The sequence below is a fragment of the Paralichthys olivaceus genome, chromosome 5 (genome assembly GCF_024713975.1).
Source record: "Paralichthys olivaceus isolate ysfri-2021 chromosome 5, ASM2471397v2, whole genome shotgun sequence".
In the NCBI taxonomy this organism is placed as follows: domain Eukaryota; kingdom Metazoa; phylum Chordata; class Actinopteri; order Pleuronectiformes; family Paralichthyidae; genus Paralichthys; species Paralichthys olivaceus.
In genome coordinates, this window is record NC_091097.1 from 15840433 (window position 1) to 16073348 (window position 232916).

Here is a 232916-nt window from a genome sequence, read left to right on the forward strand (position 1 = left end):
GAGGATGAATAATTATACTGTCAGATAGTCACATGGAATCTCCGTGTATCCAGTGTGTGTGTGTTCAGAGCTCACTGAGATACGACTCTGAGAACTTTAATATGAAATATCTATATATTGCAATTTAAAGTTATGCAATTGGTAACCTATTTTGCATTTATAAGTTGTTAGTACAATGAATATTACGTTGTCACCGACCAACAACTCATGTGATGCTCTCTTCTTTCCCATACCTTTCTCAACATGGTGTTTGGCAGCTTGCGGATCTTCTCCACATGCTCAGCGCTGATGTCCAACTCACGGCAGCAGACCCTTAGAAGGGAGCGATAGGTGAGCTCCTGACGGTCCAGCTCCACCTCAATGAAGTCGTTCTCCCGTGCATTAGGATTCTGGATTCGCACTTTCAACACCAATTCTAGACAGGAGAAGAAGAGTGAAGAGAAATGATAAACACAAGGTAACTCAGGCATGCACGTTCCAAAACAAACACTTGTTTTGTGTCATGATTTCTGTAAAACTTGAATGACCCCTCCCTGCTCTGATCATCTTCAACTGTGACACTGCTTGATTGTACAGACTTTTTCTCTGTCTCTACCTGTGAGTCTGTGAAGTTTAAGTCATTGTAGTGAGAAGTGCTGTATCTAGGCAACTAACAACCTTTTCAGGTTTGATGGGTTGGCTGCAAACACACAGGCTCACAACATTGTTGTCATTCATTAGAGAAAAAATAACTGCTTAGACGTGACAAAAGCCTGAATTGCAAAGTCTACAAGAAGCTTTACCACTGTACATGCATGAGGATTACCTTCACAATGAACGGTATCCTGTCAGTCTACGGTCTATATGTGTGGACAGGGGGTTAGAGACTATAAAACATATGATTTCTCTCTCACCTTGCACGTTGACAGGGAAGGTGCTAGTGAAGAAGAAAGGCTGGAAAGCCGGCATGGTCCCACCGGCCTGGCCGTAGCTCAGTTGCTGTGGGATCGACTGCTGCCTGCTCATGGTTGGGTTCGCGCTGGCCACTGGGGCCTGGACATGGTTCCCACCATTACTGGCCAAGCTGGGGCTGGGTGAGGCCAACGGAGGTGAGCACATGGTGCCATTGTGTGGCACAGCATGCGGGTGGTCAGCGTGGTTGACAAGGTGTGGCTCGACTGACAGGTCCATGGGCACCTTGCAGTTAACGACAGTGTGATTGTGGGAAATGGCCGCACTGGGTGACACGCCATTTTGCTCAGTCACAGGAATGAATTCCCCGGTCAGGGCTAGGCTGTGGGCAGCGGGGTTTGAAGGAGTAAGAGAGTCGTCAGAGACTTGGCTCTGTGACTTCAGAGGCTCATGGGTTGGAGACAGGGAGGCTGAATCACTGTGTGTGTCCTCAGCATATTCTTCAGAACCATTCTGTATAATCTGTTGTGCTAAAAGGACCTCTGACTTGTTATCCATCTTGGAGTATATGAAGGGCGGGTTAGACAGGTAGTTGGGGATGATTGGCAATTCAGGCTCCTTGACTTCAGGCACTTCCTCCACCTCAACTGTGGCAATAATGTACAGGGGGAAAAGAGAGGATTCTTTCCTTAGAGACAACTCAAGGCAATAACAAAAACATTTTGGACTCTACCAAAGCTGCAAACAGATATAAATAAAGGCATGATCAACACCCACCCGTACTTTACATGTGTTTGATAGTTTGAACTGTAACTTAAATGTGACTCAAAATGATGAGGCAGGAATGAGGCTGTGAGAGATGTGTAGTTTACCTCCTAGCAGTCGTTTGATCTCTGGTTTGGATGTGAGCTGTGAGGCCAGCTCCTCCTTAGCCGTGAGGATTTCTTTATCTGCTCCACAGCTGAGTAAGTAGGACACTATGTGCTTATGGTTCCTCTTGCATGCCCAGTGCAGGCATGTCCTAATGAGATTATTGAAGAGAGATCTCAGTTTAATAACCCAAACAGTGCAACATGTTTATATTAAATGACTGTAACTTGAATAATCTATAACAGGGTTCTGCAGATTTCAAAAAGCTAAGATTTAAACTTTTTATCATCATGACCATAATGAAGGAAACATAATCAAGACCTAACTAAAAATATTTAAGTCCCAGTGTGTAATATTTTCACGTGAAGACTTTCTGAAGCCCTTTTGAAAGATTTTGAAGATGACATTTCCATGTGCCCCTCCCCCCATCATTACACAGGGTGCGTATTAAACTATCCTGGAGTCAATCAGCACCTGAACAACGGCTGCATGTGTGGCACTGACATGAAGAATAAAATACTTACTGTAACCCCAGCATTTAAAGATCTGTGGAAATAACCCAAACTATTTCGACTCCATTCATACTGAGCACAGACGACAAGTTACGTTGAATATTTAGGGTTTGGAATATGACACAGTTGATCAGATACTTCAATTTAGCTCTTGTACTGCATGTGGAACTCTGTTTGAGCTCAAGTTTTTAATGTGATAAAAACATGTATATTTGTAAGATGATAATTAAGTCAAAACATTAACTATATCAATGAGATCAGGCCTTGGGAAGTCAGTTTCCTTCACTGGTAGTTTCTGATGTTTTGAGGGGACCAGGAATAACTTTTTCAATTCCCTAAACACAATCAAACAAATAGGTGCCTTGTTCCGGTTAATGGGATAACACTGATCGGGTTTAAATCCCTGCACTAAACTTTTCAACAGGCTCCAGAATACTGAATATTAACAAATGAGTTGCCAGCACTTGTTGACTTGCGCAGTGGAGGCCAAGTTTGCTCTTTAAAAAACAAACAAACAAAAAACCGAACAAACACTCACCATCCGTTTATTTCGTTCTGAGAGTTCACGTTCGCTCCGCTCTCCACCAGCGTCCGCACTTCGTCGATGTCCCCGATGGCAGACGCCTCTCTCAGCCGCTCCTGTAATTCTCGATCCAACGAAGCGGTGGACATTTTGGCGCAGGAGACTAACGCCGTGAGATCATAGGATGCACGGAAGCCTCTCGGATTAGGCTGTCAACACCAATCGACCCCCAGCGAGCCGATGAACACGGGTCCGGTGGAAATAGCCCACGTTCGCTAACATTAGCTGCCCGGCTAACCTCCGCTGCTGGCTAGCTTGAGGGGAGGATAGCAGAGGGGGGGAAATAGCTTCGGCTAGCGGAACTTCTTCTTGTTGCTGGTCTGAGTCTGGTGTGTTGATGCGGCAGGTTCCGCCGTCGCCATTTATTTGTGTTGTTGGTCCCGCTGCCGACTCTCACTCACGGTTCTTCCGCGGTGTCAGAGCTCCGTCGGCGGGCTGCTGCCTCTGCCTCACCGGGGGACATCTTTACGTGTAACAACCGTGCGTCCAAACGTTCGTTCCCCTTCTCAGCCCGCTCCGCATTTTTGTTTCCCCTGAGATGATTTATCTACCGTGAAAAAAACAACAATAAAGACAGAAGTACTTTTAAACTGAATTATTTTTAATACAGGAATCCCACACACTTAAACCCAAGATCTCAAAGTCTCTCCCATCCTGTGAAGTTGTTAGGTTTTGGGATTTAAAGATGAATTCTGAGTCTATTCATTAAACCAATAAACCTGGTCGATTAGATAACTTAATGAAATAAGAAATGTAATTCACTGCATACCTTTATATATTATGTATGTTTTATTATGTATTACTTTGGCAATCAAGTTATTTCTCAATCTGCTATACTGATGTATTTCCTTCACGCCACGGTTCCTTTGTCGTTTATGCCTTAAAGTTTGTATTTTTGTCCATGTTTATAAGCTATTTAATGTCCAATGTTGAATAAAGTACTTAAAATAGTTTTCCCTTAAACTTGTATGCAAACATACTGTGAATACTAAGAGTGTAGGTGGTGGTTGACACTTTCGATTGATGTGGGTGCTATTTTGGAGATAAAGAGATTTAGTCTACACTGACTGCTTTTGAACTTAAAAACATGTGTAGTCTTGGTTTCTTGGGTTTGCGTGTCTGTAAACTTCATGTTAAGCTTTAGAGCTGTTCGTTATCTCAGTATTTATATATAATGTTTTGATAAATGCAATTGAGAGGAGGCAATGCATATATTTATTTGAAAATTGGTGATTCACACTCTTGTTTACAAAATGAATGTATTGTGTAGTAATTAGAATAATGTCTCTACTTTTCAGTCACTGCATGATGTTTGTTTGAATTGTGTATACTTATCATACAAATGTGTTATGATGACTGAATACAAAAACAAACATAAATCAAAAATAATCAACTATGGGGAACCACTTCTATAAATGTAAACAGATGCAGGGTTTAGTCTGGACCGAAGGCCTGAGCTCACTTCTGGATGTACAGTATTAATAAAAACACATGGCTCACATTTTATATGCGGTCTGGGGCTCACACGTCATACGGTATAAACGCTGTACTTCCGGTTGGGAGGTCGCATCGGGAGCCATGCGCGGGGCGTTGTTGTCACGGCGTCTGCCATTTTGACCAGAGCTGCTTAGCGCGCAATCGATGGTGTGATCCGGCTCCTCGGGAAACACCGCTCCATTTCACACCCAGGCGACTCTCCTCGGCCCAAACATGCTCTCAGCAGCCCAGCTACTCGACGAGTTAATGGGCCGAGATCGAAACTTGGCCCCGGACGAGAAGCGATCAAACGTGCGATGGGACGACGAGAGCGTAAGTCGGCGTTCGAGCTAACGCTAGCCTAGCTAGCTTCATGGGATAGCACACCAGCTAGCCGGTTAAAGATGCTCAAAGTTGAGCTCTATGGGATGAGAGACTCAATACCTCTGAGGGGCTTGTATTTTATTTTCTTGATGACTCACATTTTTAACACGTGTTGGTATTTTTGAATCATGTGGACACGCGTGCCAGTGTCAGTTTGCTAATGCTAATGTTTTACTGGCTCACAATGAGGTTAGTAGCGTTGTGGATGTTGCTCTGATGCGAGCAGATTGAGTTACAGCTGTTGTTGAATGTATTTGTCTCCTGCTTTGGTTTGTGGAGTTACTATTACAGTTAGTCTCGTCAAGTTTGTTTTAGTTCAGTTAGCTGAAGTTTGGAATGTGATCAGAATTGGGTGTCATTGCCAAGCAGGTTTACACATACAATACATTTGTGCAAGTATACATTTAGAAAACATAAAAAAAAATCTATATAACAAATACTGTAAGCACCAGGGGAGGGATTGAGCAATGTGTACAGATCCATCGCAACACACACTATATATTTTCCAAAGATATAAATATTCTTTGTAACATCAATATCATCTTCTCTTGCTTATTAGGTTTGTCGATACTATCTGTGTGGGTTCTGTCCTGCAGAGCTGTTCACAAACACTCGCTCTGACTTGGGTAAGTAAACAACTTCTTTAATAAAGATCTTTAATAAAGCTGTAGCTGACTGATGCATCTGTGATGTTTTGAAGATGAAAAAAAACCCCACAAAAACACTTTCAATTCATTTCTCCAGGTCCCTGTGAGAAAATCCATGATGAAAATCTCAGAAAAACGTAAGTGTTGGTTGTGGGTTAAGAAGTAATGTGTATGAATTGATGTTTCCTCTTTGCAACATGTTCATAACCCTATCATATCCAGGTATGAGAAGAGCTCTCGGTTCATGAAGGAGGGCTATGAGCGAGACTTCCTGCGCTATCTGCAGTCGCTCCTGGCAGAGGTGGAACGGCGGATTCGTAGAGGGCATGCCCGGCTGGCACTTTCCCAGGCTCAGCAGAATGCAGGGGTTAGTTCTTTGGTTTCAGACATTAATTTATCATTGTTCTTATAACTAAGTTTACTTCGAACAGGTTTACTTTTGTTTATGTGCTTGTACTTGAGATAAAGTGGGTGTAATTTTGCAGGGTCCTGGTCCATCAGGGAAGAATGAGGAGAAGTCTCTGGTTCTAACAGAGAAGATTGAAGACTTGGTTGCACAGGTTTGTATTAAATTTGAATATGTTGCATAGGTAGTGTTTAGTGTTTTTTATTATTATTAAGTGCAGATTAGCTTGATAACTTGGAAACTACTGAAGCAAGAACACACTCCAATTTGAACATATGTCATATATTACCAAATTGTGTCGGAAGATCTTAGAAAATATCAATTGAAATTATTGTTGTCAAGTTATCAATGTTATTATATTCCTTTGTGATTCAAATTGTGCTTTCACTTGTCTGTTTTGCTCTTGCACAGATTGAGGAGCTCGGGTCAGAGGGCCGAGTGGAGGAGGCCCAGGGAATGATGAAGCTGGTTGAGCAGCTGAAGGAGGAACGGGAGCTGCTCAGCTCCAGCCCCTCGGTGAGTCACCTCTCTTCACGCAAATCTGCCCACAGACACTGATCGGGAGAGTAGATGCTGGTCATGAAACTACATGTCGATAAACAGCTTCATGATCAAAGCTGGGTTGACCACCATGGCTTGCTGAAATATTTTCCTTAACAAGAATAATTCAGATTTGTCCCAAAAGAATAATTTGCAAAATGGACAAGCAAGATGTGCACAGAGAGTGATTGTTATAATTTCTGTGTTTTTTATTTCCAGACCATTGAAAGCTTTGCAGCCCAGGAGAAACAGATGGAGGTGTGTGAGGTGTGCGGGGCCTTCCTCATTGTGGGTGATGCACAGTCCAGAGTGGATGACCACTTGATGGGAAAGCAGCACATGGGATATGCCAAGATCAAATCCACTGTAGAGGAGCTCAAGGTAACAGGATCCCTTCTCACAAAGAAGATGACGTGAATTATGTATTCATTGTGTATGTTATAAGTCGTTGGATCATTTTTAGACCAGAAAAAGAAAAAGAGCCAATTAAATAGTGAAGGAAATGTGTCTAATTTTGAGGATTCTCATTTAAAGAATTTGTAGGACTCAAAAATTGAGAGAAAATTAATTAGTATTCCGAAAACATTATCACATTATGTTGAATAAAACAATCAAACTGTGTACGTTTCAGTATTGGCAATGTTGCAAGAGAAAATAGTGCTACATAGTTTCTCCCCCTTGTATAAATTATGTAAGAAAGGTTATTCTACCAGGACGATGTTGGATTTCCACTCATAATATTATTATTGTTATTGTTGTACTCTTAGGAGAAACTCCATCGCCGCTCAGAAGACCCTCAAGGTGAAAACCCAGTGCTCAGGAAGGACAGAGAAGACCGCGAGCGTGAGAGAGAGGAAAGGGAGAAAAAGCGCAAAGAGGAGGAAGAGAAGGAAAAGGAGCGTGAGAAGGAGAGGGAGAAGGAGCGTGAGAAGGAGAGGGAACGAGAGAGAGAGCGGGAGCGCGAGAGGGAGAGAGATAGAGAACGGGACAGAGATAGAGACAGGGAGAGGGACAGGAGGGCCCGCCGCAGCCACTCCAACAGCCGCCACTCCAGTCGGGCATCGGACAGGAAAAGGAGCAGATCCCGTGATCGCAGACGGTCCAGAAGCAGAGACAAGGACAGAGAGAGGGAACGCAAACGCAGCAGGTATGGCCAAAACACATGGTGACCAACTTGGCCAAAGTGGTCTGGATGTTAGTGTGTGAAAGCACTCTTGGCTTGATTTTGTAATGGACATAATCAAGTGAAATGGATTTAGGCAAGAATAGAAGATTTCTTGAAATGTAATCATACACTCAAGAAGTACTAACACCCGCAGTTCCTCATCATGAAATCATGGAGATTTATTTATGTCTTCATTTTATTTCTCTAGAGGTAAAAATAACGTGTACCACTTGACCATGCTTTTTTTTTGTTAGTTTTTTTGTGTATATTTTACCTTTTTAACAAAATAAATTTTATCTTCTTCCGGTAGGAGCCGGGATAGAGACAGGGAGAGGAGGCGCAGCCGTGAGCGGTCTGACAGGAAGCGTCGCTCCCGCAGTCGTGAGAGGAGGAGGTCACGCAGCTCAGAACGCAAATCTCACCGTCACCGCAGTCGCAGCAAGGACAGGGAGAAGGACAGGGATAGAGAACGGTCATCGAAAGACAAAGGTGGGGCCTTTGGATTTTCGTTATGTTTTCATGTCTTAGAATATGTGCAGATTCCTAATTATTCATTTTTCATGTTTCCTCAGACCGTAAGGCAACAGAGGAGAGGAGCAGCTCTAAGAAAGACAAGCACTCTGACGGCGATGCAGCTGCCATCAAGGCTTCATCAGAAGCGGAACCCATGGAGACCGAGGCGGCCGCCTCTGCCTCCTCCCCTCTGCTCAATGGCCAGCAAGAACTCTTCCATTCTGAAGGTGACACTCAGTCCAATTAAAACTGATCTGATAGGACCTCAGATCAGGCTCAGGTAAGTGCGTCCTCCTCCTCGCTTCCTTCTGGCTCTCAACCCAAACCCACCACCCTACCACCCCCACTCCCCCTTACCTCTCCCATCTCCCCTACCCACCCCCTCTCTCCCACCCTCTTTATGTTCAGTTTAATGCCTATGATTTTGTCTTATGTACTATGTGCATATATCTTTATCCTGTTTTCAAATAGTGCATCATAAGTATGCACTGAAGATGAAGGACTAGGCCCGATGAATGAGAAGAAGGTAGCAAACATTCACACAAAGCCAAGAGGGAAAGGCCAGTGTAGCCCTGAGCAAACATGCCCGGAGGTACCCCTCGTTTTGTATCGGTTTTTGATCCTTATAGATGTATATTTGTCTTTGGACAAAATGGCAGAAAATAGAAAATATTAACATATCTAATCAAAAGTTCCTGCCTGTATTTACCTGTTTTTATTTATTTTGTTGTCTTTTTTTTTTTTTTTTACTACTTTTTTAAGTAGGAAAATGTAGTAATTCTGACTCGTTGATATTATACTCCATGAAGGGAGAAGGTTAAACCAGAGTGTTTATACATGTTTATTTATATATAAATATATATTTTATATACATCTCAACATATATCATGGGGTTTCAGTTTTTTCATATGTAAACTCAGACATACTTTTTAGCCTTCATCAAAGGTGTATGTGAAAAACAAGCAATTTCTTTTGCTGACTCTTAACTTCAATGCCATGGATTTTTTTGTCCAGCTTATTGTGCCTGATCATGCCATGCAGTGTGTGTTTGGGGGTGTGGGGTGTTATAGCACCGGGGGGGCCTAACGTCACTTACTAACTGGAGGGTAGGGTTTATCGAATGAATTGCAGCTGACTTCCATACCTCACACAGCGTTGGTGTTGTGAGCGAGACCACATGAGAAAAGGGCAAATTAAAAATCATGGATACTCTGACTGTCAAACTGTGCAGGTACTCACCCCAGGTACTCCTTTCTCTACCCACATCCATTTCTGAATGCTGTTGCCTGTCAGAAAACAAACACAATTCTTTACTTGTCCAAAACATGAACTTGGCAGCTTGATTGTGTATATTTTTTTAAACAGTTTCGTTAAGTTTGGGGGGAAAAATGTAATTGATAGAAATGTGAGAGACACTTTTTTAAAATGCTGAGATGCACAGACAGGCTGCTTGATATACCTGTGCCAACAGCTGAAATTGTCACTGATGTGTTTGTTTCTCCGCAGTGTCTTGTTCAGGGCTAAGCCCTTTTTAAGGATATTCCAATGTCACATTTTTTCAGTTGATGTGTGAATGTGGTAATTTATTTAAATGAAAACCAGATACGCCGATAAAACACATCATGTGCACTTTCAGATTGGAAAAGGGAATATTAAACAGTTCTGTCACTAATTGTATAGATATTTATTTCAGAGGTAGTGACCAGAACTTTGGGTATTGTTCAAACTTTTAATCAAAGTAAATAATATACTGCAACATATGCAGTCAGATCTTCATAGGTCCATTGTGCTAGTAAATAGATTGTACTTGTGCATCATTAGCAGTGTCTCTTGTGTATGTTCTGCTCTCTCCCCTGTTACTTAACTAAGGGACGTATTTGACTAGTATGTAGATGTTATTGTTGCTCCAGTAGCAACAGTTGTTGCTACAAAAACATGTTGCGGGTCCTTTGCTAACATCGCATTTTGTGAACATTTTTTTGCTCGACAGGGGAAGCTGGGATACCTGGTGGAGGAAGAAGTGGAAGAGAGCATCCATCCTTACCCTGAACCTGACACTTCGCTGCTTAAAAACAAGGTGAACCACAGATGTGTAGTGGCTTATCCCAAATCATAAACATACACGTGTAAATGAGAAGAGAGTAAAAGAATTACATGAATTTTTATGTTCCATTACGCATCTTTTGGCTGAATGAGGGTAGTTGTGGTTCATCTGATGTATTTTGGTCTAGACACCAGCCAGACATCACTTACTTAAAAACCAAACTTAAAGGAGAAGCTCAGTGTGGATTTTTTTTGTTTTCTTATTTTGGAAATCTTGACACATCCTCTTTGTTTCTTGGCATTTAGTGGTAATGAAATAAAACCGTGCTTGTGAGTTTCTTTTTGGTTTGTCAGGTTCCATTTCACTTGACCTCGTCTTTAACAGAAAGCGCATGTACAGTGTTAGACGACGATAGGCCGTGTCTCTTTTCCTCCACTTTAGAGCTCACATTGAATGCTCTTGTCCCCTTACTGTAAAATATGAATTTTGATCAAAGGGTTTTAAAGACTGAAGATCTGTTTAATTTTGCTCTGCTTTTAATGTCATTCTTGTCTTGATGAATTAAAAAGTAAAAATTTGTCAAAGTGGTGGTTTTTTATTTTCCCCTTCAGGGTCTGTCTACAAGAGAACGGCCTAGTATGTTGGCTCTTTTGAAGTTTCCCACGAGAAGCATGTTGCAATAGTTTTCCTACCAAGATCAAGTACTTGTAAAGTTGCGGGGTCGATACATGTACCGTCTGCTGATGACATTAACATTCTTGATTTTCATCATTGATGTTAAATTAAATATTATACTGTTTTACTGTCTGTATTTTGGGCTAATGAGTATAATTATAATTGAGTATAATTATTATAGTTTTATCTCTTTGGAATAAATCAAACAAATGCAGTATGCCGTCTTATACCACTGTACTAATGTACAACTAAATAGTGCAACTTGTTTGATTGGTGCTTATTGACCATAGATATAAAGAGAACTTATGGTATCAACAGGAACCAAGTACAGCCTTTACTGCCTTTTTTACAGACAGATAACTTTTATTCAAAAACTAAACTGTAAACCTGACCGCTAAGAGCCATCTTTCCCTGTGACAGTATCCTATCACTGCAGCTGTTGAGACGAGGATGCTAAAGGTGAACTGTATCCTGGCTCAAAGCCTCCTGCCTTGACGGATATAAAATCATCAAACACTAAAGCAACAGCAAACTCTTGTTATGCTTGACTTTCTGAATTGACTCTGCTCGAGTGCTGGAGTAAACTTTTCTATTTCCCTTGGTGCCAACAACTCATGACACGAGAAACAATCGTAGTGAAGAGTGTACGCCACCTTTACTGGTTTTTCTGGCTCGTTGGGTTACACTTTGCCAAAATAACATCTGAGACCTGACTGAGATCTTGGACTGTTACTAAGACTCACGTACTTTACCGATGCTCGTACCTTATTGGTACAGACCTTTCCAGAAAAGGCACTCTGGCTAATGTAAATGGTTTGTATTTATGTACTGCTTTTCCAGTCTAATGGACCACATACATACAGCACTTCCATATGCAGCACCTTTTCTATCAAGCAGCATTCATAACTGTCGGCACAGCTGTCAGGCAATTTGGAGTTCAGTATCTTGCCCAAGGACACTTCAGAATGCACACTGGAGAAGTCAGAAATAAAACCGCTGACCTGGTCAGTGGACAACATACCTGCTAAGCCTTAGCCGCTCTCAGGAAATGTTCCCAACTTACACCCTGCACAGGTTTCACCACCAGGCACACATGCAAAACCTTTTTCTCTTCAACTGTTGCAACCGTCTCCCTGGATTAAGGACATTTTGTCACTCATGTCCTCATGAAAATGCCTGAAATGAAAAGATTCTGCTTCTGGACTAGTGTGCACATTTTTGCTCCTCACACTTATCTTGTGTGTATTTGTGTACTCCCTCAAGCAACTTAACCGTCGGTTGCACATAACCATGCTTGATTGTGCAGGTGGACTGGCCCAGCTGTGACCCCTCCTCTGTCTTTGCCCTAGATTTGCCTGCCATGAAAATGAGGTGTCCCCGCCAACCCTCGTCTGTCCCAGAGCACCTCGGTGGCAGGTGGTTCTCAGACGGTCTGTTTACTTGTAATTTCCGGAATTGATGTTGAAATATGGAACAATGACCCGTGAAGTGCAGGCCCCGGTTTGAAACTCATGCATCAATTGGGCAGATAGGTTGGCACCAGGTAGCAGCAGACATTCTTGTTAAGGAGCAGGATGTGGTATTAGTATGCTACATTATAGTTTTTTTGCAGCACTCAACAGCAGGAGGCAGTATGAACCAACTCCTGAGCCACACTCCAAATCCCCATAGTGAGTTCACAACAGTGCAGATACAGTATTTCCTGAGACGCTGAGCCTGTCATTGTGTGCTCGTTCACACACGGGAGCCCGGACGACACCCAGAGAGTAATGACTGACTTAAAACTGTGTCAACCTTAACATCCCATTCCCTCTGCAGCACACAGTCTGCAGCATGTCATTAGGAAAGCATCTCCCCAGGGTAGCAGTCGCAGCGAGTGGAAAAACAGAAGGAAGACAGTGAGCTGAAAATAAAAAAGGAGGGGGTGAATGAAAAAGTGATAGAGCAGAAACCAACGGGAGAGAAGGAGGGAGTCAGCCTGATGTGACGCTAAATAACCAGGGTGAAAAAGAATAATGGAGACAGATTGTCCTCGCCTTTCTCTACTTAGACTCTCTTTCACACAGACTCGCAGTCAATCTCAAGAGAAGCTGGAGAGGGAAGGCTGCATGTAGATTATGCAGTGGAGAAGGCAATTCATCAGTGCCGATGACGTGCTGTCTGATTAATGATCGAAACTTCAACACACACACAGACACAGCTTGTGTCAGCTGTCAGTCATGTTCTGAGGAGGGAATATCATTTCCCCTAAAGGCATCTGCCATTTGTGCTGAGCTGGTGCCTATTGAATACTTCTTGCACAGCTGTGGCTCCAATTCTCCATCCTCCAGAGTATTTCTCTGTGTTATTACAGGTGATGTAGTGATACTAGAAATCCTCCCAGGTGCTCCGGTGTTGTAGAAATGCTCAAACTGCAGCATTGCGTTAGTTACACTGATGCAAATCCAACTAAGTCTTTCATTTTAATTCAGTCTATCAGGTACAGCCAGTACCTGTCAGCGTATTTGGCTGGAACAACCACCACCACCACCATCATTCACATGCAGTACTAAATACTACATCTTTCCTGTTGTGTCCAGTGGCGGCAGCAGCGTTCCACCGGCTTGTGTGGCAGGATGTGAGCATCTTATTGTGAGCAGTTCATTCTGGTCATGGACATTAAGCAAATATGTTATGTATCTCCGCTCAAACTGTCACAACAGAATTTTCACTAAATCTGCCTCAGCACACAAAATAGTGAAAATGATGCACAGAATTAATGAGCTGCTGTAATCAACGTCCCCCACTCAAACAACAGACCATTCACACACCAGTCTGATGTGTGTAACAGTGTACATGATCTAATAAAGATAAACAAAGTGGACAGCTGGGTGTAGCGGCACCCTGCTCGAATCCGAGGCTGCAGATTTATTGCCGCGCTGCCTTCAGGTGGCTGCAAGGATTTAATAAACTGGAGGAGAAGTAAAAATCACTTGCACTTATGTATGCACAGCAGATAAATGCAGACTGATTTGCTCCAGTTAATTTTAAGACAATGAAGGTGGAGAAGTTGCACAAAGTGGATTTTAAAATTCAGCCATCGCTGCGTTCACCACAAATAAGTGTCATATTCACACAGATCTAATTATTGTTGTTCTTCAGCAGCCTGCCATATGCAGAGTTTTGAATATGATCCCCTGGTTTCATTCCAATTAGCGTTTGATGAAGTTGTTCATATGGCAGTTGTTCGTACAGGACGTCTGTGTCCATCTGTTCGTCTTCTGAATGACCAAATTTACAAACTGGACAGTCTGTCTTTGAGGTTGCTTGGCATGATGAAGGTTATCAGGCAAAGCTCAATGAGGAAAAACAGCATTTACTTGATTATGATCAATGCAACTACTCCAGTAACTACACCTCTAATAGCACCATAGAGTTGAGTCCTCTCCTTTGTACCTTCACCAGGGAGATGATGTTTTCCCATGACACTTGTTGGACGGGTTGAATCCAGGAATTTCCTTTACATAATTTTCTTAAACATTGCTAGATAAAAGATTTTTATACATTTTCACAGATTTCTCAGGGAACAATTCGCCGATCTTGATGGAAAAGAAGGCACTGATATTTTTGAGTTTGTGTAATTTGGCTCAGCTTGATTGAATTTAAGGAGACTGTTGGTGGACGTATGTGCTCAATGCTGGTTTGACAGTTTCCACTGAAGTTTAACAGTATCAGTTTCACAAAGATTTGTTGCAGGCTGCATTACATGTTCGCTTCTATTATTTGGCTCCTGTGTATTTTTAGACTGTCTGGGTTCAGTGAGGCATTCAGCAGTTTCACCTATACAATCAAAATTCTCAGTAGTGGCGATGGAGCCAGGGTGGAATCATTGTTTGTCTCTCTCCTTCCCTCAGCAGATGGCTCCACCACAGGAATGGGCTCTGAATCGATGATTAACAGCCCGGGCAGCTTTATCTCTGTCTTTCTCTCGGACTATCTCTTCCTTCATGTTCTCTTTTTCTTTCCCCTCTTTATTTCCTGCGGGGATGGTGGTTCTGGCCCGAGATCAGCCACCTGGAGCCAGGAACCAGGGTGGCAGCCAGTGAGTGTTTTCAGTCCTCCCACCTGAGCATCAAAAGCCTTTTTGTGGGCGGTGGAGTGAGGACAAGCCTGTCCCCTGCACCGTCTCCATCTCTGAAAGGTCTGACAGCAAAGAGAGCAACGAGGATTAAAAAAAGAAAAGAAAAAAACGTGGGACCAAAGCTTTGTAAAAAGAATGATTTGCGTTATTTTTTTAGAAGCTTGTTTGCAGAAAATAATGAAAGGATTCTTCTGAAGGATGTTCTGCCATTAAAAGAATCTTTAGATTACCGGTGAGATGAGGATGTGATGTGTGGATGAGGATCTATTTAAACTCAGCTCCACCAAGAACACGCTCAATGACACATATTCTCATCCCCTGATGTAACCCTGTCTCCATGGCAACGGCTCAAGCTGACCTTGCCTAATTTGTACCAGAATAACCGGCGGTCGCGCCGCGCACCGAAATATGCGCCAGGTGAAATGAATGTAATGCTGCCTTTGTGTGCCGGCACACAGGCAGCAGGGGAGAGAGACCTGGAGCAGAACGAATGACGATTCCCACCAAAGTCTGGCTGAGCGATGAAAAGAGCATCATTGTAGAAGACTCTGGTTTTCAATGACCACTGAATGTAAAGCCAAAGACAACAAACAAACATGCCTGATGAGCTCCAGCATCATTAGAAGACCATTACCACCCCCTATACTTAGTTATTGATCCCAGATCTCCTCACAGACTGAATCCACGATGCTCTTCTTTTTCAAATCCAGAGATAATTGTTCTCTAGGTTCATTGGTATCGACAACTTGTTGTTGGTCAATTGCCACCAGATCAATTAATCTGTTGTCCATCAGCGCGGAAGCTTTATTGATCACACTCTTATGTGTTACAGACCTAATAGATTATTTGGTTATTGTCAGTGCTTTCCCTGTGAGGAGGTACTTAAAGAAGATTTTAGTTACATTTCTATATATTTGATTTAACGTTACCACGCTTTAACGTATGGGCTTCATCTGGTGGTGTCTCAACTCAAAAGGGTTAAAAGACAACTTGATGACATTTTTGTGGAGTCAACTATATTTGTTCTGAGCAGTTGGACATTAATTTGAAATTTCTGACAGTTATTCTTAAAACATGGAAGAATAAGGTTAAAGGAATTATAAAAACAAGGATTTGCCATCCGGGGAGCAGCCCTAACATTTCATGGCATCCGCTAGATTAATTCATTTGTTTATTTTTTCTCCCACATTTATTTATTCTGTTTTTCTGTACTTATTTAGCCTTTTATATATATGTGTGTGTGTGTTTGTGTATTTTCATAATATCCCTATGTCTTTTCTATGGCTTTTGTTGAACAGTGTATACATATATATTTATTCACAACCATTTCTTGGAAATGTTTATTTCAATAAAAAAAAGTAAAAAAGGGAAAAGGAAAGGATGATCATGTCGACCTACCAGCTGTGCAAGAGGAAATAGTTTTGCAATGTCTTTTCATCTTTCTTTTACCAACAACAAGAAAAACTGTGAAAATATTCCATGTTGTGTCATATCATGAATTCAAGCCACTGACAGATCTTTTCTATTTTGTTATTTAAACTCTTGCTTTGTGTGTGTGGGTCAAACACACACAATAGGATTGTTACAAACACACACACACCAGCGTTCTCTTAACTCCCCAACAAGAAAGTGCTGATGATGCAGTCTTATCTGCTCTCCCACCCCCTCTCTTCCTCATGTTTCCATCCCATTAATTATGTATGTGATTAATTCGGCTCGTCATCACAGTCTATAGTCAACCTGGAACCCCCCCCCCCCCCTTCTGTTCTGGTTCAAACATAAAATGGCCCTTTTTGTTTTCCTCCTTCCTCCTTTCTCTGTCGTTGTTTTCAGCTGTGTGTGTTACGGACAAGATGGAGGGCCTTGGGTTTTTGCCGCACCCTTCGGGCCGTTGTGTGGCGCAGGGGGATACAATGAAATAACAAGATAACAAGATAAAAGCCTTGTGTTGGACTTCAAAAGCAGAACAGCTTGAATAGATTCAAAGACTGCTCGCGAGGGGCTCGAACAGGATATGCAAACATGGGACACTGCATACAATCATACACGTACACGTGATGCCGTCATGCATCAACTTGCCTCTTGGTGCTCCAGATTTTTGGCACCTTATCTCATTTTCAGTGGACTATCAAATTAGACGATATGAGTCCAGGCTGCACAGCGCTTCACAACGTCACATGTTTTACACCAAGTAACTTAAAAGGTGTAAATCTCACGCAAACCTGTAATTCCTGGAAGACCACAGGCCCCCGTCCCCAGCCCAACGAGCCATGTGTGCAATAAATTTGCCCTGCAGTTATTGATCCGTGCTGTGCACAGTGGTGGGCTGCCCTGGCACCTTGAAGGCAGTAAAACACACACACAAGCGCTCATGCTCTCCAATGACAGTAGGGATATCCGTGTTTATCTGTGCAGACGCCTATACACACATTTTAGAAGCTTTATGTGCTGCGCTCCCACTTTATAAGGCAATGGGAGGATGCTGGGAGGTGGCCTCTGCATTGTGAATCCTTTGGCCTTTCATCGACCAGGAGCTTCAGTAGCTCTGTATTGATCGTCCCTCTTTCCTTGTACAGAGATCAGTCATGTACCTGTCCACTGACGCTCTGCGGCCTGCAGCACTGTCTTTTATGCCTACCCAGCAGTGAGCTTAACAGACGAGCCGGTGAGGTTTAACAAGGTGGGGCCCTATACGAGTGGACAACCTGGCTCAGACTGACAGGAGATTCAAGCGTCTTTAAGCGTTCAAACCACTGGGACAATGCACGGTTATGTTTGTCGTCATCCTCGTGTCAGACAACATTACTCTGATGTACAGTATTTGTGTGCGCTCAAGCGTGTGTCTTCCTGTAGGTGTTTTTGCCTGCGTTTATGTGTCTTCACTTTTCCCATCCTGTGTGTGTGTGTGTGTGTGTTCGCAGTGACTAATGGAGCGGCGGCTGTCTGGTGGTGCTGCTGTGTGTAATCATGCAAATCAGCACCACGCTCAATCCCGGCAAAGACATCACAGGCGATCCCGGACACTGAGTGAGGCCGACCTCCAGTTCCAGACTGATTAACTCTCTGTAACACTAATGTAAAAGACGACAGGGAGGGAGAAACACAAAGACGGGCGAGGGAACTTGGATGTAATTATCACGGGGAAATGGCTTAGAGAGAAATACCAATAAAGTAGTAGATTGTTAACACAACATTTGGATTTGTGGATTATAATTACAAATAGTTTGCTCAGAAATACAATATGGCTGCTCACATATATTATTATTGTTATTATTATCATTAGCAAAACCTAAAAATCTAGAGGTGCAATTGTCTGATCCCTTCTCCTCTGACAGACTTTTTCTTATGTATAAAAACTTTATCAATCAATCAAATCTCTCTGTCTCTCTGAGGTTTCTATGGTTTTGGTCCCTGTTAAAAGTTTGTTTTGTTAGTTTTTCCTCATTCTTGCTGAGGGTTGAGGGCAGAAGATGTCGCTCTGTGCTAAGCTTGATGACACAAATTGTGATTTAAAAATAACTAATTAAATTTGATTGAATTTGTAAAAGCTATTCTCTCTATCTCTATTAACATGGCAGGAGTAAACAGCTACATTATATGAAGGTACACAGTGTATGTGCACTGGTGTGTGTGTGTTTGTGTGTGTTTTGGGGTTGAAGTTGATGAGTAATGACGTTTGCACTGATGTGTACTGAAATGGAAAATACAGCACAGACTGAAAAACACCTGACTCCCCTCAAACGAAGAGCAGGTCCACTTTATAAGACTCCACACACACACACACACACACACACACACACACACACACACACATGTCTCTACACCCACATGATAAAACACTGAGTTGAGGTTCAAACAATTGTTTGATACCACTTCACAGAACAGAGCAGAATTTTTAATGTCAACATCATTAATTTCTTTCAGACATCAATCCGTTCTACACCTGATGGGACAAATACACTAATCGCAGGGATTTGAGAGGAAATGAGTCGCATCATGATCCGAACGCTCCCTGCTGATTGGTCCGAGACATTTCTTTCCACTTGACTTGACCATCTCGTGACGTCACTAATCCATTTCTGTGGTGAATGTAAACAGACGGGCTCAGTTTTTCTTCTGAAACAAAACAGCTCGAATGAAAGTGGCGTTGATTCATGCCTCTGCATGTACACGAGAACCCTCAACTGATGGAGAGGCTCCACAGCAGCCTGTAAAAAATCCACAGGACAATGAGGTTATATGCTTCAACTACGGGGCAATAAAAGACAGAATAAGAACCCAATGACAAATCAAATTAAAAAAAACATTGTGATGTCATTGTGTTTGTGATATGTCCTTGTAATCTTTTGATTTGCCTTTGGATTCCATGATTTGTTAATGCACTTTTGATTTGTTTGGTTTGTTATTGTATTTTTCTTGGTGTTTTTTGATTCGTCATTGTATTTTTGATTTGATAACAGCGTAATGAATTGTCTTTGTTTGGTGTCTCTTTCGTTAAAGTCTCCACCACCACCCTGGAAAAGAAAGCAGGATAAGACCTTGAAGGGGTGAATGTGTGGGAGTGAATGTACTTGTGCTTTAGACTGCTGATGTCCACTGATCAGATGTAGTCCTGACAGATGTAGGAGTTCACCCACTTTAGGAGCGATGACATGACTCAAATCAAACATGGTGCATTCAAATGAGTGGCTGTGTAACACTTTTGATGTCTGTGGCTTTGATGCTGGTGTGGAGGGAGGTGAGGGCAGATGCTAATGGGCAGAGAAGAGGAGCTGATGCCGGGATGCTTCAAGGAGATGAATTTATCAAACGACTGGTATCGAAGGTCTGTGAGTTTCTTTTTTTCTCGTCTTTATGTTTTCAGTTTGGTCGGCTTTCATCTTCTATCAACTCTCATTTTTAGAACAACATAGTTTATTTACAGTCACACCTCAAGGTATAAGTTTGTCTAACTGACAAGTATATGGTTAACAACATGTCTGTGAAGATTGATGGTATCTTCAGGTGTTGCACATGTGCACATAGACATGGTTGTGTTTCTTAAAGATGTTTCAGCTCCTCTCTTTGAACAGACTAGTGGGAGGGTTTAGGTATTTAACCTATGGGGGTCTACGTTTACTAAGCCGTCGTTGTGTTTAACACGTAGGTCGTTGAACCCTCCCGCCAACTGGTGAGTGGTTGGGGTCCCCTCTGTCAAGGTGTGAATGGCTATAAGTCGTATTCCCACCCTGCTATTGTGTGAGGTATTGGGGTCAAATGAGTCGTGGATAAGCTCTCTGGGTAAGAGAATGAGAGTTGGTGCCTTAAACCACCTCCTCTGTTGAGGGATGTTGACAAAGATGGCTTTGGTTTGCTGGGGGAAGGTTAGAGTCGGTCAAGAAGGAACATGCATACGATCACCAGGATGAGATTTCACTAAATGCTGGATTTTTTCTGTTCATCCAAACTCAAATTACTTTTTTTTGTTGGTTCTACCTGTTGAACAAATTCAGCCAAGACAACAAACTGATCATAAAATACATTTTTACCTCTTTTATAATATTTTTATAATAGAAAATCTATGAAGTTATGATGGATTCCATCCTTGTGTCTGTCATGTCTGTTTGAAGCAGCTACAGCAGAATCTGAAGTCAACCACAACCATTACTGGAAACCATTAAATGGCCTCTAGAGCAACTTCCTCTATTAAAATAAAAAAAAAACAATAGAGGAAATTAAAGGCTGCAGAGTTTTGACAAGACAAAATGATCCAAAAAACATCCTGACAGCAAGAAATTACTTATTTCAAATTGTTTATCTATTGCTACAATTTGATGTTGATGGATTTAATGTGTTATATTATAAAACATACATAACCTCTGGTGAGAAAATAAAACTAACAAATTGACTTCTGCCATAAAAAGGCAATTTACTTGAATTTGAAATGATTATACTCCAAAACAAAATCCAATTTGGCCGTCTGAATGGATTTGTTCATATTTGAACGTAGAATATTGGGTGTTTTTGGACAGGTATTTTATTAGTCACACGGTTTCAAGGGACATGGTGGGCTGATTTCTTTGGTTTATTAGTTTCACAAGAGCTGGAAATGTGTAGTGTCAGTGTGTTGTACTCTCTCAGGGGTTTGTATCATTCTGCAGGTCTGTTGTACTTGTGTGTGTTTCCTCCCTGTTCTGTGGCAGATGTTCTCTCTCCCGAACATATGTTATGCATTCATGTAAAAGTAAAGTACACATCTATTCACTGCGCCACCGCTCTGTATGCACATGTGATAATGCTGGTAATGACAAGGGGTGTGTGTGTGTGTGTGTGTGTGTGTGTCCAGCAATACTTTTCAACCGTATGTGATTTGACATTTTAATTGTAATATAAACGTGTATGGTAGTTGTATCATTTAATAAACTGGGAGTGTGTTTGCACAGCACATCTTACACAACAAATCACAAAACACAACAACAGACAACAAAAAACACAATAATTCACAAAACACCACCAGGAATCACAAAAAACACAATGACAAATCACAAAAAACACTACCACAAACCACAAAAACTGCAACAACAAACCATAAAAAACACAATGACAAAACTCAAAAAAACACAACAAAACACAACCACAAATCACAAAACACAACAACAGACAACAAAAAACACAACAGTTCACAAAACACAATCACAAATCACAAAAAACACAACCACAAATCACAAAAAACACAATGACAAATCACAAAAAAACACAATGACAAAACACAAAAAACAAAATGACAAAACACAAAAAACGCAACCACAAATCACAAAAAACACAACGACAAATCACAAATACTACAACAACAAAACACAACCACAAATCACAAAAAACACAAAGACAAAATACTAAAAACACAACAACAAATCACAAAAAAACCCACAAAAATTGTGGGTTTTTCTAGTTTGTTGTGTTTTTGATTTGTCTTTTTTTGTCACTTCCTCTCACGACCCAGAAATGAGGCCAGAATATGTCGGAATCAAACGCTGCCATCTTGTGCCAATGACGTCATCTGCAGCCGGAGTTTGTGCATTAGCGATCAGGGGGTGGAGCCACAGTATCAGGATCCTGCTGACGAGTCAGAGCTCTGCAGTAATGAAAGTGTAATCAGATTGAGACGTGTACTCTGTTACTCTGAAGTAATGAACGTATAGTATGTGTAATCATATTGAGACGTGTACTCTGTTACTCTGCAGTAATGAGTGTATAATATGTGTAATCATATTGAGACGTGTACTCTGTTACTCTGAAGTATCCATGTGTTTGTTCTGCCATTGAGCACTTTTCTTCTTGTTTCTTTTTTCCCTATAGTTTCTGTACCTTTCTTCTCCTTCTCTGTATTTCTTGTCGTCTCCTCTCTCCTCCTCTCCCCTATCTTATTATCTCTCAACTTTTCCTCTCTCTCTCCCCTTCCTTCACCCCCTGTACCCTTAACTCTCACCTTCATATGGATACATCCTGTGTGCAGGGCGCTGGCTTCATTTTCACTTCCTTGGCTCCTGTGGATACACAACATATGTTCAAAAGCTAAATATGGACCTTTTCTCCTCTTTTCTCCAGTGGGGTTTGAAGTGAGGCAATGTGACACGCTGCGCTTGTCTTGTCTCGCTGATACTTTCTTAAATGGTTTTGGCACGTCTCTCCTCTGCTTCCATTTGGTTCCAACATCAGTCATCTTTCTACCTGTTCTTTGCATTCTTTTGTCCCCAGTTTTTCTCATCCTGTCTCATCTGGCTCTCTCTGTTAACGATATCCTCGCTCTATATGATCGCAGGCGCAGCGAGGACAAAACACTACAATTCGTACAAAGGAAACTCTGGTGACTTCTTGATCCAGGATGCAACAAAAGGCAGGAGCACATGACAATCTACTTGTCAGTCTTTCTCTACCTCTTTCTCTCCCACACAAACGTGCGCACTGCAGGCTCTTTGGTAAACAGGGCTCCAGTGGAGCCCAGTGTGGGCCTACATGCTCAGCAGTGCAGCTAATTGCAGTGATAAATATGAGATTGGAGACAAAGGCTTGTAGGAAACTCTCCTCATATGAACCGGGGGAGGGACACACACTCCTGTTCTAATGCATGCATGCAGCACACACACTAAAGAAAGAAGAACAATGGAAAATGTAAAATAAAATCCAACAAGTAATGGATGTATTATGCATGTATGTAATACTCAGTCTTTGAGTTCCCATATTGTGTTTTTGTCTCTGTCCAATAGTCTAACCCTGTTATACAGGTCGAAGGTCTGTTAAGACACAAAAATCCAAAATCTGGGACGCAGGGAGCTTTCAAACATGCAATGAACCCAAGAGAACAGTGCAGGAAATCTCCCTCTGAAAATGACTAAAAAAGAGTCACTCTCTCCAAAACAAAAAGATGAATGTGCTATAAAACCAGTGTTTTCTGTTATGAAATCATATAATTAGATATTACCCAGGCCCGGCTAGCTCAGTCGGTAGAGCATGAGACTCTTAATCTCAGGGTCGTGGGTTCGAGCCCCACGTTGGGTGTGGTTTTGATTAAACCAATTAATTCTCATACTCTCTCCCCTCTTCTCCACCATTCACCTATTTTTCTCTGGTCGCCCCAGCTCCAGAGGCTTCTTCCAGTTAATGAGGGAGTGCTCACTCATTGTGGGAACAGTTGGTTTTCTCTATAATTTCTATGGTGAAGTGTGGAGTAGATAATGTGGGGTTTTTCCTTTTGGGTGAACTATCCCTTTAATCAGCTCAAATGGAGACGTTATTGTTAGACATGGTAGTCAACATTTTCTTTGTTTGTCAGTAGATCTTAAATTCTTTTTTAAAAGCTTCCTTCGCCCAACGTGGGGCTCGAACCCACGACCCTGAGATTAAGAGTCTCATGCTCTACCGACTGAGCTAGCCGGGCTAGTTCTCATTGATGGTACATCATATTTGCACAGACAAAACAGAACTCACTCCGCGAAGAAGCTTTGGTTAAGACCTGGAGATCATTTAAAATCCTAAAGGATGAGAGAGAGTCAACTGAACAAAACATGAAACTGTCTTCTGTCTGTTAAATATAACTCGGCACCTTTTTTTTGCCTTTTGGGGTATTTCACTTTCCTTTTTGTTTATGTCAAAGGTCCGGTAAGGTCAAAGGTGAGAGACAAATAGCAAGGAAAAGCAGAATAACTGTGCAGCCTTCTACGGATACACATCAGGAATAAAGCAGAATAAAACAATATCAATTCATATTTACCTCAGAGTTCAAAGTGACACAATGAAATTAAGAGGTTGAGTTGAACACTTGTCTAGTTATATGAAATACCAATATTCTGTTTGATGCTTCATGGATATCTTCACAGACACTGCAGCACTGTGGCACATGGATCTGAGGGCAGGACAACGTTCATGTCTTTAAATTCTGATTAAATCTGAGACATGAGTACAGATGTATTTAGGCAAATTTGAGGGCTTTGAAATTCACGAGTGTCTGTGTCGTTTGCCTTCTCCGCAACCTTGTGTCGTGCATAATGCCAATTTCAGTGTGTGTTCTGAGTCAGCGCTCGTGTTCTGCCTCCTGTTCTCACTTTCCCTGGACCCACGGCACAGCTCGCCTGAGACGCTACAGCCAAAAGCTCTTAACACCAAGACCTGGCTTCGGAAAGGAGTTCAACAGTGCAACAGGCATCAAACTCATGCACTTTACCGTTACATCCACTCAGCGCCTCTGACATGTTTCATATAGCTTGACTCAGCTGCTTGTCTTCATCTAGGGACAGAGTGTGGGTTAACGCATATTGACTGAAGCCTCTTCGATAAAAAAACACTCTTCAGTTTTACATAAAGCTGAGAAGAGTCAAAACTCAGCAAGTCTAAAACCAACAGCTCCCTGCTTGTGCACTGCCCAACTCCAAAATAGCTTTTCATGTAAATGGGTTTTTGCAGGGCAGCCATAATTAAAAATCTAAGCAAATATCAAATGAATAAACTGTGTAGATAAAAATACAGACTTTGTTGCTCTAGATACTTCTCTGATTTGGATTACAAAAACAAGACTTTGTTTTCTACGCCATAATTTCACAGAGGAGAAACTTTATTACAAATTCAGCACAGCAAGTTGCATAACACGGTGTCTGGTAACCTTATGTAAGTCTTCTTCAGGGGGCAGGATTTATTTTTTACTCCAGCTTTGCTCACAACTTTGCTTTATCAGCAGTTTTGGTGAATTTTTTTGCAGGTATCGTGTTCCGTGCTGCAGCCGGGTAATTCAATCTGATCCGTGTTCTTGGGTACAGCCATTAACAGAGGTCGGGATCAAACACAGTCAGTCAGTGGGACAGTGACACCCTCAGTTTAAAAGAAAATTATAATGCCGCAGTCACTTCCTGTGGGGGGGATTTTTTACAGCATATTTGGCCACTTGGGGGCAGTGGAATCTGTGAATGCATGAAGCTATTATCACCTCTTAGGTTAATGAGTCAAGATTGTTTGTGATTAGTTTCTTATTCACACATCCTCTACTTACAAAGGATTAATTACATCTGCCAAAGAGGTTATGTTGTCATCTGTTAGATGTTTATTTGATACTTAGCAGGATTATGCAAAAACCATAAGGAAATGACTATGGGAGTTGGTGGAAGAATGTCGGATGGGTCAGGGAGGAACCCAGCAAATTTTGGTGGATCCGGACAAGGCGTTGGCTGCAGAATTAATTTTTTCCACTTAAAGTGTGTTTTTTTCAAAATTTTTATAAATGTCCAAAGAAATAATACAGAAATCTTGATGAAAACAATCAGGCATGACTAGTTAAACTAACTAGTGCTACACACTCCAGGTAGTTGCTGAATGTGTTTGGTGTTGAGCTTTACATGGTGCTGCGGCTGTAGGTGTCACTATAAGAACAGATAGAGTGAACCAAAGGTACAGACCATAGGACTAAAAAAAGGATCTAAACTCTCTGTAGCTCGATCACTATCAATACTTATTAGTGTAATTTTAAAATGCTTCAAAGGTGCAGTGTGAAGGATTTAGAGGGGCAGATGTTGGCAGGTGGTTTTTCATGAATGTCTTCCTCTGTGTATGATCACCTGAATCTAAGAATGAGTGTTTCCACTGGCTCTGGAAAGTCCTTTCATGTTTAAACAGCCACCGTAGCTTCTCTAACAAAAGAGGCCGGTGAGGCCGGGGGTATTTAGTTGGTTGCAGTTTGAGGTTACTGCTCGATATTTTCCTGATTCGCCAGTGAACCTAAGTTCCACAACATTTGTTTACCTTCCTGATCCACACATGTTTTGAGTATTAGTTTTGCCAACCTTTAAAATTGATTTGAGGAGAGAAAAAATGTCCTTAAGGCAAACAAGGCAGAGCGTGACAGCTTGAACTGGGATTTTATATCAGTCTGCTGAGGAAAAAAACCCAGCTGCAAAGCCAGAGCTGCACTTTGAATAAATCTTTCAAAGTATAAACCGGTGGCTCGATATTGTTAAGTGTATTATTTTTCACCACGATCTTACAAAACAACAGGCCAGGTGTTGGGAAAACCAGTCAATCATTCATCATGATGAAAGCGCAGGGAGGCTGAAAGTCACAGCGTCAGCACTGCTCCCAATCTCATGGATTCAGCTGTCACAGCTTCTTTCTCTGCTGTTACGTTGCCGAGGTAAAGCAGGAGACACGGGGAGAAGAGGGGAAACACTGATATGCACAGGATGTGAAAAGTTCGTAAGCTGTCCATTTGAATTGATGCGGACAGGGTGAAATGTGTTTACTGCGTCTGCTTAAATCATCCCCTGAAGTCAGAGAAGGAAGAAAGGGACAGAAACCATGGGGTCTCTATGTGAGTGAGAAGTAGGGGAGAGAGTGAGAGGGGGAGCAAACAACAAATAGACACTTAAATCAGGAAAATAGTCCATGGAACCCGTTTAAAATTCATTTGATGTGGAGATTGACAGACATTTTCCCTAATAATATATAGTCGGCTCATTTCAGCAGCATTTCATTTATCCTTTTGTTGTGCCACATTCATAGCCTGCTTTTATCTCTCTGTCCCTGGAGCCTGTGATACAGTGGATGGGCCTGGACACTCCCTGGACATTTAGCCCTGACAGCTGACAGGAGCTAGTGTCCACACTGTATGTGATGTACAGAATGTGTGTGTCAGGAAAGACTCAGGTGTTTCATGGACTGAAATAAATAAGATAGAGTGACAGAAGATAAGCTAACATACTCATTCTTACTATTTAAACCCAACAAAACTGCATCGGAAAACAACTCATGAGTCTGTCAGTCTGTCCAAGTTGCCTGACCTTTCGATAGATGTGTCTCAATTCAGAGGCCGCCTCCTAAAGAGGCTGCAGTTAAAGACAGATTGCGTTCTATTTTAAGGGCTCCTTCGGCAAATGCGTTCTTTCATCCCCGGGCAACCAAGGCTCCAACGGGTGGATCCTTCTCTGGATCAACCTAATCCATGATTCATGTTCTTCAGTGATGTTTTTCAAAGAAGTAATGGTGGCGGCAAGCAACAAGACCTAAACATCACAGGCTTACACTTTGTACGAATGTAGTTATCAGGCTTCAACTCAACCGAACAGTTCATGGTAAACAAGAGCGTTAAAACTCAAGCCGCCTACTTCGTGGGCCGCGTTGACTGCAGCCTCCATGAATTTGGACACAGCTAATTTGTTTCCTAAGAGCGGGTTGCATCCAAATGATAAACTGGTATCACAGGATCATGGCTCATGCTCCCTGCTCATAGCGGCACCCAGGCCACCTCTCCACACATCAAAGACACTCATTAGGTGACCAGGCGCATAAAACAACTCATGATTTTCTCACTTTCTGACTACAAAGCTTCACAGCTCCCTCAGGAAATGAAAAACACATCCACAGTATGAAAACAAGTTGTTAAAAGTTCTCAGTTCCTCCCTTTTGGGCCCAGAGACAAACAGTACAAGTAATGAGATGCATCTGTTTTCAGTTTGAAAATATAATTTTTTTTCAGACTCTTTGACAAAACTCTACATTTAGCTTGATTTTCCAGACCTGACATTTGTGCGACATGAAGCTGCCCCATGAGGCATAATGCCAAATTCAATTCTCTGCTGCTACTGGAAGTTACAGGTGACAGATACAGAGGCTTGTTGGCATGTGATTGGTTTGTACCTTTAGGATTCATAGGCTCAGATGTAAACTCAGGGGACAGGTCAATTGAGGAGTAGTGGGAGCAGCAGGAGATTATTGCCGAGTAATTTTAGATTTCATAGACTCACACGTGGATTATATTTGGATGAAAACACTCTGTTGATCTATTATTTTGCCTAAATCTTGAATTTAAAAGCTTCACCGCCCAACGTGGGGCTCGAACCCACGACCCTGAGATTAAGAGTCTCATGCTCTACCGACTGAGCTAGCCGGGCTTAAGCACTACATATTTCTTGATGTGACATCTGAAGCATAACCCACTTAAATTAAACTAAACCTGCGTCTTAAAGACCTGCAACCTTTGTTATCCTGTGTTATACTCCATTAAGGTTATAGCCAAGACAAAACAAGCAGATTTCCAGATGAAAGACTGAACTTGTTACCCAGGAGGCTTTGGAGTCTGATTGCACTTTGTGCATTGCTATGGGGGCTAATCACTCAAATCATCATACAAGGCCCCAGAGGCTTATTGGACATTGATGTTTGGAGTTTATGTTGCAAGACCCTGATGTGATGGAAGGCAAAGCAGAGGTGGAGCCCAACAATTTCAGACAACAGAACACTTATATCCACTCACACACACGTCTGCATCAACCCTCGCACAAGCACACTCACATATGCACTCTTAGTGCACACACACACCACACCAGCCCCCACACCCCCGCAGTGACATTTGAGGGATGGCAGCCTGCAGGGAGAGCTGGTTTTTGAGAGGTTAGATGAGGTGGAGGGCTCTGCTGGTTTGGGGAGTGTGAGGTAAACAACACCTCAGAGTTCAGCATGCATGCCTAATGTGCTCTCTCGCACTGATGGCTCTGCTGGGCAAGGCTGCCCGATGACAAGCTGTCTAAAGAAGTCTCCCGCTCCTGCAGCATCTCACCGCTGCAGCCTCTCACAATGTTGGCTTCACTCTGTCCAGCTGTCCTCGTCAACTGTGTGCACTTTCTGCTTTTGTGTCCCTGTTGTGTCTCTGGCTTTCTTGTTCCCTGTTTTAAACTCTCCTGACTCCTGATACTTATTCAAATATAGAACTGAACCGCAGCCTCAACTAACGTGAAGGATGTGCTGGAAGAAAAACGTCTTTGTCTTTTTTCGGGCTTGAACTGATAATTTTTTTAGTGGTTTCAAACCATCAGTCAAAAAACACTGAATCATTCCCTTTAACTTTGTACAATTTTATGAAATGCATACTAATGATATAATCATGGTCACTGGCAGCAATGCATACATGCAGATCAGAATACAAAGATATGTACAAATGTGAATTGTACACTCTTAAGGTCTGTCCAGACTGAACACAAAGCAAATTTTGGAGGCAGCATACACATTGCATACAAATTCGACGTGGAGGTGCACACAGGTTTGCTCAAGGCAGCGTGACTTGAAGCAAAAATGCGTCTGCACATGTTGAAAATACTTGACATAATGAGTTCTTATCCCCAGCTGCTGAACTCAACTTCACAAACATACAGAGACAAGGCGGTTGGGGGGGTGGTGGAAGAAGTCAAACGATGGAAAACAGCTTGAGCTCCTGGTCAGTTCTGTCAGAGCTACAGCACAATAACTGTACAAAGGCACGCTCTGCTCATACACCCAGTTGGTGCGTTGTTAGCTAGTCTCAGCTAACATCTGGTGCACTGGCTGTCTCTAGCGTTCGAGACCGGAGCACAAGAACATCCCAGCGGTCAAATTTGTGCGAATGAAGCGAGGTGAACATTTGCTTTGCATTCCGTCTGAGCACACCTTTACAACTGTCTTAAAAACTTTAATAGTGGTTTTTACCCCCCGACCTGAGTTCAATAACCTAATTTGTTCATGCCGTCCAATTGCAACCCATCTCTCTAATGATTGGTCTCCGAGAGGGCACAAGTGCTTTCTCATTGGTTGTGAGTTGAGACGTGTAGAAGCAAAAACAGACAGTAATGAATACTGTTGTATTCCGAGGAGATAGAAATCACATTGACATCATTTACTCAGGGCATACACATAGAACATTTATTGCTGTATAGTCAAGCTTTTGCCTTTGATGCTATATTCATTGACACAAGGATTTGTCTCAGAAAGATCGGAGGACACATCTTTGAAGCTAAAACAGCCCTTGGTTGCTTTGTGTTTTCCCTCTTCATCCTTTTAATCTCAGGTATCCTTACCGACACGCAACAGGACACTTCAAGGAAAGGCGTTCGCTTCACCTGAAGTCAAAAACACACACACGCACACATAGCTGTCTTAACCCACTCACTAACCCAACGTCTTGTGATAAAACATAGTCATTAAAGTGATTTTGCATGATTAAAAAAAGGTCAAACCCTTGGATTTTCTCACATCACCTCATTCTTATAGAGAAATAAAGAACACGTAAGGTAATGCTCAAAAATACGACGGGTACAACAGTCTACCTCTAGAAATCAGGCTTGAACATGAGCATCTCCTTTTTGGATGGAGAGATTAGTCAAGTGGCCGAAGCCAAAATAAGTTTGCACTTAAAGATGCAAAAGTTTTTCTTCTTTGTTTGATATCAAACTATGATGTGTGCTGCTACAACATACTGTGTGTGAAAGGAGATGGAAAAGAGAAGATGAGTGCATTAGGAAAAAAATCTGTATTGCAATCCCAGAACCATGCTCAAGGAACACAAATGTGTCCATAATCGATATGTTGTGGTGTAACACTCAAATTAAAGCTTTGATAGAGATGGTTTTCGCTATTCGTGGATTTTAGCAGAGGCTAAAAAGCAAACAAAGTTCCCTGTGTGCAGCCAGCAATGTCTGTGAGCTAGAGTGATCCTCATGTGCTAAGTGAATATGGCTGTCCCCATCTCCGGATGTCCTCTGGGACTCCCAACATCTGGAAAAAAAAATCTACAAGGAACTAATGTTCCCAAAGAGAAATGTGCTGGAGGGAACAATCACTTCAGCGCACAAAGTTCGTTTGAAATTTTTTGCTTCGTTGTTTATACACTGTCCAAACCTTTAAAAAATGGTATAAAACTGGAAGCCACTGGCAGACAAAAAGTCCTAGAAAACAAGTCAAAGACCAGATGGGTTAAATTAAATTGGGACAAAGTAACGGCAACACTTGCACGTGCCTATTCTCTTTTTCTACAAAAATAGTGGAATAGAAATCACATGGTTATCACCCAACATTGACATCTTGATACACTTCTGTATATAGATAAAACTCTTGGTTAAATGCAAGTCCATCATGCAGTCAAGGTCCCTTGCGACTCTTGTGGTGTCGTCTGTTCATCTCAAATCCTTAAGCTTGTTGATAGGAAGTGCTGTCAAATGGGAGTGTGCTCAAAGTCTCACTTTATTAACCATGTATTGGTGCCTCACAGCATCCGTTTTTGTTTCCTCTGATGCTCCATCTATCCACGTCTTTTTTGAGCGATGGAAAGAAAAATAACCAATTTCACAAACCAGTCCATGCAATCATTTCTTTTCATTTTCCACTGCCACTCAAGACCAAGTTGACAGAGGCACAAAGCTTGGATCATTCAATATCTATCTCCTGTTTCAAAAAATACCGAGGTATGGTGAGGTGATGATAAGGATTTAAGTCATGCCTTGGATACCTGAGGCAGTGCTCTCACACATAAGCACACACTGTGAGCACACACTCTTGAACTCTCCTCCACCTCACATATCTGAACCCAGCAGAAGGTCCTGTGCCGGAGTGAGTAGGACCTGTTGTTTCCGTCTGCCAGAGCAGATGGACATTAGATCCGCTTTCTGCTTTCCCAGCCAAACAAATGACCTGCCTTCTCCGTTCCCAGGCCTATTTCCACCTTGATATATTCCTCCATCTCTGAGCCTCCGCCCACTTACTTGCTGCACTGCCTCTGAGACATAAAGGAATCAAAGCAGTCTCTGTTGGCGTAGATAGCTGTTTCAGTTTGGGTGCTTCTGTTTTTGCATTTTAAACCTCAGTGAAGCGAGCAAACATGGAGGAGAGGTAACTACAGTGGAGCAACAAGACTCTTTCTTGCATCTTCCAATGTGAGGCAGAACCTTTCAGAGCCTCCTCCAAAGGTACAGCTGCTAAGACGATATCAGGACCGATCTTCAGCGATTGGTCTGCAACTCTGCAGGCCACTTTCTCATCAGCAGACCGCAACCAGGGCCGCTCCCCTAGGTAGGTCAAAATGGGACATGGGCTTGTCACAAATGTATAGAAAGGTACTGAATGGCAGGATGAGGGTTTGGTTTAGGGAACACAGGACATCATGTGTCATCGAGCCTCTCTCTCACTGATGGGAGCAGAGAGAGTGAGAGGGACTGCAATGGGTTTAGATCCAAGGAATGGAGAGACAAAGGAGGAGCTACCAGCAGGTTTCATCTGTTTTTTCGACAAGGCCCTACTGCTGTTTGGCTCGAGCTCTTCCCTTTGAATCCTTCTTCTCCAACTCCTATTTCCACGCTTCCATCTCCTCTTCTTTTATCAACTAATGCCCCTGTCCAGGGATTGGCCAAGAAGCCCTGGGGGTCCATAAGCTCCAGGCCCAGAATCTCCCTGCGGCCATCCTTGCCCCGGGATGACAGCAACATCCCCCCTTGGTCCAGGCTGCCTGTGCTGTTGCACTTCTTTACTGCTCCTCCCGGGTACACCAGGGAGCTGGGGGACAGCAGTGATGTCAGCGATAAGCTGCTCAGCGTCTCTGACAAGTGTTCACTGTTGCCCGCTTGGCTGGAGCCACAACCACCAATTGATGATCCAATGCCTATACCTAGGTCTTCATCTGAAGGGTCAATGGAGTCATCACGGGTGTAGCACGGGCTGGTGCTACCTCGCCCGCTGCTCTGGCTCCGCTGGTGGCCCCTGGTGGCCTGAAGGGTTAAAGCTGACGACGGACTGGACCTTGGTCTCAGTGTCTGGACTGGGGAGGACAGGATAGTCCTATCTTCAGGCAATGGGAGAGGGCACACAAGTGGTAAGGGAGCTGTTGGCAGTGGCAGCTCCAAGTTTTGTGGTGGAGAGATGCTGAAGCTCAGTCCTTCTTCCAGGGTGGTCTGGAGGCTACCTTCAGAGCTGCCTGTAGCAAGGGACGAGTCACTGTGGGACGGGAACTGAAGAGACAAGGGAGAAAGGGGGGTGAGAAAAGAAAGAGAAGCACATTAATCCAACTTGTTTAACTTCAGTTCAACCTGTTTTATTTAACGTATTATCATCTGTTGTTTGAGACCAAATTTCCGGCCATTTCTCATCCACATGAGTACAAAAATAAATATCTTCCAAACTCAAACCTCAATGAAACCTCATTACCATTTTTCCAGTGTAGATTGTGTTTTTCCTCTCCCCTCCCCCCTACCTGTGTACAGAGCATCTCTCTATGGGCTCCCGGGGAGCGGAGTGAAGCCCAGGAGGCTGGGGAAGTCAGCTTATGGCTCCTTGTCAACCTTAGGCTCCTACTGCGGGGAGGCGCTGGGATGATAACACCTGCAGGGTGGAAGAACTCTGCAGGCAGATGGAAAAGGGGAGAAATGCTTCTGTCTCCTCCTGCTCCTTCTTTGTTTCGTTCCTTGTTGCTGCTCCTTGAAACGCCACCTTAGGGAGGGAGTACATACTTTTCATTTCTGGTAATAGAGAGAAATCAACTTTTCTAGATACTAACCAGGGCTGCAGTGAGTGTTGTGTGGTTGGTGTGTTTGCATCTCCATCTCCTGTAGCACAGTTTCCGTCTCAGCACCAGTGCAGAGGGCCCTGCAGGGCTGACCCAGGCCCTGCACCTGACTCTGCACCACAGTTCGAGTATGGTGGCCTCCACCTCCGGCCTCCTCAGAGCTGCAGGAGTCACTGCTGCACCTTCCCTGGAAGAGAACAGAACAGAGAAATTATCTTATCCAGGATGGATGTATCTGTGATTTTCCCCACATTTAAAAAATTAAATATATTACACGAGGTTGGTAAAAAAATAAAAAAGTGAACCCCGGGCAGGTGACAGGAGGTTTATGGAAGCCTGCAGCAAATATTCTAAAGTGGCAATTCGTGGTTAAGAAAAAGCCTGATAGAAAAATAAATCAGACCCTCAGGCGTGCAGAAATCAAACATGGCCTCTAATTCACATCATCCCTCGGGGTTTCCATTTCAGTGAGAGTTTAAGGGGGAGAGCTGATCATGAGAAAAAGAGCCTGTAATTGTTATGTTAATGTTATATACTGTACAGTTAAATGCTTGGTTATGAATGTGTTGGTGTGTGTGATGGCTGCTGGAAGCAGGAGGCAGATGGCAGATTAAGGCTGGAGTAAAAACTTTGTGAGCTCTTACCTTGTTCCTGTTAACTAACTGCACAATCATCGAGTGTGTGTATGTGTGGGTACACTTTTTTATTCCTTCATTAGTGTACCTCATTCAGTCATTCAGGCCGAGCCCCATACAACCACCCACCCCCATACGCCACCCTCACTCACCAAACAACTCTTACAATCCTTAACCTCAAATCCCTTCTCACCTTCTGTCTTTCCCTCTTTCTCTATCCCTCTTTTTTTCCCATACACTAATGAGCAGGTTCTCAGCCGTGCTCGGTGACTGCAGGCTTATCTGGCTATCCAGCACCAAGGAGCATTACCCCCGTTACAGAGGAGAGATATCTAGGAAGGACGGATGATAAGGGATGGAGATACAGAGGGCCTGGGGGGAGGTGCAGAGAAGTTGTGCAATTACCAGAGGGGGTAACAGTGAGAGAGGAGAAGAATGAAAGATAAAGTCGAAGAGGGGGAGAGCAGGTGCAGGAGAGGGAGGCACGAGGGCCACACAGGGAGAGCCTGGTGGAAAGATTTATTCATGAGGTCCGTGGTGGATAGAGACTGTGGATTCTTCAAAGACAAGATAGTTGCCTGTGATACACAGAGGGAAAGAGATAAAGCCGCCTGTGGAACCCAAGGTTTATAACTGTAATTCACAAGAGGGCTTACAGCACAGCCAGGAAAAATGATTTTATGATGGTCATTTGTTTTGAGCTTCCTGCAATGGGTAGAAAAGAAAATCGTCAGTGAGCCTCTGGCATTGTTTGTTGGTTACTCTCTTGGGGGGCAGCGGGGACAGCAAGTGCCAGTGAACTGTGCACGTGAAGCGCAAAGAGGAGTGCATGCTAGAATCTAACCACTGAGTGCAATTGCTACTGTAGTGGTCAGTGGGTTTTCTTTCTGTATCCACACAAAATGTTGCAGTGGCATGAGGAAGGATCTGATCCAGCTCGAAACGCTGTGAGAGGATGACAGGCAGGTGTAAACAAAGTTGTCCTGGCATTGAAGCACGTGCGTTTACTCTCACAAATACACAGGCACACACTGTTTCTGTAAAAGTTCTCTGTGCACAGTGGGGAGTAAAGTGCAAGTAAAAACAATATCTTTGTAACTTGTACATTATTACCACTGATCAAGGCTCACGTCCAACCTTTTCTACTTTTACACGTACAATACGTGTGCAATAATTAGTCATGTGCATGAGTCCTGCTATATCGGGGTGGAAGTAACAAAAACTGAGTGATAAACATAGAAGTGATGAAAATTCATGTTAACTAAAAGAAATGGAGCAAATAGGTGTGAGTTGAAAAATGTAGCAGTGAATTATAAATTAATTTGATTTATAGCTGAATTAAACAGTAAATCAACAACCCTGAGACTTGTGGTTCATGTTTCTTGAGTTGAACGACCTCAGGCCTGAAGTAACAAAAATTGGATGTAGATGTTAAATGTCAGATGTGAATGATTAATGAAAAGACGCAGCCCAGTTATTTATCAAAGCACTACAGTTTGAAATAAAATTTCAGTCAAATCAAATAACAATTCATCACATATTTTTCAATGGACATGCATTTTCATCACCTCCATTTTTTGAGTTCCTTCAACCCTTGAGGCTACTTTTCTGAGATGATAAATAATATTTTAATTCTGTTTTCATCATTTCACAACTGTTCTAATCAAAACAGCTTTGAATTAATCAAATAACTCAATTTATCATTCATCTCCATTTCTACGGCTCCATTTTTCGGTGCACATGCTTTTTCCTGACCTCCATTTTTATCAGTCAATGAATCTCTCTTCCACCCCTCACACTATACACTTCAGGCTGCACACCCACCTTGCCCCCTCGCGCCAGCAGCTGGTAGGAAGTGTGCTCGTCCAGGCTAAGGTCGTCTGGCAGAGCAGGGGACGAAGACTTGTCCGACAGCTGCTCTGATTTCAGTGACGCCTGCTCAATCTCTGCCATCCTGATCTGCTGCAAGGAAGTGACCTCAGTTATTCACATCTTAGAAACACAGTTAATGGGAACAGCGGCAGTTGAACACTTCCTGTGGTGCTGTCTCATTATTACTCAATCTAATGATTTGTGATATTTTCTATGGTTAATAACAACGATGACTTCAGTATTGCTCATATTTGTACATATACATAAATGTGACGTTTATGAATGATCAGTTCTGAGCACATCTTGCATTATTTATTTAGAGCTGCATCACAGAGAGATGGGTAAAACCTCCACCAAGCCTCGATATGCTTCACCAGATGTTGCCAATTCAATGTGGCCATAATGCCGAGGCACCTGTCGGTAAAGAGAGCAGGGTGAGAGATTTCACGAAGTATTAAAATTATTTCGTCTGCATCAACTGGACAAATGTTTCCCAGTGCCACAGAAATATGCAAAGAGGTCGGCTGAATGAAAGGCAAACTGCAGATATCCAAGCGGTGCATATACAGCAGGTACGGCCTGTGTGAATGCTTTTGTGTATGTGCATGCATCTGGAGAATCTGTATTTGTACGGCATGTTGCTGTGGTGGCACCAGAAACCTCCTCATTCTGCAGCCAGAGATGAAAGGTTGTTGCTGTAGGTCTGATAATGATATGTCTGTCACACTCGCACCAGCACAGCAAATCCTAATGAGACAACACAGAATAATTGGGAAGTGACAACACTTCACTACCTCCCTCTCACATTGGTTAAAACATTGGCTCCGGCTACATTTGTTTCATCAGGGCTGCAGGTACCCCTGCCCATATGGGCTATTGAGCTACCACTGCATGAGCCCTGTGTAAGCTCAAACCTCTCCCCACCCCCCTTCTCCGCATGCAGCACTTTTTTAAGCACAATTTAAAAAAGATACAGCTAACGGCGAAGTGGAGGGGGAATTTCAGAGGTCTGTGGGTGGTACGATCCGCTCAAGCAGCGTTTCTTTAAAGAGTCACAGCAATAAATGGCCAGATCACTTAAAGTGATATTCAATGGAGTGAGCCCTCGTAGAGATATATTAACACGTGCCTGTAGATGAGAGAGACAAATAGGTTCATACAGAGAGATTCATGGCTGATATGCAGCAGTAAATGACCACTGCCCGGGACCCCAAGGAGGGGGAGAGAGAGAGAGGAAGAGAGAAAAAGAAATAGAGGTGGATTGAGGCAATAAGAGGAAGCAAAGCAGAAGCAGAAGCCGAGCAAATCTATGATTTAAAGCATCAATTTTTCTCTTTTACCTCCATACATCAACGCACAGTAACACTGCTACAGTTTGTGACAGCACTATAGAAGCTGCCTTGTCAGTGTCTCAGGGGTGGGCTGCAAATATCCTCAAAAAAAGGTCCCTGCGATTCATTGGTTGGTTCATTTATCGACCGACAATGGAAACAATGAAAAAGGCCGAATAGGCAGAGGAAGAGTTTCTACACTTTTGCTTCCGAGGCAACTACCTCACCGAAAGAAAGACGCCAGTGAAAGTGCCCACTGCGGTTAGAGAAGTCGTTGTAATTGAGCATCCCTGGGAGGCAACGAGAGGAGCACATAGTGTAGCTGAGCAAGGAAATAAGCAAGAATTATATCTCATGGCCACATCACATGAATCATACTCGTCTGGACACAGTGAGCGTGAGCAATATAATTTATGCTACATACAAAGCAAGAGCGAGACAAGACATCAAGCGTCCAGGCAGTCAGAGGATAATTTCACACCTCTTGTTCTCTCTGCAAACTGAGTGCCGCTTTTCATTCATCAGTAGGAGACAAAAGTGTTTCAATCACTCACAGTAAATCCTTCAAGTGATTTGATTTGAAGTATTTTAATGTTTTTTTCATAAAGGCAGGAACCGAAATTGTTTTTGCTAGAGTATTAAACATTGGGGCTTATCTTACGACTAGCTCCCAAAATGAAATGAGTTGTGTAAGATGCATTGTTGGCTCGTTGTTATCTTGACGCAGTAGAAAGTAATTGCACTTTTTGACCATAAAAACCTGGTCTGAAGTCAGTTACTGTTGTTTTAAGAAACATTTTGAAACAATTCTCACTATGCTGACTGTGCTTTGCTAGAGTTTGGTACATTCATATTCAGGTTTTTTAAAGATCTATACTTTACCTTCTGAAACTCTGAAAGACGGTGCCCTTCCTAAAACCCTGTCATGTAGATATTATGTTCATGAATACTTGAGGATTTATAGCAAATACATGACTGGCACAGGCCGTCACTGCTCCACTGAATTGTTCACGACAGACTGAGATCCCAAGTCCTTGTTAGGCAGCTACTTGTTGAATGTTTTGAATATTTCTACTGTCTCTCACACACTGCACCCAAAACACAACAATTCTGCACAAAGTTCCCACCAGTCAAAGTCTCATCTGTCTGAAAGTTGCACACCCCCACACAAGCTATCTCCCGCACAAACAAACAGCAACAATGTAAGTTTGATGGTGGCAGAATATGGGAAATTGAAGGGGAACATCAGTGGATCAGATACAGTGCATCAGAGATGGATCCAGTGAAAGCCGTCGGAGCACGGGGACAGACGGAAAGAAGAAGCAAGTAAAAGAGAGAGGAAAGATTGATGGTTTGACAGCAGCTGCAGACAGGCAGAAAGCCAGACTGACAGGTGAGGAGGTGTAGAGCCCAGTTATTGCCTCTTCTGTGCTGACCCGCCGCACTTTGTCATTGTGATCGACAACACTGGCACATGACAGTAGATTTGTGAGTGTGTGTTTTATGCAGTGAGTGTCTGTGTAGAGATACAAGCATGATGCATGCATATCCGGAATGGTTACGTTAAAGAGTGTGTAGCCATGCAGAGGGCCTCATTAATCAACATTTCTATGCATATGGAAAGTTGATATCGTGTGTTGATATTGTGTTTAATTAAAAATCTCCATTATACTGTAACATAATGGCACATTTAGTAGTTGACATGCTTCACAAAGCATGAAACATTTTTCATTAGACTCTAGGTGATGAATGAAGCCCATTTTGTGTGTGTGTGTGTTTGAGTGTCTATTAAAGTGTGTTCCTATTTCAAATCCACATGCATGCATGCAATCTGGCTAACAACACCAAGGTTGTTCATCCTCGTTGTCATTTGTGTCTATGCACAAAGGTGCGTGTGTTTGTGTATCTCTCTAATATTGGGTTTTCTAATACCATTGAATTAGACCCAAATATTTTTTTCCATGTCACACACATACTGGTGTGTACTGTTAGATATTTTTGGACATGTACACATATGTATGCTGAGGAAGGGTAGATATTTTTTTAATTTACAACTTTTCGACTTAAATGACCACAATGAGTAAACCATAGCATTTTAAAATACACTAGAGGTATTTAGATTCAGCTTGGCTGTTATGTGGTTGGCAAAATGTTGTGCGCTCCATCACTCACTGAACGCAGCCATCCACCCAGAAAACCACAGCAGCAGCGAGTAAGGGCGGCTGCAGATTCTCTTCCGACTCTCCTCAAGGTAAAGTATTATGTTCGCACTAAAGTTATTAGATGTTGGTAAATTAGGTTTTGCTAAAGGGGCCATAGAAATGACAGTTACTCTGAAGAGGTGTCTTCATAATTAGCTCCTTTGAGGAATAGCTTTGACTCTAGTGAAAAGAACCTGCCTGATTCATAGAAGTGATCCTGACATGTTTGATAAATATGGACCTTATTCGGTGCAGCCTGTCACTAACAATGTCCATTGTCATGCGTGTGTATGTGTGTGTATGTGTGTGCTCATGGTGGTCGGGGGTGGTACCTCTTGCGGGTGGCTCTTGCAGTTTTTGCAGATGGGTGCAGGGGAGGAGTAGTGGTGGAAGACAGAGCCAGAGAGGTTGTCGATCATCAGCATCTCCCCCTCTAACGTATCCTTGATCAGGAGAGAGACACTGTCCAGCCACTGGCTCTCCTGGAACACATACACATGCGCACACACAGACACACACACACAGAGACACACACACGAGACGCAGGCCGGCAGACCAGTATTGCACGCAGGCACAAACATGTGCACATGCGGACATGCGAGGACAAAGAACACGCAGGGAAATGCATACACCATTGTAAGGGTTATAAAAATGTTCAAGTGCACACGCTGGTATGTTTTTACACTTTCTTATGTTCTCACTCACAAATGTCAAATGTGCACATTCACTCACACATATGTAGATTTCAAATAGAGTCACACACTTTCTTTGATGAATCTCAACCAGAGCAAATTCCCCTCTCATAACTTTTTGGCCTTCAGGGCAAAAAAACACTGTTTCTCAATATTATGACTCCAAACCTTCATTAACAAGTGACACAGAATGTTTCTGTTGAAGCCCCTGAGCAGTGAGAGTGCTGCAATTGCATTTGATATATCACCTCAATTAGGCTGTTCAATACCTTGTTGAAACAATTTAAGACTTAAGCGTTTGCTTTGTGCTCTGGGTATTATTAGGATTAAAGCAATTTAGACTGAATCACTCAGGGCTTTTCTGTGACTTAAATGACCCCCCCCTTGCTTGAATTTCCGATTGGTTTCTAGGCAAAACCAATCCAGCAGTAAAAGAGGAAACTCATGACAGGAAAAGGAAACTTATTTTCTTAAAAGTGATTTCTTGGCAGGGCGCTAGACTTCACCGTGAATTGTATGCACTGTGCCTGCAGCACATTCATAACAGCCAAAATAACTGTATTACATCAGCAGATAGAGCCCAGAAGACACTGTGAAACAGGGTCACTCCTCCTCAATCCCCACACAAGCCTATTTCCATCGCACATTTCCACAACATTGCTTATAGGACTAACATCAGTTATGCAAACGCACATTTCTGACTCACACTGTTCTATTACCATCACTCAAAGCTCATACTTTGAAAATGAGGGGGCTACGAATTCAAGAAGCAGGTTACTGTACTGTACCCCCAGCGTTATAAATAATACTAAATAAACCTGCATCATGCTGGTTTATGAAACAGTCCCACATTTTGGCTCAGTGACAAAACTGACACTGCAGCTTCTTTTTATACCTGCAAGTATGAGAACGACACGTCTTCTCTACTTTCTCTCACACCCTCACGGCTGCCCAGTCCCAAGAGAGTTTATTGTGTGTAGGTGGAGAGCTTGAGAGCCAACACAGTCAATCATATAGTATATGATTGACTGTGTTGGCCTATGTGCTGCCCTCCATTAATAACTGTATTAGTGGACAACAATAGGGCCAGTCAACAGGGAATGGAAGTTTTTGAGAGAGAGGAGAGCTCTGAAATTAATTACTGCCTCTATCTGACTGTCACTGGCTCAGTTATTATCTCTCCTCTCTTATCCCTTTACTCTCTCTCCCTCTGTGTCTCGACTTTCTACAGTGTCTCCTCTGATCCCTGTGCAATTCTTTACCAGTCTTTCACTATACACTCAAACTTGGAATTGTTAATTGTATAATATACCTCATTAGACGATAGTCGAGTTGTAGCTGCAATCTTTTGAAACACAGTCTCTGTCTGAACACATCAACACATTACTTTTAAATCCATCATGATTATAACATTTGAGATAATAAAAAAGTTGAACAAGCCTCGTTCAACCACACACACATACACAACCATACACACACCTGGACCTGTGTTGTACAAATACTTTATTGCATCACTCTTTTTTTATGGTAGAAAGGGAAAAGAGAGAGGGATCTCGAGATAGATAGAAGATAGAGTGAGTGGTGGGGGTGTGGGAGGGATTGCTGCTGCCAGCGTGTTCTCTCTGGTCTGCACCGACTTCTTTCGTCAGCCAACGCCGAGCGAAAAATGGCTCCACGAAGCCACGTTTAGCTCTACAAAAGGTGAAACCGGGCTTTGCTAAGCTGTGGTTATGATTGACGGATTGGTCATCGTCTTGCAAACTGTAACATCGACGCCTCTACCCTTCGTACTCCTGCTTGAGGTGCGGAGACTTTGTGCTGTCTTCTCCTTAACATTAGGTTCCGCCACTGAGACAATACAACCACAACGCTGGGAAAAGACGAGAAACCACAAACGGATCGGTTTTGGCACCGGCTCGTTTCCTTGTAAGGCCTGTACGCACTTCTTTGCCTTGGTCGTGGATGTTTTTAGTTTTCATGCAGCCTTATCTTTATTAACAGTCTCTGCAATCTCCCTCCAGGAGCCGTGGGAATCTCAATCTTCCCTTGTTAATGACATTAATGATGACACCACAGAAAATTATGTCAATTCTAGCTCCCGGCAAACACAAGAAGCTTAAATTCGTCTTCGGGGAGGAACAGACTAGCTGCTACATGTGCATTGTGCAATTGTGAAGTACTCGTAGTTTTAACTACTGACGAGATGTTTCCGGATTTTGGGCTTTTCAACCATGCTTTTACATTCACACAAAAACACAACAACCTATACTACACACTGAAAAAGCATAATTTGTCTCTTTTAAAGTTGCCTGACTCTCCTTGCTGACATCATGGGTTGCTATGACTACAGTAAAGAAAGAAAAAAAACATGCTCTCAGAAGGTAAAATCAAAATGTATGATCGAGGCATGACTTTAATCTGTGTTATATTACTTTGGTAGTTTTGTCTCATTTTTGAAAATGTTTCCAGTCCTGTGTTATTGCATTTGTTTTCCTTTTATCTGCCTTTTCTTTTTGTCCCCTCTTCTTTGTGTGAATGTTTCACCTTCCTCGCCCTCCCTCAGTTCTCAAAAAAACTGTAAAAGAAAATGAACAAAAGCACAAATGCACTTTATAAAGCGATTGGTGAAATGACTAAGTCTACTGATCACGTACTGCAGCTGTCAGTCAATTTATCAAAAAATAAAAAGAAGGTTACTTATCTCTCCCATGTCGGCCTCATTCAAACCCTGTACAGAAATCACTGCCATATTGTTTACCTCCTTTGTTTTCTCCCAGCGTGTAAGACAAACATGCAATCTTTCTCTGCTTGAACTAATGCATTGAAATTGTGTGAAGAGAAGCAAGAAATGTTTGGGAGCTGCATCACTAGATTATGAATCCTCCACCAAGCCATCCTTCGTTTCCTACTATAGTTTAGAGAAGTGTCGGAGTGGACAAGGAGAGGGTTGATAGTCTGGATTCTACACGTGAATATGCAGAGTCTGTAGGCGAGGGACATGATTTTAGGGCTGAAAGTCTGTTTATAGTTTGACCAATAGGGTTTAAGCAGGCTTTGGTTGGCTGCAGGTAAATCAAAGTTTGACCAAAATGCATCACCTTTCAGTTTTTTTGTTTATATAGATTCATAGCTGTTGATAATATTAGCCAAAATGTCACCTGCACATAAAACAGCTATAAAAAGTATCAGTGTTTTTGTTTTGTGTGGTTAAATGTTTGATACGTGTTGTAAAATAAACTGGATACAGTGTCAGATAATAACTGATGGGCTCTGATACTGAGACCTGGACAAGTTCTCTTTCACTCACTTGTAGAAAAAAATACAGAAACTCAATCGCAGATTCGAACCAAATGCAGCAAACCTTTAGAAGCATCACAGACTCTTTTGGCCCAAACTATTTTGAATCCCTGGCTGGCACGTCCCAGACACTGCTGGCCGCTGCAGATATCATTGTTGTTCACATGCTTACACTTCACTGCTTTAGGCAACAGTTCCAATGAATTTAAAGGAGCACAACAGAGCATTATAGCTAAGACGCAGTTAGGTTATGATAAAAAAAGAATTAGAAATAGTTCTTAAATGTGGCAGAAAAAAAAGAAAAAATCTTGATCGACCTGAACCTGAGCCCACTAATCTGGTTTGAGACACAGTGCTCACACCCTCCACACACATAAACACCAAATCATATAGAATAGGCCTCTCTCTCACCTGCATCACATCCACACACACACACACACACACACACACACACACACAGGCACATACTTACTTGTGCTGGTGAGTACAGGGTCCGACTGGAGCTGCGGGAGTTGTACAGTCCTTGGTGTGCAGTGGCTGCTGCGTGCCTCATCTTCCTCCCTGCTTCTCCTCGGGCGTCTCCTCTCTCCCGTCCTCCTGCCGTGCCTCCAGGCCCTGATCCTGCGGTGACCAATCCTTTCTCTGCCCCCCCACCCCCGCAACTGGGGGCGCCCATGCAACAGAGGGTGCCCTGGGCCAACTCCAGCTCAATTTCTGCATCCATCTCCGCCTCCTCTTGGGCCTCCTTGTTGGAGTCGTCCAGGTGCTTCATCAGCACAGCCACCACCACGTTGATGAGCACGAACTGGGCGGTGAGCACGAAGGAGACAAAGTACATGGGCGAGATAAACTGAAGGCTCGGATTGCAGGCATAGTCCATGTCGGTGCCATGGTCGGGCGGGCACTCCCGCAATGTGTCCTGGTGTCACAGAGGCAGATTGTGAGGAAAGAGAAGAGGAGAGGGTTGAAAAAATACAGGAATACCGCAACAATAAAATTATTATATAATTTAAACAATTAATTTGAATTTGACATTATTTGATGGTGGTAAAAACTTGTCTCATCATCATACATTCATTGTTTTGCTTCTTTGCAAAGTAACAGGGGCTTTTTTTTTTCTTTCCTCCTTGAACATTTTTCTGGTGCGTTTCCACTCTGGTTAACTTGTTCACAGCAGAGTTCAGTCGGAGCAGAACCAAAGTGACAAGTGTTTTCTGGAGGAAGTACACATATCTCACCCAGGCAGTGACCACACATAACAATTTCAGCCCTCTGAGCTGGAGCTGGTCTTTTATACCTAATTTGGCATGACATTTACACACTGTGCACCTTCACACAACATCTCCCTTTTCTGCCCTCACTCCCTTTCCACCGTATTTATTTACATAGTTTTGTTCTCTCCTCATCCGAATCTCCATTTTATCCCCCCCCCTCCCCCCCTCTTGTGCTGCATACTACATTTTTGCTGTGCTTTCCTATTAGAGAGGATAAAGCAAAATGACTGTTCTCAACTTTAAGTCCTCTTCCTTCCCTTCATCTGTCTCTTAATACAACTCGATGCTGTTTGCTTTTCTCCCCACTGCCCTATTACCCATCGTCCTCTGCCTCATTATTTCCTCTCGACTCTATCGTCACTGCACGACTAATTATCGCTCTGCCTTACCCGCTTCTTACCATCCAAAGCAGATCTCTCCCTCTAACAGCCCAGGCAGTAATTTAATGGCTAAAATGACAGCGATTTACTCTGAGAGGTAGCATCTGCCGCCCGCTGGCTCACTTCATGGCCCACTACCATCCGGGCTGCCTGTATATCCAGTGTGTGTTTAATGGTGCACGCCAGACATGCTCCGGCGTAATCCCCATTCCCACGCACAGCCTAGGTGTGCGGAGAAGTGGTCATAGCTGTCGGTGTGTAGTAGATGTGTGTTCAGGGGGAATTGGGGCTTTGTGTGTGAGCGTGCATTGAGGCACAGGCAGTCCCTTTTCCCCATCAGTACGGAAATCTGCACTCCCAGTGCTGAGCAAGCACATTTCCTTATCATCAGCGACTACCACTAGAGCGAGAGATGGGATGCATGGGAGGAATAAAGGAAGAGTTTATCTCGTCTCTCTTGAAAATCTATTCGGTACATGTTTTCATTTATTTTCTAACACAAACTGTACAAGGAATTGTCTCACTCTAAACATCAGATTAGCACCATGTGTTTTAGAAAACATCTGAGCTTTACCTGACTACATTCAATAATACATAGCCGGTATAAATAAAGATGGACGACGTATCTCCACTCCCTCTCACTATTCAGTAATGAAGCCAAAACATTCTGAAAAAAAAAAGCAGCTATCTTGTGCATTTGGAACCTACAGTAGCAATCTGGGATGTAGCCATGGTAACGACGTAACCCAGTTGTCAATCATGACATGTCACACCCTTTTTTATAGCATCAAATAAATAAATAAATAAAGCCAGACAAAGAGAAAATTAACATTTGATCAATTCTCTGTGTGATATGAACTAGCTACAATCACAGAAACCATCTTTGAGTAAAAAAAATCATGTGCTCTTTGACATTTTGGGACATGGAGGAGGTGGAATTTAAGACCTTTACAGCAGCCAGCCACCAGGTGCTGATCAAGATGCTTTGGTTCCACTTTTGGGGAGCAGTCATGCTGTCTATCTTTACATTCACTCTGTGATTCACACATTCAATTCACATTATATCCCAGCAGATGAACATCCAGTTGAATGTAGCTGTGTACCTTCATTATGCCATTCCAGTTGTCGCCCGTGGAGACTTGAAACAAGGTAAGGAAGGCCATGCCAAAGTTCTCAAAAGTAGCATGACGACTCATACCCTCACATGGGTAGTCTGCATTGCAAACTGAGGATGACAGTAAGGGGATGGGTGGAGGGAGAGGAGAAGTTGTTGGGTCACAGAAAAGAAAAGAAGGAGAGAAATCTAAAGGTTGCAGAAGCTTCAACCATTTGTGTCGCTAAGCTGCCTGGATGATTGTCCAAACAAGCCAACTCCATGTAGACACAGTTATCAAATAAGAAGCATTGTGACAAAACACTATTTGTCTTTGAGCTTACATCCCAAGATAATCTTTGAAACTGCCTCAAGAAAAGCGACACTTGTATTTGCCACTAATCCGTTCAAGGCTCCAATAGGAAGCAGAGCTACAGCTGCAGCAAACAAGGGAAACGTGACGGCTTGGAAGACGCATCTTCCAACTTCTATGTGGGTATTTTAGGACAGTACTTATGTTTCAGAATACTGCGGAGTGGGTCGATTCCCTAATGGCTGTCTGACTACAGGAGAGAGAACTGATTAAACACAGAAGACAGGATGGAGGGAAAATAAGGAGAGTTTTATGGTAAAGATAATAAAAGTATGTGTACTTTTATCTGCAGTAGTGTACTAAAATGAGTTTACAAATACTTAAAGCCACAATTTTATTTCCCTACTCATACCTGGATGGTTTGACGAGGGTGAAAATTGATCTAGAATCACTTCCCTCTGGCAGGAGGCTGCAAACCATCTGGACCAAAACTTTGTGGCACAAGAACAGTTTTTGAACTGACGTGTCGGACACAGTCTCAACCTCATTTCCTCATTAAATAAGAGAAAATCTTTCAGAAGACTGTCTCTGTTCTGGTGTCACATTACTTCCTAAGACACTTTGGTTTTTCATATGTCACCTGTCAGCAGGTTGACTTTCCATTGCTTTACACAGTGATGATGCGTTGACATTAGGCTCTTGGACTACAGTTGGTATAATCCTGTCATCACATTACTATATATATGTGATGGAGGGATTAATCCAAATAGGGAATGAGATTATGTACATTATCACACATATGGTGCATATTTAGTTCCGTGCCAGAAACGGGATAATACACGTCTTCTTAAAGGTTTTCAGATTAGCATTGAGATCAAAGCCTAACCTGTCACGTGTCAACAGAGAAACTGTCCGAAACTAAAAATCTTTGAAGAAATTCTTTTAAGAACAATTCCCCTTTGAAAGCCTCAAGCAAGATTTTTTTTTTTGTGGGATGATATATGTAAAAACACCATCACACATATCTTATATAACTTGATTAACATCATTTACATTTTCTTTTATGTGAGATAGTTCCATTGTAGCGTCCAACTTACCAAGTTCTCCAAAAAGCTCTACTCCTAAGGCGGCGTAGATGAAAAACAGCAGCATGAAGAGCAGGCCCAGGTTACCCACCTGCAGAACACACACACACAAATGGAGACACACACCCACACACACACACACACAAACAGAAAAACCTCTTACCAAGCATATGTCATAAACCATCTGACAGCGTTCAAGCATCAGAGACATTAAAGCGCTCTCTATACGCCACCGTGACGAGGTTTCATGCACAGGTTCCATTATAAAGTCAACATCCGACGCACAACACATTGGATTCGATTCTCGTCTGTTAGACAATGACATTGAACACATCAGCAAGAAACATAATGCAAGTAAAGAATGTGCACAAGCTGGTCACACAGGAAAACCACTTATTTACATTGCGCGGCTGCTTGGTTCTGCAAACATCCGCTGAGACCTTGATACAACTGAACCCCCAGTGCTGTGGGGAATTTTCAAGTTTGGCTCGATTCCACCACAAAACAGGACACTGTTACCACAACCTAATGTTGATGATGATATTGCGCAATAAACACACAGGAAATTCTAATCCCATTACAGGGATACAGAGCCCAGTCTCCTATTTACCGTTTTTAATACTCTGCTAACAACACTGCTCCACTGGGAATGAGGAAATGCACTGATGCACAAGTAGTTACTATAAATACACTCCATGTGTTCTGAACAGAAGTTTAGATTACTTCATCTGTTTTTCAGGGAAAACCTTTAATTGAAGTTTAATTGAAGAAAAATGAATTAACTTTATACCAGTTACAGAACTTGTTTAAAGAGGTTTTGTACAATAAAGTTTGAAAGGTTCTTAAGATGTCTAGCTGCAGGTAAATAGAAGCTACAACTGTAATCCAGATTTAGTAAGAGAAAAAATGTTGCAGATATTTTTGCTTGTGTCTTGCTCCCATTAAAAGAATTAATTTCCCTCTGACCTATTAAGCTTATTTAGTGCAAGTATGTGGATTGCTCATTACGTTTGTCATGGCTTATTAAATACATAAACCCCTTGTGGAACTTGTTTAGTATTCACATCACGTTTGATATCATAAATGATTATTCTAGCAGACATCTACCCCTGTGTGTTAGGAAGTCATTATTTATATATCCCTTGCTTCTTTGTTCCTCCACCTGTTCCTCAATATTCAATGGAATGTAATGGAAAGGTTGGCAGTTTGCCACTTCATTTTCACACTGAAATGAAGAGTAATATCGCCTCAGATTAAATATCTCGGCAGGTGCAATAGTTGCACGCTCTCATACGTTCCGTAGCTGAATATGCACACACACACACATATACACTGTCAGAGACCTCCTGAAACTGTTTAATTGGCCTGAGTTTTAATTACCTCGCATGCTGCCCCTGGGATAGAGCAAAGGGCTCAGTGTTAATGAGAGGGGGATCAATAGAAAAGAAAAGACAAGGAATCTGTTTTCCCTCACCTCTGCCTGCCCTCCTTTCTCCACACCACCTGTTTCACTCTGTTTGCTTTGTCTTATTTTGGTTGGTCAATGGGTTGGACAGTGTGTGTGTGTGTGTGTGTGTGTGTGTGTCCATAAATAAAGCTGTGTTTTTGTCCTTGCACTTGCATGTCTAGGAGATTGCTTTCATTAAAGGGATATTTTGAGCATTTTGGGAAACACACTCCTTTTCTTGCAGAGAATTAGATGTAAAGGCTGATATCCCACTCTTTACGTTATGTACAGAGCCAGTTGGTTCATCTTAGTTTTTATACACAGTAGGTTTTGTAGAGATTTAAACAAAACCACACAACCACAATAACCACCCGCTCAATATAGAGACCTTTGTTATGCGTCATACTTCTCTCCCTGTCTGTGTTTCTTAAGCTAAGCTAACCAGCTGCTGACTCGAGATACATAAATACAGATGTGGGATTAGCATCAATGTTGTTTCGCCAAAACAGTGAATATGCACATTCCCATAACTTTTAAACTATCGCTTTTGGTTTTCACAGGTGAAATGATTTGCCAGAGTTTATAGATACACATAATATATAATAATATTACACAGAGAAGGTTTGAGAAGTAACTTCTGTTTGTAGCACACTGTGCGTCTGAGTGCTCTCCATGGTCCTGAAAGTGAAAACTTAAGATTCACTATAGGAACTGAGAGGGGCAGACACAAGCTGACATGTCACAGTCAGAGAAGCAAAGGTGTAAATGATAAAATGAACGATGTCTGGATTGCATTTTGCTGCTCAAGTTAGAGGGTAAAGGTATTGAACATGCAGACTCATTGTCATACTCCCACGTCTTTGCTTTCTATGTCAAAATGTCTGTTGTATTTTGAGACATCTGAGTTGAAGTTTAAAAGATGACTATCACACAAGTTTACAAGGTTTACTTTGACTTTAGTCTTTTACTTTGTGGTATTTAACTCTAGATTTCTTTTTTCAAATGTGTCTGAAAGGTTTTGCCTTTCAGGTGGATTGTTAAAACAGCTCTGTCTACATGTCTTGTCTAACTTGTTGTTAAAAGAGATAAACTAACATGATGACCAGAGAGTTTCTAGGAGAAAAGCCATTTTGAGAAACCAGAAACAAAATCGATCAGAGCAATTTCACAAACATTAGACGTAGCCAGACAATAATTTGGAATGTCCTGAAAAATAAAGAAACTACTCGTGCACTGAGGGTCTGACATCGAACAGGTCGGCCGAGGACAACAACAGCAGTTTAATGATAGAACCCTTGCTAGAGCTTTGAAGAAAAACCCCAAAACAACAGTCAGTGACACCACAGGGCAGCGGTGAACATTTTAAAATCCACTTAGAGCAGAAATATAGAGGCCACACCATAAGATGCAAACCAATCATCGGCAGTAAGAATTGAAAGAGGCTGAAGTAAAAAGCTGGAGAAGCATCACAAGTTGAGAATGCCACAAATTAAGATTTAAATACCACAAAATAAAAGTTAAAATTCTGTATTAATCTCATATTAATCTTACAAATGTCTTCAAAGCTATTCCACAGGTTTTAGAGATTGTTTGTATATATTCTAACATATAAATATATATGTTATAACATATACTCTAACGTGTGTGTCAGTCAACAGTTTGTGGTATGAATGAGTCATTTATTAGAGCTGCCTAAGGGCCGACAGAGAGAGAAACGGGCGCTGGCACCACCCTGGATATTGACAGAGATTGGACGACTCCCAGGTGGACATTGTGTGAGTGGCTGTGCATGTGTGTGTGTACCTGAGGCAGGGCTTGGACTACCGTATCCAACAGGGCTCTCATTCCTGTCGCCATCTTCAGCAGCTTCAGCACTGTGTGTGTGTGTGTGTGTGTGTGTGTGTGTGTGTGTGTATGTGTGTGTGTGTGTATGTGTGTGTGTGTGTGTGTGTGTGTGTGTGTGTTTGAGCAAGAGAGAGAGAGAAACAGAGAGAGAGAGATATTTTAAGAGTGGGGATTTAGGGGAGAAATCCCTCAGGTTCAATTACAGACTAAATGAGAAACATTAAACTGTGGAAAGGTCAGTTCTTTACACCCGTGTAACACACACACACACACACACACACACACACATGCATACAAACAAATACCGCACATAAGACATGAGCTATGCTACAGCTAACAGACATGTAAAAGTTGTTTCAGTTTCATTTCACTCATAAGATCAAATGAGTATTCTATATGTCACTAAAAAGGACGTCTAGGTAAGTTCAGTGGAAATTGTAAGTGAGTGTTTCTCATGAGTGGAGTTAACTTACCTCGTGCTATCCTCAGTACTCTCATGATTCGGATGATGGTGGGGTTGATGGGCAGAGCGGAGCTGATCTCAATCTCCTCCAGAATGATGCCCATCACAGACAGAAGCACAATGGCCAGGTCCAACTGGTTCCACCTGGCACACACACACACACACACACACACACACACACACACACACACACACACACACACAAAATGAAAAGATGAAGTCACACTTAAAAAGCCGGAGCTGTACCCTTGTTGGCACTTACTACAGAAAATGCAGTTCTGCAGGTGGCACACGTGTGTTTGTGTGCTACCTGCTACTCTGATAACCCAGTTGCAGAGCTGGCCTGAGAATCACCCTGGATTATAAATCACACTATGCACAGTGACTGCTCGCGGCTGTTGCTGACACTACATAAAAAGAGACAAAGTGCCGGCCGATAACTGTGAGATAAATTCTCTCTATATCCGTCCATCTCTTTCTCATTTCATCACTCTTTGCCCTAGTCTGTCTTTGTCTTTGATCAGTCCAGCTTCCCTTCCCATATATTATGCTCTGTGTCTCTCCCTCTCCCACCTTATCACCTCTCTCCCTATTTCTCTTCACGAGCTAAAATAGGTCAATGACATTAAACTACCATCAATGTAATATAAGCTCCTAAATCCGTATCTCCCTTTAATTAGTCACTGCCTATCCCTGAAAGAAAAAGACGTCTCATCACCGTGCACATTCAGGTGAGTGTCAAATCAATTAGTCTGGGCTCTGAGTGAAAGGATGTGCTGAGGTGTGTGTCCTGCAGAGGTCATGCAAAGTACAACGCAGTTCACAGTCAGTTGGAGAAATGGAAAGTTCAGTTGTCTCACATGCAGAGAACTAATAAACAACTAGAATACCTCTGGGCCAAACAGTCCCCTTATGAAACCACATTTCAATTCACAAGATCCAGATTTTTATTTGGATCTGCACCAAATTGCAAACACACACACACACACACACATAACAGTTCCCCAAACATGCATGAATACTGTCAACAAGATCCAGGAATTCTGCTCTGAGAAATCAATGATAAATAATAAAAAAAGCACAACTTGAAATGTTAAAAAAAGTGGGAAAAGTATCTGGATCTTTCCCCTTATCCGCAGCAAAATTAATCTTCATGGTAATCCGTCCAGTCGTTTTAATGTAATCCTGCTAACTAACAGGCAGAGAACTGCAGATGAAAACAGGAACACCTTGGTGAACGTATTTAGTTTTTGTTCAACAGAACAAATCAAAGGCTGTTACATTCATGTGAAATTAAAGTTGATTTAATCAATGTGATTAATGGTAAATTAATTACGTTTTTTTTAGCATCATGGGATGACTTAATGTTAATTTTTTATTTTAATTAAGGGAACTTAATGCTCTGGCCAAAACTAAGCCGAAGCTAGTTATAAAAAAAGAACACCATAAACTTTGAACTTGCTTCTCTCGTAAAACTGCTGATGTGTGATAATAGTCATGAAATCTGTATGAGCACCAGAGAACGGTTTAGTCAACTTAACAACAGAACACACGAGAGCCAGCTCACATGCTTAAGCATATTTCCTAATCCTCCGTATCGTTATTCGGCCCATTTATAATGATCAAAGCAAAAGGCGGATTTGTTCAGCTATTACACTTTGAGCTAAATAACTGTTTGTTGTGGCACTATTTATATTATATGTTCATTCAAGAGATTATGGCATGTGCCTGGAGCTGCGTTATTCGCTTTAACGTCTAATTTTCCTCCACGTCATATACAGGATAAGTGACTTCACTGAATAGACAAAAGCAGACTGTAATTTTGGAGACACTAAATCTCCACTGTCTTGAAATATAAAGCTTATTTTTTTCAGCAGCTAATCCGAGGGGTGCTTGCGTTTTAAGGCAGGACATTAAAATTTGAGCGGCTGATACGTACACTTACATGCAGACTCACTGGGAAACTCTCACACACAAACACACTGTCAACACGCGAGGTATAAATACACACTGTACCTTTCTTTGAAGAAGCGCCGAAAGCCGAAGGCGATGAGTTTGAGTACAGACTCCAGCACAAAAGTGGAGGTGAAGAAATAGTTGCAGTACTTCAGGGCGAGATCCAGAGACTGGAAAGAGAGGGTATAACAAGTGTGTGTTTTTCTGTGTGTGTGTGTGTGTGTGTGTGTGTGTGTGTGTGATGGTGTGGGATGGTGTAGTGTGGCATATCAGCAGCATCAGCAGGGAGACACTGCATTGTCCCTATTGTTTGAAGACAAAAATCAAGCATGCCAGAGGCAAACACAGAGGATCCTCACATTATGTCGCCCAACAAACACATATTTAAGACAACTAGTTTTCTCCCTGGTATTTGAATGTTCCATGTTTTATTTGTCTTAAACATTCAGTCCAGCTTCCTGTTACTGCAGAGGCTGGATTATATTTCTAACTCTCTACTCTAAAACAGACTCGAAGCCTGTAGCAAGTGGGAGGAAGCCAAATGTCAGGACCAACAGCTGACAAGTACAGCCGAGACCTGAGATATTTATCTGATGCTCGGCCAGTTGTTGGAGGAAGCTCGCTCCGCTTTAAAGGTCAAACTGGCATCTTATCTAAAGAATAATCACCTTACTCTCACTCACAAAAAATAAAAACGCCATCAGGCTTTTCAGCATCCATTCATCTCAACTGAATGGACAGATACACGCACTGTGCGGCTAACACCTCTGTGACTGCAGCCCACGTCAAATCAGCAGCGCAATCACGGCTCCTTTGTGACGACTGCAGCTACTCACAACACAAGCTGCAGAGTCTGGACGCAGTTTCACGGTGGTTGAGCAGTCAGTGGGATCACTGTGTCTTTTTAAGATGCTGCTTTTTGGAGAGGAGGGGGATTTTATTAAACTGCATGAAACCAGCATTAATTCCATTCACTGATGACAACTTTGAAGGAATCTGTTGAAGAAGCTTGGTTTTGTTTTGTTGAAAAACTGTAGGTAGTTCACACACAATTCTTCCACTAAGTTTAGTTTGAATTAGTTATTTGAAGCCTGTATCTACGTGGCCTCGACACTAGCTCCACATGTGCTGGATGGCAACATTCGTGTCCAGGATATTTTGGCTTCGGGGGAGGAAGTGGAGATGCATCGTCCAGCTTTATTCACAGTCTAATGTTGCAACGTAGTTCACTTTTTTCAAGCGAACACATTTTGGAGTGGGGAGTAGAAGCACGTGTGCGCAGTTGTCTAACATTTACCTATAGTCTGCATATGTGGTGTTAAGAGGACATCTTTAAATCACAAAAATAACTTGGGTCACACTCCCCCCCCTCTTCATGCACATCGGTCACATGTCGCACCACCGACAAGTCAACGCTCAACCTGTGGGAAACTCTGTCTCTGTAGACATTCCTTCTTACGTGAGGTTGACTGTAGTGCTCTAGGGACATGGTGATGACGTTGATGCAGATGATGAAGGTGATGATGAGGTCCAGGTAGTGGTTTGTGCACAGTGTGTGGATCATCAGGCGCACGTGGCCGTAGCTGGCGTAGTAGGGCAGCTTGTGGGCTTCTGTTGATGGAAAAATACACGAAGGAAGCTAAAATAAATGTGTACTTTTTCCTCATGTTTCAGTTAAAGACAGTTGATGCTCTCTGCAGTGATACAGAAAAAGTATTATGAAATGATAATGCTTCAAGAAATAGAGCTCAAATTATATATAAGTTAATTCAAAATAAAGTCTCTATCATGTGGAGCAGAGGATTTAGTGTTACAAACTGAGGACTTTGAAAATGTACAATTTAAAAGCCTTAATCAAGCTGGATTTGCTGCTGTCTGTCTCCACAGATCTGTATTTCTGAAGTACAATTTTATCATTTTTACAATTTTACATCTGGGTTGATCAGAACAGAAATAGGCTTAAACAAGCGAATTGAAGTATTGTATCTACTCATTTCATGAATCATTTGTCTGATCGCCTGCCCCATAATTTGCCCCTCCTGCTTTGGCTGTTTCATATTCTATTCTCTTCTCATCCCAGTCCTCTCTCTCTCTCTCTTACTCCTCCTCTTCTTTTCCATCCGTCGCTGACGCTTCTCCTCTCGCCTCTTGGCCTCCTCCACCTCCTGGTGCTGGCGGCACTTGTGGAAGTTCTCCACCACCACACCAACAAACATGTTCAGGACAAAGAAGCTGACGATGAGCAGGAAGGAGATGAAATACAGCAGCATCCAGGGGTTGTTGTTGGTCACCGGCTGGGGTTGGCGTATTTGTTCATGTAGAATTATGTGACGTGAATGAAAGAGGTAAGGAACAAACACAGACATGAGAGGGAAGGAAAGAAGGTTGCCAAGTAAAAAAATATATACGATTTTTAAATTGGATTGTAAAGATTGTGCCTCTTTTTTTATGAAATATCCTTTTTGTGCAGATTATATGTTGGTACCTGTTGGTCCACACCAACAGCATCCAGGCCGTGATACATGATGTTAACCCAGCCGTCTTTGGAGGCAAGTACAAACAGGGACATCAGAGCCTGGACAACAGAAGTCAGAGAACAGAAAGGAAAACTGAAATTCTTATTCTCTTATTCTGGAGAAAAGTGTTTTTCTCTCCTGTGCATGCAGTTAAAAAACACAAAGCTCACACAAAAAGCTGACAGCACTAACCTGTCCCAGGTTGTCAAAGTTGTACTTGTGGTGAACCCACTTATAGTTGGCTTGCAGACAGTCAGACTTGTTGGTTATGTTTTTGACATCGGGGCCGAAGCAGTAGAAGAACTTGCCTTTAAACAGCTGTCAGTAAAAGAACAGTGACATTAAGCTGTTCATGCTTTTACTCATAAAGAAACAGAGACACAAGCCGTGATAGGGCCCGACGGAGACATAAAAAGATGCTCTTGAGTGAAATAATGAGCTGGTCAAAGATCAGCGTGGCTGACAATTTTCTGCAGTGATGAAAGAAGAGTGAAGACAATGAAAGTTAACTGAAAAGAGAGAAATGTGAAAAAGCTTGTGTGCTTCAAAGAGAAAGAGAAGAGAGGTATTAGGGTTTTTCAAAATAACTTATAATGGGGAGAAAAACACAGTGCACACAAATAGGTTATTTGGAAAAGGTTACATGCAATTAATTTGCTTTCTACCTGTACACCAAGAATACCAAAGATGATAAAGAAAGCACAGCAGATGAGGACGATGTTGCCAATGGGCTTGAGGGAAGTGATGAGGGTCTCCACCACCAGCTTCAGACCTGGAGCTCTGCTGATCACCCTGCAGAAAGAAGAAAAAACAAGAACATGAAGCAACATCAGAATCATCACGGTCTGTGTATTGTAAACTGTGCATAAAGATGGATTCCACTTCCTCCCACGATCCAGAAACGAAGTCAAAATATCCTGGATACTAACGCTGCCATCTTGTGCATTTTGAGCCAGAGTCTGCGTAGAAGTGATCAGAGCGTGGACGAGCGATAGCGAGGGCCCATTGATACACACGATCAACCAATCCTGACTCTGTCTCGGCCGTCAATCATGACGTTTCACCCCATTTTTATAGCATCAAACAACCAATTTAAACCAAACTCACTGGTGTGGTAAGAACTCCCTAAATTGACAGAAAGCATAATTGCTGTTTATAAAAATCATCCCTTGTCCATACCTGAGTGGACGCAATGTTCTGAGCAACCTGAGGACTCGAAGCACGCCCAGGATCTTGGCCCCGCCCGCCATGGACACAACGATGTCGATCAAAGATACAAACACCAGGAAGCCGTCCAGGATGTTCCAGCTGCTCCGCAGATAAGCCTGTTCACCCACATACAGACCCATGGACACCACCTGAAGATGACAGAAAACAGGGATGAAGATTAAGAGCAGGGACTACACTTACTTCACAGCAGCGTATACACAATGACAAGATCTACAGTATGTGCATGTACATGTTTGTAACATGTCTTGTTAGTGTCAAAAACAAACACATTAAAAACATGTCTGCTCAAACAACACACACACACACACACCGATTAATAATAACATACACACAGAGATTATTAATAACATACACACCCTTGAAACACATACAAACTGACACAATATCCAAGGGGAGTACACAGGTACTTCATTCTGCTGTGAGTTAAAACAGTGACAGACAGATGTGTCACAGGCATCGTGTTACTCATGCACATCTGGACTCAGGGTTTGGCGAAGCAGCAGTGGAAGCCTTGTGTCTGACATTTGAATCTGTTTGCCAAGTGTCCGGCGAAGCTTCAGGGGGATTGTGGGGGTTAGAGTACAAACATGTCAACATGTCTGAAAGATCAGTGGCAAACATATTTGGACTGAATGCTAAAAAGTAAAGTGAATGTACAGCACAATGCTGCAGTGTGTTTGCAGCTGTCTCATGAAATCATTTCAAAAGTTGTGCAACACGACCGATTCTTCAGTCCTGCTGTGATACTTTTTATTTACTCTTGCACCCAACATCAAACCATGTTGGAGTCCTACGGAGAGATGAAAGCTACACAATCAAACACATAATGGAGACACACAAGGCTCGGACAGAGACATGGAGGGGGACGTGTACGGCTCGGCCAGGGGGCTGACAAGTCTGTGGCTCATTGACGGGCTGTGATTGGTTAATAATTGATTGCGGGAGTGAAAAATTGATGGTCCACTTGTGCCGGGGGCCTTTTGCAGAGGATGTAAAGACAATGGCAGAGAGAAGGAGAGCAAATAAATAAGAAGGAACTTGAAAGAGTCTGAAAAGGACTGATGAGAACAGAGGGAAGCAGTGAACAGTCGTTTGGAGGAAAGCTGGAAACTGGCCACATCTATAAGAGGAAGACTTGCCACTAATTAATGACATTGTTTAATTGCACTATTCTCCAAAGGAACATGGAAACCGCAATGAGAGAAGTGAAAGGGTTGGTCTCTGGGAGCACTGAGGCGAAGTCAATTCAATGTGAGAGACAAAAAACTGTAAAAGACAAGGGACAGACAAAACTAAAAATACCACATTGCAGTTTTATGCCTCCACCAACCAGAGTAGTTTACATTCTTTTTTCCAGCGTCATACGAGGTCACCGTGACCTTTGACCACTCAAGAGGCCAAACACACCAGGGCCCCATGACCTCTGACCTTTAACCACCAATATTTTATCAGTACGTTTGTGAGTCTAACATTTGTACCACATTTGAAAGAATTCCCTTGAGGTGTTTCTGAGAAAGTGTGTTCACAAAGACAGAAAATGTGTTTTGAGTTGTCACAGTGACCTTGACCTTTGACCACGAAAATCAAATCAGTTCATCCTTGAAACCATCTGAGCGTTTGGACTGAATTTGAGGACATGGGCAGACAGACAAAACGAAAACATCAGCCTTCGCCGGCCACTGGCTATCACCGGCACAGAGGCATAACAAGAAGTATGCCTCTGTGCCGTACGGCCACACACGACACTCATCGACAGAGGGAGACAGGCTGTAAAATGTTACCTTGAGTGTCATCTCGCCCACGAAGATGGCTGTGAAGATGTAGTTGGAGATGGTGAGAAAGACTCTTTCCTGGATAGACAAACAGGAGAGGGAGAGAGAGAGAGAGAGAGAGATAGAGGGAGAGAGGGAGAGGGAGGGAGAGAGAGAGAGAGAGGTTTACAGTTGAAGAAGATGGGGCAGTTAGGGGTAGTAAAAGTTTACTTACTGATCCTTTTAGATAGTAAAACTGAATTTATCCTCAGAGAATAGAAAAAGCTGCCGTGCAAAAACGGCAGATAAAAGCAGCACATGCACACACATGCGCACGCGCACACACACACACACAGCCGATGGATTTACCAAGCTGCCCTGTAATATCTTGGGCCTCTCCAGAGCTACCGTGATGCAGTTGGAGAAGATGAAGGCCAGCACCACATAGTCAAACAGCTTATGGGCTATAATCGACTGGCATATCTGCCTGAACCTGGAGCGAGAGGGGAGGAGAAGAGAGGAGAGGAGGACAAAAGGAAATTAGACAGACAAGTTTAAATCCTCATTTCAAAAGAGCCTGAAAATGGGGGGGACACTGCAGACGTCCAGCAACACACACACAAATTTAACACCCTCTTCCATCCAATCAGAATGGGAGCCAAGTTCCCTCACAGCGTACGGGAGCTCCCTCGCATCTTGGTGAGTAAATAGCCTCATTCAGCCCCTGTTTACATTGCTCCTAATTTAAAACAAATTACATTAACAACACTCTCAGAGGCAACAGACTCCTGAGTGCGCTGCTCTGCTGGGATAACAGAAGAGAGAGATAAGAGAGGAACAAACGGAAAGAGAGATGGGACACATAAATACTGAATATGTATTTCAAAACGTCGCATGTGACCCTGCGTACTGCCAAAAAGCAATTAGCTGTCTCCAATGCAGTGTTTACTGGAACAGATGAGAAGACACAGAATGAATCAAGTAATGGAGGCATTGAATTTATTCAAAACTATTTTGGAACACATGGAGACATTTAAGTGTCTTTTATTTAAGACTCGACTGAGTGTCTTCCTCTAACACAACGTCACAACGCGTTACTGCTAAACTTAATGAATTGCCTATGGTAATGCATATATAACCCCTGGGGCATGATTCTTTCTCTAACGGGGGGGGGCAGTGTAGAAAATATATCTTTGTTATTTACAAGGTGGGGATTGATTCTCTTGATGTCGTCCTTCTCTGTGGAAGCTTGGCAACCCCTGTTGTTCCTGTTGAAGAGATGGGGAACAAAAGCTTCCCACCCATCCTTGATTATGCTCTGGTGAGACGCTGTATGTCTGGTCGCCAACTGATAATATGTGTGTGTGTGAGACAGACCACATGACGGCTGATAACGTGACTTGAGGTAAAGAAATCGAAAGTCGTGCACCAATCTGACTGATATTTTTAAAGAGCATTTCTTCTTCTTCTGGCCTTCATCCATTTTGGTGAGTGGAGCAGAGACGGGAGGTGTGCAGATACAAGCAGAGTGTGGTTTAGGCACATATCCCACACAGAAACCAAGAAACACCCATTTGATTTTTATTAAGATATCAGGAGATTACAGGATAAATGATCAATCGGGAGCACAGTGGGAGAAAAGATTAAAAATAGGGAGATATGCAACAGGGGAAAAGGATGATGTGGACTCACTTGTTCTGTGGGGAGAATAGGAAGACAGACCAGTCCTCTCTGGTCTCACACCAGTCCGGTCGGTACGCCTCTAACATCTTCTGGATGCGGAAGCACAAGCTCTGCAACCAACACATGTATCAGCACACATCATGGCTCATACACCACAAACAGCAGTAAACACAAAAACACACAGAGGAACTTCCTGTCTGGACTCTGAATTGTTTACAAAAATTTAAACACGTCCATAGAAACAGCTCGGAGCATCTTCCAACGCCGCCATCTGTAACGCTCCCTCCCCCGCTGTCTAAAAAGTCCTTCCTAATTAACCTTGTTTCTCTTGTACACAGACTTGTTTACAATGAAAACAATGGGGCTCCCATGAGTGCAGGCTTTACACGAAGTACTTCAAGATCCTACACGAGACAGCAGGAGATTATTGTATGTGTGTGTGTATTGTATGGCTTGAACATAAAAGCTAATGATTTGGTTTCTGTTAATCACAAGGCTTGATTGTGTTTCTGTTGCGTACTGTTATAGTGATGGAAGATGATTCCCTCCCTCCATCCCTCACACAAACACAAAACAGGAACCTACATATTCGATGTCATCATCCAGGTCCTCCCGGTCCTTGCTGCGCGCGTTCACCTGGGGGAAGACGTCAGTCATCAGTTGGCTCTGGGGGTTCACCCCTCCCGCCTGCTCAGCCTGGTGTCTAGTTGGGGGCTGGAGAAGCTGAGACAGCGGTGTCTTCCCGTTACAGTCCTGGTGGACCCCTCCTAACCCACTCAGACTGTCAAGGCCTCCGCCACCACCTGCGCTGATTATCATCCCACCAGAGACGCTCTTCTTCCTGTGGAGTGTCATGAGGGGCGGTGGGTGGTGTGGCGGCGGCAATGGTGGAGGGTGTGGAGGTCCCGGCACCTGCAGCAGGTGGGGTAGCTCTAGTGATAGAGCTCTGCGGTCCCTCCTGGGTACAAAGTGACCTGGGAGCATAGGGTGGGGGAGGTGAAGAGAGTGAGAAGCAACAGGGGGAGGGGAGAGCAGAGCCTCCTCCTCGTCTGGGTGGACGCCATGGAGGTGTCGGTGCGGGGATGACGAGGCACGGGGACCACGGATACGCAGGCTTCCTCCAACCAACCCTCCGAGACCACCTAGGCCGTAGCCATAGAAGGGCCTGGCAGATGTGGGGGTGAAGGATGGACTGGCGCAGGGAGATGAGGAAGAAAAAGGGCGGCCGCCTCCCAGGCTGTTCCAGCTGGAACGACGGGCCCATAGGGCCTGAGGGTGGGGAGGCAGCGTGCGCCCCCAGTTGCGGTAACGCCGACAAGGATACTAAGGGAGAAAGAGACAAAGACTCTGAGCCATGTCCAGTCTGGATCAGCTTTGACCCTCTGGTTTACTAACAATACTAAATAGAGCTGATCCACACATATCTAAAAATAATAGAAGAAAGAAGAAAAAAGCAACATCATCATATGCTGCTGATTACACAAAATGTGTGAGAGCAGCCCATACTTGAAATTTGTAGTTAATTAAGTAGCACGAAAGAGTTGAGGGAAAGAACTTGCTGTTGCATAATATTTTCCTTCAAACCAATTAATCATTAAACAAAATAATTTGAAATAGCACCGTTAAATGTCAATGTGGTTTCAAAAAAATACAGACATGACCCAACACGTGATTATCAAAGAAATCCCCCACAATATTTCTCTCACACAGTTTCAGTGGAGACAAAACAAAATGACCAGTCAACAACTTACAAACAGTAGCTACGTGTTTCCCAGCCTCTCTCTCGTTACAATCATTTCCACTCACCACAGCCCTCTGCTCCAGGTTGGCCCTGCCAAGAGAAATAGCACTATTCTTCCTGGAGCCAAGAGCAAAGGTCAACCTCTCTCCTGGAAACAGACCAGCAGGCAGCGAGGACAGGTCCAGGTGCCCATTGGGGGTCAGCGTACAGATCTTTGGGTCTGAAGGACAGAGGGAGTGGAAAGAAGAAGACATAAGGGGAATAATGAGAAGGGGACGAAAGAGGAGTGGTGGGAGGGATGAACAGCAGAAGAGAGCCTTCATCCACCAAGGCGTAGTTTTTGCGTAAACCTGCCAACTAGGAAACAAACGCAGAGACACACATAACTTCCTTGATGGAGGTAATGAAGGAGAGATCATTAAACAAGACCTCATTTCCCTTTGTTTGTTCTTCTCTGTTGCTGTCACATAAACAAAACTTTGTATTCTTCATCAGTCTGCACCACAAACATCCTGAAACAAGGTTATGCGCGGCTCAGAGAGACAGAGGACGGATTCATTTACACTCAATCAACTCACAGGAGCCAGAGAGGAGAAGTGTTTCCCATTAATTACCAAGACTGTGGCAGCCCGCCATTGTCCAATTTGTCCTGCCACAGAGTCATAATGATCCACTCTTTTTCCCAAACATTTCTCATAATAACACAAATGATCTCTGTTTTGTGCTGCGGCTTCATTGCAGCCCGCTGTTATACTCTCTCTCTAAGAGTCTTTCTCTCTCTAACATCGGCAGGTATTTCTTTCGCTGTGCGCATTGCAGTCCTCAGCAGGCAAACACACAAGCCCTCTCTGTGCACGGCGTGCATGTAATGGTGTACTGCATGCGTGTTCACAGGGCAATTATCCCCCCCTTGCACCCCGCAACCCAGCAGCTACCGGCATAGATCAAATCACATTCTGTGGAAAACACTGGAGGAGATTGTAAGAAGTGAAGAAGAACATCTGCCAGTGGTTTGTTTTTTCTCAACATATTCATAATGTGTTTGATTGTAGTCGAATGGAACAAAGTAAACTGACATTTAAAAGGTATTTTTGGGTTCAGGAGAACAGCGAGGCCTCCCCTGGTGTGCGGCTAAATGCTGCTCTACCCTACACTGCTCAACAGCATGATGCTTTGGAGAGTTCACTTTTGTTATGCCCACAGGGGGAGTAGAGGAGGGGGATGGATGGAGAAGTGGCATCAGGCATGCATTATTAAAATTTTGCTGCAGCTTACATTTCAGACTGTTGCTCCGCAATGTTTGTTGAAATCGGTCAACATGTCTGATGCCCAGGGGCACAACAAAACAACCTGAATGCTGAAAGGTTGGAAGATTGGGTTCCTCTTTAGCCAATCAGATGTGACTGTTTACTAAAGAAACAGTGTGAGATGATGATTAGTCTAGAATAAATATTTAACGCAACAATTTTGTGTGTTTGTGTTTCTTTTATAATAGACCCTTTTTCACAGCCGCCACAATCCAATCAGTTCATGCTCGAGTTTATAATTTCAGAAAATTCCCTCAAGGCGTTTCCTGAGATACTGCATTAACAATCAAGAGATAGACGGATGGAAAAATCAAAAAACACGACGCCTCCGGTCAGACCTGAGAGATGCAGAGAGTCTTTCTGCTTTTCAGTCTCGTCAAAATTACAGGAAGACCTGTCATCGTCCGAGTAGGAGCGGTTTGCGTCGCCCTGTATCAAGGAAAGTGACAGAGAGAGAAAAGGAGGAGAAGGAGATGCATAGAAGGAGAGGGAGCGCATGGTAGGAGGTGAGGAAACAAAAAGTGGGAGAATAAGGGACGTAGGAAGTAGAAAAATCATTCTCATGCTAATTTAAATATGAACTGTCAACGTTCTATTCATACTTTTGCATTTTATTTAATTGCACTATATGAATAAAGCATGTTTAAACACCATAACAATTAAATAACTGAATTCATGACGGAATGATACGATGGATCAATTATTTTATTTTGCTAACTGCTAATGCCCTAAATCTGAGGATAAGAAAAAAGGTCTTACCTCAGCTTGGAAGCCCTCAACCAAGATGGCGACCAGTAAGTTGAAGAGCACATAGTTTCCAAATGTCATGAGAGCCACAAAATAGAGAGCAGCACAGGGTGAGGTGGAGGCCATGCCGTTGTAGAGCACCATGTTCCAGTCCTCCTGAGTCAGAATCTGCAGGAAACAGACACACAGTGTGGAGCAGGGACACACACATGCACATCTGTACAGGTTGTGATATGAAAGTGTTGAAAGACTGTGTGTGTTTAATTCATTTGTACCTGGAAGACAGTGACAATGGCCCAGAGCAGGGAGTCAAAGTTCTTCCTGTCAGGCACCGTGTCTCCGGCCTCTGTCTTCAGACTGAACTTGCAACCAAATATATGCATCCCCAGGATACTGCAACACACAGATTTAGATATGAAGAGAGTGCATTTATGCTGTTAAGTTGTATTTCAGTGTTTCTCATTAATTACCAACACTAGGACAACGTGCGTCTTTAATAATAAACCTTTTTCTTTGCTTTTAACAAAACAAAACACTACATTAGCGATAGAAGATGCAAATGTAGTGTTTTGTGCTGCTGCTTTATTGCAGATCTGCCGGCAGCACATCACTTTAACTTATTCTTGCCCTACTGCCACTTTCAGTCTCACAAAAACAGACAGATCTATCTGAGCATTGGGAGAAATCCCGTCACACAGGTTGCCCAGTAGACTAACAAATCTATTCTGTTTTGACAGTTTTTGCCATATATCTGATTCTGTTAATAATTAATTGAAACCAGACTTTATGCCTTTTAAGACAATATGTTCCAGACCGTGCACTGAAAACATACACAGAAACAGATATACAAAATCAGCATAACCACTGCAATTGTCTGCTTTATTGTAATATTTGTTTCCGTTTTTCACTTTTCCTATTTCCAACTTGTTTCCTTTCAGCGTCGATCAGTTTGCTGCTGTCACTAGACGGCGAAACCCAGTCGGTGCCGTTCATATTCTCATTCGTCACTTTCTCCAGAGTGACTATGAAGAGGTTTTAAAAGTCTTAGCTGAGATGTGCTGTGCATCAACTGCTAGAAACAGCAACAGGCTTGATGTTGCTCTGGATGGACAAAAAAGCCGATGCCACCTGTATGTACGCTCATTTTTGATAGCTGTGCTGTACAGGTAAAGAGGCAGGTTTGCAGGGATATGTTCATACACACATACGGGGTCACAAACACGTTTGCTTTCTGTGTTAGTTGTAGAATGACTGGTATAGTTCTTTACTGGATTCAGGTAAAGCTAAAGCATTGCTAATGGTGTATTACTACTAAAACTACTAAAATATATTCATGTTAAACTAAGATCATCACAGTGTAATTTGAGATCAGTCTCTAGGTGCCAGTTTAATAGCTGTGGTTTATTCGTATCACTGTTCTTTGGCCCAAAAGCCTATCTGTCATATTTAATGGAATTTCAAATGTTTCATGCAGTCAAACGCACTGAGGTAATGTAGGAGAAGAAGACAGGTTAACAAGATAATCCTTGACGCCGATGAGAAAGCAAAAATGTGTGTGGAGCGGGGGAGTCAGCCATATTTCAGCAGCCTGCACAGAGTTCATCTACTATTAATAATCTATTGTCCTAGGCTATAAACTATAACTCACAGTGCATATACAATACTTACATAAAGTTCACACAGTGTGTGAAGGTAATAAACACCACTCATCTCCAACGCCACACTTCTCTGCCCTCTTATTTTTTAATTTCCTTTCTCTGTGTCATACTCCAAATAAATCTGTGCCCCTCTGCCCCTCAGTTACCTGAAGATGAAGATGAACAGCATGAGCAGCATACAGAAGGTGGCCACGTTGTCCATCGTCTTCATCAGCACCACCAGCTGCCTCCTCAGTGCAGGCATGAACCTCACCAGCTTAATGACCCTCAGCAGCCTGAAGGTCCTCAGCACTGACAGACCGCCGTCTGCTTGGCCGATGATTTCGCACACACTGGGATGTGTGTGTGTGTGTGTGTGTGTGGAAGTGTGAGTGTCATGTGGGGAGAAAATGAGAAATTGGAGGATGTGGAAAAATGAAAATAACAAAGAATATGAAAATGGCAGAGAAAAACATGTGTATTGTTAAAACCAGGGAATTAGATTTAAAAAATGAAACCAATGTAAAGGAGGGAAAGACCAGATAAGAGAAGATAGATAAGTGGACAAGGCGGTAACACTACTACACATTCTAAAGAAGCAGAGAATCTAGTAGTCTATGACTCTACATTATCCATACTGGTGCTAAGAAATATTTCTTACGTTTACATATTTTATCCCCATGCTGCAGGACGTTTCCTGTATTTATCATTTCAAAAGAACAGTGTAATGCAAGCTTCATGGGGAATCATACAAATATACAGTAATGTTCTCCACACGAGGGAAAATCTTCAAACTGTTTAGGATGCAAAATTATTCAGTCAGTACACATTGAGACAGTTGATGTTATGTTTTCAGAGAGGAGACATTTGAAGCTGCATATGACCCACTCTGAATTTGGTTTGGGGACTTTACTATGAAGGTGAAACCATAACTTACATCAATTTAATATAATAAAGAGAAATGTTCACTCTTTTCAGACAAAACATGCATTTAACTAAATCTAATGAACTAATCCTACATTTTGCTGATTACAGACCTGATGATAACAATGATGCCATCAAATATGTTGTAGGGGTTCCTCAGGTACTCAAAGAAGCCAAACGCAGTCAACTTGAGGATCATCTCCAGCGTGAACATGCTGGTGAAGACGATGTTGCAGATCTCCAGGACGTTGGTCAGCTCCTCAGGCTGGGTGGAGGTGGGTCAAAGAAAAAAATCAGTGAGTGAGATGTGGGAGTGGGTTTAGAAGGAAAAGACCCGAGGTCAGAGGTGTAAACTTTCTTCAAAACAGAAAACTGAGACATACAGACATAAGAGATAAAGACATAGTTGATATTAAACCACTGCTTTGCAATCACAGCTACAGCAACAAAAGATGCGGGAGGACTGGAGAGAAAACAACAATGTAACCGTCACCTTCCTCCACCTGTGTTTAAAAATGCTGTCACTCAAACTGTCAGTCACTCACAAAGAGTAATCCCTTCTCACCTGGCAAATAGAATCAACACACGTGTCTTATTTAAAAAAGAAATAAAGAGAGAGGCATTAAAAAGACTGGAAAAGGCAAAACATTTCGTTTTTTATAGAATCCAACCAATATGGATTTTTGGGGCCGAGGCTGCTATTGAGGTGGATATATAAAAAGAAGTTGCTAAAACTTTCTGATTAGGATAATTTCGCAGGTTAACCATAAACTTTATTATAAATGACTATAAATAAAAGTTGAGATTTTTTTTATCTACATAAAATAAAAAAAGCATCATTGCACATATTTTTGCATTGTTTATTGATAATTTAAATTTTTCATATGAGCAAACATAAACAAAAAAAACATTTGCAAATATGATCAGTCAAATGAGAAATGGGATGGAGAGGGGAGAGGGTCACCCAACACTCGGTGGCTGAATAGGAGGATATTATCTCGAACTGGCAAAGGATACACATAAAAAACTCTCACACACAAAACAAACACGCACTCATCCTCCGGTCAATCTCGGGTTTATTTCCAGTTGTATGTGCTCGTGTGTGTGAGTGAGACTGAATGTGTGTTATGCACGATATGGATCAGATGCTTTCACTGATACCCCCTGTGAATTTCAGTTACAAAGCCAGAGGAGAAACAGCCAGTTAGCCCTGCCAAACTTAGCAAACCATGTCAGAGAAAAACCCACTCTCAATCCTCCCCTCCTCTAATCCGCTCTTTCCACCAGCCCCCTGGTTCCATCCATTTTTCTTTCTCTTTCAGAATCTCAATATCAGGCAAGGCCATCTATTCCCAATCAATATCCTCCTGTCGATCAGGGGAAGGTGAACGGAATGGGAAGATCCTGGCCGACGGAGAAGTAAAGTGGAGTAATGGAGGGACTATTTTGGGTGATGACATGATGGGAGAGGAGAGAATAATACTCGATCAGAGGTGAGAAAGAGCAAAAATGGAAAAGGGACGGAAATGGATAATATAATTTCACAAAACCAGCATAAATCCCTTGAAAACTGCAAGAGACTCAGAAAGTGGGAGCTGGAAAGATCAGGTTGGTTTATGTCATGACACGACATCTGGAATTAACACCTCATTGTTGTTTGCCTTCACCACCAGTGACAATCTGCAACATGCTGCCGTGCACAGCATAAAAAATCCATATGTCATCATACTAATATTTAAAAAGGTGCTAATACAACCACTCCTGTAGAGGAGATGTGGTGAATGCAGAGCAATGGAATGAACGTGCACAGACTAGTTTCCTCCCTCTGCTGTTGGCTTTAACCTTGACCTATGTCCAGAGGTCTCTCACCAGTCGACTCAACAAACACAGGATATGAGATTTATTGCTATTGACAGAACCATCACATCCCCTGACATCACACTTTAACTCAGACAAAATACCATCATTCCACCCTCCCCTCGCTCTCTCCCTCCTCGCTGCTTCCCTTCTTCCTGCCCCATTACCTTTTATTCCCTCACCGTGTTTCTCGTCATGTCCTCGCGCCTGCTTTCTCCCATGCTGCTTTAAACCTGCTCCGTCACTATCCATCGCCTGAATAGTATTTCATATTTTATCTGGCCAAACAAACGTCCTCCCTCGTGTTCTCCGTGCCCCCAGCCAGTGAATGTTGCTCACATCTGAAATATGAAGGATGAGCTACAACTTTGCCAGCCTGGATTCTGAGGTGCCCATTTCTTTTCCACAAACAGACATGAACACAGTTAAAGTTATTTCAAACAGTTTGTCTTCAACGTTAGCGTGTTGCATCCAACATGATTATGACCTCCGATCATCAAGGATAATAGTAAATAACTGCAACATCATACCAATACAAAACTATAGGTCTGTTTCCCTCGGACAGGTTGTGATGCTCTGAGCGAACTCATTTTTTGTCAGGGAAAAACACATCAGCTTCAGAATTCCTGTTTTAGAATAAAATCTGCTGCAGAGCCGAAACACACACTTTTTCCTCTGTTTCTGTGCCAGCCGGGGGAAAAGTGGAGGGAGGGAGGCTCAAAAGAAAGACAGACAAAGCATCTGTGTGTGTGTGTTTGTATGCAAATGTATGTGTGTTTCTGAATACATGCCTAGTTTCAAACGTACACACTCACTCACACACAGAATCACACAGGGAATTGAGCTGAAAACTGCTGTGTAACCGGCATCTGCCTCGCTCTACCCATCTCACTCGTCTCCTCCTCTTCCTTACCCCCACACCCCCCCACAACCCCTCGTTTATTTTTAGAGTCTTCCGAGATGAGAGAAAGCAACTACTCTGTCAAAGAGTGTGTGGGTGGATATGAGAGACAGAGAGAGAGAAAGAGAGAGAGAGGGTAAAACAGAGTCAGAGTAGATGAAACACTTGAGGTAAGGCAGGAAGAACGAGAGGAAGGAAGGAAGGAAGAAGGCATGGCACAAAGGAAGGAGTGGGGGAATGTGGAAAGGAAGGGAGCACAGAGGGATTTATAGGGGATATAAGGGGAGAGGGGTGGAAGTAAAACCATTGGGGGAGAGAGCAGAAGAGAAAGAGGAAAAAAAAAAGTGAGCAGAAAAATGAAGGGAAATGAAAAAGCTGTTTTATGTAACAGCTTGTGAGTGTGTTTGCTTGAATGTGTTCCTGTTTAAAAAGATATTTATTTATTTGCATACACACAGGATAAAAAATAAATGCGTATTGTAATGTGTGCACACTTGGATGTACTTGTGTTTGCATGTTTGTGTGTGTATGTGTGTGTGTTCTTGGCAGACATCTCTCACTCTCGCTTGCAGACACCTGCCTTGTCTGCCTCCGAGGAGCCGGGCCGATGTTAAAAGCCAGCTCGGTTTTGTCTGCCGCAAGGCTAAATGTTTACACCTCTGTCAGGGAGCTGCATGGCAGAGTGATGCTCCACTCCCACACACATCCCTCTGAATGTCATCTGCTATTATGATAGTTGGAGCAGCGATGCCTCATCAGCGGTGATAGTGGCTTATGCGATGAGGCCATGGTGATTTGTGGGAGTGAGAGAGGAGACAGAAGTGATTACACTATTGACACTATGGTATGTCAGTCTAGATCATTCATACTGCTGCAGTGATAGCAAGATGATAGAAAGGCACTCAGTAGTGCACAAGGCCCAACAGTCTCTTTCTGAAACCATATTTAAATTTACCAGATCCAGATTTTTTTCATCAAGATCCATGAATTATTCTAAACAAAAATGATGTCAAGTCCTGGATCTGAACCCTGATCCGGATCCACACCAAAATCAAATGGGTTCTTCCTTAGAGCATGCCCCACCCCACACAAATAATCCTGCTAACTAACAAACAAGCGCAGGTGAAAACATAACCTCCTAGGTGAGGGTTATTATTCAAAGTCCTTAATTAAGATCTTTAAGGTTACAAAAATTCAAGTTTCCATTTCCATCAATTAAACATCATCCCGCCATACTCACAAGTCTGATTTCCTCTTTTTTTAAAAGCAATGTTGTTCTTATCTTTCAATATTGACGGCAATAAAATATATTCTGCTTTTCTCGATTGTTAGCAAGAGGATTATGGTTTCTGAATCACTCGTATGCTTTTAATGTGAAATGGAAGTACTATTGAATTTGCAGCCGACAGCAGCAACAAGAAATGGAAGCAGGTCAATACATATTTTTATTTGAGAAATGTTGGTGAGACAGCACTAATCGTAGAATATTACCTGGTTATGATGCTCGATGCCCATACTGATGGTGTTGATGAGGATGGCGATCATGATGCCCCGGCTGAAGTACTTGCTCTCCACAATGCCCCAAAGTTTCCTCCTCATACCCTTCCAAAGGTCCCTACAGCGTCCGAAGCATGTCCTCTTCCTCTTCTTCTCCACGTCTCCCCTCTCCTCTAAGTGGTTCTCCTCCTTGTCCGTTTCTTTCACAGCATCCTCCTCGTCTTCCTCGCGGTTGGCAGTGTCTCCCGCTGCTCTTGCCCCCTCTTTCAGTGACAGCGCACATATGGGGCAGTCCTCTGGATTTTGAGGGACAGACAGACTGATGGAGTTGGCTGCCGACTGAGAGCTGTGGTCTTGCTTGCTCTGGTGTGGACAGTGGGCTGCTAGAGGTGCAGAGACAGGAGTAAACAGAGTGAGGCTGGATTCATTTCAATTTCGGGATTTAAATGTTTTTTTGCAATGCAGAATATAATAGACGTTTAAATTGTTGGAAAAAGTTAAATGAGTTAATTTGAATCAGGGTGAAATGTTACATAAATAAGATTTATTCAGACATTTTCTGAGGCCCTAACACTCACATCTTGGGTGTCTGGAATGATGCCGCTCTCCGTTCATATTCCCTCCGGAGCGCCTGTTACCCCTGCCTCCACCAGCTGGCGGGGGCTTGCCCCTTAGCGTGTAGTAGAGAGCAGCCGATCTCCTCTTAGCCTTGCGAAGGACGTGGCAGACCAGCTGGAAGATCTCCTCGTAGCAATCTCCCGGCTCGGCCATACTGGCCAACGTGGAGGAGGACAGGCACTGTGCCCTCTGCTCCTGCATCAGCTGGTGCTCCCGCTGTTTGGTCTCGGAGAACTGGGTAGCGATGACCACCAGGCACAGGTTGATCATGAAGAACGAACCAATCTGGAAAGATGTGGAGCAGCAGACAGACAGTTATGAAACTTAGTGGGTGAGTAAAGATGTACATGGAGGAAGATACATGCGATGCAACACATCTGTCCTGAGTGATCTGATCACAAATGAGCGAACTTAGCACCATTTGTAATTGCACCACTCAGGATGGATGTGTCTGAACATGACCATATTTAGCACAGAGACAGAACTGCTCTGGGGAAAAGGCAGAAATTCTGATTTACCAATCTTAACCAAGAAGGAACTTTAAATAAAACAATAAGGAGCAGTGCAGTGTTTTATTTAAATAATCAGCTTTTGTTTATTCATCCAAGAAACATGAGACAATGTGAAGAATTGTAATGTTGCCAGCTCACACTTGGACACAGAAATGTTAGGACTCGTGCTAAAGGTCTCTGAGGTTTGGCTTCACACCAAAGCCAAGGCTGATTGGACGAGACAGACAGAGCCAACACAATCCTGAAGCAAAGATCAGCAACTGGCTTTCATTCTCTTTTTTCATGACGCGACTCTGACTTGACTTTCCCTTCCAACTCAATATTCTGCTTCACTGTTATTACACCCATGAACTTTAACTCATCAAAGGGATTTTCTTTTTAAATCTTTCACAAGACCTTTTCTTATTTTCCTATCATGAGTCAATCTGAGGGTTGAGGAAGGAGGAGGAGATGAGGTGCATTGTAACTAGCACGTGTTGGCTCAACCTTTTAGCAGCGGTAATGGGAATCACTACAGGACTGCTGAAATGGCTTTTATTGGACTGTACTCTGAGCTGGTTACGGAACAATGATTAGATCAATAATCCCTTATGCTGAACAACTCAAAAACCAGACCGCTGCATGGAAGGAGCAGCTCGTGGCAGAGTGTCAATTTAGTTCATTACAAATCTGAACATGTGTTCTCCTCTTTCTCTCAGGACAAAGCTCTGAGACAGACACATGTTGAGAGCACACACAGACATCTCATGAATACATACAAGGCCAAAACATCGGGAGCAGCGTCACTCAATAAAACATCCACAGACGCAAAAATCCAAACTTAATGACCTTTCACATATTGACTTTCATCCACAGTGATCAAAGATGCAGGTCAAGGGGAAGAAGGGAGGGAGAAACTGAGAGGAATGGAAAAGAGGAGAGTCCAGATATATACAGATTAGAGTGTGGCTCTAAGATGCCTTTTTATTTTATTTTGGGTCGTGTTGGTTGATTTTTACTACTTGATTTTTTTATCAGGGAAAACGTCGGGCTTCGGTCGGACACTAAAAAACTGAATGACTTTCTGGTTTGGGTCGGGTCACTTAGATTTCTCTTGGGCTCAGATGGGTTCAAAAAGAAAGTCGAAGCCCAAACCACACTCTCATATAGTCAGACAGAAAGAGAGAGCACAGTATATGGGAGAGAGTGTGTTTGTGTGTGTGTGTGTGTGTGTGTGTGTGTGTGTGTGTGTGTGTGTGGGAAGGGGAGAAGGAGGAGAGATGCCCATCTGTGGCCTGTAGGTCAAAGCAGGTCCGCAGGTGTGTGGGGCTTTGATTTCCCTCCAGGCCTGCATCTGGAACTGTGTGTGTGTGTGTGTGTGTGTGTGTGTGTGTGTGTGTGTGTGTATTCTGTGCTTATGATCAGTGGACAGCTTTGCGCATAATCAGGAAGGGCGGCCCAATATCACGCATTCAGATGATCACTGCATTATTCATGCATACAAACAAACACACACAGACAAAAAATATGTGTGATCGACACACACACACAGCACACACAGATTTAGATGGCAAGCACAGCTTACAACTGATTACATGTGTCCTCGTGTCTCCGTGCAGCAGCTGTCACATACATTTATGGGTATAAATATTATATCTTTCTCAGAAACAGACACACAAACACGCACACACACAAACACTATCTCCTAATAACTTAGGACTGAGCTCTAAGACAAATCCCTTTACTCGTTCTATTCAATGTGACACCAATACAGACACTTAGGTTACACACTCGACAGTAAATCAAGTGTCAAGCAGACAGAGATGAGGCCCGGCTTGACACTGTGGAGGTCAAACGTCTCTTTATCTCTTTTATTTCCACAAACACACTTACAGGAGCGCACTGCAACTTCACAAAACCTCTCATGCACACGCACAGAGAGAATTAGCGGATAAAAGAATGAAAGACAAAGGACCACTAAAGGAAAGATTGACAGTTAAGGTGAGTCTGACTCTGTAAGCAGCACCTCTAGTGGCTGATGTCAGCAACACTTGCACAGCTTCCCTCAGGACCCTCTCACAAACAGACTGAAACCTTGCAGGGAAACCTCAAAATGGGCAGAACAAGTGTGGCGACCGGGCCAGTGAGCTCTCTATGCTGAACTTAAAAAAAGAAAATAAGCTTGTTTTGTTTTGGAAGCCTCGTATCTGCAACAGCCTGTGGTCAGTGGAGCGGCATAAATCAGGCAAAAGTGATTACGCTGCAATGTGACACCATGTCAGCTACTGTAGCTATCTTCCAAAAAAAGGAGCTTACGCTGCCAACGCCAACCTCAGGTCAAATCTGCCAAAATAGGGATGAAATTTACAGCTGCCGACACAATTCCAATTATCACCTCAGCCAAATAAGGCCAAGCTTGTGAGTATGAGGTGGGTGACAAAAATGTTTCGGCAAGCAGGTCTCGCACGCTTGTTTTGTTCCATCTCATTATAGAGTAGCACGGAAATTGTGGAGTGTGCTTGTGAATGAGTGGTGTTTGTCTTATTCATCTTTTTCCTTTCCTCGCTCTCATCTTTGTTTTTCCACCCCTCTTCAATTTATTCATTTTTTTCCGTCCTTCTTGACATCATTTTGTAGTTATCCTCTCTCGCCTCCGTCCCTCGTCTTTGTTGTTTCCTTGATCTCATTTCCAAGCTTTACAAAAGGCTTCATGTCGGTTTTCTATTGTGCTCTGCCAGTGGTGGCAAAGTGCAACATCTGGGATTTCTGTTGTTCGTCCGCTGCTGCACAGAGTTACTGAATGCCGTTCTACCGACAGCCAATGGCACGTGAATGCGGAATTGAACAACTTTCATTGTGCCACCACCTGGTACAGCAGACAAAAGGCTGATCTATAATTTTTTTTCATTTGGACCATCCGTTCACTTCATAGCTCCTCATCTCCTCCTTTTCCTTCATCACCAACCGAAGATACATTCACGTAACAGCCAACTCCTTCCCTCTCTCTTGCAGACATCGATTGTAGACAGTCCTTTATGCTACTATTGATTTTCACAAGTCTATTAACACCCAAATCCACCACTCAGGAAATACCCTCATTCAATTTATTGAAAGCAAGAGACCGCTGATGTCCACATATATCGGAAATGTTATCAGGGCTTTTTTTAATCTCCAGAGTCTATAACTAGACTTTTATTTAATTCTTCATTTATTCACTGTTCAGTCATCTCACTGGATGTGTCAGCTGGTAATGTAGACTACTGATAATTCAATAGATGTAGTGATACATGGTACTTACAATAATGAGTAAGATGAAGTAGATGAAGTTGTAGAAAGAGTGAGCATCCATCACGTAATACATGATCTCTACCCAGCCCTCCAGAGTGATCACCTGGGAGGAAAGATTTGAGAGTTAACACAAGGTAATCAAGACATATTGGGCTTTCTCAACAGAAAATAACTGGTGAAAAAAAAAGCTTTGATCCATCAAACATTTACTGACGCATAGTTTATATCAAAAATGTAAATCCGATATACTGTTGTAATAAATTTTGTTTTGACAATATTACAATATAGAGTCAAAAATACTGATTTAGTGCTTGAGTGTGCTCATAAGTAAAATAAATTAAATGAAAAAATGTTTTCAAACATAATATTTTATTATATAAGTTTAAAATTGTCATATCATATTAATCCTCTGGAGTCTGCAATATGTTGATATGATAAATTAACCCCCTGGCAATGAGAAGAAAAGATACAAAATATTGGCAGGTTAAATATTTTATAAAGACAAAATCAAAAGGATTCATAATTAAAGGATCAGAAATCTGGACTTCACACTGAAAAGGATCGCACCTGAAAAATGACAATCCAGGCATAGACGATGTTGTCAAAGTTGATGGCACCTTTGTGGGGGTTACTGTTCCCTGTGTGGCAGCGAGTATAATACTGGTTCCAGTTGATACACAGACCCATTGCTTCACCAGCACCACTGCCATTGGTCAGAGGCTCCAGACTCAGGCCCAGAGCTTGTCTGTGGAGCGCATCCTCCTTGTCCAGGCAGCAGGTGCGGCCTCCTTCGCGCCTTGCCGGCACATCGGTACACGACATGATGCCGTTATCAGACGGCAAGGAGCAGATGAAGGGGCGTTCATCGTCCTCTTCTGGCTGATAGTACGGAGTGGGAAGAGTCATACCGGACGACCTGGGGTACAGATAAGGTAAGAAACCGAGTAAATATGACATGAATTAAGGAATACAGTACAGAATAGATTCTTATTATCTTTCATTACTTAGTTTGGAGAGTTTCATGAGGATTTCAGTGAAAGACAGAGAGTCAAGAGGGAGCAAGAAATGAAAATATGAAATGAGAGATGTTCTATAGCACAGTCGCTGTAGTAAATCCCCAGAAGTACTCAACCATGCCTGTGGGATAAATGCATCATTGAAGGGAAGCAGGTCAATGAGGAAATGCAAATGATTCTACATGTGCAGAGAGTATATACTGTCTCTCTTCCTTTCTCAGTCTCACGTACACACACGAGTATATACGCTGATCTCTGTTTTAATCTGATTTAGTGAAACAAAGAATGAGAATAATTTTTGTAGCAGCACCACTTATGTGTGTATCCAGCAAGAGAATCAGGTTCAGGTTTGTTTCATTTATGCAGCAATAAGCAAACAGGCCACACGTGTTTAAATAATTGGTGTGGTCTTGACTAGGCAGAGGTAATAAGTGAGTTCTGCCATTTGAAACAGGGCTCGGCGCTGCTGCCGTGATTACTCTGCTGAGCACATGGAACTACCGTAATTTGACTGGGACTGAGAGAGGTGGAGATAATCATACATCACTGTAAGGTTTTTAATGAGCGGCAACAGGTCACTGAGGGCGGCTCTGAAATAAACACGTCCATACATCTTCCACCGAGGGCAACGTGCATCGTTATCTCATCATTGTGTGAAAAATCCGGCTGTTCTCTCTTCATGTATATCAGGGTGTTTGTGGAATGTCCTGGTGAAGAGGCAGCTGGATAACTTTCAGTCACGTGGAAAGTGTACATGAGATTGAGTGAGTGATTTCTCACCTATACCCAAACATCGTATATAGATAACACACACACACACACATGATTGTGTCATTCTAATCAGTCCTTCCGTGAGTCCAAGGGAACATTTGTACCACATTTAAGCGGAATACCTGAAGGTGTTGTCACATTCACAAGGCAAAAATATTTTGTGAGGTCACATCGACCTTGTCTACTGACCACCAAAATCTAATCAGTTTGTCGTTGAGAAAATTTGAGGAAATTCCCCAAAACAGTTCTTGAGATATAATGTTCACAAGAATGGAAGGCACTGACGGACGCCATGGTAATTGACTGTTGCCGGCACAGAGGTGTAAAAAAAAAAGTCGATCAGCAAGGCCGAGTGAGTGTGTGTGAATGTGTGTGTGAGTGTGTGTGTGTGTGTGTGTGTGTGTGTTTGTGATCTGACGGTCTGGGGTGGACAAAAATAGACCCGCTCCATCTTCAGGCCTATTACTGAACACACACACTCAGGGTCACTCGACCTACTGTGTTTACTCATTGCTCTGTCTCTGTCCGTCACTCTGTCTCAGCCCTTCTTTTTATGGCTCTCTGGTGGCCTCACAGCACATTCTGAATCAGTCTTCTCTCACCTCTTCTTTCTTCTGCACAAGGAGAGTCTTATCAGGAAACAGCTGGCTGAAGGCAAATCATATGCAATGCACACGCTGCATAATATACTCACATACACCTCAGGAATATATATGCATAGAGTACAAGATTGCCTTGCAGTGCATTTACCTCCTGAACTCTTTATACTCCCTCTTTTTAATAGTTTATATCCTCATTGATTCCCTCTTCCTTCCTCTCCTTTTCTCTTAGCCCCTCCTATCATTCTTCCTATTCTTTATTATGTCTTTAATATTGAGCCTACTCCTCATTCCTCTCATCTCCTCTCATTTCCCCCTTTCCTCTCCTCTCTAATTCTCTTGATCCTATCCTGTCTCGTCCAGTCAATACCATAATAGATAGTGCTGACGAACATAGTAGTAGAATTCCACCTTTTACCTTGAAACCACTCATTTACCACTTCCCATCGAGAGTTGCTTGGGAACCGTGCATTGATTTGGCGGCACAACAAAGTTTGCAGGTAAGCACTGAGACACACTAAGCCTGACCTACAGAACAGTAGAGGTGACGGAATCCAATGGAGGACACAAAGGACTGACAACAGAGATGGACATAAAGAGCATGGAGAGAGGTTGAAGTACGACAATGCAGAAAGGGATTATGGCTAGAAAGAAAAAAGCGGCCAGTCTCAGAGTAGTGGAGCATGAATTAAGGCAGTTGCCCCCCTGCTGGTGACTTGGCAGTGCACAGCATAGCACTGCAAAACCTGGCATCACACTGAGAAAACACCTGCTGGCGGAGAGTGAGACGGAGGGAACAGATCAGGGCTACGGAGCAGAATAGAAAAGAAACGGTTCCCAAGTGACACTCTAGGAAAGTTGGAAAGGGAAGAACGGTTGGAAAGGACATGGTGTGGCGTCACCTCCCGTCATTTCGTCATGGGAAGGAGCCGGTCATGACAATGATAACACAAGTAAGGATGCTATTCCCTTTTAACCAAAATGAGCAAATAACCATCCCCTCTCAGCCGTTCCCCCAACCAAGATGAAGAGCTGTTTGTGCAGAAAGAAATTGTGCGTGCAAGTGAACGTCCTTTAGTTAGTGCTGTTAACTAAATCCTGGCATCTGCAGTTTATTTTGAAAAGTTGAGGCATTATGGAACCACGCTTTGCTTCTCTCTTCCTCTGGTATTGAGGTCAGATTGACGAACAGTGGCACCGCGAGAAATTCTACCCATATCGATGACCTCCACTGGCAGGCAGGATTCAACGTAAAGTTTGTATTCAACTTTTTCATACTTGGCTTGAGGGAAACAATATGAATTAATGAAATGGAAAAGGCCACATGTAGTTAAAATAGTGAGGAGGGGGACAGACGGACCAACTGGAGACTTGGAGGACAAGCATAAAGTGGATTAAGACATAAAGAGAAAGGTAGAGATCAAATAAGGGAGGGTAAAAAATGGCAAACTGAATCCTGCACTTGACACGACACTCCACTCCATAATAACCTCTCATTGAGTTAATGTTAGCCCTTTACTTAGCATAACCGTCCTCAAGCACTAACTCACCAGGGCCTTTCTAATTAAGAACTCAAGTACCCTGGCTATAACCTGCAGAATGTGTTAACACAATGGTTTAAAAAGAATCAATCATAATACTTTATTTGAATAATGAGCCACCTTAAATGTAACGTCACAACTAACATGATGTTGCACACATCAGCAAACGTGTGTGAGATTACAATGTGACAACAGTACAGACTAAAATACTGTAGTTATCAACTGATTCCTCAGATTATAACATAACATTAACTTTGCCTCAGCCATTTCAGGAAATCCGAATAGAGTCCTCTGTTTGTCATGTTAATTACGATCACCTTTAGCCCGGTCAGGAAACAGTAAAGTAATCTCGTATAGTGATTACTGCCGAGGTCGTGAGGGTAAATGTCACCTCTCAACTTCAACAGGAGGACAAAGCGGGCAGGATGGCACTGGCTGCCCGACACGTGTCCCCTTTCATCTGGATATTAAATCTGTCATTAGTGTACGCTGTGTCAGCAGAACCAGAGACCGAGCACAGAGGAGTGTGCATGGTTTCTATACATAACACAGCAACGTCAGGGGCATGTGTATTTCTAGCAAGCTGATGACAGCATTAAAATAAAAAAGGGCGTGAAATCAAATGCTGAATACCTGTGAATGTCACTCACACACACAAACACAGTGGGTGATGCAGTCATGCAGGGTCATGAATATGGAGGCATGCAGCTGGAAACTAATCATGGTCTTAGTTGCAAACTGGAAAAAAAAAACTACTGTTGCTGTGCAGCTTGTAAAAGAGAGAGAGAGAGAGATGGAAAGAGGAAGTGGCAGAGAAGCTAGAAGGCAAAGTTTGCTAATGGACACTAAAGTCAAATATACTCATAGTATATAGTATACTACAGTATATATAAAGTGTTCTATAAAAATGGAACATTTTGATAATCTTGTATTTTCATTTTTGACTGCAGGAATTACAGATTTTCTTAACCGATACAACCCATATTGGATTTAATTCTACATTAGAGCTTTTTCACGTGACAAAAAGAGACAAATTCAAGGACAGGGCCAAGATTTCTGTCCCACATCATAACAAAGACAAAGCGTCTCTTCCTCTTTCATTTGGAGTCAGAGTTTGCTCAGTAGTGGTCGGGGGATGGAGCCAAAATGAGCACTCGAAGATGCATTAATATGACAGGAACTACCTAAAATGGCCGTCTTTATATTCACAACAATGTATTTAAGATGTAGCCTACTGTGACTTTTTATCACCATTGGGCAACTGATATGCTTTGGCTTCACTTTTTGGGAGCAGGCATCTCTATGAACAGTCTATCTATGACACTGACGCACTGGAACAACACAAACGTCTTAACTTACAGAGTGAAGTTCTTCTCAGGGTAGCAGCGGTTCCTCAGTAGCCCCGCCCACAGCTGCACGCCGATGATGCCGAAGATGAAGAAGACGAAGAAGCAGAGCAACAGCACGTTGCCCAGCATGGGCAGAGTGTCAAGCAGCAGGTTCACCAGGATCCGCATACCTGTGTGTTTGAGCGGGTCAATTGATCAATAACAGGTTACCACAGGTTTATACGATTGATTAAAGAAGGATTTACAGTTTGCATATAGATGGTTTGGGCTGTGGCCAGGACGTGTTGTTATTTTGTTCTATTGCTCAGATATCAGAGCGGTAGTCAGACAGAAGGGGCCGCGACCAGAGTTTTCCACCTTGTGAAAAAAGATATCTAATTTCCAAAACTGTTGAACATCTTTAAATAGTCGAACAATAACCACAGATCTGTCAGTGAACATTTTACAGATATGTTACAAAACGTTTTGGCAGATTTCTTTATGAAACGGTTTCCTCAGCAGATTGCAAAAAAAATGTGATCTGAATGTTGTTTCAACCTTTCTGAGGTATTGTTTTTGTGGTAATTCAATAGAAATGGAACATCTAGAAGTCTACGTTGTTTAAAAAAGAATTTCCTTCATTTTTGGGACCTTTATATCTGACAGCCGCTACAGTAGAGTTCACATTCTGCTTTCGACAGCAAACTGACTTGAAAGCAAAGTTCAGGAAATACAAGGAGATGAGAATGAAAACAACATACGGATGTTGATATTGAACGTACACAGAAGCACAAAAGTTCAGAAGTGGAGGTGGAGGCAGTATATAAGGCACATCAGAGACAACTTAGAGACCAAAATAGGAATGTTGTACAAGAACCTTCCCCAAACACACACACACACACACACACACACACACACACACACACACACACACACACACACACACACAAACTTCCGTCCACCCCAGGAACACAGAAGCGTAATTGGACTATATGAGTTCTGATTCATGATTAGATGAGACCTAATTGCAGAAACGCAAGCGTGTCCCCTGTCGAATAATGATGACCTCATCCCCCGTGGCTGGGCCTGTCCCGCTGAGATGACATATTGAGAGGGTGATTAGTGAAACATGATGACAGCTGATTGGACTAACGAGAGAGAGAGGTGAGACCCATTGATGGGATTATGGCAACCTCACATGGACACCGGAGGTGTGTGTGTGTCTCTGTTTTTCTGATGTGCATTTTTTGTGTTCTTCAGTGCCACACCAGTATTTGTGAATGACAACTCCACAGTAGGTTAATATATCGTAAACACATCTACACTGTCAGCGTAATGAATGACAGGTGAGAAGCTGAGAGAGAGACACAGGAGAGGAGGAGGAAGAGGGAGAGTAAGAAAGATGATGGTCCCACATGTGGACAATTTGTGCAGAGATGCAAACACCTGTTGTTCACTCACTACACAAACACAAAACCCTAAATGCTAAAGTTAGTTAAAGAGGATTCTCCAATCACCTAAGTACTAACTCTGCTATCGTTACCCTTTGACTTTACAAAGTAAGTTCTGTTTAGACCTGGTTGGACATTTGTCCTGAGAGATTCGATCACAAGTCCTCAGGGTTACGTTGCATCTGTCTGATTGTGCTATGAAGAAAGATTTCACCCATTAAAAAACACATCAACATTTGGATGTTGAGCTGAGTGTGTTCACACATTAACTTAACACAATATTTATATTTATTTCAGTCCTGAATTTAGCAAAGCTCTTTATGGAGGAACAGGATTTACAGATTGTCAGGGAATTATGTTTGGATCTGATCTTTCTCGGATGATTAAGTAACAAAATAAACAACAGTTTTGGAGTAGATGTTTTTTTTTCTCTCCAGAACATAGTTTTTCCTCCTCTGGCTAATTCGCCTCGTCAACTGGTATTAAATGGAAAGCAGTAGCGCTGCTGGTGCATGTGTGTGTGTCTCGGGTGGCGGCTGGAGGCGAGTCTAAATGTGTTTGTTCCCCAGGGTCCTTGTCATTAGGCCACTGTTCCATTAGGCCTAATTGGATGAAGAGAGGGAGAACTGGATGGAGGGAGAGACAGAGAGAACGAGGATGAGACAGAGCCTGAGGGCGCGTGGAAAAAATAGGGAGAGCCAAAATAAGAATAATAATAAAGAAAGAAACCACGATAAAGCAAAAACATCATTGTCTCTTTAATTCTCGTCCTCTCTCCTCATCCTCCCTCCTTCTCTCTCCCCTCCTGGTGACTGTACCTGTTTGCCCACAGCTCCTGCTGCTCTATGATAAAGATGGATGCCTCCCCTTGCACCACAGTGGAAACACATTTACAGCTTCCTGCCTGTGCTATTCACCGACGACCTGGAGACTCCTCTTCTCTCTTCTCGCCCAAGTTTCTATAGCTTTTGTTTGCATTCACCTTTCCTATTCTGTCTGGCACTTTCCCCGTTTCACACCAATTTCTCGTAGAGTTTAACACAACAGCGTCCCACACGTGTCCATGACTATTATCAGCCATTTTGTTGATGGGTTACAGATTGAGGTTTATGACAGGTCACGCCCAGGGCACACCGGCTGTGGTTCTGAAGCTGAACTGATACTGCCACTGTTTTGTTTTTACAACAGGGTTTGTGTGTGAGACAGAGACAGAGAGAAAGAGAACTTAACTTTTAATATAACTACAGCCTTTCTGAGGCTTCTGGTATAACTGCAGCATTTCCTTGTTTAAAAGTCCTGTGTACTCATATATATATATATATATATATATACCTGTACTACATAGTATGAAGACGTGCATCTTCCGCCCCAAATATTTCACAATAAAAACCTTTTGAAAGCAAATGAATGGATTCAGTCAACAGAATGGTTGAAGTGCTTTTATCTATAAAAGAGTACGCTACAGGAAGTGTTGCACACATTTATGTTCGTGCAACATTGGACAGATAAACAATGAATTTTGCTGTGAACTGCGTGCGGCACTTGTAAAAAAATTGGCGAGACCTTGGATCTCAAGAAGAGCAGCGCGACTTCCAGCTCTAATCTGTTAACATAGAAATGAAAAGCAAGCCTTTCCGCAGCCAGTGGGCCCCTGGCGTCAGAGTGTGCTTATGCTGCCTGTGTATCTGTGTGCACAGCAGCGGTCCAACAAAACAAGGAACAAATAGCTTTATCCCCATGTTTCCTCACCTCTAATGGGGTCACGGAGAGGGGAGGGAGTCAGGCTACCACACACTCATAACATCCAGCTGACTGATAACAACATAAACAATGACAGTATGCGCAAAGTACACACACACACACTACTGTACAACATATACTGGCTCAGACAGGAGAAGTTAAGAGTAGGCTCATGTGCACATATCTTTACTACACACATACAAATATGCATGCATCTGCTGTATCAACTATAAATATGCAAAACAAACCCGTGCATGCATCTGGAGATTTGTGCTATGACACATAATCACCTCCTGAAAAGCAGATTCGTTTACAATCTGTGGACTTGTGGATGAAACACTATACACACACTCTACCGTGCACAATATCTTCCAATCACACCATTTGAAGGCTTATGCAGTTAACATCCATATTTTCTGAGCACGGCTGTGGCAATCTGGAATATTAGAGCAGATTGTTCCCTGGTGATGGCAACACCTGAAAGACAACTTGTCTTTAAAATGTTTGGGAAATTGAAATCGATGCAGGCCCTGAGGACAAGATACTTTTTTCAGGTAAATGTCACAAGCAAAAAAAGGATTAAATGAGGAGAATGTGGAATGATTCAACACAAAAATCACTACAAACATTGAGAAATAGCTTTTAATTTTTGATTTTTTTTGCATGTATATGTCTCAAAAGGTCTTTTTAATAAAAGATTGAAAATTGGGGAAGCTAAGATTAAGTCAGTGAAAATAAGATAATGTCTGTGAACTCCTCACACTTGGATCATTTAGTCAGATAATCTATTCAGATCAGCCTCAAACACACAATCGTCAGAATTCCAGCTGGATCTGAACCTGAAATCTGGTCGATAATACTCTAGTGTGCAGCAGGTATAAGCTGAAGAGGTGACATGAAGGAAAAGGAAAAGATTTAGAAAGGTTTTACATGTAATGCATACATGTAACCTGCAGTTAACTAAGCAACAGATTGTATCCAACACATTATCTCTTCATCTCTCTTCCTCACCTTGCTCATATGTAAAAATCCTCTTTATATCTTAATGTTTCTATAAGATCCATTATCTAGCTCTGAAATGAACCTTATTAACTGCTCGGCCCGACAGATTTATTCACAATTTCACCCGTGAGGGCACTTTTTTGTCTTCATCTCCACTGAAGGACTCTTCTCTATTTGAAAAAAAAAAGTGAAAATTACTGCCCAGGTTTCTTTTCCTACAGTACCTGTCCCCAAGGTCCAAACTGAATTAGGCATCTGGGCTTTGGTTGCGATCAGCTCCATCTGCTGCAGGCTCCTTTCAGGATTATTTAAAAGTAGAAGAGACAGTCTCTCTAAGAATTGAAGACAGTCTTTAAAAGTTTCTAAGTTTATATGGTGTGTTTATCCAAGATGTTTAGCAGGGACGAGGGACCGATGAGGACAGTCCTGTTCATTCACTTTAATAAGAAGACAAACGTGTGTCCTCAGTCACTTAGTGCACATCTAAGAGAAAGTGGAAAACTGCTTTACCCTTTTTACAACCACAAGATATGCACGCAGAAAATCGACTAAAATGAATCGTACTTAACCGAAACTTCATTACCAACAATTATCATTAGCTGCTAATACTTGGCTAACCGCTAAAGTGCTAGAACCAATAGATGAGACTGGCCTGAGCCTAGCTTTGACAGGCTAATTGGTGCTTACGATGATTAAGAGCTGCCGGTTGGAGCAAGAGGACAAAGAAATCGATAGAAGTTAAAAAGTTTGGCCAAGAAGTGAGTTTTAGATGAAAAGAGCGGGGTTATGGTCACGGACCGATCAGTGACACAGCATTAATGGATGGTCTCTAAATCTGATGAAGCTGTGACTCAGGGCCTTGATTGGCTGCGTGATGAAGCATAAGATATACGTTAAATGGTCGCCATGGGGAACAGGTAGCATGAAGAAGAGTCAGAGAGGAAAGATGTGTATAAGGACTGACAGACACGCTCAAAGAGAAGGCACAGAGGCATCACAACATGACATGTCATGAAAGCATACACTTACATACATAATTTGCACAAACACACAAAACTTAAAATGTTCTCACTTGGTACTCTGTTGATGGCTTTGAGCGGCCGAAGAACCCTCACCGTCCGAATGGCCGACAGGTTGATGTTCTGCAGGTCCAGCGAGTACTCCACCATCCTGGGGAAACAGGCAGAGAGAGACGCTGGATTAGACAAAATCATGATTTAACAACAGCAGCTATTTTCTTATCTTGTCTGATCTGTCTCAGTCTAGCCTGTCCGCTTCCTGTTATTCCCATTGTACCAAATTAGGCTCAAATTTACCTAGAGAGCATTCAAGAGTAGGTCCTCAACAAACTGGAGTGAATGGAGCTAAACGGCTAAAACAAATAAAGCAAATATAGTATGGATTTTGTACCAAAATTTCCTTCTTTTCTTTTTTTACAGTAGGGCCCTTCTTTCCATAATCCTGCCAGCATGCTGCTAGTTAAGTAAGGATTTACAACCAATTGAAAATCAAAATGGTGTAAATGTCTTGTGGTAAATTTGAAATTAAAAAAAAAAAATCCTCTAAATGTTGAATTTTGGGGTTACAGCTCTAAAGGCCGCCATTCATTTTGGACTCCCTAACCCAGGACTTCTCCCTGTATCAGGAATCGTTGGTGTCAACAGGATGGGCAATTTACTGCACAGTGTTTAAAATGGTGGGGGGGCAGAGTGACAAAGCATCAAAAGGGGTGAATAACATCAAAAGAGAGGTGAGGAAGAGAAAGAGATAGAGGGGGAAAGAGGAATTCATTCTATTCTAAGTGTTGCCTGCAGGATGTTGTAGCTTAGTCAGAGCCTGGCATCTGTTAGCAAGTCATTTCCACAGCGTGGCTAAGCTGTTTGTGCCCCTAAACCCGAACCACTTTCACAGGAGAATGCCCACGTTTTGCCATTTGTGAGTGTGAAAGCAGCGTGTGTAGTGTGTGAACGTGCCACACTTATGCTACAGTCATCCCAGAGAAAGCTCACGTGCATTTTATATACTGTTTATGAGTAGTGAGTGTATACTTGCAGTAATTAAGAGTATTAATGCCAGTGTTTGCATGAACACTTTGGTGTAATAATAATTGTGTGATGGGAGTTTGTTGAGGTCTGTGCCCAGGGCTTAAACAGTACGAGACAGCTTGACACCAACAGCAGCAGCAGCAGCAGCAGCAGCACTGGGACCACCACAACGAGCTAATAACCACCACCACAAGCTAATAACGCCCAAAGCACAGCCACTGGCTCTGACAGAACAAGCCAAGCTTCCACAGTCTCGCACATAGACAGACTTATGAACCATGTCATTTACAATAATGTGAAACTTTATTGATCCCACGGGGGGAAGCTCTTTCCATTTGCCCTTCAACGCAGAATAGCACCCTGGATCACACTCGACTGGGATTACTTGTTGTGACAAGGGTTTGAACTGCTGTACAGTTGTAGTGAAATGTTTAAAGCCACGATAAATTAGTAGGCATGTGAGGGGGCTACATCACACTTGATGAAATTCCTTTGGACTAATTCCACTGTTCTTGGGCTCATGGGTCCAACACTTGAAAGAGGGATGTATAGGCACATCGCAGACCAATTTTCTCTTCCCAGTGTAGTTGAAAGTGCACAAGTGCCACAAGGCAGCTTAATGAAAATGTCACAGTATAGAGAGGAGCATAACAGCTGTTTTGGGGACAGGCTTTTTCCGGCTGGGCACAGTGGTGTTATTACAACCTGCCTGTAGTTCTAATGATTTGATGTGCTGCTGGGAGACTGAGCAGGAGGCTAAAATGTCAAAAGAGACTCTTGAAACAAGGAAAATGTGCATGTTCCCCTCTTAAGGCTTAACATTGGATATGTGTATGGAAATGGATCGAGCGTTCTGTCCTCATTCTGCAATCATGTCGTCCGCATATGTGCACGTCTCCTGAGAGCTTACGGGTATGGACGAAACTGACGAAAGCGGTACCATGAGAAATCGTGAGGGGGCAGTGTAGCCAATAGTTCAAGAGAGACAACAATAAGGCATGAGGAAAAAATTTAAATGGCAGAACTTTTTAATGAAATACTTTACAAGTTGGGGAGAAACTATAGACATTCACCCAGGCACAGGGACAAACAGCCACTTGCACCTGTGGGCAGTGACGGATACATCACATGAAACGGACATATTTCTTTTCATACGTAAAGGCAGCATAAACAAGCCTTTAGTGAGTGCAAAGGATAAACTGTTGGAAAGACGACAGATAAAAAATCTTGTTATATGGATGGTGCACATGCAGGTATTGTTCTGTGAGTAATCCAGTTGTATACAGACAGACAGAGCAGCGGGTAAAATGAAAGAGAGAACACAAGATCACAGATTTGCCTGCATGTGTGTGGGTCTTCAGATATGTGAGTCTTTGTCAGAGTGTGTGTGCACGCAGTGTGTTTATGCATGTGAGCTCTACACATCAATCAGGGTTCTGCGTTTGGGAGGGTAATTAGTGGGCTGCCGCAAGCATCCTTTTATGATTGTTCTCTATTTTTCACATTCCCTTTTTGCTTGTGACGCACCTTCATCTCATTCATGCTTTTATGTTAGTGTGTGTGTGTGTGTTGTTAATATCATTATGATATGTAGAGTGAAGGAAGAGGGAATCCTAGGGTAGATGTAGAACTAAAATCGCAGACGTGGATCTAGACATATCTGCTGTGAAGTTACTGAACAATGTGCCTTTATCAAAATTAAAGTTCTGTGTCGATAAATAGCTTCTCTTGTTCTCTTGTTGCATTTATAGTTGAAAAAGAAGCAAGTTTCTAGAAATTCATGAACTACAGCCACAGCACTGTCTTGTCCGGCCGTGTTTAAATATGTATTATCCACGCCAAGAAAGGCCAGAAGTTCAAGTGCACCAACTGAGATCAGCTTTTTGTTTCTTTGGTTCTGGAGAGATGCTCCAGCTGTCTCCACCAGGTTATGTCAAGATACTTGCTATGCAGGATATACACAAAAAAATCTGTCAGCCTTGCGCAGTGGGAGTCTCAGGCATACATTAGAATGCATATGAAAGGCAAGACTGACTTTCTGTAAAAAAGGGGTCACGCTTCATCCCTGGATCGCCACACGCAGATACCGGACAGGATGGGAAAAATAAGCTTCAGAGCAGTGGATTAGGACAAAATAAAATATACAGCATGTAAGATTTAACAGACTCCAAGAGGCGGTTTGCGTGTGTGTCTGTGGCGGAGAGTTATGGAGCAAAAGCATGACACACCCTTCAGAGCCTGTTCATCCTAGCATGTGAAAAAGAGAAAGAAAGAGAGAGTGAGGGCAGAAGAGGGTGAGAGAGCAAGATGGTGCCCATGGCTAACAGACATGGAGCTCATAGCAGACTGTCGGCTGTGATTTGGCCTGGCACTGCCCTCCGCAATTAGCCTCGACGCTAATCTAATGGAGGCTGCCAAGAGGAGAAAAGAAGACAGAGGCGTTTGCACATAAAAACATGGACGCACACATACACAGATTTAACACACTCGGAATGCTTAAACTGAGAGATACTAATCTCTGTGTGTAGGTCTGTGCCACATACACGCACAGACACACACAGACACACACAGACACACACACACACACACACACACACACACACAAACGATGAGCATCCACTGGGTATAAACTGATCTCTCTCAAATGAAGATAAATGTCCCTCCATCTACCCTGGTAAGTCTGTTGCTCTAGCTTTCTTTGTCTGCTATTATACCAGCAGCTCTCCCTGTTCATCTCTGTCTCTCTCGCTCTCTCTCTCTCTCTCAAACACACACACACACACGAGCACTTGCTCGATCACCCATGTCTGAGCATCTCATTTCACTTGCTTCACAGCAGGTGTTTGAGCAGGTGTGTTTGCTTTGGTTGTGCTTGGGCATCCATCTAGAGTGTGTGTATGTGTTTTCCACAGTAGCAGCATGTGAGAGGGAGATTTACCAAGATCAAGTTAAACTTGCGTAACTCAACAATTGCGTGACCATAGAATTGTATTTCCATCTTTTGTCCCTACCTTTCTTTTTTTCCTGTCTGCACACCAAACTGTTTTACCAAAGCACCAACTCCTCATTTAAACCCTTTGAACCAACAAACTTACAGCATATTCTGATCTTTATATTTCCAACACTGCACAGTTTATCATCCAATTGTGAAAATGTTCCAGTTAAGCAAAATATGCAAAAGTTGCACATGCAATTTTATAATTTTGAAAGCATTCTAGAGTATTATTTGACAGATTTACACATTTAAAATAAACTACTGCATCAACAACTGAGACCTACATTAGAATCACATGGAGATTGTGCCTCCTGGAATCAGACATGCACATTAATGGATGAAGACTGGAGGTGAATAAGTGTGTTTTAGTTACTGTAGCTTAGTGTTTACAGAAACCATGAGCTGTAAACATGAAGTCATGTGGATTGACAGGTTACTTATACATGAGACATTTTTGATGATATGTCATCCTGCATCATCAACTATAACCAGACACGCAAAAAAAAGAAAATCCAAAAATGTCTGTGAATAAAAATCATGCTTCATGCTTAACAACAATTGACAGCTCCATTAATCTTCTTAGAGCTCAGAAATCCAGTGCACAAATATATGTAGTGGAAGCAGCAGTGACAGGCTCGGAGTAACAGTGTCAGACTTGTACAAAGAAAGCAGGACGACAACAAATCATGTGGTCACAGATAAGTTCCATTCGTGCAAAACCCTTGATATACACATCGTATTACAGCATTCAGACTTTAAGTAAGAGTGAAATAAATCAGACATGAACATAAGTAACAGAGAAGTTTATCACAGGTTAAAGTTCCTTACCCAGCCATGACGATGAAGAAGTCTAGCCTGTTCCAGGTGTCTCCCAGGTAACAGCGACGGCCAAAGATCCCAAGCGCCACCATCTTCACCACCATCTCCAACGCGAAGAAGATGTAGATGAACGCATCAAAGGCCTGTGCGAGAAGAGAGAGGGAGACAAAGTTGGTGGAAAGTGAGCAAAAGGAGGCAAAAAGAGTTGTTCCGTGTGTTTTGATTGAACCAGACATCTCTTCTCTCTTGTGAAATTAGGCGGCTCAAGATGTTGACAGCTTCTTAGTGAAGGAGGAGCATGTGTTGTCTCTGGTGAGAACAAAATGTCTGGATTAAAAAAAAATAGGTGCCTGAAGCACACATGCACGGTTCTTGATCTATGAATGGTTTGAAACACCTCAGTAACTGTGTGCACACTCCATACACTGACATAATGATAATAATAACTTCATTTACATAGCACCTTTTCTACACGCATCTCAAAATGCTTTAGGACAAAGAATTTACATAAAAGGCATGAAGACATACAATGAAAAGAAAAACATCTGTAGAAAATCAATGGAAAATAAGATGGAAATAAAACCCAGTGAGTAAAACTTGAGATAGAATAATAGTCTTGTGAAACTGTTGTATTTGACTCAGGAGAAAAGTGGTGGGTGAGAGGTGAACAGAAAAATAAAGAAAGCGATCCAGGTCAAACCTTGGAGAAAAAAAAACACAGATGAAGAGCAATGTGACATATGATCTCTGCCATGTCCTGCTTGCATTATTATGTCCAGATCACTAGCTGAACCTCTGAAGATATTTTGGGAATAACAATCTTGCCCAGTGTTTTGCCCTGGGCTGTACGACTGTTTGCTGCTGCACGCTGTAGCCTGCAACTCGGGCTGCTGCCTCTTGACGCGGAAATTTCCAAGGCCTGGAAATTTAAATTAAATCATTGGTCATAATTTTAACATGTGAAGATGGCGAGGGTTTGTTGCACAGATACAGCGTCATATTACCAAATGGGATACTGTTTAAATGTTATGTATACATTCATGTTTGATTTGTTTGATTTCTAAAATGTAATAATTTGAAAACATCTGCAGATAGAAGATACTGGAAGTAGAATAAGTTAGTTAAAGGCAAACACGCCAATGTTTCGAAAACTAGACACCTTCACCAGTCAATGCCATTTCACCCGACAAATGTTGTGTTAATTGTGACCTTTAAAACCCACTCAGTTATTTTGTAAGGTCCCAGTGACAAATCTCTAATCAGTTAATCAATGAGGTCAAGTTGTTTCAATGTGTTGTTAAGATATTGTGTTCACGAGGCAAAACATGTGTGTTGTGAGGTTACAGCAACATTGACCTTTGAGTGTTGACCACCAAAATCAATGCAATTCATATTGGAGACCAGTGGAGCATTTGGCCCAAAATTGAAGAAATTACCTTGTGGCATTCTTGAGATGTTGTGTCCACAAGAATGGGACGGATGGACGCACAACACAAAAACATAATGCCTCTGGCCCCTGAACATCACCGCCCCGGAGGCATAAATATAAAGGTTTTCATAGATCTCAAGGACTCTCCAGCTGCATGCTGCACTAGGCTGCTAAAGCTCAGTAACTATGCCCTGAGAATAGAGTCACTCAACAAATCACATGCCACAAACCAATGTGGTGCAATGGAAAAACAATTTTCCACAAGTACTTTAGGGTTATTACCTTTTCTAGGTTTCAGGCAAAAGTTAGATGCCAAACCAGGGACTCGACAACAGCCCACAGCAGACCAGAAAACACTGATCTACAGAACATTTGGACAACCAGGGGTAATAAGCTTCAACCGGAGAAACGCACTGAGCACTACAAGTGGTGCTGGATGTGGAACATAGTATTTGTTATTTACAGGGATCAAATCTCGAACTGTGTGATTTGCTTTTGTGTCACCATGGCTGTGTGTGTGCTGCACGTATGTGGGCATGAGTCTGTGCCGTTTGCATTGACATGTGATCTATCTCTGCTCTTTCACTCACAAACTCACAAGCATGAGTTCAACCCCAGGCAGCATTCAGAGCTGGCAGCTTCCAATGGGAAAGATGAGAAGATCAGTCTCATGCTGGTTAAATGATGTTTTCATAAATAATGCAGCCTGCACGCTTCACATGTAATCCGACATTGGCTGCGCCAGTCAGATCCCCGTCGTGCTCTGCGCTGAGTGAACGGGGGACTGAATTCATCGTCGTTATGTGCCACCACTTCCAGCTTCCTCTTCAGTCAGCCTATCAGGTTTCATCATCAACATGATTTGTAAAGAGGTTGAGGCTGTCTCCTGATGGGCCGTTTCATGATTTGAAATAGGAGCTGGACTGGAAACGACCTCATATGCTGTCACTGCGCTGCTTATTTGGCAGGAGGAGAGGACGTGGTAAGTAGGTCATCACGATGGTAATGGTATCAGTTTCAAATAATATATGCGTCTTTTTACTCTATATGTGGAGTTGGTGACTGACAGGATTAATCAGTGCATCAAACCAAAGGCAGCATGAGGACAAATGTGATGCTGACAAACAGGACGGGAGAAGGAGGAACCGACACGGTCATTCTACAAAGTGTGTGAGTTTGTGAAGCTCAGGTTTTATAACTGAAATGAAAAAAGTCAGTTCATCCAATTTCCACTAACCCTGGCTTCCTGGCTTCGCAGATACTTTCTGTGATACTTGGTGATGTTTTGTTATATCAGTCTCTCAGTGTTTTCATACCTGAAAGTGCAGGACGAGGCCTGAACAAGGTTACATTAGTTTTGGTTTCATATTGTAATGTAGGGAGCAGACTAAGCGATAATTTATGATTTACGTATATATGTCCTGTCTTCATATGCTACATGGGCTGGTCTACCTTTACTTGAGAAAATAATCAATTGGTTTGTTTTGTTAATGTTGTTGCCACTGTAATGTTATAATGGTATGACCAGCAGCAACACCAACATTAACATCCTCTCTGCTCAAACATTCGCAGGAGGTGCTTCTTTTTCTTTTTCTACCATTTAATGCTGTCTCTACTTCCAGCAATTGGGCTGAAAGTCAGATAGTCCAAACTCTCAGAAAAGAGACAAACACTGTGGCCAGGCGTGAAAGTGTTGCAACACTTACCTGAGCTCTGAGATTCTGGAACAGTAGATTCAAAAACCAATTTCCTACTTAATAATCTCTGCTATTATCGGCTTTCACAGGAACTATTTCCCTTTAGTCTTGACATCCTACTATTCAGTGCAGTTATTATCTTGACTGACATGTATATTGATTGGCTTCATGAAAAAACGATTATCAATCATATGCCTGCCTGTGTTTTTATTTATTGCGTTTATTTGTTGAAGTGTACTAGATTGCATCACACAATAGCACCACTCCCCTGTCACTCACTGAGGCTTTCAACCCTTGAGGTCCTGGGCTTTAAATCCCAGTTTAACATATACATACAATATCTGAACTGATCGTAAGGTACGTGTACATTGTTTGTGTCTATTACTGTGTCTCTTTCCTCCAGAGAGCGAGGTGGGGATACTGTGTTCACGGAGGGCCAGAGAAGCATGTGAGGGCCACTCTAACTATCTGAGCCCTGTCAGCAAAATCCCTCCTGTTTCCATTAGCAACCACTGGAACAGGACCCCTCACACTACCTGGGGAGACAATGAGCTTGTTAGAGAGACAAAGGGTGGAGGAAGGGACAGAGTGCGAGTGTGTAGGATGGGGGAATGGGATGGTACTCGATGGGAAGTTCGGGTGAGGAAGAGAGACTTGAGTGAATACTTTTCGAAATCCTCCACAGTCGACACAAGGAAGAAAAAATCTGTCTGAGACCATATTGAAAATCAGCACCATTTTCATTTCACATGACCCTGAATATATCGACAACACCATCAAAAGATCTACCTGCATTAGAGATTGAGAATCAGACAATTTAACATTTAATTAACATTAATTAATGTCTGAGGGTGTTTTGCCTTTTCTGGTGTTGAGCATCAGAACCAAGGAGGAGTAAGGATCCTAACCTTTGCTGCAGCTTTGTGAGAAGGGTTCACGATGTAGCAATCAAAACACATTAAAATGTTGCAGGAACCAGACCAGGGAGTCACAGACTTCCATCCACCGTCACCTGACCTTAACCCCCACTGAATATTTATGGGGACACTTAAAGACCATGAAAGCCAACGATTCTGTGACAAGATGCTCTGTTGGACGCTGTCAGATCCTGCTGGGATAACATGGGTCATCAGGTCCACAAAACGTTGGAACTTGACAGCTTGAGTGAGAAACATTTCAAACACTAAGAATCAATATACAAAACTTTCAACTTCTCATTAAAATAGCTAAACTGAGGAGTGATCTGTTGGCTGAATGGTTACAGCTCATGCCCCATAACTGTAGTTCCCATGGTTTGATTCTAGGTGTGGATGTTTGCTGCATGTCATACCCCTCCTGTTTGCAGTTCAAATAAGGCAAAATGTCCCAAAAATTATTTAAGCATATTATGATTTTTAAATGATAGTGTTGCATTCGAAGCAAATGCAAACTAGAAGGAACTTTAGGACCCAAAGGCAAATGAGATGTAGCTGCGCATCATATAAAGCAAACTGGTGACAGAAATCTCAGATGCAGGTTTCTGCTGACAGATTTTCACTGTCAACAGACATTAAAAATGCGCCAACAGAAATCATGTAAGGCAGAATTAGGTCACTCTTGTCACACCTGAAATTGAGTCTGCCAAATTTGCTCCAGTGAAAAGCAATTACACTCCCTGAGGTGCACACCGAGTCCACAGCCAGTTGGCAAATTACCAAGTCAGCAACAAATAACCTGCATCAGCCCAACACGGCTTACAAACAGAAACAAAAGGGAAGCATTAGCAATTTGTCCAAAACTACGGGAATTGATAGTTAAACATAAGCATCAGGATCAATCGAGTCCTCAGGCAATAACGAAAACATGATTCCACAAACATTTCGCTCCATGACAAATTAAGTTGTCTGTTTCTTCTCCTAAGAAAGCCTTGATGACTTAGAGAACTCACATTTTAATTTACTTCATTGGCTGTGCACTGAGGCTGCAGGTTCATCCCATTTAGATCCTCAACGTTCTCCAGATCCCATCAACCACCATCAACACCTCGTTTCCAACTTTGATGACATCACAAGTGTCGGAGAGCCAAATAGACTCTCATTGATATCATATACATTTCTTGATTTACATGGCAATGCCATTTTTCCCATTTTTCAATTGAAGTCTCTCCTGATTTAACTTATCTCATCCAGACTAAAACAGTGATTTTCACAATACATTGCAGTAAAACTAAGCTTTAGCGTTTGGTGCCGTCCACAACCATATTTTCTACTGCTGCCGTTTGTCAATTGAATCCCAATCACATGCGGCTCCACCAGACTATATTAAAACAAACCAAAGTCCCAATTCCCCGTTCAGAGAGCAGGAGAAAATATAAACCTTCCAGGAGAGAAATATTTTATCTGCAGTGTCTGCGTCAGTGTGAGAAACAGTGATGAGAAGAGTGTGTCTCTCTGAGTTTTGTCAAATAATTGATTGTTTTGTCTTATTTATTTTCATTTATGCGCCGACATGGTGATTTTGCATGCACACACACACACACGCAGACACACACAGGGGTCTGCCTTACCTGCAGTATCTGGCAGCGGTCCGAGGTGCAGTCGATGTTCTCACAGGGCTGGTACATGCCCAGTGTCACACAGTTGAGCAGGATCACCATGATGCTAATCCTCTCGAACCACGTAATAACAGGGCTGGGGTTAAGGAGCATTGCAGCAGAGAAATTACACAGTCATACACATACTATAGAGTAAAGGGTGGGTAAATGATACCTGACCGCATCTAATGTACCACGGACCCCTGAGGGCCGGGACAGATGTGCTGATGGATATATCTGTCAAACACAGTTTGTATGGTTTTAAGTACACATTGATGTTTGCAGAGAAAAATGAAGACAGAAAATGACAGCTGTGATCAAACATAAAAGAGTTTGATGTGTGTGATGGAAAGATACTCATCACATTCATTTCACTGTAAATAACCATATAAATTATTGCGGTGATGGTCTCTTTAAATCACCTCTCAGTCATTTCAGGGCAGGTTTCAGTCCCGTGTTTTAGTCGTGTCTCTCCACCACCTGACTCCTGGGCTGGTCATGAATCAGTTTCTCTTTCTTTCTCCTTTAATTCTTTATACCTTCATTGCTTGTCTTTGCTTTCTCCTGAAGTAAGCAGATGCTTCCGCCTACACTCCTGCATTTTCTCCTTTACCTGTCTTCTCTCTCCTCATCCTTCCTTCCCTCTGGAAAAGAAGAGTGCATGAGGCAGTGCTGTGATATACTAACCACAGATTTACATGAACGACTGCTGCCTTAATGTTGTGGGAATAGATTATTAAAGCTGTGTGTGAAAGTAAGGACACAGTAATATGCTTTATACTGACTTTATACTTGTCTTTGGTCTTTATATTTACACGACAAATGAATATGATGTAAGGCACATTTAATTTGCTCTATACTCTGATGCACGTCTCTGCCCCATGAAGGAGTCTCCGGTCAGAGTTCATGTCTGTCGTTAGCTTGTGCACCAGGGGTGAGATTGTTTTCACTCCTGTGTAACCTGAGTGGGTGGTGGGTTGGCGGTGTTAACAGAATACAGCCGTGCACGTGTATCATGTCCCAGTACAGAGCGTATAAACATGGGTATATGGATGATGAAGATGAAATGATAAATACTATCTTTGAGAAATTTTTTTTCATGTACTTTGACTTTTTAGATTGATCCATGTCCCATCCACGACCACGGAGGAGACTGGACAGATTTATGTCACAAGTCTCAGTCAACACTTTCACTAACTGACTCATTCACATCTGCATATCGCACAGCTGCCATTTTTCCACTGAGTAATTTATCAATGAAAATGAAGCAGAGGAGTAATTTACCAGCCAACCTGTTTTTGCTGCATGACAGAGTTTGCCAAGGCACAAGATAGAACTCTTTAATATTCATATGAAAAAGAAGAAAGATACAACATTATGCATAAAATATTAACAAAGAAAAACACAGCCAATGCAATTAAAGCTCAAGCCATTGTTTTACAAGCATGTTGAACAATGTGTTTGATTTACAACCAGCTTAACCTTTTTGTATTTCTCCTTTAAGTGTCATTAAGGGTTTGTTGACATGTATCAATATCCTTTCTAAAGTCCCATATCAAAATAAAAGTCAGATGAAATGTAAAAGATAAATATATATATTTTTTAATAATAATAGAAAGTTAAGTGCACTTTGAAGACGATCTGAACTGATGATACACACACGCTCACAATTTCCTCTCATCCAGGGATTATTTGATTGCACACATCTTAATTATTCATTTGTCAATACCTCGCACTCCTGCACACACACAGACACACATTAATCTGCATGTCTCTACATCCTGCTGGTTCGTCTCTGCTATCGCTGTAGCGCAGCTCTCTGGGGTAACATAGTGGAATTGGGAGAAACAATATCACAACAATGTGTCTGTCTCTTCTCCCTTGTTTCATCATCTAAACACAACCCGTACACTTTTGCAGTGACGCCCTAACACTGTTTAGGTTAGGGCATTTTTTTTCTCTTTACCTTTCTCAATAACATTTCAATTTCCCATGTGTCACTTCTCTCTATTTCTTCTACCTCTATGCTTTTTCATTCGTTCCCAGGTGTGACAGAGCAAACAATGGACGGTTTTGCCCTCCCAGCAAAAACCAGCGCAAACACTTTGGGACATATTTACCTCGACAGGCGATGAAAAATCAATCAGGCCTGCGTATGTGTAAAAATGTATGTGCATGCATGAGTGCGTGTGTTTGTGTGTGAGAGAGTGCAGTATTCCCATAGCGCAAATAAAGAGCCTGCCCTGAGGTTCTGTATTAGCAAAGCAAGAGCCAAGAACAGAGGCACGGCATGAACTTGCAGACAAAGAGGGAGTAAGAACGTCTGAGAGATAAAGGTAAAGAAGGTGAATAAATACACGTCTTCACAACGCGTGGAGGAAATCTTGTTTGGGACTTAGCTACAACCAAACCCAACATACGAGACAAAGGACAGAAGCCGTGGCGATGAGCACTGCTCATTTTGAACATTCTTAGCAGCCCTTCATATCTCAGAGTCTAGAATAAAAGCCGGTGTAGAGCAGCTCGGGTGAGCACTCACAACTACCTCCATGCATACCTCGTTACACGGACAACGCTGCCGCTCTCACCCCTACGGACTCCACAGGGGTGCATCAAAGCTGACAGACAGTATCAGGAACATCTGTTCCGACGTGTGGAGTGAATCAGTGCAGGTTCAAGTTCAGTGTCTTCGTCGTACTGACCCCAACCCTTTTCCCTCCCCATGGGATATGAAGCAGCGAGCGGCTGACTCATACCCAGCTGATTCCAGCGCACAAGCTCCATCTTGTCTCCCCCTAATCATGCTGGGAGGGTGCTAACTCAGTCAGACAGAGTGGATGCTTTAAGGAGGAAAGGAAGGGCGGCCTGCTGTTATAGAGCTTCAGCGTTTAATTTGATTGTTCTTTTGAAGCTATATTACCCTTAAAATGCTCACGTATCCGGTTGCATCTTTTCGTCTCGGTCTTTTCCTCTCATCAGCATCTCATTTTCTCGACAGGGCCATCTCTCTGTATTTACCCTTTTCTTCTTCATCTCCCTCTTCTTCGTCTTTACGTCACTAGCTATTTTTATGCCTGTCTCTCTGTGTCAATACAGATTTTGTTCGACACTCGCTCTCTTCTGTCAACCTGGGTTTTTTTCTGTTTGGGGCTTTCCATCTATATCAATCTCCCTGTCTGCGTTCATGGCAAATTATTGAAGGATATTTCACTTTTTGTTGCTGATTCTATCTTCTTGTCTGACTTTGTGATGCATTCATGAACACAAAAGGCAAGGCCAAGGAGTTTGACTTTTATCCTTCAGCAGAAAAACATCTTTAGAAAAAAAATTCTAAATAAACAAAAATGTAAAAATGCAGGATGCTGGTGCAAAAACGAATTTATTACCTGTGTGCATTATTTAATTTGTCTGTTTTCCTTGCTGATTGCATAATCTTAAGTTTTTTCATTAGCAGTCTTGTGCTAAATATTTAACCTTTGCACCCTTTTCATACCTTTTCTTGACATACCATATGTGACTTATTCTGATGTTGTGAGGATTAGTGGATAATCTACAAAAGGATTTATTCTATGAAAAAAACATGTAAATATATCATTTTTGTAAACCTGGATGAGATAAAGTGTCCATTGCTAAAAAACCTTCAATAACAACATAAACTGTATGAAGGCCTAGTTACAAGACACACACACTATCAGTTCCAGTTCAACAACAGTCTTGTGGGTTGAACTGATGTCTGCTTAGTATTGACTTGTGATTTCCTTTGAGTCTCAGCTTCTCCTCGTTACTTTGCCGCACATAGACTGAGCCGCAAGAAAAGACCAAGCTGCTGCATGACAACAATTTGGTTTCATATTGATGTAAATAATTAAAGAACCAAAATCTATTTTTGTATGATTCTTTTCTCTTCTGAAAAACAGTAGTTTGTGTGTGTGTGTGTGTGTGTGTTTGGGGGTGGGGGCATTCACATAATCCATAGAAAATGGATTATGAAGGAATGGCTCCATTAAATGCATGTACCAAATCAACAGCTGTGCGTGCATGTGTGATTGTGTCTGTGTGTGTGTGCATGTTTGTGCGTCCATGTACACATGTGTATTCTTGTTGAGAAGAGGGTGACTCATGGCTGAATGAGATCTCTGTAAATTACAATGAGGCTTTTCGACAGAGCTTTCCGTGTGTGTGTGTGTGTGTGTGTGTGTGTGTGTATGTGTGTGTGTGTGTGTGTGTGTGTGTGTGTGTGTGTGTGTGTGTGTGTGTGTGTGTGTGTGTGTGCGTTCCTGTGAAAACCCTCAGGATCAGTCTCACTGAGACTGAATCAAAATGACGTTCTGGTTCTCACTGTGGCGCTGAAGCCTGTGCCTGTCTCTCCTCCCAGTGAGAACACAGCATGATAGGTCACACGCTGTTACACACTCACACCCACGGACGCACGCTCGCACACACAGTTCATGTGTAGTCCCAGTGAACCAGTGCAGCAAACACACACAAAGAAGCAGCCACACACACAAACACCCACAGATATCCTCCCCCAACAGGACTTGTGTGTGACAACCTGTCCCATCTAGTTGGGTGTGATTTCAAATTCTCTGTCTACTAAAAAAAGAAATCCGTGGTCATGGCGCGTGCCACACTGTCAGCTGCTGTTGTGTGACACAGCGAGAGAGGTCCCAGCTGCTGGAGGAACTCTGTCTGTGTGACTGAGTGGTGTGCAGGTAGAAGCTGATCCAGAAGGTTTCTGTGCACAGTCCTCGGCATCAGACGCTCACACTTTGGTTTTGACTGTAACTGCTGCACTGTGCCCTTGCTCCTGACTGCTCACTCCCTCTCTCCATGACAAAGTAGGGAGGCAGACTGCCAGGAATCTCCACACCTCCCTCACTCCCCTCTCATCCCTCTTTTTATCCCACTTAATTTCCTGGTTCCTTGTGGGCAAATTGATCAATGAGTCCATCTATGTGTCTTTCTGGGTGGCTCGCGTATGGAGTTTTTTTTTGTGTGTGTTATTTTTTCTGCCTGACCCTCTGGCTGCTTGGCCTCGTTCCCTCTTGCCTGTTGTTCTGGAAGGTTCCTCTTTCCATCCTTTGTCTGCCAACTCTCATTTTATGCCTTAATATTTCTTGCTGATGATTCTGAACTCTTCCACTCAGGGCACCACATATACAAAATGAAAGACATTTAGGTATACGTATTCTTTTTTCTTGATTTCATCTTTACATTAAGTGTGAGGCTTCACACTTACAATTGAGAACTAGTGGTCCAACTCAAATGTGCACACTCATCACTATGCAAACAGTGAATCTGAAAGAGTGACTAAGAGCAATGCCAGCAAGAGAGAAAGTTCATAATATTCTCATGAACCTTTGCAGCCAAAGCAGCACACATACAAAGGAGTGCTGAGTAGAACCACCATCTTAAAAGCCTCAAGCAAACTGTGTTGTATGTTCTAAGTGCTGCTGGGCTTGTCTCAGCCAATGTAACCAGCCTGAGTCTCTCATATATCATTGATTCTCGAAGTATCAAGGCTTTGTGTATGTCAGAGTATCTCAAATGTCGAAGAACCACAAATTTCACTTCTAATGCCAAAAAGAAAATAGGACGTCACTCAGTAGAGCTCATATCTCCGCCAAGACCCAACTCTCCCTGTTGAAACCAAATGTAAATTCACAAAATCCAGATTTGTATCTGAACCAAATTGCACACAGTGATGTATATCAATAAAATATTGATCCTTCATTATCTACTTTATTTACTCATTTAAAGCCTGATTTTAACATATGTGTTTAGACACTCTTTGTGATGGTCATCAATCCTGTTAACAGCCAGTCAATTGGTCACTCTATTGATAATCGCCAATTCAGAAGACTTACGTGATGCATCACCTTTTTTTATATTATGCTAAATTATAGCGCTATGATGTAAAACCTTTAATCAAATCAAGGCTGTTTTTATTAAATTCTGCCTTTATCAACTTAGGTTTGATATTATTAAATCACCTTCACACCCACAGAACAAGATAAAAGTTAAGAAAGTTATTTAACTCAACTTTACTTCAGCGATTTTTTAAATCTAATTTCTGTTTCACCTGACGCACAGTGAAGTGGGAGATTAGCATCATATTCCCTAAAGATAAAATGTAAGCATTACTGGCTGCTGTATCCCTCTGCAATCATGCAGTTCAGGGAAGAAGTGCACATATTGTCATGTCAGCATATGCTTTTGGTCTGTGTATAAATAAAAGTGAGGCACACAGGCAGGTTTAATCTAAACATTACAGCCCGGGAGTCAGGAGAAAAGAGTGAGGATGGTCTTTATGTTCTCTGTCAATTCAGTGGCGGTGTGTTTCACTGATAAAGATTGTGCAGTGGTGCAAAGAAATCAAGCATGAATTAATTTGCCCCGAATTCAAATGTGTAGATTAAATCTTGGTCTCACACTTTTCCTGTTAGACAAATTCAGTATCTGCTTGAATGTTTGTAGACAGCAAAATAAAAAAATAAATGAAACTGTAATGTCATTTGATAACTGCAATCCCTTTAACACTAGCACACAGATGCACACACAGACACACATATGGCAGAGACAGACGGACACACAGCACCAGCGACACAGCCCGACACGGCAGGCAGCGACCTGGAGCACCTCGCAAGACAAGCCTATGGCCTGTAACCAAGGCAACAGGAGCAGACGGGTTCACTTTAGCCACCGAAACAACGCAAACTGTCTGTGTCGATACTTGTGAGTGTGTGTGTGTTCTATGCGTAGTGTTTAAAACATTTTCACAGGCAAAATGTAAAACACATGACTTTGAAATTGTTTTTCGTTATGGACAGCATTGTAAGACAGAGGGTGATTACGTTTTTTCATCCATATCTGAGCATTTGAAAGCTCATGGTGTGTGTGTGTGTGTTTGTGTGTGTGTGTGTGTGTTTGTGTGTGTGTGTGTGTTTCACTGTATATGCATTTCACCTCATATCAGCTCAGCACAGCAGGTGCCTTGCTCCAGTACATTGCTGCCGCTAGTGAAGCTGAATGCATTGCAGACACCATGGGAAATATAAGCCAATACTTTCTTTGTGTGTGTGCGTGTGTGTGTGTGTGGGAGATAGAGAAAGAGCGACATGACTCAGTGAAATGGAAAGAAGAAAACTAGAAGACAGACAGAGGGAGACCAATATAAACTGGGTATAGATGCAGGTTGGGGGTGAAAGAAGATTTCGGTAAGAGTGGGCAAAAAAAAGTGAATAAGACATGCGCAGGGGAAAAGGAGAAAGGTGGGAAGAGAAGGGGAGACATAAAAAACTTAGAGAGTTTTGTGGGTCAGTGGATAGAGGCACAAGGAGTGTACTCACAAGCCATTAGTTTGGATTCGACACAGAGTCAGAGTAATGGAAATAGGCAGAGGGAGAGAGGAGAAGAAGAAAAAAGAGATGTGATGACAGGACGATGCTGCTGACATCTGCAGGGACGAGTCAGACTGTGATGTGACAAGCGACCATCCTAACCAGCTCTCAACCCCCCCCATCCGTGATGTATTCTAACTCTCGTCACGAGTAAAACCTTAGCATTAGCATAAAAAGAGTTCTTCCTCATCGACGGACACTACTGACAGTCATCTGTGCCTGCGAATGTTTGAACCCCTGAAGTCATGTGCCCAGTCATACAGCAACTTGGCTGGACACATGTGGTGACACCATCTGCTCTGTGATCTCTCCCCCAACTTCCCACCTCCTTGGAGCCACTATGACAGCAAGTCAATGCCAGAGGAGCAGGAGCTGGATATTGTTTGCTTCAGACTGGTACTGGTTGTTTTCAGTACTATTAACAATCACAGAAAGAATATGAAACAAAGAAGAAAAAGAGATCTGGGTGAGGGTAACAAAAGTACTATTTGTGACGCTTGCAGCTTAAGGAGTTCCTCAGGGCCACGTAACGTGATAAAAAATCAGTGTGTAAATTTGTCCATATGGTCACATAATCTGCTCAAAACTGGTCTTTCAATAACTGCTTGTAGCATTTTTTATTATATTATTGAAGTTGGACCAGAACAACCAGAACTAGTATGTTATATTTAAATAATCCAGGCTAGAATAATGCTGTGAGTTAAATTTGCCTCATCTAATAAAAGAAAAGACAATATATATATATATTTTTACTGAGGTCTTGATGGTAGATGCACAAATTAATTAGACGATCCCTTGGGAGAATGTGTGCGATATTAAATTTCAGGCTGTTCCCCTGAGCAGCACGCAAACAACACCCTCATCACTCTCTGAACTGATGGAGGGGAGTCAGAAGATCAGAAAGAAGGAGAGGGGGAACTATAAGCTCTCATCGCTCTCATCACTTCATCCATATTTCAACAGAGGTCTAATGGGCTGACATGATCCCTTGTTATAAACAGAGGGAGAAAAGACACCAGGGCTCTGTGAGGAGGAAACAGGGGACAAGGCGTCAGGAGTGACAGCGAATACAAGACAATCCCAGTGTGATCAGACGTTTTAGGTCTTTTCAAGTTAAATCGATTTGATATTGATTAATTATTGCAGCAGAGAGCAATGCCTCTGCTTATTCCATTACACAGGAATACCCTTAAAAAGCTACATCAAAGAGGAAAACATTTTTGCAGAATGAATAAAACCTAAATGAGTCCGGTTATATTTATGCACAAGAAAGTCTGCAAGTCTGACTCTCCGAAGCTCGATTTGCCTGCTCCTGAAACCACAAGGGTGCACCTCCAACTTTTAGATTTGCGCCTCACTTTCTGGCTGCCTTTCCTCTCTCTGGCAATCGATTTCCTCCCGATGGGTGTGTGCCTCTTAATTGCAGGCATGGCAAGTGGATCCTTGTGCTTCACAGGTGTTTCATGAAAGAAGAACAAACACGGCGAGAGCAGCGAAGCAGATGAATGAGGCGACGCCGAGGTGCAACTGCGACAGTCAGTCAGACAGAGGGAGAGAGAGAGAGACACTTAAAAAGAATTATGAAAAGGCTGTGATCCGTCCATTTGTGATGCTAATTTCCCAGCAGAGAGGTGAAGGGTTCTCTGTCTCTATTTATTCCCTCTCACTCTCACTCTTTCTCTCTGTTTACTGTTTTTTTCAGTATTGCACAGTGTGTTTATGCATAAATAGCTTCTCTTGAAGGTCCCATATTTTTCATTTCCGTGGGAAAATATATTTGTATATTTGTTTAAGTGCTGGAAACAATGTCTAAGTGAAACTCATCATACATAATTTAATAAATAACTTTAAAACAGCTTAAAAACAGTAATACAACAATCAGTAGTAAGTTAAAAAAGATGTGCCCACAGCAGAATGAAGCTCGGGTCACAATTTTTTGACCGAACCCGACCGAGCCTGAGAGAAAATTAGCCGAGCAGCACACTGAACTCAAACCCAAATATAATTTCTGAATTTTGGTGCAAACCTGACCAGAGCCTGTCGGGTCACAAAGGGTTGGGTCCACACACTAGTCCACAATACGATATGATATGGATTCCAACACCATTTGAAAACATCTGATATCACTTTCTGATATCAATCAATTAATCTTATTGAGTCAACAAACAGCAAACATTTGCTGGCAGGAGGTTTCCAAACGGAAGCCAGACTGACACATCCGTGCTCGTCCCTTTTTCAGTTGTACGTTTTATTTTATCAAATAACACAAATGGAAAAACCGAACATCTATTGAATTTCCTACCACACAAGCCTCAGTCTGCCCTTGAGCGCATGTTGTACACATCTTTGACGAGTTTCCTTATTGCCGTTAAATAATGCAAAATGTGTCTGGGGAGTTTTGGGGGGAATCATTCGGTCTTTGACCGCCTGGCCCAGGTCTCAGTGGCATTGAGAAGATGTTCACATTGTGCAAACATGTCATGCTGCCAAAACCACATTCCAGAGGCACAATCCGATCGTTTACAAGAAGAGAATTTACTTTTAATAACAGGTTGGTTTATTTTTATAGATAATGAGTGCGTTTCATTGCTATTAGAACTCTGGAGAATTGTATTGTAGTCTTGCACGAAAAGCTATGTGGCATTTACTGTAACCCAAGCTCTTAAAGGCATATATGGACAGGGCCTTCCATCTTAAATCTGGGTTCATTTTCTGAAAGTTAAGCTTATAAAATGGAGTCCTGCAAGAGGAAAATCATGGGTGCAGAGTAGCCAATAATTCTTGCAAAACATGGCTGCAGGACACGACAAAGAAATCTTAAAAATGGAGGATTTTTTTGGGAGGAGAGGTTTTGCGAGTCAACACCTTTTTAACATTTATTCATGACATCCTCCACCGACACCATCTTTGCTGTCTTTGAGCTGTCCTCTCACAGACATCCGTGCAAACATAAAAGCAGCATCTTAGTTTACTGTAAACCAACTTCGGCTACCACAGACTTGAGCTGATGCCACAGGAAAAGAACTTCTATTGTGGCCGTAGAGCTGCTGTGACAGCTCCCACTCTGCTCCTGCAGCAGACTCTCTGCCAGCCCTCAAAACACCAACGAAAGTAGTCAGTTGCATGTCCCAGAGTATAAGCCACACCCAACGTGCTGGCACGGTGATACAGAGTGACTGACAGTTAACGTGACTGAGGGACTGAACCTCTTCTTAGCTGCATGCATCTGGAGTATCGCTTCTAAATCCTGGGAAAATATAACCATATATAATTCATTCATTTATATGTTCTGTGTTACACAGTTTGTGTATAATGAAGGCTACTGTGTTTTATTATCTTTATTTTTTAAAGTGCAGCCAACATAAAATGCTCTTGCCAAATTCAAATTGAACATTAAACAGGGACGCAAGAGTAACAGAGGAAGGACACACACACACACACACACACACACACACACACAGAAGAAAAGATTACAGTTCTTATTATTGACAGGAATATGAAGTCAAATTATTGTCACACAGCAGCTTGTGATGGTCTTTTCTTCATCCTCAGTCTAGCTGCAGCAGTCGTCATTACACGTAACGGGAAAAAAAGATGAAGCCGAGACCAAAGGACATCAAAAGTCAATACTTAATTGCCAACATTAAACATATACAGTTCAAACTACGCTTCTTCTTGCCAAATTCAAATTAAACATTAAAACTCTAAGGCAAGATATATGCATATGCACAGACATACACACACCCACACATACATGCACATGAAGTAACTCCCTCTTTTCCATTTCCCACGTCCTTGTTCTCTTCGACCTTGCTTTTCTTTTCTCCATCCCTCTCTCCCTTCTTTCTTTCCAGTTAAAAGGAGATGACTTTTTTGACCCTGTTTTCTGGCTTCAGCCGAGCTGATGGAGTTAGAGATCTGCAAAAATATATTTGTTTTCTCAGCCACTTTTTCCTTAAACCAGGAAAATAATAGATATAATACACATGAATACACTGAATATAATATTCAATTGATTCAAATTATTTGCTTTTATGCAACTAACCTAAAAACTAACTGAGAACTGTTATCTTTGTTTGTTTTCTTACTGTGAAATATTATATTATTACTTCTGGGGCGTTTTGTTCTTCCCTCAGATCACTACCAATATTTTTCTATTGAAAGAAGACACAAACACAAACACACACACACACACACGTATAATTTCTCCTCAGCTAACCATAAACCATAATTTTCTATTATATTTTGTTTCTCAGTTGGTTCACTTCAGAGAATTCTCATTGCCTCTGCAGCAGTGAGTGTGGAGAAAACACTGCAGGTCCAGTGGTTAGTTTGCAGGGCGTGCTGAACCCTGAGAGTTCACGTTCCCACTAAGTGATTTTGCCCCGACTTGCCTTTTGTTATTTGTTTGCAAGTTAACTTTGTTGAGAACTTTGGTCTTTGAGAAGGGCTCGGAGGGTGAACGCTTCACAACTTTTCTGAGTCTACGCAACCTATTCCCTCGTTTCTCTACTCCAGTCCTCCGTTTTTGTCCTCATAAGACTACTACAATATTAATTCACATGTGCTGAGAGACTGAAATGAAATAGAGGAATGGACTCAATAATGCATAGCACCCTCTTCTGTATTTTGCTACCTTCAGACTAAGCCCCTACGAAATTAGGACACTGAAATTAAGGACAAGCTTGAATGGCTAAATGAAGTCAAAGCTTACTTTTGAAATGTCTGAGAAAGTTGTTTGGAATAAGTTTGTCTTTATTTCCAGCATGTGTGAGTGTTAGTGGCAAGTCCCTTGTAGGCATGTCAGCACCGCAGAAAAGCCTGTCTTTACTAATAACTACCTGACACACACACACACACACTTGTCTGCACACACACACACTTGTCTGCACATACACACCCAGACCTCCATTAAACGACTGCAAAGAACACTCGCAATTACACTTTGACTCAAACACACACCTGTCTACAACAACATCTCCGCCTTTATTTTTGTAGCACCTCACACATCACCACACACACAGAGCAGCAACAGGAAGCTGGTAATTTGTCCCCTTTCTGCACTTCCTCTTACTCATGCTTGGTCAAGCCAGTGAGAGCAGTGACGAAGCAGATGAAGCAGAATGAAGAGTCAAGCTGCCACCCTCAACTAGAGGCTGCTAGCATGACCCAGCAAAAACTCAGAGCACTGGAAGCATGACATATCATATTTAAAGAGGTCAGCTTTTCCAGTGTGACACATTTCTGAGCCTAAAGAGCCAAGAAACATGTTTGTAGCTTTGCATTATTCATAAGCTTATCTTAACAATGGCATTGCTCTGTTGTTCCTGGATCATTTGTAAAGCTTCCAAGCCTCCTCGCAGGACATTACTATCATTATAAGAGTCAAACGGTCATTCCCTCATATTAATGTGCCCAATAATCAGTCTACTTGTGCGCGGCACAGTGTGCCAGCAGCCAAAACTCCGTGCCAGAAAGGTAACTAAAACGAAATGTCAAAAACATTGGGCAGGACAATGGCCGGTGGGTTTAGCTACGAAAAATTGAGAGTAAACTTTACACAGAGGTACAATATGAGTGAGTCATTTTAACATTTGTCAGTGAGTCCTTGAGGCGAGCAGGGGACAGCATACACAGATAAAAGAGTCTCTGCCGTCTCTCCACTGTCAAGGTGCCCTTGTAATAATCATGTAAACCTCAACAGCTCCAGTGGTCCTGTACGTTATTGGCACATGAATGTGTGTCAAACTATAATGTTGAAAAATGCCAGCATGCTCAGAGAACTGCTCACTCTGTATTACAGTCATAAAATAAGAAATGGGCCCACATGATTATTAATCATGACACAAGGCACAATCGGCTATAGTGGCCAAAAGGACAATGACAGAATACGTCGATAATAACCATTCCACCGATGTCATTATTGACCCGTCTGATTTGAGAAGGACAGAAAAATCGAGGAACTGTAAGACGTGACAGAAATATGCTCATAAATGTCCACCCTTTGCCAGCCATCTCAGTGAAAATAACAGGCTTCATCTTTAATCTCATATTACAACTTCAAATATGGCAGCACTTGCAAAAAAGCCCATTGAAGCTCACAATGCAGTGAGAAAAAAATGAAGACGGGGGGAACAAAAGAACTGTTCTCCTATCATTCCATTTGTTTAAATAGGAGCAATTTCAGTCAAGCTTTGGCTCTGTCTTGCTTTTCATGTCTTCTTCTTCTTTCAGGCGGTTTCATCCTTCTCTAGCTGTGCTGGAGCTAAATAATCCCTGGAGGTGATGTCAAGGTTTGTGAGGGGACAGTAGAGAGACAAGATGTGTGTGTCTCCCAAAGCAAAAATGCAAAAGACATTTGTGACTATTTTTCTCTTTATGGTCATAAATGTTCTGGTGATGAAGGTGGAAAAAAGATGTGTTTTACTGGGTTAAACAAATAAAATTCAACTAATTATCGTGTATAAATGAAATGAAATGAAAATAGCAAGAATTGCTTACAAGCTGCAGAAAAGATAGCACCGTCATACAGGCTGCATTAGCTCAGTGGCTATAGCTAAAACATAACCAAGGTCAGTCATTGCAGCTCAACTGGTTCTATTGATATTAATAGGCAGTGGCAGTGACTGCCCCCTGTGGGATCGCATCTCTGCAGGTTGGCAGGCTCAGGTATGGCCATGCACAATAATGCGCGCACACACACACATATGGAGCAGACCTGCACAGATCACAGATCTGATACATGCTTTCACATGAACACACATTTCACTTTCACATGAGGCACATACGATGAAAAAATCCTTTGCGCTCCAGGTAGAATATTATTCAAAATATTCCCAAATCCTTACTATGTAGTTTACTTGAAAAGATAGAAATGATTCAAAAGTGATTCAAAAAACTCTATTTGAAAATAAACCTTCACTTTCATTTGTACCATGAAAGAATAATTTATGAATTAATTTGGTGCTTAAAATGGATGAGCAGCTGCTTGTTAGTGTTTATGTACACATCCAGTTTCTAATCTACATAAAACTTCAGTAATCCAAACAACATATCTTCAAAGGACCTGACCTATGGAAAAGTAGACGATTACACACACTCAGTACTTGTGTGGTCTCGAGTTAACTTGACACCTGCATGAGAGAGAGCGAGAGAGAGATAGCGAGAGAGAGAGAGAGAGAGAGATGGGAATTCTATTTATCATGTGGCAAGGTGGCAAATTCAGCATATTCCGACAGGGTAAGAACTCTATCCTCTCATTACCGTCCTCCTAAAGCAATATCTCATGTACTGAGTCCTTTCTATTTACTGTTTAGGCTATTTTGGTTTCCTTTATGCTGTAAAAGGTCCTATTAGATTGAGAGTAATATAATTACCATTGGCTGAAGACTAATCAGGTTATCCTTGAATCCAAGAGAATATTTTGGCGAGCTGTGATCTAATTCCCTACAGGTGTTCCTGATACATCATGTTCACGAGAACATTGGGTCACTGTGACCTCAACCTTTGGGGAGTCCTCTGGTTTCCTGGAAAACATTGCATACAAAGTAGCTTTGCACATAACAGGCTCACAGAGAGACTGAATCCAAGCCTGGTGTTTATGCAAACAGCCCATACAGCAGCATCCATGTACTCAAACGCCTTAGTCTTTCGAATACTGACACAACCATGAGGACGAGAACACCTATTAACACCAGGTATGAATGCAGATGTGATCAGACATCATAGAAGACTAGTGGGAGTAGTCTTTTGATACAGAGGAAACCTATTTGGATACAAGGATCATTGCAAACAGCATCAAAAAGAGGAACAATAACAAACCACCCAAGGGCATCAATTGTAGAACACCCTGACATAGATATTGAAGAGGAAACCCAATAAACCAGCTGCATCCGTCACTTAGCTGTCTGGTCTCTGAACCAATAAAACGAGCGCTCACACACTAGTGCTGGCCTTGAGAATGTAGAACGTCCTGTAGTATGTTCAATAACGTATCAGGGAAATAACAAAGCAAAGCAGCATGGCCAGAAGGATGAGGACTGTGTGTGTGCGTGTCTTTCTGGTGGGTGAAGTATCCATCACGCTTCGGTCACAAATCCAAAAATACACGCATAAAATAACCGTTACACGTATTCACATGTCCACATAACGTCCTACAGTCAGCTCAGCGCTGATTGTGACAAACTGAGCAGGGGAAAAAATGGAAGAGGGTGAGGGATGCATAACTGAAACAGACGGAATGAAAGCAAATGTGTTGTGATAACATCATTTAAAGAGTGCTTGGCTCTCTGAAGGCCCTGGCTGTCTTTGCACTCCCGCTCACACTCGTTTGACTGGGAAAATAGCCAAAAGGACACACTCTCTCTCGCACAGACACGCACGCACGCACACACACACACACACACACATACACACACACACACTCTCTCCACTGCCAAGAGACCAAATTGTACAGAATTGTGCTGTCAAGTCTCATTTGAGAGAGAAATAGTGCATATGACTTGAAAACAGCAGGTTGCTGGTGAGTTCTGATGAATGATCTTATTTTATGTGTGTGTGTGTGTGTGTGTGTAGGTTTAGGTAATAATGCACTGCATGTGGTCCTTGCTTAAGGACGGAGAGAGAGAGAGAGCGTGTGTGTGTGTGTGTGTGTGTGTGTGTGTGTGTGTGTGTGTGTGTGTGTGTGTGTGTGTGTGTGTGTCTGTGTGTGTGTGTAAGGAAAGTAAATGTGGAGGGATACATCATAATATGTGGGCATATCTTCGCTTGTACACACAAACACGACCCTGCTCCAAACCCTAAGTGAGGCTATCGGGGGAGAAGGTGTGCAATTAGAAGAGATGACATGTCAGCCATTTTGCACAAACAGAAGTCAGAGCAGAGGTCGGCCCAGTGAACCAACATGTGGGTGAGAAGACTAACGTGATCTCACAGGATGGTGTAAAAATAGCAGGAACCTTTGCACAGGTCATGTTTATACATTTTAAGCTTTTCTGCAATGTTTTTTGGGATAGTGAGGAATTTAGAGTTTAGAGAGGAGAGTGAAATGAAAGCCTAAAAGCACAAAAAAGTGGCAACATGCTAAATGACTTCAGTTGGACCAGCATGTCTGCCTTCCTACCACGGCAGAACTATGGCACTCAGTAGAGCACATGCGTCCACCAAGGCCCAACAGTCCCTTGAATTCAATCAAGCCACACCAATTTGCAAAAACTCGATTGATAACATTCCCAGAAATATTTCTGATGATAAATCACTCCACACCCGGCGATGGAATGTCTGCTGCTGCTTGGTATTTATAAATATATATATTTTTGTGAATGTGAAAATTATTCTCGTTTCCTCTCTCCCCAAGGCACCGTTCACCACCAATTGTGTTGCCATTTTGCTGCATCTATTTCTTCTCGATACCTCCTTTCACTCCCGTTTTTCCTCGTCCTCTCTCCTCCCCCACTGGACAGTTTGTCCCTCTGTGAGCTCATATCACTGGAGCTTGTTGCCATAATGTCACTGACTCAGGCGCTGATTCAGTTACATGACAGGCTCCAGAGTCTCAGAAGAAACTTACCAACTCAGCTACTTTGGGAGACCATCAGGAGCTGCACGGCTGTGTGTGTGTGTGTGTGTGTGTGTGTGTGTGTGTAAGTGTGTGTGTTGGTAAGTCTAAAGCTGATACTTAATGACCTAAGCCCCAAGGCTCATTTGAGCTACAGATACCAGCAGTCAACTTATGTCCAAACATCTGGACACACAGACACAGACACACACATTCACACACACGCACACACACACGCACAAGAGCTGAGCTTTCATCATTGGCCAGAGGAAGGGTTTTAGCATCCGCCCTGACAGATGCTGCCCACACATCAACAACACAAACACAAACACTGGAATAGGATTTAGGCAGAGTAAGATCCATACGTGTGTAACATATATCTGACAGCTTGGATTATGTGTATATATGATACTAAGTAAAAACGAGAGGGAGAGAGAGAGTTGTATGTGTTCGTGCATGCGTGCGCATGTGTGTGTGTGCGCACGCGACAATGACAAAGCAGGGCCATTTCAGTAGCTCCCTTGTGGTAACTAACTCTTTCTCACCTCTCTCTCTATACATGTCTTTTTTTCTCTCTTCTCTCTATCTCAAGCCTCTGTCTCTTCTCTGTTCCCCTCAACCCCATCTGTCTCTCCTTCCTGAGCTGACAGAGCGATAAGCTGATTCGCCCAGGAGAGGCTAAGGGTCACTGGGCAAAAGTCAGGGAAACGTGGTGGGTCGGTGTTGAAAGCTCACATTATAGATATATCATCATTCCACCGGGTCAAGGTGTGGGGATAAAATCACTAAATCACAGAGGCATGGCCTGAATCTGCCCAGCTCATCTAGATTCTTCCACATCCGCCTGCCCTCTTTATGAAACACATCTCACTATCAGGAAATATGGACATAGAGATGGAGCCATCAGTGGAAACATGTTTAAAGTTCATGTTTATTTGCTGAACATTTTTACAAATTTCATTACAGTAGTGGCATTGCACTGCAACTATATTTTTACGCATTCCTGCAAAGTTTCGTCAGCTCCCTTTTACACCTTACATTAAAATACATTTTTGGTGATTGGATTGCAATCAGTGAGAGCTTGACTACACAGAAGTACAGTTGTAGCTGCACCCAAAGACACACTGAGAACTGATTGCATGTGATCAAATCAGCCAAACTACCTCTTACGACCACACTGAACACAAGAGTCCATCCTAACATGCTGTCAATTCACATACAACAGCTACATGGGCGGAAATTATAATCACACATGACTACTTCAAACCTGCAGACTGTTCCTCTCCACAGTCTGCAGGTGCACACACAGAAAGGACTTGGTTTGGTTTTGAGGAGGATCATGGTTTTGGGTTAAAGTATGTTTTCAGATAACGTTATAGGGAATCATTGTGGTCATGGAAAATAGAGACAGATAAAAAAAGGAGCAGTGGTGAGTAATATTGGAATCTGGCGTTTTCCTCACTCTGCAGAATTTGTGACCTTATGCTCCCTCTTTGCACGTCTCGTTATTACTGTGGGTGGAATCTAGATTTCTGTCACTCGAGTATGGTGTTTTGGTGGGACCTGGTTCCTCAGAGGACAATCACTTTATGCCTCTTATCCCCGATCTTGCGCGTAAACTGTTATTTGTCTGTTTGAAGATTTCTGCTCCTTTATAACTTCACTTAGTCCCTCTTCCTGTTATGGGAACCTTTTGTCTTTACTTCCTGATCTCCGTGTTACTCTGCCCTCCCTCCCACTCTGTCTCTCTCTCTTTCACTGTGGGAGAGGTCTGAAGTTGCAGTCACCAGAGCAATTAGAGACTTCATGTACCTCCTCACTGTCAAGAAGAGGAGAGGATACACACACACACGCTCACACGCACGTCCTCTGCCGTTCTCAGTACTGACAGGCACTGGGCAAAAGTTCACTTTGCCACTGTGCTAACTATCTCCCTCTCTCTTTTCCTCCTTCACACTGTCGACTTATCATGCTCTGCCTTTTCAAGAAAAGTGCTAACCAGCAATCTTTCACTCCTTCCCCTTCTCTCCCTGTACCCGCCTCTCCAAGGGGATGTGATCCTCCTCTTTTGTCTCCGTCTTTTCTTGTTCTCTTTCATCCGTCTCTCAGAGAGAACTTACAAGCTTGTCCTTCACTCAGTATCATGCTTTTGTGCCTCTCACTAACTCCCTGTCCCTCCATGAGTGTATCTGCATGATAATTACCCCATCTCATCCACCAGCTCAATCTCTCTCTCCCCTCCTCTCATTCCTCTACCTTTCCCTGCTCATATCATACACGTTCCTTCATTTTAAATCTGTTGCATATGTTTGCAATTAACTTGTATGCTTTTGAAATACCTGTTTGGCCAAGAGAGTGCACAAATATGCAGACAAGATTCACAAAGCACCTTAGAACAAATATTGCAGAACCTAATTTGACCATCGTGTCTAATACAGTTCTGAATAAAATTAAGAGAAAGGAGCATGAACTCAATCGTAAAGATGGAGAGCGTCTGGAGAAACTGATGACAAGCATTTTGTTTTTATTAAGTCACATTAAATTGTAACAATGAGCATCCAAAAAAAAACTTCCGAACATCTAGGCAGTCTTGAAATGATGGCACATTGTAGTATCAGAGCGCATTGAAGAAATTCAATTACTCTCTCCGTCAGCTCAGGGAAACTCAAAGTGATCTCTCGCAGGTGAACAACGGCTTGGCCATAAGCCTCCTCCTCTTCTCTCATCCTCTTTTCTCCTCCTCTTTTATCAGGGGAAACGTCAAATGGCAAACTTATATCACAACCATTGTGGTCTTGTAGGCGAGGGTATCATTACACATCACAGCCGGGGGAAACTGAATCACGCTCTCCTTTATGCAAACTGTATTTTGTGTGCACTGATGCAGCTGGTGTCAATCACCCACCGAGGCTTCCGTGAGGAACTCGCTCGAGGCTTCTTCTAGTTTTCCTCCGACATGTGAAGGATGTGTTTAAAACAGAATCGTCCAAGCTCTGCATTATAGAGAGCGATGGATTCTTAACACGACGCTCATGCCTCATAGCATGGATACAAACTCAAAGGAACTAAAAGGGCACGTGAGCTGCTGGTCTCGTTGATATTGTAAAAAGCCTTTTCGGTCTGCTAATGTGCTCGTAAGTATTCATTACATACCTCAACTGCAAGTGGGCAAATGGTTCATGCTGATACATACTGATGATAAATGAAAAAGCTGAATATTCATAAATATCCCTCTGTGAATCCCGCTATCTCTCACACTTCCTGCAGACCTACAGAACTTGACGGGAAGTTTCCTCAGGGTTCATAAAAGGTGGTTCTTCAATGACCGTAAGCATTATGTTGTTTGATGCCATTTTTACAGAGCCATATTCATAATTACCTTAAGTTTATAATTCTATCCTCTAAAGAACAGTTTTGCAAAAGCTGCCCATGCAGTGTAAGAAGTACCATCGCTTCATCACTTGTTATGAATCACATTGTTAGAGGCTTTGCTGTATCTCCACAGACCCTGAATATTATTTAAGAATTAATATCTCCATATTTGTAATTAAAATATATGTATATATACATGAATACATTACATGGTGCAACATGTTTGAGCATGCAAATGGAGTTTGCAATCCATTTTTTTTTTTACAGCATTAACTATAGGCTAAACACAGCACAATGTATTCTGAAAAGACTAAATGTATTCTAGAAAGTAAGAACAGACTGTGAGCTGTCAAATTTGATTTATTAGTAATTCTGTCTGCTGGCAGTTTAGCTTCCTAGTGTAACAAGACAAGAATATTCGGAGTAGAATAATTATTGCTTCGCTTATCTGGAGCTGTCTTTACAGCCGCCCCCGGTTATAGCCATAGAATTAATATGCAAACTACTAACATGTAAGCTTTTGCTGCTTTTGTTCTCATCCTTCTACTTTAAGGACGAGTCGGCCTTCTGTTCTGAAGGGAGTAAAAGGAGCAAAATACAAGTAAGAGTGCTTATTACATATTTTATGTTAAGATGTGAACTGTCTTTAACTCGAGGCAAAGCTCTGGCCTGTGACTCATTTAATTCCATATTGAAATTGGTAAATTCTAGCCTTGTTTAAATCAGAGGGAACCAATGGGACACACTTTCCAGGTAATGGTTAATTTTTTGCGGGAGCGATTTAAACAAATGAAAACAAGTAAAAGTAAATCTGCAGTAGTGACTGAAGAGTTATTTTAAGAGAATTAAACTGTTGTCCTCCCATTTTTCTGACTTGCAAAGCTTCTTTTTTAACCAGACTATGATCATCCAGGAGATGTGGCCACCACTGTGTGTATCCTTGGCATCATGTAGCTGCAATCTTCACTTGAGAAGAAGCGATAACGAAGTGAGTATGGTGACATGTTGTCGTCCTCACACTGAGCTCTAATATCTTCCACAAACATGTAATTCATAAGACGAGTCACTGTAACTTTCCTCAATTGTGTTACCTGTGTTTTTGAGCAAAAACTGTATCTGAAAATGTCATATCTGCAGGAGAGTTTTCGGGAGGTCGGAGCCAAAAGAACAGACTCACTGCAGTGAAGAATGACTCATACAATTTATATAGCACTTTGTGGATAATAGATGAGAAATAGCAAACTACAAAGCACTCACTTGAATAAAATGTACCCTGCAGTTAGTGGTGATGGAGACATTAAATAACTTATTAAATTCTCCCAGTTTGTGTAAAGCAATACTTCTGAGCTGAGCCGACATTGAAAGGAAGACATTTTTCTTTTACGGGTTAAAAAATGGGGCTGTGAGAATCTAATGATGACAGGAGACAACAAAAAGTGAAAAAAAGGATTTGTGCGTGATTGAGTGTGTGCATAAGCATATGTCTGCATGTGTGTTTACATGCCTGTGCTTGTCCGTTTGTGTACCGCTGACATTTATCCTACAGTTCATCCAAAAGCAATCTGCTGGGCTGTTACTGAGTTCAGACAAATGGGCACTGCTGTAAGAAGTATTGTGGCAATACTCTGCATAGAGTGTGACACAACGCCAGAGCAGTGGGTGGGTAATGTCAGGCAGCCGTCGGAAGGTAGTTCCCTTTAAAGAATGTGGCACTGAACTGAACCCATAACACAATTATAGCTGCAATTCAAGAGCTGTGTCCACATAATCCGAAAGCCAATAGCTATGGATTGAGATAACACACAGATACACACACACACACCATGACCTCCGCTCCCAATAAAACACATGACACAAGATAAACATTCTAGTCTTCAATGAAACCTTTACAATAATGAAGCTTTCAGCAGAAAGCTTGTGGCCTTGTTGGGGTTTTCATATTCCAGTCATACAGTTTATAGGGGTTCCAACAAGATTGTTGTTGCTGTCATTCAGCCATTCTCGGGGGACCCTACTCGGGGGGGCCCTACTCGGGGGGGCCCTACTCGGGGGGGCCCAGGCAATTATCCACCTTGCCTTTTTGAAATGCCCCTGGCACACACTCAATCATGTTTTCTAAACATGCATTGATGCATTTACATTGTATGTGAAGTACATGTACTGATACCTCCCACTACCCCTGTTTTAATACTATATAAACAGCTAAACAAATTAAAGTGAGTAATAACCTGTTCATGGGACAGATAATTATTTACTTCACAAGGGTGAGAACTGTGTAAATACACGCATTCCAAGCAAATGGCTCCGTAGAGCTCATACCTCCACCAAGGCCCAACAGTCCCCTCGTGAAACCACATTTTAATTTACTAGATCTAGATTTTTATTTACATCTGCAACAAAATCACTAAACCAAATGGGTTCTTCCCTGACCAATACTGCTTCCTTCCCAGCGTGTTTCGTGGTAATCTGTGAAGTAGTTTTTAAATATTCCTCCTCATTAAGATACAGACATTAACAATCAGAGGAAAACATAACCTCCTCTGCTGGTGTAATATGCACGTGTAAGACACAGACAAATTAGTTTCTAATTAACTATATGTGCAGATGTCTGGAGCTGCATTTAGGTAGATAGGGATTGTTCACAAACATGCTGCATGTCAGCGAAGAAACATGACAACACATTAGTTGTCAGAGGAAAGTAGGTACAACAAAAAGTACTCTTAAAAGAACACATATTGTTCAAATACTTGGTCAATAAAGCTGATTCTGATCAATGCAAAGATTCTTGGGAAATATTTGGATAAGTTACGCTGATGTCCTTCACAATATGAGAGAACAAACCAAATGAGATGCCAGACATAATGTGGTGTTCCATGCTTTCTGTTTGCTTCAAGCTGCATCACATAAAAAACACATGGTTGATGGAACATAATCATTATGAAAGAGTAACGCATGTGAAGGAGGTCACACAGCGTTTGTGCACCACAGCTTCGTACAACAGCAGTCATTAGAGTCACTTCAAGCCCTTCATCTCTTCCCCCTCTCATCTCCTCTTCCTCTTTTGGTACAGGCACTAATGTAGTTTAGACGAGACCTGAGGGAGAAGAGAAAGGGAGGAGGGGAAGGAAAAAAAGGACGGAGGAAAGACGAAGTGATAAGGAGTGATGAGAGCACGGGGATCATTAGAATAAGTATTGGTACTTGTATTAGTGGTGGGATTTGTTTTGGAAGCATAATAATTAGTATTCTAATAAGTTTTATTCAGCCTTAACAGAGGTTTGTCTCATTAATGTTTGCACATCTTTTATAAAAAAGACTTTCCCGCAGGTAAAAGGACAACAGTTCATACTCGAAGCAGGGGCTCATTAAAATAAGTGGAGCACTCACATTACTGCACAAGATGCAGGCATAAATGGAAATTTGGGATAAGACGGCATCTTAGGGAAAAAGGGGAAGAGGGAGTAGAGTGAATGAATCTGTGAGAGAGTGGAAAGTAAAGCAAAGACAAAACAAGGAATGACAGAGAACGGACAGGAGAGTTAGGAAAGGATAAAAGACACAAACACGGTGTCACGTTGAATTAAAGACAGAGTTTTGACTTTCTTTGATAACAGATTTGTCAAAACATGAGAAACAACAATTCAGCATTCACACAAATCCATCAAGTTGCACATCACACAGCCAGTGACATTGCACAAGCGAAGACATAAATCTATCATGTAGCCCCACAGCAACTTCTCCAACTGCAGAAAGCATAAAAAAAAAGCAAAAAGCAAAAAGTTGAGGGAGAGAAAAAGAAAAAGAAACGATAGAAAGAGAAAGTGTGAAGGTGAGAGAGGGAGAAGGTGATGTGTCCCAGGTGCGCGCTCTATCCTCAGCAGTAGTTAAGAGCATGGCACGGCAACGCCTCAGCCATCCGTCACCATGGAGATAACAAGCTGTCAGGGCCAAAGAGGACCACGGGCCACGGAGGCCAGTCACTCGGCTTGAACACCACAGGAGCCAATCAGAGGAGGAGAGGACAGGGCAAGATAATGCGAGCAGAAGGAAAGGCACTGACATCGAACTCTTCGGTGGCGGAAAGAGGAAAATAACCGACTGCAAAGGACTCGGAGGAGGGGATGACAAGAGAGATGCAAAACATGTAAGAGGCTGAACAACAGTAATTTCAAAGAAAGACGTGAAGTAATGGAGAGCGGGAAAGAAAATATAGGAAAGTATGTGCAACTGTTATGAGGTTTGGATGGGAAGAAAAAAAATGACAGGGCACAGAGCCATCCATCAATTAATGCTCTGCTTCTAAACAAGTCAGGCAGCACATTTCCTTTCTATAATTACATACTGTTTGCTTTTTTTTACTTTCATGCCATTATTCAAGACTGCTTACTTTGCAATTAGCAGTCTGGAACAAGTGGTGCAGAAATGTGCAAAAGACAAACAAAAGACATTAATAATCTAAAATTATAAAAGGAGAGATTATTGCACTTGATGTAGAATCATATATTTTTACGATATGATCGTACAAAAATGCTTGAAGCTTTAAAAACCACAGCAGATAAGACTCCACTGTTTCGCTACTGACAGGTCACTGAATGAGTGTCCTGACATGTTATCATCACAATCTGATTAATAAAGCTTAATTAGAGCAAATCCTATATGTGACACACGAGAAAGCATTCCATCTTAAAGGTTGCCTGTAGCTGCTGGTAACCTCTGGCCGTCACAGTTAATTAAATAACTTTTTCTTTTCTACCTCTCTCACAGTCACGGGTAAAGATGAAAAGGCAGCAAAACATCCTTTCATTCCTCGTTTGCTCCTCTGACAGTTGCTTTATTTGTGATGCGTTTGCAAAGAAACATTACAAAAGGCAGCCTGTTAAACTGGGACAGCTTGTGCTGCGTTCACAGCCTGCTGGATATGAAAGCTTGCTTATGCTTTCATAGCCTGGACAATTAAATGAGCTTGACTTCTGCCGGCACTGCAACTTCTCCTCCACAGAATGGATGTTCACAGTGTCGGCCTCATTCACCCATGTTGCTTAATGCCACGCTAATTACGACCTACTACATACATGGTCGTTAGATGTTTGGCTGAGTGCTGCGTAATAATCTCAACATGAATCTCACTGGTAAATGACTAGCACCACTCCTCTGCTGACGCCACAGTTAAGAGTGGATATGTCACTGTGCACGTATGTGTTGGCAGTTTAAGAATAATAAGTTGCTTCAGTAAAAGTACATTGTTACCACCTCAGTAAATCCAAGTAATCATATCCACTATATCATATCTCTCATCGTGTTTTGGTTTGCAGCTCTTGAAGTAGAAGAAGAACACAGAGCAGAGCATGGATTTAAAAACAACATTTGAATAGCCTGAGGGAAGATTAAGCTCGTTTCATGTGTCTCTCATGTCAGACAAGACTTGCATAACAGTATTGTCGACATGTGTACTTCTATTAAAAAGATCGAGTTTGGCAAGGAGGAGGAAAACCACTGTTATTTTATGGAATTAATATTGACTATTGATATTTGTGTAAAAGAGGGGATACTGAGAGATGAGAGAGAAGGAATCGGGTTTATCCTTACACTATAGCTATGGAAGGAGTGTAAGTGTGCACTCTGAAAAGCAAGAACAATAGAGAGAGGCAGAAGAAGTGTGTGGGGTGCAATATAGAGAGGTGCTGCGGGTGCTCTGCTGCAGGCAAGCGTGGGAGAACATCATTGTGTGCGTGTGTGTCTGTGTGTGTTTGTGTGTGCCCATGTGTGTGTCACTGAATGCCTCTCACAGCTACTGAGTGGTGGACAGAATTATTGATCTGAAAAGAGATGGTGAAACAACCACTTATTTCCCCCCCCTACACACAGACATCTTGACAAACTTCACTTCAGACACAGGCAAAACACTGAGGATGGGAAATGAGGCCATCACCACAGTGTACTTCAAGTCCGACTTAGAAATTACAAAAACAAAAATGTCAAAATGTCTTCATGGTCTATATATAGTACATATACACACGTACATGGTCTACTTAAGTACGATCAATGCACACAGATACACAATCAGCTACAAATCATTATTTCGGTGCACTAAACATCAAACATACACACACAAGTGCTTCAGCCAACTTCAGATCAGTCTTTACTAACGTAGTCACAGTGGGTAACTGTAACACCTCACTAACCACCATGGTGACAGAGGTGTGTGTGTGTGTGTGTGTGTGTTTTCATGTTTTCTCAGCTCACCAGCTGATTCCACAAGAGGAGAAATACCTCAGCTACTGCAATGAAAACCTTTCCTCAAACCACCCCATACACGATGAGTCTTTTTCACCTTTTCTAACATTGACGTAATATTTTTCTGTCACATTCTCTCTCTCTCTCACACATACACACACACACACACAGACATGTCTCTGACACGCTGACAGCTTTAGCCACCATGGGCGTCAAGCAACCAAAAGAAGCTCAGGCGATGTGAAATAAGATTTGTGTGTGTGTGTGCGCGGTATGAATGCACTGGCATGTTTGTACCCTATGGCATTGGGCCATTTCAGAGTAGCAGAGCTCAGCCCTTAGCAAGCAGTGTAAAATCCTTCTGAAAGCTCTTCTCCCCCAAACATCAAAGTTGGAGTCTGAAAAGCAGAGGCACAGAAAGTCTGACTGTCCAGCCTCGTATATCCGACTGCCTCCACCACCCCTCTCTTTGCCTCATTTTCTTGTCACGCCATTCATTCCCTCTGTTTTCTTTTCATAATGCACTGCAACCAGACTCTGTGTTCTGCAAGTGGAATCTTAAACAAGATAAACTGGCTATCATTGAATGATCTGAAGCCAAACATTAGGGCCAGCATGCTCGATTAATTCTAAAAGAAATAGTTTGCAGAGCAGAGTGCAATTGCAATATCAAGTCATTTTGCAGTGCTGTTAAAAAGCAGATATAATGCTGCATCAGCTCTACGATGTAATTTAAAGTAAATAATACAAAGCACCTTTAGTTCAATGAGGTGCTGAAAAGGTATATTTGCTGGTAGATAGGGCCATAGCTATACTGTACTTAGACGTACACATGCTCACACACACACATACAAATACACAGACATATACGCAAACAGACACTTTTTGCAGCAGTGTGTTCTTGCCTGTCCCTAATGTGAAAGGATCATCCTTAGTCCCTCTGCCACTGTCAGTGTAGTCAGCAAACAGACAGCTGCTTCTTATGGGTACAAGTTAAAAGCATATTTACACACAAATATTCTCTCTCTCTCTCTCTCACACACACAAACTATGCACATTCAGTTGTTCAAGCAGCGGAATGCTGATCACTGCAGTTGGAGTTGTATAAGGATGTCAAAAACACTTACTTTGAGAAGATTTGGGGATGACTGCTGCACTGTGGTTGCAAATCCAGCAGATAATGGAGTGAGGGTGGATGGGAGGAGGTCAAGATGGGGGGAAGTGTATCGAAAGAAAACAACAGAGACAGGAGATATCACAAAGAAGAGAAAATGTGACTCTGCAAAAGTGCATGATGGGTAAGCAGAAAAAGGCTCTGAAAAGGAAGGAGTGGATACAGAGGGGTGGTGAAGCAGCAGTGTCGGATAAGAAGATGAAAAGGAGAAGGTGGAGGAGCGAGACGGACTGAATGTTGAAATGAAAGGTGTGCGGATGAACAGCGGATGTTAAGAACGGTGAGAGGGTTTCAAAGAAGAGGGGGATTAATGAAGCGTAGACACTTTAAAAACCATTGAGGGAAGTTCCGATGTGCGAGGACAGATGAATAATTGAGGTTTGAGTGTGATGGAAATTAAAAAGGTATAGAGTAAAAGTTATCATTAGGGTTAAGGGATCCAATTCCACCAGTGAATGAAAGGATATGGGCTGGAGACCATACGGATGCACCAGTTGCGAGGACAGGTGGTCTGCTTAAGGCAAAAAAAGACCACGGGCGCCAGCTCAGGGAAAGGCAGCACGAGAGTGCTGAGGTCACTGCCGATGCTGACATCGTCGCCCGGACCAACTTCCTCAATTATGTCGTCAGCCTGCATCGAGCCGTAGTCCTCACTCTGCCCTGGCACTGCTGAGGAGATGCTCCCCAGCGGCACAGGACACTCCTCGCTCGTCATGGCAACTCAGCCGAGATCTGAAAGACAACATGAGTTGTTGCTGGGATTAGAGACGTGATACAAGTGTCACATTGTCATATTTACTACAAACTAAAGACTTGTGATTTACTTAAAATTCAGTGTTTCATTACCACAGACCACTAAATCACCACCATGTCATAACATCACCTCAGAATTCAAACACATTTGATGCTTGTTGTTTTCTGGTCCCAAGGGCCCATTAGTTTGCGCTTATCTTAAACTCGATTATGTGTATAAGAGAATTATTAACTTAGAAATAACAATCACTTATCCAAATCACACACACGCAGAAATGTACAACAGCAGAGAGTAAATCAATGTCAACAGTCATTGCACATTCATTGACAATTCATTTAGGCCGATCAACAGTGTTGAGGGCGAGGAAATGGGTTTCAGTTTCCTACCACTTAGCATGAGAGCAATAAATGGATTCACTTTAAGCTATCAATACAGCGCACAACAACAAAATGTATGTCTCTGGGATCATTGTTTCAGTTTGTCTTGGCCCTCTATCAGCTAAACTTTCCAAAGATTTCCTCAATATCGTTAATTTATCACTTACTTATGATGCAGAAAATAAAACATTTATCCACCGTCTCATTAAAATATCATCAAGCAGCCCTAACAAAATAATTTTAACAGGTATTTATAAATAATTGATTCTTAATAGCAGATCTAACAAGTTTGTGATAGAAGTAGTAAATGATCCTCTTATTATTATGGATTCAGATTTCAACTCTACTCTAAGCTTCTGGACCCACAGGAAAACTTATTCGACATCTCTAGTCTTTGGAACACAGTGTATCCTATCATATTTCTACAAATGATTTCCTGATGTTAACTATGGAGTACCACAGGGCTCCGTTCTTGGCCCTCTGCTTATCTCTCTTTACATTTCATTTATTTATCAGTTTCCATGGTTGCACTGATGGTACTCAGCTGTATTAACCCGTAGAAGCAAACTGTGAAAAGCTTTGACATCAGAACATTCAGATAAAACTGAGATGCTTTTCACGGCCCAGTGCAACAAGTAACAGTAGCTCTCAACAACCGTGTGATTTCTCAGAAGTATGACAGCCGACAGCTATGGTGATATATTTAATCCTACCCTCTCTTTTTATCAGCACTTTGGACCCTTTTCTTACCTTTTTTTTTTTCTAGCCTGCCCTGTCAAATGTGACCAAATTAAATCACTGGCTCCTAGCAATTTCAGATCAGACTTCAAGGTGCTTTGGATGACTTACAAACTCCTCGATGGGCGAGGCCCTTCGTACCTGTCTGAACTCCTTAAACCTCATATTTTATCCTGTGCTCTTCACTCCACTTTGGTTCCAGAGTTAAAAAGTCCGGGCGCTGACTATCAAGAACCCCTTCCTTCCCCCCTGCTGAGATCACTATCTGAGTGTATTTTCACCAGGCACTAAAATGTGTCTCATGTCCAGGTTGTATGCAGATTTGAGTTTAACCTCGCTACATTTACAACTGATATCAATATGTCTACATTTAGATCACTCTTTACAGCTAACGTCACATCCTCTTCTCGTGTTTGCAGTCCAAAAAGGCAACAATTAAAAAGAGATAGTAGAGAAGTAAAAGATTAGAAGACAACCATAGAAAAAAGCAGAAGATAGTGGATGATAATTACTTTGAGCCTCATACCTGTAACCATTCTCATGCCGCTGTAAATGAATCCATTAAATCTACTACATAAAGTATAGTCTGCTGACAACATTACTTTTCTGATAACGGCTGCATCTCTCTAACCCACTGTTTGTTTATTCCCTCAAGCACACAAGCATCCATGCCTATCTCTCTCTCTCTTTCTGTTTCTCTCGATTCTCTCTCTATCCCTGCGATATACCCCTTCCTGTTCTCTCTCTTCACTCATGCTCTCCGAGCTGGACCATTAATCATCCTGGGACCTCTCTCCTATGGGGTTTCTCTCATATCTGTATTCAAGAACGTAGCCTTTCATCTTGAGAGCATTATTTCCTCATTTCTTGTTAAGTTCTCGTAAAGCTATCCCCCTCTCATTTAAATATCCCCCGCTTATGTGTCAATTTGCTCATCATGCTCCACCTGCTTCTGCTTCATGGAATTTCTCGTTAAGCGAATGGGGCAGTGATGATTCAGTAGCTGGTACCTCTCACTTCTCCAGAGTCGTTCCTCTGAAGAGATAAACCAGCTTATCAAAAACATGAAGATGCATCCATCCACATACATTGACACACTGATATGTTTAGTATCTTTCTAGTAATCATCTATGAGCATATATATGTACATTTGGTATTCCAGTACACACAAATAGAAACTGCATCTGAAACCAGGCCGTCCATAACTGGCATTTTGAATTTAATTTACCGTAACAACAGCGGCTTCCTGTGGAGGCAGGAAGTTTATTCTTGCTCTGCTGTGTTTTATTCTCCATAACAAAGCATCTTAGAGAGAACCTGCAGCTATTACCGGCTACTACAATTAAGCAGGAGACAGCTTTGCAGAAATGACTGGAAGGACTGTGTGTGTCGCAAAAAGTGCAAAGAAAAATGATGCAAAGTTTGCTTCACAATATCGCTGCTCCTTTCCTCCGACTCTCTTTCTGCTGGGTTATCTTCTTCTCATTGTGATTTTTTTTGTGTATAATGATGACGATTGATGAGTGTGTGTGACACTAACAACCTGAGAGCGAGAAAGAGTGAGAGAGACTATGCACAAGGCACTTACTGCTGCATTACCACACACACTCACACTCTCTCAACTTGCACACTCACACATTAACACCCTTAATTGGAGAAGCGGATATACAGTCACCCATTTAGCCGCACTGTGAGCTAAATGCTGTGATGAGCCATGGAAGAAAAAAGAAAAAACTTGTTTTGCCCCTCCCACACACACTCACTGCGACAGTCTGAGACACACGAAGAGGCTGGATGGAAAACAACAGTGAAAACATACTGTGGATCCATAAGGGGTTTGAGCAACACATTATTCTTTTAATATTTCATTTGGCCAATTTGGAAATCAAAAAGCTGTGAAAATCTGTTTGCAGTCCTTGCTGTGTGTTTACACAAAAGTGACGCAACATATCTGTCAAGGGACAGGAACAAAAGACAAAGGACGGAGGTGTAAAAAGACAACAAATTTCAAAAAGACGATAATCAGACAAACTAGAAAAAAGGAGGCGCAAACTCTTTGGAGATCAATTAAGCAGCAAAGACACAAAAAAAATAAAATAAAAAAATAACCACAACTAATTAGTCATGATCTTCAAAATGACAAACAAGAAGGTCAAACACACATGGACTACTTCCCCACATGAGACAATAGGACACTTGAAGTCATAAAGTGAATAATATGTGTTATATGTGAAAACAAGTAGAAAAAGTGTGTAAAATAGAACTAAACATAAAGAAATGGTGTCACAACCAAAATACTTAGTTAATGATCAATCATTCTGTGTTATCTGCAGCAGAGATGATGCTGAATGAGGAGCATTGTTGAGAGTGGTTCATCTCAAAAATCTAAATGTCATTGGCGGGCCAGGTATCAGGAAAGTGAATAAATCATTGATCTGATGAAGTCGGGCAGAAGTGGTGCTGCCACCTGTGTGAAATGGTTTGTTCATGGAAGACATTTTGAAAATGTCACAGAGAAGCACATTGGTCAATAATAAAAATAACTGCGGTCTAATTCAAAACTTAGGACACTGAAACGTTCCATTGTCCTTGTATTGTGCATGCTACATTGCTGTGGATTGTACCTAACATGTATACAGGGACCCGGGTTGATTTGATTTAATGAAGGAATCTTCCCAAATTCTCACCTTTGACTAAAAAATGCAGTGTTGCACTTCTCTCATTCTAGATATAATATTTGGAACCAAAACATGTGTGTATAAACATCTGTAGACTCTGGATAAATGCCAGATGTTTCATACTATAATGCAAAAATACAGTGTGGACAGGCTGTGAAGCAATGTGACTGCGTCTGTAAACGTTTCTGTTGTGGTCGACTTCAGAATGAGTTGACTGTACGTAGCGCTGTGGGAAAAAATAGGCAATACTTTCCTGAGCTTGGATTATACGATTTTCATACAACAGACAATCAAATCTATCAAGGTAACCGAGGTAACAATTTGCATCCTTTTCACCATCCCTGCTTAAAGTCAGTTGTGCTCAGTGTTAGGAGGGAGCTCAAATCTACTGTGACAAATCAGGACATCTGGCGAAGAACTGATAACATATCTGACACATCGTAGAACATAATCCTCTGTTTCTACAGGGAAAAGTTACTTAAAAAGTTCCTCCCTGCAATGTTAAATTATGAGTTTCAGAACTTGCTGTGTAAAGTTAAGATTTTTTTTACCCTTTTATATTTTCCTTCAGCAAATATACGGCTATGGGTTGGAGGTGTGTATGGTGTGTTTCTGTATGCGTGTGTGTGTGTGTGTGTGTCTTTGTCAGGTGATTTGGGACAATGCTGAGTCCACCACAGCGCTCACCGCCACCAGGGATCGGACTGTCACACCAACTTAACACAGCACAGTCTTTACTTCTCTCAAATTCTTTCTCTGACTGCTTCAAAACACAGCGAATGAAACACAATATTATCACAAGAGAACACACACGTGTGACGGCAGAAAAATGTGTGTGTGTGTTTGCGTCAGAAGAAACATAATGCACCAATAGACCATTCAGACACAATTGGCTGGTGTAGGGATTCTTTGAGAACAAAATTTATGCACAAACATCCCACACACATCAACACACACACTCCCTGTCTTGTCAGCTATGTCAGGCAATACTTCATCCAGTGACCTGAGACAAATCAGCTTTGGCACCTACTGCTGAGTGGTCAGACACATTACTTTGTTAGTGAGTCCATCAATATATTCAGTGGGAGAGAATAATGTATTTATTAGCTGGCTCCTGACAGGGGACACAACGCTGAATAAGATGGCTGGCTTCTTGACAGCAAATTTAAAGATTTGATAAATGTGATTCTTGCATGATGGAGAAGAGCAGAATTCCCATTTGTCACCTTCATACCCCGTCAAGTAAACCATAATATGTCTAGTGTAGGGTCATTGTAATTTTTAAATACAGTTAAATGGACTTGTGAGATCACGAAACACCTTTTTTGCACCTTCTGAAGTTTTTTGATGAATTCAAAAGGAGAAATAACCATTTCCTCCACCCAGTTTGAATGTTATGGACATTAAAAGGATTTTATCAACTCACATCTGTTCCAAACACATGGGCTAGTCTGGGCCTTCTAAACCTATAGGTTGAGGAAGCTGTAAGTAAGCTAGCTTTTATTATTATTATCAATATTATTACTACTACTACTGCTACATTTTCACATTTAGAAATGCACAAGATAAAACATAAAACATACCCTAATATATTTTTTCCTTTTTAAAATGATTATTGCTATCATTATTGTTATTGTTATTATTATTCCATGTTTACACTGAAACAAACATGCAAGATCAAGCATCTATTACACTCAATTAATAAATAATGTAAACATGATCACATTGTTTTGATTAATGCAAAATGAGAAACAGATTATTGTAAATCAAGTTCTTTTTTAAAAAGCTGATAAAAAGATTTAAAGCACATGCCTGATAGCAGATCCTCTGCACCTATGGGCTACACAAACTGGATTAATGAAGTAAACAGGTGATAACATCCTCCTGATGTAGGTTTAGGCCTCTAGTCCATATGGAACAGATCTGTGTGGATGATTCAATGGTCTGATAACAGTCTCATTGAGTGTTTAATCTCAGTCGTGTCACTTCCTACATCACATCGTCCTGACTCCACGTCTTCACAGGCTCACATAATAACAACCCATGTGATTTACTCAGAATAACCCTTCAGAGATCCAAAGAGGAGGCAGGAAATAAAATGCAAAACTAAAAGGGAACTGTCTGGTTCCGCCTCTGTTGCTGGAGTAAGGCACAGAGAATATTTCTCCCAAGAAAGTAAATGAGGCACAGAAGTTGCTGCGTCGACAGTATCCATGACGGGCTGTCACAGGGCAGCCTGCCTGGGCTTCGGTCATTTAAAAAGCCTCCTGGTTTGTCAGAAGTTAGTTAGAGTCAGAGTGGGCCATCAACATCAACAGAGCTGAGCGTTACTTTGCAGGTGAATTTGAGTCACAGATAAATTAGCACAGTTAAAGTAAAAGTATATGGAAAAATCCAGTGTTTTGTTTGAAAACTATGGTTTAAGACTTGCTGAGCCCTCCACAAGGCTCTTAAATATGTTTGCTGTTTCATATAATGAGGAGAAGCAATCCTCTGTGAGCATTAAGCTTTGTCCTACCAAACACAATGCTGGAGACATCGGTTCAAAACAACAGCTGAATTCATTCAAAGAATATATTGTTCTTTTTATTCCTTTTATCCTCCTTATTGATTAGATAAATAAATCAACTTAATGAAAGACAAAATATATAAAACTCAACTCAGCAAATTATATATATAATATATTATTTCTTCTGTTTAGATTTCTGTACTTATATTAAAAATAAATCCTCAACCTCTGCAGTGAAATGGGTCGTTAACCTGCAGCCACAGCCTGACACCTAAGGTATTTCTGGTTCCTGGGAGACATATGGGTGTCGGAGGCATCTCCTGCTTCCAGCAACATTGTCCTGACTCTGCAGAATATCCACACTTGGCCCAGACATTTTCTATGGATCACAGACCAGCCGACTGTGCAGATTTACCCCTAACAGCCATATGCTCTGCGAAAATGACACTTTATCATTGGTTCATACTGTGAAGAAATCACTAAAATGTGTCTCACAGTGGAATTTGGAATGGAAAGTGCCACATTGTTGAATCCAATAAAAAGTAATTCTAACATTTTATAAAGGCACCAAGTATAAAATTTGATAGCAAGAATTAATGAAATGTTATGTGGTTGGGTGTTGATGCAGTTAGTCATGAGAAACAGCATCTGCTTCAAGCTCATTACGTCATAACCACAACAAATCATATAAAAGTATAAAAGCTCTTGATAGAGTTCAAAAACATTGTCCGCCCATGGTCCTATCATGATTCCACACATCAACAGTCAGTAAAGCTTCTCCTCTCCTTAGGGAACTGACAGCTCTGCTGTTTGTTAGATATATTTTTTGGTCTTCACTAATTAACTTTTTGGTGAGAGGAATGGATGAAAGATTTCCTCTGATTCTTCTTTCATCTCAAATCTTCCTTTTGGAATTTTAACTTTCTGGTTTCCATTTGAATTACGAGATCTGTCTCTATTTCAACTTCTCTTTGCAGCCACTTGTTCTCATCTTTTGATCCACTCTGCTGCTCCATTCACTTATATTTCTGCAGTTCTATCCCCGTTCCTCTTTCTCTTTTTGTACACTACTCTCTCCCGATCACTCTATCTTTCTGTCTCACTCCGTGATGAAGAGGTCGCTGAGCTGTCTTTGGAGAGTGGCTGCCGGTGGATTACACTGAAGCGGCGGCTCCATCAGCCTAATCTGTTTTAACAGAATTAGCTGTGGCCAAGCAGCCAAGGTATCGTTTCACATGCACAGTTTGTGAAGATATTGAGCATGATGACACGCTGATGATGATGCATTACTTTGCACTGCAACAGGGCTCAAAACTATTAGCCTTAGCATCATGCTAACAGCTTTTGGAGTTTGGGTCGTGCTGAAGTTCAAGTGTAATAATATGAATTCACTGGGTGGCAGGAGGACACAAGAGCTGGGAAATGAGCTGGAGATGACAAGTGTTTGCCAGGACATACACATTGGGTCACACTTCACTGCACAGAGTATATGAAGCAGACAAACCCCACAACAATGTTAAGACCCCAAAGACGTCACTTTGATGCAGCGTCTGAGCCGGAGCGATTGGGGAATAGTGGCGCAGCATTGAGGTCCCAATAATACACATGCTCAACATTAAATAACTACTTAAAATCAAACTTGCCAGAAAAAAATATACTTGGACAGACAGGATTGTGATAAGATCTAACGAATGACAAAAATCTTCTGTGAGAAGATTTTATTTAATGTGTTTAAACACTGGTGAACCTCACTCAGTATTTTGAACTTTGGGTCAGGAAACGCAGGTTAAAGGGTCAGAATATTCAGACCGGAGGTTGTTTTTAAGGTTTTACGGAAATGTTACATATCAAATTTCAATATTTCTGTCCATACAACTTTTTATAACATTATCTGTGATCTGTGAGAAAGAGGCTGTAGAGGACAGGAGAAAGAGGTCGACACTAGAAACACACTGGGAGTTGTGTACGGGTGTGTGTGTCTGTGTTTGAGGTGTAACTTGTGCCAGTGCCAGAGATGTGGTGAGGCAGATTTGTGCTTCGTGAAACTTTGTGTGCACACAGTCCTGTGCACTTTGAACTGATTTATAACTACAGTATATATTTATATCATCCTCCCTCTGCCTCCAAAAACAAATCCATATTGGCAAGGGAGGGGGGGGCGTCCAGTAACGCTGCCGATGATTTACTATTAGAACTCTTGCTGTCATTCTCTCACCCTGATAAATGCCACGTGTGAGGTGGAGGGAGCTCATTCTTGTGGGCGTTACCAAATAAAACAAACCGTCAATCTTGCAGGCTGACATACGGGTGCATCTAGTGCAGACTGTCAGCTTCGGTGTGTGTCTGTGTGTGTGTCTGTGTGTGTGTCTGTGTTTTCAGGTCCAAACCAGATCAAGCAGTTGTCTGCTCTTTGCTGATTATACTGACAATGGCAGAGGGACTGAAGACGATCAATTTGCATTAAGGACAGACTGCTGCACAGATGCAGGTGTTCACATCATGTGTGTGTAGTGTTATTTGTCTGGATGAAAGTGTGTTTTGAGTGTGTGTGCTTGTATTCATGTGTGTGAACAGATCCTCCCTTCCATTAGATTCTGTGCTTTGCCACTATGTCATCTATCCTCCTCCCTCTTTCTGCTTCTCTCACACACACACACACACACACACACACACACACACACACACACACACACACACACACACACACACACACACACACACAGCCTAGGTAACTACTAAACACGCAGTCTAACAGTAATGAGGACAGCAGGTGCCATGATTGTCTCCGGTGATCCTTAATTGGGTAGAAGCACCATTGTCTTCTTAATTTAAAACGTGAGATGTGCAATTGCATTTGAGAGGCTCTGTAATTTAGTTGGAGTGTGACTCCTTCAGCCTCCCTCTAAGACTTTAAGTTAAACTTGTTATCATGTGGCTGTTTGAATTTTGCAGCATCACTGTCTGTAAGGGCTTGAAACTCTATTCTGCTCCATTGTGTTGTGTTCAATTTCAAGTTCCCCAAAAGCTCCGGTGCGTCGAGATCAAAGAAGTTAAGTCGATTCTGTTTAACTGGAGTTTTATAAAAGGACAACAAGGAGGGGAGGAGACTAACAGGGTGAGAAAAAATAAGAAGAAGTGATGGAGGAGGAGAAGTAACGACAGATCCATTCCTCTTTTTCTCCTCAGTGGGGCAAAAAGTGTTGAGTTAAACATCTGTCAGCGCTTCTTATCTCTTCTCCCCCTGTCTCTTCACTGTCTCTTCTTCTCCCTTTTAGAAATCTCTTCCCCCTTTGCTTTCATTCCCTGACAGGAAACTGCCATCAAAACTTTGAAAACTCAGGGAGAAATGATGGGAGCGTGCGCAGGCATGTGTTTGTGCACAGCTTTGTGTCTGTGTTAGAGAGAGAGAGGGGAGCGCAGCAAGAACAGAGAGAGAGCAGACAAAGCCTTGATATCATGCCAGAGGAGGCAAGTCACAGAAATGAGAGCTGCCTTGACAGCACGTATGTGAGCGTGTGTCCACGTGTATGCATGCGAGATCTCTTTGTACATTTGCTCCCGTTGAAAAACACTCTATGTCTGTGTACAGTGTTTATGCTTGAGTGTTTGTGCATTTGTGTATTGCACGTCTAATTAACGACAACTCTGAAGCAAGAGAAGGAAATATAGTTATGAGTCAAACAAGACTTGAAGATGGAGAAGAGAAAAGATAAAACAGAAGAGGAAAACGGACAAAAAAAGGGGCGAGGGGGTGGAAATTTGATTGAATCTGGCGAAGTCAGAGAAACACAAGAGAGAGGATTGTGGGAGGGCAGTGAGCGGGAGCCAGCAGCAAAGAAAGCATCAGGAAATATGTGGATGAAAGGAGACAAAAAATAAGTTGGAGGGCCAGGGCGAAGACCATGTTAGTGAGGAGACTGAAGCCCATGGAGACAGAAAAGACTTAGACAGGGAGAGACAACGTAGCAAGAGGGAAGGCTGTAAGCAAGACTGACAGAAAGAAGGTAGGAGAAGAGCAGAGATAAGAGAGCTGAGGAGGAGGAGGAGGAAAACACACAGGCAAGGCAAGAAAGACGAATAGAAAGAGACAAAGAGCTTAAAACAGAAACAGACCTGTCTCTTTCCCTACGTAAAGGCAGCATAAATGAGCCTTAACCTAATTCTAATTCTCACTTTGAGACTTATTTGTGTTGCCTTTATGTATGAAAAGACATACGTCCATTTCAGGCATCCTTTGCATTGGCATGGCTGGAAATAAATCCATCCAATAGAGGGCAGTGCAGTCAAGAGATTCTGACAACGACAAACACGGCGATGGTCTAGGGCAGTGGTCGCCAACCCGTCGATCGCGATCTACCGGTCGATCTTGACAGTCTTCACCGTCGATCTCTGTAACTCTCTGGACTTACAGTCTGCGGTTGCGCGGCAGATCATCTGTGGGTCGGTTGTCTGTTGTTCACACCCGCTGTGTGTCCGCTACTGGTGGCGGAGCAGCAGGTTTATCTCCTGCATTTCCTTCAATACAAGTCGGATTATGCACTGAACTAAATGTCAGGAATCTACGGTATGAAGTCCTGCATCTTCTGGTCTGTCGACAACAATCAAAGCCCTCTTAGAACAAATGAATGGATTCAGAAGTGAAACGCTGGAGTGCTTTTACTTTGAAACAGGTTCAAGAAGTGTTGTAAATACGTTTGTGACATAGACAGATCAACTTTGTGTTTCACTGCAAAATAAAATGATCTTTCACCTGAGTTTGAATATTTATCTGTTGAATTTATGTCACAAACACAAAAGAAAAGCACTCCAGCTTTTCTGTTGACCAAATCCATTCTTTTGTTTAAAAAGTTTTTTATTGTGAAATATTTGCAGGAGCTGAAGATGCATGAATTCATACTAAAATAATAAATATGACCCTCCTAAGTGGGTTTTTTGCAGGACATCAGGGTGGTAGATCTCGGCTTACGTTTTGAATTAAAAAGTGATCTTGTGCTTTAAAAGGTTGGTGACCACTGGTCGAGGGGATTGTGATAAGAAAAAAATGCAAAAGCAGCCACGCTGTAAACAACAGTGGTCATGGACGCGGTGGACATTTCGTCCTTGTGTCTTTAGGTTGTCTCTATTGGCTACACTGCCCCCCCATGATTTCCGGCGGTACTGCTCTATTTTGTCTGTTTTGTCCTTATCTGCAAAATTTCAGAATGCACCAACAATAGGAACACAGTGTATGGAGAGAATATTCCTTCAGTATATGACGTTAAAGGGATAGTTTATCCAAAAATGAAATTTCACTCATTATCTACTCACCACTATGCCAATGTTTTTTAGCCTAAATGTCTTCTGTCCTCCGGATCACATAAGACATTTAGGCTAAAAACATGCTGTAAATGATGCTGTTTCCAGTGCAATTTGGCTTACAGACACTTGGATGACACCACAAGAGCAGTATTAACCCTAAAAGCAAGTCTTAACCATCAAACAGCCCTTTGAAAAAGTGACGACCAGCCAAAACGTCCTCACTTTGCCAAAATATCCTCACTCTGTAAAATGTACCCTTAAAATAGTACTCACAAAGATACACACACACACAAACACACACACGGCAATATATGATGCTTTGAAGGGATATGTGATAATATATGGATGTGTAATGATGATACACTCTCATGAATTCTTTCAAAAAAACAGCAAAGCCTGAGTCCACTTCTCCCCATTCTTCCTTCGCACCTCTTCTCCAACCTTAGAGCTCGGAGGAAGCCAGGCAGCTCCCTAATTACCTCATTTGCATAAACAGGCACATTGTGCAAGAGGGAGGAGGTGGGTTGTGGTTAGTGGAGGGGGGGTTTCACCTGGAGAAAGGAGGAGGGGGGTAAGGTAGAGCCGTGTAACTTTGGAAATGGAAAAGAGATCTAATCAAACACTTGATGCTTGCTGACGGTAAGAAAATCGTCAAAAGTTGTCTTCCTCCTCTACGCGGATGATATCCTGCTCTCTCTCAAACCTCTTTCTTCATCCCATCTCCTCTCTCCACCCTCCTCTTCTTCCCTTTTTAGACTTGGCTGTATGCTGCTCATTCTTTGCTCCCTGCCTCCCTCTCTCTTTTTGCTCCTTACTGTATGTCACTCGATGCCAAGCACCATTATTCTCCTCCTCTCCCACGTTGTGTCCCTCACTTCCCTCCTCCACTTTCAGCACTGTCTTCTCCATTATTTCCCTCCCATCTCTGACAATCCTCCCCTCTTCCTCTCTCTCTCTTCCTCTCCTCTTTCTTTCTCCACAGAGTGCTGTGTCAGGTCTTTTCATCCTCAGCAGAGTGAAATGAGATTTGAATATGGCTCTTGGAGCATTTGCGGCTTGCCTGCACCCCCACCCGCCACCACACACCTATACAAACTTACACACACACATACACAAAGAGAAGGCCCCTCGTAAAAGATAAAGGATTGTGACTGTATTTGAGTTCACGCTTACATGTCAGGGGAGGGGGGAGCAGGAGCGGGAAAGGATGATGGAAGAAAGCTAGAGGAGACGGGAAGCATGGGAAGGTGAAGAGAGGACAGTGAAGGAGGGAGATGTGTGGAGTAGATGAAAAGCCAAACGGGCTACTATAGAATATAAATGAATACCACGGATATAAAGAAGGGATCAGCAAGGCAGAAAAACTGTGAAATGGATGAATATGAAACACAGATAGGGATCAAGTGAAGAAGAAAAATGGACAGAATGGAGGGTAGTTCATTAAAATGCACTAAACTTTGCATTTTGAATGGAAACCCTCAGCTGAGAGAGCGACAGAGAGAAGGACTGAGCTGAGCAATAAAATGACCGTGAAGTGCCAGAGCAGGGGGAGATAAGGAAGCTTGATCAAGTATGTATGTGTGAGTTTGTGAGATATTTCATGCAGAATGTAATAAGCGACATACAGTTTTGTCGACGCAGAACTTGCAAGGTGACATGTCATAATGTCTCATATGAACCTCCACCCAGGTTGGACCTTTTAATTACAAAATCAATGTGGCTCAGAAGGTCAAGCCAGAAGGTTGATGGATTGATCCCCCGGCTCCTCCAGTCCGCATTCTGAAGTGTCCTTGGGCAGAATACCAAACCCCGTGGGAGAGTGGACGTCCCACATACAGAGGCTTGACTCCATGGCCACAGGTTTGGTTTTGACCCGGATCTTTGCTTTGTGTCTTCCCCCATACTCTCTCCCCATTTCATGCATATACTGTCCTAACAATGCTGGTGAATTGCTGAGCAGATACCCCAAATCGCTGCATATAGAAGCACTGAACGTGAATCGGTGGACGCAAGTCCATTGTCAAATTGTAGAGCCATATAGTGTATACACAGTCACTGCATGGTTTGCAAGCAGTCTTGGAATTGGAAAAACAACAAGGTGAAGATGGGCTCTGACTGATTCTGCAGTGGGAGAAGGGATGAAGTTAAAAAGCAAGAGGTAGAAAGTGAGAGAGAGCCAAAGAAAAACCGAATGACAGTGGAACAGAGATTGCCCATCACTTCTTTCCTGCCTCTCTGTTATTACTTTGTTACACTGTGGAAGTTTTCTGCTGCTGTAGCAGGGATGAAGCAGAAGGAAATGCTGTAACATGCGACGATAGCTTGAAAACACATCAGCTCCTCACTTGGAAACACATTTAACAAAAGCCTGAAAATGTATCTCCCAGAAAGAGAAAATAAAAGAGTCATTACACTAAATCGGTGTGAGGAGTGCATTCATTTACAAAGCAATAACATGTAAATCTTTAATTTCATTAGTCACATTTCGCTGCATATTACTCCAGGCACCAGTCTTGCCATTTACAGCTTCCACTAAAAGCATTTTAGGACTTGTTGCCCAGCACTTAACCTGTTAAATTTGACTCAACCACATGAGTTGGTTGTAAATGTATAGAAACTGTATCCACCATATTAAAAATGCAGGATGAAAAAGGGCATTTTATTTTGAACGCTTGACACTGCACACAGTTGCTATTACTGTAGCCCTGATTTCTGGCTGGATTCTCTCTGCTGTGGGTAACCTGAGTTACAGTTTCTCTCGCACAGTCTTGTTAATTTTCAACTAAAAAAGACGACACTAATCTTTTTATTCTCTTAACCGTACATGTTCAAAACCAACCATCACTCTTTCAATCGTCCTCCCAAAACACACAGGCAGGTACAGGAACCAAAAGCAAGGGGAATGTAAATAAGAAACCTGAATACACAAATTGATATATATACACAATTATTTAAAACAAACTAACAAACTATGTCCACAGTAACCCTAACCCCTAAGGTTTCATTACTATTAATACCAATACTCCATATGTTAAAAGAGGGGGAATGGTCAGTGTGTGATGAATTGTTTCACTAATTCATCACATAGTTTTGCAAATTGATTAGTGGCCAAAAACTTACTAATTCATCATATTTTACTTTAACTGCTTTGACTGGTCCTCCCCACTTTGAACTTTAAATCTGTATTATTATAATTTATTTTTAACATTGTGTAGTTTTTTTGCCACTTTTCAGTAATGGTGTACTTTACATGAACTCGAGATGGTCCTTGAGGGGGGGGGGGGGGGTGTATCTGATACATGACATTTTTCAATGAACACAGTGAGACTATCCCACAGTTTGAACAGTGTTCTCATATTTCATATCAACATGTTCAGGCACGCAGCTGCCACTCACAGCACTTTCTCTTTCATTGGTCCAAAGCAATTATTTTATACTAAGCTCTTGAATTATGCCTGAACACAATTTTCTTTGGAAAATCGTTGCTTTTTAAAGATTTATTCTTCCCACATGGCTCAACGCATTCTCGTAGCAATGAATGATTTTTTTCTTCTTGTGTTTATCATAAAAACAGTGATGTTTTCCCATAAAATATGAATTTGTGATTAAAAATGTAATGAATTATGCTTAATTACAGACAGTGTGATTAATCACAATTCAAAACAATTTGACAGCAGTAGATGAATTATGTGACTCAAAATGTTAAGCATGAGTAATTGCTCATCAGAGAATCACAGCACAACACACAACACACTGACAACACGACTACAGAGATAGTTTCTAAGCCATACACATACTCTGCATCAGCGTTTGGGTGCATATGGAAATACTAATTTTCATACATGTACACTTGCATTTGAACAGGTGAGAAGGTGGTGTTCTAAGGGCGAAGCGGAGCTCCACTGAGGGGAATCTAACTATGGTGGAGAAGTATATATTTTTTTGTATTAAATATCTAATCATCTTGGTTACTCCTCTGTTTCTCACTCCCCATCATGCTCAAGACTCAAGGATATGTTAAAGGACTCAGGAGGTTTGACTGTGTTAATCATCAAGTCAACACAAATGTTCCAATCTAATCTCAACAGCAGGCCCGCTGCTCCTGACACTTGCCGAACATTGTGCTAAATAATGACAAAATTTATTGGTAAACTTATCCATTGCATCGATCTATTTTTCCGACTCATATGTGAGATCGAATTGCCGCATCTTAACTGGATTTTCCAGACATCCCTCTCAGTAACGCCAGCTCCTCATGGGAGATCCCCAGGGGTTCCCAAGGCCAGATGGGATATTTATTCCCTCCAGCCAGTTGTGGGTCTACCCCTGGGTCTCCTCAAGATGACTGTAACTCAACGGGCCCCTGTCGACATGAAGGAGCATCAGCTCCTCAACCTATCTCTGAGGCTGAGCCCAGCCACCTGACGACAAAAAAAAATGTCCCTTTGGTCACTAATTAGAATTCATGACCATAGGTGAGACGAAAAAATTTATTCAAATGCATGTAACACTTATTTCCATCAACAATTTATTGATAAATTAAGCTTTAAGAAAAAAGTAAGCTATAAATTAAGAAAACTTCCGTGAAAAAAAATAACATTAAGTTTAGCAAAATGGTAAAATCCATCGTCTACCTAAATGCTGACTTTGCCACTGAGGGAATGTTCTGGTTTTGCATGGCTGGACTTTAATTCGAGTTGACGTCTCTGCCTTCGGTGTTGAGGTTATATTGGTGTTAATGTGGTGAGCAGGTGGGACACAAGAGTCCTGTTGGCAACAGATTGACTTAAATGCTCTCACTGCAAATTTCAAACCATGGTATTCACATGCACTAAATAATTTACATTCCTCTCAAACCTGCACATCTCTTGGTTTTCCTTTCCCTTCATTCAGCTTTTACTGATCTCTTCCTCTCACCTCATTTCACTTTGTGTCTCTTCTTCCCTAAACCTTTAAGTCTTCTTCATCTTTTTCGCTTTTCTACTGAATGGAACATTTCCTTGAATGAGTTCTTTGTATGTATCTAACTTAGCTCCAGTTTTAAAGTGTTCAGGCTCATTACTCACCCTATTAATCATGATTAATACCTTTAATAGCCATCGCTTTATGAAGTAATAATCTTTACACCATCTCGTTCTAATGGTTTCTCCATTGACTCACTAAACAAAGTGGTTCACTCTACATTTTTTATTCAGGTCAGGCAATAAGAAAGCCAAAACACAGAGACTCAATTCAGAGACTGAATGGCCACAAACAGCTCGCACAGATGATAGCATATTAGCTAACATTAAATATTTAGTGAAGATTTTGTACTTAATTATGATAAAATACTTAATGTTCGATGCTGGATTTAATGTATTTACAATGTATCCTGGCAACAGCTTGTTCCACACCCTAAGTGTGTATCACACCTGAAAGACTGGACCAGGGGCCAAACCACGGTTCATGTCTTTGTTGCTCTGTTTTCATTTCATCCAGTGGTGTCACTTCTCAAGCAGGTATTTATCTATACCTGAACGCAACTAGAATTCAATTTGGGATATATCTCTGTCTCGCCAGGCAGAGTTAACAATGATGAACAAAATATCTTCATCTCTGCCCGTGGATGAAACGTTGCATTAACTTGCTAATGAGCTAAAGCCGATAAATCAGCTAAAATGCTAATCCCACTAAATCCACAGTGTTGTTTTCTCTTTCAGCCTCTCGTGGAGGGCAGCAGGAGGTTCAGGCCTTTCAGGGGAAGACTGAGGGTCAAACTGAGGTAAAGAAAGAAAGAGAGAATGACTAAAGGGAGATGCAGATGAGCGATCCCAAGGACTCGTGAGAGAGCACGATCAAAGACAGTGTGCCACATCATGCAGAAAGAATACGCCAGCTGAAAGGAGTTTGTGAAAGCAGTGAAGGAGCATGGAGGGTGCCCATCGTGAGACACAGGGACAGGATGTTTGAGACTTCAAAAGAAAAAAATGGATGAATCTATTCAATGTATGGCCATGACACTTGTACTGTGAGCCGAACCCCTTTAGACTGCCCATTATTATCCTCAGCTTTTGATTTAAACAGACTTCATGGGTAGTACCAGCTCGCCAGCACAAGATCAGGATTCATTTATTAGCACTCATGAGGTTCAATGAAAAAAAGGAATCCACTCTTACAACAACCCTGTATAAAGAATTTGTGTTATTTGATTTCTTGGTTGCGTTGCTCAGTTGTTAGTCATTTAGTATCACTACATCTTTAATTTGGATTAAAAACTTAAGATAGTCGTGAATCTAAATTGCAAAGCATCCCCTCCAGGAGCACATGAGATATTTAAAATAGTGGGGACCCTTATGTCTTTATCTACAGAGCAATTTATGCTGTTATTATGTGTCAAATATGAATTTCATCCATTCCCCAAACTACTCATAATGGCACCTAACTTTGACTAAGCCTTGATACAAGTGACGCTCTTTCATGCTCAGGTGCTCATTTAGATGAATCATCTCTGTACCACTTGCTCTGTGTGTGTGTGTGCGTGTGTGTGTTATATAACTTCAGTAACAGAAAGAATGCTGTTGATATTCAAATAGCAGCAATCAAAGTGAGATTCGCAGCGATTCTCTGAAGTGTCAATGAGCCAAACGTTTTGGGCCTGTACAATTATTATTCCAGTTGACCGAGAGACAAAGTGCAGTTAGAATGAGATTAATTAAAAATAAAGCAGTTATTATTATCATAGAAGTCGTAAGATTATGATATACAAATTTTTGTGATTGAAGATAAAGTCTTTGTTGACCTAAATAAATCTTTCCACATTCATACACTAGTATGAAGAAAGGCCGTCAGATTTCCAAAATTTTTATTCGACCCATGTTTGATCGTTACTTCGCCATCTATGGTTTAGTGCCCAAAATACTTGCACACGCTTCTTCTCAGATACGCTGGTGTCGTGATTGTCTGCCCAGGCCGGCTTGGCTTGCTACTGTCCTCCCTTTTCATAGCAAAATAACGTAACATCACTAGCTTACTTTACTCATAGGTTGAGAGGGCGTGCATAGGTCAAGCTGACAGTGATCGCCCTTTACTGGATCAGAAGACAAATGCTTCAGATGGTCTGATTCGTTTCTAGACTGCAGATTTCAAATTCAAACAGGTCATTACAGGTCGAACACAAACTTTTCCCAGCACGTTCCAATGCATGTTCAAATTTCCAATAAAAACAACTTATTATGACTTGGATGATCTGTGTTTCATTTTGTCAGTTTTAATGCTGTTGTTATACTGTTGCTTAATTTGACTCTTTATTATATTCATTTCTGAAAGTGCCTTATAGCCTTCGGCTCAGTTCGTCCACTGGGATGATTCAAAATTCAAACTTCAGGTGCCAGAGGAGAGAAGAACAGAGAGAGGCAGAGCGAGTGACAGGAACAAGGAGAGGAGAACTAGAAAGGAGAGTTTAAAGAAGTCAAGGAAATGACAGACAGAGGGAAAGTTAGAAAGAGGGAGGTAGACGAACTGAGAGAAAAATAAAAGGGAGAGAGAAAGGCTGAGATACTGTGACGGCGGGCAGAGAGGCTGTTCCACACTGTCAGGCATCAGCTCCCTCAGGAGTGGTTAAATGCATTAGGGCTGTCCACCGGGAAGCAGTGAAGTGATTAGCCGTGCTTCAGCTTCAGGACGGAAACTAGTCAAGATTCAGGGCACACAGACACACACAGACACACACAGACGCACACAGACACACGCACACAGACACACACACTGACGCACACAGACACACACACACAGACAAACATGTGGATGTGCTAATTAGATTGAATTTGTTAATAAACTGATAACAAAGCCTTTCACATTCCAGACAATTAGGAATTAATGTACAGTAAAACACACATTGAAATTAGTTCTAAATACTATGAGATTGTGTTATGACAGCCACCTAATAGTCTGAGCTACATGGTTATTAGCACAAGAACATGTAGTTAAGGCTAGGTAGAAAGAGGTGACATTCAGGCAGTGCAGCTGATTCTTTTTCTTATTGCAGCTTTGAAAGAAAAAGCACAACAGCCAAGGAAAGGTTGCACATAACAGGATAGGAGCCAAACATGCTCTATGCAGTAGACTGTATGTATAGATGGATGCCGTATCACCACTTCCTCCCACTACCCACAAATTAAGCCACAAATATACTTAGACTTTATAGTTTGGGCACCGTTCCATTTAATTAACATGGAAGAGGTGAGATCTTTTTGACCTATACTGCAGCCTGCCACCAGGTAGCCATCAAGCTCATGTCACTTCACTTTTGTCCATCTTTATTTACAGTCAATGATCTAGTGTCGCTTCAATCTGTTCAACAAACAATCTCCCTCGTACAACAAAGAAAGTCAGATATAAAGGCAGATGAAACAGATGTGTACATTTGGCTACAAAAGCACTATTAGGAATATAGATATTGAGAACATGGATTGATCCAAAAGTGAGCGAAGCAAAGACGGAAGTAAAGACTTCAGAGCTCTGAGCATCAGAACCACATTATCCTAAACGCATGTGTCAGTTGTTATCGATCATCTCCATATTTGTATCAGCAAGCCCTCAGTTCACATGGTAGTCAGGGGAACCTGGGCGTGTGCTCTGCATGCCCTGTAAGTAATCCATGGATGGCTTTAGGCAAAACGGCATCCGAAATTCAATTACCCCAGACTTGGCTGGGAAAACTGTTGAGCAATGACCTTACATAAATGTCAAACTAAATGTATGCAGTTTAATTTTACATAATATTGAAATCTCCCACAAGACCAAATTCATCATGCAGCCTACTTGTCAAAGAGCCAATGCTACCTAAGTGGACTAAGGTTGCACGCTGTGCATGCGATGTGTTGGGATGACATACTGCATGACCTCGGACTGAATCGTTTTGCATGTCAGTAACCGCTAGTTTATGAACGTGCTATTGTGGATCCACAGCTGTGGCTTTGGATAGAAAATCAGAATCTGAAAAGAATCCCTATTTTAAAATATATTCAATGTTCTGCTGATGAAGGTTTAGAAGTAAAAACCTAAGGGTGAGAAGTGATTATCCTATTACTTAGAGAAGCCACATTAGTTTCATAACAAGATGTTGTGTCTCAAGTGCTACACACATACCATAGAGTGCATCTCAGTCGGGGTTTCTAAAGAGTTTTAGCGAGTTGATGCTTTGGCCTGCAGCCGAGCTTTGTAACCCCAAGCTATCAACTCCTGTCAACCAAGAAATGCTGCCAGTGATGGCTGCAGCGTCTGCTCCACTGATTGATTACTGTAGGTGTGGGGCTATTCCAAGAGCCCCACGTCAAAGTAGATTTGACCAGATAGGCAGCCACGTGTGCCAGGAGGATATGTGTCTATACATGTCAAAAGACATTCTCAAAATGCACACAAACTTGCACGTAATTCAGCACGACTGTGTCAAATCATCCACAAAGAGCAGGGCTGAAACACCCTCTGAAGTTTCCCAAAGGCACAGATTAGCCCCCTATATGTCACGCAGCTCTTTGACATATGAGACATCACCACGGCGGCATCACATGCAACGAAACACTGACGCATGGTGACACATACACTGCACACACGTACACAACACAGCGAATGTACTGTATGTCTTTTGTGCAGCTGCAAGCAAACTTCCCCGTGAATTGACTCGTACAAGTTGTTTCGATTTAATGTTGCACTTGCGTAAAACGTGTTTGTAGGTTACTGTGGTGTCGTTCATGTACGATCAGTTATTCACAAGTCTTTGATTTGTGTTAATATCAGAACACTTGCAGCCTCGAGCACCTGGTCATAACGTGCCCTATATAACAAATGGGTGAAGAAGACGTGCACATGCAAGAGCACTGTGTACAAACGCACAAACAAACACACAAACACCATCGCACCACGATGAAAAGACAACGCAATTATCAAAAGAAAGATTCACCTGCTGATCTTCAAAGGTCTCCCCTCATTTCAATGACCCCGCCCCTTGATTTCATCTATTATTTCTGATGCTTCTCTCTTTTTTTTTATCTCACAATCTATCCGGATCTCTAATTTGTCTTTCACGTGCCACTCCAGCGTGATAGCTTTTTGCATCTGGTGTGATTAGCTGTTCAACACATGATGATGCTGAGGTACGATGAAAAACAATGAAATTACTTTTTCTTTTTTTTTCAGCCTGTCTGTGCTTGTGAGTTAAAGGTAAAGAAACCTCCTACTGCACCTTCCTGCTGCACCCTGCACCGTGCTTTCCTGTTGTCTCTGTCACTCTTCTCTGTAGCCTGTTATTTTCCCCGTCTCACTTCTCCATGCCTGTTTTTGGTGCAGCGCTGCTTTAAAAAAAGTAAAGAAAGATAGAAAATATTTCTTTAAGCAGACTTTTCCAGAAAAATTGAAATGAACAAGGGTTTGGAGTTTAGAATGTTGAAGATAGACTCTTTCATTTAAAATAGGAATGTTTCAATTTGGTTTTCTTTAATTGTTACAGCTGCTACAGTTAAAAATAAAACTGAATCAAATGACTATAATACCAATCAAAGGCTTTAGGAATCCTAATTTTCTCTGTCAAGTCTAGTGAAAAACCTTGGATGGTACAAGGGTCATTGGCAAACTGACCAATGTGGAAAATAATGTGAATTTCATATAGAACTTAGAGCCATTAAGCAATATTTCCTGCAATAAATAAATATATATACATATTTATATATTTTCTACAGGTGTCCCAATGTTTATTGGTGACTTACAAACCCTCTGTATGAAGGCAGTGATGGAACAAACTGTGTTACTGCGGTAAGAAGAGTAACAGAGGACAGGTCAGTTCATATGCTACAGAAAGATAACGACAGAGAACGTGAGGAGAAAACAACCAGATGGAGGTTTCACATGATGGAGGAGCAGCCCAGTCTTCAGACGTAAACCCCACAGGACAGAGCAGAGCCACAGTGTTTGATTTCTATTGTAGAAAGAATGTCACAAGTGTATTTGGCTGCTGGATGAGTCACAATTGTGATTAAATATTGATCATCCTTGTTTTTTAGAATTTCAGTTCTATGCTTTAATTTGCAGAACTGAGAAAATGTGAAAGTCACTCGCAACGATGAGCCTCGAATTACAGCTCAGCGCTTCGATTTTCACTCAGTTTCAGGTTTTGGGTTCATTGTCACTGCTCTTATAGAATCATTTTAAACAGGAGCAGGAGGCTGTTTTAGGACAAAGAGCCCGAAAAACAGACAGACTCACTCACCTGTTTTAAGCCATTTTGCACATTTTACTTTAGATTTTAAGCCTTATATACAATTACAATATAATTTTTACAAAGATTTAACTTGTATAGATTAACTAGGTTTAAACCTAGTAACACTAAGCATTTTTACAAACTAACTGTTAACATAGACAGACTCATTTACCTGTTTCTAAGTAAATGTGTCACTTTTATGAGTGATTTAAGCCATTTTACGACTCTTAGTGACGATTTTGAGCTTTTAACGTTTAACATTTGTGTAAAGTAACTTTTCCTGTGACAGTCCAGTGTGGATCTGAGTTGTCTTACCGTCTCTAAACTGAATCAAAGCTTCAGACACACATAGTGGAGTGTGTCACCACCACAAACATGAGACAGGAAGCTGCTCCAGCTCAGTCTGAAGAGCCAGACTCCTCATGGGCCCAATTTCACTCCCTGTCCATGGTGTGGAGGCTCCATGAGTTCAACCCCACAGGTCTGTTCACCAATCACACACATTGCCATACGGCTCCTTCTTCTTCTTCTTCTTCTCCTGTTCCACCTAAAGACAGTGTTTCCAGCGCTTGAGTTCCCTCACTGGCCTCTCCTGGTACTGACACTCACTACTTTCTCAAAGCCAACAACTCTGAAACTATTAAATACAATGTTTTTCATTTTGAAACAGGGATTGTAGAAAGATTAAAACTTGAATGTGATCCCAATACCTCTAAATAACCACACTTCAGATTGTTCAGAAGAATTAACTTCATATGGTTTTATTAAATGTCCAGACCCTTTGTTATAAATAATCGTATCAGTGGTCGCTAACTAGATTTTATGTCCTCACTGAAACATGGCTGAATAAAGATGGAGCCCATTTAGAAGATGCAAAGAAACTGACCCATGATTTTGTATTCTCATGCCGAAATTACTGTAATGCATTTAATGCTCAGAATAAAAAGAAAAAACTTTAGATGTATCACACCAGAGCTAGCATATCTTCACTGTTTAGCATACATTAAGGATAGATTTTAAAATCTCTGATTTGTTTTAAAAAAAACAAAAATGGCCTGGCACCATTTTATCTGGAGAGAATTATGCTAAAGAAGCTTTGTAATCATGCATCAAAGTTTTAAAACAATCTCCCACTACAGATAGAATCCTCCGTCGAACATTAAAAGAAAAATGATTGCAAATGATTTTGCTTTTAATTAATGCAACTGACATTTTCTTGATGAAAATCTTGATATTGCTTTCACCCTTTAAAAGATTTTATCGTTTCAACATCTTTTATTATTTGTATCTGTTCTTTCATCTTTTATCTGATGAACTGACAAGTGACATGTAATAAAGTTTGATATTATTTGTTACTATTTAAATAACGACACTGCAGCCTACAGGATGAACTGCATGCACATCACTACCTCTGATTTTGCTGTAGTGGGACAAAGGTAAGGGCAACATAGAGCTTTCACCACAGTAATAGTGTACTTCAAGTTTGACTCATTTTCAACTTCCCCATTTCCCTTTTTCTCGATCTGTGTGTGTGTGTGTGTGTGTGTGTGTGTGTGTGTGTGTGTGTGTCTGTGTGTGTGTATTCCCTCTGAAGTTTCCCCCTCTCTTCCTGTCACACTCCCCCCTCACTTCCTCTGCAGTTCTCCCTAACAAGCAGTGCAGACTAAAAGGCAAAGAACTTACCACTCACAAATCACCCTGTTTTCTGTGAAGCAAAGGGGCTAAAAATACTAATGTCTCTCTGCTCCACCTTATTACTGGCTGGGTTTCTTGATATACACACACACATGTGTGGGTTAAGCACCAGAACCTTGCTTCTGACCTTTGTCTTAAAGGTCCAGTGTGTAAGATTTAGGTGAAAGAGATCTACTGGAAGACATTTAATGTAAAATAATCCTCATGATGTTTTCACTAGTTTGTTTCATCTAAATTGTATGAATTGTTGTTTTCTTCACCCTTGAAAAGCCCTTTATATTTAAATACCTTGTATTTACATGGAGGGGGTCCTCTCTACATAAGCTGCCATTTTTTTTACAGTAGTCCAGACTGGACAAACACCTTTTGAGTTTCCATGACAACTGAAGTTACCACAGGTTCTTTTTCATGTTTGGAAAGGGAAACAAAAGCATTACTCTAACACTGTGCATTATCGTAGTTAAGGCTATTCTGCAACTGACCTCGGACAGACTGACTGACACAGTTCTGGGTCAACAGAATCTTGTCATGGTCCTCTGCCTCCGCAGATGAGACACTCGTATCCCTAGTGGGACCTCAGACTTCTCCACTGAAAACGTATATGTCTGGAACTGAAACCATGGTCGATCTCCAGATGATGGAACTCTCCGTCTCTCTCTCTCTCTCTCTCTCTACCTTGTAAAATAAGATCCACCCAAAATCTTCCTTTCTTTTGTCTAATGAAGTAAAGTTCATCATCACTGGATGAACGTTATCATCATTCCTGAATTTCCTGAAGAATGAATGAATGAATTGTGTGAATGAATTCAAATATTGACAAAATTGTTGTTGACTGTCACAACTTTGCATCAATGTGTGTAGAATTGTTTATTTTTGTGGCATGTATTCATCACGTCCATAGTGTTTAAAGGCCCCGAAGGCCCAAGTCAAAACACATTAACACCTCCTCATCACCACACCCACACACCCACACACCCACACGTCTCCATAAGTCAAAGGCTGCTCCAGTTGAGGCTTGTTTTTGTCTGAGAGCCCTGGATGATCTTAGGTGCATTCTGAGACATTGCGTATGTTATTCTGGCTTGGTAGATGAGTCACGTCTGTTTAAACAACTCAAATGCAAGAACTCTTATTTGTCTCCCTTCTGGGGAGGATGACTTATGATGCTTGTGTGATTCTGTATTCATGATTTAGCATTTTTTCTGGATCACTTTGTATGAGTCTGGGATAGACTGTGACTGTGTTTTGCCGCTGACCACTGCTTTTTTGGACAAAAGAAAAACCTGGCTTCAGTAACCTAAAATTCACAAAGATCAGATTTTTCATTATCCAAACACATTTCATCTGTACATGCTCCCAAAGCACCTCCACATGTAGACACCCCCCTTGTATATATGTATGTCCTCGAACGACCTTGTATATAGCCTCCCACCTCTGTAAGTCAAGTGCCAGTGTGTGTGTCTTTGTGTGTGTGTAGGCGGAGTGAGCCCCAGGATGCTCGCTGCCTCTCCAGGGACAAGAGGTGTCGTCAAAAATAGAGAGCTTTCATGGTCTAGTTCACCGCTCGTGTCTGCATCCACAACAGATTAAACTGTCTTCGCTAATTGCTTGCTCCAGTTCTTACTAATAAGAATAGTTTAGAAATATTACATGTTGCTTTGTCCATTATTGGGACACCGCCTGTTATTTGAACATCTATCTATCTATCCATCTATCCGTCCATCTTTCCATCTGTCCATCCATCCATCCCATTCCAAGTGTTTGCTTTGTATTTTTTAAGTGGTCCAGCCCTTTTCTTCTGTTAGTGCGTGTGTGTGTGTGTGTGTGTGTGTGTGTGTGTGTGTGTGTGTGTGTGTGTGTAAACCAGATGGTCCCTTGTCACGGTCCCGGTGGAATATGAACTCTACAGATGTTGCCAATAAGGTGTCTGCGCCTTGTGTTCATTTTTCCACGTTTCCTCAAGACATCAAACATTATGTAAAAATGATTGTCCCTGATGAACTTTATGGCCCAAGAAACTATCAAACACTTATTTTCTCACTTACACCCAATTGTATCCACCCCGATAGACGTGATTATACTATAACTAATGCAACTGTAAACAGAGTAATGTCTGCCTGTATTTCAATTTTCTCAACAACCACTCATCCAATCAGCTCTACACTTGGCGGGTGTATCGGTATGGACCTGAGAACGTGAAGTGTTTTGGATGAGTGATTCATTACAATGCTTTAAACACTATGATTCCAGACCTCTATGTTGCATGAGGTGAAGAAAATAGTGGGACTCTAGCAAACACATGCCAGGGTTTTAAGCGAGACGCTAAACGTCACTTTCTATTCCTGTTCAGTTTTCCTCTTCATTGTGCTCAGTCATCATGGGAGCTGTCAGGTTTCTCTCCACAAGTTTCTATGGTCTTGACCTTACACTGTTAAGTGCCTTGAGATATAGTATGCTGTGATTTGGTGCCATATAAATGAATCAAGCATATAAGCATATAATCTATTCCCGCAATTCTTTACCTAATCAACCACAGTAATTTGACCAGAATGCCTCTGTGGATTCAGGTGCATCAGAGCTTTTATCACAGGAGAAAGCCACGGGGTGAGATGTCAGCACCAATCAGTGTCACTCAGAGAACAGCGTGTGGATTTTGATGTTTTTCTCTTTTTTCTCTTCCTCAGTCTGCCCTCATACCTCAGGGTGTGCACCCACATGCAGACATTTTCGACACGCTCACCTCCATGCAGCCCACCCGTCCGTGAACTGAACACTTAATATGCAGCTCGACTCCAATGGTTCATCGAGACTCTGGCCTTTCCTCTTCCCCTCCGTCTCATCGTGGCATTAACAGGGGCCGACTTAATATAATTCATAAAACAAAGAAGGGATTGATTGGTAAATGAGGCGTGTGAGGGGGGCCAGCGTAGAAATTAATTATTAGAGCAGCACAGTCCCGACTTGTGATCAACAAGCGTGGACCTGTGGAGCATTCTGTGTGTGTGTGTGTGTGTGTGTGTGTGTGTGTGTGTTTTTCCAATTAAATGCAGTGAAATTGAGAGACTTGGCCTGTAGGAATCTAATTACCAGAATCCTTGGGGGGATAGAGGACAGAGTGGCTTCAATGTGTCAGCACTTCTTGTATTGAGTGAGTGAGTGTGTGTGTGTGTGTGTGTGTGTGTGTGTGTGTGTGCGCAGAGACATGTGAATCCTCTGTTTAGGCATGTGTGCGTTTATGCTCTATAGGTTTATGAGCGGCCAGGGGTAATGAATCAGGGAGGGGCTCAAAGGAACCATGGCGTGATCACCATCAACAACCACAATGGCTCCATACATCTGTCAGCCCCCGCTCTGGACCTTAGAAAACACGGCTGGCATTAGAGAGAGAGATCAGACAGGTGAGAGAAGGAGACAGGAAGCCATAGATGGAGAGATGAGAGGTAATTAAGGAGGTAGACGCTCAATTCAGACCTGTGATGTCATATTGAAGACATGAAAGCGGTTTAATGTGGAGGAGGTTGCACATCCAACAGTCATTCAGCCATTTCAAACTACAAATGTGAATCTCATGAAAAGCATAGAAGAACAACAGGTGTCCACTTCCTCCCACCATCCAGACATTGAGACAAAATATATCGGGTATGCGGATTTGGAGTCAGAGACTGTGAAGCAGCGATCAGGTGATGGAGCCACGGTGATGAAGACCCATCGATACATCGCACTGAACCAACCATGAGTCCATCTAAGCTGTTAATCACTGACGTCTCACTTTTATTACATAAAATACAATAATTAATGTAAACGAGTGCATACACAACAAATAATTTAAAATGTACTTTTCAATGTCCCATCCACTAACATGGAGGAGGTGAGATTTATGGCCTACACTGCAGTAAGGAGGTCAAACAAAGACTTATGTTTCAGGTGCCATTTTTATTTTAGCAAAAGTTAACTCCAAATAATAAATTATAGATATAGATTTTGAGCTTAAAGATTCCCAACTCTTACTCCCATCACTTAACCCCAGACCATGACTCAGTGTACGTCTCTTATCTGCATCACACACTCCTCTCCAACTCCAACAACGTCCTCTCCACATGATATGACATGTCACGTTGTTCGATCACAGCAATTAGTCAAGCTCCGTTATTCCCATACTTCACATCATTATGACCCGCGACTGATGTATTGTCACCTGCCAGTGACACTTAAGAAAAGGGAGCAGAATTCAACTGTCGCAGGAGGAATGACATTGTTTCCCAGTGATCGGGCTCCGTGTGTGATTAGACAAGTTGTTAATCACAGAATATGTTGTGCTGTGATTGGCGGCTGTGGGGCGTCAAGTTGGAAATAACTTGAATATAGCCAATATACAAAATAATAACCATGGAGATATTTCTATTTGACTGAAATTAATGACACCAAAACACTGTTTGTCTCTCAGATTGAATGAGTGTGAGTCTGTGTCTGTGTTGTAATTCTTCTCTCTCACACACACACACACACACACACACACACACACACACACACACACACACACACACACACACACACACACACACACAGACAGAGACAGAGAGTCCATGATCAATCAAATTTATCAACAAATAGCCAGTGAATGGGGGCTGACATTTACAGCCCTGCAGCTCTCAGATTTATTTGTGTATGTACGCCTGTGTGTGTGTGTGTGTGAGTATGCAATGACTATAAAATAAGTATTTGTGGTGATAACTAAATGGCGCTGCCGATGAAAATGTCTATGGTTCTACAAAGGTGTTCAAGTGATTATGTGAATGAAGAAAGTCGTACGTGGCCACCGCCTCTTCTTCAGATGAGAGGAGAAAAGAGTTGAAGGAGGAGGGGAGGGAGCAGTGTGGAGCAAAAGAGGGAGAGAGTATAACGAGTTTCCAGCCTAAAGCAAGTTTGCTTTATGCGCACCTCGTCTTAGATACATTTTCATCTACACACACACACACACACACACACACACACACACACACACACACACACACACACACCCTCTGGCAACAGTGGATGTTCATCCATTTAATGTACAACCAATAGAAAACATTAGCCACAGAGAATAGAGGATGTGTGTATACCTTCATGTGTGTGTGTGTGTGTGTGTGTGTGTTTGTGTCCACATTTTTACAGCTTGACTGATCACTAACAAAGATCAAATCTGATTTTCATTTCACTGCAGAATGCGCTGCTGTATTCATCAATTCAGTCACCGCGGTTGACAAAAGATCAATATCGTGTCTGATCAGAAATATACACGCTGGTTTCAATCAACTATTTAATCTGTGAGTGGAAAATGAGAAGAATCGCTGGCAGATAGAGAGAAAGACCAGAGAGCTGTTTCTAATAGATAACTTGTATTATCCAGTCAAATGTCTCTTAAGATAATTCGTCTGAGATTCTATAAAATGGTTTGGCGTTGGTCCTGACGACTCAATGGGATGAGAAACTAGAATTTTTTGTATTGCTAATAATATCCATGGTTCATATTTTACAATTTACCAGTGGAAATGTCAGAAGTTTCTTGATTATTCAATGTGAGTTACGTAAGGAGAGTCTGTATTGTTTTGTTCAGGTGTGCATGTACTTTAAAAAAGAACTCCTTATCGTTGCTGATGCTCTGAGTTTTAAAGTTTTGTCAACCTTTACACTTCTGTATTAAACTATAACGCACAACTACAGTCGCTGTCAATCATTTTGTATGAATACCCTCTTTTCATGTGACAGGTGAGTCATTTCAGAAGTCACCATTTGCTTGATAATAACAATCTGAAAATTGAATTACTCTTCCTACAGTATTACCTTGTGTTACCTTGTGAGTGATAAATGAACCGTTAATCATGCAGTCGGCCACACAGAACATCACGAGGCAATAATGCTGAGGAACTGACACCCGGACTCCAAAAGGTCACAAATCTTCGTGGCAGGGGAGCCGTTTGTTCACATCAGCGAGCAGCGAGCGGAGTGGGTTTGAACAGCAGGATGTGGTCTCCGTCAAAATGACTTAGTGACGGTGGAGTAGGCCGGTGATGCCCTTCTCCGCTGGTGTCAGACCTGACAGGTGACAAAACAGCTGCGGAAGAGGCACGCCATGGGACCACATGTGTGTCGGTGTGTGTCGGAGGGAGCAAGAGAGAACAGTGTCTGCGTGGGAGAGATACACATCACTGTATCACAACAGTGTACAGTGTGCAGTGCAACACCACAAAAAATATGTGGCAAAATTTTTTTCTGGTACAATTGTCAGGTAGGTGAGATTTACATGTTGGTCAGAGAAAGCAGGTTAAAATTAAAAATGAAGGAAGTTTGGAAGCATGTACAAATGGTGGGGGGGGGGGTACATGTGTGTTTGGTGTCAGGGTGATGTAGCTGATCATTAATGTGGAGAGCAGGTGTGAGGGTGGATGTTTCTGGGGCAACAGAACAGAACAAAGGGGCCTTCTGGGGGCGTTTTGGTCCAAATTCAACCAAACACCTTAATACCTCAACAGTAGATCCTGTGTCACGTTTAACTTCTGCACAATTTAACAGAATAGCAACATGTGACCCAGATAGCAAAATTGTTTTGGGCCAGATTTGGCCCACATGCTGCGTGGGATAATGGCACCCGGGCAGTCCACTCCTGTTTACCAGGTCTGGGCCACAAGTAAGCTGTAGCAATGCTGCATGTCAACCAAAGGTGCCACAGGTGGGCCACCTGAATTAGTTTTGTGCTATTTGCGTCATATTCACTCTTTACCACATGTGCCTCTTTAAGTTCACATCCAGATTACAACTTGCAGAGAGCACCGCATGTTTACCAAAAAAGGCCCACATTTGATTTGCGCAGCTTTAGCTTCACATCCCTTTTGTCCAGGCCACAAGAAGGCCAGAAGTGTCGCACAATTGCCAGAAGTGGCCCACATCCGTAGCTATCCGGCCGCCATTTAAAAACTAATGACAATTAATTACAATTATCTGCAGAACTTCAGCTGCCTTGCTTCAAGCAGCTACTTAGCTTCTCTTAGCATACAAACTGAAAATGGGGAATGAAAACTGTCATATTGGGGTTGAACAGGAGTTATAGCATATAACTCCTGTTCATTGGTGCCCTGTTTTCTATTATTGTGCTAAACTAAGCTAATTGCTGCCAGCCAGCAGAAGTGCATAGTCTATAAATAAAGATGGATAACGCGCAACCATTAATCCTGGATACGAACACTGACATCTCAGGGATTGAGTCACGGTAGCAAGGTTCTGCTAACATGCCGGTCTCATCTGTCAATCATGACATCACAACCAAAGTTAATGTACATCAATTAAATAATAAATAGCCAAATTTACCGAAAAAATTAACACTCAAACAAACATCCATGGACCATGTCCCATCTACTAACATGGAGCAGGCAGGATTTAAAACCTATACTGCAGCCAGCCACGAGGTGGCGATCAAGGTGCTTTGGCTTCACTTAAGGAGCAGTCATGTCGTCCATCATCCCTTAAAGTCTGATTATTACTGCTGAGGCTGTCATTTGAAATGTCTTAATGATATAATTTGATTTGGCAGCTAACAGTGCCACCGATGCAGGACAATAACAGTATGGATACATTTAAATACTCATTGCACTTTTATATAAAGTCAAGAACAAATCTCAATTACAAATGAGCAATTTTAACCTTTGTTTCCTGATCCAGCCACAAATTTAATTTACAAACTGATCTGCAGCTTCATCGGCGACTGTCATGAGGATGCTCAATAATCCCTGACATGACAAACACATCATTATAGATACATACACGTCCAGTTACCATAAATCCACACCCTCACATGCTGCGCAGCGCAATAATTGGGATGTTGTGTGACGGAGCAACGACTTCCTGTCAACAGAGATTAGCTGCAGATGCGTGTGTATATATTCGGGTCTGCAGCCATTGTTGCACCTGAGCACCTGGTTTAAATGTGATACTGTGCATGCACTTTCACCAATGGAAGTCTGTGTAAACATGAAACACGGACGCCCGCACAACAATATCGTCTCTTCAGGTGCACAAATGTATTGCATTTAGTTTAAACTGACTGGTGATTGAGGCTACACATTATATATTGATATTCCCAGTTACAATTGGATTAAAACAAAACAAAAATATGTTTTCATTTATATATCACAAGAATTTAATGTCAGGTTATTATATCAGCTCTTTTTTTTGGGGGGGATGAGGAGTGATTCACTTTTTCCTCCTGGGTCACGCATGACAACACCTTTGTCAGTCCTGGTCTCTCCACCCATTCCGGAAGCCAGAGTGAGGCAATAGAGAATATGGATTATGGAATATATAACATTTATTGTTTGTTTCAGGCTTATTGGACTATAGGCTGAATATCAAACAGGGTCAGTGCAGGTCCACTAATGCAACCAAGCTGAACCAGGAAAAAAAGAAATGTCCAGATGAGGGTATTGATTCATTTTGTGTTAATATTTGAGTCTGTAAATTCTTTATCAGAAAGTCAAGTGTTTATCTGTCCCTCTGGACCACAGCCAACCTGCAGCTGTTGTTCCTCTTGGCACTCGCTGTGCCTCATCAGATATCTGGAGTGTTGAAAAGAGTTTGTGTTTTTCTTTCCCATTTGAACAGTCTGTTAAAACTCCATTTTTTTAGACCTTTGACTCACCTGAGGAGCTGCATGTGTAATCAGGATTTCTTGCTCACAGGCAAACAAAACTACAGCTTTCTGAGGGGTTTTATATGCTTTTTGTTGACCCGCATATCTTTGTGCTTCGCATGCAACCTGTTGAATACACAAACACTCCTTTGGTCTCTCTCTCTCTCTTTCTCTCACACACAAACACACACACACACACACACCTTGGGTCACGTTCAGTATAAAACAATAGCAGAGCCTGTGGGTGAGTACACGAGTCAACAGCCTTGTCTGTTGGTGGCATTCGCAGTGACTCACATTGCCAGAACAACACAGACAGACACAGACACAGACAGACAGACAGACAGACAGAAGAATAGAGGCCTAATATCAAATATGAAAATTCTCCCAGGCTACGACTTACTATGTTTTCGTTTTTGCAGGGCAGATACAGCTAATCCCACAGAATGTCAATAAGGTGAAAGCACAAATGAAAAAAGTCTTTCGAAACACACAGTCAGACAATTAAGATCTGTTTTCTCTTCCTCATTTTCACTCTCAGCCTCGTTTCACTTGCAATTTGAGCTTCTCTGTTATTATGTCTTCCCTGTGTCTTACCCTCACTGCTGGCATTCGCCCCCCTCCCAACCCTGTCACATTTCCTCCTCCTTTGTTTCCTATCACAGAATATCGACAGTCACAGCCACTGAACCTCTTCTCTGCTGTCTCTCCCTCTCTCGCTCCATCTCTCTGTCTGGAGCTCTCCTCCTGCTCCGTCTGGCCCTTCACGGGAGGCTCTCAAGGCGCAGTATGTGGCTGCCCTCGCTGCACAGTTGTCGAGCATAAACCAATCGTTTTCACCTAACTGAATAATACCAGCATTCACCGCAGACACTACCCCCCGCTCCATGTCAACCCTCTATCTCTTTTCTAGTCTTTCTTGTCTTTTGCCCTGATGGTCAACTTGTCTTCGCTTTTCCATGTCCTCTTTTGCCTATCAAAAGAGGACATGGAAATCATTCCATCTTATTTTACACACACACATACACACACACCTCTATTTCTGTCACCCCCTGTTAGTTTCAGGTCATTGTGAGCTGCTGCTACAATGAATCACAGTGAATTATTATACACAGACCAGACCTGATATACATTTGGTACCTTTGTACATGGATGTCTGTTTGTGTGTGTGTGTGCGTGTGCACATGCTCTTATGTGTAAATGTATGCCAAAAAAATATACCTTTATGTTAGCAGGATTTTTTTATGCCTGGGAAATGCATTTAGCCATCATACATTGATCCTCATTGAGTTGATTGGAATGATTTTTGCATTGATTGCATTGATGTGGTGTTTGTGACACACTGTCTTTGACTGGCAAAGATCCTGATCCCACAACAGCAGATGAGAGAGACTCAGAGACACAATCTACATCCCATCCTGCACTGGCATTTTCTCAACAACTGGAATGTTGCATTTATGAATGGTGTGATCGGATAGTAGGATATTTTTACACAGATATATATACAAAAGCGTTGATGTATTTCAAAGTTGATTAACAAGGCACTTAAATGTTCCTTTAAGCAAAGCATCAATCAACAGGAGACATTTGCTCATGCTACAGCCAGAGCTGAGCAGCAGCCTGAGGTAGACACTACTACAAAAGCACCAACAGACTGGGAAGGGGGAGAGGGCAGAGACAAATGATCAGGTCTATTGATGCTCAGTTCCAAGTGTCAGGGTTTAAACAGGTGCATCTCATTGTGCAGGTCTGTGGTATTTCACTGGAAAAGATTCATTTAGGTGCATCAGATTGGAGGTGTACTCCCCTTCAGCTGGGAGCAACACATGGACAATATGTGCACGATCCAAACCCAAATTATACCATGTAGAAGACTTTAAGATGGCAGTGTTATGCGGAGTCACTTACAATGGGTGCAGCACATTTGGAAAAAAACATTTGCAAGCATATCACTGGAGAGGAAGAGGAGAGGAAGAGGAAGAGGAAGAGGAAGAGGAGAGGATGAGGAGAGGGAGAGGAGAGGGGGGAGTGGTCTCTAGTGAGATCATAGTCTGATCAGATGTTCAAACCACTGTCTGAACTGGTTAAAATCTCTTTGAAACAAATAGAAATCTCACAGCAGTGGAGTCTGTCACATTGAGTGTTAAAGAGCTGATTCTGCGCTGTATGCAGGTACAGTGCAATTCTTCTAAATGTGTCCCCAGGACATAACGCAACTTTGTGCATCAGAAAAACTGTCCAGCATCATCATCACATTGAAACATTTAAAAGGATCTGCTGATTGTCGGAGGTGCTTTTAAGGAGAACAAATAAATCATAGTCTTGATCATTTAGAATTGAAAGAATATTGTACATGTTCAATGGGGGGGGGGGGGGGGGGGGGGGGGGGCTCAAATTATTGATCTGAAAACGAATAATCTATAAGGAACATTTAAGGTTATAAATACACTGAGTTATCTTCATGGCAACTTATTTTAAACAAAATTTTACCTGCAACAAGATTTTTTTTTTAATCAAAATTTCACTTTTTGGATTATTGAGGTTACAGGTGTAATGAATGCATTTTCCTCATCTGCGGACTTTCTCTCAGCTTTTTCTAAACCCTTGAAAATCAGGAGCCAGGAGGACGACAACATGCGAAAAGGCCAAACTTACCTTGACTGACATTAAAAAAGGTGTGTCCAGGATTTTACTGAACCAAACAGCCGCTGTTTCGCCCTCTCTGAGACACCCGGCCGGTGAGCACCATGGAGAATCAGTATCCGCTGGCCATTTACGAAAAAAAAACCGATGCGCAAAGAGGCGAGGAAACGCGAGTCCGTCTTGGCTGCGCCGCGGTGCAGAGCCCGGTTCCCCCGGTGGAAAATTGGGTTGTGCGTCGCAGCCCTGGCGACTCTGCGTGACGCGCACTGGTCTGTTCTCCAGTGGACTCACATTTCCACAGACAGGCAGGAGGAAAACCAGGCAGAAATCTTCTCAGCGCTTCTCAAGTTTAGTTTTTAGTTTTTTTTTGGGGGGGGGGGGGGGGTCCTACAGGACCATTCTGAGCTTGTGAATGTCAATCAACATCTTCAGTTCCCATTCAAAGCTGTGTGCGCTGAGGAATTTGGAACCACTTTTTTTTCTTGCCACGGTCACAATGCAAAATAAACGTCCTACGATGCAGGAGGAAAATATTTGTCCCAACTATCGTTTCTCAACAAGGTTCCATCTTCTCTATTTTCCACTTCCAAAGAAAATGACACGACGAACATTTCGCATCTTCCGGACCTCAACTTGATATTCCCAGATCCTGTATCCAAAAAGGCGTTTTCTCTTTTCAAACACCAGCTGCGGCAGATAATCACCTGCAGGCTAAAATACTAATAAGAAAATAAAGAAATCAATGCGAGCTTCACTTCATCGTGCGCCCGGTCCTCCCTCCTTCTCCCGGTGGATTACGCGACGGAGAGGCGCATTTGTCAAACCAGCCTCTTCTCACAGCCAAAATATCCCACGAAGGTTTAGCCAAGGAATATGGAGGATGGAAAAAAAGATTCCTTCACTCAAAAAAGTGGACCTTGTCTTATTATTCCCCAAAACACACTGCACAGTATAATGTGCCTCCGGCGCGTCAAAACCTCATCTTGTGGTTGGATTCAGTGAGAAGAGTTCCGAGTGTGTGTGTGTGTGTGTGTGTGTGTGAGAGAGAGAGAGAGAGAGAGAGAGAGAGAGAGAGAGAGAGAGAGAGAGTTCGGGCCATATGTGCAATAACAGACTCCCAAAAGGAAAAGTAACACAGTACTGATTGAGGGTTCATGCTCCTGATTATGGAGAAAACGCATTTAGTCCACATCTGAGAGTGACAGTACATCTTTCCCTCTCTATTGAGCATCACTCTGCGTGCGCGTGTTTACACCGCGTGCGCGGAGGAGAATCTGTGGGAAAAATGGTTTATATATGGCGAATTAAATATTTGATGAGGCGTGCTTTTATCCTCACCACCAGTTCACACCAGACAGTTGCGTAGCACAAGAAGCTACACGCACACGCAAAGGGAGGGAGACATGCACATAGGCCAGACACACACGCCGACGATCAGGCTGAGTGTCTCATGTCTTCATGAGATCGGACAAGCGGACTCACCACCGCAACGCGACCGCGACACACACACACACACACACACACACACACACGCGCACGAGCAACTTCGATCCAAGCACCACGCGGGGCTGAGTGTGTGTGTGTGTGTGCAGGGGTGTGTGTACTGCGGTTCGTGTTGGTAAGTGGGTGGCGACAACGTGGCATATGTTAAGATAACACACTGTAGCAGAAAGCGGAGTCAACTCTGGGTCTCTGTGTGTGTGTGTGTGTGTGAGTGTGTGTGTGTGTGTGTGTCACATTTTAACCAGGTACAAAAACATGGTACACACACACACACACACACACACACACACACACAGAGAGAGACCCAGAGTTGACTCCGCTTTCTGCTGTATAGAAAGTCTAGTCGGTTATATTCTTTCAGCACCATGGACAGCTAACAAGCGTGCAGGCCCTGTTAAGTCGGAGCTGTCCAGCGTGCTGAAAAGTTCTCATTTGGAAAGTCTCCCACTAATGTGGGTCATTACTGCCTCGTTCCCTCCATTTATCTGCCTTAACCTCCTCCAGAGGGGTCACGGTGCTCTCCACTGTCTCACCAACCCTATGAGATACTCCATGCACAGATTTCACTACAGCACTGTGAAGGCTTAACACTTTTTATTTCTCTGAACTTTTCCACAAATTAGTCCAGATATAATACTTTTATAAAACTATGTCATGTCACCCATCAAATGCTTTATAATTGATATGGTCGTCATTTATTTAATTGTGGTGAATCAGTGAGGAGGTCAAAGTTGGATATCTAAGGCCGTACCACATTGTGTCCCAGATACAGAATGTCTGGGACAACCACATGAGTGCAGACAAACATCTCTTATTGTTTGTTGTCGGGTCATTAGAAATAACGCTGATCCACAAAACATAAAGAATGAGGCTGCAGAGATTTTAGATCAATTAAACATGACTACAATTCCTTCACATGCCAGGTCAGTCACACTGAGAGCTGGAGAGCTTCACGCGTCTACGCCGGTGCATGCAAGTTTTAGACACTTTCTACATGTATTGACAGCAAAAATACTTATTATGGCACTTTTACACCTCACAAAAGAAAAAAAAGGCTGGAGGCATGAAAATTGTATGTTCTGCCATTGTGAGGTTATGACTAATTCAAGGTTCCATGTGCAAAAATACCCCCACTTGCCAGCTTGAGGTAAAGTGCGTTATTCATAAGTTGTGAATAATTGAGGTTTAGGGAGCACATTTGGAACTAAAGGGGGGGGGTGTATTTGCTGACTGTGCGGCTGGCACTTATGAGGAAACACAATGCTCAGGTCAGGCAATTAGCAAGAAGAACAAAGAAACAACACTGGGAACCCTGTGTGTTTTAATGATGAAGAATAAAATACCAAACATCTTTTTTTAATCTAGTTTGGATATTGTGAACAGCACAGGTGTCACTGACTCAGGATGATTCCGTCCAGAATTTCGGGAGCTTTTTCTGATGAGAGCATGACAGTGTAACAACACTCATTAGATTGCATTAGCTGCCAAACAGTGTGGGAATATCTGGCAACGTGTTATAGCATCATGTTGCACTGCATCACATCATCATGTCACCTCGTGTCACAACACATCAAGTCTTATCACGCAGCAATGCAATGACATCGTCAGGACAATAATATTATTGCATTTAGATTAATAGCTCATATTAAGTGATATTAATATTACATCAACAGCTGGATTCCAACATATTACAAATATGGCATCCCCAGTTGTGCAGGAGACTGATGCAAAATGAAAGCATTAACTCACCCAGACCAAAATTCCCACTGCTCTCATTCACTGAGAGATAGTGTAGACCTGTCTTTGTGTTGAGTCCCCTGAAAAAAAGAGCATTATGTGTCAGTGGTGGAATGTAACAAAGTACATTTTCTTCATTTATGTACTTAAGTACATTTTTTGTGTCTCTGTCCAGGAGCACTGTGTTACATGGTTAAAGTTTTTTTCATATACTTTTTTAAGCAATTGCCACCGATGAGTCTCATAATAATAGTTTAGTGGACCGTTGCATTACAGGGAACAGGTTACACTCAACAAGTACTTTGAAGTATATTTAAAAGTAAGAACATTTAATCAATTAGAAAAGTTAATTTTATACTTTTACTTTAATTTGAGCATATATTTGTCTATTTGTTTGTACTTTTGCTTAAGTGAAATGTTTGAATACGTCCTCCACCACTGTTGTGTTCTTATCATAATTAAGATAACAGCCCTTCAGCAGTCAACATGTACAGAGCTACCGATTGTCTACAAATCTTACGTCTCAGACTTCAGCCTCCAGTGCTGATGGAGTTCAGGTGGTGTGTGTTGTGCTATTATTACATTTGTATTTGACTCTTATATTAGAGTTGTCTGGTAGGAGAAAGGAAACATGCCTGAAAAGTCATGTGGAACTTTGTTTCAATCAGGTGTGTGAGCTCGGATGACCAGAGTGATAGAGGCTGGTTTCCACCGAGATGCCACATGTACAGAGCCTTCAGGGCTGCTGGGAAGAGATAGGCTGCATTCCAATGTGAGTGAGTGTGTGTGTGTGTTTGTGAGTTGTGTCTATACGTGAAAGTCTGGGTATAGATAAGGGGAAGTCCTGGAGCATGGAGGGATTTGGAGGGAAAGTGATTAGTGCCAGAGGCTGAAGACACACACACACACACACACACACACGCACTTAAATGCACACGTGTGCAGACGTTCAAGTAGCTTGTTGGTGTGTGTGTGTTACATATGTATATGCACGTGCTCACACAGGCAGGGAAACAATACCAGAGGAATTCATTTTAAGAATTTAACACAATGTTGGTGCAACTCTGATGATCCACAGTTAAGCACTTTGGATTATCCAGTTGTTGGTTCTTTCATTTAAACACACAAACACATATACACACAGATACACAAACACACAGACACACACAAACACATATACACACAGACACACACAAACACATATACACACAGGCATAGATGGACACACACGCACAGACTTATACCTACCCAACTGAATCCTGAACTGTGCCCCCCTGTGTTCTTATGAAACATTCAAAGTCCCACTTGACTGGACATGTGTTCACCTTTGAGTGAATAAGCCCCTGAACGTCTGCGCCTGTGGGTGAGTCTCACATCCGTCATGTTTCTGGGCATTCTGAGAGTGAGAGAGAGAGATAGATAGATAGAGAAAGAGAGAGAGACAGGGAGAGAGTGGGGTTGAAGATCAGAAGTGAGCTGAGGAAGATGGAACAGGAAAATGACAAAGAAATAAAACTCAAAGAAAATAAATCCATTTTTTTGAAATCTTCACATTTAACAGACCGGAGTTCTCACATCTGAACACTGCTACAACAAAAGCAATTTCCACAACAACTCTGCTTCTATCAAACCCCAACAGTGTTTTTGTTTCTTTTTGCCCAGTGGACTGGTGGACTGTTTGTTTTGCTGTGTGCTGTTAGCTTTGTGCTTTGGCAGCGACTGATTTGTTTCAAACAGAAATAATACAAATTAAACAATATTTCTAAATGCGCCATTTGAATTGTTTCCTGCCAGGTTTCAGTTGCTGTGAATCAAACCTCGTAATCTCCCGTGTTGTTTGAGCATGTTCCAGCAGGTTCATGAAAATGTGTGTTAAAACATTGTGTTTTATGTGCATTGTAATATTTTATTGTAATATTAAATTAAAGCAGCTTTTGCATATATTTTGCTTAATGCTGTAATTACTTGGCCTTTTATGAGGGAAACTCCAACATCTTTATTTAGATAGGTGATATTATAAAACCAAAACATTCTTTGAACACGATTAAGATGTTTGCTTCCTGAAAATCAACACGTGTATGACCTCCTGTTGTCACACTCATCACCTGTGGAAAAGTCCATTTACCTGTTGTTAGACAGCATTTGAGGTTTAGCAGCAGCTAAACCAATTTGACTCGATTTCAAGTCTGTTTACAGTATCTCCCTTCCCCTTACACACACAGACACACACACACACACACACACACACACACACACAGAAACACAGACACACACACACACACACACACACACACACACACACACACACACACACACACACACACACACACACACACACACAGGAAACCCGTGCACGTACAGTCTTATTTCACAGTCTGCTCTTTACCTACCCAGAACCCCCTGGAGGGATTTAGTAAATAGAAAGCTAGTTTGTACTTTCCATTAGAGCCTAATTCTATTACGCAGCCGGCTTTTATCGATCCAAACATTCAGGCAGACATGCTAGAAAAGTAACAAGTACAGCCAAGCGGAGGCCACTGTGGTTTGAAGGTGAAGGTGAGAAAATGTATGTATGTGTGTGTGGGTAAAAAGAAGGTAAGGAGAGAGCTGTAACAGCATCCACCTGTTCAACAATGTCACACTGATATTTTCTGTGTGACGATACAAGATGTTTGCCTTGAAGTACAATATATTTGATTGCTTTATATCTTAGAGGTAACACTACACTTGTTGAAGGACACACTGAAAGATTCATAGCTACCCACATACTCACAGACACACACTTATTCTATGCTATTATGTTTTATCCTGTATTTTTCCAAGTAATACTGTGAACACGAGAGCAGTAAAAAACAGGTGCATGTGTGTTTTCTAATGTCCTGAGATTATACATACACTGATTGTGGAACAGAAAGCACTGATTCAAAGTGACAGCAGCGTGCATGTCATTTGAACAAAGCTGAGACCTGAAAATGCCTCTCACACACACACACACACACACACACACACACACACACTACAGAGAGAGATTGGAAGGTGACCGCAGCACAGGAGATGTGCAAGCAAGAGTAGGAGAGATAGAAAAACCTATATAGCCAGGGAATGTACGGCAAAGAGATTAGTGTGTGTGTGTGTGTGTGTGTGTGTGTGTGTGTGTGTGTGTGTGTGTGTTTGTGAGTGTGTGTGTGTGTGTGTGTGTGTGATATTTAACCCTGGGAGTTCTTGGAACCAGAGTTGTGGTCACACCTGACTCACCCTGCCTGAGGAGGCAAGTGTAAGTAAACTGAAGAAAAAAAAAAGACTTCGGAAGAGATGCCATGATATGGAGGGGGGGGGGGGGGGGCAACGGTCAGAGTGGATAACTGAAGAGATGAGTTCGGAGAGGGTGTGAAGGGGCTATGGTGATAGAGGTAATTGGGTAAGGCACAGATGACAGAGAAAAGAAAATATGAAAAATGGGTTTATCATCCTACCAATAATTATAGAATTTTGTGTATCTGTGTCTCTCCGTCCTCCATTTTTCTCAACAACCTCTCATCCAGTCATTGGAGTCTGAAAACCCTGAGAAGTGCAGTGTCAACTCTGATGCGGTGCCCGATGACATCACAGACGGTGCCCAGTGACATAGAAAGTCTGAATGTTGCTTTCTTTCCACGCACCGACGCTCTCGTCTGAAACGAGCAAAGACACATTTACTACTACACACAAAAATACAACACATTTCACTGCTACCTGCACGGACCCAATGTCCATTCAGTCAGAAGTAAAACACAAAGACGGGTCTTGAACAAATACAGGGTCAGTGACCACAAATGTCAAAGTGCACGGACGATCACATATGAAGAATCATCGTCATTCAGATTCTGTTTTTTGGATAAATAAGTGAGAGTAAAAGTTTCTATTTCCTATACGTTTGAAGGAAAAGTTGAAAGACCTTGTCACAGTAGATTTCACAAGAACATGGGAGACGTCACAGAGCTCAGTGTAGCAAGATGGAATTAACATATCAACATAAGAACCTGAACAAGCGGCTACACTGTCGGACTAAAGAGTACACCACTGTCGGACTAAACAGATGTGGAAGAGCTTTACATTTGAAATTCATTCCCTGTGATCATGGTCAACAGTAAACACACAGTAGACTGATAAAAAGATGGACGATACGTCACCACTTCCTCCCACTGTTCAGAAATGAAGCTAAAACATCCTGGAATCGAACGCTGCCATCTTGCGCATTTGGAGCCAGCGTCTGCACAGTAGCGATCAGGGGGTGAGGTCCTGCTGATACACACGCTCGACCAACCGCAAGTCAGTTTCAGCTGTCAGTCATGAAGTTTGAACATTTCAACCTAAACCAGTGGGATAAGAGATACCTGAAATGACAGCAACCATCTCTTCTTTAAGTTTTTAGTAGATTCCATGTCCCATCCACTAACATGAAGGAGGCAGGAGTTATGGTGACGATTTAGAAGCTTTGGCTTCAAAGGCTTTTGTTTCACCTCCATGCCGTCCATCTTTTTATACAGACTCAGTCTGTACTAAGACCACAGCTTATTAAACACCCACAATCCAATGTAACTCGTTTCTCGTCAGCTCCGTCAGTGAAGGTTTGTCATTTAGAACAATGTGCTGCTGGTTGTGTCATCTTCTTTTATTCTTGAGATGGTGGAATGACAGGAACCTTAGTGGAATATTCTTCTTACAAAATATCAATCACAAAACTCAGCGTCAGAGGTTTCATTTGAAGTACAACAAAATGTGTGCAATATTTGGAGCAATGAGAACTGGCATAAAACAAGGACTCAGTAAATTTTACTTCCTGTTCAACATTTATAGCTGCCTGATGGCTGCTGTGATAGATCCGTTTATTCCACCGGTATCTAGAAGATTTAAAATATTATAATACCATGATGGCGCTATCTCGGTTTATAGGGATATTAAATGCAAATTCTGTTTAAAGGTGGACATGGCTTTTAAATTGTGAGTGTGACTCATTATGTACTTGCAAGAGGTAAATTTATGTTCCCACTAGATCGCACATAAACGCAGATCAATGCATAGCACGGCAGGTCTGACTCATGCAGCCACTATTTGTATTCTGGGACATCGTTGCCAAATTAAACTTAAAACTTAAGTGTTGGGGAAACACATTTATCCAAAATGACCTTGTAAAATAAGTGTAGAGATAATTCAAAGTGACATGAAAAGGAAAGGTTTATCATCAGGAGAGGAAATGCAGGGACGAGCATGAAAGTATGGAAGGCTATAACTCGATTTACAGTGGTTCATTTGGCTGAACTCAGTCAGTACAACATCACACGTTACAAACTGCAGCATCTTTAACTCACTGAAAACAAAAACTACCAGCCCGTCAGTCCACGTGTGTGTGTGTGTGTGTCTTAGTATTCTATGGTGATGAGCCTCACTCCTGCCCAGGGGACAACTCAAGCAAACAGGGTGCAGGGACTTTGACGCCAAATGTGTGTGAGGTGCATCACAAAGCTGGTTGGAGTGTACACAGGTGTTTAATACTGCATTTGCCTGCAAAGTCTGTCTCACTCTTTGTCACACACACATTAAAACAAACGCACCCAGACACACATACAATATGCAGTGCAGTTATTTTTATCACTTGCAGACATGGCAGCAATTGTAAATTCATTTCTGTGCTTGAATCTCTGTGTAACAGGCTGCAGCAGCAGCAGGTTTCATAACTTTCAAATATGACGTATGCAGCGCAGACTGATACTTGATGTTTGAAAGGGTTACTCCATGTGAAAGGTCACCTGTGCTGCTGTGCACACACGTGTCTGCACATGCACACGCACACAAAGAGTCACTGTAGGGCAGATCAATGACAGCCTACTCTCCAAGCTGTCAGTGCTATTCTGCGGTTTACCTGCAATTTCCCCCTGGGTTTCCACCTCTGCAGATCGACTGGTACATGGAACAGTAATGACTTACACACCAAGACAAACAGAGGCACTGACATGACAATGACAAAAGTAAACCTGTGAAGTGCTTCCATGTGACCAGATGCAGAAGATTATACAACCAATCCCTCTCAGTCTGATTTATAGATGTGTGTTTGTATGTGGTTCTCCTTTGAGATCCAAGCTGTGTCAGCGTTCAGCTCAGGTTCCAGGCTGTTATACAAATCTTTATCTTACTCTGTTATTAATTAACAGAAAATATTCTGAACTGGGTGGCACGGTAGCGCAGTGGTTAGTGGTGCCACTGGTTGGAAACCAGGGAGTTTGAATGTTCTTCTCATGTCTGTGTGGGACAAACACATACACACTGGGCTCAAGTGAATTCGGAACTTATCAGTGAGTTTCTCTCCATGTGTTGACCCTGTAGTTAGTTTATTCCTTCATTTACACTGATCATGATTATTTCACACTCATACGTCTCCCTGTCACAAGACATTAAGGTCAATCAGTTTACCCCAGCTCTGGGCCACGACCCCTGTTTATAAAGCTGCAGCCTACAAACTGCAGTGTTTTGCATAACTCATCCTCAGTTGCATCTGATCCAGACTCAACTCCTGTTGTGTTCGTTTTTGTTTGTTCGTTTTGTGTGTGTTGGGTTTTCGGTTGATTCTCAGCGCTCTTTGGGGACAACTCCTGCGAATCCTCGTGGGTTTCTGTCTTTCTCCCGCTCAACTGTTATGTTTGGTGTCTTTGTTTTTATGTCAAGGCTTCTAAATAAACCATGATCTATATCTAAGCTCCCGAGGTGACACAAGCATGACGCTGTAACCCAGCAGGTCTTTTGAGTTGTGCATATGAGATAAAACCAAGTCTGAGGTGAAGCATCCATGCAGAATGTGAATCCAGGACCGCAGTCAGCGGGGCGGGCCCACGCACATTCTCAGTGTGTGGCTGATAGCTACGGTGCAGAAATCTGGAGTCATGCTGGCGCTAAATATAGACAAAGGTTTTATGTAAGCTGAGGTGAATCATCCCATTCCACGTTTTAGCGCATTTAATCGCACACACACTGCATGAGTGACAAGGCACAGGTGAAGAAAACACACGGATGTGAGACATCTGCAATACTCATTACATGAGGTGGTTTGAAGAAGTGACAACACAGCATATGCCCGCTGTCTGCCTGCTGAAAACATGCATTTACATAAACAAGAGCGTGTGTGTGTTTGCATGCACATGTGTGTGTTCCTCCAGGGCCTACAATGAGCAAGGTTATTTGACTGTGTTGATCAAAGCCTTCGTGTGATTGATTGGATGTGTGTGGAATGGCTGGAGGGTTGTCCTTCACACGAGCATTGCAGTGTTTTGTAAGGAAAGCAGATAATGGATCAGTGTGGCTGAACAACACACCCAACATCTGTATGAGACAGGTTATACAGATGTGGTCGTCTTCTCACTTGGGTTCACACACTTTACTTTACCTTATGAGTTTCACCATCAGCATGTGTAGAGGGGACAGAAAGAGTCAGGGGCAGGTCGGTCTGGATCCAGGCTAGAGTCAGAGCACACTAACAGCAAAGCCCTGGTTATTGATCTTGTCTGCCGCAAAATAATGAAGAGGGGAAATGTTAAAATTAGCTATTCCAAGTGAAGACTGTGGGACGAGGGATAGGGGAAAGGATGGGGGGCTCGAAATGGGAAGGATGTCGTTCACAGAGGTGAAGAAGAGCACAGAGAAATACTGAGAAAATGAGGGGGGAGAGGGGGGAGAGTGGAAAAAGGTGGCAGATATTATGAGGATGGCAAAAAGAAAAGGAGGAATTCGACTGTGCTCATCAAGACTAAACCAAATCTGCTCCTGCTCCTTCAGAGAGCCCCCTCCCCCCCCAAATTACACACCTGTGTGTGTCTTAGAGAACCCACGACAGCCTGATAACGTCGCACAGCCTTTGTTTTCACTAGAACCTGTTCACTCACAGACATTCCTCACATCCTCCATTCCTCTTCTCTCTCCATTTCTCCTTATACACATTGCCCTCTGTTACATCAGATTAGATTATAAAAACACACAAGCCCCTCAAACACAGACACACACACAAATTGTGCCTGGCTGGAACCACTGCAGAGATTTACATCTCGTCCTTGATTTTGATTTTCCTGTCTGTGCCATGCACGAGCCCAACACACTGTGGTGGACAGTAAGAGGTGAATAGAGCTGTCAGGTTGTATAAAGGGTTTCTGTGTAAGACATCACTTCAGTATCTTCTTCAAAGTCTCAGGTTGAATCACCTTCAGCTCAATTCAAGTTTGCATTGAATCATGAGAATTCACAGTGAAACTTCACAGAGGAACTTCACAGTGAAACTTCACAGTGACGATCATTTGCTGAAGTCAAAAGCGACAGTAGCCAATGTGTGACCAGAAACATTTTCCCCACAAGCTTCTTCCAAATTGCATTAATATAGCAATGGCGACATCTGGTGGCTAACACAGCTAGTTATCTATATTCTTGGGTCTGTGGGTGGTATTGCTGAGCATGTGCATCCATTTATAGCCACAATTGACCATATTCTGAAGGAAACTTCCAGCATGAACAGTCACGTCACAATAAAGGTTTCATGAACGTGAAGATGTGTTCAGTGTGTTTCAGTGGCCCCCCCACTCATCAGAACTGAATCCAGTATATTCATTTGGGATTTGAAGTTTGATGATTCAGCAGAAATCATGTGATGTAGTCATCATTTCAACATGGAGCAGAATCGATAAGAAAAGTTTCCAACATTTTAGTTTGTCTGGGGTTATGAGTTATTGTCACATGCCAGTTCATAGCCTGTAGAATGTTTTAGTATAGCGTTCTTGTTTATACACTGGACCAATGTCACGAATCGGTTGCAAATACTATTATTATATTATTACTACTGAGTGAGGAAGGGGCTTTTTCACAGACATCATGATTATGTAACTGAGCGAGAGGACACAGAATATACATGTAAATACTGATGTAGTGAGTGAGGTACTGTGACAGAAAGATGATAATTTAATATAATAACAGTCCCCTTATGAAACCACATTTAAATGAGATAAAACTGGATTTCTATTTGGATCTGCAAAAAAAAATTTCACATTCAAAAACGTCAGTCCCATAAAGATGCCTTATTATTTTCATCAAGATCCATGAATGATTCAGATCTGATTCAGATACTTGTGACAAACCACCCAGCAAACAAAGCCTAACATGGCTCCTGGGTGATAATGAGAGGGTAAAAACTACACACATCTGTTTGAAGAAATCTCATCTGAATACCTTCATACTGCAGAAAATGTGAACATGGTTATTTAAGGAAAAACCAAAGTCAGTTTTTTTTTCTCTTTTTAAAGCCATGCTTTAATACATGTTGTTACAAATCTGGAATGTTTGGGAGGGAAAATTAAAAAAACAACCAAAATTGCAACATTTCAAGGCACCTTCAAGAGGAACATGGTCAAATTTCAGCTTAACTCTGCAAAGTAAATGACAGTCAGATAACATAGGCCTGGAACTACTTTATGTCTGGTTTGCAAAGTGACATCGAGTCATTTTGAATGTCATATCTGCGTATTTCTTATCAACTCCTCATCCCCCAACCAACTGTGCAGGATTACTTGATCTCAAAGCTTCTGATGCGAGCTTCCCCCTCAAAGCTCATGAAGGAGTACTTCTCCGCCCCGATGCGGTTGGGGAAGTGGATGATTGAGCCATCTGATAAAGTCACCAGGAACTCCTGAGGGGTGAATTCAATGACGATCTAGAGGGTAAGGTGGGAGACGGAGAGAAAAAGAGGAACAATACAGAGAGAAAGACGTTAAAATACAAACTTCTAATCCACACCTGGATGAAGTATTTCGGTTTTGGATTTTTTTTAAATTTCCAACAATAATTACTAAAGTTGCCAGGCATGGGAGAGATCGCATATGACAGGAACACATGCAGGACTAGAATATATGTACATGCAGAATTCAGGCTCAGGATGAGCTGCAAAGGATTGTCAGGATACATAACACACAGACACACACAGACAGACAGACACACACTACTCTGCTCACCTTGAACTCCTCTCCTAGCTGGAAAGGAAAGCCTCCCTCACGGAGCTCCTCACACCACTGTCCTCCAATGTAAGAGTTGCACACCACTGCATTCTCATCTCCATGGGCGTTAAAACGAGGGTTGATGTGCATCACGATGTCCTGGTCAGTGGGGCCAATATTCAATGCAAAACTGCAGGACGCACAAGAGAAAAAGCATTCACCACATTTCATTATGCTCCTCGTGTGTTTCAAATGGGTAAACAGCAGTCAGCAGCTTTGTTGGCGGAATACAGTTATCAAGTTATCAACTTAAGATACTGTTTCACATGAGCACTCACTTTGTTGCATCAGGTTTGGGTACTCCAATAATGGTCATGGTCTGTCCGACCTTGAAGGACATGTTCTTTATCATCATGTTCTGCGCAGACAAAGAAGCACATGTTACTGACACAGTAGCGACATTGTGAGGTAAAAAGACTGGGTTTTACCAGAGCCAATTATTATTGCAACTACATGCAGATAACAAAAACACTAGCAGCAGCAGGAGCCTCGGCCAATTCTCCAATCCTCACTCCATCTGTAGAAACACATGTTTTCAATTATACTGATGGGTTGCTCACAGATTCCACCTCTTTCCGTTGCCTCTTTTCCACTACGCCATATCTTGGCAGAGATTCAGTTGGGAAAAAAGGCTGAAAGCAGCAGGAATCCTCAGTTACTATTGTACATGTGGCAGGAGAATACTGAGCTGTGTTGTGGTTAGGAAATTATTATTGAGCAATTTGTTATTTGGTTGTGAAACACAAATCGCCACTGTTTAACAGTTTGTCAAATGGGGAACAGTGATCTGTCACCATGTACAAAAACAGCAACCATTTGAGGATTCACAAGTTTTCACAATAATGTTAAATATCTGTGGTAGGGTTGACGGAAATATGACAAAGAATCGGAAACATGAGCAGAACAATCTACTGGTCGTGGAAGCGATTTGAAAACCTTAATACTTTTGTGAAATGTTTTTTTTTTACTTGACAGTATATCATCAGAGGTCGATCGTTCTCATATCCCTTCAGGGAAAAGGAGCCAGAATTTGAATGCGAGTTTTATGCACTGCAGCTGTTGTTAATGTTAGATACAGTGAACAGGAGATGAGACTTTGAAAGGAATTAATTCAGTTGATAAAGTTCAAGGAGTTCACAGAGATGAAATCACATTGCTCCCCAGTGAAAATTTGTGATTGAAGTCCTTTATTAAAAAGCCTTTACCCAGAAATAGTGTTGGTTTGTTGGTTCTGGCAGAAATCTAGAAGCTAAATGTGGAGTAAAACCATAGAAAATGAATTGAAGGGGAGGAGGATTGGATGACATGGGCTCGACATTCTTTCCATGCTCGAGTCCAACTGTAAAGTGTATGTATGACACATGGCACCGGGGTGGGAGCTACAGTATGTGCTGTGGGGGGCTGGGCTGCAGGCTGAAGTCAGCTGCCACTCTGCGTTTCTCCCTGATTCTGCTGTCTAAGGGCAACTGCATATTGTGAAAGACAGAAAAACCTGCTACCAAGTAACAAGAAACACTCCAAGTTCATACACAAACAGGGATTGTTTTAATTAAGAGGCATTTGCTGACAGTGGCCTGTGTCATGAAAAACAACCTCCACTATTTGCCACTCCTGATTTCTTTGACTCCAGGGGGTACATTTGAAAATCACTGCATCTATTTTACCCACTGAATGATGACTTTATTCTATTTAACGCTTTAATGTGATTTAAGCCTCCTGACCCTCGCTCCCCGCTGCCTTTTCCAAACACATGATCTGTAGTCAAGCAAGAAGCCGGAATGATACAAAGCCTTTGTTGTAATTCAAGAGGAAACCACAATGCATTGCTCTGGATACTGAGACTGAGAGAAGGCATGACTCTGACATATGTATGATGTATGCCTGAATGATGAACTTTCTTTTTCATGAGCCTTCTTTAACACCACATGCTCTGCTCTGTAGCCAAAGAGACATTTCCATGCAAGTGCAATACAGATTTTACATTTCTTTTTTCAGTGTGATCTAGTTATCAGAGGAAGTATATCACAACACAGGCTGCTGACTTTCTCATGCATTTGCAGTAGTTGATATCTCGGTTGAAAGGTGACCAGTGTGCAGTGAATATTTTGACCATAAAAGGCAATGAAACCAAATCCGCAAGGCCAGAAAATCTCACTAAAAGTTAAGACACAATGAGACGCTTCTGTTAAAGCACAGTCCAGCTGGTCCGGCTACATCAGCAGGGCATAGGCCGAGCTGACAAATGCCAGTCATCCTGTTTGTACACTTTGAAAATATACCCTGACAGTGCTTGACCAGCTGAGTCGTAAAACACAGAGAGTAGAAGACATGCAAGAGCACCGTTCTGTAGATCTGTGTAAATGATACTTACTTTCATCATTTTTGCAGATGTGGTCCAGGAGCTCGGCTGGGAAGAAATGACAGTGCTGCAGGCAGGCAGGGCCTTGCCCCTCTGCAGCCTGAGTGGAGAATATATACAGAGTGGGAGGCTCCTTCGACCAGAGTGACATTTCAGACAGTCAATAGAGTCCAGCCATTAGTGAACGTCGACAAACTGATTCAAAGTGACGTTATCCACTGTAAATACTTAATTTATCGCTTAACAAGTGATCTCAGACTTTAGTGAAGAGCAGGTAACTGGTGAAGGATCATTTTTTGATGTGAGACTGCTACACTGGAAGTTTTAGGTTGTTGAGTCTGACTGCGAGGGGGAACACAAGCCAGAGGGGCAGACAGAAATAGAAATGAATTAGTTGCCAGGGAGACGTCTAAATATTTAGCTCACAGCCAGGAGCCTTAATGTCGAGTTAGTTGGCATGGGCTGTAACTTTCAATGGGATCAGATGGCAGAGTGTGACTGCAGAGTAGAAAAACTTTATTGAGGAGAGGAAGCAGACAGAGTGAGATGACACTCAAACTGAGTCAGTCCCTTGATTTAGATGGAATCTGTGACTCACAGCTGGAAATAGATGACACTTTCATCTGTTGACACACAACTGATACAGCTGCTCTGACTCACACACGTGCATGTCTTACAAACTAAAGATTAAAGTCAGCAGGAATTTCATGTAAGAGACGGATGTAAGAGGAGGAGCAACTGTCAGGGATCAAATAAACACATTATTAGGAACTTGCATTGACTTGCATTCATTCATTGCAGTGATTTGTCTGCTGGTTCAGACGTTTGTCTTCACTGTCTCCAGCTGCTCCTCTCTCCTCCACGTCCTCTCCATACTCTCCAGCTCGTTCTCCGTCTCACTCTCACCGGCTTGTCAAAGAAGGCCAGGTAAAATTTGGTGCAAGCTTGTCTCTTCTTTGTTTCTTTTGTCCTTTTGTCTCACCTCCTCCTCGAGCTTCGTCCATTCACTTGCTCCTTCAGAGCCTGGTTCTCCTCATCCACCTCCACCTCTCAGCTCCAGCTTGTCTCTGGCTGAGGCTGCTCCTTGTGCAGACTTGCCTCCAGACTCTTGCACTTGGCCTGACACTCAGGAAGCTCGGTCATGCAGAGTATATAGGCAATGCAGCGAGCTCGCTGTTTCTTGGTTTCTTTTTTTAAGAGACCATCTTTGTCTTTCAGCGTGTCCTTGAGCTGCTCCACCTCCTTCTTCAGAGACGAGTTTCCATCTTTAAAAGCCTTAGTCTCACCGACGGGTAGGAAGAGTTCGGCTCTGAGGCACGTCACGAGGTCTTGCTGCTGCATGGTTTACTACTTCTTGATGAAGCACTGAAGAAACTTGATCTCAAGTTTAAAAAGTTAAATGCACAGTTTTCTCTCGTCTGCTCAGTTGTTTGTAGTCTTCTTGTCGGTTGGTGGCTGTCGAGGATTTGTTCTCTCAAGAAGCTTCTTCTCTCTTCGGGATCTCGGAGGCAAATTACATTTGTCTACAGGTGACATAATGAAATACTTGCCAAATTGTAACTCTGAACATTCTAAACATTTCTGCACTGTCATGTGGTGCACACACCACTAGACAAGGAAAGACGCACGCTCTCTCTTGCATGCAAACTCACTACGCACACAGCGTAAACCTATTGCTATTCCTCAAAGAAGCTACCCACCTCATTTAACATGCTCCTATCATTAGCTTAAGTTCCCCGTCAACTTGTCCTCAAACACAATCATCTCCACATAAACCAAATAAAACTCACCTATAAAAAATCATTTTCTGAAATATATTTCAATAAAAATAGACTGGAAAACCTTCCTTATCAATCACCATAGCAACCAGATGCTTAGATTTCAATTTGAAGCTGATTTTGATCCAATACCACAGTTAATCTTCCTACTGTTAAAATAAACCACTCACATTGACGTCTGGTCGAAATAAACCCTTATTTCACAGAGTAAGATGTGAAAATAATATAAATTATGGGCCTGAATTGTACAGGTTACTCACTTATCTCAGTCAGGGTCAAAGAGGAGTAAACTTGAACTATAGTATTTAAAGCAAAGCCAAAAAGACAACAGCCAATCAGAGTTCTCCTTTCAAAGCTGTCCAATCAGATTCATCCTGTTTTCCTGGCAGCAGTGGAGTTATTGATGGACTGTCACTGCCAATCAAAATCTAAGCATCTGGTTGCTATGGTGATTGATGAAAGTTTTCCCAGTCATTTATTTCACTAAATACTTTTTTTTTACTCTGTTCATAAGGATATTTTGATGACTACATTTGATTTACATTTGAAATTATAATAATGTTATGAATAATGTTATTTAATTCCATTTAATTATATGTTTAAAACTTTTGAAAACACGTGTAATTGTCTTTGTATGTGTGTAAAAAAATCCTTTACTAATCCTTAGTCCCACAAACAGATGCTCAAGATCAAACTATATGAATAAGCCAACCAATAATTTGGATGCCGAATGTTCTGTGGATTAACCAACAAAGCTATATTTTGCGCTATAAATAAAACGATAAGCTAAAAACTACACTTCATTAAAAATACAGATTTAGCAAACTTTTAGAAAGATACTATTAAAGGTGAAAAGTGGTAATCTTGTTGTACTATTTGGACTTAAAGAAAAAGCTGCACACCTAAATTATATTGACAACTAAAGCCCAACACTGTTCAGTATTAGTCAAGTGCTGACTATTGTAATGCTGCTAACTGTTGTACCATGCTGCACAATATTTTTGCCAACTGAAAGTATGGTGCACACTCAGACACAGCCAGGTTTTCAGCTGTTAGTTCGAAATGTTAACTCCTGACACCAGTGTCCATCTTGTTCATCTTCAACACCTGGCGTGTGTCACTGGTCCAAAGACTGAACACTATCAAGGCCACAGCTTGATCTATATTGACCTGCTCCTCAACAAACAGGGAAGTGCTTTCCTCATCATATAATTATATCTGAAGTTTTATCTCTCCAATTGACGTATCTCAGAAGATAATACGACTCTGAAATGCAGTTCTTGCATCAGATGTTCAATCAGGCACAGACACTTGTCACATTTCGTCTTGCCCTAATAACTAGTCTCAAGACAGTAAGTAGCTGCAGTATATATACACATAGTATTTATGATACACACTGTATGATGTACTCCTTATTATAATACTCATACAATACTCAGTAGCCCATCAATATACCTTTGTAAATATGTCCACACATTTTTACATTATTAGCATGGGAGAGATGATCTACAAATGTCATATGCAAGACATTTTGAAGAGGGCTAAGCTGAATACTACAGAGATGTCATTGTCCTCATTTTGTTTTAGTATGTTTGTGTGTGTGTTATTTGTCCCTGCTTCTATCCATATTTGAAACTTTGACCACACATATTGACCAGGACTCCCTGGCAAAAGAGATAGTGTACCTCAATGAGACCTTCCTGTTTAAATATTGGATACCTCACTCAATCAATCAATCAATAAAGGACATTGCATCTGGTCTGGATTGTATTTAGCAGAGCGAGGAGGGGACTTTCTGGATTGTTTTCCCAACACAATATCACCCACTCTGTTGAACAATACAGCACTGCTGAAGGATGATGAAATTATAATGAGCAAAGTGTAATTTGAGAATCCCTATATTTGTCTCAGTGACTCTGTTAAATTAGTTTTTTGACTTTCAGTTTCGATTAAACTCATCATTAAATCATATTTCACAGTAAAATATAAAATGTTTGAACTTTGATATAAGCTGAAACTAAATCAAAGTTATTCCATTAGAAGAAAGTGTTATTATTGTATTACTACTATTATATTACTACTACATAAGATCATTACATCTGTTTCATGAAAGTTGCATCAACTCGAACATCGTTTATGTTCAATTCTTTCATCATGCAAGCTCTTAAGTGTAAAACCAGAATCCTTGTATTTGTCTCATTGTCGATTCTGTTAAATTAACAGTAAGAGAGTAGATCACAGAAAGTGCTGTTATTATTCTAGTACCATTGTATTCCCACATAAGCTCGTTACATCTGTTTCATTAAAGTTGCATCAACTGAAGTTTCACTGTGATTACACCTGGTCAACCTGTAATCATATGAACGACCCCCTCACTGTGATTGGTCCACAGGTTTCATGTTCACAGACACCGAACCACTATTGGTGGAGAGACAGGAAGTAGGCGTGTACACACGAGCCTTCTTTATTATTATGAATGAGGCAGATGCTCTTATTTCTAAATGGCTCGAACACAAACTGACGCTCAAACAAACCGCGTGTGATGTTAAAGGTAACTATTGTCAACTGTTTGACTCGGTGTTAGCGGAGGTGAAGCTACTGTTAGCACTGCTCTGACCTGTGTGTGTGTATGTGTGTTTGGTTGACAGGACTCCTGACACACACACACACACACACACACACACACACACACACAGAAAAAACATCAACAGCTTCAGATCCAACACTGGCACAGAAATGGCATCGCTAGCTGCGGCGGATGAGCCAGGTTCGAGCCCGGGCTACATCCCGCTGGCTGATGCTTTAGCCCCCGCGAGTATATTCGCTCCGGACCGGGGAGGATGCGGGGACGACACCGGGGACGAGTGCTTTGAGGACGAGGACCTGATCAACGGCGAGCCCGAGGACCGCGGGGTTGACTTCACCAACAAGGTAAACTAGGCCCTGGACGTATCAGCTACGTGTGGCTAATGTTAGCTTGCTGCTGCTAACGAATGAATGAAACAAATGCTGTGTTATTAGCAAACACTGTTAGCTTCTCTGCACTGTTGCCTCCCAGCACCTTGGTAATAAACTGCACACAACACTGGGTTTGTGGAGTCGAGGGATTTGTTGTTGCACTAGCAAAACACACCGCAGCTAACGTTAGCCTAGCCGGACTGTTTATTATTCATTACTTAGAGAAAACCTTTATGCTAACACTAGCACGTCTGTAGCTTTCTTTATTCACTATCAGGCTGTGAGTGAGGAAACATGAGAACAACACGAACCAGCCCACAGGCTGATGAAACACAGGGCAACAACACACGGAGGTGGGGTTCTCCAGCTGATGTTTACATACGTGTGTTTACATGTATGTGGGAGGTCAGTGACACATTACAGTGTTGTTACATGTTTCATAAACAGCTGATGGATCAGGGAGGCCGCTCCTTTTCACCTTTGGCTCCTGTCATCACTTTGTGTCAGCCGGACACTAACTTCATCAATAAACCAATAACTTTTAGTATCCAGAAGAAAGTAAGGGAAAGAGAACAACCACCGGGGACACAAAGGAAGAGGTGATGGTATCAAGAATGAAGTTTGGTCATTCAGGTCTAAACAGCACCCTTAGGATAATGAACTGGCATATGTGACTTTGGAATCAGTGGTGAACAGTGGAGCATATGTTTTCAGTCTGTCCACAATACCATCGACAGAGACAGACACTGAAAGACTCACTCCAAACAAACAGTTCAGAATAAAGTCCAAGAGAAATATTACAGAGGGATTCAGGTGATGCAGGATATAGGGCGATGTTTAGGTTTCAAACAAACACAACTCTAACATTATGCATCAGTAATGCACCAATAAGTGGTTTGCCAACCACCATTAAACATCAGAAGAAGAAGCATAACTTTGATTGACGTACTTATATAGAGATTATTCATATGATACCACAACCCCGAGCTGTTCATCTTAATGGAGGAAAAAAAAGTCCCACTACTTATAGTGCATTTGGTATAATTGCAAGACCAAGCTACCTCTACTTCCAGGGCAGGGCTCTCCCACCCATGACCTTACGATCACCATCGACAACTCTGTGGTAGCCCCCACCCAGACCGCAAGGAACCTGGGTGTGACACTTAACAGTCAACTCTCCCAACATTGCTGCAACAACCCGCTCGTGTAGATACATGCTGCAGAACATCAGGAGAATTCTTCCCTTTCTCACTCAGATGGCGGCACAGGTTCTGGTCCAGACTCTTGTCATCTAACACCTAGACTACTGCAGCTCCCTCCTGGCTGGTCTGCCAACAACACACAATACAACAAACCTTCACAAAGTTGAATCAAGTAGGGAGAGAAATGATTTTGGTCGAACCTAATCTTAGTAAACACCCTGAAACCGTTTTACTGTGGTAATGGTTGGAATCTATAGGGTTTTTTCCGTCTGTAAAAGCATTGATAACACTTGTTTCCATGTAACCTTGAGGTGTTTAATGGGAAGAGAGACAGCTGTGTTTGCATGTGGAGAACAACTTGTGAACTTTCTACTGCAGGGAAAATGTCCTGTTGAGAGCAGCCGCATCTGATGGAATCCCCTCTTATGTTTGAACAAGCATCTCGTCATAACATCAGTGTTCATTGTTCTTCCTTTCTTTCTTTGAACCCAATAGCAGGCTCTTGTTAGCCCGAATGGAGAGCAGTATGACTCGTTACTGCGCCAGCTACGGGACAGGATGGAAGAGGGATGCGGAGAGACCATCTATGTGGTCGGGATGGGCTCAGGTGAGAAACACACTGTGCACATGATGCAAATTATTCATCATTGTTTGAAAATTTACATTTATATTAGTTTAAATCCCTTCTTACCCATCTTTCATTCTGTGCCTGTGAATTTCATAACAAATCCCAGGGCTGTGTGTTGTATCATGTACTTACCTCTTGTTCCACTCCCTCCACCATCACTCTGTCAGATGGTGGTGACTGGGGTCTGGATGAGAAAGATATGGAGGCCTCTGTGGCCACAGTGCACTCTATGTGTGAGCAACTAGACGCCGACCTCATTCCACTTCGAGAGCGCAACGAGGCTGCAGGTTTGGTGCACGACTATCTGATCCGCAGGCGTGTGGGTGAGCTGGACTTCCTGGAGGTTAGGTGAGTGGTCAGAGAGCAGAACACAGAGGGTTAGTGCTAACAGCTAGTAGAGTCCACATGTAATTATCCACAGCTATGGTAATAGTTGTTTTTCATTTACCAGTTCAGGTGAAGTCTTTCCTCCAGGTTTCCAGCAGTGCACGTATCATGTCTTCCCCCTCAGTCCTCGATTTTCAGATTAGAAATACACACATTTATTTTGAATAAACTAAGTTGTTGACAATTATACAGTTGTGTGTGAAGTACGGTTGAAATGATACTCCGGTACTCCTGTGTCCCCCAGGGTTGCAGTGGTGGGTAATGTGGATGCCGGTAAGAGTACTCTACTTGGAGTGTTGACACATGGAGAGCTGGACAACGGCAGGGGCTTTGCCCGCCAGAAGCTCTTCAGACACAAGCATGAGATGGAGAGTGGCAGGACCAGCAGTGTGGGCAACGACATCCTGGGCTTTGACCAGGAGGGACAGGTTAGGGCCAGAGAGGTCTACTGGCTGGGTTGATTCTAAAAGAATTGTAATTGATAAACATTTAAAGCAGTGGTTGATTTTTGTGCTTTACAGTGAGGTGCTTGGATACATTTCCATTCTGAATGGAATGTTGAACTGACTTTTGTTTTAAGCAGCATATGGACAGTATGACTGCTGGGAATTGAACCCCTCTCTGTCCGTCCCTAGGTGGTGAACAAACCAGACAGCCATGGAGGAAGCCTGGACTGGACCAAAATCTGTGAGAAGTCCTCCAAAGTCATAACCTTCATAGACTTGGCCGGCCACGAGAAATACCTCAAGACTACTGTGTTTGGGATGACTGGACACCTGCCTGACTTCTGCATGCTCATGGTCAGAAAGGAGGAGCGGTCGAGGGGGGGCTGGTTATCAGGAAGGGGTGGATGTGGTTTTAGCTGGTGTGTGGGGGAAAAGGAAATTTGCATTAGGCGATATAAAAAAAAAAAAGGGCTCAATACATGATTTTACAGTATTTGTGTCTAATATTCTCATGGATGTTGAGGAGAAAGGGTTGTGTCCAATGTCTTTTGTGATTTCATAATTATTTGGGGTTTAAAAATAGACTTAAAAAAAGTCAAATGTGTCCTCTCAACAGTTAATTTTTACATTGAGCACAGATATATTGCATTATATATTATTTTTAGTGAAATATTTTAATTTGGTTAATAGTTTTAAATTGGTAATATTAACAATGTATATAAAGTGTCATTAGAAGAGAATAGAATTAAAGTTCTCTGTCTGTCTCCTCAGGTGGGCAGTAACGCAGGTATCGTAGGGATGACCAAAGAGCACCTGGGCTTGGCCCTAGCTCTGAATGTGCCTGTGTTCGTGGTGGTAACCAAGATAGACATGTGTCCAGCCAACATCCTACAAGGTCAGTCCCCTCTCATGTGAATGTTATAACTCACAAGATTGCCTCGTCTACACTACTGCAGATATCTATTTGAACAGATCTTTTCCTTTCTGTTTAAAAAAGGCTTTGTGGTGTAATTCTTGTGGATTTTGTTGTCCTTCTAACAGAGACACTGAAGCTGCTCCAGAGGTTACTGAAGTCTCCCGGTTGTAGGAAGATCCCAGTCCTGGTACAGAACAAGGATGACGTCATAGTTACAGCATCAAACTTCAGCTCTGAGAGGTATCAAAGTTTAATCGAGTGTAATAAGTTACTGGAACTGGAATTCAGCAAAAACAGTGAAAATGTAATGTGTGTGTGTGTGTGTGTGTGTGTGTGTGTGTGTGTGTGTGTGTGTTTCTAGGATGTGCCCCATCTTTCAGATATCCAATGTGAGCGGAGAGAACATGGATCTGCTCAAGATGTTTCTCAACCTGCTCTCCTCCAGGACTTCTTACCGGGACGATCAGCCTGCAGAGTTTCAGATAGACGACACCTACTCTGTGCCGGTGCTCAGACCAATCACAAACATAACACTCATTACATTTCACTGTGTGGAGTTATTAGATAAATCTACCAAACACACTCTTAACCATCCGTTTTGTTCCTTTAATATCTCAGGGAGTGGGCACCGTCGTATCAGGAACTACTTTACGTGGACTCATACGCCTGAATGATACCATGCTCCTGGGGCCGGACCCCCTGGGCAGTTTCATCCCCATTGCCGTCAAATCAATCCACCGTAAGAGAATGCCCGTGAAGGAGGTTCGAGGTGGCCAGACGGCCTCGTTTGCTCTGAAAAAGGTAGGAGGGGAATCGTCCCCCACAGTAGAACTAGTAGTAGTGAAGTTTGGGATTCACAGCATGGTGTCAGCATAATCTAGTCTCATTTAAAATGATTTGGAGTAATAATTATTAAATTAACAGTTGTGTTTTTCAACCCCTCTTTTCACACGACTCTTTGTTTAGATCAAGCGTTCATCCATAAGGAAGGGCATGGTGATGGTTTCCCCGAGGTTGAGCCCACAGGCCACTTGGGAGTTTGAGGCTGAGATACTGGTGCTGCATCATCCCACTACGATATCCCCCAGATACCAGGCCATGGGTGGGTTAAGGCTCATTTCTGCTGCCTCTATCAAACGTCTGTCATACACCATGTCTTCTATGCGTCCTTTACCATTGGCATGGTTGTTAAGCAACACATCCACTAGAGGGACCTGCAGAGTTAAGAGTTTATGACAGCTACAAACATAATGTATTAATTAATAAAGATGTATAAGCATACAGTACAATTTCTTCTTGTACTTCTGTACACTGCCCTTCACAAGAGGAGAACAATACAAAAATCTGAATTAGATGTCCTGAAGCCTTCTGTATACTGATGAGAATACAGAGCAGTAAAGTGTCTCGGTACAAATGTGATTCATTGTTGCTCAATATGCATAAACTCACAACGTTGTCCGTATCTCCTGTCCCTCCCCACTCAGTCCACTGTGGCAGCATAAGGCAGACAGCCACCATCTTGTCCATGAACAGGGACTGCTTACGAACAGGGGACAAGGCTTCGGTCCACTTTCGCTTCATCAAGACGCCGGAGTATCTGCACTGTGACCAGAGGCTTGTCTTCAGAGAGGGACGCACCAAGGCTGTGGGGACCATCACTAAGGTATCAAAGTCCTCTGGAAGACGGAGACAGTTTACATTGGGTTATGGCTGAAGTGATGTGACACGTGATAAACTCCTGAAGGGAATCTGTGATGTCGATGATCCACAAACGTAGGATGTGCTTTGTTAATAATTATTTTACCTACTGCCTTGTGAGACATGTTCCAGTGAGATAGGGCCTCGGACTGAGAAATAGATTTTGTTGTGAGAACTTTTTTAGTTTTCTTTACCTCTCAGATGTTTACTAAAATTCCTTTCAGCTGTTGCAATCCACCAACAACTTGCCGTCAAATTCCAAACCGCCACAGATCAAAATGCAGTCTACAAAAAAGGCTCCGCTCCGAAAAGAGGACGGCACCACGGCAGCTGGCGATGATGTAGCAACGATAGCACAGTCAGCGGGACCAAACACTACACAAGCAGTGAGTCACAAGTCAATGATATACATATGCAAATATACTGTGACATGCTGATTATTGCACTGCACATTGCTATGGATTTCCCATCTTTTAATGATTCTAAATTATCCTAACATTACTCCTCTCTTTCCTCCTCTTTATTTTTCCTCTGTGCAACATCTTATCCATTCCACTCTGCTTGATTTTGCCTTATTTCACCCTAAACTCTAATTTTGTCGCATCACTCCTTCACACCCTCTCCTCTGCTTGCCTGACTGGCTCCATAAGGGAGAGGGAGATGAAGACCCTCAGATAAAGGAGGGCAACAAAGAGAACAAGGTAAAATGGGTTCATTTAAAACAAACCAAAACAGTGGAGAACTTGAATAAGGGTGTTTGTTTAACAAAAAAAAAAGAAGATGGAGTTGGTACCTCAACCGTCTTGATCCTCGTAGGTTTTGAAGGTTGTCTGCTGAACGTCTTCATCAGCTGCAGCTTCTCAGTTTTAGCTGCGGGTTGTTGGTGAAAACGTTGCGCTGGAGATTCATGGTGTCAGCTGTAACCAATAAACTTGACAAACTAAATCAAATTTGTCTGCTCTCCGCATGCCGCCGTCTTGTCAGAGATTATTTATGAGCGAAGAAACTACACTCTGTAACACAACAGTGCAACCACGAGGGAAACAATTGTTTCTGCAGCTCCAAGAAGAGTAAGACATGTTAGTGTTTCGCTTCATGTGACCTAACTTTCATTCATACAACATCAACAAAGTTCATTTATATATTTGAACCATTGAAATGAATTATATTAAGGTTGGGACCAGACTCGTTATTTGCGGATATTCAAAAATAAAGAGATAAATTTGTGCCAAAAAAAATTGATCAGGACAAACAGTATAGATTTCTATATTTCAACACTTTTGAATTGACGTGTGTTAGCCAGCGGTCCAACCACAGCTCTAAGAACTATTAACTATCAAATGTACATTTGACTTTGGCCGTAACAATGTTTTCTTTTTGTTCTCTCTCCTTCGTAGCCAAAGTCTGGAGGAGGTGGGAGGAGACGTGGGGGCCAGAGGCACAAGGGAAAAGGCCAGAACAGCGGCGCCAACTCAACAGCAGTTCCGTCCCCATCGGGGACAGGAGGCTCCTGAACTGCCCTCTTCTCCTGCGCAAATCTCCCTCTGTGATCACTCCACCAAGTGTCTTCATCCCACAAACCATGAAAGATACAGACGTTTGCAGAAAGACACTCTCTTTACTCCAACTACTTCTTGCCTTTTTTTTTTTCTTATTGTTTTTAAAGGGAACACCGAGAATGATGCGTCCCAAACCAGAAGGCATGCAGCCTCTCTGTATTTTAATGTCAGCTGCTTTTGCGTTTTTGAAATGTTTGGATAATGGAAAACAGTGAGGTTTCTGAGGTTAGCCTCACTCAGGATGCTGATTTATGTAATTTTGTCCACGGAATCTTTAATTCAGTTCTCTGGCTCGGTGTCAGTGATGGGGAGGGTCCAGTATCAATATGAGCAGCTATAAATACCCCCCCCCCCATGCATTCCCTGTGTATTTGCAATGAAAAACAGTCCATGTTCTATTTATACTGCATATGTTAAATAGCTGTTAGTAGTGCTCTGTTTGGAACGATGCCACTGTACAAATGTATGCAAATCTCAAATGAATGTAGCAGAGGGCACAGTGATTTCAAATTCTAGATATATAGAAAATATAAGCTGTTACGTTTTATAATTGTCAGTTATTTATTCAGCAGCATACATACCAGCCAGAACGTTGGCTTTCGGATTGGTCTTAATCTTTCCACCTACTCTCAGCTGCGCTTTTAGACTGTTGTATCTGATGCTTCCACCGTCCTTCATATCCATGTACACACCGTATTCCAATAAGTGTAAGTACAAACAAATACAGCACATAATCCCATCATTCTGACAGTTGTTCATGATTTGAAAACATGCAGTACTTGCAGTGATACCTGTAACTCTAGTACCCCGTGTGTTAAGGCCGGTTGCTGTTAACATGTTGTGACATTTTAAACTTTGCCGCTTTAAAACCTGAACGTTAATAAACAGGCTTTACTGAACTTTTCAACAGCGTTTCTTCTTAAATTTGAGCATCTAAATTTTTCTAATCATGTATTAAAATAATCTTAACGAGTGAAAACATTATTTGACTTCAACTAGAGAAGGGATGGATGAGTTTACAATAGTCACCTGATTCTTTTTCTCAAATCTACTGTGACATGTTTAACGTACCTTTATAAGTAGATTTTTGCTACAATCTTGTAAAACTAAGTATGATGATTGTGTTTTCTGCACATCTGAGAGTGAAAGAAAAAAATCAATGAAATTACGCGACAGTTTCAAGCTTCATGCCAAGAACAGCAACACATTCAACTGATCTGCTGTCACCTCCACCAAGCAGGTTTGTTTTCACACGTTTCTATTTCCATGGGATTTTATGGAGGGCATGGCCATAACCAAAGGAGGAAACCATTGAGATTGTAGATCTGGATCAGGGGGGCAAGCCAGGATTTTTTTCACCTTCTCCAACATTGCAAAAGGCAATTTTTCAACATGTTCATTGATTATTTTAGAGAATTATTAATAGATTTTGATTTAAAAAAAACCCAAAAAAAAACTGGCCTGAGGGTTCATAAAAGGACTTTTGGGCTTGGTGGAGGTATGCGCACTACTGTGTGCCATTCTAGTTACTGTATGTAGCAAAGATCTAAAAATATACCTGATGAAAATGAAATAAGTGAACATAAAGCTTAGTTTCATTTTGCATTACAAAATAAATTCATTTAGTTTTGTTGACATTAACTCTCCAGTCCACACTTTTGGTCCAGAATTTACAGGCAACCCCCTGGTTTTTACAGACCGTTTAAACTAAATTAGATTAATTAAATCCTATGTTAAATTTCTTAAGCTTGCAAGTACACATTTAGTAGACAGATATATTTATACACAAAAACATTACAAACTGACTTTAGGACCTCCACTGTATATACACACACATATATATATATATATATGTAACATTTATTTTCTGTAGATTTTAACACGAAAAGCATCTGTTTCATTTACAATATGTCATACAAGTGCAGACTGCACACTACCACGGTTCAGGTAGCACACATTCCCATCGTCTTGTATCACAATTTGAAAAGGCTTTACTTGGTGTGTGCAACATTAGTGTTTACTGGAATATTTTGGGGAATTCAGGATATTGAGGTAAGTAGCATTCCTCTAAAATAATAAGTAACTTTACAGCTCCACGTTCAGGAATGTTCTGTTTTGGTCTTCACTTTGGGAAGTTTACAGGCTGATGTGGATTTTGGGACCATGTTCAAAAGGCCCGGTGTTTGTGATCACCCGCTGCTGCCTTGAACGTAGATGGAGAACGGACTGCGTGTCTCACTCCCGCGTAAAACTCAGTCAGCAATAAAAAGCTGAAAGCTCAGTGTAGACAGTTCTCCAGAAATGTTCCAGTCCAGTGAGTACAGACTCTTCTGTACTAGAGGAGTGCCTGACCTTTTTATACATCGTTTTAAATATGAAGTGAAACCCCCTATAGAGGGTCTGAATAAAAATAAAGTATGCACCTTAATGCACACATCCTTCAGCTCATACAAACCAGTCGTCCTCGGTGGGGACGTGAGGGTTTCAGTCTTCATTATTGAGTGTCTGTGAAGCAGTCACTTCATGTAGCAGACAACAGAGTCGCGTTTAGGATTGACAAGTGAGGAGACATCAAATATAAACAGATGCACAGGAAAGGGTGGGATTCAGCCATGTTTTGCTGGGAGACTAGCCATCAATGTCCCAGCTGAAGAGGTGATGTTTCACCAACATGTCCTGCACGCCTTCTTTCAACGGCCTCTGCTCCTTCTCCTGCAAAAGAGAAATGTGGACATAATTTACCTAAACACAAAATCAACAGACACGGACGACTACTGACACTGTCACTCTGTCGATTGTAAAACAAATACAAAGATACAAAATGAGCACTATCACTAAAATGAGACAATTTCCAACAGGAAGGACAGAAACTGAGAAACGAATTGATTGATAGGGATTCTTGAATCAGTAGGTTGACAAACTAGTGGAACTAATGAGTTCACTATAGCATCTCTTACTTTGTCTATTCTAGTCGTATATGCACGTTACCTAGAGATCCCAACTAAAGAGGTGATGCTGAACCAGCACATCCATTACTTCTGCTTTCAGAATAGTGGATTTCTGAAACCGTATAAAGATCACAGGGTTTTTCCTCTCCTGAATATTAACACGTTCTCCTTGAATATTAAGACGTGCTTACTTCTTCTCGCTAAGAGGATACTGAGGCCATCTGCTGTGCTCACCTGTTTTTTGTCGGGTAGTTCACAATCCTGGGAGAGACTGAAGGCAAACTTTGATAGAACCCTGAGGAAACAACAGCAGCAGACTGGTCATTATTTGTTTTATCGGTCTGATCCTGCATCTTGCTCTGAATAGAGTTGTACCATCACCTTAACCATCTTTAATTTGTACAAGTTTCCACATTCAACCACTTTGAATGCTCTCGCGGAGATTAAAGGTTTTCTCACCTGAGCTCACATTTGATCTGAACCCATCCAGGACTGCGCAGGAACGACCAGGGCTGATACCATTTCTCTACAGCAGCCATGCTGGAGCACAACACCTCCAGCCATAAGTGAAGCACCTGCTCACTGGAGAAACAGACACATGTACTCAACATTTGAGGATCTGCACGCTTTAAACTATATTAAATTTAGTGGACTGACAATTTCAATCATCTATCTATCTATGTGTGTGTGTGTGTGTGTGTGTGTGTGTGTGTGTGTGTGTGTGTGTGTGTCAGTTTGGAAAACTCACTTGAGGCCGATGCAGACAAGAGACCTAAACTTGACATCCATCTGAGCGTGTGCAGTGTCGTGGCTCATGTTGACTGACTGTACTGCCTGAAAGAGTCGACAGAGGGCGCTCATGTACTTTCCACTAACCTTCATTTTATCTCACAGACACTACATTAAAGAATACTGCTTATTGCTGGAAGCTGAGATTAAAAAAATCATGTACAAAGAGAACAAATTGCAAAATATTTTACTTTCATTGTATTTTACATTGAGCAACATGCATTTTTCTTTACATATTGATGACTCACTCTGTAAAGCAGCTCCTCTGGTGTGAGTACTTTCCCATCTTCATCTAATCTGGTAAATGCCAAAGACAACAAGTTGTTACTAAATATAATAATATTAAACTGCTGAAGGTGTCAAACCACATTATCATCACCCTCTGCCACTGAATCACTGATCACACTTGACAGGGTTTGGATGACCTGGACTCCAAACATGTCATTTTTACAATGTGCTCTACAAGATTCAACAGATTATAACCCCCCACACCCATATTAAATGTTCTGGTGAGTACAGAACTAATGGAAACACAATGAGTGTCTGTGTTCTACCTGTAGGTTTTACAAAGCACCAATCTTGAGTAGACAGAGTTGAAGTCCCTCTCTACCTCTCTACTGGCCGCCTGAGAGAAAACCAGAATAATACAAATTTAATTTAAACAACATTGTGCATTATGCTTACATGTGTAGTAAAAAGAAGCTTTCCTACCTCCTCTATGTATAACCAAGGGTGACAGGGCCCTCCCAGTATAGATGGCTTCTTGAGACCATGCTGAAAGATGGCCTTTAGTGCCGGACACAATGTGCCTCTGGCCAGGTCTGTCACTGCCTCTGTCACAGAGTCATCACCTGCTAATGAATACTGCAGACAGATGAGAACACTTGTCAATGATTAGGACACTTTCACTAAATTTGTATTCAGGGTGCTGGAATGTGGACGGGAAGAAACAAAGAAGAAACCAGACAAACATCACATGGTTCACAGGATATCAAATGGCCTGAAGCCAAATGCAAGCTCAAAAGTAAATACATCTTTACCTCTTTGCTTCTTTCATCAAGGATCTCCACAAACTTTGCTGGAAACCAGCCTGTTACAAAGCATACAAATTGAAGTCAAATGAGCTGCAATACAGAATATATATAAATCAAATATCCAGATGGCAATAGTAACAGAAGAGGACACACACCTCTGAGGCCGTTCAGCTCCCCAACCCAACAGTGTTCATCCCTTTGTGAGATGATCTGAGGGAGGAAGATAAAAAACACTGGGATAAACATTCAGCTGAGGTTATGTACGGTGTTCATGACTGGAAACAACAATATTGTATTGAGTGTAAGTCAAGGCTCACAGTGATGATGTCATTCTTTCTAAAGCCCAGTTCGTCGTCATCGTGTCGCTCGAAATCCAGCAAAGCCTTTGCCCGTCTCCGCCGGTTACGTGACACAACAAGAAAGTTTTCATGATCCCGCTGGTGGCTCTCCATGGAGTAGTCAGGAGTCAGGTCCTAGAGAGACACGGTGGGAGGGGTCAGGTAACAGTGAACTAAAATAATGAATAGGTATCTATACTAATAGCTATAAGAAGTAAGAGTTTCCTATTTTAAATTTAAGACTAAACCATTTGGCTCGACTATTAACGCTATTTATTTTGGTTGATTCTCAGTGCACAACAAGACACACTGTTCTTGTGTTGAAGCGTCTGAACTCACAGTGCTGGAGTGACATGGGTCCAAACAGTGGAAGTGCTCTGCAGTACGAGTTATGGCCTCACGCAGGGCAGCGACCAGCTCTGTCTGCTTTATGTTCTTAGATTTTAGAGCTTCTGCCTCATCGTCCCCAAACAACAGGGAGCTCAGGGTGGACTTCCTGCGCAGCGACTGTCTTCTCACCACCTGCTCATGAACAAATATAAAGTGAATTGTTTGTTTTTTATTACTTTCATAAAAACGAAGATCACATAAACACCCTTATCTGTCCATATGTGACTAACACAGCTAGAAAAAAAGCTTGACACCAACTGACCTTGTTGAGATTTGTGTTGTGAGTTGTGTTGTTTCCATTGCTGAGCTGCGCCTGTTCATTTAGGATATAAGCTTGGTGCTTGTGTCGGTGGGCGTCCAGAGTTTCCTGGGACAGTGTCCCTGCTAGCCTCATAGCTTCCCCAAGAACTGCAGGTCCATCTCTCAGCTGGCTTGGCAAGTCCGACAGAGTATTAAAAATGGAAGCAGAGTTCTCTGAGGATACAAGCTCCTCCTCCTGGAGTTGGGGAATACATTTTACATGGATTAATACTTGTCATTTACAGTTTTTGAAAATAGCAGCTGGTTGGCCTCATTGGTATTATATACTGTACTGTATAATACTAATATTAGAAACTATTAACAATCAGTTTCTGAGTGACTGAAACAATTTAGTAACTCTGAAGCAGCACAGCACAAATAAAATAGGGAGTTAAGACTCAGGAAATGGTGAAGAGCAAATACCTTGATCTTGAGCATCCCCAGTGTGACCTGGAAGAGCACCAACGAGCCCTGGTAGAAGAGCAGATCCCAGATCCTAAGGAGCAGACGGATGTCCACCACACTGGCAAATGATGTCAGGAACCAATGGAGTGTGATCAGTGACAGCTCTGGATGAGTAAAGAAGAAGGGATAAGATATTGTATCCTACTGACTGTTGAAACTCAGTCTGTAAAAGAATGTATTTGTTTTTAACTAATGTCCCTGTTGCCTCTCTAACCCTGTGCACCATATTTTCTCCCTCTTTCCTAATACCCATCCTTACCTATGTCATGCTCCTGCAGAAGGCGGTCGAGGGCAGGTAGGTACTGAACAATGAGCTGGCGGAGAACCCTCTGGTCCGTTTGGACACCGAGCAGAGTGGAGGAGAAGTAGGCTGGAGGGAGAAGGTCTTCAATCAGGGCACACATCATCCATAGGACATCCTCCTCCTCAAGAAAGAGCAGCAGACAGGAAACCACCTGGAGCGATCATGCAGATAGGTGTGGAGAAAAGAAAGAGAAAGGGCAGTGGATATGGAAAAGGTGAGGAAAAAGGCATAAAAACACATTTAATGGTGAATTAAATAAAAACCTAAAACATTTTCAGTATGCGTAGTAGGTATTCTCACCATCCCAGTACCCTGACAGTACCCGATGTCCGGGTAGAGCCAGGCTAGACCTCTCAATACCCGTCTGAGCCTCGGCACTCCAACACTGGTCATAGTGTTGAAACAAGCATTGGTTGGCATTGTCCGTAAGAGGTCCTTCTCTATCTGAGGGGCAGACGTTAACAAGGAATAATTATGTTGAAATTATAAGGAGCAATAAAAAAGGTGGTAATGATGGTGGCAGATGGGGGATAACATGTTAATGACGTGACCGCCCCCTCACTTCATAAGTCTATAGCAGTTAAATAGCTGCTTAACTCGGCTGTACAGGATTTTGGAATTAATTATAAAACTGAGCAGTGTATACATTTACCAAAAAATACTTCATTCTTTAAGTAATTTCAAGTGATCATAAGGAATACTATTATTCAGTGCTTTGTATTATAGCCAGAGACATTGTATTTGTTACACGTGGACATGTAGTTTGGGATTGTACCTGTTTGGCTGTGGTGGAGTCTTCATTGGAGCTGTTCTTAATGATTTCTCTGTAGGAGATTTCAGAGGTCCTCTTTTTCTGCAGCGCTCCAGACAGCCGCATCCAAAGCTAGCAGACACAACATCTTTCAAACTCTTGCTTTCTGTCCTTGGAAATTCCTAAAATCTAAACACCCCAAGGTAACAGTAGCTCTGCAGTCAAAATAAGTTTGATTTTCATGTATTCTGTAAGTTAAAAGTGATTGAAAAGCAATTCTGAGCATTATTTTGGTAATCACCAAAAATAGCTCACCCCTGCTGTGCAAGTTCGCTTACCTGTGGCCTCATGCTGTGAGGTATGCCCCCGAGCACCAAGGAACGCAGACGCTCGGAGCGTGGAAGGACAGGATCAATGAGCTCCCAGGTCAGGTCACCCACTGTGTGGTTGTGGGTGAACTCCAGGTGGGCTTGCCAGCGCAATCGCTGCTGGGGATCTTCACGCTGGGGTGAGCCTTCAGCGCCCAGCCAGGACCTGGGCTCCCCACCATCTGTGGAGTGAGAAGAGAATCATCAGGATTTGGTTCGTCTTGTTGTAAGACTTCTTTGGAAAATGAAATTTTAACATAGATAACAAATCTAACTATAAAGTGCGTTAAATGAAAGTCAACATAATTAAGACATATCTAAACATATTTGAGACCTAGTGATAATGTAACATATTCACTTTATTCCAAATTCACATTATGAAATTTTAGACTTTGAGACCCTGCAGAAACCCTGGAAATAAGAAGCCAAGACCTCTGTGATGGGAGCCATACTGTACTATAGATACAATTATGTCTATGTATTTAGCATTCAGAAAAAAATAAGATAAAAACAGGCAGTAAAAAATATCTAGCTGGAAGCAAAACATATATCGCTGCAGGAAAAAACATTGGATCAACAGGAAATACCGAAAGAGGATCATAGTTAGTTGCAGTCATAATTCTTAAGATCACATGCTCTCGGTTTGAGTATAATATGTAGCAACTTGTACCCAGATACCAAGTTTCCTATTTATGTTTCTTCAGTGGGTTTTTAGAACTGTTATCATTGTGAAAAAGAAAGAGTGAAGACAGAAGAAATGGGTGCATGTGTGAACAGCTATCACCTTCAGTGTCCACTCTGAAGCCAAACTCATCATACTGGAGTTCAGGCTGCTCTGATGAGGCTTTCTGTGGAGACGATCAAATAACATGAGATTCATTAGGCCAAGTGTGATAGAAAAGAGGTGACAGTGAAAGATGCAGCTAACGACGGCCACAGCAGCTTTTATAAGCATCTTAAAAGCCAGTTTGCAAACACACCAGATGTCACGGTGTCACATGAAGGCAAAGCTACAGAGGCTTTTTTGTTCTTCTTGATATTCTGTCTGGCTATGCAGATGGGTCGTTCCTTGAAATCTAATTTTCTGCTGTTTTGTTATTTATTTGTCTCATATTTTTGTCAATCTCCTTTTAATGTTAGCAAAACATGCTACTAATGCATTAACAACATTGAAAGTCATCCTCACTTGATGGTACTTGGCCAAGATTTCCTGAGGCCACATACTTGGAGTGAGAGCAGAGAATGGGCCCCCAGGGGCAGGTGTGTAGGTCCCTATAACACAGAATCATGTAGAAGAAACACTGTCATTTAAACTGAAAATATAATAAACACAATGAGGGAATTTAGAAAATAACAAAGCTGGTTAAAACCACATACTAGATATTAAGATATAACTGAACAGTATACGGTATAACTTTTGATGAAATGTAATACAACAAATCAAATAATGAATAGCCTAAAATCCAAGGTCAGTGGGCATTTGTGAACATGAACAAGTCTTGTTGATTTACAGAAATTATCTCTTTAAACATTAATTTTTTTTTTTTATTAAATCCATACCGGACATTTTGTTGGTAGTTGAGTGAATGGCTTCTATTTGTAGAGAATGCAGTCACTCCGGAGAAGAAAGGTCAGCCGATGGTATCCGATCTGCAGACAAACAAACAGAGAAAGAGAAAAAGTTGGTAGTTAAATCATTGACTCATTCTATCAACATGTTCACTGCCCAAGACACCAGAGCCCCAGCTAATAATACTACATGTTAATTATACTGAAGCCTCTATTACAATACTGTGGTTCTTTAAAAAAACTATCTAAGTACCTTCAGAGTGAGGAAACAGCATAGTCTTAAACCCAACAATGCTGTACCAAAGCACTTCTTCATGAGTGAGGGCAGAGACTCAGAGGAAATAAATGTTAGGAGGCGAGGAAAAGAAACTGAGAAAGAAAAGAGGGACATTCCTCTCAAGCCATATGACTGATGTACTTCCTGGAGGTCACTTGACTTTGTACGTGTTGTCTTTTCATACTCTCTCTCAGCAAATGTCCAGGGGCTAAATTAACAAGTGGTCTTTGAGATTACCCTCAGAGGTCTCTGAACTAGAAATGTATTATAAAGAGTATACTCATTATTCACTATTGTCCGCGCAGTGAACAGCTTGTGCCGGGAGGATATGATCTTTATCGTTTTAGGTTGGGAGCTGCTCAAAAAATAACAGAGGCCCTGAAAACAACTTTTCTAGCATACTTAATAAATGAGGACCATATACTGTACGTGTTAGCCAAACATTAGGTGCATATTGTTATACTGGCAAGCACAAAATTAAATAATCACATTTATATTTTCAGGGTGAGTTAAACACACAAACTTGTGCATACACTCTTATTTTATAGCTTTTGTCAACTCTTTTACATCTAATTACAAAACTAGTTTTAATGCACGCTATAAAACCCAAAAGCTCAAAATATCTCTTTGCAATTCTAACAATTCAATTAAGAAATAACAAGCATATTATTAGAAGAGTGATGACGTAAACAATGAGGTCAATTAAGAGAATATAAGAAATCTAACCTTTAACAATACCGTTAGCTCTCCTTCTCACACTGATGGATGTTCCAGTAAGTTTGGTTTTAATCAGTTATTTAATGCTATGATAAAGGTTTGAAACGCCATGATTGACAGTAGAGACTGACTGACTGGTCAAGAGCGTAATGGGATCTCGCTCCATCCCCGCTTGCTGCTCCACAGACTCTGGCTCCAAATGTGCAAGCTGGTGGTATTTAAATCAAGGGTATTTTAGCATGAATTCTGGGTAGTGGGGGGAAGTTTTATAAACAGTCTACTGTTCCTGCCCATCTATCTCACACACCAAAGCATCACTGTGAAATCCCTCACACAAGTTAAAGTGTAAGAAAAGCACAGTACGACAGCGAGAGGGGACAGTATTTGGAATCAGCATGCACAGGCAGGCACAACAGCGTAACAGCTATAACCTATAAAAGAGGCTCACCAGCATGCAGATGCTTTGCCAAAGTGATTCATTCCAGCAGCAGGCTTGCGGCATCTGAAGAGGGATTTAGGACTTAAGAGAGATGAGAAATCAATTTGGTGTTTGGAGGGTGGCCAAGTAGATTCAGGCTAGCTCTGCTGTGTGAAGCTCTGGGGAGAACTGGGATGGGATTTTGGAGCAACTCCCTAAGAACACTAACAGTTTATTCACCTGCCAAGTGAACAGAAGCCCCTCCTGCAAACTGTTGCATCCAACTATCAAATTTCAGCACAATTTTGAGATGTTGATTCAGCTTTACTGTCAGTGACGCTGTCACAGTTTTATGGTAACAGCAAGTACAGGTTTTAACACCTGGGAGGGTTGTGATCATGACAACCACTAATCCGAAACTCAGTAAAGTAGACATTACACTTCCTGAGAAATACACTGTGCAAGTTTGAGGTTGATCGGAAGAAGAACTCTACAGTCAGAGGCTGATTGCTCAGTTTATTAGCAGAATTGTTCCGCTGCTCCAATATATCTGTTAAAAGAGTTTTTGTTTTTACATAATTTGAGCGTTTCTTAGCAAAAGTGCTTTTGTAAATAAAATATCAGCTGAACTTTAACCATCCTTTTTTTAAACCACCAAATTGCAACAATGGCTTTGACTTCACAGGTCCAGAATCGGTCAGGAACAATAAACTATTCAAAATACTATTTAAAAGGTGTATCGTGTGTATTGTCCACATATAATCACATGAAAATACTCCACAAGTTCAATTTAACTTCATATGATTATATCTAATTGTGATGTATTTAATTCACCGTAATAGCAAAATACAATCAGATGTATTGAAGAGAGAGAAACTGTGGTGCAGACTGCAAACTTTGACATTTTACACATTTTAATAATCTCCCAGTACACGTCATACCCTATAACAGATTAGGCAGATAGGCATCAGTGGATTTGAGATAAACTACTTGTGTTTGTAGTGAAATTTAAAACGTTTGCAGGGAGAAATCAATAATTGTCTGGTAATGAATAGAATTGGCGCAGCTCAGCAAAAGCCCATCAATGGTAAAAAAAATCCCTTCGGTTCCTGCTACCAGCTTCATTCAAACTCTCTCTCTGATATTTTAATCTTGTTATAATCATGTATAATCATGTTAAAATCATCCAAAGATTAAACTCCCTATAAAAATTAATTCAAGTGATTTAGCAGTGGACTTGGCCGGGCCTAGAACAGTGAGTCTCTCAATCTTACTCTAAAACAAAAGAGGATCTTTTCCATTGTTGAGGTGCGGCTGTGTTAACCAGTGTGTTTGCACACACTGGTTAACACCCTGCTGCAAGAAAAGCAAAGAGAAACATCCTGCTCTCAAGTCCAGTCACTATCACAAAACTGCCTGAAGGGGCTTAGCAACCCCCGGCCCAGCAATACAAACTCACCCAACAACAGCCATGTACGTCACTGAATTAGAATAATAAATAATAGTAATTTATGTTCTTTACAATGAACAAACAATGCGAATAAAACTATATACTTTAGGGAAAGTAATGTTCATACAAAGGATAAGTACAATAGGAGTAGACATGGTGACAACTGAAAAGGAGTTCAGGTGGATTATGGTAACAGATCATTTTTATCTTATGCCTCTCATAATTTATTTGGGTAGGAAATCAGAAGACAAATTCATACCATTAAACCCCACAGTCCATTGTGTGTGTGTTCCTGTACTTATGTCTTTGTGAGGACCAGTTTCAGCATAGACCCAAGAGTGAGGACATTTTTGAAAAGTGAGGACATTTTGACCAGTCATCACTTTTTCCTGTTTGAGGGTTAAGACTTGGTTTTAAATTAGGGTTAGAATAAGGTTTAGGTTAGAATTAGGTTTACGCTAGGGTTAGAATTGGATTTACACTAGGGTTAGAATTAGGTTAGGTTTAAATTAGGTTAGAATTAAATTTAAATTAGGTTAAAATCAGGTTTACACTAGGGTTAGAATTAGGTTTAGGTTAGAATCAGGTTTGGTTTAGGTTAGAATCAGGTTTAGGTTAGAAACAGGTTTAGGTTAGAATTAGGTTGAGGTTAGAATCAGGTTTAGGTTAGAATTAGGTTTAGGTTAGAATCAGGTTTAGGTTAGAATCAGGTTTAGGTTAGATCAGGTTTAGGTTAGAATTAGGTTTAGGTCAGAATCAGGTTTAGGTTTGAATTAGGTTAGAATCAGGTTTGGCTTAGGTTAGAATCAGGTTTAGGTTAGAATCAGGTTTAGGTTTGAATTAGGTTAGAATCAGGTTTGGCTTAGGTTAGAATCAGGTTTAGGTTAGAATCAGGTTTGGCTTAGGTTAGAATCAGGTTTAGGTTAGAATCAGGTTTAGGTTAGAATTAGGTTTAGGTTTAGGTTAGAATCAGGTTTAGGTTAGAATTAGGTTTAGGTTTGAATTAGGTTAGAATCAGGTTTAGGTTAGAATTAGGTTTAGATTTAGGTTAGAATCAGGTTTAGGTCAGGCATTTGGTTTGGATGGTTAATGTTAGGATAAGGGGCAGTGGATGTGTTGTCAGTGAGGGTTACAGTTAGCATACGTGTGTTTGTGTCCCACTCGTGCTGAATCAAACCACAACCCTGAGTGTAACAAAATATTATTTTCAGTGTGAACTCATGACGTCACGGATCTCCTATGGATGATGTCTGTAAACGATTCATTAATCGCCTGCTGACGTCAGTTTGGGGGGGGGGGGGGTGAACACGTCACCATGTCTGAATCTATGTTTATTTACACGTGTCACGACATAAAACATATGACGTTACAACCAACACAGCTGCTAACATCTGTCAATCACTCAATGGAGTTGTCAGCTGTTAGCAGCGCATGCTACCTTTAGCTTTTAGCTAACCGGACACATCACGGCCTTGCTCGCAGGACTTACCGTGACATTATCCCGGTGAAAGCCGCGGGGTCCCGTTGCGAGGTGGGACGTGACTTCGGTGGTTTTAACGGTGAAACACCCTCAACCGTGCACTCGTTCCTCCCGTGTTACTCCTCGTTTCCCTGCGCAGTGCACCTGCTAGCGACGCGTAGCCCCGTCGTATCCTTACGCCCGTCAACGTTATCCCTTCCAATCCCACGAAGTAGTCCCACATCCCGGAACTACAACTCGCGGGAGAAAATATCCTTCCGCTGAGGGATAGATGACGTAGGCTGATGACGTGAGTTTGTTCCACTCATTAATTTTTTTTTCTGTCTCTGTTTCCTCACGCGCACACATGTCCTGATACACAACGTGAGCAGCAAACATGTTAACTCTGTTAAAGCTTTGACTTTTGAAGAAGCCCATGATAAAAACATAAAGAAACAAACATAAGGAAATAACCCAACATGAAGAGAACAGAATCTTTGTCTTTGATTATTTGATTATTGTGACTCCATTTGTGCTTTTACACTCTTGCTCCACAAAGTGAAGCTTCTGGGCTCCGTCGTTACAGCTCAGCCATCAAAAGAAAGATATTCTGTTATGTTTCTCTTATAACAGTCCCCACAAGCTGCCATCCTCCCACCCTACACCCCCCAACACACACACACACACACACACACACACACACACACACACACACACACACACACACACACACACACACACACACACACACATTCATACAAACATTTATGTGTTATCTTACATTAGTTTGTGGAAGTTGGTATTGGCATGAAATGATATGCCATTCTCTTATCTCTGAGAAGATGCATGTGTGGCAGGAGCTACTGTGTTGACGCTGCAGTAGAGAGAGAATTTGAATGTGTGTGTAGGACTGTGTGTGTGTGTGTGTGTGTTGCACAGCCTCCTGACTGCTGAGGAGACAATAATGCTAATCATTTCCTCTCTATTACATTTACACAAATCCATCCCTTCCCTCACTTGCTGGCTCCCTCCTTCATTCTTTCAGCGTTCTTTTGCCACTATTGGGCTACAAACAGTGAAAAGTTACAACGTCCTTCCCTCTAAAAAGTCTCTTTCACTTTACATACCCTTCCCTCAGACAATAACTTCCTCTAACCCCCTCCCCTCGCCTGCCTCTGCCCTATGACACATCAGTATGACGCCACTCTATCTCTAACCCTCTTGCATGCTCAGTTTGCTGCACCATGCCAGAGTGAGTCACATCATTAAAAATGCTGCAGCCTAAAGTCGACCTTGCCAACAGCGTGCCGGCCAAATAGCCTTAAAACCACCTCCACCCTATATATCACAGTGACATGGGTGTGTCTTGGCCCCCCTCTGCCACCTCATCCCCCCCTGCTACTCTTGTGATCACCTGTCTCAGTCAGGTTGAATAGAATGACGTGCACTGTGTGGACCAAGCCTGTGGCTCACACGCTGTTGTTGCTATGATGTCAGACAGTGGCTGAGGGAGGCAGAAGGAGATGTCGGGGGGGGGGATCAAGAGGCAGAGCGGTGGAAAAAAACAGGATAAGGGAAGTGTGTGTGAAAAAAAAAATATAAAGAAGAATCAAAAAGGAATGGGGAGCGCTTGGTTGAGGTTAAAGACAGCAGAGAACATAAAGGAAGTAGAGAAGATGTGGACTAAGAAGATGTATGTCATTGATTATATCAAGCAACAGAAACCTAAGCCTCACAGCCTCCTGGATGTTTTTTTTTATCCTGCTCAAAAGCTTGCATGCACACATCTTCGTTTGAGAGAATTGGTACTGAAATGCTCATTGGAAGGTGAAAGAGTTTATCGACCCAGATGAACCAGCAGTTTACACCATCAGACAGACGGGAGAGGAAGAAGAAACAGAGAGAACCACTTGTTCACATGGATTCATTTGCTGCAGTGTTGCATTTTTTTCTTCAGGACAGGAGATGGCGATGTTGCATTACGTCAGACAGGACACAATTAATCATGCTCCTGGGACATGAGTAGATTATTGTAAATGTAAATGGGCACGTGTGTGTTTGTGTGTCTGTGTGTGTCCACATGTGCGCATGCGTGCGAGCATTCAGTGATGCATATAATAATGAGCTTGTGTTCATGGTTGTTCTCTATGTGTGCACATGCATTACACATATGGCTTTCTTTACCATATGTGTATATGATTTTCTAGCTTGCATCATATTTTTTAACGAACTTGAAACCACTAAAGTGGAAAATATTAAGTCTACATGCCATATAGGCGACTCCTTAAGCAACGCCGAGCACACACAGGTTTATGTAACCTGCACGATGTGGCCTTTGCCTTTGGGGTAATTTACATAATTTATGCTTATAAGGATAGACTATAGGCAAGGCTGCGTCTCTTGGGCTGGATCATGGGGCTTTTGCTCAGCTGCTCCCCCAGTCTCAGAGGAACTCTCCTGTGATGAGGAGGGTTGAAGGTAAAGGGCAGGGGGCTCTCAGGCTACCCATTGCAATGGCAAGTGATTTCTCTCGGGTGCTGTGATGGTCTTTGTATTTATGACTCCTTGTTTTTAAATCTATGTGAGAGAGATAAACCTGTTAAAGTCTTTAATGTATAAAAAAAAGAATGCAGGAAGAAAAAAACATATTTGAAAATCATGCTTCTTGTTTTCTGGGTCACGGGAGGGCAGGGAGTGTGTGTGTGTGTGTGTGTGTGTGTGTGTGTGTGTGTGTGTGCATCTTTAATGCACCTCTTTACCAACCACACATTTTCCTTTTTATCTGTCTGAGCTTGTTTGATCATTTTGATCATTCACAGAAGCCTGGTCATTCGGGTAATGCTGCACTGAGCTGCCACGTGCACACACATACAAACCCATTCACGCAGTGTGGTTGCCGACGTGTGACACGTGATGATGCACACAAAGGTCGGAAGGTACCAGCATATACTGAATGTTGGACTGAAAGAGAGGAAGGCACAGGGATATACAGCACAAGATATAAAATGCAGAGCCAAAGAGAGAGAGCATGAATTTGTTGGATGGTATTTTCACTGCAGCGTAAAAAAAAGACATGCGCTAATGCATCAATGCAATAAAAACTTGCTGCCTTAATAAAATTCTGCAAGAAACCTCAGCTACTGTGGCATCACCGTGAAAGAAAATATAAATCCTGCAATATAACAACAAGACAATGTATCATAGCAACTACTTCATTTAAATTTGTTACACAAACTTACATAACTATGTGCATCCAACCACTGTTAATATCCAATGTACATTTTCATATATTATGGATATGTCCCCACAGTGCAGTGTCTTTACTTGTGAGGTTTGTGCAACAATTATGTCTCTTTGTTCATCTGCTGTGGCCATTTGTTAGGTGGGAGGCCGGTCATTATTTGTTTAAGTGGTAGACACAGTGGAACAGAGGCTGCAGCTACATAAATCCATCTAACCTCTTCCCTCCCCTCTTGTATTTATGACTGTGAGTGTAATGCTTGTTAACCCTTGAACCCCCTCGCTCCGCGTTGCAGTGTCTGTGCCCGTTCAGATTAACTCACAGCTGACGGTGATGACTAAAAATAGTGTGGATCACAATCCATTATAAACTAGCAGATTTAGCGTATATTCACTTTTCAATCTGCATTATTCTACAGCAGTGTGCAGTGTAGCTGGGGATGCGAAGGCATGAACACCTGGCATTTTATCTTCACTCACTTATTGTGCAAAACTGTTTGGAATGTAATCGTTGAGTGATCAGATCTGAGTCTGTGGCTCCTCATAAAACATCCACTGTTTCTCAATAACTGTGAATTACTTCTTGTCATGGCTGAGTTTACTTTTTTTCTGCTGCTGCTTGTACCTGCATCATGATGCTCTCATGCTGTTGTGTTGAAATAAGTCTGACATAAGGACCACTTTTTCTTGAATATTGTCAGTGTTATGGGCTGAATGGGTTTTGTTGCACCTATAGGTTTCTCAGGATGATTCTGTAGATTGGCTGCAGAATTTCCACTTGCACACAACCCATCCACATGTGTATTCCCCTGTGATATTTACTTTATGGGGACATTTACATGGTTTTAGTCACAATGCATTTTTTTCCATAACAAACAATATTTTTGGCTAAGCATTGTATAAATGTTGTAATTAGTAGGTTTAAGAATCAGCACACTTTACTATTGTTCACTTTAATTGTCCCTGTTGCTAATAGAATGTGTACAAGAATATTATTTTTTACTCTACTGAAGTGATAATTATTATTTTACTCTTATTATTATTATTATTATTATCATTATTATTGTATTTCACGACTGAGCTCTATACTGAGCTCAACACTGCTGCAACATTTATTGTCAGGATTCAGCTTATATCCATGTACAGATGGTCATCTGCTGCTTCAATTATGAAATTTAATTAAAGAAGGATGTTTACTCAAACTCAATGGAATTCTGTTTGTTGTGCTTAAGTGACTAATTATCAGCTGTGCAGCGGCTTGTCTTCACCTTCTGCTGCACTTTTTTTTAGTGCAATTCAGCAGCAAATTAAAAAAATGATTTGGATAAATTTGTTGTAAAACTTAGATCTGCCTGAAACAACAACAAGCCTCTGTTTTGTTCTGCTCGCAGCAAAAAGAGATGTGCACGCTAACGGCATCATTTATTGAGATGGATTGTGATGGTCCTCACAGAAGCTTGCCGTCGTCTCCCCCATTAGTCTCTGTCAGGAAAAAAAAAGGAAGGACCAGCCACAGACTCGGGAGGACAGTAAAGATCACAGAGTCAAAATAAAGGGGGTGGAATGTAGATCAGGACTTTAGTCAACACATCTGTCTGTGTGTATGTATGGGTGTGCACGTCCATGTGGTTTATGTCACTAAGTACAAGCTAAGAGGATGAAAGAGCAGCGTCCTTGATGTGTATGCTGATCTATATCACAGTGGTAATAACAATGGGTACACACACACATTGTCTGTATTGACAGTGACTGCTGTAATCACATTCAGGGTTTCTAAAGACACTGTAATGGGTAAAAGAAAAGTCATTATGAAAATTTAAGTAAACATAAAGTTGTTACAAGTTAAATTAATTAATGCATATATTTCTCTGTGTGTGTGTGTGTGTGTGGGTGTGTGTGTGTGGGTGTGTGTGAGTGGGTGTGTGTGTGCAAATGCAGTTTTGAACAACAGATGCTCATTTATCATAATTCTCCTGAGTGCTGCTGATATTTTTTCATTTCATTTCTTTAAGTTGGTATCAACATATCTCCCTTCTTCATTTTTCCTTCCCTTTTATTTTACTGTTGCTCAAACTCTTTTTATCCTTTCATCACACGCTGTCAGCTATAATCAGATCAGCATGTCAGTCTTATCTACCTGACCCCCTCTGAATGATCTGTGTCTACACCAACATTGCTGCAAGAATATCAGACAGAAAGAAAAGTTAATGATTCAAGATAGGTTGACTTTAACAAGACAATCCCATGTCTCCCATGATATATTAAAACCCTGTTGATTCATTTACATACAATGCAATATCATGAGGCGAGTGAGCATTTCATTAGAAAGCATGAAAATTAATTTATTTCTCAAAAAACATATCCATGGCCCCAGGTAATCAGTCACAACAACCCTCGTCCAAACTCAGTGGATCCAATGGTCCTTGGGCTAAATGCTCAATACACTCAATTATCCTTGAGCTTGAAATAGTTTGAGAGCAGACACATTTTTTTCATTCGTCAAGGACTGTAATTTAACTGTGAAATAATCCAGATACTAATCTAATAAGGTGTAAAAAGGTCCTGCAAATGTCCTCAGCTAAGTCTAATTTTAGGAAAGTTCTCAATTTCAGAAAAATAATGGAAATATGATTGTTCTTCACCTCATCAGCAACTGCAGGAGCGTCTGATAGAGATCTGTTGGCCTGCTGGTGCAGATACGAATCAGGAGCAGGAGGAGCACTCAGTGGTGGTAATCACTGATAATAGGAATGAATGGGGTCCCTGTAGCACTGATACACATCGGCTGATGGAGACACTGCTGCTTACTTTCTGTCAACACTGGGCTGCTGATAAATGCTGCAGGCTCTTTGTGTTTGTGGATGCATATTTGGAAGAAAGAAAGAAGTGAAGAAAGAAAGAGTGTAGCAGAGAAATCAGGAGCACAAAGGAGTGTGCTCGTGTGTCAGAATCACCACTAACAGCTCCCTCAGTGGATGAGAGGTCATGGTCTTGTGTGTTTGCACTTGTGGGAGTGTGAGTGTAGGAACAAAGCAGGGTTTGTAACCTGCAGTAAAAAGGACACTGGGCCTTTCTCCTCTTCCAGGTTGGCGAGCGATCAACTCTTGGGTAAGAGATCACAGCAAAGCATTCTTTACTACGAGTGGCAGCTCATATATTATGGAAATGAATAACACTATTCTCATCGAAAATAAACCAAGAGACTGCTCAATGCTCGGCGCAACTTTGATGCAAGTGACATCTGAAACCATTGAGACCTCATTAAAAACCTGTTTTGAATAAATAAATCCCGGTGGTTATTGAATCAAAAGAGCATCTGTGTCCAAATTTTCAATGATTTCATCTGCAGATATAAAACAGGAGGGCCTGTTCATGAATATGTGCACAGCTACAGTCTTCCATTTATCCCTATGAGAACCTACACACACACTGCCTGTATCAGCGAAAAAATCAAAAAGGCACAATTTCAGAATTTAACAAACAGTAAATAATTCATCTCAATGTAAAACCTGCACAGTTTGAGGGATATATTTTAGTTTCTCTTTCACATTGTGTGTTTTTCAGGTTTTTGTTTATGTGAAAGATCTGCAAAGTTGAAAGTTGAAAGTTGAAATACCCAAAGTCCATGGCAAGATAGCAAACAGATGTGGGCTACTTTCAGCAATGAGGCCAAAACAATTTTGCTATGTGGGGGAAATGAACCTACAATTCTTTAAAGCTAGCTCCTCTTGTTGGATACTTGTTTATCAACAGCTGACCTCTACTTTAGTATTCATTTACAGCCCCATACTGTTTCTCTTTGGTAGCTCAGTTAAATATGTCAACGTCTGTGTGTGGGGGATCTCAGAGCAGCTTCTTTCAATTCACATTCAAATCAGAGGAAAAAAATAGGAAAGCGAGGAGGTGGAAGAAAAAGAAGCAGGAGGAGGAGGTGGAAGACGACATAAAACAAACATCATACTCAGAGTCATCATGTGTTTTTGATATGTAATGAAATGACTCATACCACAAAGAGTAACATGAAGCGCCATGAGGGAAAGATCTTTTCCAATCCCTTTTTCAGTGGCATTAACTCAACTCTGTGGTGGGCTTCATCATCATTATGTCCATTCTTCTCCAGCTTCCTATAAAACCATGCTGTCTTATCTGCGTCTGTGTCTATTTGTATTCCTGCATGTGTGTGTGTGAGAGCTTGGAGCAAATGGTTTATTTATTGCTGTGAAATGATCCTAAAAGCTTTACAAACCCTCTGTGACCGTCTGACTGAGTGACGATAAACTGAAATATCAACACAAGGTCCAGACACGACAAACAAGTCCACATCTGAAAGGTAAATATGGTGATACAGTATGTGTCAGTGTATGTGTCAGTGTGCATAGCGTCCATATTCATGCAACGGATGCAATGGAAGTTTGGATGAAGATAATAGGTGTAGGTGTTTCCATTAGTTTACTCTCAGTGATATAGATATATCACATAATAATCACATAATGAAGAATTAAATTGTGGAAAAAAAACTATTTATTTTGTGTCTCTTTTTAAAAACCTCAAGAATCAGAAGGTAAATATAAAGTATTTGAATATAAAGGGTCAAGAAAAATACAATTTGTACAATTTAGATGAAAGGAACTATTGAAAACATCATGAAGATTATTCTACATCAAATTTCTGCCGATAGTTCCCTTTCACCTAAATCTTACACACTGGACCTTTAATATATTCCCTCCAACAGCATCAGCGTTTATCTTATGTTTTTTCATTATAACCAAAGGGTTTCTTTTATTGACACTCACTGGCAGTTCAAATCGCTTTTTACAACCCACGTGGCATTAGGTCATTAAAGTTAGTTGAGCGACTCGAGAGATTACAGCGGTCGGTTTTGCTCATACAGAGAATGCAATAGTTTCACTGTACTCTTGAGACAATCTCCGCTGCAGTTACAGTCAGACACGCTGTTGTCTGATTTGAAATCATAATTCAAGCTGCTGTGTTTAAGTATGAAAAAAAAGTAAAAGTGTAGCTCCTTCATGGCAGCATGTGAGTATGTGTTCCCTGAGTCTGATATATACGAACAATTTTGCTCATCCTTCCCCAGGACAGGAAATCAAATATTAAAATGGAATGTTTTTCATAAATAAGGTTAGCATGCGACACACAAACATCTCTGAGCACATGTGCAGCTATGCATGCATAACTACATATTTACATTTAAATGCACAGTGATGGAGGACATTTGAGAATACACACATTCACACACCAAACTAATGCAATATGATATGGTTCTCAAACAGTTTTTGCAGCAGATATCCCTTGAGGACGTTACTTTGACCTTGGAGACTTTGTTGAAAAAAAAGGTCAGCCTCAAGTTTCACATGGCCCTGATCGCATATGTGGCTCTTGCTTCATTATCTCCTTTCCCCAACGCAGTCCTTATGCTTGGAGCCCACAGATATTAGAGCATCAGGAGGACTGGAAGACTCTTCTCTTCATTTGATGCGTCCTGACATGTCGACGTGTTCATGTACTCTGACTGTGTAAGTGTGTAATTGTAAAAGATAGGGTAAGCATCACACATATACCATATACATAGAGTAGCGGCATTGGGATGACACATGTACCCTGGGTACTGATGTACATCGGGGGCACATGTGGCCGACATTAGATAGCATGGGGTGAGGTTGAATGATGAGCTCTACAGTACACAGTGATATGATTGCAGTTCGGCCTCTTGCCTTTTGCCAGCTCAAGGCTGTTGGACAATTGAATAACTAGTCCTCTACATGAACCTTCTTCAGAATCTCACAGCATTGTTAACAGTGACTGTTCAAGGAAGTGTTTTTGTGAGACATTTGCCACATTTCTCTTTTATGTTTTTAGCTGTTTTTTAATCTTTTTTCCTGCTCTACAATACATAATGTTTACGATTTGAGTGCTTGCATTTACCATATTATTACAAGATAACAAAGGTGAAGTGTGCAAAGTTACCATGACTCATAGAGCAGCCACATTTATGGGAAATACACCATAAAAAAAAACCAAAGAAGACAACACCGACTCATCCTTGGATACTCAGTGTTATATTGTTGGACTTGGTGTATGCTTTGTGTTCTCTATTATTTTTGTACCCTTTGATTTAATGAATTTATGTATTCACATGGATGAGGATGTTAATCTGCCTTGGGTACACTTTGCATCTATGCTGTGATGTTCTCTGTGTTTATCATTGCGAGTACCTATTAATATTTTAGCAAAGTAACCATGGGGCGGCATGGTGGTATAGTGGTTTGCCTCACTGCAAGGAGGTTCCTGGTTTTTGTCTCTGTAACTCTCAATGTCAGCTGAATTGGCTCCAGCCCATTCTGTCACCCACAAAAGATAAGCAGTATAGATAATGGATAAATGGAAGCTAATAAGAGCCAAGAGCCATTCCTCAAATATTTTCCTTCCTCCATCTTCCGAGCTGATTCCTTTCATGTTCAAGATGAGGCTGGGATGGATGGATAATCACAAAGAACAGGACGTCACTGTTAATTTCCCACAATCCAGTTGTCAGTGTTGTTTATTTTTATCATGACTATTCCATAACCCAACTATGTGTTAGTTACTGTCACCATGATGACGAACATCCTCTGACCTTTCTGATTTAATTATTCTATCTCAATCCACGATCTGTCCTGAATCCTAATGTTTATTCTTGTTACTATGACAACCAAGGTCTGGTATACGCCGCCACTGGTATGTTCCATGGGCTGAAATCAGGGACAAGTGACTAACGTGGTCATTCAGGGTGGAGGACTTGTCAGTCTCTGCCGTCAGCACAGATTCAAGCGTTGCTCTCCTCCCTCTCTCTCTCTCTCTCTCTCTCTGGCCTTGGACCATGCCTGCATGCCCCCACCCCTCCATCCTTCTTCTTTGTGACGCTCCCTTCGTCCCTGCCCTTCTTCCATATTTTTCTTAATCTGTGCTCATCTCAATTCACCTATGTCCATCCACCTGCCAGCCCACAGTCTGTCCTCCTTCTCTCCACCTGATAACAAGCAGGATAGTGCAATGCCACGCTTGGCTGGCTCTCCTCCCTGCTGCACACGAAGAATGAATGGTGTGCAGAGAGAAAACACACATACACACACACACAGGAATCTGTTTGATTTATCCATTTTCACTATGAGTCATCAGCCTGGTGAGAGGATAGCTAAGGCTATGAAGTAATGAAATTTAAAGCCGTCTTTCTATAGCTAGCTTCACTTTCAATAGAAATGCTGAAGCAGCAAGACATGGATATGAATAATGCCATAATTCATGCCCAGAAAGTTAATTTTTGTGCCTTGCCAGCTCTACATCCCAGGGAAATATTCTGCTTCCTTGTTGCTCGTGTGGCAGTTATGAGGAATTATATTCTTTTTAAAGACACAAGATGAGTCTGGGGGGCATAGAAACAAGAGGAAGTCTGTCTAAAGTCTATCTGTTTAATCCTTATTAACATTGGTCATAATAACAATGGAAAGTTCTCTGGATGTCTGACACATCTGGGCAGATGTAAACTGAAAAATGATAAAAGTTCAGGTCACCTGTCAATAATTAAAGGTCCACTGTTCATATATTCTGTTTTATGCAATATATCTGAGGATTTCTCCCTTTGAATTCTGTGCAGTGTCTCTCTTATTTGAATTATTTGTATATACATATGTGTATGTCTTTTATATATTTATCCCTTTTCACAGTGTTTTTCTTATAAGCTTTTACTGTTGATCCATACTCTTTAGTTTAAATTAATAGGTGGTGTATATAAGGTATCTTCAGGTGTGCTCCACAGAAAACAAGAGGATTTTGGATTCATTGGTGTTTCATCACAAGAAATTACATACATCAAAATTAATGAGTGGGTTATCTTTCACAGACTCTGCAATGGTGCACCGCTATGTTTCTACAGTTGCCCATAAAGACAAACCAAACACTATGCAACTTCTCCACAAGATAACACAAAATCCTACATACACTGAACACGTGTAAAACAAGTGAGATGCTGGCTGTGCAGTAATCACCTAAACAAAAGGAGCACTGCAGGTTTCCGGCTGCTTTGCCTCGTGCATTGTACAAATCCTTCCGAAGCTGAACTTAAACAGCATGAAGGAGAACAATGAATACTAACCAACATTGAATTCTCTGCTGGTGGTGCCACTTCCAGGATGCTTACACTCACACAAAGATCAGAGCGAGTCCTGGTGCCACTAAAACAGATTGTCGGCTAGCAGGGTTGGCTACGGCTGTGTGTTAGATGGCAGTGTCTCCTCTCCTGAAAGTCACACCTGTGTCAGAAAATGTCAGAAACAATTGACTAAAATGCGAAAGAAAGTTACCACAGGGAGAAAGAGAGACATGAAGCAAATCACAAAAAGGTGGTCAGGACGTAGCAGCGAGGAGAGCTGTCACAAAAAAATATGTAAATCAGTTCATCGTAATAACTCATGGTTTCAAAGCCATCCAGTTTTCTAAAAGTGTCAGTTCAACCACAACCGGACTTGACTATAAATCCAGTTGAGTGAACCATAATCAGAGAGTCCCTTTGACGAGAAGGTGATGTGGACAGAGCCACACGACACGAAACCTCTGCCTCTGTTTAAGTGTTATTGAATTGACTCTGAACTTTGACCTCGCTATGAAAGGGGAACAATTAACATTTCCCTGCAGGGCGTCAAACCAATGTCACTGTGAAACAAACAAAAACAGGAAAGGCTACAGCAGATCTGGTGAGAGTACAACACACGTACAGTCATACTTGTGACGTATGGCTGCAGAGTAACGTCCATCTATCAGCACATTGGTCAAACTACCATTATTTTATTGATTGCAATGTCATGACATTTTGAAATGCTTCAGCAACAAGCTATGCACTGAACTGGAATATTTTATTGAAATTTGTCAGTTGCTCTGGACATTTTCTGGGACATTTTCTGCTGCCAGCCCCTGGTCAAATGTCGGTAAAATGTCCAAGTGAGCCCAATTGAGAAAACAGGAGGAAAATGCCTAAAAAGTTCACAGTGAACATGGTGTCTCAATGAAGTTACAAACATGGGACAGATGCAAAAATGAAAAAAACAAAAAGAATACATCTCTGGATGAAAAAGTGTTCCCACACAAAGATGCTGACAAAGATGCATCTTAGAAGGACAAATAGAATCCAGAGCTTCTGATGATAACGGCAGATGCTGGTGTCGATGTGCTCTAAACAAATATGTGTGAGAAAGACATGTGGGAAAATCAGAATCAGAAAGTAAAGATGTCTTAGTGTTCGAACATTAGCACATCTAGGCACAACTGTGACTAAGTACAGCTTCCCAAACCTGCCTGAGAGGCTGTAGACTCTCAGTCTTGTCATGTTTATACGTAACATTTATACATAACATGACAGCATACCCATTTTCCATACCATGTGATGAATGTCTTCCTTAATGAATGCTTGAGAGAGTGAGTGAGCAAATGCAACAATGCAGGGTTTGGTGACAGGCCAAGACATGGAGACTAAAAACAAGGCAAGAAAAAGTGTGCGGGCAGAGGAGGGAGTGAGTGAAAAAGAACAAAAGAAAAGAGAATGCAGCAGAATCTGCAATAAGAGGATGAGGAGAGAAAAGCAGGAGGAGGGGGAGGAGGAGGAGGAGGAGGCTCCTCTGGGGTGTAATTAAGGCTCTGTATCCTGTATCCCGCCACTGACGGCTGGAACTTGAGAGAGATAAGGGGAGAGATGTATAAGAGAAGATGCAACAGGAAGAGGAAAAACACAAAGGAGAGATTCCCTTAGAGAGAGAAAGTATAAAAGGTGAACAAAGTAAAAAGATAGGAGTTGAGTGAGGACAGCGGAATAACAAAAAAATGCTAGCTTTGTGAGTGAGATATGATTGATGACTGACAGAGAGTTTTTCTTCATCCTGTTTTAACTTTTTAACAGTTTATGATGGATCATCTCTTTTCTCTTTATGGGAAATCAACCACAATGTAAAGCAGTGGTCACCAACCGTTTCAGCCAAAGATCCACGAACTGTCCTGGTGAAAGTTATACCAGCAGAAGAATAGACGGAGGAAACTCGCAGACACCACTGAGCATTATCCGTCAATCGTGATCGATTGATTGTAATAACTTAGGCCTCACACTGAAAAGCCTTTTTTAGACATGACCTCTAGAGGAAGTCCGGAGAATTGGGCCCGGACTCCCAGCTGACTTTGCCTTTCACACATGAACAACGCAGCAGGACATGCGAAATCTCTGGAGCGTTCAGATGATGGGTGGAGCTGCAGGCAGAGGAAAGAGGTAACATCAGATATAGGTTTTCTTTTAGTTTTCTTTTGATTTTTGCGTCTGGCATTTGCTCTCACTCTGGCATTTGCTTTAACACACACAGCCCCTGCAGAGAAGGTTCAGTACACGTCTGAAAGCAGCCGTAGTTTTACTGTCCACTGTACTGTGACATGTAACGAAAGAGTCAGAGACAAAAGGTGGAGGAGTGACAGGAGTTTTTCTACCATTGGCTCTGGGCTGATAGAAGCTCTGAGACATTCTTTCACATTTTCATCACCATTAGGCTCTTTCCATCTCTAATCTATGAACTGGCTCCACAGAGAGTCAGCCTCAAGGACGACATGGGAAGGTGTTGGTGATGTCTTCATTAGTTGAGACTGGTTCTGATGAATACGTCTTAATGTGTTGGTGATACAACAGTGTTTTTTTTTACTGAAGCAGTAGAGGAACAAGAAGCTTTCATCAATCCACAGGGAGGATTTTCTGAACAGGATATGACACAGAGGAACATTCTTTATTAAGTAAAGAAGTTACCTTTTTATAACATTAAGTTTTAGATGCACAAAAATGTAAGGCCAGCCTGTCAATGTCCACGTTGTACAGGTAAACATGGAATAAAGAATAAATAAAGAATCTACTTAACTCATTTTGAGTGTTCGAATGACACCACCACTTTGGTAGGAGCCCTATTTTACTGTGGCACATCCAACCATGTCATATACAAGCAAACAGTGAAGTTGGTGGCAGTGCTGTTAATTTCAGGGTATTTCAAAACTTTAAGCGACAAAATATAGATGAAAACCACAGTTTCCTAAATTAACGATACAATTTGAAAAGCGCAGGCGAGCCTACTACGAGAACAGAAGTTCATGAGGCGACATAAAATAATGTTAAAACCATGAGATTTAAGGGCAGCGCATATCAAACATTGAAATTTTCTTTTACTATTGCAGCTCATGTCCTTCTCAGGGGTTCTCTGTAATTCAAAGAAGCTTAAATTGATCATTTCCTTAACATGCAGCTTGTGATGAGTGTTTAAAACTTTTGCAGCAGATGGTTTCAAACTCAATATGAATATTCAAAGTGCGGGGGTGGGAAATTGTCTGCATACCATAATGTAACAGAGAGATTCGCAGTGACATTCCTTTGAAAGTGGCGTGCCCTTGAAATAACTTCTCTCGGGATTAGCCAGTTCCCACAGGATACAGGAGCACAGCCCACAGAACATCTGTGCTCTAACATGCAACGCTGATCCTATTGAATTTGACATCTGTGACACGTTTGATTGATTGATGAGGCCAGACAGACACTGTTCATTATTTGATCTGGTCCTCGGCCATAAAGGGTTGTGCATCTAGACGAGTGTCACTAATATAAACCACTATCATCTCAATATCCCAACTTTCATAGACTGAACCTGATATTATGTCTGATTGTGGAGATCTTCCACTCAAGACCATAACTGATGATGACAATTCAGCTCCAGTTCAGCAAGATGAATCGAAGCATGTAGATAATTTGAAAAAAGTCTCTGTAATTGATGCTGACAGTCGTCGGCTGACTGTGTGTTGGGTGCTGTTTCCATTCAGAAAGGAGCTCTGGTGCTGCGAGCGTTTGTCTGGATGGGCTCGCCGCTCATTCCGAGCTCCCCCGGGCGCTGTGGTGAGTCAGGTTCCCTGTCGCAATGCATTCGCTACAACACAGACATGCTCTGGGGGGTCCATGACTGATCTCTTTGACCTGCAGTGTACGGTTTGTTTGTGTGTGTGTGTACGTGCGTCTGTGACTAAGTCTTGGGTGAACACTTGTGACCTACAAAAGTTGAAGAGATCCTTGTTGATGTCAGATACCTTGATCCAAAAGGCTCATGGAAAAGATAAACAGTGCACAAACAGTATTAATGTCACAATTTGTTTTTGCTTCAGTTTTCAAAGCTGCACTACAGAATGTAAAATTCCCATTAACTGTGTCTACACACTGATTACGTTTGGACAGCAGTATTCAGATGACCGCATGCGGAATGAGATGGAACAAGACTCAGATTATGATGCTTACATTGCTAGAAGAATGATCCATTCACATTGCCATATATATAAAATATTAGACATAGACTGATTGTGATTCACATCAACAATATTTTTTCTGTGTCATATAACCAATGTTACACAGTTGGTAACTGACGTAAAACTCAAATGAACGAGAAAATAGGACATTACACGAAGACCTATACGTGTCAAAGATTTTTGCTGATTCCAGGTCTGATCTACAGTAATTAAGTAATTAAGGTAATAACTATAACATTGTGTTTACATGCCAGTGTCTTATTCAGACCATTGTCTTAAAAGGTGAAATATTGGAATATTGATGTCCATGTAAATGTGCCCACTGAATACTTCTACAAACAAGTGCTACCAGCAGATTAAAAAATCTAGTGTGTGTTTTTCATATTCTGTCATTTTGCCTTAATTTTTTACAAAAAAGTATTGATTTCCCCCAAACAGAGGAGACATCGATTTTAGTCAAACATTCTTTTATTTCCCAAGTTTGTCGTTGAAGTCCCTTGAAGCTTCTATTCTTACACTGTGCATTGATCAATTGAATAAGCACTTGCATCAGTACTCTGCATTGTCCCACTTAATGAAGCACCTTGTTCTCCGATATACACGAGACTTGTTTTGGATAATGGCATCAGTGCACCTCGGAGTGAACGCATCGAGTGAATTCATTTAACGAGACAGAGGTACATCGTTGGACCGTGGATGCAGATGTTAGATGTATTCTACAATTATGTCTCATGATGCATGACTGAGCCTTGACGGATATTGTTTTAACCCATCAACATTGTAGTCTTGAAAGTAGTAGAGTACAAGGTTGTAGTTCTACTCCCTGCAAGTCTGTGATTTTGCTTTTGCTCCTGCGGTCTGGTTGACTCATTCCCGACACTTGAGTGAACAGGGTGATGATAGCATTATTTTCTTTGAGTCTGTTTAATCCTTGAATTTGGTCAGTCAGTCAGATTTTTAGAGCATGTCCAGAGCGACTGACGACTTCACTGCACCTCTGAAAGCAGCTAAAGAAACAAAATCAAGTCCAGTTGCCTCGATGGTCACATGTACAACTCCTGCATATGCCATTCTTTCATGCTTGAAATCAATCTATAGGTTGAACATGTCTTGTTGGTGACAGAGCCGCTGTCAGCTCCTCGTGTCATATGTAATAAAACACTAGCAACAAGCATCTGCTGTGGTAGAGCAGGCAAGAAAATTAAGATATATTCCCCTGTGGAGAATCAAGCCTGATGCTGCTGGCACCTTATTGCCTCAAGATGGAGACAGTAAAACAAATACTGCCTGACTGCTGTTCTCCAGCCAACTCTATACAACACTCACGCCATTTTAAAACCAGCTGGATGACGTACATGTAAGAGCTTTGCAGCAGCAGCTCGCAAATGCTACTTAGATTTTGCACTGAGTATTTAAGCACACATTCTTGGTCCTGTCTGTATGTTCGACATCCATCATGACTGACATGGTCTGTCACATGGAACATGATTTAAGGATACATGCTCAGACAAAGGTCACAGTCACTGGACATATATACCTGAGGATGCCTCCTCACTGAAGAGCCTACATACTATCCTTGCATTCTATATGTACAAGAAATGGAGGAAACTGGTTATGGTGCCTCATGAGTTTTGTATGTTGTTTGTGTTCATAGAGAGCTAAATAAACTGCATTTCTCTCCCTGTGTCAATTTCTTCTTGAATGCATGATTAGAATCGACCCAGCTCATGGAGAACCTTCTCCATCAGCTCTGACCATCGTGCTGTATGAATTTAAAATTGAGCATAATCACTCTCTAAACAGATTCATCCGTGTCAAATGTGGTGACATTTTTTTCATTTTTTTATTACCTGCCAAATCCCAAATGACAACAATGTTTAAACATTTTCACCTGAAGGGGGGGAGGGGTAAGTCACCAATATTTTCATGGATTCCTCAAATGCTCTCAAATCTCTGTCCTCTTATTAGGCCTCTAGGGAAACCACTTAAATAAATTGTCTTAAATTGTCTCTGAAGAAGTCCTTATCTGAAGGAAAGTGAAGGGGGTGCAGAGGTGGGAGAGATAAGAGGGAGGAAGGTATTACACAGAGGAGTTAACTTTCCAGTCATTTAACCTCCCTGTGCATGTAATATCTCATCCATCTCCTCAAATCCTGTCTTATGTTTCCAATGCCTTACCCCTTCTCCTTCTCATCGGGTCAGCACAGAGACAAACACAAACCATTATTTACTGATACATTTTGTAGCCGTGCTCATTCATTAAACATAGATTTGCCGGTGATACAGTCTAAGCAGTTAATGTGCATTTAGAGCTGATCAGAGGGAGGCTGTCATTTCGAGAGCATGTCAGCAGTTTTTGTGAACTGCATGTGCCTCTGTCAGGGAGGACATATTTCACCTCCTTGTACCAGCACGTTAAAAAACGAGCAGCCATGTGTAAATTAAAATTCACACTCTTTGTGCTTGGTGATCGACTGTCACAGGTGCATATATGTTCTTCAAAAACATTGCTTTCAAATAGGGTTTCACCTAGAGACTGTGTGAAAAGATGGAGGACATGACTGCTCCCCAAACGTGAAGCCAAAGTGTCTTGCCTCCTCCATGTTAGTGGATGGCACATGGACCAAACAAAAAAGGTGCACATACTCAAACAAATGTGTCTATCATTGCAGGTTGTTCTTATCACACGTGTTTGTTCAACTGCTCTTTTTCCCAGTAAGTTCGTTTTTTTGGTGAATGATTGACAGCAGAGACCGACTCACGATTGGTGGAGCGTGTGTTTCGAAAGGGCCTCGATACTGTGGCTCCATCCCTTGAGCCCTACAGCGTGGAGTCAAATTCTCAAGATGGCAGCATTCACATCTGTCTTTTACTTTCATTTGTGGATAATGGGAGAAAGTGGAGACATGTCTTCAATCCCCTATGAATCTATAGTAGTCTCTGTTTGTAGAATATAAAGTAAGGTTGTATTACCACTATCTCATCACAGTTGGTCAACACATTCTACAGAGAGGTATTCAACCTGTATAGTATTGAAACCATGATATTGAAATAATTTTATTTTTATTATTATTACTACCTATTATTATTAAATACACACCTACTCCCTCATGTCCTATTGTGTCCAAAGGATTATTTTTATTTACTTAGATGGAATCACCAGAGGTTAAACGTCATTATTTAATTCATAATATACGCTGATGATGATAATATTTAATTTGCCTCCGCAGACTTACTATAATCTGCGTCCTTCACAGGTCGACCACAGTTTTTATTCGAAGTTGTATGAAACACAGAGGCGAATGAAAAGAGCCTTATATTTATGTGTATGTACACCCACAGTGCACATGTGCAGCCCTGTAATTACAGTGCAAGGGAGATGAAACCTTTTCACTGTCCATTCAACCATGCAAATTATCATAATCATGTTTTTCTGACTCGTTTCACTTTTTTCTCCCCCTCTGTTCTGCTCTCTCTTTCAACCTCCTGCTCACTCTCCTTCCCTCTCCTTCTCGATTGGCGTTTTTGCAGCAGAGAGGTAATTACAGTCTGCACCGATGACTTGCTGCACACACACGTCCCGACGCACACACTCGCACACTGGGGGCCTTACGTGGAGAAATAGAGCACATTAAATATTTATGTCGGCACTCTGAGAGGTTATTCCTCCCTGAAATTTTAATGTCTCTTCCCTGGTAGAACCTTGAGAACATATATACATACAGCCTCAGGCCAGAATTGGGTGAAAGGTGCTTTTTGAATGTGGGACGTTTTGTCATCTAATCTCCCATTGGGCACATCGAAGATCCCATAACCATTGTCAGCAGTGATGTAAAACACACCTGAGAAGTTATCATATATCAAAATCAATGGTTAAATCGTTATCTAATCAATTAGCTTTGTAATTGTTATAGATGATTAAAATACGTTTTTTAAAGCCCCAAAAACAGATTCCCCACCAGGTTTGATTGTTGTGTTTATTAATCTTCATTAAACAAAAATATGTATGCTTTAATATGTAAAATATGTATATAGTTGTATGACAGCAACATTTATCGTCCACCTTTCCTGTTCATAGTAAACCTGTATTTTAAGAGTAAAAAAGGCAAGAGAAAGACAGAACTCAAAGAGCCGACACAGACACACGGCAGCAGACACATCCATTCAGTGAACACCTTAATGTCCAACTTAGAAGACAACAAGATCCGCAGCCGCGACAGTTTGTCAGTCGGGGTCCATAGCGTGATGAGCTTCAAGTGGAGCATGACAGGCCTGGCGGTGCGCTGATGGTGCACACTCCTCTGGGAAGGTCAGGTCTCCAGGCAGGGGGAGAAGAGGTAAAGGTTAGTCACGATGTTACATCGGAGCAGTAGGATTAGGACAGAGAGGTTCAGAGCAGCTCATGTGACGTGGATGAGAGGCTGAATAAAAATACATGGTATGAAATTCTGACCTCAGTATTTGAAACTTGGGTGAGCTGCATCTGTGTTACTTATTTATCCAGCGTGTAGCGACTAATAGGTTGTTTAGTTGGTCACTGGAGAAGAATAATGTTTACAGACATACAGATCAGTTTGAAAACCAAGTTTTTGTTTTGTCCATCGCTTGTTACTTGGTAACTCAGCAGGATTTTGTGAAAGTAGTTGCTAGAAAGATTAGCTTTTAAAATACCAGTAATTGTCTTTAAACGTACAACTTTAGTCACTGGGGCTCTGTTAATCAAAACAGCAACAATAGACCTAATGACGTTGTGAAGCAGCGTGAGATCATGGGAGTCTTTGCCACCACTTTCTTTTCTCACAATCAATCAGGTTCGCTGATTTGATGTAGTGAGTCATGGATTCATGGATCACAAATTGTCATATCAACTTTTCAGCAACTTTCTTTCCGAATATGGAAATATATGAGATTTATTCTGCTTCACTTTATGTATTTATGAGTGTTACTGAGTCACTGAACTTTATCTTGGTTTTGACAAAATGTGCTACAATCTATGTTGTAATAAGAACCGGTTGGGAAATATTCCAGAGAGAGAGTGTGGCCAAAGATTAACAGCGAGACAAGTTGTTGTTTTCAAATGTATCTGTTAAAACACACACAGGGCAAGACACAGGAAATTGGCTGAGCAAAATCAAATTACCCATCCATACACAAAACAGTCCCACACAAGAAAAAACTAAAACATTTATTTTTTTCAATTCTGAGCCTGACATTTAACTAATCTCAGTAAAACCACAGCACACGTACATTTTACAGATCTTTGGTCTGTTACATGCGTCTGTGTCCCACAGCCGCTTAAAATGACTCCAGTAGCTTGGATAACTGAAATCAGCCATCCACAGCCAATTACTCCCCGCACATCATATGTCCATTATCAGACTCAGTGACTCTGATGGGCTTTGAATCCCAACTGTGGCTTCATAAAATAGACTGTCACACATCCATATCATACATTAAACAATGACACGCACAGATGCAGATACAATTTCATATCACAGTTATTGCACATACCCCTCATTAAGTGCATATGCAAATAAACGCCCATACTGCATGAATCTAAATGGGCAGACTTTAGGTCAGCCTCCACAGAGTGTTAACCCATGTTGGATTAATGATATTAAATGGTCTGTTGTGACAGTGTGAGATTAATGAGTTGCATGTATATACAAATGCAGGAGAGAAATAATATTAAAAAAAAAATCCAATAAAGGCAGAAATGTTGAGTGCAATAAAAGTGAAGGGAAAAAAAATGGAGAAAGGATGTTCATCACTGAAATGTTTGGATATTTGACTTTTATTTAAAAATTGTGGTAAGTCCAGTGTGGTTCTTACTTGGTCTTACATGATGTACATAGAAGATAATGAGACTGTGGGAAACTGTTGGGTTGTAGCATGTTTGTATTTTTGTAAATAGCTGTAGGGTTCAGTGCTGGGAAAGTTTGGAAAATATGGTGTAACCTTATTCATACTGTAATTAAAGAGTAGAAAGGAGCAGAACAGTCAACACTTGATATCGCAGCCCCCATAGCTTGTTCTTGTGGAATCAAAAGAATAATAATTAGGTTCCTCATTAAACATTAAAGATCAGTTATGTTTGATCCACCTACATTTATATTTTATAATATTAGATTACTTCAGGATGTTGAAGCTTTTTCCTCCCCAGACAACAATAGAACCCTTCCTGATCATCTGAAGAAGGTGTGTTTGTTTTCTACTCAGGCCTGTGATGCTGAAAATTACTGCAACAAACAGCAATTACTGTTTGTCAATTCAATAAACATCAACAGTTACATTACAATATATTGAACACACCTATAGTTCTAAAACACAATGAAAACGATGTACTTTGCTTTCTGCACTATCCCCTGCAGGTACCCACTAAAAACAAAAGTCTTGTTTGTTCAACTCTACCATTAATGTTGGAACCATAGACTGTAATAAATGTAAACAACGTGTTCTCACCTCCTCCTATACTTTAATGAAACCAAAATATTGCTGCCATCTTGTCCATTTGGAGCCATGTGCAGTAGTGATCAGGAAATGGAATCATCAGTCTCAGCTGTCAATCATGTCATTTCACCTCTAGCATCAAATAACTAGTTAAAACCAAACTTACCAGTGTACGTGTTATAAGAACTAGTTACAACCACAGAAACCAGGTGTACTTTGATTTCTTAGTTTGGCACGTGTCCCATCCACTGACATGGAGGTGGGATTCATGACCTATACTGCAGCTGGCCTCCAGGTGGCGATCAGTAATTGTCATCACTTATTGGGAGCTGTTGTGTCATCCAGAGTCTGTGTTCGGAACCGGCGGGTGGGTTATGGGTCCTCTAGTGAAGGGTTTTCTGAGGGCCTGTCAGTTTTCAGTTTATTTGTGACTAATGTGAAATGTTGCTGGTGACAGTAGGATTATTATTGTTGTTTTGCAGTGAGTCACTGTTGGGTCAGAGGTGAAGTGTGTGTCAGTAAAGGATTAATGACATCAGCAGTGGGCAAAGACACTTTTTCTGTCCTTAGAGACTAAAACCAGTGAGTGATGACAATGCTTTTATCATCAACACTGTCAGTTTGATAGCAAGGACGCTTGTTCTATATTGGGAGAGAATGACTGCATTGCTTCTTGTTATTACTTTTGCTTGTTTCTTGACTGATTTGAACAAGAAAATGTTCAAAGGACCCAAAGTCTTTTTAAGATAAACTCTGTCACACACAATCAAAAAAACACTTCTCAAACCATGCAAACACATTTGGTTTAATGTGCTTGCCGTTATGTTCTTTATTTTATCATCAGCTTTCCTGTTGGCTATTTCAATTAGAAGCTCTAATTTAACTTGACATCTGTGTAATACTGTGTGTGCTTGTCATGTTAAACACATTATCTATATTGAAGAGAAACAAGTCTAGGTAAAACCTTAAAGATCTAATATGTAAAAGAATCTTGACCAGACCTCATCTTTGAACATGATTTGAACCTGAGTTGCATCAGGTAGATTTTGATCGGCAATGGTGGTCAGACAACAACTCCCAGGATCATATCATCATATCATTTGCTAACAGGTTTGACATAAACAGACATCTGCAATAGATACAGGTGCTAAACTACACAGCAGGGATCAAGTGCTTTCTTTACATTACATTACATTTAACTTTTATTCAAAGCGACTTCCAATAAATGCATTCAACCATGAGGGTACAAACTCAAAACAGCAATCATGTGCTTTCTTTGACATTATGGCCAATATTGGGATTCCATTGTTTATTTAAGGGTCTCACAGGTGCAATTATGTGCTTGCCTTTGCTAATGATCTCTGTGTGCATAGCCTTCACAAGAGCAGCTGCTACTGGTTAAACACACACAAGGCTTGAAGCAAAGCTCCTGGGTGTGTGGATGCCTGTTGTTGATTACTCAGGGCCTGGTGCTCGGGTTGTTCAGAGGCTGAGCTGAAGTCTGACATCGCTACGCTTGAGTTAACAGGCTCCCAGTCGCTGATGTGTGTTCGCGTTTGCTGTGTTTTTTCATGTGCTCGCTTGATGATATTCTGTGGCTATAGCGCAGCATGTGTGTTGGCACTGACAGTGTGAGACTGCAGTTATTTGGGCTGAGAGTCTGATGGATCACTGGAGGACAATAATGTCACTGGAGCTGGGGGTGAACAGGTCTCCAACCACACACAAACATCCAGACACACTGTAGCTCACTGAATCATTCTCTTATCTATTAAATGTTGGTGCAGGACAGATCTAGGATTTCTCCCCCCCCCCTTTCTATAACATTTACGTTAATTACAGGCATATGTAGTGGGACTAATAATTATCAGTTTGGTGTGGATCCAAATAAAAATCTGGATCTAGTGAATTCAAGTGTGGTCTCACAAACTTCATGTTTGGCGAAGGTATGCTCTTTACAAGTAAACAGTGATCATGTTATGATCTGGTTTATGGGCAAAGCCAACTAAAACACTAAAGTTTAGGGTAATAGAGGCTGTGGTCAGATAGATCATTAAATGGCACATCTTTGACAGAAGCAAATTTTGCATCTTGTGCATGACCTGCTATGGTACTGTTTTTCCATCCATCACACTGACCTCCATTCCCTTAATTTCTCTATCCCTGCAGAGAAGGTTATCTCATGCACTGGCCTTGAAGATTGGATGTAGTTTATGAGGTGTGTCCAGCCTGAACAGAATTACCAAGTATACCACCCTCTGGCCCACAGCTGACTTCCCCAGCTGGGGAGTTCAGCTGCTCCGGTTTGTGCCTTTGGTTTTAAAAGTCAAAGTTAACTTAATTGTCAATTCTTCTCAGGACACAGATGAGACTGAAACACAACATAGTAAGAGGGTAGAACGTTTGTGAGTAGTGCAAACCGGAATAGTGCAAAAATGGATTGAGAAGTGCAAATTACTTCATACCAAAATAATTGTCAGAATACACAATAAAAGCAGCAGTGACTGCAAAGGGAACTGAAAGTATCGTGTCTCTTTTTTTAGAGTTTTCACATAATTTCAATCAAATAATTTGGATAATAAGAAAGTAGGGGAGGGGGGGGGAGAGAGACTTGGAGTAATATCAAAAAGAAATGGCAAGAAAGTCTTAACCCCAAATAAATCAGGCTGCATCAGTGCCAGCACTCACGCTTACAGCAGTGCAGTAGTTCACAGGTTGAAAAGCAGCCACGTCTAGAGGAAATCACAGAAACACATGCAGGCTAATGCACACATCGTACATTAACTTCTCCATCTAACTTCATTCTATGTGTGACATCTAATCCCTGAGCCATTCCTCTACAGTCTTGAACACACATGCATCTATACACAAATGTAGCACACACACACACACACACAACCACACATTACTCTTGCATAAGCAGTGCTATGGACAAATACGTCTAAAAACACATTCGACATTCATCACATGCCATTTATATTTAAGCACGATGAATAAAACATCTGGCAGAATCCTGGATGCTCACTCAGCATTAAAAATGCAGAGGAGCCCTCCAACAGGTCTTTAATGAGCCTGATGAGCCATGTGAGAGAGTGTCGTTGGTGTGTGTCAGGTTGATTGTATACCTCAGCTCTATTTCATGACATATTTGTATTCAAACACTGACTCGGCTGCACAGTTGATATCTTTGTTGCACGGCTGTCAACAGCAGCAGGACTCGACTGTGTTTATCAAAGGTAATTACAATAAAAATACATGGCAATTATCTAGATGGTGAAGGGCTGTATAATTAAAGCTGCTATTCTTGCTTATTGTAATTAGAGGGAATGAAGTAACACAGCTGTATGGATTGGATCCTGGGAATAAGGTTGATTGTGTTTCTCTGTTCAGTGCTACACTCGGTACATTTCTTTTTAAAATGTATATATCTTAGAAATGTACACCTGTCATTGCACATCATAAAAAGTTAACACATCTGCCATTATCACAGAAAAATAACACCTCTAATGTTCACCTGGAGCATTTGACACGCAGACATTCACACATTAACACGTTAGAGGGTAAAAGTACTTTGATGGTTATTTACTCAGAGTTGTGTACACACGAAATAGCAGGCATTGAAATATGGCAGGACAAAGCATTTAGCTCTCATACATGGAGTAGTGAGTTACACACCTGACCCACAATACCATCCCAAGAGCAACACTTCTCTCTCACCACCATCCACAGCATAGGAGGTAAACCAACTTACGATAACGCTGCATGCAAACAAAAAGTTGACAGCTTGAAAGGTTTCCCATTGGAATAAGAGGTGGGGTTTGAAAATGCACAATTAAATGATATAAACAGACATTAGGACTGATGGCATGGAGTCCTCATTCGCTTCACTTAGCTCATCTGAACGTAAGAGAGAGACCCATGCAAGGAGAGATGAGCTAAAACGAGATAAGAGAGGATTAAGAGTTGGGGGGAGGTTTATAAAAGTGAAAAGAGGCTGGAAAGGAGGGATGACGAGACATCCAAATGAGTGTTAATAGTTTTACAACTGCACAGGGTGAATTCCAGACATGATTTTAATGCGGGAGCTAGGATGACACGTAATATTCAGAGTAATTACATGGTGCCACGGAAGCCTTTTAAATCCTTACCAGCAATGACTCACTGTGCTGTGTGTTACTGTTCATCTACACTAACTATACGGCAAAGCAGGAGCAGAGAGATTTGAAGAGAGTGTGTGCGTGCTGATGGTTGGGTTAGGTTAGATAGGGTTAGATAGTTTATCATGGTTAGAATTTGCACTTTGTTAACGTGATCTGTCATCATAATCTATCATCATGACTACAACATGAAAGTAAGGTTGTGGAATGGTCATGGATAAAAGAAACAATGTCAGAAACTCTATATAACAATGATGCATTTCTTCCAGCGATTAGACTTTACAATAAAACTGAACTTTCATGTTAAGTGTTTTCCTGAATAATTAATATCACCACATAATAAAGCCATTATGTAGGGAACCCAAGGGTTTATGTATATTTCTCCCTGTTGCATTTAGTATTGTTTGGAAGAGCAATGTGCTGTTGCGGTAGCTTAAGTTATACCTTCACATATTTTAGAAGCACTCTATCTGGGATATTGACTTGTTTTAAATCATTACTCTCTAGGGTTAAGGTTCGGGGGTTTGAAGTCCAGAAGTCCATTCTCCAGCAGCTGATGGATGGCATTGACCATTTCCAGAGGAAATGGAGAATGTGCCTCAGAGGTGTTGTTTGTTTCCTCTCCCTCCCACACCCTGCTACCCCTGCTGTCCACCTCGCTTGTGCTCTATTTTAATTATCACTCTATAACCTGGACAATGACTTCACATTTTCAGGCTACAGCAACTGGCCATGTAAACAGGGCCTAGTGGAGACTCATTGGTTATTTATGATTAAGCTGCATAATTGTAATTCACTACTTTTACCACAAGGCCATCTGTTTCCCTTTTGGGAAAATATAGTGTAAGCAAGCAACCAACCACAGTATGTGATGTTAATTTTTAATAGTGGCTGACTCAGATTTAGGATCATGATGCAGTCTATTCCTACAGAACACTTTATACAGTTACTGACTCTAGGTCATTAAAGTATGGCAGTATTACTTTTACTTCTCCTTTGCAATAGACTATAATAATGTAAAGATGCAACACATGACTGCTCCCCAAAAGTGTAACCAATAAAGCATTTTGATGGCCCACTGGTGGCTGGCTGCAGTATAGTAAAATCCTAATTGTAAACCCAGCTCCCTCCATTTAAGTAGATGTGGCATGAACCAATCTAAAAAGTTAAAGTGTAGGTCAAAAAAATTGTCAAAAATGATATCCGTCATTTAATTAGGTTTAGCAAATAAAAAAAGGTCTCCCAGGTGAGAAAAAAATGTCAAAGGGGAAGTTAAAGGCAGTGAATACTTTGCACACAATCGGAATGTTTTCATCACCACACATTTTACTGAACTACTCTCCTCAACGAGAATGACAATGAGCAAATACTTTGAAAATAAAGCACTAATCTAAAGTTTTGATTCTTTGCACAGCCCCATTTGAAGGCACCTTGAGCTCCAAAGCGGTATTGTTGCATCATTTTTACTGTCCAAGCCCAACCATTTCTCTTTGAGGTAATGCACTGAAAAATGTCAGCACTTCACAAACATAAAAGCACCAGAAACGACAAACTAATGCAGCTTTTTCCTTTGAGAGAAGTCTTTGTTGCGAATTACACAACCAATTTAACTTTGGCATTCTGCAAGGAAGAGAAGAAAACGAGAGGAAATAGCTGTTACTCCTCTGCATTTAAAGAGTCGCCTCTCACTTTGAAACAACCACTGAGAGCAAAAGAAAAAGGAAAATTGCACAAGTCCCCCCCCCCCCCCCTCCAGACTTTGGAAGCAGCCATTTAAGACTCAAAATACAGAAAGGTTTCCAAAGAAAGAGCAATGGAGACAATGAATTATTAATTGGTCTGTGTTTTTGTCCTTCTGTTTTTTTTAGGCTTATGTTTTTGTGCCCAATGTACACTTCAGGCCGTGTTGACGTGCAATGCATACAACTTTCACAGGCAGGTCAGTTTTTATAGAAGGGCACTAACAAGGTTCGGGTCTTAGGGTTAGGGTTAGACAAAATGTCTATTTGGATGTTTCAGAGATGAAGAGTAAATATGATTTCACTCTCCTGTCCAATCTAGATATTCTGTGTCTGTTCCCTGTGTCGTTTCAGTGTCCTGCACTGTATTGTAAATTAGTTTTTGCATACAATGCAATTCTATGCATGCACTGAAGCTGAATTAATTTAGTCATTTATTCATTCAAATATTCCAGTTGACTTAACTGAAATATAGTTTCTCACAATAGACGCTGATGTTAAATCTGTTATCTACATATGCTAATCCTGTGAGGGTCGCAGGGGGACTGGAGCCGATCTGAGCTGGTGTGAGGCGGGGCACACAGTGGACAGGTCGCCAGTCGAACCATTCACACCTACGGTCAATTAAGAGTCTCCAATTAACGTAACCCCAGCCTGCATGTCTTTGGACTGAAAGCCAGACTACCCAGAGACAACCCCTACAAACACAATTAGCACAGTCGAACTCTACACAGAGCGACCCCTGACCCATCTGGGATTTGAACCACTGCACCACACCAGAGCATGAAAATACTGACTGTTTGAACAAAGCCTGGAGATACTTCACAATTTAAGAAAACAGCTTTGTTTCACACTCATGTCATAACACACACATACCTGTCTATCTTTTTAACTTGGATCCTCTTGATGTTCCTCTTTTTCTTTCTGACAGTTTCCCAAACTGATGGGGGCCACTGTCTTCTTCTCCCATATGTATGTGTGTGTATGTGAGAGAGAGAGAGAGCGACAGAGATATGGGAGGTCAAAGTGAGATTACACTAAGTCTCAGATTCTCTGGTCAATAAAAGCTCTGTATGGAGTTCCCACAAATTTCGGAGGTCATATCAATAATTCCCTTTTCTTTCCTGCATGGTGCTTTGATCGTCTGCCCTCCCGCATCTTTTGTACGCTTTGTGTCCATCTCTTTATTTTTACACACACACAAACAAACCAGCGCACAATACGGTGACACAATGAGAGAGATGGGTGTGAAAAGGCACTGGCAGATAGCAGGCAGGATTAAGTGTTTAGTTTAAAATGCAGAGTGGATCGTCAAGGGTTAATCCAGCTCCCTAATCCTCAAGCGATAAAGAGCTTAACATGGATGGTTCAGAGTTATGGATATTTAGAAATATGGGATATTTCTATAGCTGCCAAGTTTGGCTTACACAACTCTCAGCAGGGAGGTTTAGGCAACAATGGAGAGTAGGAGGAGGAGGAGGGGGTTGGGTTGTGGTGGTGGTGGTGTCAGGGTCTGAGAGAGACCGATGACAAAATCGAGAAAAGACGAGATGAGGATGAGAGAGAGGGAAACAGATAAATGTAACAATAAACAAGTGAAAGAGAAATACGTAAGATACAGAAGGAGAATGTGAGGGATGAGGTCAGAAACAGAGTCACAGTGGCATATTTTATAACCTTAAACTTTAAGATATCGGCGAGTGATCGAGCTAATCATCCACAAATTCACATTTTAATTCATGTCACAACTCTACCTCAAATGATTGCTAATGTTTTGTTTAGAGCCCCGTTGGTGGACACTAAATATCTCACTTAAAACGGATGGAAAACTTTGATAAAAACCAAGCTGTTGTGAAGATGAGTTACATTAGAAACATTGCACCTTTAGGTTACAAAAGTGGGGCAGACAACCTTGAGCTCTGACAGTAAATAGACACACAAATTTTACTTAACACCACATCCAACGGTAGGATATATAATCTTATGTTAGTTTCAATAAATTCACCCACTGATTTTGTGAGTCAAGTTGGTTTAATGTAGAATAACATTTAATAACAGCTATTGGCTGAATTACCATGACATTTTGGAACAGATCAGATTCAGAATCAAACATATTGAGGTTGTCACATGTTGAGAGGCTCATCTCATAAAGATTTATAGCTCCCCCCGATCAGTGTCCATGTCACTGAACACAGAGGAATAACAGTGTAGTTGGGAAGTTTTGCCTTGGTTGTAGGGTTACAAAAGCAAAGTACCGTTATTTTTCAAAACTGGCTTCACTTTGAACGGGGCAAAGTCAGATGACCTCACTCCCTCTCATGACTCACAGTTAAATCATCATGAACAGGTCCCCCCAACAGCGATCTCCCACTCTCCACCTTTCCATCCTCCATCCCCCAAAAGTCCTTGTGGTCAGCAGAAGGTAGAGGCGGCGTTATCAACAGACCTTATTAGATTTCACACAATAAACCTGATACTAATGCATATTTAATATTGATTTTGGAGATGGAACCATTATATTTGCAAATTTCTGAAAGGCCACAATGTTTGTGATGACCCAGAGCATTGTCTGTTTGTTCTCATAATAGTCGCATTCATCATGATCTAACACAGAGTGTATTACATCATGAAACAATACATGCAGCAGCTAGTTAAGCAGGTACCATTATTATTCTGTTTATCTGAATAAGGCTCAATATAGTTATGTGTAGTTGACTGCAAATATTGGAATATAGTCATTTTTAACTGTATGTTTTAATCATTTATTTTTCTGAAGAGTGTGCAGTTTGATTTTCATTCTGCTTTATAATGTCTTGGTTTTCACTATTTCCTTTCTATTTTTGTGTTTACAGCCTGCAGCACATTTTGAAAGCACCTAATGCCAACAATCCCTGTGATCTGTGTCCAAGCAGCACTTTGAAATCTACCAGCAAAGCCCAGATTCCCTCTGTGCCTTCAGGTTCAGATATCTCACTGCTTATTTTTCTGACATCATACCTATTAAATCTGTATGTTCGGCAAAGCTTTTACCCGCATTAGACTTAAACATGTGACTCTCCAAGGGACCAAATCTGAGGTGGACGTGTTAGTCATTTTCATGAGTCATCAGCTGAAGGTTTTTGCCCCCGTACTT

General features: G+C 41.8%; 6 protein-coding genes and 2 non-coding genes across 21 annotated transcripts in view; 2 read left to right on the forward strand and 6 right to left on the reverse strand.

The window, feature by feature from the left end:
• ankrd40 (ankyrin repeat domain 40) overlaps positions 1 to 3338 on the reverse strand; it is a 6418-nt gene extending 3080 nt beyond the window's left edge. The window contains exons 1-4 of the mRNA XM_020102914.2: positions 2812 to 3338; positions 1764 to 1912; positions 894 to 1538; positions 234 to 415 (exon numbers count right to left, since the gene is read on the reverse strand). Of these exons, the coding sequence (XP_019958473.1) occupies positions 234 to 415; positions 894 to 1538; positions 1764 to 1912; positions 2812 to 2945 (1110 nt within the window). The 5' untranslated portion in view covers positions 2946 to 3338. The remainder of the gene's footprint in view (positions 1 to 233; positions 416 to 893; positions 1539 to 1763; positions 1913 to 2811) is intronic.
• A 1066-nt stretch (positions 3339 to 4404) lies between these two features.
• Positions 4405 to 10615, forward strand: luc7l3 (LUC7-like 3 pre-mRNA splicing factor). Its single transcript, XM_020102920.2, has 11 exons — positions 4405 to 4665; positions 5276 to 5342; positions 5461 to 5500; positions 5586 to 5730; positions 5849 to 5923; positions 6181 to 6285; positions 6529 to 6690; positions 7077 to 7456; positions 7785 to 7963; positions 8047 to 8267; positions 9978 to 10615. Exons 1-10 carry the CDS (start codon positions 4567 to 4569, stop codon positions 8232 to 8234), a joined length of 1440 nt encoding a protein of 479 aa, XP_019958479.1. The 5' UTR covers positions 4405 to 4566; the 3' UTR covers positions 8235 to 8267; positions 9978 to 10615.
• Positions 10616 to 23667: 13052 nt separating this feature from the next.
• Positions 23668 to 23740, reverse strand: trnak-cuu (transfer RNA lysine (anticodon CUU)). Its single transcript has one exon. It is a non-coding gene; the product is annotated as a tRNA-Lys (tRNA).
• Positions 23741 to 28159: 4419 nt separating this feature from the next.
• On the reverse strand, positions 28160 to 28232 carry trnak-cuu (transfer RNA lysine (anticodon CUU)). Its single transcript has one exon. It is a non-coding gene; the product is annotated as a tRNA-Lys (tRNA).
• Positions 28233 to 29176: 944 nt separating this feature from the next.
• cacna1ia (calcium voltage-gated channel subunit alpha1 Ia) lies at positions 29177 to 162046 on the reverse strand. Of its 8 annotated transcripts, none has more exons than XM_069525083.1 (38): positions 161050 to 162046; positions 147027 to 147132; positions 124921 to 125185; positions 96691 to 96802; positions 91029 to 91162; positions 86233 to 86330; positions 80999 to 81158; positions 76280 to 76628; positions 75723 to 75815; positions 71894 to 72218; positions 71310 to 71698; positions 67174 to 67325; positions 66304 to 66489; positions 64775 to 64892; positions 64512 to 64667; positions 64091 to 64181; positions 62511 to 62665; positions 61290 to 62027; positions 60714 to 60814; positions 59391 to 59514; positions 59052 to 59120; positions 57220 to 57398; positions 56706 to 56832; positions 56233 to 56358; positions 56010 to 56099; positions 55626 to 55818; positions 54984 to 55135; positions 53585 to 53694; positions 51579 to 51712; positions 51064 to 51134; positions 47826 to 47904; positions 46426 to 46547; positions 44141 to 44587; positions 40012 to 40161; positions 36100 to 36237; positions 33632 to 33827; positions 33329 to 33564; positions 29177 to 33086 (listed from the first exon to the last, which is right to left on the reverse strand). In XM_069525083.1, exons 3-38 carry the CDS (start codon positions 125166 to 125168, stop codon positions 32355 to 32357), a joined length of 7080 nt encoding a protein of 2359 aa, XP_069381184.1. In that variant the 5' UTR covers positions 125169 to 125185; positions 147027 to 147132; positions 161050 to 162046; the 3' UTR covers positions 29177 to 32354. The 8 variants fall into 8 exon arrangements, with proteins under 8 accessions (XP_069381184.1, XP_069381186.1, XP_069381188.1 ...); XM_069525085.1 differs by lacking the exon at positions 161050 to 162046 and adding an exon at positions 148353 to 148518; XM_069525087.1 differs by lacking the exon at positions 147027 to 147132 and having other exon boundaries at positions 71310 to 71695.
• An 11521-nt stretch (positions 162047 to 173567) lies between these two features.
• On the reverse strand, positions 173568 to 176848 carry lgals2a (lectin, galactoside-binding, soluble, 2a). Its single transcript, XM_020102826.2, has 4 exons — positions 176707 to 176848; positions 174614 to 174693; positions 174294 to 174465; positions 173568 to 173995 (listed from the first exon to the last, which is right to left on the reverse strand). Exons 1-4 carry the CDS (start codon positions 176713 to 176715, stop codon positions 173849 to 173851), a joined length of 408 nt encoding a protein of 135 aa, XP_019958385.1. The 5' UTR covers positions 176716 to 176848; the 3' UTR covers positions 173568 to 173848.
• Positions 176849 to 180891: 4043 nt separating this feature from the next.
• gtpbp1 (GTP binding protein 1) lies at positions 180892 to 189680 on the forward strand. Of its 4 annotated transcripts, none has more exons than XM_020102883.2 (15): positions 180894 to 181023; positions 181121 to 181403; positions 183128 to 183239; positions 183428 to 183608; positions 183892 to 184075; positions 184283 to 184447; positions 184865 to 184988; positions 185135 to 185249; positions 185371 to 185515; positions 185628 to 185810; positions 185976 to 186111; positions 186494 to 186672; positions 186932 to 187093; positions 187358 to 187408; positions 188105 to 189173. In XM_020102883.2, the coding sequence occupies exons 2-15, from the start codon at positions 181209 to 181211 to the stop codon at positions 188219 to 188221; spliced, it is 2049 nt and encodes a 682-aa protein (XP_019958442.2). In that variant the 5' UTR covers positions 180894 to 181023; positions 181121 to 181208; the 3' UTR covers positions 188222 to 189173. The 4 variants fall into 4 exon arrangements, with proteins under 4 accessions (XP_019958444.1, XP_019958442.2, XP_019958443.2 ...); XM_020102884.2 differs by having other exon boundaries at positions 186980 to 187093; XM_020102885.2 differs by lacking the exon at positions 187358 to 187408 and having other exon boundaries at positions 180892 to 181023; positions 188105 to 189680.
• A 406-nt stretch (positions 189681 to 190086) lies between these two features.
• On the reverse strand, positions 190087 to 202114 carry sgsm3 (small G protein signaling modulator 3). 4 transcript variants are annotated; one of them, XM_069524599.1, is made up of 22 exons: positions 201874 to 202013; positions 198965 to 199036; positions 197514 to 197603; positions 197140 to 197225; positions 196738 to 196801; positions 195924 to 196135; positions 195610 to 195717; positions 195135 to 195278; positions 194790 to 194985; positions 194489 to 194634; positions 194028 to 194261; positions 193715 to 193897; positions 193355 to 193510; positions 193193 to 193247; positions 193044 to 193093; positions 192715 to 192867; positions 192558 to 192628; positions 192252 to 192300; positions 191963 to 192048; positions 191674 to 191796; positions 191449 to 191509; positions 190087 to 190978 (listed from the first exon to the last, which is right to left on the reverse strand). In XM_069524599.1, exons 3-22 carry the CDS (start codon positions 197518 to 197520, stop codon positions 190895 to 190897), a joined length of 2268 nt encoding a protein of 755 aa, XP_069380700.1. In that variant the 5' UTR covers positions 197521 to 197603; positions 198965 to 199036; positions 201874 to 202013; the 3' UTR covers positions 190087 to 190894. The 4 variants fall into 4 exon arrangements, with proteins under 4 accessions (XP_069380700.1, XP_019958440.1, XP_069380701.1 ...); XM_020102881.2 differs by lacking the exon at positions 198965 to 199036 and having other exon boundaries at positions 201874 to 202114; XM_069524600.1 differs by lacking the exons at positions 198965 to 199036; positions 201874 to 202013 and adding an exon at positions 197776 to 197863.
• Between the last annotated feature and the right edge of the window lie 30802 nt (positions 202115 to 232916).

What these genes read in the sequence shown, in the direction of transcription:
- lgals2a (XM_020102826.2), bottom strand. An exon ending in CCCAAACCTGATGCAACAAA is followed by an intron (nt 174,466 to 174,613) that starts GTGAGTGCTCAT and finishes TGCGTCCTGCAG; the next exon opens with TTTTGCATTGAATATTGGCC. An exon ending in AGCTAGGAGAGGAGTTCAAG is followed by an intron (nt 173,996 to 174,293) that starts GTGAGCAGAGTA and finishes CTTACCCTCTAG; the next exon opens with ATCGTCATTGAATTCACCCC.
- gtpbp1 (XM_020102883.2), top strand. Translation starts at nt 181,209, where the DNA reads ATGGCATCGCTAGCTGCGGCGGATGAGCCAGGTTCGAGCCCGGGCTAC. An exon ending in CTGACTTCTGCATGCTCATG is followed by an intron (nt 184,448 to 184,864) that starts GTCAGAAAGGAG and finishes CTGTCTCCTCAG; the next exon opens with GTGGGCAGTAACGCAGGTAT. An exon ending in ACGACACCTACTCTGTGCCG is followed by an intron (nt 185,516 to 185,627) that starts GTGCTCAGACCA and finishes TTAATATCTCAG; the next exon opens with GGAGTGGGCACCGTCGTATC.
- cacna1ia (XM_069525082.1), bottom strand. Translation starts at nt 125,168, where the DNA reads ATGACGAGCGAGGAGTGTCCTGTGCCGCTGGGGAGCATCTCCTCAGCA. An exon ending in CCTGGATTGTCATTTTTCAG is followed by an intron (nt 75,816 to 76,279) that starts GTGCGATCCTTT and finishes CTTTCCTCCCAG; the next exon opens with GTGATCACTCTGGAGGGCTG. An exon ending in GAGAGATGCTCTGTACACAG is followed by an intron (nt 33,087 to 33,328) that starts GTAGGGGGGAGG and finishes TTGTCTCTTCAG; the next exon opens with TTCCCGTCCCACAGTGACTC.
- sgsm3 (XM_020102881.2), bottom strand. An exon ending in CTTCAGAGTGGACACTGAAG is followed by an intron (nt 196,136 to 196,737) that starts GTGATAGCTGTT and finishes CTCACTCCACAG; the next exon opens with ATGGTGGGGAGCCCAGGTCC. An exon ending in GAAAGAATGACATCATCACT is followed by an intron (nt 193,248 to 193,354) that starts GTGAGCCTTGAC and finishes TTCCTCCCTCAG; the next exon opens with ATCATCTCACAAAGGGATGA.
- luc7l3 (XM_020102920.2), top strand. Translation starts at nt 4,567, where the DNA reads ATGCTCTCAGCAGCCCAGCTACTCGACGAGTTAATGGGCCGAGATCGA. An exon ending in TGCGATGGGACGACGAGAGC is followed by an intron (nt 4,666 to 5,275) that starts GTAAGTCGGCGT and finishes CTTGCTTATTAG; the next exon opens with GTTTGTCGATACTATCTGTG. An exon ending in ACGGTCATCGAAAGACAAAG is followed by an intron (nt 7,964 to 8,046) that starts GTGGGGCCTTTG and finishes ATGTTTCCTCAG; the next exon opens with ACCGTAAGGCAACAGAGGAG.